Genomic DNA, 288,358 nt, shown 5'->3' on the forward strand with positions numbered 1-288,358 from the left:
GCGTTCTTGGGGGTAGAAAATCCTTATTTTGTCGAAAAATTCAAAGTTTTATAAACAGAAAAGAATTACCTACTATAAGCGCTTAATCATCATCAATGAGATTTCTATATCTACATTCGTTGCAGTAGCTGATACTATATGGGATGAAAGACTTATAAACAGACGCTGGACATATATATAGATATTGTTATCATAAACATTGAAATACTAAGTATGTTAGCCAAAGACGCGAACTATTAAATTTCCCATCCTATCTACTCGAAGAAGAACTGCAGGTTACGCATCTGGTGCAAGAAAATTGGTACCGTTAATTCAATTACTGATAGATGTAGTTGTGGACCCGATGCTTTGTCCTCACTTCACGACACATAAGTTATTTTTCCAAAAGACAAGGCTTCAAACAATATTATTCCACTGCATGTTGATGTTGATAGCGAAATCAACATTTGATTGGTTAAAACTTTCACACGTGACGTCGAACAAACTTTCATATTCACCTCTGAGTGTTATAATCCCCTCTGAAACGTCGGGAACGAATCGTGCGACGTTGCGAGCGGTTTATGTACATAACGTCTTGAACTTCTTATTTTCTAAATAGCTTTAGCAAATATATATCATTGTCGTATTCAACTTTATTTCAGACGTTAAAACAAAAAGACTAATTAAATAATTTTAAAATGTTTATCCGTACTGTTTATCTATATGTATGTCGTGTTTAGTAATAAATACCAGCGGAAAAGAAAAAATGCCGGTATATGCAAACTAATATTTGAAGTTTAGATAATATATAAAACTTAGGCAGTGGAATAAAACATTCATTTCCCTTGGCCTTGGGAGATATGAAGATTTGTTTACCCTCGAAATATCATATTTCACGAGGGCTCTGCTCTTCTTCGGTGAAAAAAAATCTTCATATCTCCCTCAGGCACGGGAAATAAATGTATATTGTATATATATAACTAAAAAAAACATTAGTTTGCAATGTTTCACTAAAGTTATCGTATCATCTTCCAGTTTGCGAGTGAAATAAAGAAAACACTTGTTTTTATAATGCAAAGAATACAGACAACATAATAATCGGTGCATGTCTATCTCTGAAGTCACAATTAAAATTTCAGTATAATCGTTAAATTATTTATTCAGGGGTTTCGTTTCCACAAATCAATTGATCCTTTAAGTAAATTATTCCATATAAATACTGCAGCTGTGTTATTTGCGTTGACAAATTACATTAATCGTATAATTGTAGAGTTTTAATTATGACGTCATTTAAAGTACAGAGTCGCGGAGTATTTACGTCGTTCGCCCAAAATAAAAAAAAATGGTTTGTTCCCTTAAAATTTCATTTGTAAAAGTAGTAGTAGCTGCAGTATATAAAGAATAACCAAACATTGTCCCGAAAAAAATAAATTGTATTTGTACTCAGCTAAAAACAGGAGTCTGGGAAATGCTCGGCATAGCCTCGCTTTATTCCTGTTTCTAAGTCTTGTACAAATAAAATTTATATTTTGAGACAATGTATTGTTATTCTAAATGTACAAAGATTTGGTTAGGAAATAGGAAATATTAAGGGGATATTGTTTATACTGTCCGTAAATTTGAATACGACCCATGTAAACTCATAAGGTAGATTCATGGTATACCGCCAATCACAGTACAAAATCGGTCTAGTTATTTGACTTAATCTGCAAATTTGGAGACAGATTTGCAATTTAATAGTTAGACTATTTATTTATATAAAGAAAACTTGTTAATTTATTGTTTCATTTAAAACATTTTGACTAATATCACATATTTTGGTTTTAAAAATCATTGTTTTCAAATTAGGAGATAACTGTATTGTATTTTAAGCTCCGACGGCATCAATTGGGGATTTGATGGTCGCAAATTAAGTTTACTGGCGACGCGTTAGCGGAGACAGTAAACGGGTATTTGCGACCATCAAATCCCAAATTGATGCCGTCGGAGCTTAAAATACAATATTGTTATCTCCATTCTAATGAAACTGACAGAAAACAACGTTAAAACATGTATTTAAAATCTGTCATATGCCGTCTGGGCTTGCGCGTACGTCCCATAGCATCAATTGTCAATTGATGCCATGTAAGAAAGTGACGTTATCCAATCAAAATTAACGTTACAAACGTTGTTGCATTAGAATGAGCCATTTAAGGGAATATAACTCTTTCAGTACAAAATTTATACTGGGCTAATAGGGATTTTTTCGGTGACACTATGTTTTCTTTGTATTTTCTTAAAACATATTATGGGAGGGATAAATCCTACTTTGTAAAGGATCACTCTGATTCGAACAAAAAATTCTCTGAAACTGATATTATCAAGATGCTTGATTTCTTGATTGACAACATATTTGTTACGTTCGGAGGACGTGTTTTTCAACAGACTGTCGGCATTCCAATGGGAACAAACTGTGCCCCTCTACTTGCCGACTTGTTTCTTTATTATTATGAGGCTGATTTTCATGCAGGAACTTCTTAGGAAGAAAGATAAGAAGTTAGCAATATCCTTTAACTCTACTTTTCGCTATATAGATGATGTTCTTTCACTAAATAATTCAAAATTTGGTGACAATGTGGAACGCATCTATCCAATCGAGCTAGAGATAAAGGATACTACAGATACAGTTAAGTCGGCCTCATATCTTGACTTACATCTAGAAATTGACAATGAGGGTCGGTTGAAAACAAAACTTTACGACAAAAGAGATGATTTCAGCTTTCCAATTGTGAACTTTCCATTTCTAAGTAGCAACATTCCAGCAGCACCTGCATACGGGGTATATATCTCCCAATTAATACGATATTCCCGTGCTTGCATTTCCTATCATGATTTTCTTGATAGAGGGTTGCTGCTCACAAGGAAGCTATTGAACCAAGAGTTCCAAATGGTGAAGTTGAAATCATCCCTTCGTAAATTTTACGGACGCCATCAAAAGTTGGTTGACCGTTATGGAATAACCGTTTCACAAATGATATCGGATATGTTCCTTACGTCGTAACTACAATCCCCTTCCCTTTCATGAATGTGACCTACCGAATTAGACTATTTACCGGATTTGTTATCACATAAGCAACACGACGGGTGCCGCATGTGGAGCAGGATCTGCTTACCCTTACGGAGCACCTGAGATCACCCCTAGTTTTTTGGTGGGGTTCGTGTTGTTTATTCTTTAGTTTTCTATGTTATGTCGTGTGTGCTGTTGTTTGTTTGTCTTTTTCATTTTTAGCCATGGCGTTGTCAGTTTGTTTTAGATTTATGAGTTTGACTGTCCCTTTGGTATCTTTCGTCCCTCTTTTATGATAGTTATCAAAGGTACCAGGATTATAATTTAATACGCCAGACGCGCGTTTCATCTACATAAGACTCATCAGTGAAGCTCATATCAAAATATTTAAAAAGCCAAACTAGTACAAAGTTGAAGAGCATTGAGGATTCAAAATTCCAAAAAGTTGTGCCAAATACGGTTAGGGTAATCTTTGCCTGGGATAAGAAAATCCTTAGTTTTTCGAAAAATTCAAAGTTTTGTAAACAGGAAATTTATAAAAATGACCACATTATTGATAGTCATGTCAACACCGAAACGTTAACTACTGGGCTGGTGATACCCTCGGGGACGAAACGTCCACCAGCAGTGACATCGACCCAGTGGTGTAAATAGTTATCAAAGGTACCAGGATTATGATTTAGTACGCCAGACGCGTGTTTCGTCTACATAAGACTCATATGAAACCTATCTTCTCACAATTTATTTCAATATTCTATCTCATAGAATTTTTTTCTGCACACTAATGTGTTTTTTCATGAACAAACTAACCAAATTTAGTCAATGTTCAACGACTCATAGCTTGAAAAATAGCAGGAGACCTATACTTTTTATTACATTTTTGATAAAGCATAGAAAAATCTCCATTTTGGCAAATTATAAGAAAATTTTGTCTCAAAAAATATATACTTATGATCTACCATAAATCCTTTGAATAAACTTTGACTCGAAAGATTTTGTTTAAAACAGCAGTGAAATCTTAAAATATTCTTTTTATTGGTACAAACATATAGGCCTATATATTGTATTTTAATTTAAACATAGCTAGAGCTAAACTTTTCGAAGCACCTGGTTTATATAAGCTTTGGATTTTACATATTTTAGCCACGAGCATCACTGAAGAGACATGTATTGTTGAAATGCGCATCTGGTGCAGAAAAATTAGTGTTATTACTTCCACTGGGTCGATGCCTCTGCTGGTGGACTGTTAGTCCCCGAGGGTATCACCAGCCCAGTAGCTAGTACTCGGCTACTGGCATGAAAATACGGATTTTTTATGTTATGAAATTTTTGTTACAAAATATTAAAAATTATTATAAGTTAAGGAATGTATCTCCCTCATTCAAAACTCTGATTCTTTTTACGGATTTGGCTATACTTTTTGGAACTTTTGGATTATAGCTCTTCATCTTTTATATAAGCTTGGGATTTTACATATTTTGGCCACGAGCATCACTGAAGAGACATGTATTGTCGAAATGCGCATCTGGTGCAGAAAAATTGGTACCGTTAATGTTAGTAGCCCATTTAAGAGACTTGAACATTCTTAAACCACTGTCGTCTTAAGGGCATACGATACAATTTTGATCCCGTATTAACATTTTGATAAAAATGTTGTGGCCGTATTTTCCTTTTCGAAAGAAAGACATAACTTTGTTGTTTTAAAAGATAAAAACAAATTGTTTTTTGTTAAATAATTTGTAATTTTTGTATTTAATAGGTATCCTAAAAATTTATACATTTTTTATTCAGAAATAACTCATATTTATCAAATGTTCATGAATGTAGAAAAAAAAACATTTTTTGCTGTATATTAATCAAATTTTAAAAATTGCACTATTTACATCTATAATACTAAAATTACGAGGTCCAATTTGTCAGCCGTCATCACGTAAAAACGACGAATCAAAGAATTCAACTTTATATACAACTAATATAGTACAAAGGTGTAGATTAAAAATTACACCACTCCAGGCCCTTTAGTTTTCCACGTAATTAATATTGCCAATAATTAGGAAGTTCCGGGTCGAGTCCGATACCAATACCAATAGTATAATCACCTGTTCCCTATTACCTTATCTGTACGTTCCGCATCTGACAGGCGCACCACCAAACGGTGTATTCAGGATTAATATGCTATATACATTGGTCATAATCACAGGGTTGACACTACTAAATTGTCAAATTGTTACCTATTGTAGTATTTTAATCCGTAAGACTTTCTAAGATAACAATACGAATACTAAAAATCTGGACTAAAAATAAGTTTCAATTTGTTAGCGGGCAAGACGTAAAACAGCGAATCAAAGAATTCAACTTTATTTATAACTAATATAGGACAATGCTGTTGATTAAAAAATACTCCATTCCAGGACCTTTTGTTTCCCAAATAATTAATATTACCAATAATTGATAAGTTCCAGTTCGACGGGTTCAAACAAAAAGATTTGAAAGCAGAAAAAATTGTGTATCTTATAATCGGCATGACTTTATCAGATGACAGTACTAATACCAAGATAAGGCTTGCGCATAGTTATATACTTTAATTCAGTCACAGACCCGCGATATCACGGGTGTGTTCTAGTTTCCATGAAAATTGGCACACCTAATCTTCTTGCGTAATCAAACCGAATGGAATTTTTAAAAAGAGGGGTCCATGAACTCGTTTCCAAGTTAAATAAGTTTGAATGATAAAAATCAGTCGAAAACTGATGTTTTCCCGATAAGTCATAGTTTGATGTCGCGAAAATAACAATTTACGTTAGCAACGTCATTACCTCCCCTGTAACTGTATCGTACGCCCTGAACTATGTCTTATCCGGAAAAGATTCAGTTTTCGACTGATTTTTATCATTCAAACTTATCTATCTTGAAACGAGTTTAAGGACCTCTCTGTTTTAAAATGTCATTTGGTTTGATAACGTAAGAGAATTAAGTGTGCCAATTTTCATGGAAATCTAAATAGTGCAATTTTTTAAAATTTGATTAATATACAGCAAAAAATTTTTTTTTTCTACATTCATGAACATTTGATAAATATGAGTTATTTCTGAATAAAAAATGTATAAATTTTTAGGAAATTTTTTTTTGAAAAACAAATTGCACAAATTTAAAGGACATTTATATAAAACAGAATTAACAAATAATTTAACAAAAAACAGCTTGTGTTTATCTTAAAAACAAAAAAGTTATGTATTTCTGACGAAAGGAAAAATACCCCCACAAATCCGAATTTTGAGCAAATATATAAAATTTGGACCTCATTTAACTCAAAAAGAAGCACATGAAGATATATCTTTTATTACATATTTGATTTAATCAGGCAAAAAATAGCCTAGATGCAAATTGTCAAAAAAAAAATCAATATGGGATCAAAACTGTATCGTATGCCCTTAAAATATACAACCAAAAATTAAAATTGTAAAGTGAAACAACACGATTAACCTTGCTCAGCATACAGTGACCTTTAAAAATTGACTTTAGATGAAGTTGGCTATCTATTTTAGGTAATTTTTTGTCATAGCTCTCCAACGTCTTCGGTACTTTAATATAAATCTTCGGAGTTCAAATGTTTGGCTTTGAGCGTTCCTGGTGAAGGTAAATCCAGAAAAGCGCTACGTATTAAACGTGTTGTTTTCCATTTGTAGCTTCTTTTTAATCATATCACAACTTATTTTTACAGTAATATTTATTTTCAGTTGTAGTAAAACTCATGTTAGAAAATGTTCGGCAGACGACAAAACCGTGTGAGTTATTGATATCCACGGTTACCCCGTGCTTTCTCCTTTTAATATTGTTACATGTTGTTACAATTTAAGACTGCTTCTCTGTCTTTTAAAGAATTTATTCCAAGTTAAATAATTTTGTTATAAATTATGTGATGTATTTTTATTTTAAATGCAAAAATAAAAACAATGTAGGAAAGGTAGAATTGGTATAAACACATTTAGTCAGCATGGACTTTTTTACTATACACCTGATGAAAAACTATATGTTCCTCTATGACATGGGGGTCGACATTTGAAGAGAACACCATTTTACAAGTTGGACATATACGTTCCGATTTGCCTGGTATACGCTGTGGTAATCCTTGTAAATAATCAGAGTTTATTCCAAAATAAGGTCGTGGTTGCTTTGTTATGGCCTCTTGTTTTTGTGTAGCTGCTCCTGTTGCTCCCATTGGTCTGATTTCTTGGATTGGTCCGTTCTGGTTGAAATAGAGAGAGGTTTATATGTGCATATTATTCAAAGAATATATATGATATACAAAATGCCCTTGGTGTTAACAGTATTAGAAGACTGGATTTATGGCGTCATGACTAATTGTTATTTTGTTGTTGTTGAAAACCAATGAAATAATGATTATTTTTAATCAATGAAAGGAACTTGAAATTCACTTGACCAAACATATCTATACTATTAAACGAGAAGACCTCATTTTGGGTGTCGCTTCTATTCTTTCCACAATAAATTAATCATCATGCCTCTGTGTCCTAGGTATAGTGCATAGTCGCATTTGTCATCCATTCATATGATTATTCAGATTTAGTTATTTTGGGAGAAAAACGAGAAAAAAGGTGTCCGGATATGTTTCCGTCATTGGACGAAATTTTAAGTCAGATTAGACTTCCGGTTTGCGTTTTTAACATACATATACTACGAATACAGGACCTTTTTCTGGACGTCGGGATCGGGTGTTTTTAAGCTCGGAATTTCGGGATTTCTTTTTCCGAATTTCGGGATGTCGGGATTTCATGTTTTTAAGCCCGGGATATCGGAATCGGGACCCCTCCGATCCCCCCCGGCCCCTTTATGAATGTTTATAATATACAGATAAGCGTTAAAATTATTCATGTGTTATTAAAATTAATAGAGAACAAACAAAAAAAAATAGGAATTTTTGGGGAAAAAGGAGTAGCCGGGCTAGAAAAACAATTATCCTGTCCCAAAGTACCTATGACTTTTTATACCTTTTCTGAAATTCTCCAGTCATTAAATCTTTTACAAAAATTCATTAATTACAAAAAATAAGATGTGGTATGATTGTCAATGAGACAGCTCTACACAAGAGACCAAAATGACACCGAAATTAACAACTATAGGTCACCTTACGGCCTTCAACAATGAGCAAAGCCCATACCGCATAGTAAGATATAAAAGGCCCCGAAATGACAATGTAAAACAATTCAAACGAGAAAACTAACGGCCTAAATTATGTACAAAAAATGAACGAAAAACAAATATGTAACACATAAACAAACAACAACCACTGAATTACAGGCTCCTGACTTGAATGTTAATAATATACTAAATGTATGTTCATAATGAAATTAATAGAAAAAAAAATGGGAATTATGGAAATAAAGGAGAAGGTATAAAAAAAAAAAAAATTTCCTGTCCCCAAGTACCTATGACTTTTGATACTTTTCCTGAAATTCTCAAGTCATTAAAACAAAATTCTTCCTACAACACTTTACATACTTTCAACCACGGTCTGAAAGCCCGCGATTTCGCGGGTGTGTTCTAGTCTATCCTAATACAAGCAGATAAACTTGCAACAGACCAGAGTTCCTGTAAGAATCTGTAAATACTCCACAAGGAAATCGAATATCAAGTAAATTAATACAGATCATATATTTCAAAATCATAAAAAAAATGAGTACTTACATTGATCTTTCTGGCAAATTGTCTCCATTCTCCCTGCTTTTCTTTAAAGCGTCCACGTAAGATACTTCTGACTCTTTCTGTCATTTCTGTTAGCTTTCGATCAGCCGTAGTCTTTGCCTTGTCTTGTTTCTTTAAGAAACATATCAAATGAATAAAGTGTTTTGAGATGGATAGTTTAAAAATCTAAACTAAATATTATTTGCAACTTGTTTTGATATATTTCCTGTTTAACTAGTCTGGAAGTTTCAATTATCCTGTGTCGCTGACTTGGCATTTTTGCATAGAATTGATACAATTCATTAAGTATGTTGTCGAAAGTATTTTGTCAAAAACGTAAATACTGAAAGGTAAACCATTATTCAATAACTCTTTTAGGGCATCGACTCACGATTTCAGCCGTATCAACTATATTTTTTTGTCTTGTCCTTATGTCCATGTTTATCTCTCATACATTCTGTCTTAAACTGTCTACTTTCGGTCTCAAAAAAAAAACTATTCAACTAAGAACACTACTCCTTTGGGGAACCGACTAAAGATTTCGGCAATAATTCCTTATTTGATCTTACCCAATCGTTATGACTGTTAACAGTTTGTCTCTTTCGACTAAATTTGCCATACAAAAAAAAATGAAAAAAAAAAAAAACGAAAAGTAAAATCACAAAAATACTGAACTCTGATGAAATTAAAACGGAAAGTCCCTACTCACATGGCAAAAACAAAAGCTCAAACACACTAAACGAATTGATTGCAACTGTCATATTCCTGACTTGGTACAGGCATTTTCTTGTGTAGAAACCATCATTCAAGGACAATAACTGCTATAAGCATGATAAGGAGTTGATTGAAGATTTTAGTTTGTTTTTATCTTGTCCTGATGTCTATTTTTGCCTCTTATTGTTTCTCTCTTAAGCTTTCTACTATCGGTTTCAACAAAACAAAATAAACAACCAAGGGCAAGAACTCCTATAAGGAATCGACTAACCATTTCGGCAATATTGACATATGATATTTTCCTAACATTTTGGTCATTTATAGTCATCTCTATCGACTTAAGTTTCCTTCCAAAAAATACTTTTAAAAGTCGATGAAGTCATCATTGAAATACAAAAACTGTTATAAGAAATTGACTGACGATTTTTAGCACATTGACTTATTTGCAGATCTTGTACTGCTGATCAGTTTTTGTAATTTATATTTTCTATTGGTCAAAAGTACTTAAACTATATTTCTTCCAAATAACACAGCCAAGATCTCAAAATTTGTTGAAAGTCTGCAATTTTATAACAAATGAAAGGTGTCGTCTAATAGTTTTAATCAAAATCGCCCGTATCCCTATGTCCCAAATATGGAAAATGAACATATAAGGTAAATGCAGTAAAAGAGAGGCGAAAGATACCAAAGGGATAGTCAAACTCATAAATCGAAAATAAACTGACAATAAAAAAAAGAAAAAGAAAAAGACAAACAGTCAAATAAGTGTACACATGAAACAACATAAGAAACTCAAGACTAAGCAACACGAACCCCACCAAATACTTGGGGCGTTATCATGTGCTCCGGGAGTAAATACATGTAATTCGAAACGGTTAAGTATTTGCAAGGTTGAAAAACAACTGAGACATTGTAGTTAACATATAGACAGTATTCCAGAGTTAAAAGAAAGACAACTTCTGTATTTCGTTACACTTTTCAAGAAGTAGTCATGGACTTAGAATTACCAAAAACATAAAATCAATCCTAGGGAAATTCGAAACATAGTAACACCAACTATATAGTTGTAAAAGTGACCTACCGAGTGATTTGAATGTAGTTTGTACAAATAATTCATAGATGATATCGATAATCAAAAGTAAAAAAAACTATGTTCAGGCGAAGATCACAAACTATTACCACTCAATACATGGTACTACATTGTAATTTTAATATAAATTTAGCGTGATATGAAATTGAAAACCTTAGCATTGAGAACTCGAAATTCAAAAAGGTTGTGTCAAATATAGTTTAGGAAATCTATACCTTGGGTAAAATATCCTAATATTTTGAAATATTCTAAGTGTTGTAAAGGGTTATATTATAAATATGATCGTATCAATGAAAATTCAGACAACGTTTTATTTATTTATCATAGCTTGTTGACAAATAGCTATAGTGGTCATGATACAACTGACAAGTCATTAATTTTATATGATGAATTGTATTCTTTCAAATCAAATTACTAAAAGGCATATAGTCGTTTACCATGTAGAAATGAATTTGCTGCATCTATCATTTACATGATGTCATTCACCGGAACAATTAGTGTTATCAAAAGAAAATAAAAGGATATGGAGTAATGTACTTAGGACAAATTCGCAAACAGAGAAAAATAGAAAAAGTAGATACAAAGACGGGTCGGCGTTTGGCTATTTGGGTTATGTAAATTCACAGCCGTCACGATAAGTGTGACAATTATGTAGTTTTCCGAAATACCACTCATAACATTGTTAAGACTCCTTATTGATTGTTTCAATTGGTATGACATATATATATATATATTATTTTACCGATAGTGCTTTCTTAAGTTCCTTAATTTCCTTTTCCTGTTTGTCAATGACAGCACGTTGAACGGCTACATTTCTGTTAACTGTTTGAATGTTTTGGCTTTGTTGAGCTATCACTTTCTGGAGGCGAACTTGAAACAAAAAAGCAATCCTAAAGTTATATACTATACCCAGTAACATGCCCTCTGTTACATCGTATCTCAATAAATACATGTGTGTTTACATTGTATAACAGGGGTGTTCACCTACCACAAATATTGCCCCAACAGTCTTGATGTAGAACGACTGAATTCAACATCTCATGATTTTTACGGTCATCATCAAAATTGGTTGTCCGATATGGTGTGTCTTTGTCTCACCTCAATTGAAACAGGTTACCACGGTCTTTTGTACCAGAATAGTCGTATGTTGTGTACAAATGTATCTAACTCCAGATTGTGAATCTTTGAATGAATTTGGTTTCTTATGGAGAGAATGTATGCAAAGCTAAAGACGCATAGGTTTTGCTCATTTTGAAGTTCATGCGGGTTTTTTTGTCTTTTCTTAACTTGAACATCGGTAAGCTACTGTTGCCTCTGATTTAACCCAGAGTTTAAACAAAACATCCATTGTGTTAACAGCCATTTATGTCAAAGAACAAATAAAAAAAACCCAAAGGAGTGTAAATACATACGCATGCGTTTTGGTTTTTGTATTTTCCATCCATTTTCCTCTTTATCTGCATCAGAGCTTGTATCCGATGAAATAGTGTTGCAACCTGAAATTCAGTATCAATAAATAAAAAAAAAATATCACTGTATTAAGAAAGAAAAAACTGTAAAACAAAGCGTTATAAATAACATACGTCCGGAGCGCTTTTCTGAAATCGCCGAAATATTTCAAAGTCAATAATTATAGAATAACTAATCGAATAATTCAAATAGAGAAAAATATTCAACGAGTGACCGAACAACACATTAATTCACGAATGCGCGCAGCCCAACTCTGGACTCAAGGATTTGCTAAGAATTGCTTAGCGATTTAGTAACCATGCAAACAAGCTTAAGCATGGTACTGCATTTTTACTGAACAATTATTTTTAAAGCAAAAATTCTTGAACATATATTTGGATATCAAATATATAGCTACATTGTACCTCCATTTATTTTATTTTTTTTATCAAAAGTCGATCAATAACACTAAAAGATTCATCCGAAGAAATGTATTACGATATAGATAATGCAACATACCACTATCTGTTGTTTCTTTCTCCGTCAAAGCTTTAACAGCTTCTTTGATTAGATGGTCTGTAGTTTGTGTTCCCTGTGTATTATCATTATGTATAATCTGTAAACAATATCATATATCTTATCTGTTAGCGTTTCAAAGAGGGGTTACATAATTTGAACAAGTTTCTGCTATGTTATATTTTCTACGTTTTTATATCATCAGCATTTTTATAGACGAATATGAACATTTTATCTTTATAACAACTTTTACTGCATTACTGCTTACACTTGCATATTAAAGGAAAATATGTTTTTAGAACAAAACCAATTTAGAACCAAATATTTTAGGGATTGCTTCTAAACTGCTTTGGGGGTAGACGTCACAGAGGCAAGATATGGGAGGAAAGCGTCACAGAGACAGTAACACAACGATACATAATTACACAAAATACATCTTCATGGAAAATACTGTCTTCAACAATTGACAGGGGTCTATGACTAAAATATGACTTGAATTTGCCATGACTTCGGATGAGCACATAAATATGTTACTGGGCTTAACATTTTTTATATCTATTTGCAAAAATGAACCAAATAAAGTCATTCAACAATACAAGCCTTTTTTTCTTTTATTCATTCGTTAAGAAAATACCTTTAAAATAACAAAAGAAGATTATTCTACCTGAAAATTCTCTGTCAACTTGAGGTTTTTTGCCTCCCGTTGACTAATCAAACATTCGTTCTTCCAATGTTTAGCCTGTTTTAACAGACCACTGTTCTTCCTCAACAGATCCCCTATTTTCTTCTTAAAGAACAGTTCTTCCTTCGATCCTTGGAATGGTTTGTAATGTCTCCTTTCCTTCTTCTTCACAATCACTTCCTAAAAAGGTTTTAAAAAGTTTCATTTTTTGATAACTGTATTAACAACGAAGCAATTATAAATTTGCTTCGTTGTAAATGATGTATCCGTAAACCAAGTGATATACGATATTTCTGTGCTTGTATTTCCTATCATGATCTTTTTGATAGAAGATTGCTGCTCACAAGGAAGCTATTAAACCAAGAGTTCCAAATGGTGAAGTTAAATTCATCCCTTCGTAAATTTTACGGACGCCATCACGAGTTGGTTGACCGTTATGGAATAACCGTTTCACAAACGATATCGGATATGTTATTATGTCGTAACTACAATCCCCTTCCCTTTCATGAATGTGACCTACCGAATTAGACTATTCACCGGATTTGTTATAACATAAGCAACACGATGACTGCCACATGTGGAGCAGGATCTGTTTACCCTTCGGGAGCACCGGAGATAATCCCAAGTTTTTGGTGGAGTTTGTGTTGCTTATTCTTTAGTTTTCTATGTTGTGTCATGTGTACTATTGTTTGTATGTTTGTCTTTTTCATTTTTAGTCATGGCGTTGTCGGTTTATTTTCAATTTATGAGTTTGACTGTCCCTTTGGTATCTTTCGTCTATCTTTTAGTTATATGATTGTATGCCATTTTGTACCGAGGAGACGCACATACACGAAAGCGCTGTGAATACAGTACCCTCAACTTTATTGCGGCGAATTAAACATAAGGGAACAAGCTAGAAGTTTGTGAAAAAATAAATGATAAGTAAAATTAAGATAAAGATCGCGGTAGAGACAATTTTCTTCTAATACCAAATTTTAATTTAAAATGTCAAGATGCACCAACGCAAGAATAACGTCTATCTTTTATTTTAAAAACTCCTAGAATAAAAGTTTGTTTTATTGAAGATACACAACTAAGATATGAACGAGGAGTTGTACCTTTACTTTTACAGCTCCAAGATCTGACTTCAAGCTCTTGATTGTTGTTTCATGCATTTGTTCACGGTGTGCTAATTCTGATATGACAACCTTGCTGAGACTACAGAACGCACACGATCCAGCTCCAGCTGTAATTATCTCTAGAAGACCTTGTGGTCCCGGAAGTAATGGTAGTCTTATGGGAAATTCAATACAACGAGGAGACGGTGGGTACGGTATCAATGCCTGAAAAGGAAAGATGTTAGTCTTATGGGAAATTCAAAACAGCGAGGAGACGGTGGATACGGTATCAATGCCTGAAAAGGAAAGATGGTAGTCTGATTGGAAATTCAATACACCGAGGAGACAGTGGGTACGGTATCAATGCCTGAAAGGAAAGAGCGCAACCAGATATTACTGTTATATGGAACATGATAATTTTTTTTCATCGTGACGGAATAGTAAAAAGTCTGGCCGCTGGAAAGAAATAAAAATCATGTTTTTTTAATCGTTTCCACATTTATCATGACCTCATTTGGGACAATATCCCTAATGCGCCTTGAAATTAGGAACTCAAAAGTCACGTGTAAACAAAAAATCTCTTTTTAGTGATATTTGACACTTTTCTATGATAAACAAGTGACTGAGCTTAACCATTTGAGTTAATTTAGAAAGTAGGGGAACACAGAATAAATGTAAACAATCTACGGAGCTATTAAATGTGTTCAAAGTATTAAATTTTCAAAGAACTTATTGTGTTAAAAATGGGATTTTTTACCATGAGGAGCCGCATCACAATAGGATACCCGGGGTTTGTTAATTTACGGAAAAAGTAATCTCACTTCGTACCCCGAAAATTTAACCACATATGTCAAAATGTCTCAGCTTCGAAACGAGCCATCACACATATCCAAGTTAACGATATGAACTGAGCAACTGAAGAAAACGTTACCATTACCGCCTATGGAGAAACTAATACGCATGTTGACCGATTTGTCGATGTTTTATGTCGATAAATTTGATAGGATAAACAAATATACAAAGACGTTCAATAAAATCAACTTAAAAGATGTATATTTTATATAATGGATCTGAGAAAATGACCATGCCTTCGGACAAACAACTCACCAGTTCTTCCGTTATCCATTTAGCATTCTGAGTTTTGATGTCATATATCAGCTTTTTCTTGGAGGATTTGTTCTTTCCAGCTACAGCAACCTGTGCATAGGTAGCTTTGTTGTCATTTTTCGGTAGGGGAACAATTGGGACATAAGAAACAACAGCTTGTTCATTGTCATTGTACTCTTTAACAACGGGCTGCTTTACAATGTTAAAATTTTCTGTCCAAGCTTGAGCAGGATTAAAGTCTGACGCCAAGGTGTTGTGATCTTTGTACACTGTTAATATTCTTTCTTTGAAAACTCTTCGTTTTGATGGTGAACACAAGGGTAATCCTGGAGGTAAACTGACAGTGGTTTCTGAAAATTTGAAGTAGAGACAGAATTATCATTGTTTTTGTTGTACGGTCTCTAATAAGCCAACCAAAATCTTTGTTAAATTCATAAAAAAAAATAAGGATGAACTTATATATGACGAACAATTACACTTATACTGGGAAGTTTTTAATATAGTACAACGATTGTTTAGTGTGCTATTGTTTTAAATATATATTCTTGCTGGAAGGTTCTTAACAATGAACATTTGAACGAAAGATTTTCTTTAAATCGACCATTCCTGTTTGTTTTAATATCGCCTCCATGGCCGCGGTTGTCTCTAGGTCACGTGTTCCTTTCGAGTGCGGGTGATCGTTAATTCAATACCTTGCCGGGTTAAGTCAAAGACTGGACAATTGGTATTTGCTGCTTCTTTTCTAAGCAAGCGGCATGAAGGAGGAAGAACATAGATTGGTCTGAGTCAGAATAATGTGTCCCAAGTGGTGACATGTCTTTCTGTGGACTAATACCTTGTTAACTAATACGTTCAAAATCCAACTCAACATGTCGGTCTAGTACAAAGCAGGGATAATATTCATATTACCGTTACATGTTCACGTCCTGAATATGCTTTTAATAAACCGCTCTATTCATCATAATCAGCTGTACGTCTTAGAAAGACCACCTTATTTGATTCTTTTTTATAAAAAAAAAATGGTGAAGTACTTTTATATATTATAATATGATGTTTACCCTTTTTTTGCGCACATCATTTTGTGGGGAAAAGTAAAACTACCGTTAAATGAGATCGTGATATTGAATATGAATTCCTGTATTACATACGTCGTTTCCTTGATTCTGTTGTTGGATTTGCGCCTGCTGATTTCTCTAATGTATCAAAGCAGAAGTCTTCATCATAGCCAGCCACTCCACGGAACTGGAATGTGTTACTGATGCCAACCACGTGGTCCCCTTTAGCCACATACAGAAACACAAAATCTACTCCAGGCATCCTCACATGCTAATTTAACAAAATTATTTTTAGATTTAAAAAAAAACATGCAAATATGAATAAACAGAATTCATTAAAAGTGGCAGAAAATCTGGTGTAACATTTCAATTATTTGAGTCCTTTTCGTTGCGGTCAAGACATTGAGTTGCTTGATTATAGTTTTATGTATAGAGTTTTCGTCAGTTTGAAAAACTTTTACATTCCTAACTGTACTAAAAAAAAAGGTTACAATTTTTCAGGAAAATTTGACCTTAGATTATTTTGACTGCTCTGCAGAGGACGTTTTGTTTTTACATTGAATTCTTAGAGATTTATATATTCTCGTGCATACCTGACACGTGTCACGTGCCACTAACAGATATCATATATTTACATTATCTTCATAAACATTTTGACAAAAAACTTTTGGAAATTAATTTGCTTCATAATGTTTACTCAGCTTTATAAAGGTTGTTGAACTTTCAATAATTAGTAAACAGGGAAAATGCAGTTACATTATTAAAGACCAAGAGAGTATGAAGTAAAATACAGAAGAAAGAAGAAAATACTCTATTACTTAAGGAATGACTGTAATATTTTTTCTGTCTATTCGAAATAACATAAAAAATTTGGTGCACACTGAATAACGCGCGTAGCGGGTTATTTACAGTGTGCACCACATTTTTTTATGTTATTTCGAATAGACAGAAAAAATATTACAGTCATTTCTTATAATTCAATTCTAAATTCCATTTTAAACCGTAGAAAACCATGAAAAAACGTTGATGACGTCACGGTCACATGACTAAATTATGTCTATGGGCTCATAACAAAATAGCGTCAGCCAATCAGAAGACGCGTTACATCCAAAATTAAATTATATATTTATACAGATAAAAATTACATACGCATTACTCCTGGTAAGTTTTTGTACCAGCTGATGAAATACAATACCGAATGTGTGCGAAAAGGTCTTTGCAGTCTTGGATAAGATACGTTGAAAGTTCTCAGTAAGGTTGTCCCTGTTGACAATTTTGATTTCTCTAATATTTATGCTTTACTACCCCATATATAAATATTGAGAAATATTTGTTCACATTTATAGACTTATTTGTTATAGTAATTATTAGTATGAATCCATCTGTAGGAATTTGATTTAAAAAGCAGTATTTCATGCAAGGCATTTTGCTTTATATTATTTAAAAGACTAACAAGTCTAAGAATCGTCAATTGTTATTGGCTGTGTATGCTGTTCAATATTTGCGTCTTGACTTTTGTATACATGTTTTAACGTTATTATTTGAAACAAGACTTAACTATCGAATCTCTCGTTTGTTTTGAGCCTAGATTGTGTCGTATACTCATCATGATTATAAATAAGATGTGGTATGATTGCCAATGAAACAACTCTCTAAAAGAGACCAAAGGACACAGAAATTAACAACTATTTGTCACTGTACGGCCTTCAACAATGATCAATGCCCACACCGCATATTCACCTGTAAAAGGCCCCGAAATGACAGTATATAACAATTCAAACAAGAAAACTAACGGTCTAATTTATGAAGTTTATATTACCAATTGAAGTCAGCAACTTTATCTTTCTGTTTGAGATGCGCCCGAGTCAATAACAATTGCTTTGCTTAGTAAAAAAGAATGGCCAACGTAGATACAAGTATCTTGTCTTAGGGAGGGATAAATCCTACTTTGTAAAGGATCACTCTGATTCGAACAAAAAATTCTCTAAAACTGATATTATCAAGATGCTTGATTTCTTGATTGACAACATATTTGTTACGTTCGGAGGACGTGTTTTTCAACAGACTGTCGGCATTCCAATGGGAACAAACTGTGCCCCTCTACTTGCCGACTTGTTTCTTTATTATTGTGAGGCTGACTTCATGCAGGAACTTCTTAGGAAGAAAGATAAGAAGTTAGCAATATCCTTTAACTCTACTTTTCGCTACATAGATGATGTTCTTTCACTAAATAGTTCAAAATTTGGTGACTATGTGGAACGCATCTATCCAATCGAGCTAGAGATAAAGGATACTACAGATACAGTTAAGTCGGCCTCATATCTTGACTTACATCTAGAAATTGACATTGAGGGTCGGTTGAAAACAAAACTTTACGACAAAAGAGATGATTTCAGCTTTCCAATTGTGAACTTTCCAATGGTGAACTTTTCATTTCTAAGTAGCAACATTCCAGCACCAACTGCATACGGGGTATATATCCCCCAATTGATACGATATTCCCGTGCTTGCATTTCCTATCATGATTTTCTTGATAGAGGGTTGCTGCTCACAGAGAAGCTATTAAACCAAGAGTTCCAAATGGTGAAGTTGAAATCATCCCTTCGTAAATTTTACGGACGCCATCAAAAGTTGGTTGACCGTTATGGAATAACCGTTTCACAAATGATATCGGATATGTTCCTTACGTCGAAACTACAACTCCTTCCCTTTCCTGAATGTGACTTACCGAATTAGACTATTTACCGGATTTGTTATCACATAAGCAACACGACGGGTGCCACATGTGGAGCAGGATCTGCTTACCCTTCCGGAGCACCTGAGATCACCCCTAGTTTTTTGGTGGGGTTCGTGTTGTTCATTCTTTAGTTTTCTATGTTGTGTCGTGTGTGCTGTTGTTTGTTTGTCCTTTTCATTTTTAGCCATGGCGTTGTCAGTTTGTTTTAGATTTATGAGTTTGACTGTCCCTTTGGTATCATTCGTCCCTCTTTTACACTTTAATAGAGTTCGATTCGTACCCGGGAAGAAGAAGACAGCACGCACGGCTTCATATCAGTAGTTTGAAGTACTTTGAGCTTGCTTGTAATACGTGTTTACATCAGTTGATATACCGTGGTGGTAGTCCCCCTTAATTTGTACTTATTTTTTGTCTATTGAACCTTTATGGAATTTGAGATTTATTCTGTACTGATTTCATTGTATCCTAGAAGTCAGAAACCTAGTCCGTAAAAGTCTACTCTTAATGTATATATCGATGCTCTTCTGTATTATCCGTTTCTATAGATCAGAGCTATAGACACACAGTTGTTGTTCAGTATGCTCAGATGCTTTTGTGTATGTGTCGATGGTTTGCTGTTATATTGACTGACTTTTATACTCAAAAGCTCATTCCTTTTATATTAAAGTGTATCATACATAAATTTATCATCAATTATTTTATAACTTATAAATTGAGTCTAATGGCAGAATAGTATCGGAAGAAATGTGTTCATCTTGTCCATTTGAATACATGAGAAGACTGAGGAATTAAAATCTGACGAGGGACGTAACAACACGAAAACATAAATGATGTGCTTTGTATTGAACGAGTCTTGTAATTCAAATTTAAATAAATAAAACTGATCATACTAAAAAATAAAGTCAATTTGATACTTACATCAAAATCAGCATCCGTAAATTGGACACTTCTTCGCCTGAGTGTGTAAGCATGTTGGGGAATAAGGGGTGCCCATTTATATGCCAAGTAATCATCTACTGAATTCCACTCGGTATTAAAAAGTCCTACATAATCCAATGCTTCTGGATCAAAACAATCTCCAATATCCCACTGTAATCTTATTCTGTAATCGTTCGAATAACAATCCCTAACTGGTCGAAAGGTTACTAAATCTGAAGAGGCATTGATGTTTTCTAATTCAAAGTCAAAATCTGACATATCTAAGGAATGAATCTGAAAAGAAAATGAGATATATTTTTTTTATTCTTGTTAGGAGGGGTTTCGTTTGTACCGAGTGTCACCTTAAATATACAATCTGGAACACTAAAAAGTTAACATAGATTTCCTTTATTGTCGATAAGCAAATCACTTTTTTTCTCAGAGTGAACGAAAATACTTTAATGTATTTCAATATGGGTTGAAATTAGTGAATATAATGCCTAACTATACAAGTTAAAATCGAGTACACTATTCAACAGGAAGTTTTACAAATACAAACGCGTTTCGATAAGTGTCATGGTGAATTTTAAAATACGGAATTTTATGCAATTGGTTCCAACATTTGTAAAATAAATCACTGAACTAGTATACATATTTGTTTATGGGCCATCTGAAGGACTCCTCCGGGTACAGGAGTTTCTCACTGCATTAAAGACCCATTGGTGGCTTTCGACTGTTGTTTGCTCTATGGTCAGGTTGTTGATTCTTTGACACATTCTCCATTTCCATTCTCAATTTTAAATATATATATTAATGCCTGAATTTTAAGTTTAGAAGAACTTAGGTTGATGTACGTCTTTTTCGTAGTAGAGATTTCTCTTCCACTTTTTTATTTCAAAGTTTGAGTGAACAGAAGTTGATATTTTGATAACTGTAATTCTTTCGATTTTGTAAGACATATATCTAAATAAAACTGTTTTTACAAAAGTCGGTAGAATTCCATTTTATTTTCCGTATATAGTGAGTTATTCAAGGTTAAACAAAGTAGTAAATTGAACTCTTTTGTTAGATAGGTTATCCATGTACAGAAATTGGTAACAAAATTACATAATTTTTTAGCAACCATCATATGTTTATCTTTGTTCATACTGTTAGTTGTCATTTGTACATAAATAGGGGTTATTGGCTATTAAACTATTTTTGAGACATACTAACTGAATTAACAGACTATAGATATTTAAAAACAATCTTGTTCACAATAAGATACGCAAGAAATTTGACATGGTTGGTAAATGAAACTGCATGTACATTTACATTATTGGCCAGGTTTTCTAAAATAGGTAGAGAGAACTGAAGAACATTTTAAAGATAAACATTTCCTTATTGATATATCTTAGAATAACAATTTTTCTGATATTTATGAAGAAAAAAAACGATGAAAATGGTTCTCCGTGCTAAACTCCATCTTACCTCTTTTACTGTTCTTTGTAATTAGACTATCACCGTTGACGACGTTTGTTCTTCGAAGATCTCTATGACGTTATACAACAGGAATGTATTCAACATCGGCCCGATTGGATCGTCGGATTGGATCAGTAACGTTATAATTAAGTTATATAAAGCCCCAGTCCCACTAGACCACGATCGCATCACGCTCACCGCGATCTAAAATAAATTTAGATCGTGGTGAGGATGCGGTATGAGCGGCATGAAAATGTTAATTTTCGTTGCTTTCACGATGCTACTACGTTCTTATTACGCTTTTCTACAACGATCCCGCTACGATTAAACCACGTTCTCACTGCGCTTATTCTGCGACTTCACTACGCTTATCAAGATCTTTCTACGCTCTTCACGTTCCCACTACGACCATACCACGAGTTATCCGATTGCAACACGATCTTACTGCGATTATAGCACGTTCTTACTACGATTATACTACGTTCATACCGCGATCTTACTACGTTCTCAGCAATACCGTCAATATCGTGTTTCAAATCAATATAGTTCCATTCCTTCTATTTCTGATTAAACGGAGATTTCCCGGAAACAATACAGTCATGCCACCAAAATCTACTAGAACACGTGGGCGTGGTGGTAGGGGTTGATGTAGAGGCAGAGGGAACAAAGTATGAACGCCATACTAAACTCCAAATAGTACACAGGAAACTAAAATTAAAAATAGTACAAGACTAACAAAGGCCAGAGGCTCCTGACTTGGGACAGGCGCAAAAATAGTGGGGATAAACATGTTTGTGAGATCTCAACCCTCCCTCTATACCTCTAGCCAATGAAGAAAAATAAACGCATAACAATACGCACATTAAAATTCAGTTCAAGAGAAGTCCGAGTCTGATGTCAGAAGATGTGACTAAAAAAAATAAACAAAATGACAATAATACATAAATAACAACAGACTACTAGCAGTTAACTGACATGACAGCTCCAGACTTCTATTAAACTGATACTATACACATAAGTAGTATAATACTTGTCATAAAGAGATGTCGGAACGACCAATCAAACCTAAATTACAACCTATTGCTGGTCCATAAAGCTCAAATGACGATATTTTAGTGAAAGATAGCAGAGATGACACAGATGTGTCAATATAATAATAGGAAGATGTGGTATGAGTGCCAATGAGACAACTCTCCATCAACGTAAAAATCTATAAAAGTAAACCATTATAGGCCAAGGTACGGCTTCAATACGGAGCCTTGGCTCACACCGAACAGCACGATATAAAGGGCCCCAAAAAATACTAATGTTAAACCATTTAAACGGGAAAAACCAACGGTCTAATCTATATAAAAACGAGAAGCATGGTTGAGCCGTTAGAGCAAATGGATAAATACATTCAGACAAACAAAATCTAGAGAGTTTTTTTTTCTATATTTTATGTGAAAATGACAATAAAAATGATGGTCGTAGTGTGAACGTAGTAAGGTCGTGAGAAGAGCGTGATGAGGACGGCAAGGGCGTGCTAGAATCGTACTATGGTCGTGAACAGCGTGGTAAAGTCGTAGTGGAAGAGTTGTTGGGTCGCGGTGAGAACCTGATGGTCGTAGTAAGGTCGTGATAACGTCGCTGTGAGATCGTAGCGCAATCTCTCCGAATAGAATCACGCTTTCGCTACGCTATCGCTACGATTGTACAGCGACCTTTGCGATCTTACTACGATCTTAGTGCGCTCTCACTACGCTTCTACTACGACCTAATTTCGCCACGACCGCACTACGATTGTTTTGAACATGTTCAAAGTTGGACACGCTCTTCACGATCTTGAAGACCTCACCACGACCGTGGTACGACCTTACTGCGACCTACACGATCGTACCGCGATCATCAAAATTTGCATTTTTTTCACAGATCGTAGTGCGATCGTGGCCTAGTGGGACTGGGGTATTAAGCTTTGATTTTAATAAGATGTTAATTGCAATTGTCCCAGTCAGTTCTGCGGTATAAATATATAAACCTATTTTGAAAATTATACAATTAAAATAAACATGAAGAAAAGAATTGCAAAAGGTTTGTATGCACAAAGTCCATTGTCCTTTGTCCTGATCCATCAAACGTTAACAAGGATTCAACTTAAGAATTCGTACTTTTATGACAGTTTGTTGTCAATCTACAAAATCAGGGTCTTAAAGGTATGTGTATACTTGAACATCAACATCTCCGCAGTAGGTTATTAAGCCAAATTTATGCCACTGAAATCAATGCGAGACACAAAATTCAATTCATTGGCAACAACCCATAGAAAAGTTTTATACAACTATTCACCAGATAAAAACTGCCGTGAGTGTGAGCAACTATATTTCACCGTTAGGTCTTTAACAATGACAATAAACAATATCAGTAACTATACTAAAAAGGTTCTGATATGACAAAATGTGAAACAATTTAAACGAGAAAACAACGAAAAGACTGGTTACGAATCACAGCATCATCACATGCATCATTCCGCATATCAAATTAATTGAAACAAAGGAGATGCTTAAATATTCATAAATGTTTATTACAAAAAAGACCTCTCACAAATACTTTTATTTAGCAAATGATGGTTTAATAAAGCAAAGCTTGTATTTTTATCATATTCATGTGTTGTCCGTTTGGTATTCGGAATCATGTGTCTCAGCTTGGTGTTGGTCTTTTATACCGAAAGAGGTTATATGGTTTGGCAAATCGGATTGCAATTCTTCCACAATGAAAAAAAAGCTCCATGAGAGGTCTTGGAAAAAACAGCAACATTTAATTAAGATTTGGAGAATTCAAAATTAAATCAAAGTTTGTCTTCTTTACCAACAATTTGAAGATCTCTAGATATTTTTATCTGCCAAATAAATCTCTTATAGAGAACTTTGTTACCAACCGACGACTTTTTTTGTTTTCGTGACCCTGCAGTAGTATCCTATAGGGGGCATTATGTTATAAAATCAGTTTTCGTTCTCTTACTTTAGTATATATCTTTTAAACGATTTTATAGAATGAAATTCAAAACAGTGTGGCTGTGGCCATTGATTGACACATTAAATTCATCCATTGACTGGGACAATTTAGGTGAACGTTTGTCTGTAACGACCACTGCTCACTATGTACTTTTTAAAGACACTTAAACTATGGGGTCAACAAAGGTTCTCAATACCTTAATAAATTAATTCGAAAAATTAATCAGAAATAACACGATGTTTTGATTTATATCAATTATATAAATCAAAACATAAAGGTTATTCCTGATTAATTTTCGAATTATTTTATAATTAAAGGCGTTAAGAAACCTTTGGTGACCCCACTGTTTAAATGTCTATCATAGGTACGTCGTGAACAGTGGTCGTTACAGACAAACGTTCACGTAAATTGTCCCAGTCAATGGATGAATTTAATGTGTCAATCAATGGCCACAGCCACACTGTCTTGAATTTCATTCTATATATTCATGAAACTCGGAATAGTATTTTAACTTTTATATGTTGCTGTTCGATGCATTTTGATTCATTATGTTGTTGTTTTTTTTTTTTTTGTAATATTTCAGTGAATCAAATGAATAATCAAAATGAATTAAGTTATATCTCGGAATACAATTATTTTATGATAATTGACTAAACAATTAGACCAACTGCACATTACAGTGATATCTATGGCGAATTTGATCAGTATTTGTATTCTTAGAAACTCCACCCATAAATCTTATATATATCAGTATAAATAAATCAGATAATTCTACCATTACAGCTGTTGAGCTGTATATCTAAAGATTATTTTGGACGATAATTAAACAGATTGTTTAAGATACTGAAAGGATATATAATTAGTAAATGATAACAAATGCTTGTGCAACATTATAAGTAAACAATGTATATCTTTCATTTATTTCTTTGTAAACTAACTTTCTCTGAAAGGTAAAAGATTGATTCCAATCGCTGAGAACGGACATTTTTTTTTATTCTGGAAAAGCTATCGTCAGAGTGACGGTATGTTTTCTCCTTTAAACAAGAAAATAAAAATTCCAAACTAATTCAATGAACAGTTAATTACTAATTGAATTGCTGCCGAATACAAGTACTATAGCTTGCCGATTTCTTCTTTTGAAATTATCACTCAATAATCTTTAGCATAGAATAGTTTAGATTTTAGGGTTTCTTGTCTTCATCTTAATTGTCAAATAGAAGTTGTTGTTTATTTCACTTATCTTTTATATATAAAAGACGTTGTTTTTATAAACAAGGGGCCAGCTGAAGCACACCTCCGGGCGCTGGATTTTCTGGATGCTTTGAAGACCCATTTGTAGCCTTCGGCAGTTGTTTGCTGTTTGGTCGGATTGTTGTCTCTAATGCCCGCGTCACACTGTCCCGATTTTTACGCCGATGGCAACACGATTATGGACATTTTCAAAATCGGGACTGATCGTATCCAGATCGGGCTATTCGTAGTGCCATCTTTAACCATCGTAGAACCATCGGCCACTTTTTCTAGCCTTCGGGGACAACTTCGGGAAGGGTTCTAAATTTTTTAACATGTTAAAAAATTCCCGAAGGTGCGTCCGATGTTGAGGGTTCGTATTCAGTTCGTATCACCATCCTCACCATCGTAATGTCACCGGGAATGCATCTTTGAACATCGTATTGCATTCGTGTTTCCATCGTTTCCATCGAGCAGTTTTGACATTACGATGTCTACACGAATGAATCACGAAGCTACCCGAAGGTCTTACAATGGCAACACGACTTTGTAAAGACCTCGTAATCCCGTCGTGTTGCCATCGAATAAAAGTACGAAGGCGACAAGATGGAACTACGACGGCAATGAATTCAGCTAAATGTAAGTTAATTTTCGCACTAAAATACATTTAAAGTGCCATGCGCGATATGCACTGGTCAGTCTAATACGACAGTTAAGAAAGACGTTCACAAAACATGGAGCTCATATCATATGATTCTATGAGAACAAGAAAGGCGACAGCGGTGTTTCTATTTATTCAAATGGAACAAGAAGAGCAGCGATTACAGGCTCAGGATTTACTTTTACAAGTAAAATATTATTTTTTGTCAATTTTTCATATCAAGTAACATAATGAAAATCATAAACGCGCCTCGTACACCAACGCTACAGGTATACGTATATAGGGAAACCAACTTTTTCTTTATTATTCTGATTTTTTATGTATCGTCTGAGTTGTCGTCACACGAATGTTTACTCCATAACCGTTTTGTTTTCTATATGTCATATTTTGCCGCATTTGTTGCTTTCCCCAACATCCTTCCTTTTGTCTATATTATTATGATATTCTCCTGGAAAGAGCTCTTTTTGAATAAAAGGGATCAACGAACCCATTACCTTACCTTTAAGATAGATCAGTAAATATGGGCATAATTATGGGTGATTATTCAGACTAGTGCACACATTTTACAGTTCAAACAAGGCAATGCCGAGCGTGGCATCCCCTCGTATGTAACATATTGGGGACGAATATGAACACTATATTTGTATATGACACATGCAGAAAATGGTAAATTGAATATGCATATTTGATACATAAACTGTTTTTTTTAGAAATCAACAAAAACATTCAGTAACTGGAAATACCTTTAATATTGTCTTTAGAACAAGCAGGTAAAAAAATGAGCAACCAATTTCCTGTGTATTATGCTATTTCAAGGAGAAAAAACAAGTCCATCTGCATGACCTTGACCTTTGGCCTTGAACGTAACAAAGGTCAGATCATTACAAGGAGGAACAATATACCAAATGTGGTTAAAATCTTTTGAAGCATATTGGTTTTAGAGTGTCCACAAGAGTGATATTGCCTTGTATTACAACTGCCACTGTGACCTTGACCTTTGAACTTTAAAGTCAATAGCGCTTAAAACATTATTCACGAGTAGCACCATACCAAGTTTTGAGCATTTTCGTTCAGGAGTGTCCATAACAATTTTATCTACACGCAACTTACATGAAGTAGGCGAGGGGATAATAAACTAAGTTTTATAAGAATTAGACAAAAAGATCGATTTCCCGCCATGCATGGCAGACTTGTACAGAAACGATATGTTGTCGAAATTCTGTTTTACCCTTCAAGCCCACGATCTTCCGTCTTATGATTTAACCAGAAATTAAATGTACAATATAATATATATTCAATATTGATCAAACAATTTAAAACGCGTGATGCCTTCGGCATATAATTTAAATGCATCGTAAGCTGTACACGACGTCTTTTAGACATCGTAATCCATCTTGTAGCCTTCGTAACCCATCGTGTAGCCTTCGTGATCCATCGTGTAGGCTTCGGCTGAGATATGAAGCTTAAATACCCGTCTTCGGTTAACCTTCGTATGTCCATCTTTTGCTATCGTATATAATTTCGGCACCATCGTATAGACTTCGTTATTCATCGTCCTTGCTTCGGTCACTTTTTTGTATTTTAACGAGATCGGGACCAACTTCGTACGAACTTACAATTTTCGCATTCGGGTGTCCATCGTATATAAAAATCGGGACAGTGTGACGCGGGCATAAAGCATTCCCCATGTCCAATCTCAATTTATTTGCAGTATTGTGTTAATCTATGAGCTAAAACAAACTTTGTGTTCGCAGATCAATATCATAGAAAATAGAAAGAACTGATTTAATTTTGATAGTGTATGAACAAGCCGTATTTTTCAAACAACGAGCACCATGATGACGGGACAATGATCGTTTAAAAGAAAACTTGTGCTGGATTAAGCAACTGTGTTGAGTTGAGGTATTCCATGTTCGTTTTTATATAGTCAGTTAGACTTGACGACATTGACCTTAACCACATCTCTCTTTGATGCCTATTTTGTCGTGGCTAGGAAATAATAATCCCAGGTTGTTGGTACGTTTGGTTTTTTTTTCCCTTCAAAGTATGACTTTTAATTACCTCCAATGTAAACAAATATTGATAGCAATTGGACTTTTCTATACTGTGTAAAAACTTCCATATTAATTCCAAAGTTACCAAGCACATTATGTATTTTGCAAGACGATACCACATGAACGCGTTTTTTTTTTTTTTGTGAATTATTTAAAAAGATAAAATTATGTTAAGTCCGTCATAATTAGAAACTCGAAGTCAATTTTTATAGCACTGCGGTATTTTAAGAAAATTAAAGAAACATTTTATGATGTGTATACGATTAAAAATCACTTTAAATTAATATTTCAGTTATAATCTTATCTAGTTGTGAGGGACCGAGAGGGAAACCTTTTGTTGATAGAATTTGAGAAATATTAAAATACAGTAAAATGAGTAATTTATTATTCAACGTCTTGTGAAATTAACTATTATATCAAAGCGTATAGGGAGGTGCGCAGAAGAACAAACTTAGTATACTAAACAAGTACCTGTCGAATACTGAATGCAACTGTTAACCATTAAGAAAAAAATCTGGTGTCGGGTATAAATTCTATAAACTGCATTTCGCTATTGATAGTACAACAGAATACCCGAGTGTAAATCAGACTTGACTAGTACTATCCTATAGTAAATATCTTGTCAAAAGAAATAAAAAGATCTTATCGTTGGTTACTAAGTTTATTATCTTCTATACTCTGATGTGTTTTGTATCACGGTTTCTGTTATCACATCTTAGCTTCGGGTTGAATATTACTGACAGAACTTTCGACTGGACTGGACTTTTACGCAACGTGTTTAAATTCAGAATTGATTGTAGTGTTTTATTGGGTATATCGCTAAAAGTTTATTAACAGAGGGAATATAGTTATGTTTTTGTGAAGAAAATCGGAGTTTAGTTTCATTCAACAATGTCTCTATATAACTTGTTCCAATTGCGAGATGCTATGAATTTCGCACATCTTCTGGCCCTAGGCGTATACTTAATTGCTGTGTGTTCGGGTGCTCCAGCAGATTCTTCAAATGACGAAAAACAAGCTAAATTATGGCTAGTGGAGTACAATAAAAGGGCATCTGAAATTTATTACCGTGACTCTGTTGCAGCTTGGAATTGGAGTACCAATATAACTGACTATAACCAAAATGTATCTGTAAGTTAGATTTTTTCCCTTGATTTGCATTAATAAATTAGAAAATAGTATTCTTAATCTTCCTTTATTTTAAAGTTGTAGAATATCTTACATCATCATACATGCTAAGATAAACGTTCATATATGTAGTAACTGTTTGACAAGGTTTTATTCGAAGTTTCTGGTTGTCGTTCTAGCAAATTATGCAGTCAAGTATTTTATAAATTACAATTCAAAATATTTTCGTTTTTATGCATGTCGCCGAATCAAACAAGTGTTTATGCATTGAACACATGACTAGGAAGGGTATTTAATTATGATATCAACATACTTCCAATGACATTAATATCTATTATCTTACTCATTGAATAACAATTACAGAAGTATTGCCAATTTTTTCCTGATTTCATTTTAACATCTGTGATATTTTCAGAGCCATTAAACTTTTAATTGGTTGAATCCATTGTGTCACAGTTTCATGTATGTATGTGCCAATTATTCGGTTACTGTACAATTTATTTTAAAAAATGTGTGCAGCGTGTAAATAATTGTTTGTTTTCATGATAGAATCAATAGTTTTCCTTTTTTTCCTCTACGGTTTAACGTGAAATTTTATGAAGAGCTGAGTAGTGAAACAGGCTGAGGACAAATCTATAATTTGAGTTTCTATAAAATGTCCGAAGCAAGTGACCACATCAAATATTCTTTAAGACTTCGAAAAGTACAAAAAAATCAGTAAAGGTCTGGAAATTCAAAATGCGATTTGGTGCCACACTGCCACGCCGGATATCTGAGAATCTCGAATCCGTCGAGGGAAGTCTTCAGAACAAAACAGATCTAACATTGTTGGGTTGATGTTTAGACGGGTTGTATATATGTATAAAATATATAAACAACTCGTCTAAACATCAACCCAACAATGTTAGATCTGTAAATTTTCCTTCGCAATACATGTACAGTGTAGTCAAAAGAATTGTTCTCTGTTTTAAACAATCTGTTGTATCCATGCCTCCGTTTATTTTTAAATACTGTAAAAATGACAGTTACTGAGCGTTAACCATTTTGAAAGGTCACTGACTCGCTGTATAATGAAAGACTATGACAGAGCTATACCTCGCTGCAATGATGAAGAAACCCCCAATTAATACTATTACCATAACACTACCCCACCACTATTAAATGTTAATTCAAACCAGTCGAAGTTTCTTATTTTAGAAACTAGCTTACTTGTACGTCAATCTGGTCACTCTGTTGGAGACTTATTTTTTATATTAATCTTTTTACTTTTTTAATGTTCAAAGACAGTTGATCTGTTTTATGGATGATTGTTTGTTTTAACCTCGTCTCTCGGTTTTCTCCTGGTCACGTGATGGTGTGTGACCAATTTGTTCAGTGGCCGATCCAGAACTGTTCCTAAAGGGGGGCACTGACTGACCTAAGGGGGCCCGCTCCAGTCATGCTACAATGATTCCCTATATAATCAACCAAATTTTTCCCACGAAAGGTGGGGGGGGGGGGGGGGGGGGGCCAGGCCCCACTGGATCCGCCTGTGTTGTTATTGCTCCTTGACATCTGCATATCATTTGTTGTTGTTTATACGTGACATTTTATTTGCATCTATACTTTATTACAGGTTCATGTATCATTAGAATCGTCGAAGTTTACGCAGATGGCTGCAGAAAATGCGTCCAAATTCCACTGGGAAGACTTTAATGATGAAGATGTGAAACGCCAGTTTAATATGGTCACGGATCTTGAAACAAGTGCTCTGGACAAATCAAAGCTAGAGAGGGTAAACATACTTTACTGATATAACGGTTACATGAATAGACTTGCACGAACTTTTCTTTTTTACCTCTAACCTTAACTTCGAAATATACATCTACGCAATATAATTTATGTCTCTGACTATATAAAAGATAACCCTGAGATTACTATAACCAGAGACATGTCTCTGCTATAACATTTATTTTGTTATTAAGTCCAGATTTTTCTCATAAGGCAACAATGATCAACAATACTTTCATTAGTTTGTATACAAGAAATTCCTCACGGTATTATTAAGTTTTATTTAAAAATGTGTTTTTATATGAAAAAATAGGGTTATATTCGATAGGTTAAACATTATTTTTTACCAGTAATTTGCATTTGTAAAGTTTTTTTTTTTATTCTGGCGGAAAGTTCAAACAGTAACTTACTACCTTCTGTTTGTTTCTTTTTGACTGCCAACATTAGAGATGCTTTCACGATGATTTATATGTTTCACTTCCCTTACACAAAGATCCCCGCTTGTATTGCCATGCATTTCACAGCGATTCATTTATAGCAGAGAGTCTGAGACATACAATATTATGTCTCTGTTTATAGAGTAAACGATTAGTACTATTAAAAATCCTATGTGTAAGTACGCAATCTCATTTCAAGTAGGGTTTTTTATTTATACAATTAAGGTTCATGTGGATCCTAAGGGCTAACTGAGACTACTATAACACAGTATTCTCAGGGGCTTAACAGCTAAAATGGATGCGTTTTACCGCAAAATTTACTCTGAGGACAGATAAAGATGTGCATCTGGAAGAATTTTAAGACATAGCGTGCCCTAGATAAATAAAATCAAATGCAGCCATTTTAACCAGAGTCAAATATTTCCAGACTGGCACCTATGATGATGATGATTTGATGGGTGCATACCTACAGATCAATTATTTGAAAATAGATATGTTCTGATGAATTGTTTTTGTTATGTAACATATCTAAAACGGAATTTGAATAAATGTATAATTTTAATTATTTTCTGAGGTAGTGAACATGTCTACAATTAATCTGAACTTTATTGCTTGTCATTGATTGCAAAAATTGATGTTTTTGTGTAAAACCATGCCTTTTGAATATAACATTATTCATAACATGGAAAATCTTTGATTTTATTATTACAGTCATACATGACTTTAGTAATGCCCTTTACTGTCAGGCATTAAACAGTCATTTTCAGCTACCGTTAGCGTCAAATTGGTTAAAATTGTACCGTGATTAGTCAAAATATCCTTATCGTGATTCGTCAGAGGTCTCAAATAATTGTTGTAAGTGTAATTTTTGGGAAAAACTTAACGTAATTTATCAAAATCTTTTGATAATTTTATCATAGAAAAAAAGTGCTCATTTTTATCTTCGGGCCATAATAAATAATAGGTTTGTTTGCCCAAACGCTACCTACCCAGAAAAAAAGCTGCCTACTCAAATTCTTTTATTGTCCTGATTTGAAGAAGTTTTTTTATAATCAAATAGGCATGAAGACTAATAAACATCTGATACTTCAATTTCTTTTTTTGAAAAAAAAAAAGAAAATTCCTGCCTACCTACCCACTGTCTCAACCTTTGGGTAGTATTTGGGCAAACCAAAATATTTTTAAGTGTGGCCTCATGCACCAAATATTATCTTCAATGTCATTTTGCAAGAAAGTTTACCGTCATTCCTCATGAAGGTACCCCCATTACCACCCTCATGCATGTTATACTCCTCGGAAGATAAGAGATATTGTCACATTTTAACATCCAAAGATTAAATTTTTGGGATAGACTGTAGAACCATACTTTTCAAATAAAAAATTGAAATGAATTATATTGATTTTTCTCGCCCACCTTTTATGATCCAACACAGAAAAGGACTATATGATTAATCTTATTAATTTAAACAGCCATATTAAAAGCAGATTTTATGAATTAAATAGTAATCAGTTGCTTTTTTTTGGAGAAAATCACCATTTTTAGCTTAAGTGCTGAATACATGCATATAAAAGAAGGTTTAATTAAATCAAAGCAATTCCATGTGAAGATTGCTCAATTGAACTGATGATATAGAATACAACACTTTTGATCTTAGAAATTACCTGGTGCTGACAAACTTCCTTTTTTACAAGATATAAAGTTTTCATGAGATTCTAAAGATCCTTGATCGGCCATCGCCGCAGTGTCACACCCAGTCCTTACATAATGTACATTGAAAATAAAAAAAACAAGAAAAGATCAACTGTCCTGTAATCTTTCAGACAAAATAGAAATAGTAATTGCATGATACAAATGTATTCAGTATATGTAGATATCCTAAATTTAAAAGAAGGAAGGGATATGTTATATCTTTTCCTGAAACAAAATTACTGTAAATTCTGAAATAATTGCAAGGTTTTTATTCATGCTAATAATGCAATTGAATGGGTATCGCAATAATAAGAACACACATTCTGATAAATGAAACAAACATCTGTGTGCAGTTTTTTTTTGGAATCGCAATGATTCAACTGACATTTTTGTCCATTCTTGAAAAGTTGCAATAATAATTGCACACAAATATTAATAATTTCTGAATTTACAGTAATAGAATCCTTAAAAAAATTAAAAGACCAAAGTTTTATCAAAATGAAAAATCTATGTATGTCATTATACATGTACAAATGTACTTAGATTTTAGGTTGCAAATTTCAAGACAGTCTGAACATTTTAAGATTGGTTTGAATAAACATAGTCATCTGCAATTCACTAATCACTGGGATTGTCGAATATGTTAATAAGAAGATCCTAGTCAACAATTCAATGTAAGGTTAAATGGTAATATAACTTGGATATAACACTATGTTTAAATACAAGCTGACATAAGTATCATTGTTTTCATGTAAATATATATCATTGAAAATATAATGTATTGGTGTTATCTTTATCAAAACACAATTAGATTTTTAGTCAGTTTGACAAACATAACAAATCAATGCCTTTCCCATAGTTCATTAGTTTACATGTATCTATATTTTGTCTAACCTCCAAATGGAGTTAATTCTTTGGCCCATTTACACATTAAATGAAAAGCATTATAGATCTTTTTCACTGAAAATCTTAAAACTGTCAAACCATTCTATGGTTATGAACTTTTGACTTTCTTATTTTGTTTTCACAGTATTTAAGAGATAATTTAAAGTTCTAAATATAATGTAATACAATTTATAACTTACAATTCTTTAAGTGTGATAAACAAGCTATGAAATCTATGGAATGAGTAATCTATAATGGGTCAGATTTTCTTCAATCTGCATATTCCCTTCAGCATGTTCAGTTATTATGGAAACTACAAAAAAATACCTGTTTCATTACTTTAAGGTTACATTATTGTTACCTTATTATACTCTCCATGCTATTATCAACAACCTTCCTTACCATTACAGTACATTGTAAATGATATTGCAATGCCCTTGTGTAATAAGCATCTTTTAATGCCCCCATCATAGGCAACATGGGCATTAAGTGTAACCTTTGAATGTCCTTCTTGCATTTTTCTGTCCTTTTGTCTATCCTTCCTACCGTCTGTCTTTCCATCCTTTTGTTTGTTCTTCCTTCCATCCATGCTTCCATCCTTCTCTCTGTCCTTTCATCCATACCATTTCTGTTTCACCACTCTAACATAAGGACACACTTAAAAAATATTTTGGTTTACCCAAACCCTACCCAACATTGAGACAGTGGGTAGGCAGGTAGGCATTTTCTTTTCTTTTTTGGCAAAGAGAAATTTAAGTATCAGATGTTTATTAGACGCCTATTTGAATCAAATTAAATATTTTCACATTCGGACAATAAAAGATTTTGAGTAGGCAGCTTTTTTCTGGGTAGGTAGGGTTAGGGCAAACAAACCTTTTCTTTTTTATGGCCTCATGCACATTTCACGACTCATACACAACCAAAACTCGCTGACAGAGTTAGAATTTGGGCAATGAGTTGCTTAACATTCTTTAGATTTGTCACTTTATAACTTGGAAAATTGCTAATGTTTTAATTTCCACACTCGCACTTAAGTGTGTTTCTCATCCAAGTTTTATCAAAATCATACACATTGCTAAGAACCAAGAACCAAATATTTTCAAACAGAGTTCAAATTTGGACAGTCAGTCACTTTCAGTTCTAGAGTTATGCCCTTTATAGCTTGGAAAATTGCAATTTTTTCCGTTTCCACATTCAAATTTGGTGCACTAATACACAATGCTAAGAACCATTTGTGAGTCATTTGCTTTTCTAGAGTTATGCCCCTTTTTAACATGGTAAATTTGAGCTTTTTTTGTTTGTTAAAGTCTTCTTTATACATTGTTATACTGTTTCTTGTGAAAGGTTCTATCTACTGTGAAATAGTTATTTGTTTGTACACCAAAATGAAAATAATGTTACGTCATTGGTTGATTTTCTATTGTTTATCCTGTTTTAAACCAATCACAACGTTTTGGTGTACGCTTTTGAAAATATTACCCTGAATGCAATAGACGGCGAATTAGAACTTATATTTCATGCTATATATGATACAAACATTATTATGTGGATTTGCCTGAAATAGTAATATTTAAAATCACTTTTTTGTCCATTCTCCAAATTTACAGTGTTTTGATTCTTTGTAATTTGACCTTTTAATTAAACTGTATTCACAGAAATTAAGAAACAAATTATAGATTTTTACAGAAATCATATATTCTACCAAAATACCCTATTGATTATGATATCTATCCAAGCACTCGAAATTTTATTTTAGAGAGAATGATTTAGGGTAAGGTGGTTATATCTGTTTTTGTCATGATTTAATAAAACTATATTATATATATTAGGTGGGAAAAAACACATTGCAATTTAATCAGTGTGTGATTAAATTAAAGATTTTAAAATTTATTAAACAGATTAACCAGTTAAAATGTACCAACAATTAGAGAAATTAGTTTCTACCACACCAATTGTTGACTGCAATATTTACCCATTCAAAAGATTAGTTCAAATTTGAAAAATTAACTTTGAAAATCAATAAATATGTTTCAAAGAGGTTTGCTATAATGTTTTTGATGTTGACTAAAAGAAAAATGCTAAGTGCCATGCTCAACTAGATATGGCTTGAAATGAATCAAGACAAATAAAACACCTCAGAAACAAGTCTGCTATTAAAGGAGTACAATGTGTGCCCATAATTGACTTTATTAAAAAAGGACAGATGTTTTCCAGGAGAAAATTAAAAGCCTAATTCAGTAAGAAAATTTTAACACAATCTTATGCTAATATAAAAAAAACCTAACTAATCTTTGTATTTTTATACTTTAAAGATGAAAATGATTTTCTAACATTGTAGATGAAATAATTTGCAGCAACAAAGAATGTATGAACTATTCTGCTGCCATATTTTTGATTGATTCTCTCACTCTTTCTTTAGAAATCAAAGTTTATTTTGATAACATGATCTGATAGAAGAAACATAAATGTTAAATATTTATCTTGTTCTATCATATGTTTGATAATAGTATACAGATGAAAAATATCAGTTGTTTGTCTGTTTCCCAATGGGTGTTGAAAGATTGTAGTATAATTAGGATAATCACCTCTATAAAATACCCTTATCATTAGATTTATGTATTTTTTGTAATATTGGTGAAATTTAAAGCCTCTAAATCCCATTAGAAGTACATGTGCATTTAAATCTTACCATATCTCACTATGTAAACTTAATTATACCTCAGTAACAAAACAACAGTAATATATTGTTAAGATATAGCTTTCCTTCAATACCCCTAGATTCCATATTGAGGATATTGGTCAAGGCTATGTAGTGTTGTGTATCAAAATCCATGCTTGTGTCCTTGTAAAACTCATAATTGACAACCAGTAGTATAACTATAAAGTGTTCCCTGTAATGGAAGAAAAACTGCCCAGTTTGGCTCACTTGGCCTCAGAGATGCAAAGTTATTTATCGATATCAGTTGCAGCTTATTATGATCTACACATCTCAATAATAAAGAACCCAAAATGCTTTACTGTCAGTTTAAGGTATTGATTAACTTAAACATAACATTTTCTTACCTCTTTCATTTTGTTTGCTATTGAATATTATGTTGAAAGAAAGTTTGGAGTAGTAAGGCAACCTTTATACATGTATAATCATAATGCTGAAGATGACATACATGCCAAGAACTGCATGTTTGAATAAGGAAAACCAGAAAAGCTAGACCTCCTAAAGAACTTTTAATCAAACTGTAACCAAATATGATAGGATGAATCAGGCTGAGATACTGACACAGTTTGTTTATCAAGTCTAATTATCAAATAGTATGCATCTAATTCAGAATATTTTTCAACACCACTAACTAGGGTGCTGAGACTGCAATTCCAATATACACATGTACATGTATGTATAGGTCCATTCTGTGTAGAAGTGGATGTATACATGTAGAATATACTTTATTCAAAAGTATTCACAGAAACTGCTGAATCAACTGTCATAATCATGTTATCAAATTATTTAAATCTTTGGATTCTTTATTGCTAGAAGATCCTTGGTAAATTCTGTATGCATGTCTTGTGCATGTGCATGTGTGCCGTGGTTCATTCATTGATAAGGTATAAAATTATGCAAAACATAACATGTAGTTGGGATGAAAGATTACTTAGATCTAAGGTTTGAAAAAAAATGAAGTATACAAGTAAATGTGCATAGAATTTAAACAGGATTATTCTATTTTCAGCTCAATAATGTTCAAGCAGAGTTACAGAAAATTTACAGTTCAGGAGAGGTGTGTAACATCCCTGGCCATGGTTGCTTACAAATGGAACCAGGGCTTACAGCTCTCATGGCAAAAAGTCGTAATTATGATGAATTAGTGGCAGGATGGAAAGGATGGAGGAATGCTACTGGAAAACAGATGAAAGACCTCTATGCTGAATTTGTAGAACTAAGAAATGAAGGCGCAAAAATATCTGGACGTGAGTATATACTGTATAAACCAAGAGATATCAGAAGAAGGACAGGAGACAATATCTCAATTATAAACATGTAACATGTACTAAAACTGAATTTCATGTGCTTTGAACCCTTTCTTTCATTTTTATAGTCCGTATTCTTTACATATAGTACATTTTTATCATTTTTGTGATTTTTGTCGAGCCTGCAACTTTTGTTGCAGAAAGCTCAACACAGGGATAGTGATCTGACGGTGGTGCTGGCTACGGCGGCAGCGGCATTAGCTAACTTCTTAAAAGCTTTATATTTTAGAAGGTGGAAGACCTGGATGCTTCATTCTTTGTATATATAGGAGACTCATATTATGAAGTTTCCATTAATCACATGTCCAATGTCCTTGACCTCATTTTCATGGTTCAGTGACCACTTGAAAAAAAAGTTCGGTTTTTTTTTTATGTTGAATTCTCTCTTATTATAAGTAATAGGATAGCTATATTTGGTATGTGCGTACCTTTCAAGGTCCTCATGCCCGTCAGACAGTTTTCAATTGACCTCGACCTCATTTCATGGATCAGTGAACAAGGTTAAGTTTTGGTGGTCAAGTCCATATCTCAGATACTATAAGCAATAGGTCTAGTATATTTGGTGTATGGAAGGACTGTAAGGTGTACATGTCCAACTGGCAGGTGTCATCTGACCTTGACCTCATTTTCATGGTTCAGTGGTTATAGTTAAGTTTTTGTGTTTTGGTTTGTTTTTCTCATACTTTATGCAATAGTTCTACTATATTTGTTGTATGGAATGATTGTAAGGTGTACATGTCTAGCTGGCAGATGTCATCTGACCTTGACCTCATTTTCATGGTTCAGTGGTCAAAGTTAAGTTTGCGAGTTTTGGTCTTTTTATCTTATACTATATGCCATAGGTCAACTATATTTGGTGTATGGAAATATTTTTTGATCAATATGTCAGTCGCGCAGGTTTTATTTGACCTTGACCTCATTTTCACGGTTCATTGCTCAGTGTTAAGTTTTTGTGTTTTGGTCGATTTTTCTTAAACTATAAGGTGAACTATATTTGTTGTATTGAAACATTGTTAGCTGTACATGTTTGCCTGGCATGGTTCATCTGACCTTGACCTCATATTCATGGTTCATTGGTCTTTGTTTAAGTTATCTTGATTGATGTTAAGTGTATGTGACAGTTGTAATAAAGCTTTATATTTAGGACTATCAACATAATATCAATGATTAGTAAAGAAGGCGAGATATTTCAGCATGTGCACTCTTGTTTAAAGTTTGTCTAATGCAACGTATGAATCAGAGAGAGAAAAATCATTTGTTTTCTGTTGCCTATTTTAATTTTTTTTTTAGTTTGGTTACATATTTAACTGATAAAAATGCTTAGCTAGGTATTATGCACCTGTCGCATACGTAGAGATCACAAAGGTTTAACACTGTCTGTTTGTTTGTTTTGCTTTATCAAACTTTTTTTTGTCTCAACCAAATATTATGAAACTTATCCACAATGCTTATTACCATTGAACTCAGATCAAGTTTGAATTTGGTTTGCTTTACTTTCACCATTCTCTAGTTATGTCCCTTTATTATGAAAAAAGTGCTTAATTTGCTGTTTCTGCACTCTTTCTTTGCTTAATATCCTCAATCGAATGTTATGAAACTTACACACAATACTTTGATTTAGAACTTGACATATTATGTAGATAAATTATTTATCAACAGGATACAACGACACTGCAGACAGCTGGATATCATCATATGAGTCAGACACTTTTGAAACAGACCTCGTAGAACTGTTGGTCCAGTTACAGCCATTGTATAATGAACTACACACATATGTTAGGTCCAAGTTACAAGAGGTCTATAGAGATTATAAGTTCCCAGCAACAGGACACATTCCTGCACATTTATTAGGTAAGAAGCTTGATTTTAATAGTAGGGATTAAGGTGGTACCTAACACTACAGGGAGATAACTCTGTAAAGTCAGCTAAACGTTTTGATTATGTTTTGTTGTAAACGAAATATTAAGCTTCTCAATGATCAAAATTGGTGGTTGTCAAATTGCTATATAACCAGTGTAATTTTTCTGACAAAACGGTTGATTCAAATTTTTAAATTTTTTTATATTTTTGTTAGTGTCAAAGTAAATAAATACTTTGACAAAATTTTATGAAAATTAAACGAGCCAAATTAATTTTAGTGAAAATGTTGGGTACCAGTTTAAAGGAGATTTTAGGTATAAATAGAGGAGACAGCAACCAAACAAAACAAAAACACTATACAACATCTTAAAGTTAACATGCAGTTTTCACAGTAAAAAGTGTTAAAACAAAATCACTAATAGTCTAAAGGAATATTTGGTTATTTTTATGTCCCTTCTGTCAATAGAGGGGACATTAAGTGTTACCCTGTCCATCCATTCATTCATTTGTTTACGATCAAGTTCTAATTTGGGGTGTTTCTGACACTTCTACTGTTCTTGAGTTATGCCTCTTTATGTATGGGAAAATTCTGAATTTTTGGTTTCAATTCTCTAACTTTAGTTTGCCTCAACCAAGTGTAAGAAAACTTATGCATAATGCTTATGCCTTCACAATAATGGACGGTATGCCTCTTTATAACATGGGGCATCATCTATGTCCATAGACACATTCTCCATTTATTTAGTCTTGAAATACATTATATATCTTTTAGATGTCCATGTTTCAAACATTTAAGGAGAATGCTTAGATTTAGGTGTCAGACCACCAGTTCATGCACTTCAATTTAGAACATATGTAAAAGTAGTCCTTTCCTGACAAAATATAGTGCTTTTGATGTCATTGTTTACTTTTAAAAGCTACAAACAAAGTAGTAGAGCCAGGTCCCCAGGTAAACAGCCATGAAAATTTGAAATTTTGCATATAGAAAGGCAATACATGTACAATGCAGAATCTGGTTTCTATGAGTTAAACTCAAGATAAAATATTTAGAAAGCTTTGAAAATTGAAAAATTTGGTTGGTATATTGGTGGTCTGACACCTCAAAGTCATTTTTAATGAAAACAGGATAATCAAAGAGAATTCCTGATAAATGAACAGAGTTTTACACATATTCATTTGACATAAAGAGAGACATCAAAATTTGAAACATAAAATTTTCCATTTCAGGGAACATGTGGTCCCAAACATGGGACAATATACTTGATATTGTGCAGCCATTTAAAAATAAAACATCAGTGGATGTAACATCTACTTTAAAGGAACAGGTAGGTAAACAATTGAATTAAGGTTGGGTCATAAAGGGGGTATATATCAGTCAAATAAAATAACCAGAAAAATAATGATTCTAAAAGAAGAAAGAAAGTATAATTTCTTCACTGCCTCTGAGGCCAAGTGGTTGAAATATTTCATTTACTGTATAAAATATGAATACATGGACTTTGTTTTAAAAGGAAATCCTTTATTTTACCGAAATTTTCTGAAATGTACTGCCACTGAAATATTGCATTCCTATACTCTTAATTGTTGACATCTTGCAAGTATGCAGTTACATTAACTATGACATCTTTGTATTATAATTCCTCAACTGCACAGGACAAGAGTGAAAGAATAAACTGTGATAAAAGAACAGTGAAACAAACCTAGAAAAAATATAGGATTGATTGGTTTCTGAAAGAAATTTTAAAATATCAAATCAATTTACAACTTTTATGACAAAGTTTATTAAACAAAAAAAGGAACACATGGACAATGTAACAAAATACACTTAGTTGTCAGGCTCCATGATTCTGTGTTGATTGTTTATCAATGTCACTAACTTTGGCACAAGAAACCTGAAAGTTAATTAGCAGGCAAAGTTGTGAATCAACCATCAATGAAGTAAATTTCCTTTGTAAATGGAAATCTACTCAAGTATTTTAATCCTTAGTACCTCACATCGAATGGAACAATACTGGGGATTTTTTTATTCACTGGAATTTTGTGGATTCAGGGAAGATTAGATTTTTTGTGGATATTTGGCTAAGTGGTCCAAGACCACAATTGTCGTCCCTTGATTTTTGTTGTTCACAAATATAGTCCCTAGTGTTGACAGTGGGTTACTTGCCATTAATTTTTATACCCCTTCCAAATTTATTTCTCCATGTTTAATGCCTCATATTGCAAGTAGGGGGGTGAAATTACACTGTAAAAAAATTTGGGTCCAGAATTTTAAAGGAAAGTAGTGATTTGGTCCAGGTGAAAAAGGTTGAAAAATAGCACTTCGGAAGCTGTCAAAAGATTTCAAGACGCCCTAAAGATAAAATTGTCCATATTTTGAGTTAGAGGCGATGAAGTTTTCTATAATTTTTATATAATTTGTCCCAAAAGTAGTACAACACACTGTAAAAGTTTCTTTGAGAAAGAGCAGGTGGGATTTTTTTTATTTTCATTTATGTTCTAAAAGAAATGCACTACGAAATAATTGTGGTCTCGGACCAAGTGCTTTTGCAAAGTGTTGCATACAAGCCAATAGGAAGTTGTACCTTGTCTAACATTTAAATACCATATATATCTAGCAAATGCAAGAAAATGGTAACCCAAGAGTAATAATGAATGCACAATATTTTAAAACAATTGAGTATTATTACAGAATTATACAGTACACAGGATGTTTAAAACTGCAGAAGACTTCTTTGTGTCTCTTGGATTAAAGTCGATGCCAGAAACATTTTGGAACAACTCAATGTTTGAAAGGCCATCAGATAGAAAAGTTGTTTGTCATGCTTCAGCCTGGGATTTCAGAAATGGAAAGGACTTCAGGTAAGTTCATAAAGGTCATCATAACTTGTCATGCAACTGTTAAACTCAATGTCTGTCAGAGTTCTTTTAAAAGTCATGTGAAGTTAGCAAGTTGGAGAATATAATTTACCATCCTAGGTTTCTTGAGAACCATGAAGGAAGGGTTCATATATGCCAAATTGTTGCTATTTTAAGAAATTTTCCTTTGATCTTGCTGACTGATAATTTCCTTTCTCAGCGTAGTCGTGTGATATGAATAATTATCGCTAGAAACTAAGGAAGCACCTGGTGTTGTCAATGAAATTGATAACGTTATCATAGGTAAAATAGCGATAAACAGATTTACATTGGTCATCTCAACTCAATTGGTTTTCTCACTTTGGCTGTACCAGCTCAAGCGAGAAAATCAATCTCATTGAGATATTCAACGATAATCTATATTTATGGGGAGTTTATGTTTGAAAAATGAACAATCTTCTTTGTTGTAAAAAAATGATACAAAAATTATCAGCTGATAACTGACAAACAGGTAATGGAAGAACTAAATTTTGGAAACGCAAAAATAAATAAAAACAATGTTTTAGATCTATTATAGTCATGATAGTTAATTTATGAGCATTCAGTAATTGTTTGTAAGAAGCTAAAGAATGACATAAACAGTCTTTTTATTTGATTGTTTATCTACCCAAATGCAGATGGACTTTCTGGGTCCTCTTGAATTGAATACTTTTCTTGACTAATAATTATATATGGACTTCTATTGGTAATTGATAATAACCAAAGTCAGCATTTAATTGATGACATTTCTTCAGAGTGAAGATGTGCCCTGACATAACTATGAAAGAGCTTGTGGTTATTCACCATGAATTGGGACATATTGTTTATTACATGCAGTACAGCCATCAACCCATTGGGTACAGAGGTGGTGCCAATCCTGGTAGGAAACACATGCACACATAGTCAATGAATGATAATTTCTTATCAAGCATCACCTGAAAGTATCATAAATAATATACCCAGAGCAATTGGAATTTTGTGCAAAGAAGAATTTTAAGAGATTTTTTTAAAAATTTTTTTTTTTTTTTTATTTCAAATGAAAATTTTATAAAATGACTTTGTTAACATGGTTGATGTTATTGGTCCTTTGTAGGATTGTTCATATTTTTTTTTACTGGTATATCTTATTTATTTCTTAAGATCAAGAGATTCAAAGTTCAGCTAGCTGAGTTTAAAAGTGAATTTAAAGAAAAATGGATAATTTTTCGTTAAAATCATATCATTTTAAAAGTGTTCTTTTATTTATGGACTTTCAGTTGGTAGAACATAGATCGTTGTACAATTTTTACTTTTTTATTGGTATCTTGTATAAATGCACTTCATTTAAAAGATAGTTTTGTATACAGTATATTTTATTATTTCTAACACTTGCAACAAGTAATTATATAAGTTATAGTTTCTTAGTTGTGCATGTGTTTCAGTATTGGCACTGCATGTCATAAGTTTGCATGAAGCTGTGATATATATCATGTCATTAAAAATATACTTGCAACTATGGTGGCTTAAATAGTTTAATTTATTCATTAAAATGTTTACAGCCAATTGCATTGAGTGTGAAGGTAAAGGTCACATCTTTTATTAGCTTGCCTGCTAGCTGAACCATGAAGTCATTATTAGGTAAGTTATACTACCCTCCTTTCGAAGTTAAGCCTAGTCCAATAGACAGATAGATTGGTTATCTGTCGCCTGTTGGACTAGTCTACTCTTAACGGAGGGTAGTTTTCCTAACCTAATAATGACTTCACAGTTCAGCTAGCAGGCAAGTTAACCAAAGATATTACCTTTACCTACTCACTCAATGCAATCGGCTGTGATATGAAAATAAGGAAATGTAATCAACTATAGGTCACCATACCACTTCACCAATTAGCAATATCCATACAATATAGAAAGCTATAAAAGGTACAGACATGACAAGATATAAAAAATAAAATAACTGCATCATTTATGCTAAAGCAATACAGCGAAAACAAAATGACAAACAGAAACTGATGACAACCACTGGAATCAGGTTCCTGTCTTGAGGTAGAATTACATAATAAATATAGAGGGGTTTATCGTGTTTATCAGCATAAGGGTGTGTCATCATGTTTTGATAAGGTTTGTACATGAATAGCCAAACTTCCATAGTTTGCTTTTGAATTCATCAAAAGAAGATGTTGATGAAAGAAGGAAAATTGCAATCTGAGAGAATTTTGATTGAGTTTGATTATATCTTTCAAAATTGGTTAATATGATTAAATAGAGTGGGTTCAGAAAACTTAAATGTCCTGATATGCAATATGCTTCATAGATGGTCTCTCTCCTCGAAAGCAGTGTTTGTGGCAGTGATGCAGTCTTTTTATAAATGATTTTTCTCAAAAATAACAAAATTCCTTTTCAGGATCAAGATGTGTACATCAGTCAACATGGAGGACTTGATCACTATCCATCACGAAATGGGACATATACAGTACTACCTACAATATAAAGATAAACCATTACTATTCAAAGGGGGTGCTAATCCTGGTAGGTACTTAGTTACCATTGTAAAATTCTGTTCTGAGGCTTTAAAACAAGGGTGGCATATTTAGATGGAATGCCAGCAAAGACTAGTGGATCTAATGATATTTAGGGCCTTGTTCCCATGGAAACACAGACAGTTGTATTTTTTATTGGATATTCTTCTTCTTACTTTTTTCTGTTAGTAAAAGACCATTGTTAAAAAGGAGATTAGGGTACTTAAAGAAAATTTGAATATTATTCATGTTGAATATATTGAACTGAAATGTGGATGTGCAGTAAAGGCATGATTTTGTGCTTTAAAAATGATAAATATTTTGCATGCACCTGTTCTTGTATTGTAAAGTATTTGTAACTTAATATCTTGTTTTTATGATACTTGACACTAATTTCTTATTTTGATTTTTTTTTTTATGATAGAAATAAACAATAATGAACATAAGAATATAAACATTTAGACAGGAAACATTTGTTTATTTAGTTATTCCAAATTCCAAGTTGGTTTTTCATTATTAATGCAATGAAAAGCAAGTTATTTGTATGTCCCTTGGGGGCGAAGAGAGCATTTCGTTTTACCTTTGTCGTTAGTTTGTACAACTGTATGTCCCAAAATTAATTTTTATTCTCTCACTTAAGTTTGCCTCAACCAAATGTTATGAAACTTATACACACTGTTTATTACCACCAAACACAAATCAAGTTTGAAAATAGGTGGCATCACTTTCACCATTCTTGAGTTAAGTCCCTTTATAAAAGGAAAATTGTCAAATTTGCAGTATCCTTAATCTAACGTAAGTTTGCCTAAACTAAATGTTATAAAACTTATACACACAATGCTTATTACTACCAAACACGAATCAAGTTTGAATTATGGTCGGGTCACTTTAGCTTTTCTTGAGTTATGTCCCTTTGTTAATTGAAGATTGCAGAGTTTGCTGTATGTTACAAGCGAGGACATCAGTGTTCCATGTACCAGTCGTTGACCAATCATATATCTTTTAATATACAATTCTCTGTTTTAAGGTTTCCATGAGGCTGTAGGAGATGTGATGGCCTTGTCTGTGGCCACACCTAAACATCTTAACAAGATTGGTTTATTGGATAAAGTGGAGAATGATAAGGGTAAATACACAAGATCATTTTATTGTAGAACTATTTGATATCTATCAATGTCCATGGATATCACTAATTAACCATGAAAAACTTTATTATTGTGTTAACTATATGTACATTCACAAAATATGAGTAAAAGTAAATAAAATCATCATTAGATACCAGGATTAAAATTTTGGATGCCTCACGCATGTTCTACATTTATAGACTCATCAGTGGTGCTTGAATCAAGAATGTTAAATGCCAATAAAATATGAAGTTGAAAATTGACTTATTTGACTTTATAGTATTTAATGAGTTGAAAATCTAGATAAATGATTATTTAATGTAATTGGTCTACAGTCATTGCACACAAAGTTCAAACAAAAAAGCTTATAGTATGGTGATTTTGGGAGGGTGACCATGCAGAGGAAATGGGTAGCTATTTTGTGAAACCAATTCATGTCATTTTCAATTCATAGCCTTGAAATTTCACAGAAAAGTTGCACAAATATTGAAAGATTTGTTATCATTGAATTTGATAGTGGATTTTTTTCATATTTTCCTGTCAGTTGAACTTAGAGTCTTAGACATTTTTCAGCAAAGGACAGAACCAATTTTCAACTAAGATCTTGAAGTATAGCACTTGCTATTATGGAATTGATTAGGTAATAAAAAAAATATACTTGTCTTTAATACCTCCAGCTAACAAAAGATAATTTATGATAAATCTAGATGTTATAATGAGTTCCTACATTTTTCAGAATACGATACATGTTATGCAAAGTTTTAATAGTATTGTTTATTCCTGAGTATGATTTTAGTATGACTTTATTACAGAGAATGTAATAAATTTTCTGATGAGCCAGGCGTTAAGTAAGATAGCCTTTCTTCCTTTTGGATACTTAATGGATCAGTGGAGATGGAGTGTATTTAGAGGGGAAACTCCTAAAGACAAGTATAATACAAAATGGTGGGATTTAAGGTAAAGAAATTCAAAATGTATTTGATATTTTTGATAGTGTATGTTGTAGTATTTAGAGTTATGTGAAAATTCCTTATCCATATGTGTTTCGTAATAACCTTGTGTGGTAGATGATCAGGAACAATGATTGTCTTCCATTGATTGCAGTTTATAGAAATGAATAGAGGATAGTAAACACTCATATTTATTACTTTAAACTCCAATTTAGGTTTTAAAGAATGGTGACATGATATATGCAATATAAAGCTATAGACCAAAAAGTAATATTAATGAAAGGAAATTTAGGGTATACTAGAACACACCCGTGATATCACGGGTCCGTGACTGAAATAAAGTATATAACTATGCGCAAGCCTTATTTTAGTATTAGTATTGTCATCTGATAAAGTCATGCCGATTATAAGATACACAGTTTTCCTCTGCTTTCAAGTCTTTCTGTTTGAACCCGTCGAACTGAAACAATAATATTAATTATTTGGAAAACAAAAGGTCCTGGAATGGAGTATTTTTTAATCAACAGCATTGTCCTATATAAGTTATAAATAAAGTTGAATTCTTTGCTTCGCTGTTTTACGTCATGCCCACTAACAAATTGAAAACTGTACCTATACGCCTCATTTTTAGGCCAGATTTTTAGTATTCGTATTGTTATCATAGAAAGTCTTACTGATTAAAATACTACAATTGGTAACAATTTGACAATTTAGTAGTGTCAACCCTGTGGTTATGACCCGTGTATATAGCATATTAATCCTGAATACAACGTTTGGTGGTGCGCCTGTCAGATGCGGAACGTACAGATAAGGTAATAGGTAACAGGTGAATATACTATTGGTATCGGTAGCGGACTCGACCCGGAACTTCTTAATTATTGGCAATATTAATTACGTGGAAAACAAAAGGGCCTGGAGTGGTGTAATTTTTAATCTACACCTTTGTACTATTATAGTTATATATAAAGTTGAATTCTTTGATTCGTCGTTTTTACGTGATGACGGCTGACAAATTGAACCTCGTAATTTTAGTATTATAGATAGTATTGAGACAGTAACTCAAGGACAAAAATAACCATAAGACATCAAGAAGTCAAGATAAAGTCTTCAACAGTTTAAAAATTATGTCCCCTTGTATTTGAATGCAGGAAACATCACTTACAATAAGAGCAAAAAAAACTCATCAATCAATAGTTTATGTTATAGCATCTTTTCATCTTTCTGTAAAAGGGTCTTTGCAGAACTATTGATAAGCAGTGTCCATTGCAAAAAAAACGACAACATTAGAAGTGAATACAATAATAAGAAAAACAACGCTATTCTTGCATAATTATAACTTGAAGTATTTTTTTAATGTAGATGTAAATTCCAAGGAATATCCCCTCCAGTTGAAAGAACAGAAGAAGACTTTGATCCTGGAGCAAAATATCATATTCCAGGAAATACTCCTTATATCAGGTAAAGATCATATATATTTTGATATCATCACTGCTCATAAGTTTAGTGCTAAGCAAAGGAAAGAAGAAACACACGTCTTTTTATGTTTATGTTAATATACAAAAGCAAATCAGAAAAGATTCCCTGTTCTTTTAAATTTTAAAACCTAAAGAATTTTCCAATAATTTAAAAGTTTCTGCCTTTTGACAGAGTTTTTTTTTATACTTTTGAATTCAAGAAGAGTACATTGCATGTCACTATGGTATTTACTGTTCATGCACAATAACAGGAGTAAAATCTTATGGACAGTTGTATTAAGGTGACATAACTTCATTTAATGTATGATAGTCCTGGGACAGGCAAAACAATTAGACTGTTGTTGCCAATCTCTTTACAGATACTTTGTGAGTTATGTGGTACAATTCCAGTTCCATAAAGCTTTATGTGAGGCTGCAGGACACAAAGGAGCATTACATGAGTGTGACATCTACAATTCTACAACTGCTGGGAAACTCTTAGGGTAAGATAGAAGGAAGTCTTTGTTGTATCAGGGAATAAAGTTGAATAATAAATAATTCTTTGGTTAAGAGGTGCAACTCTCATTTTATCAAGCAATTATTTTACTAATTTATGTTGGCATTTTTCAAGTGTTACAGAATTTTTTTTTCTCCCCAAATACTATTAAATGATCAATCAAAGAAAACCAAGAGAAATAGCTGCTTCAACAACCTATTCTGGTTTGACCTCATGAGCAACAAGGTAAATAATTTTGAAATAAAGTTTTTAAGATTAAACATGTTAAATATATATGAATAAAGAAAAGGAAGAATATGTTGGGTGATGAGATAATAACTGAGGCACTTTATTTTCTTTTTATTTATGAAAAATGATAAACATTATTTTGGAATTATTTAGGGATATGCTGAAAATGGGCCAGTCAAAACCATGGCCTGAAGCTATGAAAGCCATTACAAAGCAATCTAAAATGGATGTTTCTGCAATCTTGGAATACTTTGCACCCCTTATTGAATGGTTGAAAGAACAGAACAAAGGTCAAAGGTCGGGTTGGACTGATTCCTGTCCTAACCCTGTGTCTGGGAAGCTTACAGATGAGGAATCAGCATGGTCATATGTAAACCAGTACAACACAATGGTTCAAGGTGTCAATGCTAAACAAGGAGAAATTGATTGGTCGTATGCCACAAATATAACAGATTACAACCAAGAAGTATCGGTTGGTAGATATAGGATATGTATATATAATTGAAACAGATGCTTTTACAATCTCATTAAAATCGGAGTGTAGCGTATCAGAACATCGGATTTTAATGAGATTGCTGCTTTTATATATTAGATATTTGTATTGACTGTTGTGACATGCTTATAAATTGTTACCCTGAAGGCAAGACCTAAGAATGCTTTTGCAGCAAAGACTGTTTTATTTAAAAGTTTGGATGGATTATTATAAATCCAAAGAAGTCAAATCATACATGTTTGTTATATTTGGTCTCTATAGCCTAAAACTCTAAAATTTGTTTTATGTTCACAATATTTGTATCTTTTGATATCAAAATCCTTTTATGTTTTAGGTAAACTATAGTGTGACAGTTGCGAATTTTGAAAAAGAAGCTTACAGGAATGCCAGCATGTACGATTGGAAAAACTTCAAAAATGAAACTTTGAAAAGATTATTTACAAAGATCACCGATATAGGAACTAGTGCACTGGAAGATAAGGAAAAGCTACATGATGTTAGTACAGGTCAATTGTATTGTGATACATTGAACTATTGATGATGGTGGATATATATGTTTTAAACAATCATTGTAATCATTGTATTTAAGAATTGAATGCTTCTTTTTGTAAATTCATTGGTGTGTAAAAGCGTTGACCGAAGTACATTTTGTATGAAACGTGGAAGCGCTTCATTCTAAAAATGTGCGCACGGTCAACGCTTTTACACCCCTATGAAGTTACAAAAAGAAGCATTCAATACTAATAATTACATTTTTTAGCTATGAGCAAGAAAACACGAATTTTATATATTTTATTATTTAATTCACCTGTGTACTTTATTGTGGGACCACGTGTTATCATGAATGGAAAGTTTTATTGAGTGATGCAATTGCTTACGGAATAACACGTGATGTGCAGTTAGCCAATCAGAATAAAGTATTATAATGAAACATACATCTAATGTAATTATATGAGTTTAATGTAATTATTATGCTAAGCTTTTGGCACTGTGATTAGCAATAAAAGTTATTCTATTCTATATGAACCACCCTGTCTGTCTGTCATCTGTAGTTTGAGTTTGTGATTACATCAGTTTAAGAAAAATTTCAAATGATATTTCAATGACATTTGGTAAGCTTATATGTTAGCATGGACGAATCTTTTTTCATGTAGATTATTTGGCCCCACCCCATCAGTAATGCATAATGATTTTTTCAGTTTAAATGGTACCTTAGCAAAGCATGTCTCTCTATCAACATTATATTTCCTTAATGTCCAATGACAAATATTTCTTATACAGATCAAGAGAATTTAACTAATTTAAAACCCATTTGTGGATTCTTTTAAGTGGGTAAGCAATTTATTTTTTAAGAAAGTCAGGTGAATCAACAACAAAAATTATTGTTCACTATGATGTTTTGTGATTTATAAAGAAGTAATTGTACCTTTGTGATATTAACTCCATTTGATGAATTTGTTTTCAGCTGAGTAATGTTGTAGCCAACATGGAATCAATTTATAGTAAAGCCAATGTATGTTTGTCTGATGGGAATTGTCACCAGATAGAACCAGGTAAAGTAATGTTGTAGCCAACATGGAATCAATTTATAGTAAAGCCAATGTATGTTTGTCTGATGGGAATTGTCACCAGATAGAACCAGGTAATATTTCCTTTTTGATGTATAAGCATACAAAGCAGGTGAACAATTGCAATTCGTAACACTTGATTTTTATACCCCACACAATTGTGGAGGGTAAAATGTTTTTGACCTGTCCGTTCGTCTGTCAGTCTGTCCGTCAGTCCGTCCATCAGTCAGTCCTGTTTCTTGTCATCGCAACTTCTCTCAAACCACACAACAGAATTTCACGAAACCTTTTTAGATAATAAGGACATAATATGTAGATGTGCATATCGACAGGAAATTACAATTCAATATTTTTTCTTATTTGCTTTAATGTACTTCTGCAACAGTTTGTCATCGCAACTTCTCTAAGACCATACAACAGAATTTCATGAAACTTTGTAGATAATAAGGACATACTATGTAGATGTGCATATCGACAGGAAATAATGATTCAATTATTTTTCTAGTAGTTGCGCTCCTTTGAACTTATTTGCTTCAATGTACTTTTGCAACAGTTTGTCATCACAACTCCTCTGAAACCACACAACAGAATTTCATGAACTTTGTAAATAATAAGGACATACTATGTAGATGTGCATATTGACAGGAAATTATGATTCCATTTTTTTTTCTTATACAATTTTCTTTTCTTACACTTATTTAATTTCTCCAATGACAATGTGGGGACGTGGGGTATGTGAGCACGCTCACTAAGGTTCTTTAATTATTTCTAGAAAAATGTTTCACCCAAAACTTTATCCTTTCAAATTGGTCAGAAATTAAAGCACACTACTTTGAAGAAAATGAAGAAATACCAGGGTAATGGGTTAATGAAAATGAGATACATTAATAATAATAATATTTTTTTTAAAATTTTATTAGGTCTGACAAGACTTTTAACTTCCAGTGGTAATACATCTAAACATTATCATCTGTTATCTGAGGCTTGGCAGAAATGGAGAGATAATACAGGAAAGAAAATGAAAGCAGATTACCAGAAAATGGTTGAAATTAGCAATGAAGCAATCAATGCATTAGGTAATATAGAGGCAATACTTAGTGTCGGTGTATAGACCTTTTACTAAGATCCATGTCTATGTCTGCAACACCTACAAAACAATCAGAAATGGTTTGACTGGTATAGCATCTTTACATGTTTTGATACATTTAAAGTCCTAAGAAACGAGTGACCGGTGAAAAATAATGTTATTCCAATTCTTGAACCAATGCATCTAAACATCATAAACTTAGTCTTCTGTTCATGATTTAATCATTTTCTTGCATAGATTTTCATAATCGTCAATTTTTTTTTCAATCCGTTAGTGTTGTTGTGAAAATATGGCAGGTAATTAAAGTTTGTGTTTTGAAGCCGAAGTTGTCACCTGTTTGTCAACAATCAACAAAAAAGCATGGATATTGAGCATATGTTTAACATATACATTCAGATAAAAGTTAATTTTAAGGACATTCATGCGTATTGGGATCACAGGATTTTTACGAGATGGGTCACACTGAGGACACTTTGCATACTGAAAATATGTCGGGGAATTGCAGGGAAGCAATTAAAATAAAGTAAACTTCTTCTAAATATGAACAAATTAAAAGATTTTTTTTCAGAAAAAAAAGTATATGTACATCAGTTTTATAATGAAAACTATCCATTGAGTTATAAAAAACTTATGCATTATTTTTTTTAATTTGAGGTTTCTTATTACTTTAAAAAACAAATGGATGTTAGTTTAAATCTATATCTCTACTATATGGTATTCATGTTTATCAATTTTTAAAGAAATTTTCCTTTGATCTTACTTACTGATAATTTCCTTTCACAGTAGAGTGATATAAAAAAATTATTGCTAGAACTAAGATCTCACGTGCAGTTGTCAATGAAATTTACAACATTGTCATAGGTATTGGTCATCGCAACTCAATTGCTTTTCTCACTTTCGCAATACTGGTTCAATGGAGAAAATCCATCCTCTTGAGATGACCAATGATAATCAATAAGTACATACAGTACATGTTTTATATTTCAGGCTATAACAACACTGGAGATTATTGGAGATCGGGATATGAAACATCAACTTTCAGACAAGATTTGGAAAATCTATTACAAGAGTTATCTCCCTTATATGAAAATTTACATGCATATGTAAGAAGGAAATTAAAGCAGAGATATGGTGCCCAATATTTCCCTCAATCAGGACACATACCAGCACATTTATTTGGTAAACACAATGAATAATATTCTTGACAATTTGTTATTGTGAAATCTATTTGAAGCTTAAAGGGGCACTAGCTACGAGATATATAAAAAATCTAAAGATCTTTTTCTGTTCAATCAATAATGAAAGTGAAATAGTGAAATAGCAATTCGCTTTTTGCAGCCAAAAAGGTCCAATTTTGTCAAATTACGCTAAGAAACATTGATAATTAGTAATTCACTTGCAAGTGAATGAGTCAACCTCTTTAAATCCGTATTCATGTGAACTTCAATTTAACCCCTAGCTAGAGATTGACAACACATGCATTTTACGTGTACGGGTTATTTAAAGAAAAAGAATGTCAACAATGAAAGAGAAACTACGGTAAATCATTTGATTACTAATTCGATGCACATAAAATCATTCTTATACGGTTAAAAACAACGAGAAACATCTATTTTTAATCTATAAAATAAAATCAAACAGACCAATAATAATCCAATTGCACGTGTTGGTTTAATCTATTCATATCTTTATTTATGTTTACATCGCTTATATGGTCATCTGAGGTCAAATCGATAGTTAATTAGATGGCGTCTGGACTAAAATACACACGAAACGAACCTATATAGTATCTACCCCATGCTCTGTAAATTGTTTATTTTAGACTTTTGATAGTCTGGATAAATGTTTTACATTGTTATAAATCAAATATGAGAATTTGAGTCAAATCGGTGACCATGAATTTGACAGCTAGTGTCCCTTTAAAGCATGTGAGAGTTTATGATGATGCAAAATTTTGAATAAACCAAATATGTGATTTACGATGTTTAAATGACTTGCAGAAACTATAAAACACCCTTTTTTAATCATTTACTACCAACTTTTTTGTGTAATATGCCTGAAAAAAAAAATAAAGAGGTTACACAGCTATTTAGATATATCTACTATTTTGAATAAAAATTAATTCATATAATTTCATATAAAAATAATTTTAATCTTGGACAATGAAATTTGTAATGCCGTTAAACTCTGGAGAAATTGATCTGGAATTAATGTAATTTCATAACAAATTTTGAACTGTTTTATTTTCAGGAAATATGTGGGCCCAGCAGTGGAATAACATTTATGATACACTTATACCTTTTGAAGGTAAAGCAGGGATAGATGTTACACCTGTGTTAAAACAACAGGTAAACATTTATTATACTTTTCAATAAAATCATGTCTGGTAAATCTGTGGTTGATGAAATCCCTATCCTGACTTGCGAGGTGTTGGTTGAATGGAGTATATTTTGTTTTCTTTTTGTGCGTTGACCTTTTGGTTTTTCATGATCCACTGTTGCAACCCACACTATACCAACAATCAGATGTACAATGAACCTTTTAATCATAGAAAATTACACAGAGGAAACTAGGGAAACCCAATGACTAAATCTAGGGGGATGTCATTGAACATTCAGGACATGATCAAAAATGATAAGTGAAACAAGGGAAGCATTTTCTAGAATGTCAAATAAGAAGTGTATTTTCTATGTGAGGAACAACCCTTAATCTGTTCTGATGTGAGGAACAACCCTTAATCTGTTCTGATGTGAGGAACAACCCTTAATCTGTTCTGATGTGAGGAACAACCCTTAATCTGTTCTGATGTGAGGAACAACCCTTAATCTGTTCTGATGTAAGGAACAACCCTTAATCTGTTCTGATGTGAGGAACAACCCTTAATCTGTTCTGATGTGAGGAACAACCCTTAATCTGTTCTGATGTGAGGAACAACCCTTAGTCTGTTCTGATGTAAGGAACAACCCTTAATCTGTTCTGATGCGAGGAACAACCCTTAATCTGTTCTGATGTAAGGAACAACCCTTAATCTGTTCTGATGTGAACTAAGATATACTGTAAACCAACTTATTTTCGCTGATACTTTATTTGGTATTTGACCCTTTCTAGACCTCTTCACGGCTTTTTAATTTCATGATTTTCTAACTAACTTTGTGTGTTTTAATAAGGAAACAACTAAGTTTTACATATTCACGACGATTTATTTTCAAGTTATTTTTCTACTCGCCAAAGTCTCGAATATAAGTTGGTTTACAGTATACTATTGAAAATAAAAGGTTCAATATCTAGTCTCAAGGTTGCTTTGTGCATTGTATACTCTGTTATACCGTATATGTAAATAATTCATCAAGGGAAGTAAGAATTTTTTTATGCGGATTCTCTATTTGAAAGAAAAGATTTTAAAAAAATCAGATATATTACCATTAAACATACTTCTGATATTGATACTTATTTATATTGAATACTTATGGCATATATATCATATTCACTCATTAAACATTTTATATTTTAGAATAAAACAGCATTAGTCCTGTTTAAAATTGCAGAGGAGTTTTTTGTTTCACTAGGATTAAAGAAAATGCCTGAGACATTTTGGAACAAGTCCATGATTACTAAACCTACAGATGGCAGAGAGGTTGTGTGCCATGCATCAGCCTGGGATTTCTATAATCAAAAAGATTTTAGGTAAATGTTTTAAAAAATCATAAGAAATCATCTTTACAAGATTTTATTTTTCACAGTAAGATGAGGAAGCATATTGTATCTACACAAAGAGTTGATTTCCAGTAATACCTTTATAGACAAACATAAATGCCACTCTTACCATATCTTCTTATATCTATGACTCACATCTCCTTTTTAGCTCACCTGGCCCGAAGGGCCAAGTGAGCTTTTCCCATCACTTTGCGTCCGTCGTCTGTCGTCCGTCGTCCGTCGTCGTTAGCTTTTACAAAAATCTTCTCCTCTGAAACTACTGGGCCAAATTAATCCAAACTTGGCCACATCATCTTTGGGGTATCTAGTTTAAAAAATGTGTCCGGTGACCCGGCCAACTAACCAAGATGGCTGCCATGGCTTAAAATAGAACATAGGGGTAAAATGCAGTTTTTGGCTTTTAACTCAAAAACCAAAGCATTTAGAGCAAATCTGACAGGGTAAAATTGTTTATCAGGTCAAGATTTATCTGCCCTGAAATTTTCAGATGAATCGGACAACCCGTTGTTGGGTTGCTGCTCCTGAATTGGTAATTTTAAGGAAATTTTGCTGTTTTTGGTTATTATCTTGAATATTATTTTAGATAGAGATAAACTGTAAACAGCAATAATGTTCAGCAAAGTAAGATTTACAAATAAGGCAACGTGACCAAAATGGTCAGTTGACCCCTTTAGGAGTTATTGCCTTTTATAGTCAATTTTTAACCATTTTTCGTAAATCTTAGTTATCTTTTACAAAAATCTTCTCCTCTGAAACTACTGGGCCAAATTAATCCAAACTTGGCCACAATCATCTTTGGGGTATCTAGTTTAAAAAATGTGTCCAGTGACCCGTTCATCAAATCAAGATGGCTGCCATGGCTAAAAATAGAACATAGGGTTAAAATGCAGTTTTTGGCTTATAACTCAAAAACCAAAGCATTTAGAGCAAATCTGACTGGTGTAAAATTGTTTATCAGGTCAAGATCTATCTGCCCTGAAATTTTCAGATGAATCGGACAAACCGTTGTTGGGTTGCTGCCCCTGAATCGGTAATTTTAAGGAAATTTTGCTGTTTTTGGTTATTATCTTGAATATTATTATAGATAGAGATAAACTGTAAACAGCAATAATGTTCAGCAAAATAAGATTTACAAATAAGTCAACATGACCGAAATGGTCAATTGACCACCTAAGGAGTTATTGTCCTTTATAGTCAATTTTTAACAGTTTTCATAAAATTTGTAAATTTTTATTAACATTTTCCACTGAAACTACTGGGCCAAGTTCATTATAGATAGAGATAATTGTAAGCAGCAAGACTGTTTAGTAAAGTAAGATGTACAAACACATCACAATCACCAAAACACAATTTTGTCATGAATCCATCTGCTTCCTTTGTTTAATATTCACATAGACCAAGGTGAGCGACACAGGCTCTTTAGAGCCTCTAGTTATCATATTTGCTTCAATTTCTTACCATTTATGATGGATGCATGAATATTTATGGATGAGAATTGGTATTTTCAGAATTTAAATCTTTTTAGAAATACTTTTAAACTTAAAAGTTCACAAAAATGTCAAAACTGTTCCATTATTGTGAAGTGCACTTTTCATTCAATCAGAAAATTTGAGTAAGCTCTTATAAATAACTACCAGCTTACAGATTGGATTTTTTTACTATTACAAATACCAAATTTCTTTCATTGTATAATATGAAGTCTGGCATCAGGGCATATTAATAATCCTACAGTAAAACAACATCATGGCCATGCACTTAATTTAAACATACATGTCAACCTCTGACATTGGGAAATCATGTCATGTCATGACATGACATGTCAAAAAGCGTGTGAAAACACGTGACGTAGATGCGGACTTGTTAATATGAATGTTATGTTCATAATTTCATACAAATTTGTGAATATAAAAAAACAATATATATTCTACTGTGAACTTTTATTGTATTAAACAGTGGTCTGTTATGTTGCTTTTAAAGCACCACCACTAGGCACATATTCAAAACAACTGCCAGTTTCAAGTTTAGTTTCATTTATTTGATAAATGTGTGACAATACAAATGTAACATAGTCAAGTTCTGATCAGAATTCAGTGTTAATTTCTTTATAATTGAAAAGGCTCTCCCACAGTAGGAATTGATATTTGACTGAATTAGTTTCATCAAGATTTGAAAGAATGTCATAATGTTGGTTTTTTTGGCAATGTAAAATGTCATCTCTATCATTGCTCCCATTGCTATTGCCTGGTTAAAACTGGGTAGTTCATCAGAAGAAAGCTGGTACTATGAGAGCTGATCCAACAGTTCTGTGATATTTTTATCCCCATGGCCTGTAGAAATCTGTTGCCGTGTTGGCTAGATTTGAAAATGAAATTGAAAAAGAAAAATGTTTAATAAATTTGATTTCCATTAGATAAACATGTTAAATGCTTATTCAAATAGCTACATTGTATTTCTCCTCTCACATATATTTGTTTTTTTATCATTGCAACATAGAATGCACCAATTATGCGTTACTTGTCACTCGATCATTTAAACTCGAAACATGTCGAACTCCAAAATATAATTTATAAATCTTGAATCTTGCCGTACACATCGTTTTGGCTTAACAATCGGCACTTTAGACGACGGTACAGGCCCTGAAAGTGACCTCTTTCTGTGCACATTTCCCCTATTAAGTGAATTTGAAAGAAAGTCACAAAATCGTTAAATCTAATCACAAACTACTTACCTTTTACTGTTTGTCCTTACAGAAAAATAAACAATACGGCAGCCAAACAATTACTTCGAACTTTTCGGTATTTATCGCCGAATAAGGAAAAAACCCGAGAATAGCGATATCACTAACAACCAAAAAATGAAAAGAACGAAAAAGCGTGTAATTGCGTGTAAAGTGGTGAAAAGCGTGTACACGCCATGTGACAAAATCCTCGCGTGTAAACCGTTGAAAAAGCGTGTATTACACGCGAATATCATGTCACTTGACATGTATGTATTTAAATGAGTAAACTTATGAACATTTATGTGATATTTTACACATATATTTCTATTTTTCTTTCTTATGAAATCAGAATCAAAATGTGCACAGACATTAACATGGAGGACTTGATAACTATCCATCATGAGATGGGACATATACAGTACTACCTACAGTATAAAGATTTACCAGTGCCATTTAGAAGGGGTGCTAACTCTGGTTAGTACATCTGGGTTACATATTTTAAACACATTATATCTTTTTCTTTCTTGATAATAATTTATTATTGATGAGTTGAAAATAGAAATTAACCTTTTTAGTTCTCATCACTTTGCGTCCGTCATCGTCGTCGTCGTCGTCTGTTAACTTTTACAAAAATATTCTCCTCTGAAACTACTGGGTCAATTTTACCCAAACTTGGCTACAATCATCATTGAGGTATCTAAAGCATTTAGAGCAAATCTGACATGAGGTAAAATTGTTTATCAGGTTAAGATCTATCTGCTCTGAAATTTTCAGATGAATCGGACAACCAGTTGATGGGATGCTGCCCCTGAATTGGTAATTTTAAGAAAATTTTGCAGTTTTTGGTTATTATCTTGAATATTATTATAGATAGAGATAAACTGTAAACAGCAATAATGTTCAGCGAAGTAAGATCTACAAATAATTCAACATGACCAAAATGGTCAGTTGACCCCTTAAGGAGTAATTGCCCTTTATAGTCATTTTTTACCAATTTTCGTAAATTTTTTTAATCTTTTACAAAAATCTTCTCTTGAAACTATTGACTCAAATTTAACCAAACTTAGCCACAATCATTATTAGGGTATCTAGTTTAAAAAATGTGTGCGGTGACCCAGCCGACCAACTAAGATGGCCGCCATGGCTAAAAATAGAACATAGGGGTAAAATGTAGATTCTGGCTTATAACTCTGAAACCAAAGCATTAAGAGCAAATCTGACATGGGGTCAAATTGTTTATCAAGTCAATATCTATCTGCCATGAAATTTTAAGATGAATTGGAACAACTGGTTGTTGGGTTGCTGCCCCCCAATTGGTAATTTTTAAAGAATTTTTTTGGTTTTTGGTTTTTATCTTGAATACTATAATAGAGATAAACTGTAAACAGCAATAATGTTCAGCAAAGTAAGATCGAAAAATAAGTCAACATGACCAAAATCCTTAAGGAGTTATTGCCCTTTAGAGTCAATTTTTAACAATTTTCATTAATTTGGTAAATTTTTATAAATTTTTACAAAATGTTTTCCTCTGTATCTAAAGGGCCAAGTTTATTATAGATAGAGAAAATTGTAAGTAGCAAATATGTTCAGTATAGTAAGATCTACAAACACATCAACATCACCAAAACACAATTTTGTTATGAATCCATCTGTGTCCTTTGGTTAATATGCACATAGACCAAGGTGAGCGACACAGGCTCTTTAGAGCCTCTAGTTATATTTTGTATGTCTGAAGCACTTCTCTGGATTTACCTATAGCCCTCAGCCAATGCTCAAACCTTAACTTATGAAAGCCATGAATGCATAAATATGCTGCAGCATTAGAATATCTTGACCTTAAAGTACCTCAACATAATTGCCAAATTCATATAAGCTCAACTTTGCCTGAGTGAGTTTGAACACTACCTTTTCATGAATTTATTTTAAACTTGAATATTAACAGAACTGAAGAAACAAGTTCTTGTAATTTTTCTTTCAGAAAGAAGATGTAAATTGGGTTAATTATTATTCTATACTTTTTATGCCATATATTTCTGTATGATTATATTTCAGGTTTCCATGAAGCTGTAGGAGATGTACTTGCCCTGTCTGTGGCCACCCCTAAACATCTAAACAAGATTGGATTACTGGATAAAGTGGAGAATGACAATGGTATCAAATATATATAAATATACATTAGTGACACATCTCCATTAACATGCTTAATCTTGATAAGGAGTGAACATGGATGCCACTGTACCCTCGCACCTTCGAGGGGTTCTTTGGATAACGGAGGCATTTACGACAACGTACATACATACATACATACATACATCACTATTTATAACACGTTTTAGCAAATATTCAAAAGTTGTTTTGAGAATTGCTGAACTCAATTTAAACAAATATTGCAAAAAAAGTTGTTTGTACAGTTCTTTCCAAGTATTATAGGTTCAGGGCCTTGGATCATAAAAAAATGTCAGGGCATTTATTAATAAACAAATTGACATGACAACCAATTTTAATCGCACCATCAATTTTGTCTGTTGGTGGTGACTGTGGTTTATTCAAAAGCCAAAAACGAAAGTAGAATATTGTCGACTCAGCCACAAATAAATAACATTTCCAAATGATTTATGTATCCGACTTCAGTTTTCAAAAAAGAGAAAATCAGAGGATGTATCAATTTTCTGTCAATGCTTGAGAATTAATTATATTGTATGATTTAAATACTCGTAACAGTCTTTGGTCAGTTTGGAGAACTTGAAAAGGGGTGTAGTTATGCAAAATAAATCGATCAAGATTTCTAACAGTATCGCTTATAAAAATAAAACTCCTTTAAAAGCAAATGAATTTTTAGCATAAGGTGAAGAAAATAAAAAATAAACCATCACATATTAAAAAAAAATGAAATTTCTTTGAGATTTTTTTTCTTTTCTTTAATTTCATACATAAATTTTCCCTTATATTTATACAAAGTTTATTAACATCACTTTTTATAGAACCCAAAATCTGTTGATCTTATAAAATTGTTACCCATGAATAAAAGTAATTCTTCTGTTTTAGATTAATAAACATGAATAAGATGAGAAATGGAATAAGACACCAATGAGACAAAAACTCAAATAACTCGCCTCTCTTTAATTGCATTTTTGTAATATGTATACTTTCTTTTTTTTATAGAGGCAGATATGAACTTCTTGATGTCTATGGCCTTAGACAAGATAGCTTTCTTACCTTTTGGATATCTTATTGACCAATGGAGATGGAGTGTGTTTAGTGGAGAGACAACTCCTGATGATTACAATGATAAATGGTGGGATCTTAGGTGAGTTAACTTCCCTATATCTTAGCTTCGGCCTCTTGATAACTGATAAGGAAGCTGAGCATATTGTAACAGCACTTTCTACATATTCCAATGGCTTGCACACTTGTTAAGATTATGATTTTTGTCATTTTTTAGCTCACCTGGCCCGAAGGGCCACGTGAGCTTTTCTCATCACTTTGCGTCTGTCATCCTCCTCCTCTGTTAACTTTTACAAAAATCTTCTCCTCTGAAACTACTGGGTCAAATTTAACCAAACTTGGCCACAATCATCATTGGAGTATCTTGTTTAATAAATGTGTCCAGTGACCCAGCCAACCAACCAAGATGGCCACCATGGCTAACAATAGAACATAGGGGTAAAATGTAGATTTTGGCTTATATCTCTGAAACCAAAGCATTTAGAGCAAATCTGACATTTGGTAAAATTGTTTATCAGGTCAAGATCTATCTGCCCTGAAATTGTCAGATGAATCGGAGAACCTGTTGTTGGGTTGCTGCCACGTAATTGGTAATTTTAAGAAAATTTTGCAGTTTTTGGTTTTTATTTTGAATATTATTATAGATAGAGATAAACTGTAACATCATAATGTTCAGCAAAGTATGATCTACAAATAAGTCAACATGACCTAAATGGTCAGTTGACCCCTTAAGGAGTAATTGCTCTTTATAGTCATGTTTTACCAATTTTTCGTAAATTTTTGTAATCTTTTACAAAAATCTTCTCCTCTGAAACTACTGGGCCAAATTTGATCAAACTTAGCCACAACCATTATTAGGGTATCTAGTTTTAAAAATGTGTGCAGTGACCCCACCAACCAACCAAGATGGCCTCCATGGCTAAAAATAGAACATAGGGGTAAAATGTAGATTTTGGCTTATAACTTTGAAACCAAAGCATTTAAAGCAAATCTGACAAGCAGTTAAATTGTTTATCAAGATCTATCTGCCCTGAAATTTTCAGATGAATTGACAACTTGTTGTGTGGGTTGCTGTCCCCCATATGGTAATTTTTTAAGAAATTTTACCATTTATTATCTTGAATACTATTATAGATAGAGATAAGCTGTAAACATTAATAATGTTTAGCAAAGTAAGATCTACAAATAAGTCAATATGACCAAAATGGTCAGTTGACCCCTTAAGGAGTTATTGCCCTTTATAGTCAATTTTTAACAATTTTCATTATTTTGGTAAATTTTTGTAAATTTTTACAAAATATTTTCCTCTGTAACGAAAGGGCCAAGTTTATTATAGATAGACAAAATTGTAAGTAGCAAGAATTTCAGTAAATAAAGATCTACAAACACATCACCATCACCAAAACACAATTTGTCATGAATCCATTGTGTAATTTGTTTTATATGCACATAGACCAAGATGAGGGACACAGGTTCTTAAGAGCCTCTAGTTTTTCAAATTATAAGATTTTGAATTCATTGAACTTTTGTGAAAATTTTATATGTATACAGCACATATAGTGTTACCCATGCTAAAAACCACTCAGATATTTATTCTTTGCAGAATATTTTAGTAAAGACCAAAAGATATGCATATAAGATTGTTATGCCCAACCTAAAAGTAATAAATACAAGGAATATTTCAATTTTATTTTAGATGTAAATTCCAAGGAATATCACCTCCAGTGAAGAGAGGTAAAGATGATTTTGACCCTGGAGCAAAATACCACATTCCTGCCAATGTCCCATACATCAGGTCAGACTATATAATGTGAATTAGGCAATAAAGGCTAGAAATGAGATTCTCAAAATGAGTAGATACTGAAAATGCAGAAATTATAGCATGTTTTTATTATTGCTATGCTTTTTAAAGGACCAAAATGTAAGATTAGTTATTAAAATTTAAAATGTCTTTATTTTTTATACACATGATACCTGCAATTTTAGTACCAGTAACCACTTTATGATAGAAGTGAACACTTAAATATAATTTATAATGTGGCATTTGATCCTGCCATCCTCTAATTTTTGAAAACATTGATTGCTATGTTATTACATATTCTATGACCAAGTATTTTTATTTTTAGATATTTTGTAAGTTTTGTGATACAGTTCCAGTTCCACGAAGCTTTATGTAATGCTGCTGGGCACAAGGGACCTCTGTATCAGTGTGATATTTACCAGTCCAAGGAAGCTGGCAAACTTTTAGGGTATGTACTCAGTAACTGTGAAAGAGTTGGATTGTATTATAGTTTACTGACATGAACAGGGAAAAAAAGAATTTGATTTAGTTACAGAAGAAACAAGACAAGATGAAACAACGGGTAACATACCAATAAATATTTGCTTAATGTTATTAGGATATCTTTTACCTCTAAACTTGGTTATATAATGCATGGAAATATGCAGATGTTAGGCAACAAAATAAACTATACACCTGGATAAATTATTGCACACTGAACCATTGAAAACAATGTAAAATGACATGAGTGTAAGATGTGTTTAATTTGGGTTTTGCCAAATACTTTTAATCCATGTATGTTTTAAAACTGTTAGAAATGATAACTTTAACACACATTTTCTGTATCAGATGTTTAGTTTGCTGTAAAAATTACGTTTATAAAATGTCGGTATAAAAGACAAGACAAAGCTTGAATAACTTTTACAGTACAGCTCTAATGATGCGTCTCTCTAGTCTTAATTTTGCCTGAAATGTAAGTTAATAACATAAATTCAATTTTAAACTATCAATGGATTTAAAGTATTTGGTAAAACCCAAATATACACATTCTATAATTATATCATTTTACATTGTTTTCAATGGAAGTGTTGCAATATTTTTTTCCAGGTGTATATTAAAAATGTATTGGTTATCTAAGATTTTCAAATTACAGATTAAATACCTTATATTAATCAATGGTCTCCTAAAATGGCTAAAAACTGAGCAGAAGATGGTCATTTTACATAAAATACATATCATTATGATAATTAGGTTAAAATTAGGTTAGCCAGAACAAGACCCATTATGATATGTAATTACTTACTATAGGTACTGTGAACAAAGGAAGCTAATTGCAACAGGTAAAATTAGGTCTCCGAAACTACTTCAACAATGAGCAAAACCTGTTACACAATAGTTAGCTATAAATGACTCTGACATTAGAAAAAGTGGAACTGTTCCAACAAGAAAACCAGCTGCCTGAATAAGGATAAAATATATTAATGAAATACAAATATGACAGACATAAACCAACCACAGCTGATTTATAGGCTCTCAAGAGAGCTCACCACTATGCTTCATTTAAGACAGTGATGTACCAGCCTAACATAAGAATCAGCTTGATTCCTTGGATGTGGACAAAGCCCTCAAAAACAAATAACTTTAAGAAAAAGACACTAGGTACTAATTTAAGAGTAATCCCAGTTACTGAAAGCTAGTTCAAAACCAATAACAACTATCAAATCAATCATGTTCTCCCAGACTAAATTACTAATCATTACACACTGACAGTAACATTTTTTTGTTTTCTCAGGGACATGCTTAGACTTGGATCATCCAAACCCTGGCAAGAAGCCATGGAGCAGATTACTGGACAGAGATCAATGAGTGCCAAGTCTTTGATGAAATACTTTGAGCCTCTAACTAAATGGCTGACTGAACAGAATGCTGATGGTGATGACATTGGCTGGGGAGAAGAATGTCCTGATCCTGTCTCAGTAGAAACAGATATTAACAAGGCCAAGAAGTGGTTAGAAAACTATGATGCAAAGGCTCAGATTGAGTACAATAAAGCTACTATTGCTGACTGGAACTATGCTGCTAATATAACTGATGTAAACCAACAAAAACAGGTATTATATCCTTTACATTACTGTACATTTTTCTGTGTCAGAGTCTTGAGTATTTGTGACACCATTCTGTCAATTTTTCCAAAGTCACAGATTATTTATGACTGTTTACTCATTAATTTGTTTATATTTGGTACAATGTTTATCAGGGTAATCCATTCAGTTCCTGGACACCTGGCTTAGATGTTGCTGTTCCCTTGGCACCATCTTATGGTGTTTATATTTCACAGCTCGTTCGCTATGCACGTGTCTGTTGTGACGTTTTTGATTTTAACAAACGCAATCTATGCATTACTGGTAAATTATTAAACCAGGGATATCGTAACTATATAAATTACTTAACACCTAAACTAAATTTTTCCATAGATATAAAGATTTGGTTTTGAAGTTTGGTTGTACCTGTAGAAAACTTATTCAAATGGGATAGCACATCCTCATTTGACAGAAATGTTGTTAACCGTGCCCGGAAATTTAGAAATGATCCTTGTAAACTTATCGCTCCTTTAAATAAACTTATTCTAAAAGGTGACCAACTCAACACTGTAATAAGACCATTGAATATTGTTTTTATTGGTATAAATATTGATTTTGTTATTAGTAAATTAAAAGCAAACTAAATATTACTAGTATGTTATATACATATACACATTCATGGATCTACAATCTGTCGATACCCGTAACTTGGCATTGCACAAGGTCATGTTTTTCTCTGACTGTTTATGACGTCTTTACACTAAATCCATTGGATGTTGGATGTGTATGGATTGATAGTTTAGTCTTAGATGCATGATTTTTTTATTAGTTGTAAGTGGCTTTGAACTAGCTTTCAGATAACTGCAAGTACTCTCAGATCTGTTTCTAGTGTCTTTTTGTTGTCAGGATGTACAAGTACCCGGCCACGTCCACTTGTATTTTTGTCCATCTGATGAGTTAAGCCTTTTTCAACTGATTTTTAGCTCACCTTGTCCTGCGTCTGTCGTCGTTAACTTTTACAAAAATCTTCTCCTCTGAAACTGCTGGGCCAAATTTAATTAAACATGGCCAAAATCATTATTAGGGTATCTAGTTTAAAAATTGTGTCCGGTGACCCCCCCCCCCCCCAACCAACCAAGATGGCCGCCATGGCTAAAAATAGAACATAGGGGTAAAATGCAGTTTTTGGCTTATAACTCAAAAACCAAAGCATTGAGAGCAAATCTGACATGCAGTAAAATTGTTCATTAGGTCAACATCTATCTGCCCTGAAATTTTGAGATGAATCGGACAACCCGTTGATAGGTTACTGCCACTGAATTGGTAATTTTAAGGAAATTTTGCTGTTTTTGGTTATTATCTTGAATAATATTATAGATAGAGATAAACTGTAACAGCAAAAATGTTCAGCAAAGTAAGATGTACAAATAAGTCAACATGACCAAAATGGTCTGTTGACCCCTTTAGGAGTTATTGCCCTTTATAGTCAATTTTTAACCATTTTTCGTAAATCTTAGTTATCTTTTACAAAAATCTTCTCCTCTGAAACTACTGGGCCAAATTAAACCAACCTTAGCCACAATCATCATTCAGGTATCTAGTTTACAAATTGTGTCCGGTGACCTGGCCAACTAACCAAGATGGCTGCCATGGCTAAAAATAGAACATAGGGGTAAAATGCAGTTTTTGGCTTATCACTCAAAAACCAAAGCATTGAGAGCAAATCTGACATGTGGTAAAATTGTTTATCAGGTCAAGATCTATCTGCCCTGAAATTTTGAGATGAACCGGACAACCCGTTGATAGGTTGCTGCCCCTGAATTGGTAATTGTAAGGAAATTTTGCTGTTTTTGGTTATTATCTTGAATAATATTATAGATAGAGATAAACTGTAAACAGCAAAAATGTTCAGCAAAGTAAGATCTACAAATATGTCAACATGACCAAAATGGTCTGTTGACCCCTTTAGGAGTTATTGCCCTTTATAGTCAATTTTTAACCATTTTTATCTCACTTGACCTGAAAAGTGAGCTTTTCTCATCACTTGGCGTCCGTCGTCCGTTGTCTGTAAACTTTTACAAAAATCTTCTCCTCTGAATCTACAGGGCCAATTTTAACCAAACTTGGCCACAATCATCCTTGGGGTATCTAGTTTAAAAAATGTGTCCAGTGACCTGGCCATCAAACCAAGATGGTCGCCATGGCTAAAAATAGAACACAAGGGTAAAATGTATATTTTGGCTTATATCTTTGAAACCAAAGCATTTAGAGCAAATCTGACACGGGGTAAAATTGTTGATCAGGTCAAGATCTATCTGCCCTGAAATTTTCAGATGATTCGGACAACCTGTTGTTGGGTTGTTGCCCCTGAATTGGTAATTTTAAGTAAATTTTGCAGCTTTTGGTTATTATTTTGAATACTATTATAGATAGAGATAAACTGTAAACAGCAATAATGTTCAGCCAAGTAAGACCTACAAATAAGTCAACATGACCAAAATTGTCAGTCAACCTCTTAAGGAGTTGCCCTTTATAGTCAATTTTTAACAACTTTTCGTCATTTTTTGTAACTTGTACAAAAATCTTCTTCTCTGAAACTACTAAGCCAAATTTAACTAAACTTGGTCGCAATCATCATTTTGGTATATAGTTTTAAAAATGTGTCCGATGACCCCGCCTACCAAACAAAATGGCCGACATGGCTAAAATTAGAACATAGTGGTAAAATGCTGTTTTTGCTATATATCTTTAAAACTAAGACATTTAGAGCAAATCTTTCAAGATTTAAATGTCCATCAGAATAAGAAATATCCCCTCGAAAATTTTCAGATGAATCCCACAACCCGTTTTTGGGTTGCTGCCCTAAAATTGGTAATTTAAAGGAAATTTTGCAGTTTTTGGTAATTATCGTGAATACCATTATAGATAGAGATAAACTGTAAACAGCAATAATGTTCAGCAAAGTAAGATCTACAAATAAGTCAACATGACCAAAATTGTCAGAGGACCCCTAAAGGAGTTATTGCCCTTTATAGTCAATTTTTAACAACTTTTCGTCATTTTTGTAACTTGTACAAAAATCTTCTTTTCTAAAACTTGGCCAAATTAAACCAAACTTGGCCACAATCATTACTAGGGTATCTATTTAAAAAAAAGTGTCTAATGACCCCACATACCAACCAAGATGGCCGACATCAGTAACTTCAGTAACAGGTGAGCGACACAGGCTCTTGAGAGCCTCTAGTTATAGTTTGTTCTTATGTTGTACTGTTATACCACTGTCTCAGGTCAGGGGAGGGTTGGGATCCCGCTAACATGTTTAACCCCGCCACAGTATTTATGTATGTGCCTGTCCTAAGTCTGGAGCCTGTAATTCAGTGGTTGTCGTTTGTTTATCTGTTACATATTTGTTTTTTGTTCATTTTTTAGCTCACCTGGCCCAAATTGCCAAGTGAGCTTTTCTCATCACTTGGCGTCCTTCGTACGGCGGCGTCGTCGTCGTCCATTGTACGTCGTCGTTAACTTTAACTGACAACCTGTTGTTGGGTTGCTGCCTCTAAATTGGTAATTTTAAGGAAATTTTACTGTTATTGGTTACTATTTTGAATATTATTATAGATAGAGATAAACTGTAAACAGCAATAATGTTCAGCAAAGTAAGATATACAAAAAAGTCAACATGACCGAAATGGTCAGTTGACCCCTTTAGGAGTTATTGCTCTTTATAGTCAATTTTTAGCCATTTTTCGTAAATCTTTGTTAACTTTTACAAAAATCTTCTCCTCTGAAACAACTGGGCCAAATTAAACCAAACTTGGCCACAATCATCATTGGGGTATCTAGTTTCAAAAATGTGTCCAGTGACCCGGCCAACCAACCAAGATGGCCGCCACAGCTTAAAATAGAACATAGGGGTAAAATGCAGTTTTTGGCTTTTAACTCAAAAAACCAAAGCATTTAGAGCAAATCTGAAAGGGGTTAAATTGTTTATCAGGTCAAGATCTATCTGCCCTGAAATTTTCAGATGAATCGGATAACCCATTGTTGGGTTGCTGCCCCTGAATTGGTAATTTTAAGGAATTTTTACTGTATTTGGTTATTATCTTGAATATTATTATAGATAGAGATAAACTGTAAACAGCAACAATGTTCAACAAAGTAAGATTTACAAATAAGTCAACATGACCGAAATGGTCAGTTGACCCCTTTAGGAGTTATTGCCCTTTATAGTCAATTTTTAACCATTTTTCGTAAATCTTAGTAATCTTTTACAAAAATCTTCTCCTCTGAAACTATGGGGCCAAATTAATCCAAACTTGGCTACAATCATCTTTGGGGTATCTAGTTTAAAAAATATGTCCGGTGACCCGGCCATCAAATCAAGATGGCCGCCACAGCTAAAAATAGAACATAGGGGGTAAAATGCAGTTTTTGGCTTATAACTCTAAAACCAAATCATTTAGAGCAAATCTGACAATGGACTAAATTGTTTATCAGGTCAAGATCTATCTGCCCTGAAATTTTCAGATGAATCGAACAACTCGTTGTTGGGTTGCTGCCCCTAAATTGATAATTTTAAGGAAATTTTGCTGTTTTTGGTTATTATCTTGAATACTATCATAGATAGAGATAAACTGTAAACAGCAATACTGTTCAGCAAAGTAAGATTTACAAATAAGTCAACATGATCGAAATGGTCAATTGACCCCCTAAGGAGTTATTGTCCTTTATAGTCAATTTTTAACAATTTTCATAAAATTTGTAAATTTCTATTAACACTTTCCACTGAAACTACTGGGCCAAGTTCATTATAGATAGAGATAATTGTAAGCAGCAAGTCTGTTTAGTAAAGTAAGATGTACAAACACATCAGCATCACCAAAACACAATTTTGTCATGAATCCATCTGCGTCCTTTGTTTAATATTCACATAGACCAAGGTGAGCGACACAGGTTCTTTAGAGCCTCTAGTTTATACAAATAAGGCCTTTAGTTTTCTCATTTGAATTGTTTTACATTGTCATATCAGGGCCTTTTTTAGCTGACTATGTGGTATGGGCTTTGCTCATTGTTAAGGGCCGTAGGGTGACCTATAGTTGTTAATGTCTGTGTCATTTTGGTCTCTTGTGGATAGTTGTCTCATTGGCAATCATACCACATCTTCCTTTTTATACGACCGCAAAAATTTTAATTTTTCGTCGTATATTGCTATCACGTTGGCGTCGTTGTTGTCCTGCGTCGTCTTGCATTTTATTACCACAAAAGGAAGGTTGGGATTGATTTTGGGAGTTTTGGTCCCAACATTTTAGGAATTAGGGGCCAAAAAGGGCCCAAATAAGCATTTTCTTGGTTTTCGCACTATAATTTTAGTTTAAGTAAATTGAAATCTATGAAATTTTGACACAAGGTTTATGAAAACAAAATGAAGGTTGGGATTGATTTTGGGAGTTTTGGTTCCAACAGTTTAGGAATTAGGGGCCAAAAAAGGGCCCAAATAAGCATTATTCTTGGTTTTCGTACAATAACTTTAGTATAAGTAAATAGAAATCAATGAAATTTAAACACAAGTTTTATGAACACAAAAGGAAGGTTGGGATCGATTTTGGGAGTTTTGGTCCCAACAGTTTAGGAATTAGGGGCCAAAAAGGGGCCCAAATAAGCATTATTCTTGGTTTTCGCACCATAACTTTAGTATAAGTAAATAGAAATCTGTGAAATTTAAACACAAGGTTTATGACCATAAAAGGAAGGTTGGGTTTCATTTTTGGAGGTTTGGTCCCAACAGTTTAGGAATAAGGGGCCCAAAGGGTCCAAAATTGAACTTTGTTTGATTTCATCAAAAATTGAATAATTGGGGTTCTTTGATATGCCGAATCTAACTGTGTATGTAGATTCTTAATTTTTGTTCCTGTTTTCAAATTAGTCTAAATTAAGGTCCAAAGGGTCCAAAATTAAACTAAGTTTGATTTTAACAAAAATTGAATTCTTGGGCTTTTTTGATATACTGAATCTAAACATATACTTAGATTTTTGATTATGGGCCCAGTTTTCAAGTTGGTTCAAATCAGGATCCAAAATTATTATATTAAGTATTGTGCAATAGCAAGAAATTTTCAATTGCACAGTATTCAGCAATAGCAAGAAATCTTCAATTGCACAGTATTGTGCAATAGCAAGCAATTTTCAATTGCAGAGTATTGCGCAATAGCAAGAAATCTTCAATTGCACAGTATTGTGCAATAGCAAATATTTTCAATTGCACAGTATTGCGCAATAGCAAGAAATATCTAATTGCACAATATTGTGCAATAGCAAGAAATTTTCAATTGATTGGAGTTATCTTTCTTTGTCCAGAATAGTAGTTGAATCAACTTAAATCATTGTTTTATACAAAATACAATGTATATTCACTTTTACTACCAACTGATAAATTAAAACAATCTTTACCATTCAGTGATAACAAGCACTTTATTTTACATTTTAATATTTTATGATGTATTTAAATGAGTAGTTATTGTTGCAAACTCCATTAGGAATTTGAATTGAGATCAGTTTTGGAAAAAGGGAAAAGGGGATGTGAAAAAAAAAGGGGGGGGGGGTTAAATTTTTCTCATTTCAGATTTCATAAATAAAAAGAAAATTTCTTCAAACATTTTTTTGAGAGGATTAATATTCAACAGCATAGTGAATTGCTCAAAGGCAAAAAAAATATTTTAAGTTCATTAGACCACATTCATTCTGTGTCAGAAACCTATGCTGTGTCAACTATTTAATCACAATCCAAATTTAGAGCTGAATCCAGCTTAAATGTTGTGTCCATACTTGCCCCAACTGTTCATGGTTCAACCTCTGCGGTCGTATATAGCTGCGCCCTGCGGAGCATCTGGTTATATATTATCTTTTTACGGATTGATTTCTCATAAATAAATTATTCTTAGCAGCACCAAAGTATGTAGAAGTAGTTTTACCAAAAAATACTGAGTTCATTAATTTTTATGCACCATTTATGGGCATTATGCTTTCTGGTCTATGCGTCTGTTTGTATGTCCGTTCGTTTGTCTGTTTGTCTGTTTGTTTGTCCTTCATTGGTTCGTTCGTCCGTCTGTCTCGTTTCAGGTTAAAGTTTTGGTTAAAGTTTTTGGTCGAGGTAGTTTTTGATGAAGTTGAAGTCTGATCAACTTCAAACTTAGTAAACATGTTCCCTATGATATGATTTTTCTTATTTTAATGCCAAATTAGATATTTGATCCCATTTTCAAGGTCCATTGAACATAGAAAATGATAGTGCAAATGGGGCATCCGTATACTTGGGACACATTCTTGTTTGTTTATGATTTTAGCTTGAAGCAAAAGATGTATTTGCACAGTTCCAGCAGGAGATGGCAAAGGGGGCATCAGAATTTGACTGGAAAACATTTCCAGCTGACATGGAACGTCAGTTCAGTAAGATTTCAGATATTGGAACAAGTGCTTTGTCTGACAAATCAAAACTTAGAGAGGTAAGTTTGAAATTTTCTTTTCCAAATATAAGATGAATTTTGAAGAAAACATTTTAACATTTTGTATAGGAAAAAATGTATATACAGAAGTTTTATTGAGATTTGGATTAAGGAAGTATCAGTTTTTAAGCAAATATATACAGATAAGGGTGACTCTCCTACTTAATATTCCTTAGTTTGTAAATGTTACATTTTAGAATTACCTTGAAAAAAACCCAGATGAAAGTTTTGCATTGAATGTATTAAATGTAGAATTTCTTTCTTAAAATGATTATCTACAGAGTGAAAGAATATTTCTCCCAAAACTGATATTTGAGATATGACATATGATCTTTCAAAACAGTCCTTTACTTTTATATCTCTAATAGTCCTTGAGATATCTGTAAACAGTTTCATTTTTGAATGTAGTATTTTGAAAAAAATATTGAATCTATTTGTTTTAGATGAATAAAGCCCAGTCTGACATAGAAGGTATCTATGGCAAAGGAACTGTGTGTATGTCAGAAGATAAATGTCTGTCTTTGGAACCAGGTTGGTACACATTCACATATAAATCTTGTATAAATAAGAATCAATGTATAGTGGGATTCTTTGTGTCAAATTTTAAAGAAACTAGCACTATTATTTAATTTTATATTCTGCTTGATAGATGAAGTCTTGTCACTGAATTCTGATTAAAAAATTTCACAGCTTAAGGAGGCTCCAGGGTACAAAAAAATCAGTAAAAATTGAAACATATTCTTTTTCATTATAAATTTTATTTATAACACTGATATTTGTTACTTTATGATATGGTACAAAAATCAACCAAAAAAATCAATTTGTTTTGGCCCCAGATGATTTTTAAAATGTTTATATCATTGAAAAAGCTCGGTGACCTATATCGATATTATTTTATTCAAATAAACTTTACTTAAACTAAACTATTGTAAAATTTAAGCGATTTCTGTAATTTAGTTTTTTTTTTATTTTGATATTTCTTTTTTTTCTCTCCCATTAGTCCAACAGAAAAAACGTACCTTAATAAAAATGCATGCTTCTTTCAAAGACAGATTGTGAGCTTAAATTTACGGTGACCCCATATTTTTATTTTATTTTTCCATTAAGTATAGGATAAAGTTTACTTATAGAAAATATAGGGAAATCTTATGTTTAAAACAAATACCCGTGAGCCTCCTTAAAGCCAGTCTGCTTTGTCAATTGATTTAGAAGTGGAAAAGTTGTCATTTGATCATGGAATCAAGGGCTATGGGAAGAAGGAGCAGATAAACAGGTCATTCTAGTTTAGGGATCACAAGGAGGTGTTCTGCTTTGTTTTGGAGTTATCCTTGATGTTTGAGTTGATCTATTTAGACAGCTTGTACAATGTGAAACATGAGTGTATTATAAAAAAGTTTAGTATGTGGATAAGTATTTTAAAATAATTTAATCTGTATTCTTAATCAAATTCATAGTTAATTTCTGATTCCAGATTTATTAGAACTGATAGCTACATCAAGGAATTATACAGAGCTTTTGACAGCCTGGAAAGGATGGAGGGATAATACAGGAAAGAAAATGAAGTCAGATTATGCCAGATTTGTACAACTCAGTAATGAGGGGGTCAGAGAACTAGGTAAATTTATTATACATTAAGAATTGAATAACATAGGATAAACAAATACACATTTTAAAAAATAATGCAGTTTTTCTAGCTCAGCTTGTGAAGGATGATAATATATTTATTCTGAATGGAATGTTTTTAAGCCCTATTTATTGGCATTATGTTTTTCTGTCTATGCATCTGTTTGTCCGTCCGTCCGTTTCTTCGTCCATTTGTTAGGTTAAAGATTTTGGTCAAGGTAGTATTTGATCATTTTGATGAAGTTGAAGTCAAATAAACTTGAAACTTAGTAATGCCAAATTAGAGTCTTGACCCCAATTTCATGGTCCACTGAACATAGAAAATGATAGTGCAAGTGGGGCATCCATGACTTCCGTGTACTATTGACACATTCTTGTTTACTAGTAATTCATAGGAGTTGCAACAAAGAAAGGGTTACATTTGTATACCCCCTGTCTGTCTTTTGTCCACCTGTACATAATGCTTTTTTGTTGTGTTTTTTTTTTCTCAATCAGCAACTACGTGATATAACTTCTTGATATATGGCTTTTAGTTTCATCAGGTTACACCATACTGTGTGACCTGTTCAACTTCAGTTCCTTCAATTGTTAATTAATAAACTGAACAGCTTTAAACAGGCATTCAAATGAGTAAAACAGGAATTCAAATGAGTAAAACAGGCATTCAAATGAGTAAAACAGGCATTCAAATGAGTAAAACAGGCATTCAAACAATACAGATGTATATTAAGAACATCTATGACAATATAAGAGGAGCATAAAATCCCCAAGAATATTTTTAAGAAGTTGCCAGTTATATTTCCTTTGATGGTAATATTAATTAATAACAACAGGATATGAAGACACAGGTGATTACTGGAGATCTTGGTATGAATCTCCTACATTCCAAGAAGATTTAAAGGACCTGTTAGAGGAGTTACGTCCCTTGTATGAACAGTTACATGGATATGTAAGGGGTAAACTGATGGAACAATATGGAGCAGAACATTTCTCTGAGTCAGGACATATCCCTGCACATTTGTTAGGTTAGTGATGTATAAATATATAGATTAGTTTGTTCAGTTAAGCAGTTTATCCTTACTATATTAATGTATGTTTGTTAATTCAGAAATTAAGGGAAAAAAAATACGAGCTACTATTTGAAATTGTTTTGTAGATTATTTCAAGAATTTTCTTCATTCTTTATATTTAAAATTAAAAATATTAAAAAAAAAGATGACTTTCTTTTGGTAAAAGAAATTTCACTATGTAATAGTCCATTTGCCAATTACCGATTTGATTCTGTTATTACACACTTTTTAAACGAATTACCTCCCTTTGTAACTTGTAGACTGGTTCTATACTGGACAAAATTGGCTATTGCCAATGCAAAGCATGATGAATTGAAAGTGATGTATCGGCGGTTTAACTAACTTTTCATGGAAAATAATTTCTGATATCAAAAGTATTAAGCTGAACAACAAATTAATGTAATTAAAAAATTTGAAAACCTTAAAGATTACTCATATTCATACAGATAAATTTGCTCTTTCTGATAGCTCTCCATTGTAAATAAAAATTAATGTCCGTCACAAGGGAGACAACTTAAATAGGGATCTCTAAATACAGGGTCAATAACAGTAATTGGCAATGGACTATTCTAAGGGACTTAATATTATCATAAGAATAAATATACATTGGATTATTATTTCAGGCAATATGTGGGCCCAAGAATGGAATAATATTTATGATATCGTTATGCCATACAAAGGAAAAGTTAGTGTGGACATCACTCCACAACTCAGGGCTCAGGTAGGATGTTGTATAGAGGCTAACAGTTACATTATTTTGTATCAAAAGAGAAAAACAAGCAAAACCATTTATTAGAAGGAAATAGATTTAAGGATGTTTGCTTGTCATGTTTTGGAATTTTTGTCCGATTTTCGAAATCCTCTGGTTTTATCCATTTCGGAATGCCTTAAAAATGTTTGCCCATGAACCCCCATTTTTCTTTTTATAAATCTTTTACATGTATTATTTTAAGCCATTTGTAAAAGTTTTATAAAATTTTACTTATTTTATAGTAGTTTTTGAGAACTCTAAGTAGTCAATGATGAAGCTGTGAAAAATTAAGAGAGAACATTTTCCCGCCAAAATTCTAATGGCTTATATCTCGAAAACAAGCACATTGACTCCTATATTCTTTTTGCTTTTTTTATTCCTCAATTAACCCCCTATCAATATATACTAGTTTTATGGAAAGCTATTCATTTTGAAACTGAGCAGTGAACTTCCTTAAAAACAAAAAAACATGTTACATTGTCCATAACAAGGGCATTTTACACCTGATACTTACATTAGGTATATTTCATTTACTAAATGCATCACTTGCATACCTGTCAACCTGTGACAATGAAAATTCAGGTCATGACCTGCATTGCAGAATCAAATCTCAGGTCATAACGCGTACGAACTTTTTCGAGCTGAATTTCAGTATTTATGGTACATTTTCTTATAATGTATATGAAAGATACCAAAACATGAATGCATGTTCACTTGGTTAAGTCATTTTAAATCTTATTAATTATTTCATTCCACTTGAGAGATTTATATAAATTTGTGTAACACAGTCTTATGTTCTTTGTTTGAGAATACTGTTTTTTTTTTTGTTTTTTTTTTTTTTATCTTTATGACTACTGCCTTTATTGTTATTAAACATAACATCTTTCAACATATAAGGAAATTAGACTATGATAAAATATAGTTATACAGTTAAAGGAAGTGTAAATGTAAAAAATAATTTTCAACTTTTTTTTAAAAATTGTATAAACGTATAAAAATAATGAAAAGTTATTTTTCAATATGTATTTGAATTTTATATTTTTATGATTTAATCTTTTTCACCCGTAAAACGTTAATATAAGGAATAATTTTGAATGGTGACAAATAAGGGGAAATAACTCTTAGTTAAAATATGTTTGTAAATAAAAAGTGAAATTTATTTACGACCTAAAGCTAAGGTAATTGGTGTTCATTAACAGTGTGTTTGACACCAAAGCTGTCAGATGAAGCCATGCACTTAATGGGTCCCTTAATTTGACAGATTACATAGCTAGATGAACTTCCTGTTCATGGAAGAATTACGAATTTGCCGGTATTTCAAAGGAATATTACTTATGAAATCATCTCAAGGCTAAGAAATACGGGTGAAATCGGGTCATTTTCGAAATTCCCGGGTTATTTCAATGACTTGGCGGGTGTCCCGGGTGATCCCTCAGAATTGTGAAAATCTCGGGTCACACCCGCAGAATACGGGTCAGTTGACAGGTATGTCACTTGTGTCAATGGTGTGTTTTTATGCCCCATTTATAGGCATTATGCTTTCTGGTCTGTGCTTCTGTTCGTCAGTCCATTTGTTCATTTGTTTGTTTGTTCGTCCGTTCGTTTGTCCGCTTCAGATTAAAGTTATTGGTAGAGGTAGTTTTTGATGAAATTGAAGTCCAATCAACTTGAAACACTCCGGGTGAATCATATCATAAGGAACATATATGTTCCTTATGATATGATCTTTCTAATTATTATGTCAAATTAGAGATTTTACCCCATTTTCACAGTCCACGAACATAGAAAATGATAGTGCAGATGTGGTATCCATGTACTATGGACACATTCTTGTTTTTTATATATGTTAGGCCTTATGGATGTAAACCAGAAACTTGATGCACTCAATTTTTTGTCATATTGGTTAACAGAGAGGGGCTCTTTTGCTACCATAAAAGCTTGAGCAAAGCCTTGAACTGTGTTTCATTCTTAGCTTAGAAAAATAATGTCCTAGAAATGTTGGAAAATTAGCAATAATCCAGTTTAAACCCTTGAATTTGTATTTGTCTAGAGCATTGTTTTTAAATTTGAGTTTTTCCCTCTCGCAATGCTGCATTTAGAATTACTTGTACAGTCTCTTGAATGTGGTTAAGAGGTGAGGAATGACATTATTGATAAAATGATTAAAGGGAAAATTTGTGATTTTTTACTTATGGTTTAAATATCTTCATTATGACATAATATATACATTCACAAAATTTTATCGCTATATGTGCAGTAATTAAGGAGAAATTCATTAGTTAATGAGAAAATATTAACTTCTTCCTGTAGGTCGTGACATTTCTCCTGGTTTTTGCATGCTGAGATTTAAAATACAATCATTTAAAGTCTTGGTTTTTAATCATATTTTACCGTTATCTTAAGCGTGCCGATGACTAATGCTATATCTAATAACCATCCGATAATAAGAAAATAAAACGCACAAACATGCAGTTGTACACATTCATGAGAAAAAGTTATATTTACCGTATATATTTCGATTTATTTTTGTAGACAGCACAAGAAATTATCATAATTATTTTTTTTGCTTAGATATACTTTTTGAGACTGATAAAGTGAATAAATTAAAGTATATAACTGAAACTGTTACGACAGTATATAGGTTTACGCTTATTGACCTTTTACTATCTACGCTATGACTTGATTTATGCGATGTGTGTATTATTCTCCGACAATACTCGTGAAGGACCTGTATAAAGGTGAAATGTTATTTACAGAATTAGCTTAGCCTCTAGGGCACACCGTGCCAGGTGCGACTGTCTATTCGGATCAGTGGGTTATAAGACAGGCGGTCAAGTTTAATACAAAAATTTAAAATACATTTTCAAGGTGTTGACAAATACAAGTGAATCGCTGTGGAATTTTTAATTATATTTGGTGCTATTATTTTATTTGAATTCAAAGAAGTTACTAAACTAACAAATGAACCGATTAAAGTCTGGAAATTAAAATAAGTTGTTGGAATGAAATGATATACACCCTTATCATTTATTTATATTTTTTAAAAAGGGAAAATAAAACTAGTTTTAATTGTCCTAAATAGGCAAAAAATGTACGGGAACACTTAAATTTAGACATTTGAAAGCCATGACCAAATTAAAGGTGTTCCTGTATTACATTTTTACTTCTAGCGTTTGGCATTAAATTTAGCTGATACCACTATAACACATAGTCTCAGATTCTTGTGAGGTCAAAAGGAGTTATGGGGTATAGTCCGAAGTTTCCTAATTGATATTCTTATTTCATATTTAAAATAAATGAACAATTATAAAAAAACGGCATTCATTTTGAAATATAGCAATGTTTTCTAGAGTGAAAATGAAGTCACATATGTGAGGGTATAAACGGGACGAACTGATTAGAAATAACGGGACCAACAATTATATATAAAACGGAAGAATAGGTGCTGAAATATAAATAAAAGTAAAATTTAATTTATATATCATGGAGATTTGGTCTTTACTTATTCTAATAACCACTCTTAAATTTTGTTAGATTTTGTACACAGGCTGTATATCACGAACAGTTTTATATTGGTATGGTATAAATTTTAAAAGTTTTACCTGTGCACACCTGGTTCACTCGCAAACATGCACATGATTCATTGACCTTGTTCATTGTGTATTAGATTAAGCAGGCCTGCCAGGAAGTCGACAGTTAGAATACCCGAATATGTCATTTTTAGCTCACCTGACCTGAAAGGTCAAGTGAGCTTTTCTCATCACTTGGCGTCCGTCGTCCGTAAACTTTTACAAAAATCTTCTCCTCTGAAACTACTGGGCCAAATTTAACCAAACTTGGCCACAATCATCCTTGGGGTATCTAGTTTAAAAAATGTGTCCAATGACCTGGCCATCAAACCAAGATGGCCGCCAGGGCTAAAAAAAGAACGCAGGGGTAAAATGTATATTTTAGCTTATATCTTTAAAACCAAAGCATTTAGAGCAAATCTGACATGGGGTAAAATTGTTGATCAGGTCAAGATCTATCTGCCCTGAAATTTTCAGACAAATCGGACAACCTGTTGTTGGGTTGCTGCCCCTGAATTGGTAATTTTAAGGAAATTTTGCAGTTTTTGGTTATTATCTTGAACAGACCTGCCAACTTTTCAAAATGCCCATGGGGGTTTTGCGTGCAAGATGGCTCTCATAGTCCTACAAAACCTTTAAGGGGGCTTTCAAATATATTCTAATGTTGTTTTTTGGCTTCTTTATACTTTTACTAGCCTATAGCCATTGTAAAATAAATTGTTTTGTTTAAATTGTGGACACAATTGCTCTTTTAAAATTTCCATTTGGGAGCCTCCATGGGGGAAATCCCCCGCAAATAGTGACAGTTGGCAGGTATGCTTGAATACTATTATAGATAGAGATAAACTGTAAACAGCAATAATGTTCAGCAAAATAAGACCTACAAATAAGTCAACATGACCAAAATTGTCAGTCAACCCCTTAAAGAGTTGTTGCCCTTTATAGTCAATTTTAACAACTTTTTCGTCATTTTTTGTAACTTGTACTAAAATCTTCTTCTCTGAAACTACTGGGCCAAATTTAAACTAACTTGGCCACAATCATAATTGTGGTATATAGTTTAAAAAATGTGTCCGATGATCCCACCTACCAAACAAAATGGCCGACATGGCTAAAATTAGAACATAGTGGTAAAATGCAGTTTTTGCTTTATATCTTTGAAACTAAGACATTTAGGGCAAATCTTTTAAGATTTAAATGTCCATCAGAATAAGATCTATCCCCTCACAAATTTTCAGATGAATCCTACAACATGTTGTTGGGTTGCTGTCCTAAAATTGGTAATTTTAATGAAATTTTGCAGTTTTTGGTTATTATCTTGAATACCATTACATGTATAGATAGAGATAAACTGTAAACAGCAATAATGTTCAGCAAAGTAAGATCTACAAATAAGTCAACATGATCAAAATTGTCAGAGAACCCCTTAAGGAGTTATTGTCCTTTATAGTCAATATTGAACAACCTTTTGTCATTTTTGTAACTTGTACAAAAATCTTCTTTTCTAAAACTATGGGCCAAATTTAACCAAACTTGGCCACAATCATTACTAGGGTATCTATTTAAAAAAAAAAGTCTACTGACCCCGCCTACCAACCAAGATGGCCAACTGGCAACATCAGTAAAGTAAGGTGAGCGACACAGGCTCTTGAGAGCCTCTAGTTACAATTCCCTGGTAATTACCGGTATCAAACCATGCTGATTACAAGAAACAAGTTTTTGAATGTTGGTCAAGTTAGATCAAAACCCCTAATATTCTAAAAATATAAGTTATAAAAAAGCATTTACATGTCGCGCCGTATCTCAAAAATAGTTTAATGATTATTGCTTAAAACTTTACACACTTCTTTGTTATATTAATCTAAAGATCTGTATACTTTTTGGTTTTGATTCAAAATTTTATTTTAGTGATATTTAAATATTTGTAAAAAAAAAAGAGGGGGGGGGGGGGGGGGGTTCACATGTCCCACCGTATCTCAAAAACAATATATGGTTATTGCTTAAAACTTTCTCAGAAACTATATGATTATTTCATTAAACTTCCACACCAGACGTCGGGCGTATCATGCACTCATGGCGCAGCTGTTTATTTCTCTCACTTTATTGTGACTACTTTAACATTATCATAGCATAATTCCTATATAATACTTGAAACTGTATCTCGCTGCCATAAATGTAAATTTAGTGACAAGCTAAAACCAATGAAATTGAGAATGGAAATGGGGAATGTACGATTTTAAGTCATTAACAGCTTTTCAACTTGACTTCACCATTGTATGCTGAATATTTAACCCTCTAAAAAAATTAAGATTACTTGTAAAATGTTTTTTGAAATATTCTTATCAACCTTAGTGAAGCACTACTTGATTTGATGATTTTGGAAACTGTATGTAGACTTCTTCCATTAGGTCCAAGGACACAGTTATCGTCCTTTGGTTTTCGTTGTCTACGAATATAGTCCCTAGTGTAAACAGTGTATAACTTGCATGTTTTATTTGATACACTTTCCCAATTTATTTCTTGATATTAAATGCATGAAATAATAAGTAGGGGGATGTATTTACATGTTAAAAAAAATTGGGTGCTGAATCTTTATGTTAAGTAGTGATTTGGTCCAGTTCAAAAAGGTCAAATTTTATCACGTCTGAATCTGTCAAAATGAATTTTACACCCCCTTAACACAGAATTGTCAATATTTTGAGTTAGAGCTGGTAGAAGTTTCTATAATTTTGATATTATTTGTCTCACTGGTAGTACACTTACACTGTAAAAATCTTTTTTAGAAAGAGCAGGTGCGATTTTTTTAATTTGAATTTATTGTCTAAAAGAAATGCACTACGAAATAACTGTGTTCTCCGGCCTAAGAGATGGATTCCTGAAATCTAGATTTTGTACTTTGGCAACTTTCCTGAATGATTTGCTGGTTTCAATTTGTCAAACTCAATCAAAGTAAGGGATTTACATCTTTGGTTTCCAGAAATTCTGTTAAAATGTGCCATTTTGGCATTCTACGGCTATAATAAGCATTTTAAAGCAGTTTACATTTTATGCCTAAGAGGCATGCTGACTTTCTATCTGACAGCTTTTTTGTTCCTGATATTTGTGTTTCTATGCTTAAATCAATTTTATTTAACCATTTGTGAACTCTGAATATAGAGAAAAGTAGATTATCACAGAAAAAAAGTGCAGCATATTTTGTATTCATGGCCCTGGTTAAACAGCCTAATTGATGTATGTAAAATGTGAAGAGCTTTGTACATCAAATCTGTAGTCCATCACAAATATTTCACTAAATCTGTAAAAAAAAGCACTTTACTATATTCAGTACACCTTACTCCTTTCATAGGCTACCATATTTTTTTTCTGTATGATAGTAAGTGGTCCAAATTTATGCCTATTGAGACTAAAACTAAATGCAAGTTTTCCTTTGAAAAGTGAAAAAAATGGCCATCAGACCATATTGTCATTCAAAAAATTTAAATGCAAGAGTCCTTTTGCAATTAGACTTCTTGTATCATAACACCTAAGTATAGAAATGAGCAAAAAGTAACACATTTTCATTTCTGATAGCTTCTGTGTTCATTTCTATATGTCAATATGGGTTACCGCCTAAATTGACTCTAAATAATTCTCAGTACTACATAGCCAAAGACCATTTTATACTCATACGGTATGCTTTTTGTAACTTTTCTAATATATGAAAGAATAATTTAGGCTTAAAAAACTTCAAAAACTTCAACTTGGCTGAGAAAAATGCATATTTATATAAGGCTTCCCTGAATTGGAAAATCTCTATTTTCAGGCATAGGCTCATATAAATTTGACTTTGGAATAATTACAATATATCTGATAAATAAAATGAGTGTTCAGATGCTTTTAATACTTAATATATAATATTCAAGAGCATTTAAAAAGCAAATTTTTGCAAAATTTCAAATTTTTAGGCCAAAATCTTGACAGTTGAAGATATTTAATTTATACGTCAAAAATAAACATCCAAATGTCAATACTAAAATGACCCTAGTTTCTCTAATATATGCCATATGGCCATGAAACTTGGCAAACTATCTCATAATTGCCTAAGCTTAGGTTATGCAAAGTTTTATAAAGATTGGTCAAGTCTTTCTGTCCTATTAGGTCCAAGGACACAGTTATCGTCCTTTGGTTTTCGTTCTCTACGAATATAGTCCCTAGTGTAAACAGTGTATAACTTGCATGTTTTATTTGATACACTTTCCCAATTTATTTCTTGATATTAGATGCATGAAATAATAAGTAGGGGGATGTATTTACATGTTAAAAAAAAATGGGTGCTGAATCTTTATGTTAAGTAGTGATTTGGTCCAGTTCAAAAAGGTCAAATTTTATCACGTCTGAATCTGTCAAACTGAATTTTACACCCCCTTAACACAGAATTGTCAATATTTTGAGTTAGAGCTGGTAGAAGTTTCTATAATTTTGATATTATTTGTCTCACTGATAGTACACTACACTATAAAAATCTTTTTGAGAAAGAGCAGGTGCGATTTTTTTTAATTTGAAGTTATTGTCTAAAAGAAATGCACTACGAAATAACTGTGTTCTCGGGCCATTACTTGGTCGGGTAGAACATCCATCAGCTTGACAAGTCATTTTAACACTTGATTAACGCACATGTCATGCTGGGTACTAGGACTTTGCAGTAATTAGATATTCATGGTCATTAGTTTTCAAGATGGCATCTTCCCGAGAATTAAGAGTCGATTTTATCACTTATCTAGACGAATAAACCTTTAATATTTTTGGAATATGCTTATTTATGTAGGATGAACATAATATCAAATTTTATTTTTTTTCGAATTTTCCCTTTAACTATTGTAGAATTATACAGTTGAAAGAATGTTTAGAACAGCAGAAGAATTCTTCAAATCCTTAAACCTAACAGCAATGCCAGATTTATTCTGGAAGAACTCTGTGGTGAAGAAACCAAAAGATAGAGAAATTGTCTGTCATGCCTCGGCTTGGGATTTCTATGACCAAAAAGATTTCAGGTATTAAGTATGCAATTATTAGTCCCCTACCAACAAAGTTGAAGGGGTCTTTAGGTTTGCACTCTGTCTGTCTGTCTGTCCATCCTTCAGTCTGGCAACTTAGTTTTCGACACTTTTTGTCTTCGTGCTTGAAGATATAAGTTGATATTTGGTTTATTGTTTTATCATGACATGTTACAGATAAACCTCAATTTTTTATCTGTTCTGATAATTTTGTGCAAAGTTATGGTCCTTGGACTTAGAAAATTCACTCAAATAATAAGGGTTTTTTTTTTCCCTTAATGCTTGAAGAGATTGATTTGAAAATTGGTATATAATTTTATCATGACAAGTTCTTATTTTGTTCTGGTCTGATGATTTTGAGCAGAGTTATGGTCCTTAAATTTTACTTAAAAAATCAGTCCGTCATCTGTCGTCTAACTTTTACAAAAATCTTCTCCTCTGAAACTACAGGGCCAAATTAAACCAAACTTGGCCACAATCATCATTGGGTATCTAGTTTAAAAAATGTGTCTGGTGACCAGGCCAACCAACCAAGATGGCTGCCATGGCTAAAAATAGAACATAGGGGTAAAATGCAGTTTTTGGCTTATAACTCAAAAACCAAAGCATTAAGAGCAAATCTGACAGGGGTAAAATTGTTCATCAGGTCAAGATCTGTCTGCCCTGAAAATTTCAGATGAATCGGACAACCCATTGTTGGGTTGCTGCCCCTAAATTGGTAATTTTATGGAAATTTTACTGTTTTTGGTTATTATCTTGAATATTATTATAGATAGAGATAAACTGTAAATAGCAATTATGTTAACCCTTTCAACGCTACACAAAAAAATAGAAAAATGGCTGCTGCTGCTGCATTTTTTTTGTGTTCATTCATTAGAACAGTATATTCTTTTCAGACTGCTGTATCTTTTTTATTATAAGATATACAGAGAAAGTCAATGAAAGTTATTGCATGAAAAATGCTCAGGAGAGTATGAACTGTAATGTTAGGCAGTTATTTCCGTAAAATTTTAATCAGGTTACCTGCATTTTCAGGTAATTAACAGGTAAAAGGTGTAATTTATTACATTTGTGTTGAATTTTGAATAAAAACTACTTTTCGTCTTCATCTATTTTGTTGTTTTATCTGCCATATAATAAAGAAGACACCAATTGCTCGATTCCATAGCATATTGCACCATACACAACGTATTATGTAATCGTGGCACAAATCAGTGGCTCCGTCCTCAAAATTTTCAGTCAACCTCCTTTTTCCCCCCTTTTCCTACTTCTTGTAATTATCAATCAAATCATATTTCCCACTTGAATTGAATGTAATAAACACATTGAGATAACAAGAAACCTTTTAACTAATCTTCGTTGTCAGTTTCGCCATAGAAATGCTGAAATATTTCCATATTTACAGCTTCGTTTCTGATTTCCGCCATTTGCATTTGTCAAAATATTTGTTTTTATTTTCCTTCAAATTTCCTTCTACTGCATGATTTTACAATAGAAATTGCCGTGATTTCAAGAGCAAATGAGACCTTGTATATCCTCGATTCATACAACATTTTGTACAAGGAAAAATTAGAGAGGACCCGAATGAAAACCGAATGGTTTAAGAGTCCTTATGAAAAATCTGTTGTCATCGCGGCATATGCCGCGAATAGCAGTGGTGGACGGCGTATGTCATCGCGGCATATGCCGTGTATAGCATTGAAAGGGTTAAGCAAAGTAAGATTTACAAATAAGTCAACATGACCGAAATGGTAAGTTGACCCCTTTAGGAGTTATTGCCCTTTATAGTCAATTTTTAACCATTTTTCGTAAATCTTAGTAATCTTTACAAAAATCTTCTCTGAAACTACTGGGCCAAATTAATCCAACCTTGGCCACAATTATCTTTGGGGTATCTAGTTTTAAAAATGTGTCCAGTGACCCGGCCAACCAACCAAGATGGTGGCCGCGGCTAAAATTAGAACATAGGAGTAAAATGCAGTTTTTGGCTTATTACTCAAAAACTAAAGCATTTAGAGCAAATCTGACATGGGGTAAAATTGTTTATCAGGTCAAGATCTATCTGCCCTGAAATTTTCAGATGAATCGGACAACCCATTGTTGGGTTGCTGCCCCTAAATTGGTAAAATTATCTTGAATATTATTATAGATAAAGGAAAACTGTAAACAGCAATAATGTTCAGCAAAGTTAGATTTACAACTACGGCAACATGACTGAAATGGTCAATTGACCCCCTAAGGAGTTATTGTCCTTTATAGTCAATTTTTAACAATTTTCATAAAATTTGTTAATTTTTACTAACATTTTCCACTGAAACTACTGGGCCAAGTTCATTATAAATAAAAATAGTTGTAAGCAGCAAGAATGTTCAGTAAAGTAAGATGTACAAACACATCACCATCACCAAAACACAATTTTGTTTTGAATCCATCTGCTTCCCTTGTTTAATATTCACATAGACCAAGATGAGTGACACAGGCTCTTTAGAGCCTCTAGTTTTGTCATGCGTGAAGTTATTGACTTAATATTTATATATAGTTTACACCATGACAACTTATAAATCAAGTTAGAATTTTGTTCCAATATAATGAATTTTTAACTGGTAGGGGACTATGTAAGGGCAATACTCACAGAATGTTTGTTTTACTTCTATTTATAAACTATTGTTTTCCCATCTACTGTAGCCAACAAGGCCTTGAATTATTTGTCAAAAAAGTTATAAAAAAGCATGAATTATTAATGTTCACCTATTACAGTCAACTATTATATTATATCAGTAATTATGATTGTATTAAATAAGATATATGTAAAAAGGGGTTATCAATATCAATCTTATCTGGTTATGTTTTGGGAACATGGGAAAAAGAAGTTTGGGATTCATTAATGAATGTGTTGTGTATTAAGCCCATGTGGTGTATTGAGCAGACTTACGTGTTATCACTTTACATGGATTGTCTGTATAAAACTATTTGATCATCTCACCTAAAGCCAACATGCCAATTTAAATCATACTCTGGCATTAGTAATATATAGACATTTTTTGTATTGTAGAAGGTCTCATTTATTGACAACTGAATATAAAATATGGCTGTCAGAGGTAATAATATGACCTGTTTTAAAAACATGTTCTTTTCAAACTTGTTTTGAAAATTTATAAAATTGATAATTAGAAAAACATCTACAAATGATCCATATAGTTTGTGACCCATTTATTTCAGAATTAAGATGTGCACAGATATTACAATGGAACATTTAGTAACTATCCATCATGAGATGGGACATATACAGTACTACCTACAGTATAAAGATTTACCAGTAGTGTACAGAGATGGAGCTAACCCTGGTAAGTAACCATGGCTACGTAAATAGGACATGTACAATTTCAAAATAGAGACAACTTATAGTAAACAAAGATGGAGCCAACCCTGGTAAGCCATCACAGTTACATAATATGATAGCTCAGATAGGTCTGTTTACAACAACTTTCTACATTAATCCACATTACTAGTCCCCCCCCCATCCCCCCCCTTAATCCCCCCCCCAAATCCTCCCTATATATTGCTCCTTATTCTATTTAGGGACTTGGTTGCGAATACTTAGATGCCTTCCTTTTTGAGGCCCGAACCAATACAGTGCAAATGAAGCATCTGTTTTATACTAATCAGAGATCAGTAAGGGGCCCAAGATATGTTAACTGGTTCTTAGCTAGAAGTATAAACTGAACAAACACAGGTTTGGGACAAAGAACCACAGTTTAATATTTTCTTTGCATATCAATAAAGCAATACATGTATACATAATTACAAACAAAGCAAATTCCAGTTGAAAATCTGTGGTCCTCCTAACACAAAGTACATAATAACTGTGAGTTCTTTTGAAAACATTACTACTCTACTTATTAACAATATATTTTAATAAAAGGCTGAAATGACATAGCAATAAAGTAAAAACTATCTTCTAGGGAGCGGAGGGTGGGAATAAATAATTTCCCAGAAAATTTGAATGTCTGCTCAAAGCAAGCGTTGCTTTCAGAATAATTATGTGCTTTTGCCTAAAACATAAGCCCTGTTAATTAAGCGCTGATTGGTTAATTCAAATGCAGTGTTAATTTTGATTGGTTAATTAGGATAATCTCGAAAAGCAATTAGTAAACGAGATTTCACATGCAGCAGCAACTGGGAAACCCCCAAGCTGATTGGACCAAATAGCAGACAGGGATTCCCAATTAAAATTATATGTACCGGCATTGCACAAAAATGTATTGTGTATTAATAATCTATTTATACAAAATAGTTCCATTGAAAACGGTCAGACAACTTATTATAGGAGTTATTGCCTTTGAATGAGTATATTTACCATTTGTTTTTACATTTTTCCTTATGTATAAGAAAAAGATAGGTACAAACTCAAAAAACAAAATTAATCAGTAAGACCAGACATACAATTAACTCAACATTGCTGAAATCGTTAGACGACTCCCAATTGGAGTGTTTGCCCTTTAGTGATAAATTTTTACATTTTTTTGCCTTCTAACCTTAAATTAAAAATTAATAGTAGATAGGTAGAGATTTAAAATTTAATGATCAGCAAGTCAAGATCTACTAAGTCATCATAGAGAACACTGACAACTCTTTATTGAAGTAATCGGTCTTTACGCAATCAAAATTAAAAAGCAAGCCACAACTTCCAAGGTAATACTCATGTTATCTTATGATATATCTTTAAATTTATTCAGAGAAGCTAATCAATTGAATCAGGTTTATAAAGATAAGTTCAGAATACCAATATTTTAAAACTATTTCTATATCATATGGCCTGATTTCCCTCATAAAACTTTTTTATCTAACAATTTATTCAAACAGAAGGAAACTCATGTAGTCTATAATTTTTTAATTATATTTCAAAATTGTTTGCAGCAATAAACAAATACAGTCTCTAAGGAGCCTCCTCCTCCCCTCTCCCCCTAAATCTTCTTTATTTCAGTGTATAAAATGGACTGATGTTTCTGCTAGAAGGTGACAGTTTCATGTGTATGCAATACATTAATATTCAGAATGCCTGTTTTCTGTCATATGCTATTCTCCATTCTCAATTTTATCTCTAAACCAGGCACATTATCTTTGCTACCTTTTACATTGCTTTGAACTGACAACATATTTTATTATATTTGTAGGATTTCATGAAGGAATAGGAGATGTTATGGCATTATCTGTAGCTACACCTAAACATCTTAAAACTATTGGTCTGTTAGATAAAGAGGAAAAGGATCATGGTATATATTATTATCTGTCTTTAAAGCATGAGTGTTAAATTTTCAAAATATATCTGTTTCTACAATAAACCATAATAAGATTAAACTATTAAAAAAAAATATCAAATTATAGAATTGAAACTTGATAACCAATGACATGTCACAAAAGTTCAGAGTATCCTAGTGTTATCGGTTCTTGATAGTGTAACTAACTTTTGCTCCGTATGGCCAGTTCGTCATGTTGTCAAAGCTGATTGTGTTAATTTAGTAGATACTTTTATTCATTTCCGACATTTCCTATTATCCTCACGATTTTCTCTTGGGTAAATCAAGAAAAATCAAAACATTTGTTGTTGTGCTCAATTTTGACATTGTGTGCAATACGTCATCAGTTCTCGATAGTTGTGAAAAGTATAGTATGGTAAGCATGTTTGATATTAATAGAAGATTTAAAATTACGCAAATTGTAGAAAAGTATCAATTAACTATCATTTGTCTCTAGAAACATATTTTTTTTATAAATTTTAGCCTTATCGATCAATTAAGGCATCTTTGACCAATATCCTAGAAATTATCACTCAAGGACAAAAATATGCATTGAAAACTAATCTTTAATATATTTTAGATGATTTTAAATTATTGAACCCATTCTTATATGTTATAAGATGTTGTTACAGCTGTTATTTATATTTTACTATCACAGTAACAATATTTAAAGGCATTACTTTTCCGATAATTGAATTGAATTGAATTTTAAAGTTCACAAGATATGGGCCAAACTGCGTTCCATAGATTTTTTTCCATAGCGACGTCACACGACATCTTACATTTGTGTATTACGGACTTGACCTTCTTTTCGAGCTATGTTTTGTTTACAATTGAAAACGTGCTATTTATGAACCAAGGGGATGAAGTTGGGGTTGTTTTGGGAATAAGGAAAAGTAGGTTAAAATCGAAAAAAAATATTTTTACTGTTGTAAAATGTCTGAAAACTTGAAATGTTGAAATTAATGCATGATTTAAGCGAGTTTTTAGTCTGTCCTTGAAATACCGACAAATAGAAAACATGTGCGATTTTGCGAACTACTTTTATTCTAACCATGCGCATTGCTATCGAGAACTGATTACTATTGAGAACAGATGACTACACGATATATGGTAAATAAAGATTTATAAATGGTTAAAAGATCATACATTTTTCAAAATGTTGTTGGTGCTTAAATGTCTCATTGATTTGATATATATTTTTTACAACAGACGCAGAAATCAACTTCTTGCTAAAGGTTTCCTTGGAAAAAATAGCATTCTTACCTTTTGGATATCTTATTGACCAATGGAGATGGAGTGTATTTAGTGGGGAGACAACTCCTGATGAATACAATCAAAAATGGTGGGATCTCAAGTGAGTTGTCTAAGGTTACCATATTTGCCAATGTAAATGAAGATAACTATATAAAAAAAAGTAGGATGGAATATTTTGCAAGCTATTTGCTGTACTGTCAGATGATGATTTTTATGTGTGTAAATAAATACGATTTAAAACCCGTCTAAGAATTATAAATGAGGAGATGTGGTACAATTATCCAATGAAACATCTATATACCAGAATATAAACTAAGTAGATGTTAAATGTTCATTTGAATATTAAATCATGTGGTACTATACTCTCATATCAAGGATGTGCTTTGTAGTAAATCCACATTGTGACAGCAACCTCATAAAAATGTATCAAGAGATAAAAAAAATATCTTGTGCCATGCCTGGAATAAATAAGTCAAGATTATCAATACAGAAAAAGTAAAAGGAACATTAAAGTCAACTTTCAAAGACAAATAAGAGGGTTAATGTATACTCCTAAAATTACCATACTAAAATGATTTAACAACTGTATGGTTATACACTCTTATCAAAAAGTCAAAAGCTGTAAAAATGGTTATAAGACAATTTTCAAACTCATTTTGATTGGAATAAAATGTTTAGAGTCTTATAACTTTTCTTTAAATTCCTGCAGTCATGCAGTAACAAATATGACAAACAAGAAGTTCATATACTTATTTGCAATATTTATTTTCAGATGCCAATATCAAGGTATAGCACCACCTATAGCAAGATCAGAAGAAGATTTTGATCCAGGAGCAAAATATCACATTCCTGCAAACACTCCTTATATTAGGTAAAGTTGTAATTATTTAGCTGCAATATAACACATAATTGGCTAAATGGTAAAAACGTTAACTGATCCCTTGTACAGAACATTGTTCTATCATTTATTCTTAATATTGATTTTAATTCAGAATATGGATATGCATCTTTAATGATTTTTACACTGACAAAAACATAAGATTTATGAAAGAATAAATATTGATACCTTTCTCAAAATATCCATTACTAAAATAATCAAAATAATATGTCAACCCTGATTTTTCTATGATTAATTTTTGAAAGGTGAAATGCCTGGATATGAGGTATCCTTATTTTGTGGATTCATGCAAATGATATTAAAATTCAGGTTGCATTGAAATAATTTTATCTGTTTGATTTTAACAATATTCAGAATACATACATAAATAATATGGTAAAAGTATTGCTTTTCAATATAAAGGGACAAGAAAAATGTCTATTTTAACTTAAACACTAAGACTACCATTTCACGTTATTTACAGATACTTTGTAAGTTTTGTAGTACAGTTCCAGTTCCATAAGTCCCTTTGTGAAGCTGCAGGACATACAGGCCCATTACATACTTGTGATATTTATAGATCACATGCTGCAGGCAAGAAGTTGGGGTAAGTCTGATTTCTCTGAAAGTATCTACCTTTACATCAATGTGATATTTATAGATCACATGCTGCAGGCAAGAATTTGGGATAAGTCTGATTTCTCTGTAGGTATCAATCTTTACATCATGTAATATTTATAGATCACATGCTACAGGCAAAAAGTTAGGGTGTCTGATTTCTCTGTAGGTATCAACTTTTACATCAATGGGATATTTATAGATCACATGCTACAGGCAAAAAGTTAGGGTGTCTGATTTCTCTGTAGGTATCAACCTTTACATCAATATGATATTTATAGATCACATGCTACAGGCAAAAAGTTAGGGTGTCTGATTTCTCTGTAGGTATCAACCTTTACATCAATGTGATATTTATAGATCACATGCTGCAGGCTAAAAGTTAGGATAAGTCTGATTTCTCTGTAGGTATCAACCTTAACATCAATGTGATATTTATAGATCACATGCTGCAGGCTAAAAGTTAGGATTAGTCTGATTTCTCTGTAGGTATCAACCTTAACATCAATGTGATATTTATAGATCACATGCTGCAGGCAAAAAGTTGGGGTAAGTCGGATTTCAAAGATTCTTTTATAAGCTTTATCATGCACATATAAAGTAAAAATTAAATTTACATACATGTGAGATTATTTTCATTTAAAGCATGATTTAACCATTTTAGGATTCTTTTATATACTTCAGGGATATGTTAAAAATGGGATCATCTAAACCCTGGTCAGAAGCAATGGAAGTTTTAACAGGACAAAGTAAAATGAATGCCAGTGCTCTGATAGACTACTTCAAACCCCTCACTGATTGGCTGAAGACAGAAAATAGTAATAAAGGTTATAAAGTAGGCTGGGACACAGCATGCCCAGTCAGTTCTGTTCCCAACCAAATGACGCTAGAACTTGATCAGGCTAAGAAATGGCTGACAGAATACAACACTGCTGCTGAACATGCTCTTTATGTTCAAACTGAGGCTGAGTGGGCGTACACTTCAAATATAACTGATGAAAACCAGGAGAAACAGGTTAGTATTTCAGTACAATTTAGTTGTGAATGAGCTTATTATACTTTGCTGGGTCCTTATTACCCTGGTCAGTCCCTCCCTGAAACAAATATCCACTTGGGGGTCCACTTCAATACTTAATTGATAGTGGGTACTGCTAGGGTTCTGTTAACACATGCTTTTAATATAATGTATATCAAATTTTAAAAATGTATATCATTTCATATAATATAGATTTTTAAAATGTATATCTTTTCATATATTGCTTAGGTAAAAATGTTACCTTTTCCCATATTGTATGGGTTTCATGTGGTAATGTAAGAGTGCAATAAAAGTGTCAAAAGAAAGAAAATTAGTTAATAAACACACAGCCAATATAATCACAGCTGGGAACACCAAGAAATATGACATACGAAGAAGTTTTGTGAATTTTATTGACCCTTATCATCCCTTATCATATATTACTGATAGATTTTGCGACCTATTCACATATTTTCAAGCTGAAAAAGGTGACCAAAAAAAAATGTTAGCGCAGACCTTATCATTTAAAAAAACATTATCTTAAAAACAAGGCACAAAGCTTAGGTTTGATATGTTTGAAAGTTAAAGTTTATAAGAATGGAAAACGTATGTAATTATCAAATTACATTTAGACCAGAAGAATACTATGTGTTCGGTTGACAACATGTCTTTTTCTGCGTATTATTTCATCATTTCAAATAAAAGTAATTAATATAAAAAAAGAAGATGTGGTATGATTGCCAATGAGACAACTCTCCACAAGAGACCAAAATGACAAAGAAATTAACAACTATAGGTCACCGTATGGCTTCAACAATGAGCAAAACTCATACCGCATAGTCAACTATAAAAGGCCCAGAAATGACAATGTAAAACAATTCAAACGAGAAAACTAATGGCCTTGTTTATTTAAGCATGTTAAATATTTTATATGTTTGTATAATACAAAGTTCTTCCTTGCTGCAAGATAACCATTTGAATATTTGAATGTAGATTGAAGCTAGACTGGTTTTAGCCAAGTTCAATAAAGAAGCTGCCCACAATGCATCAATGTTCAAATGGCAGACATTTAATGATGAGTCTGTCAAGAGACAGTTTGGAAGCATTGCTGATATTGGAACTGACGGTTTGTCAGATGAAAAGAAACTAAAACAAGTAAGGATGTTAAACTTTTAAGTGTCTAAAGAGAAATCCCTACCCTCTTGTGTGTTATCTGTTGTAGATGGATTGGTACATCTTCCCATACAGATGGCTTTTCAATTTACATTCAAATGTATTTTGATTAAAAACAATTCAAAAATAACTATTAGGACTTCATAAGAAGAGTACCAAAGATATCTAAGAAATTACCCATATTTTAATGTCAATGTTCAGTGAATTCATACCGTATAGTGGGTTTTTTTCGAGGGTGTGAAATTTTGCTATTTACCTTGATTAAGGTGTACTATATATTTCAATGGTTATTATTTTGGAGGATTCAAAACTTCCATCAAAACATTTGCATGTAAAATTTTAAATTGGCTGAAATTTTTTTTTGCGATTTTGTTCTATTCGCGAAAATAAGCAAAAATTTACACCTTGCGAAAATAACCCGCTTTACAGTAACAGGTAGCAATGATATTTGTCTTAAAAAACATTAATCTGCTTTTTTGTTAGACTATTTGAATAGTTGAGTAATATTTGATTTATCATTTTACAGTTCAAGTTGTAGCTGATGGATACATCTGGACTTCAAAAATATTTCGACATTTTCTAATCTATATAATTTTGGGGATTGGCCCGCAATCTTGTTAGTGCCATGGAAACTTGTTAAATATTAGAATTCTTTATCATTATTTAAAATGAAGGAATTGTTGTTTTTAGCTGAACAGTTTACAGTCAGATATGGAAGGAATATATGGTAAAGGTCGTGTATGTTTGACTGAACAGAATTGTCTCCCCCTGGAACCAGGTAAGATACTCAAAATTGTAAGGCAGGATTAGTCATAGTTTACCTAATTGTCAGTGACAAATTTAATAATGATAAAAATATGAACCTAAGAATAGTGAATTTGTGTTGATATATGAATTACAACAGTTTATACATGTACTTTGAGGAAAATATTCTAGCAAGAGGTAGGAATATAATGCCTTGTTCACATGTACATTTAATTCAAATTGAATTTGAATCGATTGTGAATGGAATTCGCTATTCACGTTCACACACTCTTCTTTTTTAATTCGAATTGATTCGAATTGGTTGATTCGAATTTATATCAAATTGGCATTAAAAATACACTTTTGTTAATACGAATTAAAAGTTAACATTGTTTGGACAGTAAAGCGAATTTGACATGCATTGTAATTTGAATTAGGATTGACGTTAGGACAAAACGTTTCGAATGCGAATTAAACTAATTCAAATTAGTTAATGCGAATCAATTCGAAATTACTTGTGAACTCAGCATAAGTTTACGTTCTACCTATTATCAGTTCTACAAAAGTTTTGACAATGTTATAAACGATCATTTTCAGATTTGTATGAAATGATGGCAACATCCAGAGATTATGATGAACTACTGAAGATTTGGAAAGGATGGAGAGACGCGACAGGCAGACAGATGAAAGATAAATATGCTCAATTTGTGGAACTAAGTAATGAAGGCATCAAAGAATTAGGTGAGCATTTGAAAGCATTTATCAATTAAGCCAATTCTGTTAAGTATGAAATTTTATTTAAAAAGTTTGCTTAGAATTATGTCAAAATAAGTGGAAAGAATTTTGTGAAACTTAATGGTGTTATATGTATCACTTGATATTAAAGTATAAGAATTATATGAAAGATTATCTGAACTAGAAAGTAATTATTTTACAAAATTTTTGTTTAAATTCAGGGTTTTACAATGACACTGGAGAGTTTTGGAGGTCCTGGTACGAATCCTCAACCTTCCAACACGATCTTCAACATTTGTTAGATCAACTGAAACCTTTGTATGAACAGCTTCATACATATGTTAGACGTAAACTCAAGGACAAATACGGGAGCGACAGGTTTCCTGCATCTGGTCATATCCCAGCTCACCTCCTAGGTTAGTATATCATTGATCGTAAGAGATCCGCTTCCTTTACAGGTACATATCTCAGCCCATTTCTTAGTTAAGTGTGTAAAAGAAAATGAGATATAAGTTTCTTCAACTTATTATTTGGACATTTTTTAAATCATTTTAATTATTTCAAAGTTTTCTGCACTTATACAAACAAAAAACAGTATGTGACGAAAAAAATATGTTTCTTCTACTATAAATCCCTTAAGATTGCCACTTGACTTATGTATCCATGGTGAATCTGTAATTTTTGTGAAATGAAGTACTGGTGTTACAAATACTAATTTATTAGATCTTCCTTTTATGTTCAGGTTTAATATTTATTCTAATATAATGTAGTTAAAATTACACTGTTATATGATGTATATGTTCCAGGTAATATGTGGGCTCAGGAATGGCAGAATTTGTATGATATTATGATACCTTATAAAGGAAAATCAAATGTGGATGTTACATCTCAAATGCAGGCACAGGTAAGCATGATGCATTTTATCACTTTTGTATGCCTGGAAATTTTAATGTGAATAAAAAATAAACAGTTCCCATCTACAGTGTCATTGCTTGCAAAATATTGGATGTCTATTGACTGTTGTTATGAATTAACATGTGTAAATCCTTTTTTTGACATGTCCAGCAGAAAACCTTTTAATTAATAAAAATAATTTAATTTTGGATGTAATGCGTCTTCTGATTGGCTGACGTTGTTTTGTTTATCAGCTCATTGACATAATTTTGTCATGTGACCGTGACATAATCCACGTTTTTGTCGAGCCTGCGATTTTTGTCGCAGAAAGCTTGCCATAGTTGTAGTGATCTGGCGGCGGCAGTGTTAGCTCACTTCTTAAAAGCTTTATATTTTAGAAGGTGGAAGACCTTGATGCTTCAGACATTGTATATGGATGCCTCATGTTACAAAGTTTCCTTCAGTCACATGTCCAATGTCCTTGACCTCATTTTCATGGTTCAGTGACCACTGGAAAAAAAGATAAGATTTTTTGTAATGTTAAATTCTCTCTTATTATAAGTAATAGGATAACTATATTTGGTATGTGCATACCTTGCAAGGTCTTCATGCCTGTCAGACAGTTTTCACTTGACCTAGACCTCATTTCATGGATCAGTGAACAAGGTTAAGTTTTGGTGGTCAAGTCCATATCTGAGATTCTATAAGCAATAGGTCTAGTATATTCAGTGTATGGAAGCACTGTAAGGTGTACATGTCCAACTGACAGGTGTCATCTGACCTTGACCTTATTTTCATGGTTCAGTGGTTATAGTTGAGTTTTTGTGTTTTGGTCTGTTTTTTAACCGGATTTTTGTGACAAAAATGTCGGTTATTGATTTGGGGATGTACGGCGGGTTACTGACAACTAAATGAAGGTCAAGTTCAATAATGGCGATTTTGACTTTTACCGTTCAGGAGTTATGGTTCTTGAAAGATTGAAAAATGGAGTTTCCAGTCGTGTTCGTGCATTTACGCATGAACTGTTCTACCAAAGCTTCCCAAATTTTAATATGTTGTTACTAATGACATAATGGAGGTCAAGTTCAATAATGACGATTTTGACTTTTACCGTTCAGGAGTTATGGTTCTTGAAAGATCGTAAAATGGTGTTTCCATTAACGTTGTTGCATTTACTAATGAACCATTCAATCTAAGCTTTTCAAATTTTAATATGTTGATACTGACTACAAAATGGAGGTCAAATTTGATATTGACGATTTTCACTTTCAGCATTCATCAGTTATGGTTCTTGTGATATTGCCAGGACACAAATAAATGTTAATAAATCCGGTTTGCTGTCATTGTGACAGCCTCTTGTCTTATACTGTATGCAATAGGTCAACTTTATTTTGTGTATGGAATGATTGTAAGGTGTACATGTCTAGCTGGCAGGTGTCATCTGACCTTGACCTGATTTTCATGGTTCAGTGGTCAAAGTTAAGATTTTGAGTTTTGGTCTTTTTTTCTAATACTATATGCAATAGGTCAATTATATTTGATGTATGGAAATATTTTATGATCTATATGTCAGTCTTGCAGTTTTTATTTGACCTTGACCTCGTTTTCACGGTTCAATGCTCAGTGTAAATTTTTGTGTTTTGGGCTGTTTTTCTTAAACTATAAGTAATAGATCAACTATATTTGTTGTATGGAAGAATTGTTAGCTGCCTACCTGGCATGGTTCATCTGACCTTGACCTCATTTTCTTGGTTAATGTTTAGTTTTTGTGACAGTTGTAATAAAGCTTTATGTTTAGACTATCAACATAATATCAATGATTAGTAAAGAAGGCGAGACATTTCAGTGTGTGCACTCTTATTTCATGGTTTACTCCGGTTTAAAATGGAATTTAGAATTAAGTTATAAGAAATGGCTGTAATATTTTTTCTGTCTATGAAGAAATAACATAAAAAAATGTAGTGCACACTGAATAACCCGTGTATCATTCTTTAAATGATTTGCATATATTAAAAGTCAAGAAAATGACATCAGATATATTAAATGTAAATGGGACAAAATATTAGTTATGAAATTACTACTTTTAGGTCAGTACACAAATATATTTCTGTTTCTTATTAATAAGAGTTATTAGTTTTCCTGATAGAGATTTATTTCTCATATTTAAAAAAGTGTTAGTTATTAGGGCCCTGCCTAGTGACAGGTCAGAATCTAGACCATATCAAATTGGGTCTACTCTATATCTAGGAAACAATTGTAATTTCATACTTTATACTTGACATGTATAATTACGAACACCAGAGTCATAATGTGTGTACAACTTTCTAGGTCAACGTTCAATGTAAAAAACTTTTTTTTCAGTTGACAACCCCATGTTTTATGGTAAAGATTGTGTCTGCTCTATATCTTGAGAACCATTATGATTTCAAAGTTTATACTTGACATATATATTAACCAAAACCAGAGGTTGTGTCATAATGTATGTACAACTTCCTAGGTTAAAGGTCAGTCCATCTGTCTGTCGGTCAGTATACTTCCCTAACGATTTGTGTCCGCTCTATATCTTATATTAACCATTATGATTTCCCTCTGTATATTAACCAACACCAGAAGGTGTGTCATAATTTATGTACAACTTCCTAGGTAAAAGATAAAAAACTTTGGTAACAGTGTAACCCAGAGAGATGGCTCTCATCTCAATGATGTCTCGTTTTAATTATTCTGCATGTCATTTTTCATTTTTGTCGAGCCTGCAACTTTTGTTGCAGAAAGCTCGACATAGGGATAGTGATCCTACGGCGGCGGCGTTAGCTAACTTCTTAGAAGCTTTATATTTTAGAAGGTGGAAGACCTGGATGCTTCATACTTTGTATATAGATGCTTCATGTTACGAAGTTTCCGTCAGTCACATGTCCAATGTCCTTGACCTCATTTTCATGGTTCAGTGACCACTTGAATAAAAAGTTCAAATTTTTTGTAATGTTGAATTCTCTCTTATTATAAGTAATAGGATAACTATATTTGATATGTGCGTACCTTGCAAGGTCCTCATGTCTGTCAGACAGTTTTCACTTGACCTCGACCTCATTTCATGGATCAGTGAACAAGGTTAAGTTTTGGTGGTCAAGTCCATATTTCAGATACTATAAGCAATAGGGCTAGTATATTCGGTGTATGGAAGGACTGTAAGGTGTACATGTCCAACTGGCAGGTGTCATCTGACCTTGACCTCATTTTCATGGTTCAGTGGTTATAGTTAAATTTTTGTGTTTTGGTCTGTTTTTCTCATACTATATGCAATAGGTCTACTATATTTGTTGTATGGAATGATTGTAAGGTGTACATGTCTCGCGGGCAGATGTCATGTGACTCTGACCTCATTTTCATGGTTCAGTGGTCAAAGTTAAGTTTGTGAGTTTTGGTCTTTTTATCTTATACTATATGCCATAGGTCAACTATATTTGGTGTATGGAAATATTTTATGATCTTTATGTCAGTCGCGCAGATTTTATTTGACTGTGACCTCATTTTCACGGTTCAGTGGTTATAGTTAAATTTTTGTGTTTTGGTCTGTTTTTCTCATACTATATGCAATAGGTCGACATTATTTGGTGTATGGAAATATTTTATGATCTTTAGCTTTATACTTAGGACTATCAACATAATATCAATGATTAGTATAGAAGGAGAGACATTTCAGCGTGTACACTCTTGTTCAAAATCTATAAATATCTATTCTAGAATTACACAGCACTGAGGATGTTCCAGACAGCAGAAGAATTTTTCACATCATTAGGGTTGAAGCCAATGCCTCAGGAATTCTGGGACAAATCAATCATAGAGAAACCAGCAGACCGTGAAATTGTTTGTCATGCTTCAGCATGGGACTTTTACAACAGGAAGGATTTTAGGTTTGGACACCATTAATGAATAAAAATTTAAATGAGAATTTAAATCTTGTGATATATTTGTTTACAAGATTCAATAAAAGTTTAATAAGAATTGCTATACATGTACCATATTTAGGTGAAAGAAGGGCACTGACTTGATAGACATATATTTATTAGCCCTTCTAATGAGAAGAAACATAAATTCATGACTTAAAATCCCTACTCACTTGTCTCAGAAACATGTTGTAGTATAACCATAGTAATGTGCATCTTCAGTTTGTATATTCCCGTCAAAATTTTGACAGGACTTCTTATGGTAAATAAATGTCCAGCGTCCGGCTGTCTGTCTGTCTGTCCGGCATCCACATGTCCCACCATAACTTGAGAACCGCTTATCAAAATTTTATGAAACTTAATATAGTTCTTTCTTATGATGGTCAAACGATCTGTATATTTTTTTGGTGAAAATAGGATTTAAACTTTTGAGTGACATGCCTTTATATTTGAAACAGGGGTGTGAATTTTTCACATGTCGCGCTGTATCTCAAAAAATGATTTCTGATGATTGCTTTAAACTTCACACACTACTTAATTATATTAATTCAAAGATCTGTGTACTGTTTGGTGATGATTCAAAATTTTGTTTTCGAGTAATTGAGTTTTTTGTAAAAAAGGGGGGTTGGTTTTTACATATCGCACCATATCTCATAAACGATTTATGATTATTACTTAAAAGAGGGACGAAAGATACCAAAGGGACAGTCAAACTCATAAATCTAAAACAAACTGACAACGCCATGGCTAAAAATTGAAAAGACAAATAAACAACATCACACATGACAGAACATAGAAAACTAAAGAATAAACAACACAAACTCCACCAAAAAACTAGGGGTGATCTCAGGTGCTCCGGAAGGGTAAGCAGATCCTGCTCCACATGTGGCACCCGTCGTGTTGGTTATGTGATAACAAATCCGGTAAATAGTCTAATTCGGTAGGTCACATTCATGAAAGGGAAGGGGATTGTAGTTATGACGTAAGGAACATATCCGATATCATTTGTGATACGTTATTCCATAACGGTCAACCAACTTGTGAAATTTACAAAAGGATGATTTCAACTTCACCATTTGGAACTCTTGGTTTAATAGCTTCCTTGTGAGCAGCAACCCTCTATCAAGAAAATCATGATAGGAAATGCAATCACAGGAATATAGTATCAATTGGGAGATATATACCCCGTATGCAGGGTGCTGCTGGAATGTTGCTACTTAGAAATGAAAAGTTCACAATTGGAAAGCTGAAATCAACTCTTTTGTCGTAAAGTTTTGTTTTCAGCTGACCCTCATTGTCAATTTCTAGATGTAAGTCAAGATATGAGGCCGACTTAGTATCCTTTATCTCTAGCTGATGGGATAGATGCATTTCACATAGTCACCAAATTTTGAATTATTTAGTGAAAGAACATCATCTGTATAGCGGAAAGTAGAGTTAAAGGATATTACTAACTTCTTATCTTTCTTCCTAAGAAGTTCCTGCATGAAGTCAGCCTCATAATAATAAAGAAACAAGCTGGCAAGTAGAGGGGCACAGTTTGTTCCCATTGGAATGCCGACAGTCTGTTGAAAAACACTTCCTCGAACGTAACAAATATGTTGTCAATCAAGAAATCAAGCATCTTGATAATATCAGTTTCAGAGAATTTTTTGTTTGAATCAGAGTGATCCTTTCCAAAGTAGGATTTATCCCTCCCTAAGACAAGATACTTGTATCTACGTTGGCCATTCTTTTTTATGAAGCAAAGCAATACCAACTCTTTTAAAATTTTACACACTTCTTAGTGATATTAATCTAAAGATTTGTATACTTTTTGGTGATGATTCAAAATTTTATTTTGGAGTTATTGCGTTTTTTGTAAAAAAAAGAGTTTTTTTTTCACGTTGCATCGTATCTTAAAAACCATTAATGACTTTTGCTTAAAATTTTACGACTTCTTAGTTATATTAATCTAAAGATCTGCATGTTTTTCAGTGATGATTCAAAATTTTATTTTAGAGTTATTGAGTTTTTTGTAAAAAAAGTTTTTTTTTCACATGCTGCTCTGTATCTCAGAAACTATTTATGATTGTTGCATAAAACTTCTCACACATGACGAAGGGTGTATCATGTGCTCATGGAGCAGCTGTTTATTGTTGTCTTCTATTGTCCTTTTGTATGTAAAGTATTTCAGCTTACAAGAACTGTATCTTTTTGTGTATGGTGAAAGTTATATCAATGGATCATGATTTAGATTTTGGGTTGACTAAGCTGTATCTAAATGTTTGAATCATGGTAATTGTTCAGTCTTTACATTCAGAATTCATTATTTTACACATTGAGGTATAAATATACAGATAGAATGCATGAAAGAATAGCATATATAGATATCATAATAATTAGAAATGGCCTAATCTTATTATTTTTTATATTTAATGATACTTTAACATTGTCATTTGTTCTAACCTGTAGGATTAAGATGTGTACAGCTGTGAACATGGAAGATCTGATTACTATTCATCATGAGATGGGACATATACAGTACTTCTTACAATATAAAGATAAACCTGTTACCTTCAGAGATGGAGCAAATCCTGGTAAGTAACCATGACAACATAGTGTTAGGACATATACAGTACTTCTTACAATATATAGATAAACCTGTAACCTTCAGAGAAGGAGCAAATCCTGGTAAGTAACCATGACAACATAGTGTTAGGACATATACAGTACTTCTTACAATATAAAGATAAACCTGTAACCTTCAGAGATGGAGCAAATCCTGGTAAGTAACCATGACAACATAGTGTTAGGACATATACAGTACTTCTTACAATATATAGATAAACCTGTAACCTTCAGAGAAGGAGCAAATCCTGGTAAGTAACCATGACAACATAGTGTTAGGACATATTCAGTACTTCTTACAATATAAAGATAAACCTGTAACCTTCAGAGATGGAGCAAATCCTGGTAAGTAACCATGGCACTCATACCACATCTTCCTATATCTATGGCAACATAGTGTTAGGACATATGTAGTTTTTAAAAGATAAAGATTAAACTATAACCTCAGAGATGGAGCAAATCCTGGTAAGTAACCATGGCAACATAGTGTTAGGACATTTATAGTTTTTACAAGATAAAGAATAACCTATAACTTCAGAGATGGAGCAAATGCTGGTAACTTACAACTGCAAAAAGTTGCCTTGACATTAACAGTAGTTCTCACAACATAGTGATTTTGACATGTAACCTTCAAAGATGGAGTAAAGCCACATAGGTACTAAGTTGATATGGTAACGTCAATAAATTGAGCATTTAGTACAAATATGATCTTAAAAAACCTCTGGGGCTGAATTATTTCAGCTTTAGAATATGTATTGATAGGGGGACTTTCTGACTAATTTCTTGTGAGCTAGCTCATTTAAAGTTCTACTCTAGGTGAAAGTCTGGTTCAAAACCTGGTATAATTATGTTACATCAAATTGTTATCATCCTGAAAAATTTGATATTTGCCACTTGAAATTCAGGATCTTTCCTTCATTGGTATCTCATTCTAAATGGTATCATATTATGTCTGCCTACTGTCACACATGTTAACATATTAGTATACGCTCAAGACACACAGTGTATTAGGGTGGTGACAATTACCGGTAGTTTTAGTGATCTAGTTGATAGTCACAAACACAAAACCATTAAAAATAAAACATTTAAAAAAATGCATACATTAACAATACATTTTTCTATATTTTAGGCTTTCATGAAGCAGTTGGTGATGTTTTAGCACTATCTGTTGCCACACCAAAACATCTACAGAAAATAAACCTTTTAGATACCGTGGAGAATGATAAAGGTATTTTGTTATTGATAAGAAATTTTTGCAGATTTAAAGGCAGTTATTTTTAGATTTTAATTCTTCTATTTACCTATAGTTACATTATATGCATGTTTCAAATTAATATGTTACTTTAATTGGCTAACAGCAATCTCATGTCTTTCTGAAATTAACATTAATTTCACATTAATTTCAAAATGAAATGTAACATTCATGATGATATGAGCTTTCACAATAAAGTTCAAAGGTAAATAAAAGAAAAAGTTGATAGAAATCATGTTTTTATGATCCTGAATCAAGATTTTATATTGCCATCTTAGCATATAGAAATATCTATTGACTTAATCTTAGTTAAAAGAAATAGAAAATAAGCACAGAAAGAAATGGCTATTCTCATTTTCACCACAGTAAAGGTTTTATGACAATTATTCTGTCAAACCTGTATATGCATCAGGTCACAGATTTATTGGACTAGCTTTTAATTGACAGTGTAATTATGCTCACACTCACTCTTTGTATTTTTCCATTTTAACAGAGAGTGACATTAACTTTTTAATGAAGATGGCTTTAGAAAAGATAGCTTTTCTACCTTTTGGATACCTCATGGACCAATGGAGATGGAGTGTGTTTAGTGGGGAGACAACTCCTGATGAATACAACCAGAAATGGTGGGATCTTAGGTGAGTTATCTCCCTTTTCAATAGTTTCTTTCCTATTTATAGACTAGCCTAGGTGGAAAATTATCAACAGAAATGATATGTTTTGACTTCAAATGTAGTTTGAAGGATTTAACTTGCCTGTTTTAAAATGGTAGTTGACTTTAGAACAAAATAGTGCATATTAATTTTGTAGCTGTAACTTTTGTAATGAAATATTTTTAAAATGAACTTTAAAGAAATATATCTTGTTCCTTTTCAATATGATGAGTTTTTACTTTATAAATGTAACAATAGAAAAATAAAACAAAGTCACAATAATAAAACGTTATAACAGGGTCCTTGCTGAATTTAATTTTATTGAAATTTCCTAGATGTAAATATCAAGGAATATCACCTCCAATAGAAAGAACAGTAGAAGACTTTGATCCTGGAGCAAAATATCATATCCCAGGAAATACTCCTTATATTAGGTTAGTCAATCATTTATTTTATTACTATATTCATCCAATATAAGCCTAGTGACCAAGACTGAAAAACAGAAAGAAAATTGAGAATGGAAAAAGGGAATGTGTCAAAGAGACATCAACCTGACCAAAGAGCAGAAAACAGCCAAATGCCACCAATGGGTCTTTAAGAAAATCCAGCACCCAGGGATAGGCTTCAGCTAACCCTTAACAAAAACGTGTACTTGTTCAGCGAAAATGGACGTTATATTTAACTCCAAAACATATAATAATAACCCTGCTTGGAGATATTGAATTAAAGATAATATTGGTTTTGATGTCACAAGATCAGACTTTTTTTTACATATTATCCAGTCAGTTATTTAAGATTGTTTCTGGTCCACAAGCTGTCTTATAGTTGCAAGGTTTAAGGTTGTTTGCTGTCTTATTTCAATACATATCTGATACCTCTTTTTATCATATTTAAAAAAAAACGCATATATATAATCAAAATACTGAATGATATAAAAACAAAATATTTGATGTTACAATCATACTGGGGATTTATTAATAATTGTTGGGTACCAATTTTCGTGGATTTGGTGGGTACAGGTCAACCACAAAATTAAATGTTCAACAAATGACAATTCTTATAGGCTTGTATTCAGACCTTAGCAAAACCATGAAATTTAATATCCACAAACATAAAATCTTCCTTTAACCATGAATATTGGTACCCACAAAAATAAACGAATCCACAGTATTATAACCTTTGATGATTCTTAATTGTTGAAGAATTGAAGTGAAAAAATGGTTTGAATGCTATTTTTAAAATATTTTTTATGTTTTATTTATAGATACTTTATAAGTTTTGTTGTACAGTTCCAGTTCCAGAAAGCTTTATGTGATTCTGCTGGTCATATTGGTCCATTGCATACCTGTGATATATACAGGTCTAAAGAAGCTGGAGATAAACTAGGGTAGGTACATGTGATACTGCTGGTTATATCGGACCATCACATACCTGTGATATATACAGGTCTAAAGAAGCTGGAGATAAACTAGGGTAGGTACATGGGATACTGCTGGTTATATTGGACCATTACATACCTGTGATATATACAGGTCTTAAGAAGCAGGGGATAAACTAGGGTACGTTCATTTATGGTAAACAAAAACTTTGGGGTCACAGACTCCAATATTCATCATTTTTCACCACATAAAGAAACCTTACAGCTTAGTCATTGATTATTACAATCAGGAATTACAGTTAAGGGCAGCGATTTCATCTTTGAATTTTATTTACTTAACTTTAAACAAAACAAAATTAGGTGCCAGCATTTTAAAAGTTTCAAAAAGTGATAACCATAACATGGTATGAATAATATTTTCATTTAATTCTGAACATACAGAGAACAAGTATAGATATTTACATACTTTGTTTTTCCTGATTTGATGACAAAATAAACATGAATTAGAACTCTCACCAACTAAATTCAAATTTTTGGCTAGATCAAGATGGCGGCAAATATTAACTTTAGCAATAATCTTCTTAATATGTATCTTTAAAAAAACATGCCATATTTTTGCAGTGCAATGCTTAGACTTGGATCCTCCAAACCTTGGCCAGAGGCAATGATGGCAATTACAGGACAACCGAACATGGATGCTACACCCATCATTGATTATTTCACACCACTTATTGATTGGCTTAAAGAACAAAATAAGGGAGATAACCCAGGTTGGAGTGAGACATGTTCCATAACTAAACTATCACCAACTATAGGAAAGGAGGCAGAAGGATGGTTAACACAGTATGAGAAACAGGCCACAGTAGCATATAACAAAGCTTACAATGCAGAATGGGCGTACACATCTAATATAACAGACCAAACAAAGGCTGCTTATGTAAATATATTATTTTGATTTACCATGAGTGATGTTTGAAATTCTTATTAAATAATTGTCAGTTGTAGGTTAGTTGTTATATTATGTATGTAAATAAGAACTATTTAATGTTGTATCAGAATTTGATTTTTTGAGAAAGAATGCTTTTACATTAGTAACCATCTGGATTCACAGGTTTTCTTACTGGATTTCAATCAAAGTTAGACATTGACATGCATCTAATCTGATACTGGTCTAGATTCCAACAGCACCTATACACACATAGGGGAGAGAAATGGGTAGTGTTGTTTCAATGTAATGTCGATTTATATCTTGTAATAGACAAAACTGATATTAACTTGATTTTCATTTATTTTAGGTCGTACATCACAGAGTCCCTGCAATACCTTTTTTTTTAATTAGTATTTTCTATCCCTTACAATTCAAACAACACCTGTATTTGTTATGTTTTTGTAAATCGTAGGAAGTTTAGTATGACAGAACAAGGTACATTAAATGTTTATATTTTTGTTTCAGACTAGATCACAAGTAGAGTTAGCTCATTTTGAGAAACAGATGTATAATAAAGCCTCACAGTATGACTGGCAAACTTATTACAATACAACACAGAAAAGATTGTTTAAAGCCATCACAAACATAGGAACAAGTGCCCTTTCTGATATGAACCAGCTTGAGCAGGTATATATATACAGTTTAAAGATGCAAAAAGGTCTACTTTTTTAGCTCACCTGTCCCGAAGGGACAAGTGAGCTTATGCCATCACTTGGCGTCCGTCGTCGTCTGTCGTCGTAAACTATTTCAAGAATCTTCTCCTCTGAAACTACTGGGCCAAATACTTTCAAACTTTAACTGAATGTTCCTTAGGGTATCTTATTTATAAATTGTATCCGAAGTTTTGATCTATCAACAAACATGGTCGCCATTGCTAAAAATAGAACATAGGGGTCAAATGCAGTTTTTGGCTTATAACTCAAAAACCAAAGCATTTAGAGCAAATCTGACATGGGATAATATTGTTTATCAGGTCAAGATCTATCTGCCCTGAAATTTTCAGATGAATCAGACAACCCGTTGTTGGGTTACTGCCCCTGAATTGGTAATTTTAAGGAAATTTTGCTGTTTTTGGTTATTATCTTGAATATTATTATAGATAGAGATAAACTGTAAACAGGAATAATGTTCAGCAAAGTAAGATTTACAAATAAGTCAACATGATGGAAATGGTCAGTTGACCCCTTTAGGAGTTATTGCCCTTTATAGTCAATTTTTAACCATTTTTCGTAAATCTTAGTAATCTTTTACAAAAATCTTCTCCTCTGAAACTACTGGGCCAAATACTTCCAAACTTTAACTGAATGTTCCTTAGGGTATCTAGTTTGTAAATTGTATCAGAAGTTGTGATCTATCAACAAACATGGTTGCCATTGCTAAAAATAGAACATAGGGGTCAAATGCAGTTTTTGGCTTATAACTCAAAAACCAAAGCATTTAGAGCAAATCTGACATGGGGTAATATTGTTTATCAGGTCAAGATCTATCTGCCCTGAAATTTTCAGATGAATCAGACAACCCGTTGTTGGGTTACTGCCCCTGAATTGGTAATTTTAAGGAAATTTTGCTGTTTTTGGTTATTATCTTGAATATTATTATAGATAGAGATAAACTGTAAACAGGAATAATGTTCAGCAAAGTAAGATTTACAAATAAGTCAACATGACGGAAATGGTCAGTTGACCCCTTTAGGAGTTATTGCCCTTTATAGTCAATTTTTAACCATTTTTCGTAAATCTTAGTAATCTTTTACAAAAATCTTCTCCTCTGAAACTACTGGGCCAAATACTTCCAAACTTTAACTGAATGTTCCTTAGGGTATCTAGTTTGTAAATTGTATCAGAAGTTGTGATCTATCAACAAACATGGTCGCCATTGCTAAAAATAGAACATAGGGGTCAAATGCAGTTTTTGGCTTATAACTCAAAAACCAAAGCATTTAGAGCAAATCTGACATAGGGTAATATTGTTTATCAGGTCAAGATCTATCTGCCCTGAAATTTTCAGATGAATCAGACAACCCGTTGTTGGGTTGCTGCCCCTGAATTGGTAATTTTAAGGAAATTTTGCTGTTTTTGGTTATTATCTTGAATATTATTATAGATAGAGATAAACTGTAAACAGGAATAATGTTCAGCAAAGTAAGATTTACAAATAAGTCAACATGACGGAAATGGTCAGTTGACCCCTTTAGGAGTTATTGCCCTTTATAGTCAATTTTTAACCATTTTTCGTAAATCTTAGTAATCTTTTACAAAAATCTTTTCCTCTGAAACTACTGGGCCAAATACTTCCAAACGTTAACTGAATGTTCCTTAGGGTATCTAGTTTGTAAATTGTATCAGAAGTTGTGATCTATCAACAAACATGGTCGCCATTGCTAAAAATAGAACATAGGGGTCAAATGCAGTTTTTGGCTTATAACTCAAAAACCAAAGCATTTAGAGCAAATCTGACATGGGATAATATTGTTTATCAGGTCAAGATCTATCTGCCCTGAAATTTTCAGATGAATCAGACAACCTGTTGTTGGGTTACTGCCCCTGAATTGGTAATTTTAAAGAAATTTTGCTGTTTTTGGTTATTATCTTGAATATTATTATAGATAGAGATAAACTGTAAACAGCAATAATATTCAGCAAAGTAAGATTTACAAATAAGTCAACATGACGGAAATGGTCAGTTGACCCCTTTAGGAGTTATAGCCCTTTATAGTCAATTTTTAACCATTTTTCGTAAATCTTAGTAATCTTTTACAAAAATCTTCTCCTCTGAAACTACTGGGCCAAATACTTCCAAACTTTAACTGAATGTTCCTTAGGGTATCTAGTTTGTAAATTGTATCCGAAGTTATGATCTATCAACAAACATGGTCGCCATTGCTAAAAATAGAACATAGGGGTCAAATGCAGTTTTTGGCTTATAACTCAAAAACCAAAGCATTTAGAGCAAATCTGACGTGGGTAATGTTGTTTATCAGGTCAAGATCTATCTGCCCTGAAATTTTCAGATGAATCAGACAACCTGTTGTTGGGTTGCTGCCCCTGAATTGATAATTTTAAGGAAATTTTGCTGTTTTTGTTTATTATCTTGAATATAATTATAGATAGAAATAAACTGTAAACAGCAATAATGTTCAGCAAAGTAAGATCTTCAATTAAGTCAATTTGACCAAAATTGTCAATTGACCCCTTAAGGAGTTATTGCCCTTTAAAGACTTTTTTCACAATTTGTTCATCATGTTGACTTACTTTAAAAAATCTTCTCCTTTGAAACTGCTGTATCAATTTCAGCCAAACTTAGGCTAAATGAGTTTCAGAGTATTTAGTATAAATTTTATATTTTATTTCCTTGTATGTCAAGAAACATAGCTCCTATGGCCAAAATAGAACATAGGAGAAAATGATTATTTTTTTTGGCTTTTGAAGAAAATAGGACTATCCAAAAAACATTTAAATAAATTGAAAAGCCAAAATAATCATTGATGAGAGATTTAACCAAAAGAATTAAGGTGACCGATTCAGGCTCTTGAGAGCCTCTTGTTTTATATGGGAAACCTCAAATATCATAAAGAAATGAAAAGATGAACAATGCATTGAGATTCTGAAGGCACTCTGAAAGTTTTATTGAAAATCAAGTCTCTGGCATATTAGACATTTTATGGAAGTGGCATTTACAATGTTTGGTAGATAGAATGTATGAAAGAACAACAAAAAGGCTCTCTGCTTTTTCTGTATCAATTTGAAGGGAGAAAATATTTATTTATGCACTTCTATTGATTTTTTGAAGAAAGTGATGATAAATCCACTGAATTACAGTATGTCTATATATAAGTTACAAATCATACATATATTACAGATTTTTGTTTGTAATCAGATTTTTGACACGTTTCAAACAAGTTTATTAATTTTACAGCTGAAGGGATTATTATCAGATATGTCTGGTATCTATGGTAATGGAAAGGTGTGTTTATCTGATGACGTATGTCTCAAATTAGAACCAGGTAAGTTACATCCGTAGCTGGAAAAAAGATAGAAATCATGACAACTATATATTATTTTTATTATGCAATTCAAATCTTCATTAATCAAAGTTGTTATTATCAGAAACAAATTTGAAAATTTTGGAAGATAGTAAATTTAGATTATAATATTATTGATTTTTAAAGGCAATGCTTTAAGGCCTGACTTTCAAGTCATCGTGTTCATCTTTCCTTACGCGACGTCCAACAAATCTATGTGGGGGGTCATTTGGCCAGAAGTAGATCCAGAAATGTTTAATTTTCTCCTCCTTCTTTTTGTGGTATGAAATGGTTTTTGTATCTTCATTTACATTGGGAAATAAAGAAACAATCAGTGTGTATTGTTCGTTATAAAAACTTTTTATTAATGCGTATTTTGCATTATAAGCAGTTAACCTGATTACAAACTATCATTAAATGGATTCCGTGTGGAAAGAGGTCGGATCAATTTCGAGTGTTATTTGCCATCTAAAGATATTTTAAAATCATTTCAGTCGTTGATATTACAATTAAAAGTTGACTGAACATGAATTATATTGCATATTATACAATTAAAAGCATATTTCTGTACGTGAAGCCGTATGACGTTATATTTGTTTCGGTCTCAGTTGCATAAAGTAGGAAATTATCGTTCCTGATTAGGTGGCACCGTTGTAGCCGATCTGGGTCTCACTAATTAGAGACAAGAAGAGTTAAATAGTGTTAAGAAGCGACAAGAGGCGTCAAGAAGACTATTTAGCGACAATACATCAATAAAAAAATATCATTGAAACAACTGATTCCCAATAGATATTGAAAAAAAATATTCATTATTTATTAAATGGGCGGTTATAAAACATTTTTTTATATTACATTGGTAGATAAAAAATTAAAATTTTATAAAGAAGAAAGGGATAAATTGTCTAGGTTTTATTGAACATAATGAATGTGTTTTAAGCACACGCTAAAAATTGGAAATCAAAACAAAGAATTTCCAACTTATTTTTAAAGAATTTATTGAATCAAAACCAAGCAATATCTTTTCCTTTCTAATAGTGAAATTCGTCGTTCTTGATAGGGACATCATAAATAGGTGTGGCTTCACACTATCACACCAGTGAGAATAGTCTCATGAGAGAATAGCGATTCGGGTGTTCCTTGTTTCTTATTTTCACTTCGTCACTTAATTATTCTTCTTGTCGCTTTTTGTCGCTAAAATTCTTCTTGTCTCTAATTAATGAGACCGGCCGGTTCCTTCCTAAACTTCCGTTTCTGCACTGCAAAACAACCACAAATTAAGACAATTAACGATGCCTAGTCCTTGTTGTTTTGTACCTGAGTGTCATTTAGGAGGAGGAAATGCATTTCAAAATGACTTAATAAGAAGGAAAAGTTGGATCAACGCCATAGCTCATGCGTAGATTGTCACAATGTTCAATCGTGGAGTCCATCTCAATCAGCTGTTGTTTGCCAGGCACATTTTTCCAAAAACGACTACGTGCAGGAAACTATTCATGGTAAAACTTTATTTTTTTAAGAAATATATACTGTTATTTATATAATCGCCACATTCAATTAAACCAAAGTCTGTTTGCAACCGCAATTATCGTTTTAGAATAAAAAAGGGGGGTAAATTCAAGACGTCATAATTTTTGGGATTACGATTCAATGTGATCTGTTTGAGATTTTTTGGTGAATGCTACAATAATAAGGTTTTCCTACAAGAGGTATATCATACTGAGAATTATTTTAGCAGTAATTATGTTAATTTATGATGTAATGACAGGAATGTATAATCTATGCCTCATAGGCTTTCTTGAAAAATATCAATGACAATGTAAACAGGAACAAAACAATGACATGAATGATGCTCTCTTCTATATTATAGTTATTTAGGTATGTGTGTTGCATAAGTCTTTCACAAGTATCAAAAAAGCTAATGTTATAAAACTTTTTTCAGGGCATAAACCCACCTTAAAGAGACTTATGTCTACTGCCATTCCCAGCCTATTTTCATGCACCATTTGCAAATGAATGGTTTGCAAAAATAAAAATCAGGACAGTGTCCCTTTAAACCAAAAGAACTAAACTGGATGAATATTGTAGGAGAAATCTAGAGGAAAGTTTTGATTTGTGAAATTGGTTTTCCTGAAAAGTCATTCATCCAGCAGAAAGGATTTATGACTGTCCACCACCAACTGACCAGCTAATGTTGAGCTTCACAGATGGAATTACGCAAACACCATCAATGCCTATGTTTTCAGCACAGCTTTCGCAAATCATGACACAGCCGTGCATTTTTTTTATACCTGTTAAGAGTTGTATACTAAATTTTTTTATATAAATAAATTTATATTGTGTAATTTTAGAACTTGTATTTTGCCAAAGCGTGCATAAATGAAAGTGGTGCAATTCATTTTGCTTTGAAATATAGATTTGAATTACAATTGTACATGTTATTGTAATGCATATAAAAATAAAGAGATGTGGTATATACATGATATTTAGTGAGTTTATCAAACTAAAGTGAAGAAGAAATGGGTATAAGCAGTTACAGGTACTACTGTACAATCTCCAACAATGAGAAAAAACTCATACCGTAAAGAGAATTTCAAAGATTTACAAGCAAGTTTTGTTTTTGCGTTGAATCATTTTCTTCTATTGTCTTAATTGCAAATATAGGAAGTGGTTAAAATGCTAATGAGACAGCTATTATGACCACTAGATGTCATTGTTTTCTTAATTAAAAACTCCTTTTTCATTCATACCAGTAAATTACTTTATCATGTTTATACTGAAAAATTATTTTGCTTGGAATTAGAAAAAGTATGGTTATCAAAAGAGTTGACATGTTACTATGTACATTTACCATTATGTTACTTGATGTTCTTGCAATACACACAGTACGGTGACTAGTCAATCTTTGTGAACTACTTTTCACAGGATGGGAGTCATTGAATATGTGCATATAATCAATAATTAAAAATAGTCTATTTATATTAATAAGGAAAAGTTCTTTTATATCTTAAAAATGCATTTCATGGCGAGGTACAGAAAATATACTGTAAACAGTAGACTATAGATATAGGTGAACTAGGTACAAGAGAACTCTAAATCTCAAATACTACAAACCACCTCTGTACTATGGAAGATAATGATATAACTGGACTAGAAATACACACAACCTGTAATTAACTGCCTTTACAGTGCTTTCGCGCTTTGATTTTCATTGAATATGCTTCCTTAAACACACCTGCAGTATGCAATGGATGTTTAAAGTATTACCCTTGACGGTTGGTCTTTCTGTTTGTTCTAGCTGTCCATCCGTCCATTCCATTTTCATTTCCATTCACTTACTTAAGTTTGCCTCATGCAAATTTTATGAAACTCTTACACAATCCTAAGAACCAAAACACACTGACAGAATTTTGAATTTTGCCAGTGAGTCACTTACTGTCTAGAGTTATGCCCCTTTATTACTTTGGAAATTGCAAAAAAAAATGATTCTGCCTTAAGTTTACCTCATTCAAATTTTATGAAACTCATACACAATAATCAAAACTAAAACTTGCAGACAGTAAAATGGGTGAATTTCAAATATTCTTCATCCCTAGTAAATCTTTTGGTACTTGTCTGCCTGGAATTTAAGGTAAATCTACCCGATATGGTATAAGACATTATTAACCAGTGGTGGGAGCATAGTGGTGTTATGCTGCTTATACCTCCTTTATGGAATCGCGTCCCTTTCAAAAATCCTAGATCTGCCCCTCTCAAATGGACAAAATTAATAATACTATGAGGTGGGTTTTTTTCAGATTTGTATAAAATTTTAGCTGAGTCTACAGATTATGACAAGCTGTTAGCTGTATGGAAGGGATGGAGAGATGCTTGTCGTGTAATGAAACCTAAATATGTGGAATATATCTCTATTAGTAACAAAGCTATCAGGGAATTAGGTAAACTTATATTATTGAAACTTTTTGGAACTTGGGATATCCCAATAAATCATGCTTGAATACAATTAGTTTTATTTACAGGAATAAAGATTCCAGGAATAAATAAGTTAAGGAGAACATTTTTACAGTGCTATGGTCGCGTATTTGTCGCTATTCATTTACTATGTAACATATTGTTTACATAAAGTTGTCTTGTGCGCAGCATCTAAACATTACTTCAATGCAATTTAGATGAACAAACCTTATTAATTCAAAGCGAAGTACTAACCACAAGATTCATGACAATGGTATTGACACCTTGATTAGGACATAATAATAGATTTTTGTGAAAGCGATTATTTTTTGTTCTTTTACAATTCCTTCTCTATTCAAGTATTCCCACTTTACTATTCTTGTTTTGTAACATCATGATTTATTGACTGTGTGTTTTGCAGGCTATAAGGATTACGGTGATTACTGGAGGTCTCATTATGATGTACCTACATTTGAAGAAGATTTGGAGAATTTACTGAAACAGCTACAACCTCTTTACCAGAACCTACATACATATGTCCGTAGTAAACTGATGGGGGTGTATGGAGAGGATAAGTTCCCTGAGTCTGGACATATACCTGCTCATTTATTAGGTAATCATTATACTTGAAGAGGGTGAGAAAAATGATATGAGTTATTTGTAGACCGTCTGCAATACATTGATGGGATGGGAAAAGTAGTGTAATATATTAAATGGCCGTTCATTAAACTTTTAACTTCTTTGAAATGTTGTGTAATACTTTTAGTTATATATATCTTTAACTGCCTTTAAATGATAAATTTGATTGTAAAATTAAATTGTTAATGATATGTAACTTGTTAAAAAATCCAAGTAAACTATTTCTGATTTTCAATTACCAGTAATTTATTTCCCTAACTTTGAGTGACCAAACAAACTATAGATTTGAGGTAACACTTCTGCAAAAAATGTTAAAAGAGAATTGTCTAAAGTAAATGATTACACAACTAGATTATTAAAAGAAGTTATTTTAACAGGTAACATGTGGGGCCAGCATTGGAATAACATCTATCATTTACTTGTACCATTTAAAAATAAAGAAGACATTGATGTTACACAAGCCATGAAAGATCAGGTAAAATTAATGTGTAACAATCCATGAGAGATTAGATTAAATAAATGTTAAAGAAGGGTTTTACCAGTATTCTATGTGGTAATTGTTTGATGACCTATAGTTGTTAACTTCATCATTTGGTCACTGGTAGAGAGTTGCTTCATTGACAATTATACAGGATCTTCTAATTTTTGTATCATACTAAATTTGAACATCCTTTACACCTTCATTTCTGTTTCACCATAACACACTTTGTTTTTGGAGTTTTGTACCCTAATCTCTTTAAAAAATTAGGATTTGCTACAAAAGTTAAGGTTTATCTGCTATGAATTTGAGGAGCAATTTGATTGGAATAATAATCTATAGAAATGCTGTATCAGTGTCCAATTTTCCCAAATGAAATCTGACCAAATATGAAGTCACACTGTTTACTTGGGAAAAGTGGGATTATCATACACTGGTGTAATGAATTAGTATTTTAGAAATATTTCTTATAGTAAATAAGAATTTGATATAAGTGAACACAACTTACTGTTAATAGATGAACCTTGAAAATTGAGTTCTGTTCAAAATGAATAAAACAGATAAGAAATTGGAGTTTGAGATGCATAATTCAAACAGTGAAACAAAAGGTTCTAATTTTATTTTGCAGTATGAGCTTGTTTGAAATAAGGTATATGTATCACCATACTGCTTCTCTATTCATCATCTGTAGTTTAAACATTGTTATTATTTTATATATACATTTTATATATGGAAAAGAGTTTAAAGTCAATTTAATTTAAATTTATTACAGGGATATACACCAAAGAAAATGTTCAAAGTGGCTGAGGAATTTTTCACATCATTGGGACTGGAGAAGATGCCAGCGACTTTCTGGAATGATACCATAATGGTAAATCCTCCTGGTGTAGAAATGGTCTGTCATGCTTCAGCTTGGGACTTTTATAATCAAAAGGACTTTAGGTATGAAAAATATATAATATGTTCAAATGGTCTGCCATGCATCAGCTTGGGACTTCTATAATCAAAAGGACTTTAGGTATTAAAGGGATAATTCGCGAATTTTTACATTTCAGCTAATTATGTCCATAATACCATAAAAAACATATTCACCAAGTTTTATCTGGATATGAACAGCAATAAAGGAGAAAATTAAGAATTAATAATTTTATTTCTTCGAACTTCCTGACTTATGTGACGTAGTTTAAGTCTTTAAGCATGCCGGGAGTGGAAATAATCTCATTTTAAATCTTAATCGTTAAGCATCTTATAACGCTATTTAAAGCGCATAGACGACGTTTGGTGTAGCTATTAACCAACTAATAATTAAGATGGAACAGCGCTCAGCTTGAAAGTAGAATGTACGATTTATATTTTAATATTTTCTGAAATGATTATAGTGATACAAGTAAATCATATAAAATATTTTTTTATGATTTTTTTTTTCCGACGGATGTTTTGAACTAACACGTATAACTGGTAGTGTTTTAAACATGCATGTTTGTACTTTTTACCTTTTACGTCAGGCCAGTAAATATGTGCTGCTAGTACATTTGTAGTGTGTAAATACGGCCCCGCAAATACAATGTGTATTGTACTTTGATCATAGTGACTACCTGTTGAATGCGTGGTTAAATTCAAGTTAATTAAAAGATAAGCATTTTGTATCTTTTGATCTTTACTCTGTGAATTTAAGCCGTCACGGTTCACTTTTCTAGGTGTGAACAACATTTCGTATGAATGATAAACGGGGGAATCTTTATATTTTTCATGAGCTCAGTTCAATTAAATATATTATTGACGCTGAATATTTTTTGTTAAAAAAAAAGAAATACTGAATTAATTTAATTGAATAAATTTATGAATAATGATGTCCCTATAAACACGAGTAAATGAATTAAAAAATTCTAAATATGAATCGGTGACCTTGAATTTTTGAAATAGATAGTAATTACCAATTGCAGTTATATAAGTGGGTCGTTCAAAGCGATCTTATTCTTTTTTTTTTAAATATTCAGGAAATAATGTCCTTATCAAAATAATTTAATTCTCACCACGTACTAATTCTTCAGCTATTTGAACGAAAATATCAAAAATGTTAACAGAAATTTTCAACTTTGTCTTACTGGAAGGGAGGGAGAGCTCCAGACGTACTTATTAACAGACAAAGCAGGCTTATGGCTTATCGTCAGTTTGTGTGTTGGGTCAGGAAAGGTCAACCACTTGGCAAGAAACACAGAATTATCCTACCGGCTTGTGTAGTAAACATAATTAGAAAAGAGTTTCCATCGTTGGATGGGGTATACGAATGATTCAAAGAATGTGAAAGTGACACTTCAGACTGAATAGTTCTAAAATCATTTAAACGGTTTACCAATACAGTTTTTAACCGAATGTTTCAGATTCATTTCATTATTTGTGTATTAATAAACCTATTTATGAATTATTTCACTTTGAGGTCTAATTTTATAGATTGCATGTTGTATTAACATGAAGGTTTGGTCTACCACAGTACCACGGAGCGTTGATATGATTTGACCCGAGATCCTCACGAGATGTTGTTGGGGTTCTTGTTGTGCAACCTTAACCAGTTTTCAATGATGTTTTTTTATCTCTTTGTTTGTCTTTCGATCGTTTATTGGTTATTTTTTGCTATGACGTTGTCAGTGTGTTTTTTAATACTGAATATGACTATACGTTTTGGTACCTTCTGCCTTTTTACAAACAAGACCATGAAACTGAATATTGGAAATGTATCATGCTACTACAAAAGAAAATGAACTGATGGATTGTCCTAGAAGCATATTTTATGAGAATAATAATGGTCTATAAGCAGTTACATTTATTTCATGTTTGAAGCGGTGCATTTTTTAAAATTTAATTTGACTTTTACCAAGAAATGCATTGTAGCAAAGGGGAAGAGTAATTGTGGTCTAGTGTCAGATACTCGAAAATAATGGAATTTAACAGAAAAGGAAACAAAAAACGGACTTTGGCAAAAATGTAGAGGGCTTTTGATACCTTTTCTCCAGACATAAAATCTTTTACAATAAATCATCCTACAACAGCTTAAAAGCTTGAAATGCCAGCGATTTCGCGGGAGTGTTTTAGTGTTCTCAAAATCTTATATTGATAAAAATGACACTCCTTTAAATAATTGAATGTACATGTACAGGAAGACAAACGATTACCGCACGTTCTAGAGACATGCCACGAACTAAGTATCATCTTCGTGTCATAATTGCGCATGCTTGTCTCTTCACATACAAGTAAACGCAAATTTTCTAATAGGCAAAATATTTTGTAAATGTGCCCGCTCATATCGGAAATAGGACAAGAAAGTATGAAAGATAGTCATCCGTATTCTCTCGGTTAACTCCTCTAGGATTTACTCCAAACAATGTTGTAAAATGATGCAGTATGTTTTTTTCTTTCTTAAATTATTCATCACAACTCTAGACCGCATAACGTAAATTAAACATTTGCTAAGCAAATAAAACAAGCTGACAAAACATTATGTAAGCTATTGTGTACAAAAGCATTGGCGGATACAGGGGGAGTGGTTCCGGGTATTGGAACCCCCGTTTTTTTTTTTGCAGATCAATGCATTTGAAGTGGGACATATATTTGGAACCCCCCTTTTTTAATATGGCTGGATCCGCCCCCGAAAAGTAAAATTGAAATTTGAAAAAAAAAAATCATTTTACATGGTACAGTACCAGATAATCTTCTACACATGAATTTTGAAACAGAAGTCAAAATTAATAATTTACGGTCTTATTATTTCTGTCTTTGCACATGTCAGAATTAATCAGCCTGTAGATATAAATTTTAAACTCTTAATTTCATGTTTGGACGGCTTTGTGTATTTCAATCAGGTTAGGGACATACATTGTTAACAGGATGTATAATACACCTGACAGCATTTTCGATGGTACTTTTACCTGTGCACACCTGGGTCAAACAGCTGGGAAGCGATGCATGTACCTGAATTGCGTAATGTCACCAGTTTATGAGCCCGCAGGAAGTCACTAGAATACCCGAATGTGACACTATTACATGACCTCTGGCAATAATTCAAAAGATCGACGGTTTTCATATTAGAAGTACCCGAAATGAATAAAATCTATTACATAAAAAAGATTTTTTTTTTGGCAAGCATTTCGAAAAGTCTAAAGCCGCTACAGATAAGAATATATTAATGCTTTTACAACTTCCAAATTAGTGTCCGCCCCACTATATGTATTCCTATTTTTTTATCTTGTTATCATGAATTTAGATCTGAAAGAAAAAATACTCCTACTACGATTGACCATAAATCATTACAAACTTCGCTAGCCTAGCTGTCGACATTTTATATCCCGAAACTGCTCAGCCTTAACTTGTAGGACTACGCAACTGCGTTGACCTAGTAGACAGCTATAAAGCATAACAAGGGGGCGGTAAGATCTATTAAGTTTCCACACGAATCGGGGAAGACATATGCTCCCATCTACCTATCACCTCTTCAACCTTTTATATGGCACAATATGGAAAAGGAGGGGGGGGGGGGGGTAAACAGCATCTGTAATTATACTACATGTAAATAAATAAAGTCTTATTTTTAAACCATTATTATATTAAACAAATGACCCTTTAAATGTTTTACGTAATTTTTTATGTATACTAGGTTTTTTTTGCACCTAAAAAATATATACTTCATTGAACTTGTGAAATTACGACAGAAAGTCACAGAACAAAACGTCATAATTCAGTTTCGAGTTTATTTTTCTTTAAACGAGAGATTCTTTTTTGGTTTGTTCTTGAAATATTATTTTTAAACCAAGTGTTAAACAGAATTTATTAAATAAATATCAATGACATCAAATAATTGTTATAAAATCAAAATGCCAAAGTGGCTAGGTACCTCAAGTTAAATGGCTTCATTGTCCCTAGAAATATATATCCTTTGCATGATTGAAATCAAATATCTTTTTATTTTTAAGGCTTGTAAACATCATGTTCATAAACTTAAAATGTAATAAATGTAATAAATAATATAATATTTGAAGATGTTTTTCCTATATATATTCAACATTTTTTTGTCTGACTTTTTATCCGTGTATGTAAACAACAAAATCTGTTACTAATGCATGAATGCAGAAATACTGAACTATATTAATCTGACAATTTCCTTTCAACCAGGCTTGGAACGAAATAGCAATAAAAACATTCATGAGAAAAAAATCATAATTACTATCAAATTTCCATCGAAACAACATGCTTCAAAATGGTCTGCACACACTTTCTTGAACTTGTTGTGAGATGGTTTGTGTTATGTTAAGGTTAATCATCCACGTCTGGTACAACTCTTTTTTTTTGCAGGATCTTGGAAAGTGTAAGCTTATGCCATGTGAACTTCGATTGAACATCCGTATGCTTGACAAGTCATTTTGATACTGAATATACGATATGCCATGCTTGTTTTTTGGCTTTGTGGTTTTCAGATATTTTATTCAAATATACTCATCACGTGACAATTTGTATCGAAGATGCCGTCAAAATGGCGATAAGTCGAGCAGTGATAGTGGGATTTTAATTTTTATTTTAATCACTCATCTAGAAGAATTGAACAATAATTTTAATGAATATATGAATATTTATATCAAATAAACATAATATAAAATTTTCATTTTTTTGCGAAGTTTCCCTTTAAGAAATATATGTATGGGTCCTTATATTTGTACTGTTGATTTAACTCTTGAAGCAAACAAAATTGCCAGATGTGAGTAAAATGAAAAGATTAACTTGTCAAATCCACCATTTTCTACATTAACCTGTAACAAGTCAGGAATATGACAGTTGTTTTCCATTAGTTTGATATGCTTGAGCTTATGATTTTGACATTTTTTAAGGGACATTCTGTTTTGAATTTTCCTTTGAGTTCCATATTTTTGTTTTTTTTAACTTTTTGTTACATTGTGACTTGAGAAGTAATATTGAACAAATAACTGAGTGTAGAACACAGGAATTAAAAATGGTTTTGAATTTTTTGAGGAGATGATCAAGTGTGGTTTTTAAAGTCATTAATTCTCAATGGAAACAGTAGTTAAAAGGGAGATAATTTAGTAAACAGTTTTTTGAAAAATTTAATAAAACATCTTTTTAACAAAAATTTGCTTAGAAAGATACATAATATGTCACTGTATGAATCTTTCAGAATTAAGATGTGTACTACAGTCACGATGGAGAATCTGTTTGTTATCCACCATGAAATGGGCCATATACAATACTTCTTACAATATAAAAATCAACCAGTAAAATTCAGGGAGGGTGCCAATAATGGTAAGATTTTAACTATAGTGAATACGTCAATTTGAGGGATTCTTCTATTATAGTTTAATCTTTTGTCATATTTATATAATGTGATGTAGGCCATGTACTATAATTTACATGGTATAAAACTGACAGTTGATGTATACTCGTCCATAAAAAATTATGTATTGATTTAAAGAGGATTCTAACGATGGTCAGCATTGTTATTAAGTGTGCAATGGACAATATATTATACTTCCTAATGTATGTTATCTAACCAGTTGGATTTACAAAGGTTTCCAACAATAGCAGGTCTTATTCTGTTTAAAATGGTACATACATAGTACTTCATATAATGTATAAAAAGGAATTAACTGTAATCACCAATCCATTTTCACTGCTTTTATTAAAAAATTAAGGAAGCCTTCCTATGTCCTGAGTTGGAGGAAGCATTTATTTGCATGAATGTGACAAGGCAATATTATATTTAAGTCTCACCTCTTCAGTTTATAAAACATACAAATAGTTCATAAAACATAGAAGAGACACTCTAAAAAGGGTTAGAGAGACTATATGTGTGATAAAAGGGAAAAGATGTTCGTAATTTATAATGTTTAGAATTGTTCTAACTTAATTAGCAAAAGATGCAGTCTTGTTTTGTTTTAAGGATTCCATGAAGCTATAGGAGATGTTATGGCACTGTCTGTTTCTACTCCTGAACATTTACATAAAATAAATCTTCTAGATAAAGTAGAAAATGATGAAGGTAAGTTTAACATACATATTTACACACAGGGACAGCCCTGTGCATCGCCAATGTCGCAATTTGTGATTTTTATATCATCTGTTGACAAAAAACGGCTGCTGGCAATATTTCTGGCACCAACATTTTCCTATGTAAAAATTTTCATTTCTTGACAATATCAATCTTCATTTCAATTGGTAAAAGATAAAAAAATAAATTATACAAAGTTTTACCTGGTGACAAGTTTATGACTTTGTTTACGACCCAAAGCTAATCATCGGTTACAACAGGTGTCATAATCTGCTGTTACAGGTAATCCATTTATTAGATGAGTCATTAATGATCACCAACATTAATTCAAATAGAATTGGTCAGTTGGCATTTTGTCTATTTCATTTGTAGAAATGTTCATACGACAATGCAATTTGCAATGTTTACCGTAGTTGTATGAAGAAAGCGTAACTGACAGAAAGTCCAAAACAATAATCAACTTGTTAAAAAGAACATCGTTTTACTTGTTTTCCGTTTAAAAGCAGCAAATTCAGACGAAATTTGTCTTTGGCTGCCCTCAGAAAATTACAAAACCTGCCGCCATTGATCATATTTACTTCTTCTACGTACTGTGTATAATCCTCCAAAACTTGAGGACACCCAAATAAAGAAAGATAACTCAATTTTACTTTTTCCTATCATTGAGATACCTACTTTAGACATGTCTAAGATATGTCTTCTTAATTCTGGCTTTAGAGTTTATAGGTTTAGGTCTTTTGAGTTATGGGAAGGGTTAAAGAGGGTCTTAGTAGCAGTATGGGTAGGATGCCTTTCATCATCTTTTTCTGTATTCTTTATTTTATAATACAAATTTTCACTATTCTGTAAATTTAAACACTTTTATTTTGTTTTCCTCATTCAATTACCATGATTACCCAATTGTTTCTATTGTTTCTATTTTAATTTAAAGACATTTTCTCTATTCTGTAGCATATACAGACCATCATGATCAGCTAATTTAAACGTTTTTGTTTAATTCTTCTACATATGAAATACTGACAAAAAAAAAAAAGAAAATAAACTACACATGTTGTTTTGATGTATATATATAATATAAACCTTATGCAATAACTAACTTAGTATTACATGTTAAATGATGTAAAGGGTAGGCTGAATGACTTTTATTTTTCTCTCAATGAGACTGAATGTAAAATCAATCAATATGACATCAAAAACATCTACATATGTGTATGTATAACCTTTTGCTTACTTGTGTTGTAGAGGCTGATATAAACTTCCTAATGCAAAGAGCGTTAGAAAAGGTAGCATTTTTACCCTTTGGATATCTAATAGATAAATGGAGATGGAGTGTGTTTAGTCGTGAGACAATACCAGATCACATGAATGATAAATGGTGGGAACTAAGGTACCTAATTGACTTCTTGACAAATTTTTGACTTAATATAATCTTTATTATAACTAGCTGCAATTAGTGCACAACATTTGAAAAGTAAAATGTAAAAATCTTCATTTTGCATGCAAAGAAAAATGAAACATGAATACAGCGCTGTCATACAAAATAACATACATGCTGTATATAGAACTGTCAAAGGCTTTAAGTAAAACATTTATATCTCTATTTCTGTGTATTTTTTTGTAAGCTTTCTCTTTTTATTGAAAGTGATAAATGATAAAATTTGATTGCCATAACATTTTTAATTATAGTCTTATGGCCTATAAACTGACATGACATGTATATTTGTATTACAGATGCAGATACCAGGGTATTTCTCCCCCTGTAAAGAGAACAGATGAGGATTTTGATCCTGGATCAAAGTATCACATTCCAGCAAATGTAGCTTATATAAGGTAAGTAAGTTCAAAAAAAATGTTGTATTTGTTCATCCCTTTTATTTTTGTTGTATAAGAAATGAGTCAAAACTGGTTATTTTTTTCATTGGGTAAGTCTGATCTTCTTCAACATATTTAATAACTTGTGAGTTTGATGAAAATATTTGAGCTCTGTATGAAGGAAAAGAAATCCTCAATAATGAAGTACAGTAAGAAGTATTTGAATGAAAGTTGGTTAATATAATCAGTGAGAATATGCAGTTCTAAATTCAACATGTTGCATATCAGTTAAACTGTTACTAAGGAATGGCTTTGTTGCTGAACATTTTTAATTTTATATGTTTATGGTTATAGTTACATTCTTAAGACAAACAGACAAGAGTAGGTCAAATGAGTTTTTACGTTAGGCATGTGACCTATTGTTAAGTGTTGATCTGCTCTACAAAGATAACTATGTTCCTTCACAACCCTCTAATTATACCCCTGCTTTGAAAAAGGGGGTATACTGTTTTTCCTCTGCCTGTCCGTTCGTCAGTCCATCCGTCAGTCCGTCTGTCCCATGAATATTTTTCGTCACATTTTTCTCAGGAACTACAATACAAGGAATTCTGAAATTTGGTTTCAGGGTTTATATAAGTCAGCTATACTGTGTGATGCGTTTTCAGATTCATAACTCAACAACTTCCTGTTTACCAAACACTTGTATTATTTTACACATGATAACCAAGTTGAAAGTTTTCCGCACATTTTTCTCAGGAACTACAATACAAGGATTTCTGAAATTTGGTTTCAGGGTTTATATAAGTCTTCAATACTGTGTGATGTGTTTTCAGATTCATCACTCAACAACTTCCTGTTTACAAAACACTTGTATGATTTTACACTTGAGAACCAAGTTGAAACTTTTGCACATTTTTCTCAGGAACTACATTACAAGGATTTCTGAAATTTGGTTTTAGGATTTATACAAGTCAGCTTTACCGAGTGATGCGTTTTCAGATTCATCACTCAACAACTTCCTGTTTACCGAACACTTGCATATTTTTACACTATTAAAATTATCCACTTGTGGCGGGGGTATCATCAGGGAGCAGTAGCTCACAGTTTCACTTGTTTCCATTTTTTTACTTAATTCTGTTTTATGTATTATCAAAGATACTGTAGGGAGTACCAAACACCTTGACTAAAATTCATTTGGCTCGTTTAATTTTCACAAAATGTTAACAAAATATTTTTACTTTGACCCTTTGACAAAAATATAAAAATTTCAAAAACTTGAACATCACACATTATCAGAAAAATTTCATTGGATATATAGCAGTTTAACAAACACTAGTTTTAATCCATGAGAAGCTTTTTTTCTTTTTTCTTATATTTCTTTAACAATAAAAGGTGATTAAAACGTTGCTCTGATTTTTACAGAGTTATCTCCCTGTAGTCACTAGTGTTATATACCACCTTAATATAGTTGAACAAAGTATGTATATTGCTGCATGATTGACACTGTCTGTTCTATTTTTAGAAATAATGTATATGGTACAGTTACAGTTCCACAAAGCTGTATGTGATCCTTTATATTTGAAACTGTCTTTTCCATTTTTAGATATTTTATAAGTTATGTGGTACAGTTCCAATTTCATAAAGCTTTATGTGATGCTGCAGGACATACCGGACCATTACATAGATGTGATATTTATAGATCTAAAGAAGCTGGGAAACTATTAAGGTAAGGTTCTTCTACTCAATCAATATATACAGTAAAATCATGTCAATGTTTGTACCACACTAGGAAATGAGATGATTCAAACATGCATGTCAGTGTAAATGCAGTATTAATTGTTTTGTTTCATTGCCATGACTTAGAAAGTTTTACTCTGTGATGTCAGTAATATGAGTTGGATAGAAAATTAAGAAGATGCCAATGAGACAACCTTCAACCAAAAGTACGACCATTTCAACCACGAGCAAAACTCATATCTCATATAGTTATTCATAAAAGACCCTGCAAGGACATGTAAAACAATTCAAACAAGAATACTAACAGCTTAATTTATTTACAAAACCATAAACATAAAACTAATATGATATACAGCAAAAAAAGATGACTGGTTACAGGTTCCTGACTTTGGACAGGCACATACAGAATGTGATAGGATAAAACATGTTTGTCAAACTAGTATAAATCAATAGATTGAATTGCCAAATAAAAAAAGTGACCCATGTCTGTGTATACCTTTATATAAGAGACCTTAATGGGAAAAACAGATGAACGACAGTCCACAAAACACTACAAAAAGAACTAAAGATTGGGTAACATGAAATAAATTAGAATAAATATCACTTCTATCACTGATTCATCTTAACATTGAATGATATCAGTTTCGTTACTATGGTGATATGTTTAACTGTGAAAGCAGATTAAAACTTTCATTAATAAGTTGAAATTGTCAAGTATTTATATTTTACAGTGATATGTTAAAGCTTGGATCCTCAGTATCTTGGCCTGAAGCTATGGAAAAATTAACAGGACAACGTAAAATGGACGTAGGTCCAATCCTAGATTACTTCAAACCTTTACAAGATTGGTTGGAGAAACAGAACTATAATCAGCGACCTGGATGGTCACCAGCTTGTCCAGTTGATGACCAGATGGCAAATAAAGCTCATCTAGTTACGTGTGATAATAATGCAAACTCATTACAAAATAACATAAATCTATATGTATTATGTATTTTGTTAATATATGTATATGTATACCGGTATGTGTGAAAAAGTTTCTTTTTGGTTGTATAGTTAAATTTTAATAGGACCACCAAATGTCAAGATAACCAATACCTGTATCGATTCCTGACAACTCTTTGCTGTAAAATTACTGATGCCTAAAATTTTCTTAAAAATCAGCATTTCTTTGAAACCAATCATTAAAAAAGTTATGGGTTAGAACAACATGACAGGTAGTTTGTGCAGTCTAACTTGTTAAAACTCATTTGAATTTGAAGATATTTTGTCCATTTTTTACCTTACTTACTGCAACCTATGGAGAAAAAAATGATCGAAAGAATCAGACAGACTTCTATAATCTCACGCAGAATATGTAAATAGTAATATAACAAATGTTAAGCAGATTTTAATATTTTGTTCCATGTATGTATATGTTATACGAGAGAAAAAACATGATTTATGCAAGCCCTGTGATTAATATGGTGCTTTTTTTGTATACAAAATCATTGCTAGGTTGTTACAAATATTTTTAATGACAATGGTTATTGTTAAAATGTACTTTTCTTAATCTTAACACGACAATGTTAATAAATATGAAAGTCTTTATTTCTTTGTTTTTGTTTTGTCTGTAAAACAAAAGAATAGGGACAATAATGCCCTTATTTGGCTCAAATACTAGTGCAAATTTAATCAAAGTACTGAAGTACTGAACATCGGATGACCGCAAATTCTTGTGGATGGTCAAAAGTATTTGTCTCAGAAAAAAAGATCACATATGTCTTTACCTGAAACTGAGGTAAATGTACAGAGATATATATTTTTCTGAGACAAGTTCGTGCATGGATGATGAATAAATGTCTGGAAATTCAACCTTTTTGAAACAACTATTATATTGTAGTGATACAAATAAGTAAACACTGGCTTGTTTGTAAATAGCTCACCAGGCCCAAAGGGCCAAGTGAGCTTTTCTCATCACTTGCCGTCCGTCGTCGTTAACTTTTACAAAAATCTTCTCCTCTGAAACAACTGGGCTAAATTTAACCAAACTTAGCCACATCATCATTGGGGTATCTAGTTTAAAAATGTGTCCGATGACTCAGCCAACCAACCAAGATGGCTGCCATGGCTAAAATAGAACATAGGGGGTAAAATGTAGATTTTGGCTTATATCTCTGAACCAAAGTATTTAGAGCAAATCTGACAGTGTAATTGTTTATAGGTAAAAATCTATCTGCCCTGTAATTTTCAGACAAATCAGACAACCTATTGTTTGGTTGCTGCCGAATAAGTAATTTTAAGGAAATTTTGCAGTTTTTAACCGGATTTTTGTGACAAAAATGTCGGTTATTGATTTGGGGATGTAGGGCGGGCGGGCGGCAATCAAATGTTGTCCGTGCATTAACTCATGAACCGTTCAACAAAAGCTTTTAAAATTTTAATATGTTATTACTGACAACTATACGAAGGTCAAGTTCAATAATGGCGATTTTGACTTTTACCGTTCAGGAGTTATGGTTCTTGAAAGATTGAAAAATGGAGTTTCCAGTCGTGTCCGTGCATTTACGCATGAACTGTTCTACCAAAGCTTCCCAAATTTTAATATGTTGTTACTGATGACAGAAATGAGGTCAAGTTCAATAATGACGATTTTGACTTTTACCGTTCAGGAGTTATGGTTCTTGAAAGATTGAAAAATGGAGTTTCCAGTTGTGTCTGTGCATTTATGCATGAACTGTTCTACCAAAGCTTCTGAAATTTTAATATGCTGTTACTGATGACAAAATGGAGGTCAAGTTCAATAATGACGGTTTTGACTTTTACTGTTCAGGAGTTATGGTTCTTGAAAGATTAAAAAATGGTGTTTCCCGTCGTGTCCGTGCATTTTCTCATGAACCATTTAACCAAAGCTTTTGAAATTTTATTATGTTGTTACTGATGACAAAATAGAGGTCAAGTTCAATAATGACGATTTTGACTTTTACCATTCAGGAGTTATGGTTCTTGAAAGATCGTAAAATGGCGTTTCCATTCACCTTGTTGCATTTACTCATGAACCTTTCAATCTAAGCTTTTCAAATTTTAATATGTTGATACTGATGACAAAATGGAGGTCAAATTTGATATTGACGATTTTCACTTTCACCATTCATCAGTAATGGTTCTTGTGATATTGCCAGGACACAAATAAATGTTAATAAATCCGGTTTGCTGTCGTTGTGACAGCCTCTTGTTTGTTATTATCTTGAATATTATTATAGATAGAGATAAACTATAAACAGTAATAATGTTCAGCAAAGTAAGATCTACAAATAAGTCAACATGACCTAAATTGTCAATTGACCCCTTAAGGAGTTATTGCCCTTTATAGTCAATTTTTAACCATTTTTCTAAAATTTTAGTAATCTGTTTAACAAAATCTTCTCCTCTGAAACTACTTTGACAAATTTAACTAAACTTGGCCACAATCATCATTGGGGTATCTAGTTTAAAAATGTGTCTGATGACCCCGTCCATCAACCATAATGGCCAATATGGCTAAAAATAGTACATAGGGGTAAAATGCAGTTTGTGGCTATTATATCTGAAACCAAAGCATTTAGAGCAAATCAGACAGTAGTAAAAATCGTTCATTAGGTCAAGATCTAACTGCCCTGAAATTTTTAGACAAATCAGGCAACCTGTTGTTAGGTTGCTGCCCCTGAATTGGTAATTTTAAGAACATTTTGCAGATTTTGGTTAATATCTTCAATATTATCTTAGATAGAGATAAACTGTAAACAGCAATTATGTATAGCAAAGTAAGATCTACTTATGAGTCGACTTTACCAAAACTATCAATTGACCCCTTAAGGAGTTATTGCTCTTTATCGTAAATTTTAAACAATTTTCGTAAATTATGTAAATTTTTGTAAACTTTTACAAAATGTTTTCCTTTGATACTTTTAAGTTCATTATAGATAGAGAAAATTGTAAACAGCAAGAATGTTCAGTAAAGTGAGATTGACAAACACATCATCATCACCAAAACACAATTTTATCATGAATTCTATTCTCGTCTATAATTTGTGTCCTTTGTTTTATTTGCCGCTTGCACATAGACCAAGGTGAGTGACACAGGCTCTTTAGAGCCTCTAGTTTAAATTTAAAGTCATTATTGGTATTTTTTCTCGATTGCAGAATGCAATACATATATAGGGATGCCAAATCTGCAGGTTGAACAGTTATATAAAGTGATATAAATCAGAATGTAAAACAACTGAATGCTTCATTTCTTGTATACAAATGCACTAGGCTTAAAAGTTTCTTGGTGGCATTTGTTCATTGTCCTTGACCTTGTGGGATCCTTGCAAGGTCTCCATGTCTAGTGATAAAGCTCATGTCTTAGATACTTTAAGCAATAGGTCAACTGTATGAATCTTTGTGCTCAACCTCAGGCCCACCAGCTTAGGCTAGTAACACTACTGTCAGGCCTACTAGTCCATAGAATATAGCTTAAACTTTCGTAAAATTCAGCTTCGGTCCTGTAGATTTAAACGTTTACTATGAAGTCTGTTGTATGGTTTATTTGTCAGTATGAAGTTTTTGTGGTTTGGTAGGGTTCTCAGATACTCTTGAGAAATAGATCAGGTATAATTGACATGTGAAATAATTGTAAGGGGTAGTGGCTTGTGCACATGTTTGTATAGCAGAATTCATCTGACCTTAACCTCATTTTCATGTTCATTTGTCAATGTTAAGTTCACATAGTTTATCAGAAATGGGTCAACTATATTTGATGTGGGAATTTGTGAGTTGTAACCTTCCTGCTGGGTCAACCCAAAAACTTGAAAATTGGTATTTGCTGTTTCTCCACTAAACACAGGGCATAATGGAGTAAGACTGGTCAGCTTGAAGTAATGTGTAAGATAGGGTGACATGTCTTCCTGCGGATTGTTACCTTGTGAACTAGCAAGTTTCAAATTGGACTAAGCATGTCAGTCTATTACAAAGCAGGATAAATATTCATATATCATTAATATGTTCTCTCTCTGAATATACATTCAATTTATCGCTGGATAGTTAGCAGCCATCCACTTTCATCAATATGGTGTCATGTTCATTCAGAAAATCATTGATTTTGAGATGCTTATACATATTGACCATCACTGCAGACAAACTTGAACAAAGGAACATGCAGAAAATGTTAAAATAAAATTTCTTCATGTTAACCCCTACACGAATGAGTAATCTTGGGTGATTAAACCCTAATTTGGCACATGTTTTTTTTTAAATTTGACATCATAGTCAAAATTGTACTATTAAAAAGACATAAGTTGATGTAACCGCAACTTCATTATAAACTATCTTACCAAAAATTGAAAGGATGAATGGACAGACCAAACAAACTACTATGGTAGGCAGGGCAGAAAAATCAAAACATGAAAAAAGGCATAAGGATATAGTTAATCTTGGCAACTTTTAAATTTGGTTTAAATAAAAGGATATGTCATAGGATTGTCAGTAGCAGTGCAATAAAATGAACAATAATTCAGACAACATTTCTACATCAGTTTCATGTATATATCATTTACTTTCTGTATTTGATATACTTAAGTAATATATATATATATATAAAAAAAAGAAACAAAATTTTATGAATTATATTTTATTATTGACCAATAAACCAGTGTAACATGACAAGTTAGTCCATAGTAACAAGACTTTACTGTTGCAACAGTGTAACCGTTATAATTTTAAATACAATCCTGAAATAATCCTGAGATTTCATCATGAGAATTGTAAAAATTCTTCCAGCAGTAAAAAAAAAAGCCTGACAACAGAATTTAACCATACAGTAAAGTATAAAAATGTCTGACACATTATTACAGGGAGAATAGTTTTAATTTTAATTTTAATAATTCCTCAGTGTGATCTTTGTAAACTGGATTTTGTTTATTGGTAAAAGATACAATTCTAAGCTATGTTTTGATTGGTACAAAGCTTTATAAGACTAATAATGGCAGACTCCTTCTGATGAAAGTGACCATATTTGAAGGCCTATCAGGATCGTCCATTTGAATACATTGGACTTCCTCCCTTCTTTCATAAACTAAAGATGATTTATAAAATGAATGTATATCATAATGTTTCTGTGGGCCAAGATCCTTTGTCTCACCTCAAAAGTATGTTCCTTCATATACAAAATATAGAATATTTTCAATTTTACATAGTAATTGCAGGAATGGAGATCAAGAGAAAATAAAGTTGAATAGATTTTTTTAACCCATTCTAGATGCCATTGTTAGATGGACAGGAAATGAAGGAACATAGCTTTAATCAAATTATTTGCTGGAATCATAAATAGCTATGAAGAAATAGATATTTTAAATTATGTTGATTATCGCTATTTTTTTCATTTTTGCTTTGATCTTTTTTTGTAATAATTTTTCATATGCTACTCGCTTGAGATGAAATTTATCACTAGAAACTAAGGAGGCATGTGGCATTGCTAAGGAAATTGACATGAAATTGACATCGTCGTCATAGGTAAAATAGCGATAAACCGATTATCATTGGTCATTTCAACTCTATTGCATTTCTCGTTTTCGCCGTACTGGCTCAAGCAAGAAAATAAATCTCGTTGAGATGATCAACGATAAGCTATAAATATCTTCCTCAATTTGTTAAATGTCTCAATCATTAATGAAATAATATATTAAAGAATCACTTCAGCAGGAAAGGAGTCTACCTAAGATTTATGTACTAAGAAATAATCTTCATACAACTTATTAATAAATTAAATTTACTACCATTTAAATATCTTTCTTCTAAAAAATAAGTAAGTAAACAGCAACTTTAATATATATATCAAATATGCTTAAAAATAAACATGGAATCTTATGACACTTGTACACTGAATATTCATGCAAGCATGTCATTTACATATTCATACATGTTTGAGTGAAATGAATGAATATTCATATAAATACTAAAGTAATAACTGCACATACAATTTTGATATTGATGATAAGGATTTCTTATCAATTCAAAAATTTGTCCTTAACAATGAATTTTCAAAACAAATGAAAAGTTGTGATATTCTGATAAGTAATGACCACTAAACTATAAAATATTGGAATAAAACAAAAGTAAAACAAAATACAACTTGTCCTGAAATTTTAAATTCTTTAGTGTAAAATAAACATTTAACAAAAATTACACATTACATGTATAAGCAGTTCAAAAATTTACACTTAACAATGACCCTATACCTCAAACAATGTAACGATATGTTAAGTACAGGATAAAAATAGCAACGCAAGGTAACGCAGGATATAACCTGTAAAACTTTTTTCTTTAACTGTGCATTTAAATGGAATTCATATCCTACGTCTTTTGTACTTTGTAACTGCTTTTTCCCTTTTGTTGTAATGATAAATATAAAATGATATTTTGGAGAAACGTGATAAATTCATCACCACATAAGATATCATGAAAACATATTTTAACATATATTTCTATTTATATATTTATATATATACACATATCACTTTTATAGATTTTTATATCACAGAATTTGAAACAACAAGTATATTTACATCTTTGTTATAGCAACGAATATATAAACAATCTGTTTTTGGCACATAGACAAAACTACTTGTGTAGTGCGTCGAATATCACATTCACCTTCATTCAAGACAGCAATAAAACAGCACTTAGTTCATCATGGAAGGACAGTCGTAACCACATTTTGAAATTATTAAATTCATGTGAACAAGAAGATTCTAAGAAACTTAATTCTCATCCTAGAAAATCCAGAATATGTTTTTTCAAATCTAAACTTTCCAAATTTACATTTCATTGATAAAACCCAAATTATTTCCTTGCCTTCTCCAAACAAATAAATAAATTGAAGTAAAATCATAATATAAATTGAAAAGTATGTCTTTATAAAATTTACGTATTACACAACCACTGTAAAGTATGACTTATGAATAAAAATAGTAGATCTTTACGACAGAGCAAAATTTCACAATGAACATACATTCACATGTTAAAAAGCTTTAAAAAAAATTGTCATGTGTAAAATACATAAAATTGTCAAAATTAACAGAAAAAAACTTGGACAAAAAAAACTAATGTTGGACGGATTATGAAAAATAAATCTCTATCAGTAAAAAGTATTGAGACAAAAACATATATAAAATTATTAGATAAATACTATATGGACGGCTTAAATAAACAGATGTACCCTAATCTAGGTTTCATGCAAACTTCCAAATCTAACAGACTACAATCCATAGTCAATAAGTTTGTATATCCATTACAAAGGCAGATGACCTTTTAGGTAATTCACAAAATTGATGTTCCACAATATTGGTTGTTTCAACATGGAGGTTGAAAAAGTCTTATCATGTGACATTTTTCCAGGCATGCCTGGTTTTTCTCATTGGTGAATTAAGAAAATGAAATGATTTTGACTGACTTACACTTAAAATAGTTTAAACAATATTTTATTCAAATAAATTGAATTGGATTGGGCAACAGGCATAGCCTATGTAAGCCCTGTCCACACTTAAAATATTTGACCACTTTGTAATTTGTTCTGATTCTTCTAACCCTATAGAAAACCTAATGGTCAGGTGACATTACCCATTGGTAAATATTTCTTGCAGAGGACATATGGTGTTTCATCCCAGTCATGCTTATAACTTTCTGAAGTTATCATGCAATTGATGTGTGTAAAATAAGAAAAGCCCAAGAAACACAGACTATCTTAGAACTTCTAAATTGAGTTTGGGAATTATCCTAGTTTTCTTTTCAATTGATTAAACTGCATGTAAATACCAAAACACAGCAATTGCAAATATTTGAAAACTCAATTTTCAAGTTCTCTCATAATGTCAACAAATTTTCAAATACAATATCAAACTGTAATAAAAATATTTCCAGTGTAATCTGATGTTAAAAAACATAGGAGAAATTTTCCATTAAACTGGAAATCCAAGAAACCTATCAACACTATATAAAATATAACTATGCAGCACTTAGAGCAGCTAATCGCTTCTCTTTTTGTTTCTGATAAGAGTCTAATGCCAGTCTTGCTTGCAATTCCAAATCCTTGCGTGCATTTCTTCGCATTTCTTCTATTTTGGCATTGTCTTGTGGATGTGATGTATCACCACTTGTAATTATCCATGGATGAGACAGAGTGTCTATGGCATTGAATCGTCTCTTCCTATCCACGACTAGCAAGTGTTCTATCATATCTTTAGCACCTTTAAAATATAAAAGTCAGGTATGTTATCTGTAGTAAAACATTACTTCTAAATATGGTCTTTTTTACTAATTCAGACTTTGTCAAGATCTATGTCAATTTTTTTTATTAGACATTGTAAAAAAAATCTACTTAAGGAATGTCTGTACCAAGTCAGGAATATGACAGTTGCTTTCCATTGGTTTGAGGTGTTTTGAGATTTGAATTTGCCATTTGATAAGGGACTTTGCAATTTTAATTTTCATCTGTATTTTTGTTATTTAAGTTTTGTTTTATAATTATCTGTTAAAGTTGTTTCCTGGATCTTGAAATATTTGAGTTCTTAGAATGATTAAAATTGAATAAGATTTTCGTTTGAGTTTTATGAAACCTCTTAAGGGAAATGCCTAAATAACTATTGACCAAGATGTGGTGAGTTTATATATGATGGTAGGTATAATTACAACCAGTTTCCATAAAATATTCATCATGGTTAATAAATAATGTTGTAAGAATCAATGTATTTCCATCTGAATATTGATCAAACAAAATAACCAGAGTGAACTTCCGACTTGGATTGTGTGGTCTGCAGTGAGACAGTACAACAAATCATTTGAGAATATAATTAGCTATTGCATTTTTAAATTAATTTTCTCATATAGCTCTATACTGTATATGACTTTGCAATATTTGCTAACAATCCTCAATGAATTTTAAGGTGCATCAAATTTAAGTAAGACATAATCAAATATTTATTCTAATAGTAATGGTCCATATCAAGGATTTAAGCATAATATAATTTCTAATGGGACTGCTCTTATCCAATTCAAATCCTAGCATAAAGGACACTAATAAATACCATAGAAATGATTTCACACATTAAAAAGGAATAAAAAAAGTTCTGTAAAAAGGTGAAATGTAAACTTTAAAAAAAAAAAAAAACACATACTAGATGAAATATTGTCCCAGTAAGGACTGAGGAACTCATATTCTCCTGCTTTGATAAACTCGAAAAGTTCTGTTTGGTTTCTGTCAGGACTTCTAAAGGGAGGGAATCCACACAACAGTATATAGGATATCACTCCTACAGCCCACATATCAACTTCCAACCCATAACCTGTAAAACAAAACAATATATTGTCAAGGGAAGTAATATACTTAATAATTTCCCACATGTTTTATCAATCCCCATGTTCAAAAATTTGAAAAATTTAAAGGTCTTGTTTAAAAAAATATTACAACTCACTAAATAAAGTGCTTAAATTTATATCTACAGAAAAGATATTAAAATAAATCATCCAACATATTTTAAATACACTTAAAATAAAAATTAAAAAATCATAAAAATTTACAAAACTTATATTGCTGAATTTTAATTCACAATGACTTGCAAAAAGCCTTCTCTATATACTTTTTTTTTTGTGTAAATTGTATTTACCTATTTCTGACAAGATTTCTGGAGCTACATAAGTTGGAGTACCACACACTGTGTATATATCTTCTTTGACTTCCATAGCTAAACCAAAGTCAGCTAACTTTATCGAAATTGTTCCATCTTTATTTCTGTGAACCTGTACAAATTTTGAAATCATTTTATTAATTAAAATATCAAAAAACTTACTACATGTAATATGATATAAGGCTTTAAACACTGTAGACTATATTTCTTGTATTAGGATTAGCAACAAACCAAAACAGGCATTTTGAAATTTAATTTATCATTCTGTACTGTGAAATCATTTATTTTTTGTAGGTACCAATTTTTGTGGATTGTGGAAAATTTACATGTTAGTTGATATTTAATTTCATGGTTTTGCGCGAACTGACCTGATTGATACCTGCCGAAGCCAGCATACAAGCCCATTAGAATTTTTTTTATTTGTTGAACATTTAATTTAGTGATTCACCTTCACCCTAGAAATCTACAAAAATTTGTATCCAACGAATAATAATGATTCCACAGTATTTGGGGATTTTTCAAGAAAAGATAACAGAGCAACAATCACCTTTTGCGCCACTACAGTCAATCAAAATAGATAGGAATTGTCAAGAACACATACAAAACCATTCTTGGACCACTAAAATTTGGTTTTTTTTGTGTAACAACTAGATGCCATTGGTTTCTTTTAAAAGATTTCATTTAAATGAAACACTCAGCCGAAATAATATATAAAAAAAAATAGTAGTTAGTTATAATGACTGTCAACAACCTTCAATAGTTTTCATGCAGAAATTTCCCATAGATAAAGCAATTAAAGTGACTGACAAAGTACCATTAAATTTCTTAAACTCAAGGTTAAAAAAAGGCAATTTGTCACTTATGCAGCTTATGCAGTGACTTTAGACTGTATTAACTTTCATGACCTTACTGCAATATTAAGTTGTTCAATAAAAATATAAATTTCATTTAAAAAAAAATAACTTCAAGGTAAAGTTGAACATTTTATAAAAGGAAATTAATCTCTTACACACAAATTAGAAACTATAAAAAATATTTGATCTCTTAATTACATAAATGTCATCTTATGTTTCACTACAAATTCTACAGAAAATTGATAAATGAATGTTTAATATCTGACTATAAATCTCAAGATTCTGTGTCCAGAACAATTTTCTGAGTTTGCCACTCTTTGAGAAATTAAACTGACTATATGTGAATGCTAAAAAAGCCAGGATGAAAATACTAACAGCTCAAAACAGTAAAACCCCTTAAAGATACACATTCAGGAAAAAGTTCCTGGGCCCCCCCAAAAAAATATTTTGTTGGTTATATAGGGAATCTCTGAAGCGTGACGGGAGCGGGCCCCCTCTTAGGCAGCCAGTGAGCCCCCACTTATCAAAATTTCTAGATCCGCCAGTGCATCCAGTAATATTTGGTAAAAAAACCTTTAGTCTTAAAGTGTATACATTATTAGCAATTATTAAGGCCTCTAAAATGCAGATCTTTTGGCATGGTTTTCCTTAGAAGGCATTTTGAGGACAGAAACTAATACTGATGAAAACAAATAGATGTTATATGACTTTTTAATATTATTTCAACTACTGAAAATTCAATACAATATAATTTAAAAACAAACTGGACATATAGTATGCATATTCTTGTTACATTATTAGATACAAAAACAGGTTTAAATCTGCTAGGAAGGTTGTCAATTTTTAAATACACCTCAGAAATAAAACATTTTCATAATTTATTGATTATGCCATTTCATAACATCAAAAGTATGTCAATGAACATTACGCTCAAATGAAGAATGTATTTGAACAAAATTTTAAATAAATATCTAATTCCAGCTTAACATTCACAAGAATGGCTAAAAAGGTCATCAAAGTTACCAGGCCTATAATTATAGTATTTAAGAATGCCTTTCTCCTTATCAAGACTCATCACTGGTGTTCATTTTAAAACAGCTTGAAGGTTTAATAAATACTGATAAGTTGAAGCAAATTAAAAATCAACCAGGTGCTCCGCAGGGCGCAGCTTTATACGACCGCAGAGGTCGAACCCTGAACAGTTGGGGCAAGTATGGACAAAACATTCAAGCGTGATACAGCTCTGAATTTGGATTGTGATCAAATTTTTGACATTACATGGGTTTTTTTTACACAAAACAAATGTCAAGATTTTACAAATCAATTAAAGATTTCTTCTTCAAACTTTTTAAATGTAAAATTAAATAGTTGATCATGACACAGCATAGGTTTCTGACACAGAACGAATGTGGTCTAATGAACTTAAAAGTTTTTTTTTGCCTTTGAGCAATTCACTATGCTGTTGAATATTAATCCTCTCAAAAAAATGTTTGAAGAAATTTTCTTTTTATTTATGAAAGCTGAAATGAGAAAAATTTAACCCCCCCCCCCTTTTTTTTCACATCCCCGTTTCCCTTTTTCCAAAACTGATATCAATTCAAATTTCTAATGGAGTTTGCAACAATAACTACTCTTTTAAATACATCATAAAATATTAAAATGTAAAATAAAGTGCTTGTTATCACTGAATGGTAAAGATTGGTTGGTAGTAAAAGTGAATATACATTGTTTATTGTATAAAACAATAAAAAAAACTTCATCAGCAACATTTTATATTGGCAAATTTCCAATGAAGTTATTTACATAAAGTTATTGGCAAATAAAAATAGAAAATGACATCATAGTCATGTCTGGCAAATGTCCAACATACATTATCTAAAAACATTTTAGATAAGATAAGGAAAAAAAGCTTCATCAGCAACATTTTATATTGGCAAATTTCCAATGAAGTTATTTACATAAAGTTATTGGCAAATAAAAATAGAAAATGACATCAGTCATGCCTGGCAAATTTCCAACATATATTATCAACTACTATTCTATACAAAGAAAGATAACTCCAATTGAAAATTAATTGCTATTGCACAATATTGTGCAATTAGATATTTCTTGCTATTGTGCAATACTGTGCAATTGAAAATTTCTTGCTATTGCACAATACTTGATATGGAATCCTGATTTGGACCAACTTGAAAACTGGGCCCATAATCAAAAATCAAAGTACATATTTAGATAAAGCATATCAAATAAGCCCAAGAATTTAATTTTTGTTAAAATCAAACTTAGTTTAATTTTGGACCCTTTGGACCTTAATGTAAACCAATTTGAAAACTGGACCAAAAATTAAGAATCTACATACACAGTTAGATTTGGCATATCAAAGAACCCATTTATTCAATTTTTGATGAAATCAAACAAAGTTTAATTTTGGACCCCCATTTGGACCAACTTGAAAACTAGGCCAATAATTAAAAATCTAAGTACATTTTTAAATTCAGCATATCAAAGAAACCCAAGGATTCAATTTTTGTTAAAATCAAACTAAGTTTAATTTTGGACCCTTTGGACCTTAATGTAGACCAATTTGAAAACGGGACCAAAAATTAAAAATCTACATACATAGTTAGATTCGGCATATCAAAGAACCCCAATTATTCAATTTTTGATGAAATCACACAAAGTTCAATTTTGGACCCTTTGGGCCCCTTATTCCTAAACTGTTAGGACCAAAACTCCCAAAATCAAACCCAACCTTCCTTTTATGGTCATAAACCTTGTGTTTAAATTTCATAGATTTCTATTTACTTATACTAAAGTTATGGTGCAAAAACCAAAAATAATGCTTATTTGGGCCCCTTTTTGGCCCCTAATTCATAAACTGTTGTGACCTCAACTCCAAAAATCAATCCAAACCTTCCTTTTGTGGTCATAAACCTTGTGTTAAAATTTCATTGATTTCTATTTACTTATACTAAAGTTATTGTGCGAAAACCAAGAATAATGCTTATTTGGGCCCTTTTTTGGCCCTTATTTCCTAAACTGTCGGAACCAAAACTCCCAAAATCAATCCCAACCTTCCTTTTGTGGTCATAAACCTTGTGTCAAAATTTCATAGATTTCTATTCACTTAAACTAAAGTTATAGTGCGAAAACCAAGAAAATGCTTATTTGGGCCCTTTTTGGCCCCTAATTCCTAAAATGTTGGGACCAAAACTCCCAAAATCAATCCCAACCTTCCTTTTGTGGTCATAAACCTTGTGTTAAAATTTCATTGATTTCTATTCACTTTTACTAAAGTTAGAGTGCGAAAACTAGAAGTATTTGGACGACGACGACGACGCAGACGTCGATGACGACGCCAACGTGATAGCAATATACGACCAAAAAATTAAAATTTTTGCAGTCGTATAAAAATCAAAAAAAGTTGTGCTAAATTTGGCTATTCTTATCTTTTATGGAGATTTTTTTTTTAATATGCCAAATCTGGATATGGTTCTTTTTGCCTGTAGGGTTTTAGATAGATTCAAAATTTCTCATTTAATCTTTTCATGATAGCATATTTATTACAGAATTTCCAATTCCACAATACATTGCTCCTTTAAATATTTTCAAATTTGCTGTGTCCTTCCTAATGTATGAATCATATGGTGTTTTTTCTATTCTTATTTCTTCTAAATAAGAACTTACCAATAAATTTTCTGGTTTGAGATCCCTATGAACTATAGACCGTGAATGTAGATAAAATAAAGCATTACACAAGTCTTTGACCATGTGCGCTGAGTCTACCTCACCAAACTTCACACTCTGTGTAATAGCATCAAATAAATCTCCTCCCTGTACGAATAAAAAATAGGAATATAAAATATTGTACATTTTTCAAAATGTTTAACAATTAAAAACATATTTCAAACTTTATACCATATAAGCTGAAGGTTTGGCTGGTCATAAACCAAGTTTCAAACTCCAATTTTTTCTTAACATGTCCTGTATTGTCAGGAATATGGCAGTTGTTATCTATAGTTTGTTTCTATGTATATGATATATTTCTTTTGTTGTAGTTCAGTGTTTCTGTTGTTTTATTGATTTCCCTTTATAGTTGATGTGTTTCCCTCAGTTTTAGTTTGTTACCTGGATTTGTTTTTGCTTCTTCTGTATACTACTGTTACCTTTATTTTTTGAACAATTAAAAGTTTTAAGTGAAGTCTGTAAACTATAAAAACTCAAGCTATGATTACCTAACAAACTCAAGTAACATATAGAAACATTAGACAACATTTTTGAATAGAACTGTATTGTTAACTAAATTTTCTTTTTTGAGGTGGATATGCGACAGCCGTATGTGTTTGTGAAAGAACTTGGTACATGTAATTTACCTTCAATAAATGAGTAACAATTTGGTTTGAGAAATTGTCAACCAATGAGAAACCATTTGGTAACCTTCAAATATGAACTTACATGTTGTGCTGCTGTCTCATTAATCATTTAATATTATAAAATTTGTTTCAATTCATAACAAAATAAAAATGAAAAAAGGTCATGCCAGTTGTGTTTAAAATGCCAATAAATATTTCAATTAAAGAATTTCTGCTTAGATTTTTAAGCAAGCCAATGCAATCAAATTTGTAACATGGGCAATTATATAACAAAATTATGCTTATCATGTCTAAATCATTCCTACATTGTCATCTCTAAACATGCCAACCATAGTACTTCTATGACCAGCAGGACTCTTTAAATAGTGCATTCTGTTGTGTGTTTGATTCATATGAAATGTCTGTGTTGCCAGTTATTTATCAGTAATTATATCTCTTTATAAACATTCTAAATATGGATTCTGTTGTATATGGTTAATTACTATGCAAAATGTGGTCATTGGATAATTTTGGTGTTGAAGGCAGATCTTTGAATGTCTCTGTGAAAATTATTTACAGTTTTCTGGATACCAGGCTCTAGAGCTCAATTGACCAATTTTTTAGACACCTTTATATTGCTGAAGACAGCATGTGGATCTTCAGATGTCTTGGTTTTTTTTTTTTTGTGTTTAATTAACCATCTGAGTTAAAGGATTCAGCACTGATAACAAATTAAAGAACCAATATTGAAATTTCAGTCTCTGCAAAACATGGTTTATGAGTTTCTAACTAGATTTCAGTAACTTCAAGTACTTGATTTGTATTTTGTGTTTTGTTATTGTTTTGATGTTGTTGGTTTTTTTGATGATGAGTTCAGCCTTTTCCAACTAATTTTTAAAGTTTGTTTTTATGTAATGCTGTTACACACTATCACAGATTAAGGGATGGTTGAGTGCTCAAACAAAAAACAAGGACTTGGTCTTCTTTTTTGAATTGTTTCACATATTGTCATGCCTGACACTTTTTGGTTTATTTTTTATACAGTATGGATTTTGCTTGTTGTTGAAGGCTGTATAGTGCCCTATTGTTGTTTACATCCTCATCCTTGCTTTTATGGATATAGTTTTGTTGTCACACCAGATCTCCTTATTTTCATATATAATACAAGGGGCAAAAATCCTTTACTGTTAATTTTACTTCTGGTAAAATCAGTCGATCCAAGTTTACATGAAGCTCACTCTATAATATTAACTCACCTTAACTAATTCCATAACGAGGTAGATTTTATCATGAGTTTCATACTCTTCATACAATTTCACAATATTTGGTTGGTGACAGTCTTTCATAATCTCAATTTCATTTTCAACCATGTGTTCCTTGCCTTTAAGCTTGTGTTTATCTATAACTTTCATAGCATATTCACTATTAGAGTTTTTCAACTTTGCCTGTCGAACTATAGCAAAGTTGCCGTCACCAAGAGTCCGGCCTAATTCATAGCGACTCAAAACATGTTCATCACTACTAACTTGTCTCTCTAACTTAGTTTTGCGTACAATCTTCGACTTCGATTTTCTCTTTTTATGTAAATCTTTATCATTATCTTCTTTGTCTGATTTATTATCAGCTTTTTCTTTCTGTTTTTCAGGTTTCTCATGTTCGGCTTTTTCTTTGTCACCCTTCTCTAGTTCGGCTTTCTCTGCTGCAGCTTGTCTTTCCCTTGCTGCATGTTCAGCTTTTTCTCTTTTTTCTCTGCAAGAATTGTAATGTTTGTATAGTAAGGTCTTCATAGTGTGAGAATGCAACACAGAATTAGTAACCTTATAATAGGTATAAAGTATCTCTGAATTTTTATCATTCAAGGCTCGTTAGTTAGTTTTTTTGTTTGTCTTCATGATACCATTTTAGTTTAGTTTTTTTACAAAAATGATATAAAAAGTCACTTATCAGTCAAGGTTAAATGTCATGGTATTTTACTGTGATATATTTGTTTATACACCATCATAGGCAATCATTACAAAATGCATATTTGATAAAAATTGTGAAATGTGAAAAAAATAGAATTCTTACGAAAACTTATTGTCAATTAATTTCTTTTTTTTTTAACTTTCTTTCATCAAATATTTTGCTTATTCATCCTGATCTTATATTACACCGAGAAATATATGGCCATAACCATTTTGTTAAACTTAAAACAAATGTCAAATAGGTCTATGAATAAAAATGGCAGTTGAAAAGTTCAACTTGTACCTGTATTTAAATTACATTAGTTTATGTCAATTAATAAACCATGCAAATATCAAATATTTAATCATAGTAATAAAATCAATGTTACAAATACAAAATACATTGGGGAAATCATTGATTGAGTATCAATCTGAGAATGTTTATATCTATATCAACTTCAAGGCATAAAATGGAACTTTTTTAGTTATATTACTCTCAATAATTCAGCCTGAAAGGCAATTTATAAATTTGTATATGTATAATAGAACTTTTAAGTTTTAACTACTCTGGTTTACTCCAGACAGTTCAGCCTAAAAGACACTTTTATTGTTCAATTACTTTAAACAGTTCAGTCTATGTTTAAGGCAGTACATAAACAATGGAACTGTTATAGATGAATTACTCTCAACAGTTAAACCTGAAAGGCAATACTTGGATTATGAACATTTTGTTTAATAAACTACTCTCATCTTTTGTCAAACTCTGTATTAACACCAAAGTTGAATAACAGCCAAGAACTTTAAAAAAATATGTTGACATCCTAAAAATATTTCTATATAAATTTTATGAATCAGTTATTGTATTCAAAAGCAGAATGAACTCTATTAGCTTATTGCGACAAATCCACATACTTTTTTAAAAAATGTTCGTTCTCTAAACAGTTGAGCACAATCTTAATTATCAGGTTGATATTTAACTTTTCTGCGTTTCTGTGTTAAACTAAATTCCCTTAGATCAGGTTTAAAAGTTTAAATTCTCAAAGGTATGACTGGTAATGAGAAATATATTCACCAAAAACCAGTTGACATATATAAAACAACTATAGGTCATCATATGACTTCAACAATGAGCACAATCCATACCTAAAGTACGCTATACAAAGGCCCCTGGATAACAAAATATGTCTGTATCATCAGTTTGTTACTCATGACTCTCCAAATATTAAATTTCCACAACAGATGGGTATAGCATTACACAGTTTTATAAGTCAGACAATTACAAGAACAATAACAGACATACATCTGCATACTTAATGAGGAAAGACAGTTCTAAACTAATAAGAATTTACCTTTCTTTGGCTTCTTCCTCTTTAATCCTTGCTTGTCTTTCGTCTTCCCTCCTTTTTCTTATCTCTTCTCTCTCTTTTTCTTTTTGTTCCTTCATTCTTTTGAATGGATCTTCTGGTTTGTTAGCTGTTGTTGGAACCTGATTTTGCTTCCTTTTTTCATTTTCCAATGCTCTTCTTTCAGATTCGATCATTTTTTTCTGTTGACGTTTTGTCCGATCTCTATCCTCCTGAGCAGCTTTCATACGATCTTTGTCTAGTCTCATTGCTAGTTCGTCCTCCTTTGGATAATCATGACGTCTTCGCCCTTTTTCTTGTGGACGACCCTTATAAATGATATAGTCTCCTTCTTGGTCCCTATTACTTCCGTCACTACCTTCACCAAAACCACTATCTCTTTTATCAGCTTCACTATCCTTCAATGCTGCTTGTCGCTTCTTCCGTTGTTTTTCCAAATCCCTTAATAAGTTCCTGGCATATGGACTATCAGGGTAAAGCTCTTCTATAATATCTTGTATATCTCCTTCTGTTAAACTGTCATTTCCTACGCCTATGAAAACATCATCATCACGGAAAAAGTCTGAAATACCATGAACCTCTTTTCCTTTGACATTAAATAATTTCTTAAGCCTATTTGTTTTATATTTTGGACCAAAAGCCTCAGCAATATCAGACATTAATTGATCATACGACTGGACACTTCTTCGGTTTAAAAGTATTTTCACATTATTTCTGGGCCTGGGACCATTCCGTACAATTGTCACTACTTTTGGTTTTAGAGGCACATGCTCAGTAGTGTTTGACAGATAAGAGTTTTTAGTAGCATGACCAAAAGTTCCTCCCCATCTATTTTTGGTTGGTTGCTGTCCATGAAAATATCGTCCTGGATGAAAACCGTTGCTCCCAAACATGCCAGCACGGTGTCGGAAGCCCTGGGCATAACCAGCTTGTTCTGTTTCAAGATCATGTTGATGTGGACGTGCTATAGATAGAAAACAGAACCAAATGATTGCATGTAATTTTTAAATGATTTGTGGTGTTTAAAAGTATACTTAATGAATGCATGTACTTTACATATATTTATGGCATTTAAAATTGACCTTAATGTATGCACGTACTCTTTCTTTCGTATGACTTAAGGTATTTAAAAGTTACTTAAACCCTAAGACAACATTTTAAGTTACTTTCTAAATATCATCTTTCTTCATAGAATAAATATCTTGAATAAAATCTTCAGCAATATAATCCTACTATAATATATACTGTATTTATTTTATATATAAGTCGATACACTGAAAACATACACTTGTCCTTATTGTAGAAACAGTCATTAAAACATTTCCCCTGGTTTTATAAAAAAAAATTAATCATCTTTTCAGGTAGTACTTAGGACTATAAATAAATGCCTGAAATAAAATGCATGTTTTATAGTAAACACAAATGAGATTTGATGACAATGTGAATAGAAAATTCTGCTTCTGGTACATTTAATGGCCACTTCCAATAGTGTTTCCAGTGTAGAATATACATGTATAAGTTTTACCCCATCTGTAAACAATGAAAGACACTACGGTGGATTATATTTAGGTAAATTCAGAATTATGTTCAAGTAGAGGAGTAATATCATCTTTTTCTGCAACCTATATAATATGGTAAAGTTCAATCAACTTTTCTTTTGCACTAAATTGGTATTAATTAAGCTAACATTAATTACTAAAATCAATGAGAAAGTTTTGTATCTTGATAGAGAAAACATATAAGTCATTGATACATGAAGTTAATTAAGAACTTCAATACATGTAACTGATAATTAACCATGGTCCAATTCAGGTAAAAAAGAACATCAGAAAGCCTTGAAATCATTCCAACCCTATTTTTTATTATCAATCATTATCAGACAATAAACAAAATTTGTCAATCACTAAGCAAGGAAAGGTTTGAGTTTATTACCAAACAGGTATTTACAATAGAGAGTAAACAGAAAAGTACGGTAAATATTTTCCTAAGTAAATATCAATACCAAATTATTTTCTTATTACCAACACTCCAATGTTTATACATTTATGAAATATATATATAACAGTGAAAGGTCATAAACCAATCATGTTAAGGGTCAAAATCAAGAAACTCAATACTGGAAGTTGGTCAAATAATCATTCAATTTAACAACAAATATTGGACTTCACTTAGTGTTAGTTTCATAAAATATTTTAACTATAGTACATGTATTGTAAATCATAATCAAGGTGTTATAGTGATTTCTGGTTGCATACTTTGGTTTACTATTGCTGTTTATATAAAAAGAAGATGTGAAATGATTGCCAATGAGATAATAACTCTCTGTAAGAGACCAAATGACACAGAAATTAACAGCTATACTGGTCACCATTCAGCCTTCAACAATGAGCAAAGCCCATACTGATAATTTCTGCTGCATAGTCAGCTATTTCTTTCACTTTTATAGTTTACTCTCCTAATGTTTAAGTATCATGTCCATTTTCATCATTTATTTCTCAGAACAAATCTCACATAAAAAGCTTTCACATCATTTGAATATATCATAATACATAAAAAAAGATACTAGAAATCACCAAAAATAGTGTCTACAAGGACAATACTGCAGACCATATGAACCACCAAAAACCAGTGTGGTGGGGTTAATCTAGTTTTACAAGTGAAAAAAAATATCATCACATGCCAATCTAAAATCATGTCATAAATCTTAACACACAATAAGAAACCTGCACTATGGGAAATAAAATAGAATCTTTATTAATTCTGAACAAAATAAAGGCAAAAAATTTACCCAATTTGCCTATCATAAACTTAATCTAGTTTTGAATTGAAACGAAATTGCAGACATATAATTTCATTTTCCCTTACATAGATTTTATCAGTATTTTTATATTAAACTAAAATAAATTGTTTTGCTTTTTTTGTTGCCATTATTACTTAAATTTAAGAAAAATCTTAAAGTGAGTCTCATTTTACTGTTAAACAAGCATATAAAATCATTTTATGATTTTTCAAAGATTATACTTCTAAACAATCTGTAAAATAAGGATACAATGGGAACCTTGATGTCCATTCGATTGAGGAAGTCAGTTTCAATTCAGGATTGAACACTGCAGAAGGATTTGATTACACAGATAAGGACCCACTTTCGGCAATCTACCCAACATCACAATACTATAAGCTGGTTTTGGACTTCATCTAACCCGTCCGAATATGGATTTGTTACATATCATTAAGGCTTAACTTAGTGTTCATCCTTAAAAAGGACTGTTTAGAAAAAGAAGGGAAACTTACCATTAAGCCTAACTTTAAGTCCAAGTATTGGAAATTCCAAAGATCTTGTAATATCCACCATTTTGGAACTATTATTTGTATAAATACATGTAGTATCCAAAACACACTATTATATCTGCCTCCATTTAAAAAGTTAATATATTTTACATGGCTTACGAAATCAAAACTTTCAATCTTTATTTTACTTGAATCATGAATCCAAAAACTGATATTCAAACCTTGACAAAAAAGAGTATCACTTGTCAAAAATCTTCACATGTTGCTTAAAATGACACCAGGATAAAAAATATTATGTTAAGTCTCATCTGACAATCAAACTTTTCTGATGTGACCTTTTATTTCAAAATGTTTAAATAACTTAAACAAAATTGATAACAAAGCACTGAAGATTTCCGATATACAAAGAATGTTTCTTTATATGAGAGATTACTATCGACAGCAGAAATCCATTTGTTAGCACTGTTCTAATGTAATGATTCAAGGAATATCACTTTAGTCCATTATCTTTCATGAATTATTAATTCTAATTATCACACTATCCAGTCCGGTGTGTGAATACATTTACATTGTGTCAATATAGAAAATCAAACAACAATTAACATTAGCTAACGTTATTTAACTTAGAACCAATTTATTTCACTATCCAATGAAATCTAACCGCCATTCATGCTTCCATTTTTAACAGTTTACTTTTTCCAATTACACAGTGTTTCTAATATTCTCTGCAAACAATCCAAAATCTCTAAAGGAGAAGACAATTCAGAATGTTTACAACATATTTAATAAGGAAAACAAATTATTACCATTATTTCCATTTGTTAGATGAATTAAATGGTTTTAAATTACTTATCAAATACAGCAATTCTAACTTGTTTCAAATCTCAAAATTTTACAAAGTTTTAAATCCTAATTTAAACAAATGCAACTTTCGAGTAAACATGGTAAAAAAGATTTTGAGACATGAGGCAACGTTTATCTGCCAATTAAAATGTTTGAAATGATACTTATAGGACTAGACATATTAAGCTATACTTTGTAATTACTCAGCTTACACTCAAGTCTCTTTTTTTCAAACCTCATGTATGATTATTAATTGACAGGGGAAATTTATAGGCAAAATTTTAAATGTCCCTATGGTGACCCCCTACATCACAATCAGTCCTTATATATGAGTTGAGTCTATATTTATTTAGAATTAAAATATTAAATGTCCATGATGTGCAAAAACTACCCTATTAAATCCTTGAGGTGATAAAATATATAAAATTAGATAGCAAAAATTTAAAGCACAGACAAAGGATTTCAATTTGAGATGTTAAGTAAATAACTTAGTATTTATTTAATTCTTTTAACTCTTTTTAATATTCGAACTAAAGTTCTCTACGTTGACATGCAGTCTTTTATACTCCATTTCTTTTCCAAAAGCTGTCATGATGGTGTGATATTCAAAATTAACACATGCAACAGTTAATTAAAAGGGGGTAGGTATTTAGGGGAGGTAACTTTGTTTGACAAAATAAATATTGTTGGTAAAAGTGTGGTTTGGATTGTTTTCACAAAATCCACTTCAATACAAAACTTAATTCATTATTCCTTTTTTTCCCCTAGTTTGTGACATACCAAGATATTTTTTAAAATTTTATGCAATACACAAGTAATCTGTTAAAACATTAATCCTGAGAAAAAATATTTTATGAAACATTCTTGGTATATTCTTAAGCTGAGTAGCACATGCAAAAAAATCAAACAAATCTTAAGCTTAAATTTCTTAAATCTCATTCTAATTCAACTGTTAAACATTTCTTTCTACAAATATGTTGCTATAATTTTGCTTTTCAGCTGTTATCAATGTGACTGGCTCCAGCATGGTCAAAGCTGACCTGAAACCTTGGGGTTTGACGCCCAAAATGTTCAAAACCTTACTTGAAATGCTAACTTAATAGAATAGAGAATTGAAACAGGGAATGTGTCAAAGAGACAACAACCTGACCAAATAGCAGAAAACAGCCCAACTGTTACAAACTCTACTTCTCTGCAGTAAAAAACTAATCTTTTCAAACTGGTAAAGACAATCTAAACTTTTCTTGTTGAAAATGACTTTCCAATTACCTACACATACTTCTTGGAGACATGTTTTTGCCTGCCACCACCAAATATCAGTCATCAGTTTCAAAAATAGTTTTCTTAATGAAGCAAATATAGAAACACAAATTCAATGATTATGTGAGAGGATTTTATGATTGCTAAAGATAAGCCTATATGTTGTTCCACAGAAGAAATTCTGATAAATGAAGTAGAGTTACCTCCCATTATATAATGTTAAGGAGTGTTGTCAAAGTATGAATTATATTTCATAGGCACAAATCAAAGGAAGTGTGACATCTGAGAATTATAAGAACTACAACATGTCTTACTCTATAGTTTTATTGGCCATTTGGGTAACTTAGGATTTTAGATGTAGGGCCTTTTCCATGGCCTGTATTTGTTTTATTTAAAAAATCTTCACTAATTAAATTGATATTATGGTTTTATCATATCTTTTATCCATTTTCTGTCATATAATTTGGATTTAAATTAACTTGTGAAGATCAAACCATTTGAAGACGCTTTAGGAGTTATCTATCAGTACAGTCCTTAACAAATAGATTCCTACATGTGGAGATATTACCTATATTTTTTGTCAATATTTCAGTCTTAAATAAACATCAGTCAACACCAAAATCAATTTATATTCCAATATTAAATAAAGTTCATTAAAATTTTGGTATGGAAATCCTAAAATCTCATTAAGATCACAATCTGATGCACCTGCTATTACAATAAAAAGTGCTATTGAACTTAGAAAAATAAACTTTAAAAGTTTGTAACTTTATTTCATCCTTTTCATAATTGGATTTTGGAATGTTTCAGGTAAAAACACAACATTATATGTCAACACTTATATGATAAAAGACGTAAGAGAGGGGCAAAATATCCAAAAGGTATATTCAAATTCATAAGAGGACAACAAACTGGCATCATGCCATGGCAGAAAATGAAATACAACCAAAAGACAAACACCTGTCTGCAAGACACAATTAAAATAGTACTTAAAAGCACTGTTTACATTTGATTCAACAAACTAATTGTCTTTAACAATTATCTCAGCTTTAAACAGCAAAATGTGAAATAAATTGTATTTCTTACCATACTTGGTTATTATTAGATGAAAATCAAAAATATTTTCCTCGGTGCTATTATCTTTTTCAGTCATGTCATCCTTACTGATATAGAACAAGTGGACCAGTGGCTACTTCAAACATTGGGTATTTCCTGTTCATGAGAGATGGGCCTTTCAAGGGTATATTGAGATTATATAGAATAGTTTTCAAAATATAAATTTGCACACATTTTGGCTGTTGAATACTAATAAGATGATTAGCAACCTTGACTGTTGACTTTACATGAGGGTCTTGCTAGCTTGTAGAATGTTGGATGAGAAATGCATTCAAAGACCTGCAAAAACCTACAAACTTTAATATCTTTTCTGTAATCATAGTAATTTTTATATTAACAAATAATTTCCTACATGATACCCCCACCATTTTATCTAAAATCTTCACCAAAATCTGCAGTAACTTTTGATTTATAAAACATTTTTTCGAATTCACTGGCAGACATAGCGGTAAACTCAAAGGCAATGACCTGCCACCAATGATTACAATAACTTTTTATCTCTATTTTAATTTTGACACCTAACGATTTTCAAAATAATACAAGTTAGCTATAATTACCAATCCAGATCATTATGGGTAATTATTTTGTTAATGAGTTTTCCCCTTCAAAAATGAAACGAAAAAGAAACCTTAACAATTTGGTAATCAGTAACTTTTAAAGTTCTTATTTGGTAAATATACAATGAAATACTGTACTTTTACCTTAAGAATAGATAGTTTAGGTCTCTATGACCTTGTAAAGGTTTTAAATATGGGGGTTAGCTTTCATAAACCTTCCTACAGCATGATGCTGTTTTGATGGATGGCTGAGAGACCTGGTTAACATTGACTTAGCACTTGTCTGATGATGTTATTTTAAAATTGGTGACAATTCTGTTTGACATTTCACTCTTCAGTTCTTATGAAAACACAAATTTAAAACATGGCAAGCATGATCCTATAAACATGCTTGTCAAAACAGCATTCTGAAGACACCATCAATTCATGATAAAATGTTATATTTGGATTTCTTCATGAATGTTAAGGACACAAAATATTAAATACCACGAAAAATAAACACCAATCTGGCATTTGACCAACAGTTGATAGACTTATCTAACTCCTAAGATATGGAAAAGGTAAAGGAAGTTATAATATACTAATATTAGAATCAGATATTGACTGTCAAGAAAAAGGATTGTTTATTGATTGATTGATGTTTAATGCCACTTTCAGAACTCTTTACTACTGCATGGATGTCACTTCTTAGTGGTGGAGGACATCTTAATGTGCAGAGAATATAACAACTTTCAGCAGAAAAAATGGCTAATATCAGAGTATATATATATATAGTTTCCCTTGCCATGATCATGGTTTTCAACCCCAGTGCTAAAAGGCTAGTAATTACTGTAAATGAATTGGTAAAATACACACCAACTAAGGCAAAGAAGACTGGCATTTGACTATGTAAACAAAGAAGTCTGGCATTTGGTTGTGAAGACTAAGACGACAAACCAGACTGGCATTTGACTATGAAGACAAATTAGACTGGCGCTTGACTATGTAGACAAATGAGACTGGTATTTGACTGAGAGTTAAAGAAGACTGGTATTTGACTGAGAGTTGAAGAAAACTGGTATTTGACTGAGAGTTAAAGAAGACTGGCATTTGACTGAGAGTTAAAGAAGACTGGTATTAGACTGAGAGTTAAAGAAGACTGGCATTTGACTGAGAGTTTAAGAAGACTGGCATTTGACTGAGAGTTAAAGAAGACTGGTATTTGACTGAGAGTTTAAGAAGACTGGCATTTGACTGTAAAGCCAAGAAGACTGGTATTTGACTGTGAAGACAAAAAAGATTAGAATTTGAATGTGAAGACAAATAAGACTGGCACTTGAATGTGAAGACTAACCAAACTGACACTTGCAAATTGACACTTGACTGTGAAGACAAACCAGACTGGCATTTGACTATGAAGACAAAAGAGACTAAAATTTGACTGAAGACAAATGTATGATACCAGTACTGAAAGACCAAAAAGTGTTGTACAATGGAAACAAATTAAGAACATGTAAAACAAAATTGGCTTTTAAGTTCAAAACAACAAAGATTATCAAAGATTCCTAAAGCTGATAGTTTTTTTTTTATGTCAGACACTCCTATTTTTTACATGAGACTTGTGGTTTACACTTGATTCAAATAAGCAAAATGACGTAAGTTGAAGATTATTGAGGTCCTTCAGTTTCGAAGGTTCTTTAATCAAGAAGTGGCATATCCATATATTATACCACTGACTGACAACAAAGCCATACAGTAAGAAAATAAAGATTAATGTTTATTCATGGAATAAACATTATTTTCATCATTTGAATAAAACCTAGTATACATTAGAATATTATTATACTTACACATCAAAATGAATCAGCCTTACAGTAATTTATAATATTTCAATAGTGTTTGTATGTAGGACAATGTGTAATAAATTATTGTTTTTTTACAACTTTAAACAATGATTTATAAGCTTTATATTACTTCCAATATACTTTGGGACTTTTAACCCTTAAGCAAGTGCCTAGTTTGCCCCCCCCCCCCCCCCAAAAAAAAAAAGTACTTCTATCATCTTAAACATTTTGCTAGTACCTTGACTACTTCAAATCAGGTTCTTCCAGAGCTATAACTATTTAAGTTTTTGTATTACTGTATAGCGGGTTATTTTCATTGAATAAGGTATCTGAAATATTTTGGCGGTGGTTATTTTGACGGATTGAAAACTTTTATCAATACCTTTGCATGAACACTTTTAAATTGGCGGAATTTGTTTTGGCAATTTGTTTTATCCGCGAAAATAAGCGAAAATTAACACCTTGCAAAAATAACCCGCTATACGGTATAACTCTACTTCAGGACTGTCTTTTCAAAGACACGAGTATCTAATATAAAATTTCCAAAATTTCCAACAGTTGAAAAATATCAGAATGTTATCCAAAGAAAACAGGGTGGTTGTGGATTTAAAACACTGATTAAACCAAAATAGAATATTTGTTTTTGATAAAACTAAGAAAAACCTATTGAGACAACTGAAAAGAATGGTGTAATGTTTTAAAGTTAAAAGCCATTGGAATTTTAAAAAAATTGTAGTGTGTCTGCAGAATGCAGTGATTTCACAAACAGGTACTTCTAACAAAACAAGAATGACTGGAGTACTACTGTTCCATTAGCACTGATGTAAAATTATAAAATAATAAAAGACAAATCTTTTCTTACTATATCTGAAACGGTTTTCCATATACCCTCTGGGTTCCATATACCCAGCGGTCCATGAGTGTGACACTGGGTTCACCATTTTTTCCACCTCAAGGTTAGTTGTACCTATGAAATCATCCTTTATCTCACAAAGAAACAGTTATAAAACTTGTTATGGATTTACACTGTAATCCATGTCAGGTTTCTAGGGTAAATGCAGAGAAGTTCTGATAAAAACCAACGGCTTTAGTTCAATCTAATGTTCCTAATTTATCACAACATCGTTCCCCATACAAACAGTTACAATGTCATTGCATTTAAAACAAAGTCAAAAACAGGAGGCCAGTATAAAGGATTTTATTTCAATTCATTTATCTGATAATTGTCGGAAGCATTTAATCATTAATGTGAAATAGGGTTTTATAAAATGGTATATTGTTAAAAATCATCACAGTTTAATGGATATTGTGAGATCAAACCAACGCTCCTGTTCACACCTAATTTAAATAGTTTCTGCAAATGCTTCCATTCATCATATATGAGGAATAAATCTTTAATGAAAGACAAATATTACATAACATCTTAGTCCTGCATGCATATTTCCAAAGGAAAGAAATGTATTGCATAACTTATGGCCCTGCTTGATGTATATAAATCAAAGAGTATTTGACATCCAGTGTGGTCTACATACGGTTATAAGTATTATTCTCTGAACTTGCCTAACTTTAAAATTAGTCTTACTTAAAAGGCTGAAAAGCATGTAAAATTACACTTTCATCAGCAACTATCAGTCAAAAACTGAAGATTTTGGAATTTGATTTTGAAACAAAATACATGAGCAAACTTGAATGGTCTGAGAAAAAATAAAAGAAGGGAAATGTATCCATGTTCATTGCATGTGAAATTAATGTCAAAATAATTAAAAGTAAGAAATCAAAAAAAATAATTTAAATCTGCTGTTTTTTATTGCTTTTGAAATTAAATTGACTGACCTGAAAGGAAACATGTTCAATCCATAATGTTGCCACTGCTAAAAACATTTTTAAAACAATTTTATAGTCACTTCCATATACAACTGAATCCCAAATGCTCTCACCAGCCATGCAGGAATGATAATGATAAAGCATTAATTTCAGAAAGATTATATTCAATAAGAGATCTCTCACCAGATTTGGACCCCGAACCTCTGATTGAAAGTGGAGTATATCCTGCATTGTATGTCCAAGTATAAAATGTGCCATCTTTTTCCTTCAAAATTTCAACCATTTCAACATTGCACTTATATTTTATGTTTTTACAAACACAGTATTATAAAGTAGGCTTTTACTCTCCATACATATATTTTAAATGTAAATTTGTATTATGAAAAAGAACTATGTACTTTTTTTTTAATAAGAATTGGAATTTTATGAAAGAAAAATTAATAATAAGTGTTAAAATTACTTGGAGAGACATAATAGTACTAATAATAGTATATAGTGTACTTCCACGAAAAAAATATTCTTATTACTGAATATTTTGACAAAAGAGATGAAAGCTGAATAATTACTTTTTATAAATAATCTTACCTTGGATATCAAATTACACTTGTATGTTATTCATATATTCAATTATGAAGGAAAGAAGATTATGACTTGTTGACTCTCAAAAAAAGTCAAGCTTCAAGAATTTACATAGGGAGGAAAGAAATCATGACGTGTGTAAAAGAATCTCTTAAAGTCAAGAATGCAAGAATCAAACTAAATAACCCACAAAACAGCTTTAGCCAGTGGATGTTGAAGGGTTCAGACCCCAACCACCCCTTTTTTCAAAAACCCAAACGATTAAAAAGATGAGAATCAGATTGAAGTTATAAAAATCTGGACATCATGACCCCAAATGATACCTATTTGAACCATCTCATTAGCATTCAAATTAATTGGATTAAAATTTAATATTAACATGGACCACCTTCTTTTTTTTTTACGATCAATGCTTTTGAATGTAGACATATGGTTGGAACCCCCTTTTAAAAATTGCCTGGATCTGCCCCTGAGTGTATTATATTTCTGGCTCATTCTCATTTTTTGTAAAATAATAGGAGGCTCTAAGAGAAATGAAAATTGAAATGCACATGGAGCAATTCTGTCAAGGTTTCTTAGATTCCAATGTACATTTTCTACAGTATACTTATATGATATGAGGAAATATGTATTTTGCTTCTGATTTCAAAGTGACTTCCCATAATGCCCCTCTGTAGTTTATTTACGAGAGTTATCTCTTAACATTTCGACATTATGCAATTGCACACGTCAAACAATATTCAATTTAAACTTATTTATCCTTATTCAAAATTGTACAAAGAAATAAAACTGGGCACATAAACACGTACATAACACAATCATTTAAATCAATAGTGGTTTATTCTGTTGACGTCCAAACATGATAGTAACTAATCCACCATAGAAAGACCATTGTTTCAATAAAAAGTCTTTTAAAACTTGTCACCAAACTTCATGCATTTATTAATCTTGGACAATACTATACTAATCAACCTCATCTTTCATTATTTTATAGACCTACAATGCACCAATTTTGGAATCTGACCAAATAAAATATTTTGGAATGCCAAGCTACTCCCATATGATACCTTTTACAATTAACAGAAAAGGTTTGGTTATACATGAAACACAATCTAAAATTAACTGTTAAATGTAACATAATATGTTTACAAATATTTTCTGATTTAAATGATAAATACAATTAAGGTACAGGTATTCCTATGAAAAGTAGGAAGTACCATATTAAAAACTACCATCTTGGCCCTGCATTTGTTAAAAACAAAAGAGAATAGTTATTAATCCTTTCAAAATTCTGTAAATTGTCTTGATAGATGGATAGAATGATAGTGTTTTTTGTCACATCCATTTAGAATCACCAACATGTTATAACTGACTATTAAAAAATTACCACTTTCCCTGTACTTTTTGGTAAAGTCAGAGAAAAGCAGCAGATTTCCCTACAAAGATATGTACAAGATTGATTGATTGGATAGTGTTTAATGCCTGGTCAGTTTTGATAGCTTCCATTACATAAATTTATATTAGTTTCAGATATTGAATTCACACCTTTCTCTTTGAACTTTTGAATGCTGTGTTTGATGTTCTTTTCACATGAACATTCTATGAAAATATTCCTAATGTGTTATCTTCAGTTCCTCATTTCTACCGGTAAATGTTACAGGTCATCAAAACAAAAACACAGTCCACTTTTGCCCCAACAGGTGTCACTTTTCTTACATAAACACAGGAAATTTTAAATAAAATAGGTCCAATTTTAATTTCTTAGTCTGGACAAAATTTAAAGACCGTTCTTATTATTGCCTTTACTACCATTTTACAACTTCTACCTATATTTGTTCATACAGTTATCCTTCACTTATCACATAGGATGTATTCATTGAAATTATTTTTCTAAGCACTGTGACTGTGACAATAAAAAAGGTTTAAGAAAAACATCAATTAATATTTTGTCTAGAAGTGAACATTATTAAAATAACTGCATAGTCATGAATGTATCCAATTTCAATTAATTTAAAAAATGTTATGCTTTGAATTTATTTTTAAATAGCAAAATAAATCAGCAGTATTGTTCAAAGGTAAACAAAAATTTAATTCTGTGTGCAGCTCTACAGATTTCCTTGAGGCAGTTAGAGTTATCTCCCATTAGACATAATTTAGAAGAAGGAATATGCATTTAGATATTTTATTCTAAACTCAAGAAGTGAAAAACTGTTGATTTTAGAATTTAATTTTAGTTCAATGAAACTTGTGCAACATCTAACTTCAAATTTTAAAATGTAACTAGACATCTTTCTTATTGCCAAGACAATTGTGTTTTTGACCAAGCTGACAAGGTCCATAATATTGTGTTGCATGTAAATCACATTCTATAAACTCCTTGATAAAGGAATTAGGGTTTATCAAATAACTTGGATTATTGTTATCTTACTAAATTTTCCTTTCATTTTACTGACTGATTATTTCCTTTCTCAGCACCGTAGAGTGATCTGAAAAATGATCGCTAGAAACTAAGGGTGCACATGCCTGTTGTCAATGAAATTAACAACGTCGTCATAGGTAAAATAGCAATAAACAGATTAACTGTCTGACAGCCAGTAGTCCTTTTGCACCAATTACTGTTTTTCAGGGGTATCATTTGCGCCAAATTTTGTTTTCCAAATGTATCAATTGCGCCAATATTCGAAACTCATTTGCGCCAATTTACCTGTTCTTATTTTAGGCTTAAAAAGTATCACTATATAAAAAAGAAGATGTGGTATGATTGCCAATGAGACAACTATCCACAAAAGACCAAAATGACACAGAAATTAACAACTATAGGTCACCGTACGGCCTTCAACAATGAGCAAAGCCCATACCGCATAGTCAGCTATAAAAGGCCCCGATAAGACAATGTAAAACAATCCAAACGAGAAAACTAACGGCCTTATTTATGTAAAAAACAATGAAAAAAAAACAAATATGTAACACATAAACAAACGACAACCACTGAATTACAGGCTCCTGACTTAAGACAGGCACATACATAAATATTGTGGCAGGGTTAAACATGTTAGCGGGATCCCAACCCTCCCCTAACCTGGGACAGTGGTATAACAGTACAACATCAGAACGAACTATAAAAATCAGTTGAAAAAGGCTTAACTCATCAGATGGACAAAAATACAAGTGGACATGGCCCGGTACTTATACATCCTGACACAAAAAGACATAATGAACAGATCTGAGAGTACTCACAGTTATCTGACAGCTAGTTCAAAGCCACAAACAACTAATAAAAAAATCATGCAACTAAGACTAAACTATCTATCCGTACACATCCAACATCCAATGGATTTAGTGTAAAGACGTCATTAACAGCCAGAGAAAAACATGACTTTGTGTAATGCCAAGTTACAGGTATCGACAGATTGTAGATCCATGAATATGTATATGCATATAACATACTAGTAATATTTAGTTAGCTTTTAATTTACTGATAACAAAATCAATATTGATACCAATAAAAACAATATTCAATGATCTTATTACAGTGTTGAATAGGTAACCTTTTAGAATAAGTTTATTTAAAGGATGTTGGAGATATTTCACCATGAAAATGAGCATCTGGAGAGAAATGACTTGTAATGCATTAGACAGTCCATGTACAGAGAAAGAAGAAAACTTATTGCTTTGCTGAATATTTATTACAGGATATGCCAAAAGAGAAGAAAATAGAAGCTTTGGTGGTTATGTTTTAGCCTCATATGTTGATGACACAGTGCTTTGTTCCCACCATCCGTATAGGCTGAAACTATCTACCGCTCTGTTTGGGATCCATACTTACAACAAGACATAGATAGCATTGAAAAAGTTAAGGAGGGCTGGGCGGTGTTTTACCAATAAATACCGAAACACCTCAAGCGTTGGTAACATGTTACAACATCTTGAATGGCACAGTCTCTCTGACAGAAGAAAAGACTCTACATTGGTAATGCTTTACAAAATTGAACACGAAAAGGTTGCAATACCTAAAAATAATAAATTAATTCCACAAAAAAGACAAACAAGACATTCTAATTCGAACAACTTCCGAATTCCATCCTGCAAAACACAGCACAGAAAAGAATCCTATTTTCCAAGAACTATTACCGACTGGAACAAACTACCAAATAACATTGTAAATTGCACTTCAGTAGACTCTGTCAAATCTTCAATTTCAAAGCATCAATATTAACTCAATTATAACATCTTATTATACAAAACATTTTATTACTTAATTTTTCATATTTTTTTTTTTAAAATGTACATTTTTCAATCTATGTCTTGTTGTAATTTTCCTCCTGTGACATAATCTTTAATTTGTTGAAGGCGGTCACTATATGGTAGAATAGAGTAGAACACGTACCATTAATGGAGCAGAAGCATTCCACAGGAATTATTATGAACTGGGGGAAGAAAATCATTTTTCTTCTAATTGGCGCAATCGTATGTTTTATTTTTGGCGCAAATGATACCATGTAATTTTAAAACAGGTGGCGCAAACGTAGCATTGGAGAAAAAAAAGTTGTAGCGCAAAAGGACGCATTTTTGGCGCAAACGGATCTCTCCCGTCTGACATTGGTCATCTAAACTGATAATCTATAATTCTCAAAAAATATTTACTACTGATGAGGAATTGGATCCTTCTCGACTGTAATGAATATTCAAATTACATATATGTCCCTAGTTACAATGTTTTATTGCGCTATGAAAACTAAAAACAAAATAAATGTGGGGTGAATATAAATAAGACTTTTCCTTTTTTACTACATATTCTTCACTATATCTATCCAAACTTACTCGTGTTATGAAGTTCCTGAGACTTATATTGTTGATTTTATTTTACATGTGGCTCATGGCAAATTGTCCTTTATAAGAATAAATATTTTTTTGTTGAATTGTTAGTAAAAAATAAGAATAAAAACATGAAAGTACCTAAAATTAGACAGCTTATCTAAATTCAATATAATGAGTAATAACTTCCCCTATATCAATATTAGCATTAAAAGAATCAAGGTATCAATGGATATTATATTTGTATTTTTCTATTAGTTAAAGAAGCTATGTTCATGTTCTTAAAACTACAAAGTATATAAAAGCTTCAAAGCAAAAAATTCAGTTTTCTTTTCTTTTATGGAAAAGAAACAGCAATGTCACAAGTAACATTTAACTTCAATGATGGACAAATATAATATCAATAGATAAAATACAATGACGGATGTCAATACAATCAATATTCAAAAATACGGTTGATTGAATTGCAAGGACATGACAGAAGACACGTAACCTACACTTTTTCAAATAAGTCACAGAAAGATTACACTTCAAAAGGAAATATGGAACTATATATAAACATTTCCATGTACAAATAGATGAAGACTTGATGTAAATGAGAAAATGCCACTGCTACTGACACAAGTTTTACATCTATGATCTATGTGTACCATGCATGCGCCATACTTACGTTTTCTGCACCAAATATATTTTCTTGCTGTATTTGGAGGATCAGGTTCAATTTCTACCAATTTGATGGTTTTGTTCCGCCATTTGTCACTTGTTTTACTTTTTTCTTGTTGAATTAATTGAACTTTTGAATTAAGTCTTTCGTAAGATATTCTGACGGGATCAACATATGTATTGTCATCAAACAACCACTCTGGTTTGGCAAACATAGACATAGTCCCTTCTCCTTGATTCAAATTCACAAACTTTCTAAATAATTCTTATAACAATCCAACTTATGAGTTAGCTCCCCTTCAACAAATATCAACTTTAAGCATACTGATTGGCAAAACAATTTTGTTTAGTGAAAAGTAATCTCCCTTAGTACACAACACCCTGTCATTAATAGATATCAAAATGTTGACTTTTACCGAGATGTCATCCAGAGTTATCACAATATTTATTTCAATCTGAAAACCCATCCACAATATCTAAAATATTCCTCTAATTCAAATCTCTAAAAGTCCGAAAAGTTTGTTGTTACAGAATGTCCCTACTAACTCCAACTTAATTCATCAATTTCAAAAATTCAAAAATGAATAAGCCATTTGCACACAAAAAGAGGAAAAGCTCGAGAGTTAACATCATAAAAGAGATTTGTTGTTAGGGAAGCTCCTACATCATATTTGATAGAAATACTTTAACTGGCACAACCCACTACTTCACTTTGACAAATTCATAACAATATAAAATACATTAAATTTATGCAAACCTATCTTTCTCCTTGCATGCTTCAGGACATGGAGACAAAAACCTGGACTGAAGAATTCATCATCAGTGCTTCGAACCTTTTGTGAATTATAAAACTGACTGAGAAAATTGAGTCATTAATGTATTTTAAACTGCTTTTATTATTGTCAATGACCCCTCGGTTATTGTAGTTATGATACTACCAATGAAATAAAGCTAAATATTTTGTTAAACCTATCATAAATTCTCCAACCATTAAATGTCAGGCAAAAAACATAAAATGGTTTGAAAATTTCATGAGATTTTTCTGTAACTACATTTAGGTCAAAAGAAATTAGATCACTAAGACCACCTTAAAGTTTTATATATATATAATTTAATCTTCTGAAGGTCTAAAATGTTCTTAACGATGTATCTAGCCAATTCAGACACAAATCTATCTACACAAATTTGAAATTAGTTATTATCCAACAGACTGACATTCTAACAAAGTCATATAATTGTAAAATTTAGAACTGTATTAACCCTTTCCCCCCATAATGACGCCTTTTGATGCCACCCCCTTTACTCCATGACGCCGTTCGACGCCTGTGTAGTGCCTCAGTTGGAAAGTATTACCTAGGATAAAACTTCATCAGACTTTAAAAAAAATGTATCTAATATAAAAAGGATATTCATGAGAACATCTGACTGGAATTTCATTGATGAAAAATTTGTTTTCGCAATGCATTAATACTTTAAACCTGATGATTATTTTTCATTGAAAAAATACTATGCGAATCAAGTATGTAAAAAAAAAAATTCCATGGAGGAAAGGGTTTACTCTTACTGTCAATTTATACCATCTCCTTAAAACCTAAATCCTCCTTAAACAACCCAACAGAATTACTTTAGAAATGTAACCCAATAATATAACGGTTTTATGGGTGGTATTTTTTTTAATTTATTTTATTCATCTACTTTGAAAACAGGTTGCATTATGTACTTTGTCAAGAGATCATTGAGACCCTGTTTTCAGTAGTGACAACAACACCCTTTTACATACATGTATACTTCCAGCAGTAAAGATCAACAGAAACCACATTTACTGATGCAACTGTGGAATCAGCAGGAATTTAGGGTAAATATTTACCTTTATGTTTTACATTTTATTCTACATTGCACATTACAATAATTCAAAATTGTAATAGTTGTAGGTAAAACCTAATTAACAAGAATGTGTCCATAGTACACGGATGCCCCACTTGCACTATCATTTTCTATGTTCAGTGGACCGTGAAATTGGGATCAAAACTTTAATTTGGAATTAGAATTAGAAAGATCATATCATAGGGAACATGTGTACTAAGTTTCAAGTTGATGTAACTTTAACTTCATCAAAAACTACCTTGACCAAAAACTTTAACCTGAACTTTGCACTATCATTTTCTTATGTTCAATGGACCATGAAATTGGGGTCAAAACTATAATTTGGCATTAATATTAGAAAGATCATATCGTGGGGAACATGTGTACTAAGTTTCAAGTTGATTGGACTTCAACTTCATCAAAAACTACCTTGACCAAAAACTTTAACCTGAAGCGAACGGACGCACGGACGGACGAACGGAGGCATAGACCAGAAAACATAATGCCCCTCTACTATCGTAGGTGGGGCATAAAAAGTAGCAGTTGATTATTGATATAACTTTTACTATTAGCCAAAATACATCGTCTAATTTAAGTAGTATTTCAATTCTTTTAATCTTTCTTTTAAACTTTTCAACCTTTTTAATTTTTCACATATCTGCTAAAAGTTACTTCTGTGTTGACACATCAGTCTTTCAATTAAACGAAGGCAAAGTTGAAATACTTATACACACTTTGGTGATATCCCATAACGATTCAAAATTTGACAACATGGAAGCTTTATTTACACTATTCTTCTGATTTACAAAATGTGGCAGAGCAAATTACAGCTTTATCCATTCTATTATTGATAGAATGCAATGAAAATAATTGAACAAGAGAAAATTGATACATTATATTGTTAATCTTTGTAATAAAGTAGCTAAATATAGATCCAAAATCAATTTCATTCTATTTTTGGTGTGCTTTCACAAAAGATTATATGTTTATTCTTTTCCTACAACATTCTTGATGATCATGTCTTGTAACTTTCTCCAATAATTTTCTAGATACATATTCAGTTTATAGAAATAGCATCTGACAAGCTCTGCTGAATTTGTAAGTGCATTTCACCTTTAACTTTGCCATTTGCCATTTATGTCCATTTATTATTTGCTAGTTCAATACAAGGTTTAAAAAAAAAGTTTACTTATATACTAATAAACATGGCAAAATAGTATAATTTTATGTTTACATTTTCAGAAAATCTTGACACCCCTAACAAATAATTCAAACATTTATCATTTATCAAAGTTTTGGAAATTTATCCATTAATTTGACATTTATACATTAATTCTTTCTAATAATTATAATTTACAGTAGATTTACAATAGGTATTCTAACATATATAGTTGACGTCACAAAATTTCCGTTATTCATAAGGATTGACAATAAATTACAGGATATACATCGATTACTCACCAAAAAAAATCTACTCTGATGAGAAATGTATTAGAGAGTTAAATTACATTCCCATTCATACATTTGGAACTTATTTACTTTTTGATCAATATATAATACAACTGAAATGGTAAATTGACATTAAAACTTCTTTACAAACATTGGAAGTTGACGTACAGCCAGATTTAATCAAACCTTGATTCCTTCAACTATATATAATAAATGTCTTCATTATAAGGGATACAATTTCTTATAAAAGTCTTTAAATTTATTGTTAGGCAATACTTTAGACTTAGATATCTTTTTCCTTTATGAAAAAGTCTTAATTTGGTTTACATTTGATTCTTTTCATACATAACTTTTTATCTAGCTTTATAATAGTTCCTTCAAAAGGTAAACTTTAGAAAAAACAGTGAATTTTACTGTTTTTGCTTTTTATGTTGTTGAGCACGCACTTTATTGGAAAAAGTATGTTAAAAGCTGATGACTTAGCCACATTTAGTGTTCCATGAAACACATTCTAATCCAATTTCAACTATTATGCAGAACTTCTGGGATTTTTTATGGCAAACCCACATTCAATGTAAGTTTAGACAAGTAGTATCAGGTCCTTTAACTTTGAGGAGGTCCTTGATTTGATCAAATAGATGCTTTTTTTTTCATAATTAAAAATGTATCTGAGGTACAGTAGGTAAAGGTAAAGCATGTTATTGATAGTGTCTTAATATAACAAGAATGTGTCCATAGTAAACGGTTGCCCAACTTCCACTATCATTTTCTATGTTCAGTGGACCAAGAAATTGGGGTAAAAACTCTAATTTGGCCCTAATAGTAGAAAGATCATATCATAGGGAACATGGGTGCAAAGTTACAAGTTGATTCATCAGCAAGAGTGCACACGCTAAAATGTCTCGCCTTCTTTACTAATCATTGATATTATGTTGATAGTCCTATATATAAAGCTTTATTACAACTGTTACATAAACTCAACATTAACCAAGAAAATTAAAAATTGATCAATGAACCATGAAAATGAGATTCAAGGTCAGATGAACCATGCCAGGCAAACATGTATATCTAACAATTCTTCCATACAACAAATATAGATGACCTGAACAATGATCCGTGAAAATGAGGTTAAGTTCAAATAAAACCTGTGACTGACATATAGATCATAAAATATTTCCATACACCAAATATAGTTGACCTATTGCATATACTGAGGATTCCTTTATTTTGTGGATACCAATTTTCGTGGTTAGAGGAAAACTTGCATATTCGTGGATATTTGATTTCGTGGTTTTGATAAAGTCTGCATACATTTCTTTAGAAAATTTGCAATTCATTGAACATTTAAATTTGTGGTTCCCCTGTACCCACAAAATCCACAAAAATTGGTATCCAACAAATATAAATGAATCCACAGTATCGTATTAGAAAAATAGAACAAAACTCAAAAACTCAACTTTCACCACTGAACCATGAAAATGAGGTCAAGGTCAGATGACAACCGTCAGTTAGGCATGTACACCTCACAAACATTCCATACACCAAATATAGTAGATTTATTGCATACAGTATAAGAAAAACAGACTAAAACACAACCAGGTGCTCCGCAGGGCGCAGCTTTATACGACCCCAGTGGTGGAACCCTGAACAGTTGGGGCAAATTTGGTCACAATATTCAAGCTTGATACTGTCTGAATTTTGATTGTGATCAAATTTTTGACATAATATAGGTTTTTGCCACAAAATTAATGTGGTTCAAGATCTAACACATCTATTGCACAATACTGTGCAATTGAATATTTCTTATTGAAACTTTTCAAAATTTGAAATTTGAAAAATGTTGAAAAAAAAAAAAAAATCCCTTAAAAAAATGGTAAACTGAGATCCCCCCCCTTGGAACAATAACCCTTAAACTCAATCCAATGCTTTCCTTTGTAATATTGAACCTTGTAGTATGATTTCAGAGAGATCCATACACTTAAACACAAGTTATTGTCATGATTGTTTGGAAACTAGAAACATGCTTCTTTTTGGCCCTTTTTTGGCCCTTAATTCCTACATATTTTGGGCAATTAACCCAAAACTTAATCCCAGCCTCCCCTTTGTTATATAGTACATTGTGGTACAATTTCAGAGAGATCCATGCAATTACACACAAGGTATTGTCTGAAAACTAGAAAAATGCTTGTTTTGGCCCCTTTTTGACCCTTAATTCCTAAACTTTGGCCCCATAACCCCTTAAATGAATCCAAACCTTCTACTTGTGATTTTAAACATTGCAGTATACTTTCAGAGCAATTGAAATACTGGTAAACAAAGTTATTATCCTGAAACTAGAAAATGCTTGTTTTGGCCCCTTTTGGGCCCCTAATTCCTAAACGTTTCGGACCATCATCCCCAAAATAAATCCCAACCTTCCTTTTGTGGTATTGAACCTTCTGAAAAAATTTCATTAAGATCTATTCACTTAAACTAAAGTTATTATCCGAAAACCAAAGTGTCTTCGGACGACGACGACGCAGACGACGCTGACGACGACATCATACCATTATACGAACCCAAAATTTTTTTGGGGTCGTATAAAAACTTAACTTAATATAACCACTGAACCATGAAAATGAGGTCAAGGTCAGATGATACCTGCCAGTTGGACATGTACACCTTACAGTCCTTCCATACACCGAATATACTAGACCTATTGCTTATAGTATCTGAGATATGGACTTGACCACCAAAACTTAACCTTGTTCACCTTTCCATGAAATGAGGTCGAGGTCAAGTGAAAACTGTCCGAAGGGCATGAGGACCTTGCAAGGTACACACATACCAAATTCAGTTATCTTATAATAAGAGAGAATTTAAAAAAACATTACAAAAATTCTTAACTTTTTTTCCAAGTAGTCACTGAACCATGAAAATGAGGTCAAGAACATTGGACATGTGACTGACAGGAAGATCGTAACATGAGGCATCTATATATAAAGTATGAAGCATCCAGGCCTTCCACCTTCTAAAATATAAAGCTTTTAGGAAGTTAGCTAACGCCGCCGCCACTGCCGGATCACTATCCTTATGTCGAGCTTTCTACAACAAAAAACTACCTTGACCAAAAACTTTAACCTGAAGAGGGACAGCAGGACAGACAAACAGACAAAACAGGCAGATAAACAAACAAACAAACATACGCACAGACCGAAATACATAATGCCCATTAATGGTGCATAAAAATAAACAAAGTTGACTTGGCAGACAGACATTCCAACATTATCTTCAACAAAGTCTCTATTGCTGAACCTGGCCAATTCAAAACTGCCCTTTCATAATTTTTTAAAGATGTTTGATTTGAAAATGAAAACAAAATATCCTCCAACTTAACATTATACATGGACAGAACCCCACCCTAACTGTAGGAGTGGATAATGGTCAATGATAATATTGAAAGTCAACAAATTGTTTGTTCAAATCTGGGTATTATCATTCTATTAACTTGATTTAGTCCTTGACTGATGGTTCACTATAAACAGATCCAAATTGACAGTCAAATTTATACTAGTTGGTCATATTGTAAATTTTAAAAGGAACATGTTATAACACAGGCTTGTTTGTTCCAATATGCAGTTAAATTATACGTACGGAATTAAAGGTGTACCTGTATAAATGTGGTTGACCTATGAGTGTAAGCAATAGTAGATTGAATAAAACATTCACTGGGCAAATAAAAGTTCCTTCAGAGTTGAAGTTCAGACTTTTGTTATTTGCTTGAATTACCCAAGTCATACTATTTTTGTTTTAGGCTAGAACTTTTTTAAAACAGATTATGCTAACCTCAATGTCGACCTTAAATTGTCATTATTTGGACCATTACCACCCAGCTTTTTTAAACTTTAAGTACTTTTTGAATTGTTTACCTCTATTTTGCACCTACTCTCACTTAAAATATAACATAAGTTTAAAGTTATACAACATCAATTTAAAAAACAGAAATAATAAATAATGTAGAATAAAAAAATCAATTTTATCAAGTAAATTGAGAAAACAGTAGCATGCAGTTCATCAATTTACAATTCAATTAAAAAATTCTAAGAGGAACATTTACATTATTAGCATCAGTATATACGTTTATTAAATCTTATCATAAAGAGCTGAAAAAACTAATCTTTAATCTTTTTCCAATTTTCTTTGTTTATGTTGTTTTACAAGCAATAGAGCAATGACCAAATGATTATTCTGATGAACTGTAATATTGTGGAAAGAATATAATCCAGAGTGTATTTGGTCATGAACATTTGCAAAAAAAATCTGCTGTTTTAATTTTAATCAAGCTGTTTCAGAGAACATGATAAAAATATGACGGAAATAGTTTACATACAGCTGTTGTTCTAAGCGATATTAGGAGTGTAAAAAAAAACCTGAATATTTCACAGGGACGGACATATTAACAAATTTTGTGCCAATCTGATTTTTCACAGTTCATTCTTATGTTGTGCTGTTACCCCACTGTTCCAGGTGAGGGAAAGGGAGTGTTGAGCGCTCACAATCATGTCTTTATGTGCCTTTCCCAAGTCAGGAACCTTTATTTCAGTGGTTGTCATTCTAAGGTTGTGATCTGTTTTCTCGTTTAATCATACAGTGACCCACAGTTGATCACTTCCTAGACACTTGGTTTCTGGTGGATTGTTTTCTTCTTAAATTAAAAGCCTATTTGGTACTCCATGATGATAAAAATCTAAAAGATTTTGTCTATGGAAAGTGTTTTATTTCTAAATTAAAATAAAAAGTGTTTTACTTCTAAATTCAAATAAACTACAAGAACTTAAAATTTAAAAAAAAAAAAACACCATCATGTTTTAACCAATGAGTAATCAAAACCCTACTGTGATATAAGTTTGTATACATTTTAACACAAAACATCTCAATGAGGTTTATGCATTCCAACAGCACTTCAAAATATATAAATACAGTGAAAATACTGGTAATTTGTTTAATATATTAAGTCAATTTCCTAAGCAAACACTTGATAATTGAACAAGACCTCAGTACTTGACATCTAAGATAAATGTTGACATTATTTATACTGCAGTGTGACTCTTCCACACACAAGCTTAACCATTTAGAGTATAAATTTAAATTATAGAAATAAAAGATCACAAACATTTTAACATGTAATTATTGAGTCAATCTTATCAAAGGATCCTATCATCTTTAGGGATTAAATGAATTCACTTAAGAATTAAACCAAAGTAATGCAAATAGTCAAATTTTAAAAGTATTTTGGTACAAATATACATTTATAACATAAAAGAAAAGATTGAAGTTTCCATGGCAGCAATCAGAAAATTAAACAAAGAATTATGAAGACAATACAATTTTCAACATATCACAAAATCCTATCATCTTTAGAGACTAATTGAAAAGTACTGTACACACAGTCAAATCTTTTAAGTATTTGAGTAAACATAAGCAATTTATAAATAAAAATAAAAGTTTGTAGTTTCCAAGGCAAATAAATTATAAAGTATTGATGACCATACAAATGTCTAAGAACATATAGAAAGAAAAAAAATTAATCCCCCAACCGCCTCCCTTCACAAAATAAACACCAACCAATATCAAACAAATATTTACATAAGCTAGGATGCTCTGAAAAGTCTAATTTAAGTCAGGTAGGAACTCATTTCAGTATCATATGTAATACCATCACTTTGAACTTCACAAGACTATTGCAGTATCTTAGGAAACAGACCTAATCCTGAAACCTAGATTTTGACCAATGAACCTCGAAACTGAAGTTAACATATGAAACAGCCAGACTGACAAATACACCTTACACTCATACCATACACAAAATATAGACCTATCAATGATTATAGTATATAAGGAATGGACCTAACCACAAAAATTTCAACAATGACCCTTTAACTATGAAAATGAGGCCAAGGTCAGATGATCATGAACCCTGCCAGACTAACACGTACAGCATACAACCATTCTATACACTAATAATAGATGCTTATAGAATCAGAGAAACCTTAACCTAATCACACAAAACAACTTTCCTCCAAACTGGATCCACAAAATGAGGTCAAGGTCATGTGAGCCCAACATAGTTTTTATGCAGTTGCTAAGTCCCTATATTTCTTTCTATATATTTTAAATGATAAGGTCAACATAATACAGTATTTGCCAAACTTTGTTTTTATAACTTTCAGTCAATTAAGTCTTTTAAGAGCTTTAATGTAGATATAAAAAGATGTGGTATGAGTGCCAATGAGACAACTCTCCATCCAAGTCACAATTTGTAAAAGTAAACCATTATAGGTCACACAATTTGTATAAGTAAATCATTATGTGTCAGAATCAGTCACTCATGCATAATATCTAGGTCAATTAAAGCAATATTTGATTAACATTTTATCATAACTGGATTCATTATATATCAATCATACAAATTATCTTTTGTCAAGAGGTCAAACCCTATAATTAATGCAGAATCTACCTGGAAACACTCATGAAAATAATATTGGTCAAATTGATCACAATGTCTCTATTCCTTGTATCTACATATGAAATATCAGCACGTTTAGTCCTAAATGCAAAATATCTATGCTTAACGTTAGGTTCATTCCTAGCTGTAGTTTTATCATGGCATAGGCATGTTCGTCCGGCAGGCTTCAACCAACCATTTGTAAGCTCTGTTAACACAATTGTACCTATCTGTAATTTTTATAATTTGCAAATAGGAATGTAGCATTCAAGTATGTAATCTAACATGTATATAATGTTAAATCATCTATCATTTTAAACAGATCTCAAATCTTACCAGCTAACTTATATCTAAAATTACCATTACCTTGAGATTTGACATTAAGTGATCTGGCAATTGAAAATTTAACCAAGAATCTAACTATCAAATAGATAAGATATTTTCTGTCTATATTCAGTGAGAGAAATATCAAAGTGACTTTTAATGCAATAAGTTATAATTGCATTTCATGCATGAGACATGTACAGCATTAACACTACAATTAAATGAAATACTCTATTTCATGTTTGTGAAAATTTAAGCTGCATATACAACTCAAACTGATATATTGCATGATTTAAAATACTGTAACTAATGTACCCATATATCGCAGAATTATAATCAAAGCTCTGAGTGTACTGTTAGTACACATTCACTTCTACAAAGTTGAGCATAATATTACATGCACTGCATGCGCTAAATAAATCTTGTAAGACAAAACTGGTATAGAAATTGCAAGACATGTATGAATTATTGATCTTCAGGCTATATGGATTTCTGTATACTATTTTCAGATGCAAGTGTTAGGTAAACAATAGCACTATGTATTGAACAATGGTCTTTCACATAGCAAATTATTAAGGACTTCAACATGGTAAAGTCTCCTTATTTGTAATTATCTTCAATTTAAGGAATATCATTTATTCAACAGCATGCTTGATACATGATACTTAAACTTATAATAACAGAGAAGCAGTTCATAGATAAAGTTTTTTGAACAGTGATATAAAAACAATGATATGTGGTATTGTTGCCAATGAGACAACTATCCACCAGTGTTCAAACAAAGTGAAGTCATATAAATCACAGCTAGTGTCATGTCATAGACCATTCTGCTTCCATAGTGTAATATTAGTTTTAATGAACTGATTGTTAGATGGTTGAAACTTGGTTATATGTTTAAATATAGAAACCTATATCCCATAATCCTCAAACAGGAAGTCAATTTCATTCTTTAAAGTCATACTTACTTTTTTTACCATTATCCCCTAAAACAATAATGCATATTATGGTTAAATGACAAGAATTTTTTTATGGCAATCAAATTAAAATATTTCAAGCTGATATTAATTCAATTTTTTATAAAACATTTTACAGTTTGCAAGATAATTATCATTCTCTTCTAAGCCATATCTATATTCCCCCTTTATTGGTTACTAAGATACATCTTTTCATAAATCAACAACCAGTAGGGAACTTGTGTAAACAGAATCTTTTCCAGAACAGTGCATATGGCATCAATTCCAAATAATCTACATAGCTCTGAAATTACAAAAACTCTTAAGAGGTCATAGAAAATTTCCATTCAAGAATTATATTAATGTCTCAAAATGAAAAAGTGCCACTCCCAGATGACATAAGCCTTTATCCAATATGAAACTATAATAGAACAGATCTGCAGTTGGATAAAATAAGTAAAAACAACAGTTACTACAGCAAGAAAAAGAAGACTGAATATAATGTAAAATCCAACGGTTACATTTGCCAAATTCATAGTACATGTATTATATATGGCCCTTTTGTGGTCAACTTGTTGTTAGAAAAATCAAACTGGATAGATATGAAAAAAGGACTTTCTGTAATTGAGGTAATTAAGGTACTGTTGTATTATATAAATAGGTTAACATTTTTCAGATGAAACTAGGTGACAATGACACAGAATTAATTATATACCACCAAGGTTCTGGTATTACAATAAAGTTTGTGTATAAGGACTGATTTCTGGTATTACAATACAGCTGGGGTATAAGGAAGGTTATTGCATGGATAGAATATATAAATCTGTAAGCTCCAGGATAAACAAGACTGCCATAATTATCAGAATTGATCCTCTACCATGTCTACATTGGTTTTAATCAGACTGTCTGTTACAAGTTACTTCATACATTAATATGTTAGATCTGATTAAAATTGAGTTATATTGTTAATCACAATCCAAAGACACTCTACACTATTAATATTACTTTTTATTCAAATACAATGACTTGTCAAAGGCATACGTATATCAAAATAAAAAAAATATTCTAGGCTTAATCAGCTTTCTCTCTTATTCTATTTTCTTAAAAGATTTTTCTCTAACATTAAAGATGCACTTAAACATATTAAAAAGAATAAAATATATATCTGTAGTTCATTCAAATACTTATTAAAATAAGATTACACTAACAAAAAAAATTTCACATGAAAAATGATATTACGATCTTTTTACAATAAGGGGGGTCAAGCAGATTGATTTTGTAATCACAGAGCTATATGTTCAGTGATATGTATAAAGCTATAAAACATTAAGCATCTGACAAGTCATTTACAAGGGATCCTGTTGCAAGTCATCAATTCACAATAAATAATTACCAGCATTCTGACGACGCCCCTCTGGACGCCCCTCTAAGAATGAAAAGAAATAGAAAGACTACATCAGAATGGGTACAGTTTTCTCATGCATAAGTTAAACCATATATTGATCCATCTAAATTATGTGGAACTTTTCAACTTTAAGATACAGTGGTTGTTTGACTTCAAATTATTTTTATATCCATTTTATTTTACTATACAGAATATGTGTTGTCCATGCATTTCTATCACCAAAGGATAATTAAAATTTATCTATGCTGTACTACCACTTTTCATAGTTTTAATATGAATATATCAAACATTGATGAATAATCTATAGGTTTTATCCTTAAATTTGCCTTCTGAAAAGTCCCATCAGCACATAATATTTAAATTATGCCAGTAAGTGTGTCAATATTGTGCCTGTACTATATCTGGATAAATAACATCTACATGTTGTTCAATATTGATATCTTACACAAAGTGTTTTGGACATCTTGAATTTCCACTCTCTCATGCAAGTAGCTGAGATATCTGATTTCTGGTTATTTCTTCCAATATTTTTTTGTAAATTGTACTATTGAAAGATAGTGTTGAGTTTATAATTATGTCACCACTTTGAAAAAGGGGGGATATATTGTTATTCTACGAATTTTTTCTTCCACACTTTTTGTCCAGCCGAGTTCTCGGAGATGCCTTGACATACATTTATAAAACTGCACCATAATGACAATCCCCATGTGCAGATGTGCACCTTGGGTTTGGAATTTTCAAGATGGCCGCCGTTACCATGGAAACGACAAAAATGTAAAAAACCGAAAAAATGGTCCAAATTAAATGAAACTTTCAGAACTAATAACTCATCGATAGAATGCGTGACATCCATCTTGAGAACTTTCAAAATGGCTACCGTTGTCATGGAAACAGTCCAAACGTGAAAAAAACGAAAATAAATCCTTAATTAATTCATAGAAAATAAACCGCTACAGATACGGCCAAAAAAAACGTAACTAGAAAACAGTAGTATAAACTGTAGAATTCATTGCCGTTGGAATTTTTAAGTTAGCTGCTGTTACCATGGAGATAACGCTGAAAGTGCACATTGGACCCATATGGTAAAAAACGTCAAAGTAACATTTTCATACAAATTTTAAGCTCATTCCCGTTTAAATGCTATTGTATTGTCATCTGTCTTTGAAATTTTCAAAATGGCCGCCGTTGCCATGGAAACAGCCTAAAAAAAAAAAAAAAAAAAAAAACCTCGAAAATTTGAGACAAAATTCTGTGATTAAGACTATGTGCAAAACATCTTCTAGAATATGCTAGAAGAAAACTAATACATAATTTAAAGTGCTTCTATTCTATACGAAAAATCGTGCTTTAAGGTAAGGTTTGCGTACACAGGGAGATAACTCGAATTCAAATAATTGAAAAAAGGAGGGATCCGCCATTTTGAATTGCTTTGATTAACCAATGTTCGATAACTACAATATTATCGAAAATAAAACAACACCTACCTCAAAATCGCCGTTTTGATGTAATTTTATCAAAATTTGAATCGTACAAGTAACGTTATGACCTTCAGTTTGTTAGTTTTCATTTATATGACGTCACGTTAAGCCGTAACGTCTTTGTGTAAAAACCATTCATAAAGTTTCGCGGAATTTTATTTTATTTCATGTCATAAATGTACATTTTCATGCCCCCGCCGTAGCAAGGGGGTATTGAGTTTTATCCTTGTCTGTTTGTACGTCCATCCGAATGTATGTCCGTTTCTACAAAATTGGTTTCCGTTCTCTAACTTTAGTTTGCCTCAACCAACTGATATATATAAAACTTATGCATAATGCTTTTTACCACAAAAACACAGAATAAATTTGAATTTTGATGTCGTCACTTTTACAGTTCTAGATTTATGAGGGGTCGGACAGGGTACACATTTCTCCTTTCTCCCGTCCTTTTCTCTTGTCACCCGCCTTAAACCTTTAAAAAAAACTAATGTATGGGAAGCTCATTTCAACAGAAATTGATCTAATATCTTGTGTTTTGATGGCTTGTCCCCGTCCTGTCCTTTCACAAGATAGAAGTGTTGTTTATTCTGCTTCAAGAACCCCGATAATTTTTTCACTGACTGTTAAGCTGTCTCTTTCATTGAATTTGTAAGTCTGATGCACGCCGTTTCCGATTTTTTATAAAGTATAAATACAAATTATAGAAACGCAGGATTGAGTGAAAAACGGCACATTTTTTGTGACACTTTTAGTCAATTTCCTTTAAAATGGTTGGAATTTACATAATGCGCCACTGATGTGTTTTACTTATAGAGGATGCATATATATATTCTCAGATATTTTTATTGCATAATTTTTACGAATGACAGAATGTTGACTTGGTCTTTCAAACGTACAGTTTGCAAGGTTTATCCGCAAATACGCACACAACCCACGTTTACATCATTCGAAATATATGTTATTTTATCAATCACTTTTACAACTGACAGAATGTTTCTAATCGTATTTTTTTTATGGATGCATTAAAAATGTGTCTTTCAGACACACCTATTGTATTGTGTCGTCCTGAACATACCTGAAGTATTTGCCACTGGACATTTTACAACCCCTAATCAAACAAACTTCTATGCATATCAGTCAACTTTGAATTAATTTATCTAAAAACAAGGATGGTAACTGGTGTCTCTACACATGCACGGACTCACTATAAAATCCGGGAAATTGTTAGTTTTTAGTCTTTCTCCGTATATATATAAGAGATCATAATGAAGTAGTGACGACGCTCGGAGTATTTTTATGAGGTCGTTTTATGAATTTTTCGTTTCTGTTCTCTATCTTTTAAATTAGTTTGCTTCAACCAAATGTTATAAAATTTATACGTAATGCTTTATAATGGTTTATATTTATGCAAGAGGGGGCATCATCAATGTCCCATGGACACATTCCTTCAAACTCAGAGTCTTGTACATGTATTAGTACACAAATATGACCAAATTTAAACACCTCCCCTTCCGACTGATAGTTGTGGGCATAAAAGTTAAGGGACGACATCAAAAGTTCAATGTAGGATAACAAAAAACAACTTAATTCACATAGTTTGTTCACTGACCCCCTCCCCCGTCTTAACTTAATTTGGGAAAAATTTGATTGACCAATATGGATATATGTTAAATCGATGTCAAATTAATACTTGCAGCAACTTTTATCCCCCCGCCCCCCCCCCCCCCCCAAACTATTTGAATTCAGTTTTTTTTTTATCCTACATTGATCTTTTGATGTCATCCCTAAGTTAATCACTGTTTTCTCTCATTGACTATGGTCAGTCCCAAAGTGTTACAAGACAAAATGATTCTTTGTAAAAAGATGCTATTAAAGATGACTCTCTTCTTTGGAGATCAACGAACAAAATATTTTTGTGTTTTACAGAAATGACAACATGAACACATAACGCCCATTTCCGTAAAAACGAGTTCGGGGACATACCAATTTTATTAGCTCATTGCAATGCAAATAGTTAAATCCTAAAGTTCACAGTTTTTTACAAAAACGGGGGACCCGGAAAAAGGATATTTTTGGCTTTTTGTTGCCATGGCAACGGTTTTTTTTTAACCCAAAAATTAAAAAATCTTGTTTTTAGGAACTTTTTATGATTTTTTTAATTAAAATTTATTATTAATGAATGGACCACAATTATTTATACATGTTTTGTTCAGTTTTATTTTTTTATAGTCACTCGCATACATTATTATTTCAGAAGAATTCAAATACAATTTTCCCTAAAAATCGTCAAAAATCGGAATTTTGAGCTTTTCACATGAAAAAACTGGACGGGCGATGTTTGATTTTTTTTCATTAAATGATTGGGTACTCCTCCCTGAACAAAATGATGTATCATATTGGTGTAATATCACTAAGAAAAAAATCCAGGTTTCATACAAACCTTACCTTAAAGAGAAAATCGTCACTGAGAGAGAGAGAGAGAAACCAGAGAGAGTACACATAAGTGACATTTCTGCACTTGCATTAAAGTACACATCCGTAAATCACACACCTGCTTAAATATACACATTAGCTGAAATCAATCGATGAACATGTAATTAAATTGTACACGATAAGATACATGTATTGTGTGTCACACGAGCTCTTGAAGAATAAAATTAACAGTCAGTACGTCGCTCCGTCAATATATACACATGTTGTCTGTCCGAGGTCCCCTCTAAAAAGAATATTAAAGTTCTAAGTCCACGATAATATACTTCAATATCACGTGACACCACCTTTCTTCCTCGTGCGTGTGTCTAATTTAAGATTTTAAAGAGTTCCCCAACTATATATAGACATCAATCTTGTTATAAGAGAAGAGAAAGGGGGGGGGGTGTCAAAGGCATGTATACTAGACGTGCCCTGCGAATTTGGTACATTCAAACTGGTTGCTGCTACTGTGACAATGTCCAGAACGGGGTGACATCCTCCGCTATTGCTTGCAATGTCAAATCTAGTTTCATTTATTACTCATCAAAATGATGAAGCAACATCTAGTGTCAAAGAACAAACATACTGATCAGGTTTTGCATTTGTTCATCAGAACTGTATGTAATCAGCGCTGTGATGTATATGTTATGAATTGTTTCAATCTTTCCATTTTCTATTCTTATATGTATTATACAGCTTAATTGACAACAACACTTAGGTAAACTTCAACTTTTATTGGTGGACATGTCTCACTGATTAGATCAGCGTCTCAGGAATCGGTAACATTTATTAGACAAAACAAAAGCTTTGTTTTCGATTCCAAAAAATTATTCTTAGGTTTGTTCACCATTTTCCTCATCAAATTATATTATTAATGGATCCTCATAAAGAATACATTTGCTTACGAAAACATTCTAATTATTGCCTATAACAATTACTACACAAAGCTTTTAACACTGACAATGTTCTCAACAGCGATATTATCATAATTACTGAGAATTTATAAAGACCAGTTAAAATGATATGTGTGTGAACTGTTAACGTACTAATAAAAAGTTATTATTTAGGTCATAATTGATTTTAACGAGGTTTTAATTATCATAGATTAGTAGTTATATTAAATCTTTTATATTTGTTAAAGTAGTTTACTGATTTAAAAATAATGATCTTACAGGAGTAAAACATTTGTTAAAATAATCCCATGGTGTCAATTTAAAGTGAACTTTACATTAAAGTGTAGAAACTTTCTTAAAGAATCCAAAGATGTCAGAAGGAAACTTCACACACAGGAGTATAAACTTACTAAAATAATCTTGAAGTGTCAGAAAGGAACTTCACACACAGGAGTATAAACTTACTAAAATAATCTCAAAGTGTCAGAAAGGAACTTCAAATAACATATAGAAGAGAACTTCATACAGAGGCGTTGAAACTTGCTAAACAAATTTTGTTCCTCATGTGTCAAAATTTGCAGAAGAATAGACTGATAAATCTATCTAAAATATGATTGACCGTACCAAGTCAGAAGACAGTACTTGTCAGTCTACTTCAATTACAAACATAGGAAGCACTAAATAATCATAAGAAGTCAGAGGAACTTCACATGTATGACATATTAAAACTTACTAAAAATTCCCTAAGTTTTACATGTCAAATGGTTACCTTATCACATACAATAGTTAAAACTCACTAGACCATAAGGTCAAAAGCTAATTTCAGATCCAGGAGTAGAAACTTGTTAGAAATAATCCTAAGGAGTCAAAGGGGAACTTCACATGCAGATGTAAAAACTTGCTTAAAATTTTTTTTCATTATTGAGAGCGAGTATTGTAATTTTACATTTGTACAGTTATCACTTTGAAATAGGTTCATTTTTAGACTTAGATTTTTGTAATACAAAATATTTTTTCAGGCCTAATGACAAAGCCTTTTTAGCAGTGACATAGGACATTCTGTTATTTCACATAACTGACATATAAATGTATGATATCTAACATCAATTCTTTCAACAAAACTTTAATACACAATACTTGTTTTACTTCATTAGACAAATTATTATTTTGTTAATTATCTTTCACATTGTAAAAACTGCATGTTGAGATATATCTATACTGTTTAAATACAATACATTTCAACTGAGGTTCACAAAACAGAAAATATGCATATAATGAGAACATAACCATTCCATGACAAAAAATATCAATAGCTTCACCTTTTACAAAAATGTACTCAGAATAAATGAAAGAGTAAAGGGCATCAAGAAAGCAGGAAGACATATAAGTACTAATACAAATTAAGAATAGGACCAACACAGTTTTTTAATAAATGTACTGATTGTGTGATCATGATTCATGACCTTAATTAAAACTAGAACTCACATGCAGATTTAGAGGGTTTTTCAGGGGCCCTGGTGCTCCTTTTTTTGGGAAAAAATTGGTTGATTATATAGTGAATCACTGAAGTATGACTGGAGCGGGCCTTCTTGGGCAGTCAGTGGGCCCCCACTTATGAAAATTTCTGGATCTACCACTAGAACTTAGATCAAGGTCACCCTGTAAACCATGGCTACTTCTTTAGAATGAATTTGATTTAAATTTCACAATTATAATCATGAATATTATAAAATCTTAAAAATTGTCTCAAATTATTATGTTGATATTGCTTTGTGGATCAATACTAATGGACTATTTAAACTGTTTACATGTAACCAAATTATTATAAATCCCATTACTGTATAGATAGATCTACGTCATTCTACCCCTATATCATAGATTGGTATCAACAAAATACACAATACATGTAATATAGGATATAGGTTATCAAAAAATTAATGAATAATTTCCAATAACAAAATTGATTGCAATTTACAAATCAACATGTGTCAAATTTCATTTTTGTTTTCAAATTCACTAAGCTATGTCATGTATGTATTGATTGTCAACAAACAAATTTTATTAAGAGGCTTCAAATGGGCTATATGTTTTGCAGTTTTTAAATAAAAATGTGTTCTAATTTTCATATAAAATTAAAATTTTGAGTTACTAAAATATTTATAGTCTCAAAAGTGTGTTTTATGTTGAAATTAGCCTCTTCTACTTTCAAACAATAATCCTAATGATTATACTTAATTTAAGCCTGTCAACTTATAAGTGATTTTTATTTTTATCTTACTTTTACTCAAGGGTTTACAAAGCAGGGATCCATGACTTTTAACTTATATGTCCTTTTGTTTTGGTGAAAGCTTATATATGTACTGTCATATATAACAATCCTTTAATTGTGGCCTTAAAAAAGTATTTTAATGAAGATTTTCATTTCTGTCTTGCAAGTTTGAATAAAAGGAGATAAGGGCAATATGTCAATGAGGCAGTAACCCAAAGACAACAACCTATCTAAAAGCTCAACATACAGTCTCTTAAAACAAACAAATGTCAAAACAATATGTCGAGCTCTGAAAAAAATTGTGAATAAATCAAACCAAGATAATCATGTGACCACCATCATCATATTCTCCTTATGACAAAATATTAAGTTATACAAAAAAACATATTATGAGGTTCCTAACTACTTCAAGACAGAAGAACACTGTGGGACAAAGGCTTCTTAACTCTCAAATAGAAGATACATTGTGTTGAGTATAAACTATAATTTTTATAAATCAAATTTCCAAAGACTACTTTGTGGGGTTCACATATGTTTTTTGAGAACTCAACTAATACTCTTACAATGTATATGATCAAAACATTGCAAAGACCATCAAGCAACTTTTAAAGTTTGACAATCTTTTAGCAAAATAGACCTTGACTTTAGTTTTACAATAAAGGATCAGCAAAAATAGACCATTTCCAAGATACACATTTCACTTGCTACTACTAAACAATAGCATCTTTTGTATTTAATTTGTCTCTTCCTAATTAGCCTTAACAAAAATCATGTCAGACATAGGATTTCAGCATAGATTTACTTGGAAATTTCAACTACAGATAAAAATAAGAGGGGTCACAACGAGCCCCTTTCCTTCAATGCTAAGATACATGTAAACTGTACACAATCCAGCATGGATGAAAAATCTCCCTATCCCTAAAAACTTGAAGTATGTACATTCTTTAACCCAAACATTCCCTTACAGTATGCTTATGTTTGTTTTGTTTTGTCTAATATGTTTTTTTCGAAAGTCTACGTGTTAAGTTTTAATTATAATATCTTCAAGCATGAGATTCATAAAGTTAATGTGAAAATATTTTTATAAACTATTTAAACCTATAAATACTAGGTCCTGTCTTATCAGGTTGAGTAAGATGTTTTTATAAACACATAAACAATCTTTAAAAACATTATATAAATCTGATACATGTTTAATGTAAAACATTACTTTGTAATAGGAAAAAACATTCAAGGAGAGATCAATTAATGAAAAACATGGTTGTTATACAGGACTGAAAATACAAGTGACCTTCATCAAAAACTTTAAAGGAATCATTTTCTTTTTTCTCTATTTAAAGTTATAAGTTAGTTGCTATTAATTTTCTATTTCCATTATATTTTATCTCTCAAATGTAAGTTATATACATATCAGAAGAAGTCCCAAAGAATTCTAGTCTTGGGTATAATAATAGTCCTAAAGTTCAAAATATGCAAAAGCTTATGGGTGCTTTTGATTGTATTTATTCTAAAACAAACTTGAAATGAAGCTTATTCTAAAACAAACTTGAAATGAAGCTTATTCTAAAACAAACTTGAAATGAAACTTATTCTAAAACAAACTTGAAATGAAGCTTATTCTAAAACAAACTTGAAATTAAGCTTATTCTAAAAAATCATTAAAAGGATAACTCAAACATTTTAAAGATAAAGATTCAAATAATAGTCAATAAACACAATTGTTTTTGCCAAGTTTTTTTTATATTTTCCATATTTTTAAAAGTTTTTAGGAAACACAGTTCCAATTCAACCCTGAAAAGGTGATGGATCAATATAACCCTGACCTCTAACTGTGAAAATTGTAAGAAGTACATCTTCTTTTTAGGATAATCATGTTTTATATTGTTCAAGTAGAACCTTGACCTTTAAATGACCTCTACCTTTGACTTTAAACCACAAGAGATATACCATGCCTAATCAAGGGGATTGTAGCTTGTTTTACTGAACAGATGCTGAACTTAACCCCTAAAAACCTTTCAAAGTACAGTCTTACTATGGTTAAGCAAGTGCTCCAATAAATGGTTTCAAATACTTGGTTAAAAAAACCTTTAGAAGTAGTAAATAGGCAGCCTGATGAATCGCATTCAAAGTTTGTACGATCACGGAAAATGATTGAATTAAATTGGATTAAAAAATTACAGACAGTTTACCCTCTCGGTCTAAATGATAATATCATGGGAATTGGTAATATATCTAGAACCAATTCCGTTAACATTTTGGATATAGTTTCTAAAACTGTTCATAAAAAACGTTCTCACGGTCGTAGAACAAATCGCAATCAAAGAAAATTTCGGGCCAATCATACCAATATTTCGGACCTAATTTCTATTTCAAAAAACAACGGCAGACATTATCTGTTAACAAAACTCTGTTCGTTACCGGTTAATAAGTTAAATAAAATTTTGGAGGATTGCAACACAATTTCATATAGCAGTCCTAAGTATGAAATTGTTCAAATTATTATGGCATATTGTTATTCTAAATTATTTCCCAAAATTGATCGCCCTGAAGATCATAAAAAACATTTTATTAAAATTAAGTATGTCAATAAAGGCTTTGATTTTGTAAATATTGCCGGCATATTTAACGACCATTCTGTTAAAGAACAAATTCCTGGATATTTTGACAATACTGAGCTACCTCTTATTTGTTATATATACAAGAAATCTACCCGGAAATTTGTGTTTAATTATAGTCAATTGTGTAAAGATGTTAATATCAGTGAAAATACACCTACTTCATGTAATTGCAGTAATTCTGAATATATTTATGGACCCATTTCCCATGTTATAACAGGAGATCTTAACATCGTTCAAGACCGAGAGTTAAAATCATTCCTCAGTAAAGGACCTAAATATCGTCCCCCGTCAATTATTAATTGGAATGAGTGTCGTAATATCATCCACGACTCACTCCATACTTACTGTATGAAATGGATAAAACGGGAAAAAGCTGACAAAAAATCTTTGGACTCTTTTTTTAATTCAGTAATGAAGATAGTTGATATACGTATTCAACATTTTAAAGAACATTTTACTATAAACAATAACCACAATAAACCTATTTCTCGTATCAAACATAAACTAAAAGAACTAGCCAAGGAATTCGTTTTTGTCCCGGCCGATTAAGCTGCTAATAATATTATTATTGTTTGACGTAAATTTTACATTGAGGTTCTGAAAAAGGAAATCACCAATTCACCAACATTCCAACTGACTCCATTTTCAGAAAACGAAATCTGTAACAAACATAAACTTTTAGCCACCGCTTTACAAGCAGAGCCAAATACAATGAAAGTCCCAACTATGTATTGGCTTCCGAAGCTACACAAAACCCCTTACAAATATAGATTTATTTCGTCTTCAAGCCATTGTTCAACTACTAAATTGTCTATTCTTCTTACCAGCACACTTGGTACAATTAAAAACCTGATAATAAATTGTTCAAATAAGGCCTTCGAAAATAGTGGAATAAATTACTTTTGGAGTGTCAAGAACTCGTTGGAAGTACTTGATAAATTGCATGCTTATATTGGTGATTTTTGAATCTGTTCAAAGTTTTGATTTTTCTACCTTGTATACCACATTGCCTCACATTCTCATTAAGAAAAAATTCACACACCTAATTAAATGGGCATTCAAAAAATCAGAATGTGAATATATATGTTCAAACTCTTTTAGGTCATTTTTTAGTAGCAATAAACAAAAAAACTATGTTAATTGGACATGCTTTGATACTAAATATGCCCTTGAATTTTTACTAGATAACATTTTTGTTCGCTTTGGGGATTCCGTATATCGTCAGATTATCGGAATTCCAATGGGGACTAACTGTGCACCACTTATTGCGGACCTGTTTTTGTATTGTTATGAGTTACAATTTATGACAAAAATAAGCAAAGACCCATCGAAACAACATCTGATAAACAAATTTAATAATACTTTTAGATATTTGGATGATATTTTGGCTCTCAATAATGACGACTTCAGTATGTATATTAATGAAATTTATCCTGTTGAACTTACTTTAAATAAAGCTAATACTAACAATGACCACTGCCCTTTTCTCGATCTTGATATCTATATCACTAATGGAAAGCTGAATACTAAAATTTATGATAAAAGGGATGATTTTTCATTTCCTATCGTTAATTATCCGTTTTTAGATGGTGACGTTCCCTTGTCACCATCTTACGGTGTTTATATATCTCAACTTGTACGATTCACTCGTGTATGTAACAATGTTTTAGATTTTAACGAGAGAAATTTATGTATTACTGAAAAATTATTACACCAGGGTTTTCGATATCACAAACTAGTCAAAACATTTACTAAATTTTATCATCGGTATAAAGACATCATTCGTAAATATAGTTCAACATGCAGACTTCTAATACGTTCAGGTATTTCACATCCAATTTTTTATGGAAATATTCTTTATAAAGCACAAAGGTGTCAGTATTCACCTCAGAAACTTACAAAACCTTTGAATAGACTTATTAAGAAGGGATATAATTACGATACTGTTGTCAAGTCATTAAAGATTGCATATTTTGGCGTTAATATTGAGTCACTGATAAGGTCTTTGCATCGGAACTAAACACATTTATTCTAAAAACAGTTGTTGGCATGACACGGGTTATGTTCTTCTCATATATGTTATGATGGTATGATACTAAACCCCTAACGGGAAGGATTGTGCCTGATGTTCATATGATGAAATCATAATCTTTCAGTCAGTTTAATTGAAGTCTGGAGCTGGCATGTCAGTTAACTGCTAGTAGTCTGTTGTTATTTATGTATTATTGTCATTTTGTTTATTTTCTTTGGTTACATCTTCTGACATCAGACTCGGACTTCTCTTGAACTGAATTTTAATGTGCGTATTGTTATACGTTTACTTTGGTTGGGGGTATAGGGGGAGGGTTGAGATCTCACAAACATGTTTGACCCCGCCGCATTTTTGCGCCTGTCCCGGGTCAGGAGCCTCTGGCCTTTGTTAGTCTTGTGTTATTTTAATTTTAGTTTCTTGTGTACAATTTGGAAATTAGTATGGCGTTCATTATCACTGGACTAGTATATATTTGTTCAGGGGCCAGCTGAAGGACGCCTCCGGGTGCGGGAATTTCTCGCTACATTGAAGACCTGTTGGTGACCCTCTGCTGTTGTTTTTTATTTGGTCGGGTTGTTGTCTCTTTGACACATTCCCCATTTCCATTCTCAATTTTATGGACAGTTTGACCAACTTCAAATTTATAATTGTGCACATGTCTAAATCTACATCAAGCATTAATCTAAACTACTAATATAATAACATGTGATCTAAACCTACCTAATGACCAAGGCTCTAATTCAGCCTTTCCATAGCGTATCGTTTTATACCCTTCAAATCCAGCACAAACATAACTCGACCCATCACTTAAGTCTTCTATGTCAGTAATACGTCTTCCTCCAGAGGGGGTAAAGATTTGCCGCACACCATAAGGTAAATTCAAATTATTTGGTAACTTTCCAGTCAAATCGTTCAAAAGATCATTGAAGTTGAAGTATCTATGAGGAGTAATGTATAATTTTTTCCCTTTGAAGTAGCGATCCCCATTTACAAAGAATCTGACTTTTCGAGGACGTCGTAAATCTCGATAGCGTTCATCAGTAACATCTTTGTGGGCCTGCGACATTGACAGCAGGTTATAAACCCTATTTCTGGACATGGTCGCCGTCATCTGAGGTTTGGGAAATCAAAAGTATTTATTGGCAAAAGTAAGCTTATCCTTCTATCAGTTTTCAGCTGAAGTTTGCTGTTGGAACTACATGGTGTTTTCCATCACTGGAAATCCCTGAAATAAAAAAAACTCAGATATAACAACAAATATGTACCAGCTTAACTTGAACAACGATTACTCAGATGAGCTCTTTATATTGTGTCATTATTGTGTTATAATTGATAGTGTTTTTAAGGTTATAGATGAGTTTCTTCCTTTTATATTTCTTCTTCAATGTGCTATTAAATTCTTCTGAACTAGCAAATCCCTTTCTTTTAGAAAACAGAAGTAAAATAGTAACTGCTGGAAAATAACCCATTACTATTCACTCCTTATGTATATTATATAACTTTAATATGGTGATCAAAGAATCTCACAAAAAAAAAAGTTTACTGCAACTAGGAATTGACTTCAGGTGTGAGAACAAGATGATCAACATTAATTCTCTTATATGACAACATTATTAAATTCTGTTGTCACTTTATAGATAAATTATATATATGCTTCAAAAATTCAATTAGAAATCAAATTATTCAAACAGATGTCATATTAAGCTTATTTTACATTCTTCAAACATTGCTGAAAATTTCTAATAGCTTAATAAGGCTGACTGACTCATTTTTTTGTCAGCAATCTTAGTTATCTGTTCCTCGTTCTGTTCAGTGTTCAACTGGCATGAAGTTGATCTAAGCATAATGAACTAAACTTTTATTTAATTTTACTGTAATAAGTAAAAAGTGACAGCTTATCAAAGAACAAAGACCCCCACACCATCCCCTTCTTCACAAACAAACTATTGTTTTCCTCATACTCTCCCCTTCATACCCTGGTTCACTCATTCAAACTTTGAATAGAACATTGCATTTTGATCAAATGAAAATGTTCAGCAGAAAACATTTAATTCACCAATAAATTAGTAATTCCCTTTCACAACAACTTTCCATGAAATTAGGTATGATATTGATTTAACAGTGTCTGATCAATAATTAATTAATTACAGTAAGAAAATAATAAAGATAACCTTTTCTGGTGTTTTGTGGAGGAGGACCTTGTAAGGAGTAAATGTTTAAGCTGTTGATACAAAAAAAGTTATCACTTTTTTTCTGTTAACAAAAAAAGTTATCACTTTTTTTCTGTTAATATATTAATAGCATGCATGCATGATTTCATCCCCTTTATTATATTCAGCACTTATTTGCATAAAAAGAGGGATCACATTACCATTGGCCTTTTTCAATACCAATCCACTAAAGTCCACGACCTACAACACTGCACATTTTTTTTTAAATGCACAGAAAATGTAAATTGTACAGGTACTAAATTGGCATTGCAGCAATTAAAACTATCAGCCACTGGATGTAAGGAAACAAACAATGATCAATTAATCACCAATCAAATTTCTTTTCTATTAAGATTATTGTCCCTATAATTCTTTTAAAAATAAAGGCTACACAAGGGCGGATCCAGCCTTTTTTAAAAGGGGGTTCCCAACCCAAGATAAAAGGGTCAAGTCCCAACCCCAAGAATTTAACCCTGGATCTGCCAGTCTGTTACAAATATCATAATATTTTGTATCACTCAACTTTTATTTAAAAACAACCATAAAAATTAAAAGTTTATGGAAAATCAATTAATTGATATTAAACAGCCACTGCCCACAGTGAAAAGGTGAGACATTGGAAAAAACATATCATTTGTTGTTACTTATTTTGTTTTATTAGCAAGAAAAATGAAATTGGTACATTGTATTCTCCATTTATTATTTATTCACAGATATAATAGACTGAAAAGATATGTATTTTAATATATCATATTATTAAATTATTCCTTATACTTAAACACTATGATATGAAAGAGGAAGACAGTTTAAGCAGTTAAAGTTGAATTCAATTAATAAAGAAATGAGTTAGCGGTTCTACAATTTCAAAACTTCTTAAAATTCAAAATATCCTATGGCAAGATTTTAATGAAAAATTTCGAAACAACTTGATATGATTTAACAATGAAGCAAGAATGAAATGCCACATATACTAATTTCTGATCATTGATACAATCTGAACAAGCCAATGAATAATCTGAATTGAAAATTAATCCAGGTCTGTAATAAGATCAATTTTAATCTAAAACAGAATTTATTTAACAGTTTAACACAATGATTATAGCTGAGGTAATCTTGTATGTTAAAAGAAGGACAGTTACACTTGAAATTAATAATAGCCATGAAAAACAATGATAATGGGCTATGTATGTCAACTGAAGGAAGTCATCTAATACATCTGAGAACATACTAAAAAATCCATCTGCATATGTTAAATGACAGCTTTTTCAAACAGGAACCAATACCAAAGCATCCAGTCTTATCTAAATTAAGTGAAAAGTAAAATAAAATAGGTGCCAATTTTGCAAAGTAGTTCCATTTTCAAATGCTTCGATTATTAAAATGTAACCATTCCAAAAAGAGTTTACAACTTCAACTATAAAAAAAATCTCCTTTCAGGTACCTAGGCATTATAATGATCCTCAATTACTTTGTGAATGCTAAAATAAATACAATTTTCCTCAATGTTATCCCACCCTGACTGCAAAATCTTACCCAGTATCCCACCACCAAATGTTCTTTGTTGACAATATGCTAAAATATTTGATAAATAAAAATCAATATGCTGAAAAGGTCTACTTATATCACCTGTATTATGACAGTAATCACCCTTATATTGATTATAGAATATACTGATTAAACCATGTGATATTTAATTTGCAAAGAAAAGAAGACAGAAGATAAGATATATCTCCTGTGGGAAGGTATTACCTCAGAACTACTCAAAATAGACCATTAATTCTTTAAAGCACTAAAGTTATAATAGAATTGAGAATGGAAATGGGGAATGTGTCACAGAGGCTTAACAACCCGACCAAAGAGCAGAAATCAGCCCAAGGGTACAAATGGGTCTTCAAAAGATAGCAAGAAAAATCCAGCACCAGAAGGCAGGCCTGAGCAGTGGCTATAAACATAATGTAAATTACTAGTTCAGTGAAATTGACACCACACTAACTCTATTAACATATAAATGAGGGGGGGGGTAGAGGGGTACTGAATTCGAAATCCAGGGCTTAAAAACACGAAATCCTGAGGTCCCGAAGTTAAAAAAATCCAAATCCTGGCATCTCTTACTAATTGGAAAAAATAATTCCCAGATCCCGAAAGGGTCAATCCCGAAATCCCAAGCTTAAAAACACCAATCCCGGAGTCCTGATAAAGGTCCTATCCCCCCTCATAAATGAACCAAAATTTAAAAGAATCACAAGTCTGTAATATTGCAGCATTTAACCACAATACTAAAGCACTATATAAAACAAATTTGTCACATAAAAAAAAAGAAGATTGTGACGTGTGGTGACTGGTTGAGAATGAGTCCACTGTTCATTAGAGACCAAATGACAAGTAATTAAGCAACTATAGTTCATTGCAAGGCCTTCAAAATTAAGCAAACCCCATACTGTATAGTCAGCTATAAATATATCTTTATATAAACAAGACACATTGTACAACAGTTGGAACAAGAAACCAATAAAACCATAAACGAAAAATCAAAGATGACACAGCAACCAACAACAACTACAGAACTGCAGGCTCCTGATTTGTGACATTCACATATAGAATGTGGCAGGTTAATAGATATAAGAAGATGTGGTATAAGTGTCAATGAGACAACTCTCCACCAAAGTCACAATTTGTAAAAGAAAACCATTATAGGTCAAAGTACTGACTAAACATGTTGGGTGACCACTCAACCCTCAACTCTGGGGGCAACACATATTCAAGCCATGGTTCAAAGGACATAGATTACATATCATAAAAAAAGGATATTCCTGCAGAGCTGCATTTTCCTATTGGCCAAACAAGGTGTTTCTATTAGTATCATAGTAGAAGTCTCCCAAGACCAAATTTAAAATATGTATAAATCTTGGTACATCAGTATAGGTAAGTGTGAAAAGTTAAGGCTGCATATTATTATACATTAAAGCCTGAAGGAGTCAATAAGGTAACTCATGTACTTTTACAAATAACATCTATAATACTAAAATTACGAGGTCCAATTTGTCAGCCGTCATCGGGTAAAAACGACAAATCAAAGAATTCAACTCTATATATAGCTAATATAGGACAATGGTGTAGATTAAAAATTACACCACTCCAGACCCTTTTGTTTTCCACATAATTAATATTGCCAATAATTAACAAGTTCCGGGGCGAATCCGATACCGATACCAATAATATATTCACCTGTTACCTATTACCTTATCTGTACGTTTCGCATTTGACAGCGCGCACCACCAAACGGTGTATTTAGGATTTTGCTATATATACGGGTCATAATCAAAGGGTACGTTCCGCATTTGACAGGCGCACCACCAAACGGTGTATTTAGGATTTTGCTATATACACGGGTCATAATCAAAGGGCCGACACTACTTAATTCAATCTTTGTAAAAATTTTCCCTATTGTAGTTTTATTCGGCAATCAGCAAGATAAGATTTTCTTAGAGTTTCTAAGATAACTAATATGGGACAATGATGTTGATTAAAAAATACTCCATTCCTGGATAGCCAGGACCTTTTGTTTTCCAAATAATTAATATTACCAATAATTGACAAGTTCCAGGTCGACGGGCTCAAACAGAAAGATTTGAAAGCAGAGAAAACTGTGTATCTTATAATCGACATGACTTTATCAGATGACAATACCAATTACTAAAATAAGGCTTAGGCATAGTTGTATACTTTAATTCAGTTACGGACCAGCGATATCACGGGTGTGTACTTGTACAGTTTAAAATGAAAGGTATCAGTCACCATAGCTAGGACAAATAAAATTTACAGCATTTCAGACTGAATAAGAACGATATCATCATAAAAATCTTTAGATTCCATACAAAAATTTAAGTAACATATGTAGATATTTGTTACATGCCAAGGTCTCAACTTCATTCAGAAACTTATAACCAAACAAAAAACTCTTTAAGTCCAGTCAGCATGAGATGCAACACTGCAAACAAGTGTAACAGATACATGTAACATTTGTCATTTGATGATGGTTATTTGATGTATAAACTGTATAATGGAGTGTTCAGTACAGGTGGGTGTTTTGTACCTACCATGTCTCCATGTTAAACCTTATTGACCCTTAACAAATGAAATGATTCTTAAAGTACAAAAAGTACCTGCAATTTAGTATTATATCAAATTACTATCATACCCATGTTGTCAATTTCTCTTAACAAAATGTAAATATGACATATAACATTAAAATTCAAATATAAAATAAAATCTTTTTTCTGTAATCTTTGTAGATAAGTTCCCGCTGTATAAGAATATTGACACTTACCACAGTCAAAGTATCTATAATTCGATTATCAAAAGAATGAACATGACTATCGATTTCATATTCTATTCAAAGTCAAATTCCTTAACTCTTTAACTCCACTAGACAAACTCTTTCATGTGATTAATTTCACTCTCCCATTTTTCGACATGATTTGGATGAAATTATTAAAGCAATCCAGCTGATTTTAAATAATTCACAACAAGAATTTTAAATGTAAGATGATTTTGTTAAATCCTGTATGTGTGAGTGTTGTGCTTAACAAATTACACACATGAGATGACCCATGATTTTGACACTGTTAGTATTGGGTAGATTTCAATAACTTCTATTAGAACAATAATGGTAAAACTCAATGACAGTCATGGTCACAGTTATGGCCCCTTATTACAATAATACTTTTCATGGATTCATGCCAATATCGTTAAAGTATTTTACCCAGGATCAACTTATGTCTTTTGGTTACATTGTATGCTTTCAAGTCATTTGTGAATTTAAAATCAAAATAATTTAAATTAACTGGAAGTATGCCATCACCTCTTTTATTTCAATATATCACTTACAGTTTAACTTAAAAAAATAAACTATTTTCCACTTGTGTTTTAATTTAATACCAGATTTAGAATAAAGATAAACACTGCACTTTTTCAGTAGGTTGAGGTTGAAAAAATTTTCCATATGTCATGTCAAATATTGTACATTTTATGATTAAATACTAACTTGAATTCCATTGCCATATTCACCTTTTTTTTTAAATATTAAAAAATATTTAAAGAAGTTTAAAGAATATGAAACAAATACTACCAATAGTACCCCCTAAAGTCTGCCTATGATCTGCAACACATCAAACTATATCACAATCATGAAACAGTACCATAACCTTACCCATGTAATTAAGTTACAACCTTTTGGCCCTTGAAACCTGCCTATGTGGGAGGATGGTGTTTTGCCCTTTTAATGCCTTTTGATTATTTTTTATCATTGGGTTGCTTTCTGACATCGACCTATTCCAACATTTTTTTTGTGTTTCAATCTAAAATTTGATGATTCAGTTTGACCACTATTATGGCATTAAAATCCTAAATACTTTGTAATACCTAAGTAAAACAGTACCCTAGATTTGTATGTATTAGTGCTAATCACTTTATTAATCAGTTTATTTTTAATCATTCTTATGACCATGTTACAATTAGAGAACTGGCTTGGCAAATAATATATGTCCTTCTACAAGACATACAATTTCATTTGAGGTGACTTCACTTATAGGTCCGTTTGGCCGGGTGTATTAATATTTATCATATATTATATGTTTATAATCTGTACATATTTACACGTCACTATAATAAATAATTTACTTACTTACTTACAGAATAGAATGGGGGTTTATATCTGATGTACAGTAGTTGTCGTTTGTTTATGTAGTTTATACATGTTTCTCTTTTCTTGTTTTTTATATAGATTAGACTGTTGGTTTTCCCCTTTGAATGGTTTTACACTTGTAATTTTGGGGCCCTTTATAGCTTGTCGTTTACTTTTATAAATTGTTATTTGGATGGAGAGTTGTCTCATTGGCACTCATACCACATCTTCCTATACCTATTATAAGATTGGTATAATGCTGTTATTGATGGCTGAAATAATTGGGTCACTTGGAATTCATATTTAAAACACGTATATGGAATTCATATTTTAAACAAGTATATATTATAACCTTGCTTTCATCCATTAACAGTTTCTTTTTGTTCATCATAAGCTGATTACTAATGATTTATACGGTAATGTCTATAAGATAAATTGATGGATTGATGCCTTCTTAATTCCGGCAATGTATACACAAGAGGAAACACCATGTTCAATGTGATAAAAAATCAAATCTCTCCTTGACAGACACTCTGAAAGAGATTTATAATATGCTAGCTATAACAAGATGGTAGGGAGACTTTACCCATACAAACGGTGAGCCTAGCAGTCTTTGTTCTTACTCCTAAATGTTGCATGCCTAATTAAGCTTCACAATTCAAAGATCTTGATTTGATCCAGCCAGAAATGCAACCAACAACCTTCCAGACATAGTGAGAGCTCACTAGTGCAATAAGTTTATGTGATTTTAACTTTTTGTATTCTCTAATAAACTCATGATAAGCAAACTAGGCGGTATGGGTTTTGCTCATTGTTGAAGGTGATACTGTGACCTACTGTTGCTAATCTTCTACGTCATTTGTTTTCTTGTGGAGAGTTGTCTCATTGGCAATCATACCACAATTTGTTTAGGGCAGAATCAAAGACAGTTGTCAGAGAACTTTAAAAATTCTTTACTTCTAAAAGTCAGAATAACTGAGATTTGAATTGCCAATCAATACATACCTGCATTGTCTACTAGTAATGTACTTCAGTAAACTGAACAGCATGCAGCCTACCTCCAGTACTATTTATACTTTAAATGGAATCGAAATCAAATATGGAAATGTAAGAAAAAATATGATCTATTTCCAAAAGGATCTTAGAATAGAACAATAAAAAATTCCATACAAACAAAAACAAGATAAGTGGATGTATATGCATGGAACTCATTCAATAAAGAAGTAAATGTAAACATTCAAAACAAAATATTGACTTTCTATAAAGTCTTTTAAGTCTATCAGTGTAATATTGTAAAGCTGATAGATAAAGCAAACTGACATGTGCCTGCATTAAAAAAGCATCTAATTTACCTGTCAATTTACCAACAACTCAGGGGCTTAAAATGGGGATTTGTGATTCTTAAACACCAAAGCCAAAATCCTTTATATATGTACAAATGTATGTAACAGACTAACAGTAACCCAGAAAAAATACCTCTACATATAGAATTTACTCAATATTATAAGTAATACAATGTACATGTAAATAAATCTTCATATTCAATCTTCAGCCATTATGAAAACTCTTAACAATTGAAAACATGTTGACCTAAAAGTCTCAAAGATGGCAAGGGTAACACTTAATGCCCCCTTTTCTACAGCAGGGAGCAAAAGTTAAAGGCAATACTATGTTTCCTTACTGTGGACAAGACCCTTATGTGACTTTATGCATTTTTGAAGGAAAGATTTGAATTCCATTTTAGATTGTTGGTTTTTTTTTCAACTTTACCACCTACAGCGGACATGAATAACAAATCTCTTTTAAGAATACAATCCTCATTTCATAATTTAATAATCTCGAGTTTTTATATTCATTTATAATTGTCTACCAAGAAGAATATTAAATTTTCATACAATAAGTGATTTTTTATTCACTTTAATTATATTTTGAGTGAATTCATACTGCCAAGTATAATTTGCTATAATTTGTTTTAAAACCTGTCTTCAAACTTGAACCCCATTCATATTCAATTCACATTACAATGATAAAAATTTCCATATAATGTAAATCAAGATATTGTTCGGTTCATACCTATATTTATATACTATATATATACATGTACATGTATGTACAATGTACCAGTACTGAGGAACCTTTATACAAATCTAAATCAAAAAGGTTTGGTTGGAATTGACAAGGTGGCACATTCTAATGTAACATGCAAATAACGTCTTTTTTCGCAAACTGAGTATGCCTCCATTAACTAAAAGGGCCAATTTCACTTTTCCCTTGTTATTTCTTCTTAACCCTTTCCTCCATTGAAATTTTTGTTTTGAATACTTTATTCGCATAGGATTTTTCAACAAAATATTGCAAATATGCTTTGAAGGGGCCAGCTGAAGGACTTGAAAATATTATTTGCTAGGTTTTCATACATTTTTTTGGCATACATGTATATGTACATTAACAATTGATTAATATTTTTAGAATGTAGAAATTCCTAAAGATAATATTCTACATACTAAGATATTCAGCCTACATTTGTATATATATTATCATTTTCATTAAATATACAGTTTTATTGGATTTTTTTAATATTTCATTTTAATCTAACTATACACAATTTTTATCAATTTATTAACTTTTATTCTTTGTTTTCATCTTGAACAGCTCTATAACTTTGACATATTAAAAGAATAGAATCAAAACTATATAAAATATTAGCTCTGAAATTAATCTTGATTACAATATTTTATAAATTTCATATCCCAACAGGACCAATACAAACTCTGAAGAATGTCAAGTATTTGAAAAAAAATAAGCCCCAAAAAGTAAATAATTCTAGAAAACACAGTGTAACTTATTCTATTTCCTAATCAAGGGTTCTCTAATAAAAAAATATTTGAGGGCAAAACAATTCAGATTTTTTCAAGAGCATTGGTAACTAAACATTCTGAATATTTGTTCCAAATCTTACTCAGGCCATCCATCTATGCCAGGCGGTCAGTGATAGAAAAACCTTCCAATTTGTTGAAGACCGTGGCTTTTGGCTGTTTTCTGCTCTTTGGTCAGATGGTTGTCTCTTTGACACATTCCCAATTCTCATTCTTAATTTTATAGTACATTGTTAACATTAATGAGCTTTTGACACAATAAGCTACAGGTCTTCATAAGTCAACCATATACATAATGCCTATGCAATATATGTCTAAATATCTGATGTAAAATAATTATAATCAAATAAAATTAACATGAGCTGATTTAGGGATGGAGAACAGGGATGCAAAATTTGCAAAAATGGATAAAATACATCAGGTCAAATTTTAAAAGACAATTGAAACGGGTCCAGTGTACATGTAAAGACGTACACTCCACCGTCCAGAATCAGCCATTGGCTTATATATAAATATCTTCAGTAAAAAGAAAATTAATGCAAATTAATTGTATTTCTAAATTTTGTTAAAAAAATATATGTCTATATATCAATATTGAAAGTAATGTAGGTCAAATAGGATAAAGAACAAATTAACCCTGTATTGCTAAAAGATTGTTCTGTTTAAATGAGACTTTTTACATAAGTAATCTTAGACATACAAAGTTAAATTTTAGAATTCTGGTTATACATTGTAGATGGAATGATATTAAAATATATGTACCCATATCTAATTAGGAGCCCCCATTTATAAAATAATCTTACCTTGAAAGGTACAGAAAGCTACTAAAAAATGAGGGATTCTGGGTAAATTGCAACTTCCTCTTTATCCCTCAGTTGCTATCTCAAACAAAACCCTTAACAACAATAAAGGGCTCCACAAAATTTATTTTTCACTTTAATGGACATATTTTCACCTGAGAATTGAATTTCATTGTGTTACTTATGGCTATAAATTCTTTGTTGAGATGGTTAGCCCATTAAATAACTGCATTCAGTTCACAGGTTTAGTGAACAAAACATCCTGCCCCAGCAACTGGATCAAACAAGACATGACAACTTTTTTTCTTATTTCATAACTTTTGATTAAAGTTACTCCCAGACATATATACTGATTTGTCTAACAAATTTTACAAGCTTTCTTGTTTTTTTACAATATTAACTTTTATACAAATAAACAGAGATTCAGAACAGATGTATAAATCAATGAACAGCAACCCAACAACTAAATAACCAAAAGACATCTAGAGGTAACTTAGAACTTAGATGTTACTCATGGTTGAACGAGTCAAACATTTAATGTCCTACCTCCCCCCTCCACAGGTCAAGAAGGTTCGCCTATGGCACAAAATGGCCTTAAGGGGGTTCACGGGTCTAAATCATTTATATAGGATTTCTCTATATTTTTCTATAAATGAACTTTATCTTATAGTTATTAGAAAAATAAAATAAAAAAGTGGGGTCACCGTTCATTTGGGCTCACAATCTGCCATCGAAAGAAGCATACATTTTTGTAAAGGTGTTTTTTTTCTGTTGAAGTAATAGGAGAAATAAAGGTAATATCGAAAAAAAAAAAGAAAGAAATTTATTACAGAAAATGCTCAAATTTTACAATAATTTAGTTTAAGTACAGCTTATATGGAAATTATATGAAAAAATATAGGTCACCGATGAGTTAAAAAAGATATTTCAATTTTAAAGCCAAAAAATGGCATTTTTCCACCAAAGGGAGATAATTTGGAACTTTTTCAATGATGTATATATTTTAAAAGTCATCTGGGGCCAACACGAATTGTTTGTTTTGAATGATTTTTGTACCATATAATAAGTAACAACTACAAAAGGTAACAAATAAAATTTGAAATGAAAAACAAATGTTTATTTTTTTTCTGAAATTTTTATACCCTCGAGCCTCCTTAAATATCAACTTTATCATAAAACACCTAAAGGTTATAATTAGGGTCGTAAATGGGTTTATTTCATAAACATTAACAAATGAGAAATTTCTTCAAATTTTGTATGAATTGTAATTTGTACATGCACATTTTGTGCAAATTACAATTTGTACAAAATCAAAATATAAATTATAATTTGTACATTTTTACGTACATATTATAATTTGTACATTTTTACGTACATATTATAATTTGTACATTTTTACGTACATATTATAATTTGTACATTTTTACGTACATATTATAAGTTGTACATTTTTTTTGTACAAATTATAGTACAAATTATAATTTGTACATATAGTTTGTACAAAATGATAACTTGTCCACAAAATATATATATATAACAAACTTGAACTATCTATAACAAACTTTGACTATCTATAATAACAAACTTGAACTACTAGTATCTATTCAGTGATTCTAAAAGTCTACATTTCTGACACATAATATATTCATTAAAGTTTCATTAAAGACTGTAGTTTTTTTTTCAGGTTTCTAATGATATCAAATTTAAACATGAATATTTATATAGCAGGCCTCTACAATAACTTTTTTTTCAACTTGTCCTGTAGGACAAGTACATACCAAAATTTACTTGTCAAAATGAAATTGTTACTTGTCCAAAAATGTTCAAAATTTTGTGAAAAAATTACCAGTATGGTATTTGTTATAAGGAACAGAATAAAGTAGCAAAATGAGGTACTGATTTGTCATGGTCCCGAAATGTCTCCTGCCTTGCCAAACTGTCTATCAATCATGTCTACTAAGAGTGCATTTGTTTCTAACCCGAAATCGACCCGCATAGTCAGACAGAAATAGATTACACTCACGCACTGTAAACAAACAGGTAAAAGTGCTGGAAATAAATAACCAGGACTTTATGAAAACAACATGTGCTCGTAATTATTTAAATGACAGATGCAGAAACAAATTTATCGTTTACACGGCTCAACGATAAACGACCAACGACTACGCGACTATTTTGCGCGTACATCGTTTATGTGAACGATGTCAACGTTGACCAAAAACTGTAAGAAACAAATGGATTAAACGACTACGTACCTATTACATGTTTAGGTTAGAAACAAATGCGCTCTAAATATGTCTCCTACGGTGCCAAACTGTCTACTAAACTTGGAGCTAAACCTGTAGAGGTGACCAACTGTCCTGTAAAGTTACCTTATCTACATGTACAAAGCGCAACATTAATTCGGATCAGTAAGACTGGTTTTCGAGAATAGTATACCTTTTATCTGTTAAAAAGTACCTGACAAAGAACCAGTTAAAAATTAACGATTGCAAGTTAACATGTTGAAGAAAAAGGTTTTGCATTTGAATAAACAGAATGCAGAAACATGTCAAACTAATATTTGTTTTCTTGTTTTTTGTTTATAATTACTTTGTTCATCAAAGTTGGATTAAATTTATTTTCTGCTGAATAATTGTACTTGTCCCGAAGGACAAGCTTGATACAGCTTTTACTTGTCCGACCTTTTTCCACTCTGGTACCGGACAATCGGACAAGCGTTATTGTTGAGGCCTGTATAGGCTAGCAATTATCACCTAATACAGTAAACACTTACATGTATTAAAAGGTACCAAATGACCTACCAAACGATTATAGTCAATTAAGTGAATGAAAAGGTGTCAAATCTATTTTCATATAACCAACTTTTAACTCTGAAATTTATAATTTTGAACAGGTAACCTGGTTGGACATTCCGGTACCTGGTTAAGTATAAGTAAATCCTTTTTTTTTTTTGGGGGGGAGGGTGAACTGTGAACTGTTTAATACAGTATTATGTTTGAATACATAATAAAATAAATAAGGAGAACAGTCGATTTTCTCATCAAATTGCTCAGATTGTAAGCTAGTTGATATTCACCTCTTTCAGTTGCTCTTTATACTTATTTAATAACCAGAATGTCTTATCACAGAGATGGTAAAAAGTAAACAGTCAAAAAGTTATATATTGAACCAATTGAAGCATTTTAAAAATACATTTTGTAATTGTGACAGTGTGTAGATTTTAAGAAAGATTTAATGTACTTATAAATTGTATATCATATGATTTTAAAAACTGTAACGTTAACACTGTCATGACTGTAAGTATAAATTTAAATGAATAATACATTTGGAGGCAACAATGTCATACTCCAATATTGAGTATACATTGTTATTTTTTCTGGGACCAATATATGCAAGTACATGTATTTGTCCAAGATGTTTTATTTGCCCTAAAGGGGCCTGAATATTTGGTGAATAAAAATTCTTATTCTTAAATTAATAATTTTGTTTTTAAGCAAGCTGATGTTTTCTCATTTAAAAAGAGATTGTCAGAATTATTGACATACATGTTCATTGAGTGGTAAGCTCTGCAATGCACAATCAAAAAGTTGTGAGCATTTAACAAATTGTTGGTTTCTTACAGCTGCAGTAAAAATGTAAGAGTAAAATAACAAGTGATTATCTCCCTTTGTTAAGCTGAAATTTAAGATGTCCATATTTTCTCTTTTAAGATTACACTTCTAAAGTCTGACGACTGTAAAAGATCTGTTAATTTTTGTTTGATTAAAATTATTTTATAAAACAACTTTTAAAGCAAAGAGGTATTGTCACATTGATAAAAGTACACTAAATGGTAACTGAAAGCTTCCTTAGAAACGAGCACCTGTTCAAGTGTAATTTCCGCTAGTATTCGATTAACTTAACCCTTTAAACGTTGAATCAAATGTTAAAGATACAAGTATTCCATTTTCTTTGTGTTAGAAGGAAGAAACTTACATGTTTCCGTAAAAAAACTCCAAGAATATCAATATAAAATAGTTATGTAGCAAATCCAATTTCGTCCGCCATATTTGCTACCTGATCTTAATTGTTGAGGTACCCCATGGGGTTGATATATTTACTGATCAATCAACACTCCGTTTCAGGCCTTCTTAAAGATTTTGATTTGTTCACTTTCTTTTTACTGTCTGTCTTATTCTAGTTTACATATGGAGGCTTTGTACACTGGGCATATTGAACGCGTTTACTTGCATATTAAAAAGTAAAAATACCGCACTCAAAGTTTTTTTTAAAAGTTACTATGTATACAAATCTTGTTTCACCATTGAAGTTTTATAGCTATAATAACATTAATGGTACCAATTTTCCTGCACCAGATGCGCATTTCGACAATACATGTCTCTTCAGTGATGCTCGTGGCCGTTGAATATTTGAAATCCAAAGCTTATATAGAAGATGAAGAGCTATTAATATAATCCAAAAGGTCCAAAAAGTATAGCAGTGGCGGATCCAGCCATTTTAAAAAGGGGGGTTTCCAACCCAGAGTAAAGGGGGGTGGGTTCTAACTACATGCTCCCATTCAAATGCATTGATCGGCCAAAAAAGGGGGGTTCCAACCCCCGGACCCCCCCCTTTCGGATTCGCCACTGTATAGCCAAATCCGTGAAAGAAATCAGAGCTTTGCATGAGTGAGATACATTCCTTAATTTATAATAATTTCTAACATTTTATAACTATGCAGTATGGCTTTATTCATTGTTGAAGACTGTATCATCGGGTGACATATGACATATAGCTGTTAATTTCTGTGCCGTTTTGGTCTCTTGTGAAGAGTTGTATATCATTAGCAATCATACCACACCTTTATATTTTTATGTTATATTAGAAATTTGGTTTTCTTGTGCAAAAATGTGTCATTATTATGGCGGAGAAAATCATCGGATAAAGGTAGAGGAGACTTACTTGAAATAGTCCTTTTCATTTCATGTGGAACAAAGAACTACCACAGTCGCTTTCCTCCTAACCTTACATTATTTTAAGGTATTAAAATGAATTGCAACAGTTAAACGCAATAGGTTATTCTGTAGTTTATTTATCGAAACTAAATGAATTACCCATATTTCATATCTTTATGCTTTCAAATTTTAAATTTTGTCAACATCTCTATCTATAGCAAAACAAATTCAAATTCAAAATATTTTCACTAAACTTTTTGACAAACATGTATAACCGGGTATAATGGAGTTCCGGCTAAATAGAAATCAAGAAGGATTTCACCAGTCCGGCACGACAGAACAACAAACTCTTCACTATGTGTTATATAACATACAAACAGTAACAATTATATAGAAGCACACGGCGCAATTAAAAAAGAAGATTAACAGATGTCAAATAGAAATAACAAAAGATTAAAAGAGTAATCAATGTCCAATACGTATATGCAAATTATAGTCCAAACTGTCAAAAATAAATATAATCATTAAGTGAATAACGTCCTTGGTGAATAGCAAATGAATTTAAGTCCTTTGTCCAAGATTATGACACATAATCTGTGTAAAACACTTATGCCTAAATTTACGACAAAGTTCAAAATGATAGATGCGAAATATAAAAATAACGTTTTTAAAAATAAACAAATGAATTAATAAAATGTTGTTTAAAAACTAATTTCATCGCACAGTCCAAACTGTCCGGTCTTAAATCATCAGTCCGGCGAACTCGAGGGCAGTGAATCCCATATGTTGTGTCTGCCAATTTTTATTGTATATTTATTGTACGTGATATACTTATCAGTATCTTCCTTCATTTTAGAATGTTTGCTTAAAACACCACAAACACCCAACAATATCGCCAAAGAATATCGCATAATTTAAGGGCAATAACTCCTACTAATTTATTATATAAGAATTAGTCTGATATTAGAGGTATATAATATACACGGTTCCTGATTCAGTAGATATTATTATAGTAGATATTATTATAACACTGACGTGTGGTATAGAAATATCAGAACTAGTGTGACTGGAGTGGGCCCCCTCTTATACCGTCAGTGCTCCCCATTATGAAAATTTCTGAATCCGCCACTGATCGGGCAAAAGCACAACTGGCAAAAAATAGTCATTTATGATACGATTCTAATATTGGAGTCATCTGTAGATGTGGTCTTATTGATCATGTTTGCTGTTTTCTCTTTCTAAATTTAAGATGATAGGCAAAATTGAAAAAAAATATTCCAAAATCGTCTTAATCTGATTAAAATTGGGTTCTATCGGAACTCGTGCTCGTCTAATTGTTTAATAACATTGAACAGTATCCTTGCATCCTAGTTCAATATCTCCTTCGTGTCAGTATGCTGTCACTAACTGTTCTTACAATACATTATAGGTTCACAGACACATTTTGTCTGTATAAAAGAACACTCTTTATATCGGTACTTACTTGTCAATGTAAAGGTATAAATTAATATGTTTTTATAATAGACACATGCAGTGTCTGTGCAAAGGTTTTATCGTTAGATGCAGAGGCATATGTCTCTGTTGGATGTCATATCGTCGCTGGGCTTCTAAAATGTTGTAAATTACAATTTTTTCAAGAAAAAAATATCTCACAAACAGGCTTTGAAAATTTTGGCAAAATGCATGCTTCCAAAATGTCGTATGTGAACTTGAACATTTTTATAAATAGCAGTGAAATGAAAACTTTGACATTTCTGGATTATCCAAGAACTTAGATTTTCACAGAAATAAAGAAATGTACAATTATTTTTTCCCAAAGCCATCCTACAACGATTTTCAAGTTTTCATACAACATTTTGGAAGCAAACTTTACAAACAACTGACATATATGTCTTATTTCACACATTTTGATTGGTCTAACTGTATGCTATTTTGTAATACCAAAGATTTCCTCTCGCCCAGACCATTGGTGTCAAAAGGTATTTTTAGCCAAAAAAGTCACATACGACATTTTAGAAGCCCAGCGACGATATGTCCCACCTTATTCGTGAATCAGCGTTACTATAAATAAAAAGTGTTCCGGCTCACAGGCACTTGTTTCAGAATTTCCCCCCTTATATATATAAACAATAATAGTGCATTGACTTGACATATCAACGATATAAGGACGAGGCTTAGAAACGGAGAAATGCGAGGCTGTGCTGAGCTATTTCCCCGTTTCGGGCCGAATCCTTATATCGTTGATATGTCAAGTCAATGCACTATTATTGTCTTTATACTGCAATCTAAAAAAAACATTTTCAATTGTTGTTTAATGCGTTAAGGTTATTTATTTGATTTAAATATTGGGGGAAATACCCTTTAAAAAGGCCTCACATCATGCTCGCGGAGAAATATACTTAAGAATTGAATGCTTCTTTTTGTAACTTTATTGGGGTGTAAAAGCGGTGACCGAAGTACATTTTGTATGAAGCGCGGAAGCGCTTCATACTAAAAATGTGCGCACGGTCAACGCTTTTACAACCCTATGAAGTTACAAAAAGAAGCATTCAATACTTATAATTACATTTTTTAAGCAATGATCATGAAAACACGAATTTTATTATTGTTTTATTTAATTAACCTGTGCACTTTATTGTGGGACCACGTGTTATCATGAATGAAAAGTTTTATTGAGCAATGCAATTGCTTACGGAATAACACGTGATGTGCAGTAAGCCAATCAGAATAAAGTACCATAATGAAACATACATCTAATGTAATTATAACACAATGAAATTTACATTTACCTTTTGAAACCAACACTCTATGGTGAACGAAATCGTTTGAGTATGGACTTAAATATCAACCATAAGCATAAAACATAATGGTTTATAGGTTGCAAACAAAAAATATTAACAAATTAAATATGTTTTTCCAATAATTGCAAAAGAAACAATGTTGAGTCGTTCCACGCATCGTTGTATGCATTTGAAACAAGATCAGGTTGAAGAGGTCGTATGAATAATTCAATATTATTTCGGCCAATTTCTATTTAAATATTTATGAGGAAAAGTGATATCGGGTCAGTGACTGTATATGACAGAAATATACAGTCAACGCATTTTGACTGCTCAAATAGAACGAGTGCAGTATAAAAGACCTTAATCATGTTAATATAATACGGTATATAGGGAAACAAAATTCTGAGACAAGTGCCTGTCGGTCCCCGCTTCAGTATACTGTGCCAGAGACAGATAAATATACAATATATGTATGTTGTCGGAAAAATATAAAATTTATTTGTATGAGCTTTAGAAACAGGATGAAAAGCGAGCTAGGCTCTGCCAAGCTTTTCTCCTGTTTCGCAGCAATTACAAATACATTTTATATTTTCCAACAATGTTCTTATATTGTGTTTATCCTGAAATTACTCCTTACACTTGAATTCAGTTATTAAAATCTAAATCTCAGATTTCTCAAAGAAATCGAATATAGTTGAAACGCGGACCGCGAAGAGGACCCCAAAATGAACTGGTTTGGAAACAGAAATATTCATAATACCGCTTGCTCAACATGGAAGTGGGGTAACAGGAGACTTTATTTGTACAAGTACTAATAAAGCAAACATTTAGTTGTATACCTGTTATATGTACATTAGTAGGCTAATTGCAGGATAATACATTTTATACTGCAACTACCTGTTTTAATTTCCTAAATATAATAACATTTATATATATAGCAACGTCAGATATTGCTACCATTTAGTGTAACAGAAAAATGACGTTAAATTGAAAACGCACACTATCTAATTCTTCCTGCTTTCCTTTTTTGGTAAATGCAAAGTATAACACACAAGTGTAAATGCCAGAGTGATTTTTTTTATAAAGTATGATTTATCCCTCCATAAGACAAGCTACTTAATTGTACTTTTATGGGGGAAAAAACGACCAACTAACCGTCTGTCAATGTGTGTGTCAGTTTGGAATAGGGAATACTTTTGTAAAATGTAGAAAAGACAAATGTTTTAATGCTGCTGCAAGATCAATTGAAGTATTTTTGGAGAATTTGATAGCAAAATAATGTCGTCTGCATACATTAAACCATGAACCGAACGGTTGTTCAAGGTTATAATATCCTCTATAGTCTGTAGGTATTTTGGTAAATCATTAATAAAAATATTTAAAAGATTAGGGCTAAGGTTATCCCCTTGCTTAACACCAAGCTTGACACCATAACTTTCTGTTAAGTTATTATTTATCTTGATAAATGATTTGCTGCATGCATAGAAACGTCGCACGCTACTGGTGTTACTTTGGTAAAATCACGAACAAGACACATTAATTTTTAAACATAAAAATTGATATTATAAAGTGTTGTATATCATTTTAAAGCTTTTAAACTCTTCTTTCAGATTATTGCAATTTTGTATATGTAACAGACCATTTTCATTAATTAAAACTCAATAAAACCTTTATTTTGCAATATGATTTCCTTGTCCCGCGTTTCACTTTTAGTTTTGTGAAATTCTAAATACCGTAAAAAACATATAAATTGTATTACCAAACGATATAAAAGTTTGTCTAGAACAAGCAATTCATAATTGGGCGATGACGTAATCTCGATTTTTTTCTCTCGAAAAGACGGAAATATAAAAAAAAAAAAGGGATCAAGATGATACAAATTATTTGTCCCATGCACGAAAGGTTGCCGTAATTTTTGTTAAATTGTCTTAAAAAAGGGGATTTCAGAGTAATCCCCATGTCGAAAGTAAATAATTCTTATACTAGTATTTTGTACAAAGATCACACTTTCGCCTCATGCAATAATCAGGATTTTTTAAAATAAATTCTTATTATTCGAGTTGAATAGCAATGTCCAACATTTTGTCCCCTTCAAACTAAATTAAACGTATGGTTACGTTTTCTGTTTTTTCATGATATTTATTTAATACAGTGCCATTCGCTACATAAAACAAATTATAATGGATAAAAGTACAAAAAATTAGCTCTATTTTGATATTAAATTCCCATAAATTAAATATAATATACGAGATATCAGATAAAACTAAAATGTCCGATACAATGTCCCCACATACGATTTTGACGTTATTTAATAAAATATACTTCTAACGTTCCGTCTAATTGTCATTATTGCGGTTTTCACAGACGATTTGGAATACGGCTATTTTATTTTGTTGCTTAATAAGAAAACTTTAAAATTAATATTTTATGTGGAAGCTCTACCGATTCATAAAGAAGGGGTTGGGAGAGATTTTCTCGCGGAACTGAAGTGTTTTCCGGACTATAATAGTCGGGTCCTCTCTAATACAAATTAATAGAAAAAAAAAACAGCAATAATAATTGTTCCCGCTAATTCTCTTGCATACATTTGTGCAGAACTAACATGCTAGATATGCCGTAGTCCTTTCGCCTTGACATTCTGGAGTGCAAAGATGAGTGCATTTGCAGTGCATAGTTTACCCATAAAAAAAGTAATCGATTGCCTTTATAATTAAAATGTATATAAAACAAATGGTTTCAATTCAAGTTACTTTTTTATTTTTAATTTGTTAATAAAACTAAAGCTTAACATCTTTTATCTAAGAAAAAACAATTAATCCTTTCTTAGGAAAAAAAAATCAATCCTTTAAAATTTATTGTAAAAAGCCATCTGAACAACATGCATTCCAACGTTTTTATTTTGGCTTACGTCTTTGAGTGTGTAACGTTAGGTGACACCAGTATCGTGCGACGTTTCATTATATATTCTTTATGATGTTATAGAATAGAGATCCAACACCGATTTCCAAGAGTTTCAGTTTAATACCAGTACGAATAACAGTATCATATGCTTTTTGAAAACAAATAAAGCAGGCATACAATCTTCTATTACCTGAATTACAATACTTATCAATAATTGTTTTAACATATGGTTAGAAGTTTTTGCTTTCTATTCAAAACCAATTTGACACTCATCTATAATATTAAATTTAATTAAAAATTTGTCAAGACGTAAATTTAAAACACAATTAAATAATTTTCCTATCGAGCTTGTAATTGTCAATCCACGATAGTTGTTCGGATCATGAATATCATATGTGCTTTATGTAATGGTGTTATGTAACCCTCTGCCAAGCTTGTAGGATATATTCCTGAGCTTAAACATGCAGGCATTAAATAGCTTCTTAACACATTTTAAGAGAGCTGACTGACTACATTTTATCATGTTATTTGTGATTTTATCCAAACCTGGAGATTTGTTCTTTTTAATCTTTGACATGGCATCTGCAATCTCACTCTCAGGTATTGGAAAATCAAGCTCGTTGTAACATTTTACATTTTCCAAGCTTTTAAGTTTTCCTTCAAGTTCATTTATTCTTGAAAGAAAGTGTTCTTTTCCTTCATTCAATCCTTGAAAGTGCTTTAACCACATAGAAGGTGTAATGCAGTTTTCATTTGTATCTGTGTGTTTTTCTTGTAAATTACTTAAAATTTTCCAGTATAAACTAGGATTGTTGTCATGAAGTGTTTCAAGTTCTTGTAATAAATTATTTTTGTAAGTTTTTTGCTTTGCTTTTCTACTTTTGTTGTATTCACGATAGAGTTTGTAAAAATATTTTTTTACATATGGATCTTTCGGATATTTTGTAAAAACTTTTCCATAATTCATCAAATTTTGCCTCATAGTTTGCAGATCCTTATCAAACCATTTTTTGTACTTAGATGTAGTTTTTTTTTTTTTTTTTTTTTTAGCTTTTTGAAGTGAGATATCTGCTGCATGAGTGAAAATATTAGCCAATTTAGTGGACGCAGCATTAATATTTGTGATTGTATTTACTATAGGTTTATCTAAAAAATGAGTTATGTCTGTTTGTAATGATAATAATGCTTATTGAAATAAAAGCTTAGAATCTTCTGACCAAATATACCTTACTGGCATTGGAGAAACATTACAATGCTCCTGTGAAATAGTTTTTATACAATAATTAGCAGATAATGCCCATTCTAATCTACAATGGCAGTCTGACAGAGTAGGTATAAAATCTAATACTCTAAAATATAAAATACTTTTCGGGCACCTTCTGACACGATGGCATAGTCAATAACACTTTCACCATTTGGTGTAAAACACGTATAATTGCCTTGTAAATCACCAAGTGTCCTACCATTAAGTACCCTCAATTGATGTGAAATTCAAAAATCTTATAAATCCTTTCCTCTTGTATCTAATTTTACATCCTTATTGTTACGTTCTGTAATAATTTTGTCTATAGGATATGATTTAAACAAGAGTAGGAATTTATTATCATCATCAATGATATAATGTTACCCCCCCCCCCCCCCCTGACAAATGGCGGGTTGACAAAAAAAAATAGAGGAGAAAATTGTCAAATTTCCACGATATATAGACGTTTAAAGTTGCGAAACTAAATCATTTAACATCTTTATAGTAGTAAATTACTGTGATTTCAAAACAATCATCAATGGAAAATCTTAAAATCAGTCTACAAATGAACAAAACCAAACAGGATTATCCGCTCACTTCTCTCCCAACGAAATTCAATAAAAGGACTAAGTTAAGAAATCTCTATATGGAAAACTTGATCTAACACTTTATCATGTTTATGAATCTAGTGCCAAAATGCTTTCTTTCCACTCAAACATTGATAGAATACAACCATGGATCAAATCATTGGATATGTTGTATTATGACAACCTTGGGAGGGATGGGTCTGAGTACCGTGTGATTTGGGCGGATGCATCAACAGAATGGACTGACCGAAACAGTATCGGAACCTTAATTTCCATAGAACTACATACTATACATGAACAACAAAACACATTGTTGTACAAACTTACATTTTTCATAACTACAGGTACAATCATAGTCCAAGGACAAAATTATCAGTTGATTGTTGACTACTTCAAACTACTTACTCAAATTTATGACCAAGTTATTGTCAAGGTTGATCCAACCACTAGTATTACAGAACCAAGCATACCTCATCATATTAGTTTTGAGAAAAACACACTTGAAACTGAGATCCATGACTCAGACAACACTTATGTAAAAACTGTTGCTTCAGAACAAAATTAAGATGGTCAAAACATAAAAGCTAACAAAACACAGACAGATGACAATAACAACTCTTCTGAACATAATATTCACAATGCTCCAAAAGAACCAAAACAGGTAGTAGGGCATGCAGAGGAAAATATAAGTGCTACATGTAATATGAAGGCAGAGACATCAAGACTAGAACAAAGTCTTGTTGACACCATCGCCAAAATTGAGAATAACCAGTCTGTTACTTCATCAAATATTATTACTCATATTGATGAGTGTAAGTCATACTTAGAAGGCTTGACCAAAATGATGAAGTCAATTGTGTCCGACAACAAGGTTTCTGAAGACGTAATATCATTACAAAATAAAATTAAAGTCCTTACTGAAGAAAATCAATCAATTCTTTTACAATTAAAGAATGAACAGAGTGCTACATTACTTATAAAATGCCAATTTGAAGATGCGCTTAAGCATGACAAATGTATGATTCAAGAAGCACGAACAGCACTGCACAATATGGTTTCAAGTTCGAATAGTGAGGTGTCATTTATCTCGAATAGACTAGATAAAAAGAATTGAGAGATTGAAAAATTAACAAGTGCATATCAAGACATGAAACATCAATTTAATACTGTTCAAGATGAAACTCTTTCTCTCAAAACACAATTATCTGATGATTTAGATGAACTCCGTCTCACGAAGGCTCAAGTTGATGATTCTAAAACAAAGCCTAATCTTACAAGAGAATCAGTTAAGCCAACTGTTTATTTAATCGGTACTTCAAATATCCAAGGAATCAATGAAGATAAACTAACCACAGTAGCGCAAATCACCAATTGCAAATTTACTGCATACACTCTGGATGACACTAGAAAATGCATTTCAAAGTTTACTCATCCTCCAGATATAATGGTTCTTCATGTGTTAACTAATGATTTAAAATCTAAATCACCACAAGATTGTGTTAAAGAGTTAGGTGATATAATCTTATCACTGCAACAAAAATGGGAATTGATGAAAATCATAGTTTCGCTCACAACACCTAGGAGTGATTCACTTATTCATAATACAAATGGTCAAATTATTAATGCCCTTATGAAGCAGATTTTTTCGGAAGTGAATGTTTTATTTGTAGATCACAGCAATAAGGCTTTTGGTGGAAATCCTACACCAGAAATGCTTGCAGTGGATAAACTTCATCTTAGCACAAAGGGAATTGCTCAGTTAGCTAGCAATATTAAACGAGCCATTCACTCAACACTGGGTGTTCCATTACCCACCCGACAAGTCGTAGTCGCTCTCGTATCAACAGAGGACGTGGTAGAGGTTCCAGAGGCAGAGGTCGTGGAAGACAATCATCTCGGGCCATCCTAACATTTATCACTTATTCATACAATAGAATTTCAATACTGATTTTGTCAATCAAAGCAATATTGTATTTTTTTTTGTATAAGTAACATTATATTTTACAAAACTTGAATCAAAGGTCATAGATATATACATATATATAGAACCTTATCATTTTTTTCAATTTCAATTTTGTCTATTTTGTATATGTCCCTAACGGAATAAGTGGTATAGAATACTTGTTCCAACAGGTATAGCTATCAATGATGACAATGTTTATAATAAAGTTTCCATTGGAACTTCTGTTAGGCCGTGAACAAATATACGTTGACTATTGGAAGGAAACTACATACAGAAAAAACTTACAGTTAAAAATCTTCACTTTAACCCTATAATAATTACTAACGTCAACTAAATTTCTGCATTCAAATGCAACTTAATTTTTGTATGAGTTCTTTTTCTTTGTTCATGAACATTCATAATGTGTTAACTGTCGATACACACATATTTATAGTCTTTTATCTTTTTCTTTGCTGTGAATGCGTACCACTCGGGTACTGATTGATGTGCTCCTAACCACAAGAGGAAGTTACTGAAAGAAGAAGAAGAAGACTGTCACTCTAATATAATAATTATAATCTATTTAACTATTGGCAAGGATTTGTATAGTCAAAGATGTGGGTATTACATCTATGCCGTATAGTGAATCCTTGCTATTCAGTGGTGCCATAACCATTTAATGTAAATCATGTGTTTGTGCTATTTTAAATAAATAGTGTCTTTTGTCTATGGTAACAAATATAAAAGTCTGTTTCGGAAAATTTCTTAGAGTATAATAGTGTATCTGTTGTTAATAATACAGATCAATTTACAATATGTAAAATTGTAAAAAAAAAAAAAAAATATAAAACGATCGGATTTGTCATCCGATATTGTTTTGTATGTTATCTAATTCTACTGGTACCAGATAACTGTTCACGTTTCTTCCTTGAAGTCCAGTTTAAGAAACCAGTCTGAGTTAACCAAGGTCAGGGGTATTCCACTGAGTATGTAAAATGTAATCCTTTACTCAGAAAAAGGTAAAAGAACACAAGTAGTAATTAATAATTGTTGCTATGGATCTTTTTTTATTAGTCTGTCTGTTTGGATCGGATAAATCCAACACAGAAAGTCCTGTTACATAACTATAGTAAAAAGGTCCAGTTTCCTCAAACTCGCACAGGGGCTTGTTACAATTGCCGGGTTTACTATCCATACGAACCCCTAAAAAAAGGGGTTCGTATGGATAGTAAACCCGGCAATTGTAACAAGCCCCTGTGCTCAAAGCAATCGTTTGATAAAGTTTAGTCAACAGATAGGACAAAATGACAGTGCTGGGCATTATTGCCAGTGACAAGAATACACTAATTTACCATAGTGCAATAACACAATGATGGGATGTATTAGTCCGGGATTACTCTGACGTCCAACGGCTGTTTTGCAAGACAAGCTGGGGCGGTGAGACGTCAGAGCTTGTCCCATATCAAAAGTGGATATTTGCCCATCCCAAATAGATGCCCTTCTTCGTTGCTTCTGGTGCCAACAGACGGCCTTGTAATTATTTAAAATCGAGTATCAATTTGTTCATTTTTCATTTATCTCTTCATTTATGTAAGTTTCACCTACCTGCCACCCTTTATTTTCTCAAATTTAGACAGTTTTCACAGTGACCCACTGATTCTGGTATTATCACTTTCATTTTGAAAGATTGCCATGTGATCACGAGAAAAAACTCTGGCACAATGGACTAGTCTATGGGAAATGATTCAGTGTTCTAGCTACAACGTTTAAACAGGGGGCAGCGCCTGCCCTTTTTTATTGACGCCCGTGCCTTTTTTCTGCCGTTCCTCTGGCGCCCTGCCGTTTTTATCACAGAAAAATCGGCATTTTTCTGCCTTAAAATACCGGTAAAATCTTAATTGTTCCATGAACAGGAAGTTCAGCTACCTGTGCAAGCTGTCAAATTAAGTGACCCATTAAGTTTATGGCTTGACCTTACAGCTTTGGTGTCAAACACATTGTTAATTAACACCAATTAACTTACCTTTAGGTCATAAATAATTTGTGAATTCCAAAAAAGTTTGACAAACAATTTGATCACTTCCCCTTATTTATCACCTGTTCACAATATATTACCTTAATTTATGTTTATTTTCGTAAAGAGATTAATTATAAAACAGATTGAATGCAAATGCATATTCTAATATGACGTGCTTCTTTCGCTTTGTAAACAACACCGTGATAAAATTCATATATCTATACTTAGCGCAGACTCAGAGATATACATAATAATGGCTGTTACAATATACTTCCCACGTAAATCCACATGTATTGGAACCTATTTGTAAACAATTTGCCGATTTTATTTTTTTTTTTAAATTGTAGTTAAAAAAGACAAAATAACCTATTCTAATTTGGATGCATAATAAAAAGAAGTAATGCACAAGAGCTCGGAGAAATCAACAAAAAAAAAAAAAAAAAATTCCACTAAAGTCTTTTAATGATTTTGACGCATTTAAGTCATTTCAAAACATGACGTCATACAAATTAAAACGCTACAGTTGAATGTTTTCTGAAAAGTGAACCATCGAAATTCGTATAATATTGTATTAAAATTGATTTGTAAGGTAGGTTTGGTTTTATTTTCTATTCTATTGCATTTTTCGCATATTTACTGATTTCAGCAAGTCAACATGGCGGCTCCTTAGTTACAAAATGTCAACTTTGGATTTGACAATAGCTTACGAGAAAAACATGTAAATTAAAAATGGCAAATTTTGGGTTTGTGAATTTAAAGAATTAAACATATTTTTTTTCTAGCGGTTATTCACTAAACAATCCATGCTAGCTACAGATTTTATGAATATTTGAGCTTTATCGAACCGGGAGTAAAAAAAGAACAGCCACACACACAGCATACCTACCATCGCTTCAGTTTTTTAATGACCGTATTTGTCCTATTAGAATCGAAATAATTCATGGAAGCCATAGATTGTTGGAAATTTACACATGGCCTGGGCCGTGATATTCATTAATTTTATCCCTCGCTAACGCTCAGGATAAAAATTCGAATATCACTGCCCAGGCCATGTGTAAATTTCCAACAATCTATGGCTTCCATGTCATGATGAATTATTTCTTAATTAGAATATACTGAGTGCCAATGAAAACGCAACACTTTTGTTTTTCCAAAAAATCTTATAATTTTTATTTTGTTTATATTAGAACTTTGTATATTTGGTTGAAAATGACTTTTAAGACAATTTTCGACAACTTTACGGTTGAGTGATTTTTGGAACAAATGTGAAGTAAGGGTTATTTTGAACGAACAAAAACCGAGTTCACCGCTTTTCATAACGCACCATTTTCACGATTTTGTCATTTAAAGCTTGGCTAATGTCATGAATTTTCCCGCCCTTATTGTTAGGAAACTGCAATAAACATCTGAGTAAATGCCAGGACTTTCCGACAACCAGCGACATGCAGTTTTAGGCATGATCCAATGAAGCCTTTCACAGTATACAATTACGATAAGACTGAAGTTGTAGCCTCTACAATAACCCAAATCATCCACAAATTCAACCAAAATGGATCATTTAATGATAAGCCACATCCCGGGGTACAAAAAGCAAGAAACGCTCAGCAAGACCGATACATTTGGTCTTTCACATATCTGATATCGACTATGATGGCTGTCCAAATGTCAAAGAGTTCAATGGTGGTCACGGTAGAACCTTTGGAGCAATTCAGTTGAAAGCACCATTTGCGCAGAAATTTTTTAAGAGCACCACAGTCTTTCCTTAGTGACATTTAAACGGCCGTCTGGCGTAAATATCGAATTCTGTAGACCAAAAAATCATTCATTATGTACAAAAAACGTCAATGGTGGTTACATAGACATTTGGCACCCGCCTTGGGTTTTGCTTTTCGCCGGATTTTGGTCCGATCGACCAAATTTTGCATCAGATTTGACATGTTTTAGACGATGAAAACCACCTCCAATATCATAAAGTCAGCTTGAGTTTGCTTTGCGGGACAAGTGGGATAACATTCCTCGGGATCACATTAAACGTCCGGGATGATCAATTCCACGGCGCTAACGAGATTGCGCTGCACCACGGGGTTGTAACATTTTTTGTTAGGACTGTTAGTTGATGATTCGACATTGGATGTTTCGTTTACCTATTGCGCCCGAAAGATGACAATAAAACATTTTTTGTTTGATATCGATCTATTATTAAAATAGTTAATTTTCAAGAACAATTTATTTTGAGAGATTATCATTTCTTATATAAATTTTATTTTTGAAAAACCAAGTGTTGCGTTTTCATTGGCACTCAGTATATTAATTTAAATTATTTTCACTTGAATACACTTCAAAAATAAATATTTTGAAAATTATATTTTGCAATTGTACTTTCATTAATTGATCTATCAAGTACAATAAAGAATTCCCAATAACAGAACTTATGGATATCATTTTATTCAGTCACGTCTCAGTCATTACAGCTGAACGGACGTGCTGGGCCAGCTCTCCTTTACCCGCTATCTTCGATGAGGGTTTACAGTTAGATGATCAACGACTTACTACTTAAGATGACAGAAACCAATCCAAGCCGTACAGATAGACGTAGTAGTTGGGGTACCCGCGTTAACATGCACTCTAAAACCATTGTATCATGGGGAGTGTTATGCCGATTAACGTCCGAGGGCTGTATCCTAGGTATTGGGTGATACGACCTGCATGTACATGTAACTACCTCACGGCTTTGGTCCTGATAACGCTTCCTGTCATCTTTAGAACTACGTCCACGATTCATCTACCAGTACTCCATCATCGAGGCTAGCGGGCTGCCAAGCTGACCAAACTGGCCCTGAAAGCAGCCGTTAGTGAAGAAATAACATCAAAATAGTAAACAAAGAAAAATCTACTCACCCAAACCAAGATGGCGGCCTCCATTCGGCGTCCTCTACTACCAGTTTCTGACCCACGGCAGAAAATATTTAAACGCTCATCAATCGCCTTCGGGCACCCAGCCGATGGTGTGAGGGCTGTATAGCCAGTCAAGGTCGTTAAACACTTCCATTTGTTGCTAATGGATATTTATATGCCGATAAGGTGACAGCAGACATGTAAAAGCTATGGCTATTTTACATGTGGTCACAGCAACTACAAGACAGCTCAATGTACAATATTAGACAAATGTATTACACATGAGGGATTCAGCATCATGACCATAGATTTATGAGGTCCACTATAAAAAACATTGTGCCAAAAGACATAAATAACATTACTCCATTTTAACTGAAACTTGATGTTTCAATAATGCATGATAAAAATTATGAGGCTAAAATAAATTTACACGTAAAATTGCCCTTTTTTAATGACATTCACGCGTAAAGTTGCCCTTTTTCTGACTAGCAGCCTGCCCTTTTCAAATCCTGGCTAGAACACTGATGATGTATGCATATGAACCTAGGTCAATATGAATATATAAATCTAACACCTCACTCATTTACGATGCAAGCAATGTTAATACCCAAGAGCTTCCGAATGTTATCGTGGTTGGCACTAAATGCTTAATACCGATCTCCTGTAAAGGAGGTGAAACATCATGGTTGGCTACTAAATGTTAAATATCGATCTCCTATAAAGGAGGTGAAAAAAGTATAAATATTTGCATATTTGAGTCTCAAGGTCAGAAAATCTCTTGTAACTTGACGTACATTTGAAAATAAAAGTAAAAATGTCTGAATCGATGGGTCACTGTAAAAACTGCTGTCTAAATTTGAGAAAATAAAGAGTAGTAGGTAGGTGAAACTTACATAAATGAAGAGATAAATGAAAAATGAACAAATTGATACCCGATTTATATAATTCCAAGGCTGTCCCTTGGCACCAGAAGTGATGAAGCAGGGCATCTATTTTGGACAGCCAATATCCACTTTTTGATATGGGATGAACTCGGACGTAGCATAGCCCCAGCTTGTCTGGCAAAACAGCCGTTGGACGTCAGAGTAATCTCGAACTAGGGATGTATAAGTACAAAGCCAGGTAATATTTGCACCAAACAGGTTGGGAACACAGCCTCTATATGCATAATATGGTGTTTAAAGTTTAAAGGTTAAACATGTTCACGTATAGAGGGATATAGACAAAACACATAGCAAAAATGAAAGACAAGCATACAAAAATGTTTTACAATTGCACATTAACGGGATGTATAAACATGATAAGTACAGAGCCATTTTATATATATCAAAGAAACACATATAGACAAAGCACGTTAGAAAAAAATTTGTACGGCCTAAGGGTTTTCGCAGGCTCAACAAAATTGAGGAAAAAAATCAATAGAAATATTCCTCTTAATACTATCTTTTGATTGTAAGAAGCAGTTTGGTAAAAATCTAGGATAGTTTATGAATCTAATAAATGTTTTTAAAAACTTTAACTGCAGACTGTACATCTGTATGTAATGTTAACTGGAAGAAAAGCAAGTCCATTTATAAGTAAGATAAATTTCCTTCTAGATACTAGCTTTTGATCATAAACAACCGTCTGACCGAGTTTGGTACAAATCCAGCATAGTTTAAGAAAGTTATTAAAATTTAAAAAACTTAAACCACAGAGTGAATGTAATGTTTCCTGGCAGAAAATCTATATATGTATCCTCAAATATTAACAGACAGTCTTACTCCACTTGGTTGTTGTATAGAACATCTTTGCTGTTAGAGTCTGAGGGTGTTACTCAAAGTAATCAGCCGACCGTTTCCTTATTGAATCAGGGTTGTCACAGGTACCATTCTTAAATTTCTGTTGCGATGTTTTTTCCATACCATACACTAACTCAAAGAAAAGATTTTGTTCACATTCGCTAGCTGTGATGATGTTTACAACAACCACTTGTATTTGTCTCTGTGTTGACATAAGTTTGCGTTTTCCATTTTTATACGACCGCAAAAATTTTAATTTTTTGGTCGTATATTGCTATCACGGCGTTGTCGTCGTCCGAATACTTTTAGTTTTCGCACTCTAACTTAAGTAAAAGTGAATAGAAATCAATGAAATTTTAACACAAGGTTTATGACCACAAAAGGAAGGTTGGGATTGATTTTGGGAGTTTTGGTCCCAACATTTTAGGAATTAGGGGCCAAAAAGGGCCCAAATAAGCATTTTCTTGGTTTTCGCACTATAACTTTAGTTTAAGTGAATAGAAATCTATGAAATTTTGACACAAGGTTTATGACCACAAAAGGACGATTGGGATCCATTTTGGGAGTTTTGGTTCCAACAGTTTAGGAATTAAGGGCCAAAAAAGGGCCCAAATAAGCATTATTCTTGGTTTTCGCACAATAACTTTAGTATAAGTAAATAGAAATCAATGAAATTTAAACACAAGGTTTATGACCACTAAAGGAAGGTTGGGATTGATTTTTGGAGTTTTGGTCCTAACAGTTTATGAATTAGGGGCCAAAAAGGGGCCCAAATAGGCATTATTCTTGGTTTTTGCACCATAACTTTAGTATAAGTAAATAGAAATCTATGAAATTTAAACACAAGGTTTATGACCATAAAAGGAAGGTTGGGTTTGATTTTGGGAGTTTTGGTCCCAACAGTTTAGGAATAAGGGGCCCAAAGGGTCCAAAATTGAACTTTGTGTGATTTCATCAAAAATTAAATAATTGGGGTTCTTTGATATGCCGAATCTAACTATGTATGTAGATTCTTAATTTTTGGTCCCATTTTCAAATTGGTCTACATTAAGGTCCAAAGGGTCCAAAATTAAACTTAGTTTGATTTTAACAAAAATTGAATCCTTGGGGTTCTTTGATATGCTGAATTTAAAAATGTACTTAGATTTTTAATTATTGGCCTAGTTTTCAAGTTGGTCCAAATGGGGGTCCAAAATTAAACTTTGTTTGATTTCATCAAAAATTGAATAAATGGGTTCTTTGATATGCCAAATCTAACTGTGTATGTAGATTCTTAATTTTTGGTCCAGTTTTCAAATTGGTCTACATTAAGGTCCAAAGGGTCCAAAATTAAACTAAGTTTGATTTTAACAAAAACTAAATTCTTGGGCTTATTTGATATGCTTTATCTAAACATGTACTTTGATTTTTGATTATGGGCCCAGTTTTCAAGTTGGTCCAAATCAGGATTCCATATCAAGTATTGTGCAATAGCAAGAAATTTTCAATTGCACAGTATTGCACAATAGCAAGAAATATCTAGTTGCACAATATTGTGCAATAGCAATTAATTTTCAATTGGAGTTATCTTTCTTTGTATAGAATAGTAGTTGATAATATATGTTGGAAATTTGCCAGACATGACTATGATGTCATTTTTATTTTTATTTCTATTTTTATTTGCCAATAACTTTATGTAAATAACTTCATTGGAAATTTGCAAATATAAAATGTTGCTGATGAAGCTTTTTTTCCTTATCTTATCTAAAATGTTTTTAGATAAGGTATGTTGGACATTTGCCAGACATGACTATGATGTCATTTTCTATTTTTATTTGCCAATAACTTTATGTAAATAACTTCATTGGAAATTTGCCAATATAGAATGTTGCTGATGAAGTTTTTTTTATTGTTTTATACAATAAACAATGTATATTCACTTTTACTACCAACCAATCTTTACCATTCAGTGATAACAAGCACTTTACTTTACATTTTAATATTTTATGATGTATTTAAAAGAGTAGTTATTGTTGCAAACTCCATTAGAAATTTGAATTGATATCAGTTTTGGAAAAAGGGAAACGGGGATGTGAGAAAAAAAAAGGGGGGGGGGTTAAATTTTTCTCATTTCAGATTTCATAAATAAAAAGAAATTTCTTCAAACATTTTTTTGAGATGATTAATATTCAACAGCATAGTGAATTGCTTAAAGGCAAAAAAATTTTTTTAAGTTCATTAGACCACATTCATTCTGTGTCAGAAACCTATGCTGTGTCAACTATTTAATTTTAGATTTAAATAAGTTTGAAGAAGAAATCTTTAATCATGTTAATTGATTTGTAAAATCTTGACATTTGTTTTGTGTAAAAAAAACCATGTAATGTCAAAAATTTGATCACAATCTAAATTCAGAGCTGTATCATGCTTGAATGTTTTGTCCATACTTGCCCCAACTGTTCAGGGTTCGACCTCTGCGGTCATATAAAGCTGCGCCCTGCGGATCACCTGGTTCATATTTCTAAAGTGTATGTTCTCCTAATCCCTTGAACAACCAGCTGCCTTCCAATTCCAGAAATGGTGTTTATTTTCTTTGCATGCCATTTTAATTTCATCAGGCCAGTATCTCTTTCATGAGTGGAATTTAAGCTTTTTTTGTTTTTTCACATTCCTTAGCTGAAGTGCGTTGTCAGTTTATTTTCGATTTATAAGTTTGACTGTCCCTCTGGTATCTTTCACCCCTCTTTTACCAAGTCTGAGTAGGTACTGCAAGCTCTTGAGTACTGAATTAGTTGGGGAATGTAACTTATGTTTATCCCATATGCAGGTGTAGTTGTAAATATAGTTTTCCTTTGTTTGATTTTCTAGGATTTGTTAGCAGCATGGCAAGTACCAGTCGTTATTTATCAACAGCCCCTCAAATTTTAAGATGTGCAACAGGAAGAAGATTTCCATTTCTCCGAGTATTCTCCTCATCTGCTCATAGATGGTCATCGACATCCTTAGAACCAAAAATTATACCAGAAAAAGAAGACAAAAAGAATTATAAACCAGATGTCAATATTTCTGGCAAAACTATTATCAGAAAAATATTCAATACAGACATTCCAAATTCCAAAGATATTGAACTGAAGGAAGAATCCAAACATATAGAGGTGGATCCTTTGGATATGTTAAATGAAAGCCAAACAAAAGCAAGTAAAATACATGAAATTAAAAGTAAGGTCAACAAAAAACAAGGACAGGAAAATGGAGACAGTAGACTAAGAAACGAAAAATTGGCTGTTGAAAAAGTTTTGAAACAGATTAAATCTGAAACAGAAATAGAAAAGATTATACAGCTTTGTCTAGAAGGGTTAGACACACATTCAAAATACCCTAAAGATGTTCATCGTATTTTGACAAATGGTTTACAAAGAATAAGCATACTTAGCCTTAATAATGAATCCTCAGTTTTAGATAATGAAAACTTTAAACAGCTGATAGAATACGTAGAAACAAATTACAAGAAGTTATCACTGAAAGAACTATTGGATTGTTCCTGTTCACTTATATCCCTTTTCCCAGAAGATGTTGCTGTAGTAGAGCTGGTTGAAAATGAGTTAATGTGGAAAATCCGAGAAGCTGACTTGGATTTAGTTATAGAGCTGCATAAATGTCATGAGTCCCCCAAAACTCAATTAAGAAAAACAGTTCGTGTTCATTGTGAAGGCATAATCAAAAGACGTATGACTGAAACCAAACCAGTACATCTGATGTATCTAATGAAACATTATAGCACAAGGAAAGATACTAAGTTTTTCTATAAGCTAGAAGATCGGGTCTTTGATTTGATAGACCACATGTCAGTAAATAATTACTGTAATATTATTGTTTATTCCGCAATTCGTGGTTCTAGAAATGAATCATTGTTACGTTTGGTTCTGTTTTATTTAAACAAAACATACAAAAAAAGACATATACAGCAAATTAGCAGTCTTTTATTTTCATGTGGAAAGCTAGCCATATATGACATTGACTTGTTTAATAAATTATCAGCAGACATAATGAAATCTGATTTAAATAGCAGCAAGTCCACACTAAACATTCTAAAATCGGCAAGTATATTAGGATGGCGCCATGAAGAGACATTGTCATGTCTGTTAAACCAGCTGGTTAATGAAAATCAGGAACTTGATCTAGCTGATGTAGAAAATCTTCTCTTCTCAGCTTCTACTTTAAATTACTGTCCAGAGGACAAGGCTGAGCTGTTGCAGTCCCACTGTCTTAAGTTGATAGAAACAAGTATGAAAGAAACCTCCCCATTACCATGGTTGAATATAGTATGGTCACTAGCAATTTTAAGGAAAGCTACACCAGAGTTAATAGCAACTGTGTTGGAACCTGAATTCAAAAAGCATCTTGAACAGGGAGGTTAGTGGATTAATGTTGACTAAGATTTCTGACCACAAAACACTTTTATCATTTGTTTATTTTAATGTATATCTTTAACAATACTTTTATTAGCGGCCAAGTGAGCTTTTCTCATCACTTGGCGTTCGTCGGCCGTCGCCTGTAAACTTTTACAAAAATCTTCTCCTCTGAAACTACTGGGCCAAATTTAACCAAACATGGCCAAAATCATTATTAGGGTATCTAGTTTAAAAATTGTGTCCGGTGACCCGGCCAACCAACCAAGATGGCCGCCATGGCTAAAAATAGAACATACGGGTAAAATGCAGTTTTTATGCCCCACCTACGATAGTAGAGGGGCATTATGTTTTCTGGTCTGTGCGTCCGTTTGTCCATCTGTCTGTTCGTCCGTCCGTCTGTCCGTCCGTTCGTTCGTCTGTCTGTCCCGCTTCAGGTTAAAGTTTTTGGTCAAGGTAGAATTTGATGAAGTTGAAGTCCAATCAACTTGAAACTTAGTATACATGTACCCTTTGATGAGACCATTCTAATTTTAATGCCAAATTAGAGAATTTATTCCAATTTCACGGTCCACTAAACATAGAAAATGATAGTGTGAGTGGGGCATCCGTGTACTGTGGACACATTCTTGTTAGCTTATAACTCAAAACCAAAGCATTTAGAGCAAATCAGACTTGAGGTTAAATGGTTGATCAGGTCAAGATCTATCTGCCCTGAAATTTTCAGATGAATCGGACAACCTTGGGTTAGGTTGCTGCCCCTGAATTGGTAATTTTAAGGAAATTTTGCTGTTTTTGGTTATTATCATGAATATTATTATAGATAGAGATAAACTGTAAACAGCAAAAATGTTCAGCAAAGTAAGATTTACAAATAAGTCAACATGGCCGAAATGGTCAGTTGACCCCTTTAGGAGTTATTGCCCTTTATAGTCAATTTTTAACCATTTTCCGTAAATCTTAGTTATCTTTTACAAAAATCTTCTCCTCTGAAACTACTGGGCCAAATTATTCCAAACTTGGCCACAATCATCATTGGGGTATCTAGTTTAAAAATTGTGTCTGGTGACCCGGCCAACCAACCAAGATGGCCACCATGGCTAAAAAGAGAACATAGGGGTAAAATCAGTTTTTGGCTTATAACTCAAAAACCAAAGCATTTAGAGCAAATCTGACAGAGGTTAAATGGTTTATCAGGTCAACATCTATCTGCCCTGAAATTTTCAGATTAATCGGACAACCCATTGTTGGGTTGCTGCCCCTGAATTGGTAATATTAAGGAAATTTCGCTGTTTTTGGTTATTATCTTGAATATTATTATAGAAAGAGATAAACTATAAACAGTAATAATGTAAAGCAAAGTAAAACCTAAATAAGTCATCATGACCAAAAAGGTCAATTGACCCCTTAAGGAGTTATTGCCCTTTATAATCAATTTTTAACAATTTAAAATTTGTAAATTTTCACTAACATTATCTACAGTAACTACTTGGCCAAGTTTATTATAGAGATAATTGCAAGCAGCAAGAATGTTCAGTAAAGTAAGATCTACAAACATATCACCATCACAAAAACACAACTTTGTTATGAATCCATCTGTGTCCTTTGTTAAGTATTCACATAGACCAAGGTGAGCGACACAGGCTCTTTAGAGCCTCTAGTTTTTATTTTTGCCTGTGTAAATTAAAATGTTATTCTCATCACTTAGTGACTTGGAATTTGTCATTAGTTATAAATTATCTGTTATAGGTAGAATGTAGAAAAAAGAAACTGCAAAAAACTTAAATGATCATCTGTACAAGATCTACAAAAATGCCAATATGAAAAAGTATCAAACGATTCCTTATACATGAACATATTATCAGCATAATACATTTTGTAGGTGTTACATTTACCCCCCCCAAAAAAACACCTTTTTTTCCAAAGATCTCTGAAACTATTAAACTACTAGTATTTAAAAGAATAATGATTAAAAGTATGTGATAATTTTAGATTTTCAATAAAAATTAGAGTTAATTAATTCAATTTATTATTTCAGGTGCAAACAAATGGCAGTATCATCCTAAACTATTAGGCATTAACAGTGCTGCACACTTTGATGTTCCAGATTATAGAGGGGCTTATTTACCTCAGGACTTTTTATCAGAGTGTGAACAAGGAAAGGTAAAAACTTATTTCATACATGTACAAGACAGTCAATGACAGTAACAAATGCAAAATTGATAGGCATTATTTTCAGGTATACACTTGAAATTGCATTACAATAAAAATGATACTATAGATTTATTTTCATTGGTGCCAGTTTTATATGACCACAAAAAAAAATGCGGTAGTATATTTGGTATCACTTTAGCGTCGTTCATGCCGAAACGAAGACTTTTAATTTCCGCAAAATAACTTTAGTTTCAGTGAATGGATCTCTATGAAATTTGACCATAAGGTTCAATCCCACAAAAGGAAGGTTGGGATTCATTTTGGGGGTTATGTTACCAACAGTTTAGGAATTGGGGGCCAAAAAGGGGCCAAAAAACTAGCATTTTTCTAGTTTCAAGAAAATAACTTGTGTTTAAGTGTATGGATCTCTTTGAAATTGTACCACAAGGTTCTATATCACAGAGGGAAAGCTGGGATTGAGTTTGAGGGTGATTGCCATAATCCTTTAGGAATTACGGTAAAAAACAAGCATTTTTCTAGTTTCCAGACCATTACTTGTGTTCAAGTGTTTGGATCTTGCTGAAATTGTACTGCAAGGTACCATTCCACAAAGGGAAGGCAGATAATGAGTTTAGAGGTAATTACTCCAAAGGGGGTTCAAAAATTGGGGGGGAGGAGACTTATTATTTTCATAATTTTTTCTTTTTTTTCTCCTTAAAATTTTCTATTTTTACATTGGTTATTTCTGATTTATATATAAAAGCAAAAAATACTGATATGGCAGGAGATACACACCAAACAGGATGTGTAAAAACTGTAACTTCAGAAATTATTGCGTGCATTTATTATTGCGATTTCATTATTTTAAATTAAAATGCGATTTTAACTTTTGCGATATTGAGAAAAATCTGTTTAATTCTTAATAAAAAAGTTCAAAATGCGAGTTTAAATTATAGCATTTATAACCCTGTCACAGTTTTCGCAATAATAAAATCATTAATTTCTGAATTTACAGTAATTGTATTAGGTATTGTGCAATAGCAAGAAATCTTCAATTGCATAGTATTGAGCAATAGTAGGAAGTTTTCAATTGCACAGTATTGCACAATAGCAAAAAATCTTTAATTGCTCAGTATTACACAATAGCAATAAATCTTCAATTGCACAGTACTGAACAGTAGCAAGAAATATCCAATTGCACAGTATTGAGCAATTGCAAAAATCATCAATTGCACAGTATTTGGCAATAGCAAGAAATCTTCTTTTGTGCAGTATTGCTCTATAGCACAGTCATGACAGTACAAATGTTTTATGCAGTAGCACAATATCACAGTATAACACAAGAGCACAGTATTGCACAATATCACAGTATTGGGCAATAGCAAGAAATCTTTAATTGAAATTTAATACAAATTTTTTAACCCATTTTAAATTTTTAGATCTTACACCACATTTATTTTGTGTCAAAAACCTATATTAGGTAAAAAAAAATTGATCACAATCCAAATTCAGACAGTATCAAGCTTGAACATTGTGTCCAAACTTTCACCAACTATTCAGGGTTCGACCTCTACAGTCGTATCAGGCTGCGCTCAGAGAAATATTTAATTGTGAATTGAGGAAAACTTATATTTTCATGGATATTTGATAATGATTTCATTGTTTTGCCAAAGTCTGGACTATAGGAAATTGTTATTCATTGAACATTTAATTTTGTGGTTCACCTGTAACAACGAAATCCACAAAATTGGTGTCTAACGAATAATAATGATGCCACAGTATAAAATGATGTGTATACATACACCACCTGGCATATATAAATGTAATTATGACGAACATCTTAGTCTTTGCCTACACAATAATGAAGGGAACATTTTACTGATTTAAAAAAAAGGGGTTTATAGTAAAATTTATAGGTGGTCAGGTGGAAAGGCCTCATCTCTTTAACTCTTATGGATTTTACTCACCCTCTATGGTTCATAGGGAGTCAGTAATGAACCTTAACGAATTTATCACACACTGGACATTTCCTGATGTGTTTTGTAGAAAAATATACAATGAAATACAACAACACCATTAGATGATGTCACAATTAACAGTGGAAGAGGCTTCATGAGCCCCCTATGAAATTTACTAACCCACTACGGATCCATAGGGGGTCACCACATGATGGCTTTAAACCTATCACAATGTCAATGTTTTAACCTGGTGTGATAAATCTTGTTATTTGAGTCATAGCATTAAATAAACCCCACTAGCATGACTAATGTATAAACAGAAGAATTCATGACAAACCAAGGATTCATTTTAAATTATTCAGTTCACAAAACAATTTATTTTAGGATGTTGCAGTTAAGAAAGCCATTTCTGACAGGGTTTGCCTACATAATGATCATTTATGTATACTCTGTTTGTGTTTTTAGAACAAACAAATAAGGAAAACATATATATTTCTTGATTTCCACTTCATGTTTTTTAGAACAGTGCAGTAAAGAAAACAATGTGTGATGACGTTTTATCTGCATTGGAAACGTTTGCTCCTGAAGACCAGTTTTGTAAAAGAAATACAATGACAGTAAATGGCAACAAAATTGGTAAAAATTTCTATATCTTCTTGAAATTTGTTAAAAGCTAGAGATGATAAAACTTCATATTTCATATATGCTATTGTATCATACTATGCATCTTTGCTAGCCAAGGGTTACGATCCACTCCCGTTCTCTTCACCCTTGGCGGATTAAGATAAAATTTCGGACACACAAAGTAAGGATTTTTATTGGTTGCAGTCGAAACTCGCTGCATCCAATCAAAAACCGCCTATAACATGATCACGTGGAAATGTAAAAAGTGTTTGTAAACAATTGCCACATGTTTATTGTGCAACAAGTCTTTACATTCTATAAACATATGACTATATTTAGTGACAACTTGAATGTTTTTAATCAATTAGTAGAATTTCCTGCGTATGTTTCATGCACAAATTCATGAATGTTGACGTATATTTTCACTTCCGGCTTTCTTAAGTGTGTAGAATCTAGACGCTACTGTGTTTTTACCTCCAAATTGAAGAGTTCAAGTGCTACCATTGGTCAAGAATAATGTATTCGAAATAGGGGTGACTTTAATCTTCCGATAGATGGCTCAACATTGTTTTCACAAATGTTGGCTTAATCTGCCAAGGGTGAAGAGAATGGGAGTGGATCATAACCCTTGGCTAGTGAAAAATGCATACTATGATGATAGCAAGATAATCCTTAAGCCTGACCATACATGTACATCTGTTCTTTCATATGTTTGTTTTTCAGCACTTAAATTTCATATGATAAGTCAAAACTAGCTCAACTGAATTTCAAATTGTGTATGCACAGTCTTAATACATGTAAAAGAATTTTGTTAAACTTGTACAAAAAGTTACATTATGAATACATCTTGTGTTAGATTTTTCACTGTCAGATGCTAAGTTTGTTTATTGATTTTAGATGTAGAGCTGTGTATAGATAACTCTGGACTCCCTGTAGAATATGTAAATGCACAGGAAACATCATCAGAGTATCATAGGTAAATTTAATTACGAAAAAAGGCTTTGAAAAGTTTTAGAGATTTTTTTAAAATTTTGAATATAGTTTTTATACGACCGCAAAAATTTTAATTTTTTGGTCGTATATTGCTATCATGTTGGTGTCGTCGTCTGCGTCGTCGTCGTTGTCGTCCGAATACTTTTAGTTTTCGCACTCTAACTTTAGTAAAAGTGAATAGAAATCAATGAAATTTTAACACAAGGTTTATGACCACAAAAGGAAGGTTGGGATTGATTTTGGGAGTTTTGGTCCCAACATTTTAGGAATTAGGGGCCAAAAAGGGCCCAAATAAGCATTTTCTTGGTTTTCACACTATAACTTTAGTTTAGGTGAATAGAAATCTATGAAATTTTGATACAAGGTTTATGACCACAAAAGGAAGGTTGGGATTGATTTTGGGAGTTTTGGTTCCAACAGTTTAGGAATTAAGGGCCAAAAAAGGGCCCAAATAAGCATTATTCTTGGTTTTCGCACAATAACTTTAGTATAAGGAAATAGAAATCAATGAAATTTTAACACAAGGTTTATGACCACTAAAGGAAGGTTGGGATTGATTTTTGGAGTTGAGGTCACAACAGTTTATGAATTAGGGGCCAAAAAGGGGCCCAAATAAGCATTATTTTTGGTTTTTGCACCATAACTTTAGTATAAGTAAATAGAAATCTATGAAATTTAAACACAAGGTTTATGACCATAAAAGAAAGGTTGGGTTTGATTTTGGGAGTTTTGGTCCTAACAGTTTAGGAATAAGGGGCCCAAAGGGTCCAAAATTGAACTTTGTGTGATTTCATCAAAAATTGAATAATTGGGGTTCTTTGATATGCCTAATCTAACTATGTATGTAGATTCTTAATTTTTGGTCCCGTTTTCAAATTGGTCTACATTAAGGTCCAAAGGGTCCAAAATATTAAACTTAGTTTGATTTTAACAAAAATTGAATCCTTGGGGTTCTTTGATATGCTGAATTTAAAAATGTACTTAGATTTTTAATTATTGGCCTAGTTTTCAAGTTGGTCCAAATGGGGGTCCAAAATTAAACTTTGTTTGATTTCATCAAAAATTGAATAAATGGGTTCTTTGATATGCCAAATCTAACTGTGTACTGTGAAAGTACTTTTATTCGTGGGGTACCAATTTTCGTGGTTTTCGTGGATGACTTTATCCACGAATTTAAGTGTCCAACGAAATAAAACAACCATTGTCCAAATCAGGACATGGAAAAATCACTATCGGAAGGTTTGACCACTGATATGATCTAGAGAATATATTGATTAACGTCAAATCTGAGAATACTTTAATAGCAGTCACAGAACTACAAGCGCATGCAGGATTATACCCATTTAATTTTTAATAACCTTAACTGTACAACTTTTGATCCTTTAATTATCATAAAAAATATTTTTGATCGATGAAAGTCAGATTTCCGGTATTGATATGCTAGTATGATAAAGTGTTCATTTTATATCCTCATAGTTCTCGTATATATGGAAAATAATAATTTCATGCTGGGCTTGATTTTGATAAGAATTATTTGACATTTCAAGATACCTTTAAAACATTTGTTTATGTAACAATTTTCAATAGGTGACATGTTTATGGCCTAATTAACACCTTTGATGGTCTTTAATCTGTTGATCACTTTATCATGGGTTAATAAGTGTTATCACTATGATTTAAACGGGTCAATGTTGACTTTGCAATTTCCTTCAATCCAGACTATTTGTAACCTTCGTTTCTAAAAGCTTTAATTTTGCAATTTTTTTTTATAAAACTAAAATCCACGAATTTAAAAACCCACGAACATGTAAATATTGCTCAATCCACGAAAATTGTTACCCACGAATTAAAGTACTTTCACAGTATGTAGATTCTTAATTTTTGGTCCAGTTTTCAAATTGGTCTACATTAAGGTCCAAAGGGTCCAAAATTAAACTAAGTTTGATTTTAACAAAAATTAAATTCTTGGGCTTATTTGATATGCTTTATCTAAATATGTACTTTGATTTTTGATTATGGGCCCAGTTTTCAAGTTGGTCCAAATCAGGATTCCATATCAAGTATTGTGCAATAGCAAGAAATTTTCAATTGCACAGTATTGCACAATAGCAAGAAATATCTAATTGCACAATATTGTGCAATAGCAATTAATTTTCAATTGGAGTTATCTTTCTTTGTATAGAATAGTAGTTGATAATATATGTTGGAAATTTGCCAGACATGACTATGATGTCATTTTCTATTTTTATTTGCCAATAACTTTATGTAAATAACTTCATTGGAAATTTGCCAATATAAAATGTTGCTGATGAAGCTTTTTTTCCTTATCTTATCTAAAATGTTTTTAGATAATGTATGTTGGACATTTGCCAGACATGACTATGATGTCATTTTCTATTTTTATTTGCCAATAACTTTATGTAAATAACTTCATTGGAAATTTGCCAATATAAAATGTTGCTGATGAAGTTTTTTTTATTGTTTTATACAATAAACAATGTATATTCACTTTTACTACCAACCAATCTTTACCATTCAGTGATAACAAGCACTTTATTTTACATTTTAATATTTTATGATGTATTTAAAAGAGTAGTTATTGTTGCAAACTCCATTAGAAATTTGAATTGATATCAGTTTTGGAAAAAGGGAAACGGGGATGTGAAAAAAAAGGGGGGGGTTTAATTTTCTCATTTCAGATTTCATAAATAAAAAGAAAATTTCTTCAAACATTTTTTTGAGAGGATTAATATTCAACAGCATAGTGAATTGCTCAAAGGCAAAAAAAAAACTTTTAAGTTCATTAGACCACATTCATTCTGTGTCAGAAACCTATGCTGTGTCAACTATTTAATTTTAGATTTAAAAAGTTTGAAGAAGAAATCTTTAATTGATTTGTAAAATCTTGACATTTGTTTTGTGTAAAAAAAAACCCATGTAATGTCAAAAATTTGATCACAATCCAAATTCAGAGCTGTATCACGCTTGAATGTTTTGTCCATACTTGCCCCAACTGTTCAGGGTTCGACCTCTGCGGTCGTATAAAGCTGCGCCCTGCGGAGCACCTGGTTTAGTTGAAAGGAAATGTTGGAAAATTTGCACAATTGCAAAAACTTTAAGGATTGCATACAAATTTTACCATCCAATTTTTTGTGGATTAGCCTTACCCCTTTTTTACATTATGCATGTAGTAAGTATTCAAATTAGTCAAGAAATAGAGATACAAACCTAGGACATAGAAGTCCAACCAATAAAATAAAGATATTTTACAATTAGGAAATCAATGTCTACATCAAACATGCAAGTTAACTTTGATCTGGAAGAAAATATAATTTAAATTCGTTTATTCAACAACAAAATCAGTACAAAAGATGGATTTAAAAAGTAAAAATTTACTTCCATCTCTACCTCTCTTTGTCCTTTTAATCTATTTTTCCACAATCAAACTTTCCAAGGTTAACTAATTAACTTAATTAATTATTTTGAAAATTATTGAACTCATTGATTTTTCCATTGTATGGATGCATGCACTGACTTAATATAACAGCATAGTTCTGATAACATTGTATGGATGAATGCACTGACTTAATATAACAGCATAGTTCTGATAACATTGTATGCAAATCACCTTTTTGCCTCTTTTATGCACCAAAAAGTATGCCAGTGTTAGTGAAATTATGCTAAGAAAACACCATAAATACAACATGTCAAATGAAAATAACAAATTGAACTTTTCTGGGTGAACAATTGTGAATGCCTCTATCTACTTTCGTACATTATTTATTTATGTAATTGTATCGAAATATGTATAATTATCTCTATACCTTTCTGTAATTTGGTTTGTGAGAATAAAGATATATATATATAAGATTATACTTGGTTATAATATTATTTATATCATGATTTATTAGTAAAGCAGACAATTTTTTAAAGTTACAAACTCAAAAATTTTAAAATAAATCTGACTCCAATCTTTTTATCATAATTTTTCTTTATTTTTAAGTACAAATTCAAAAGTTTAAAAATAAATCTAACTTCAATATATTTATCATAATGTTTCTCTAATTTTAAGTATTTATTTGATGAAAAAAGAAACATATTACAAATAAACAAGGTATTATACCTAAACAGTGTACCAAATATGTTATGCTTTAAAAAAAATTACAGGTAAATCTTAGGTGAAATTCTAATTAACCCTGATTGTTATAAAAACAAATTATTTATCAAAACATCTATTGTTATTTGCAAGTGGGAATAGAAGGAATAGTATTTTTAAAAAGTGGGAATAGGAGGAAGACACCGATTTTGTTATGAAAAAGTTAATTCCTTTAAATCAGACTGTGTATTTTTCACAAGTACGGTGGTCCTTTAATTATTTATTTCACATTTATTTACCATATGTTTGATTTGATATATCTTTTAATATAAAATGTACTACAACACATAATTTAATTTCAATGATTTTTACAGAGTTGCCGTCAAAGTTTTAGGATTTCATGATCTCACTATTCCTGAAAAACTTCTCAAAGGTCCAGTAGATATGGAAATCCGACATCTTGGTTGTCAAGGTTACAAAGTTCTCACAGTAAGTTTAAAAAAAAATTAATCACAAGTTTTCGGGAATGGATGTGTAACACATGATTTTATTGTCTTTGTATTATAGAATTATCTGTGCATTCTTATTTAGTAGTTAAATTAAATGATCATACAAAAATAATTACCATGGTGTGATTGATTTGAACAATTTTCAAATGGTAATTTGTTTAATAATATGAAAAAAGAAGAATAACAAAGTTTTTATTGCAATAGATATCTTCATATAGCTATTCTGATGGATTGTAGTATAAAAAGTATATGGTAAACAATTAGTATAGTATATAACTTTAATTGGTTGATGTTAATTTAGAAAACAAGAGCTGGACTGAGTTTGAAATTTAATTATTAGTAATTAAAAAAATAATATTGTGTCACATAGTAACTCCAGCTCAATTTTTCAGATTACACACAGTGAATGGATACATATCAAGACTACAGAAAAGGCAGAATACCTGAAACACAAACTGAATGAGTTGGTCTTATGACAAACATTATGATTTTAGATTTTAAATTGATTTTTATGGACATCTACAAAAGTGACTTGATACATTTACCTTTGTCTATCTATATGATTGTCCAAACTTGTTTGCAGGTTCATTTTTCTGAACCGTGTCTTTGATGATATGTCTTACTGCTCAGCAACATAAGGGTCACTATGACTTTATGAAAAGTGATTTAATCAGTTTGGTAATTTTTGTTTTAAAATCATTGCTCTGGACCAGATGTCAAGATACCAGTCATATTTTCTCACTTGAGTCCTCTTGTGTAGTAGAATGATCTGTAATATTTTATATCACTTTGGCCATTCATCTTGAGTTTGGTCAACTCTAGCACCCCTCAGGACCTTCGGCTATTTACATTTCAATTATATTTCACCATTACAGTCCTGGTGTGTAATACATTTACTTTTCATGAACATACAAGTTACTTTGACCTATATTTATAACTCGGACTAGTGAATGTATAAGATTTTGATTAAAAACTGCCACTCAAAAACCTATAGTTACATAAATTTTCATCACAAATATCATATTTGGGTCAAAATTGCATGAAAAGCAATCAAAATTCTGGCTTTAACGCTATATATCCATATATTCAAAACCTCATCTCTAGGTTTAAGAGTTCCAACAGCATAGTGCTGTGAGGTGGAAATTCATAAGGTTATATTCATGCCTATTCTAACAATAGATTGAAAATATATATTCATATACTCAATTTACAAAATGATGTGTATGTGTATACTTGTTAAGAAGACTATTTTTAAAAGAATTATATTAGTCACTGGGGTAAAGCTGATGACCGTAACTGCATTCACGGTCATCCCAAGATGTCGGATAAAAAATTAGGTCAGTATTTGTATCGTCTGTTTAAGTGTTTCTATATCATTTTCTTAAAAAAAGCATACATTGGTACGATGTAAATTTATAAAAGAATCACACGGAAATAGAAAATTACTACCGAGAAATGTGTATGAAACAGGAAATTGGATTTGAAAAAATCGCTAAGATGACCGTAAATCGTTATTAAAATATTTTCAAGATGACCGTAACATATAACAAGGATGACCGTGATTGGTAAATAGGTGACCTTAATTTGTAAAGGATGACCGTAATTTATTAAAGATTACCGTAACATGTAAAGGATGACCAAGGATTTGTACAGTAAGACTTACAATACAAATCATTGGGATGACTATCAATATTCTAAGAAATATCCATATTTGTATTACCTTTTTGTATCAAATAGTAAATCGTGTTGGAATAAAACGTATGTATAAGACTGCATTATCCTATAGGTAGAAGAAAAATACATATACTTTTCTACATTGGCTAGAGTTATAGGGGGAGGGTTGAGATCTCATAAACATGTTAAACCCTGCCGTATTTTTTCGCCTGTCCCAAGTCAGGAGCCTCTGGCCTTTGTTAGTCTTGTATTATTTTTATTTTTAGTTTCTTGTGTACAATTTGGAGTTTAGTATGGCGTTCATTATCACTGAACTAGTATATATATATATTTTTTGGGGGGGGGGGGGGGGCAGCTGAAGGACGCCTCCGGATGCGGGAATTTCTCGCTACATTGAAGACCTGTTGGTGACCTTCTGCTGTTGTTTGTTCTATGGTCGGGTTGTCTCTTTGACACATTCCCCATTTCCATTCTCAATTTTATTATAGTTCCCCATATGTAGCCTCCAAGTACACGCCAAAAGATTTTTTTTTTATTTCTGGGATGCTTATTGATATCATATAATAAATACACCTTTTTAAAAATACCAAAGCATGTACACCAATTGACATTATATCGTTTCAACTACCACTGCAAGTGGTCTTTATTTCAAATGAGTCTTATCATTATACCACCTGCAAATTCACGTCATTTAATGTAGACAGCATTTTGATACTCACTATAGACAATCATGTTTGTACACAAATATTTAGTTTTAGAAAGAAAGTTTTGAATGAAAACACTGGTAATTCTGCATATCGGTCTGTACATTTTTGTTATACGCCAAATATGAATTCAGAAGAACAAAGTATATCATTCAAAAGATGTTCCTCAAATTTGAAAGTCAGAAACGATTATGTAGAAGAAGCTAGGGTGTCAAACGGAATTAAAAAATGAACATTATTAGGTCGCTAGTTTTCTCGTTTGAATTGTTTTACATTGTTATTTATAGCTGACTATGCGGTATGGACTTTGCTTATCGTTGAAGGCCGTACGATGACCTTTAGTTGCTAATTTCTGTGTCATTTTGGTCTCTTGTGGAGAGTTGTCTCATTAGCAATCATACCACATCTTTTTTTTTTTTTATTTATGAACTATTGCCAAATATTGAATCAAAACTAAAAGAGATAGGGCTATACGAACAGGGCCGTAACTAGCTTCTTTTAATAGTGAGGCAAAACATATTCGCCGAGCGTAGCGAGGAGAAAAAATTTTGTCGAGGGGTCTTGAGGCCGCTCAAGGCCCCCAGAAGCTCTGAGAAAAATAACGCAATATCATGCATTCTGAGCGTTCCATGGACTCTTTCTTACATTGAAACGCAAATAATCTTTAGCTATTTTTTCGACAACATTCTAGTCTCAAAGCAAAAACATAGATTTATTGTAATTTAAGACTTTTAGGTTTTAGGGGCAACATTAAAAGACCGATATGTAGGATAAAGTAAAAATCGTATTTCTCATAATCATTAATACCGGGTCTGTCTGTCTGCTCTTGTCTTGTATTGTGCTGACTTTGGTGATTTTTTTATGACTAGATTTAAATATAGTGACAGTGCAGTATTATACTTTAAGTACTAGTACTGCTTAAGTCGACACTAGGGACCATCTTGACCTTCTTTTACGGTATTAATGATTATTGAAGTCCAAGACCCTCCAGCAACTATCAAGATGAAGAACAGGAATAAAAACTTTGACCATTGATCATTTGTATTTTTTCTATGCATTGACTTTGTGTGTGATTAGGTCCCGTGCACGTTTACTCCATATTCCTTTATTTTCTGTCTAAACACGACTTAATGCAAGTTTAACCATTCAATGTAAAAGGTTATATGGCAATACATTATTTTTTTTAAATGATTTGATACTGGGAAATTGGTGGTCTTTCTTTAATTAAAACCATGTCAGCTATGTAGTTTTATCCACAGGAGCTTGGGTATATGATACAGATATTTTTTTTATTTTTTTTTGTTTTTGATTAAAATAGTAAATTTTCTATATTTATAATACATATCTATCACTTCTGTGCATGTCTCAACTATATATAGCTAGTTTCGAGTGATTTAAACGACTCAGAGAAAATACTCAATTTTACAATCCATACTGAGAAAGATTGCTGGTATTTTCTCTGACTCGAAACAAGGTGAGACATGTACAAAAGTGATAGATATGTATAATTAATATAGAAAACTGAATATCTTAATCAACGGGGAAAAAAAAGACAAAAACATATTTGTATTCTTTGATATCAAGTTCAATTATCCATGCAGAAACGACAATTTTTTCTGTGTCCAGTATAGCATCGTAGATAGATATAGGAAGATGTGGTGTTAGTGCCAATGAGACAACTCTCCATCCAAATAACAATTTATAAAAGTAACCATTATAAGTCAATGTACGGCCTTCAACACGCAGCCTTGGTTCACACCGAACAAAAAGCTATAAAAGGCCCCAAAATTACTAGTGTAAAACCATTCAAACGAGAAAACCAACGGTCTAATCTATATAAAAAACGAGAGCATATTCTTAAAATATTTTCCCGCACAATATCTGGACATCGGTGGACATGCAACATTGCACACGTTTACAAATGAAAAACAACACTCAGACTATAGTCATAAAGTAGGACAATAAAAGAACAAAAGACAAACCGAGACACAGAAGTACAAACAATAGACCATCAACTCCGAAAACCAAAAGTAAAATAGAAACATAGATCACGAAAAAAAAATGCAGGGGCGACATCAGTCCAGTGAAGAGAACTTGCTTCTTGCAAGACACTTGCCGTGAAAACAATTTGATATAAAGACAATTTTTTTTAATTTTTTTTTTTAAATTTCCAGCATGAGGCATTTGCCTCATTTGCCTCAATGTAGTTACGGCCCTGACGAAGACTTCATTTCCGTATTGAAATCCATATCTAATGGAATATTTACTGAACATGTTGCTTTTCATTTGTTACTGGATGTCGTAAGGTTTTATTCCCAGTCAACAATATACTCTACAAGATATGTTCCAAAAACGCTGGCATTTTGGACTACTATCAAGAAACTAATCAAGGGTAAGGGGTTAACTTTTTAGGGGTTATAAAGCTAAAGGACTATCAGCTGAAAACATACCAGTAAAACCAACTGAATGCAGAATAAATGTAGTTCCATCGGATCCAGTGTTGTCAAGTGAATGTTTATTTTTTTTTGGCAGATGTTAAGATTTTAATGTGCTTCCTCTGGAACCATAAACATGGGCTCGATTACTGGATATTCATATGTTTAAATAATGGGTTTTTTTCTTCAACTTTTCGTCGTATCGCTGTAAATTTGTATTTAAATTTTAATGTCGTTATCAATAAATATTTAATTATTTACGAGAAATATGCAATCTAGCTACTACCATTGTCATAAACTCAAAATACGGCAAATAGTTAAAAGAAATTGAGTAAATATATTTATATCCGCTTAGTGGCGGATCCTGTTACGGTCATCTCGATTATGATTTACGGTCATCTTTGCGATTTTTTCAAATCCATTTTCCTGTTTAATACACATTTCTCGGTAGTAATTGTGATTTCTGTGTGAATCTTTTGTAACTTTACATTGTACCAATGTATGCTTTTTTAAGAAAATGATATAGAAACACTTAAACAGACAATACAAATACTGACCTAATTTTTCATCCGACATCTTGGGATGACCGTGAATGCAGTTACGGTCATCAGCTTTACCCCAGTGATTAGTTGTGCGTGTGTACAAATGTTTTTATTTTAAAGTTTCAAGTACAACAAGATGGACAATGGAGGATAACTCCATTTCAAAATATTGCTAAAATGTGTTGCATTGCAATTGAGTGTTAATTTAAGTTCTCATTGATAAATAAAAGCATTCTTTATACATCAGTGCTCACATACACTTAAACTTTTATATGCTGTTTAGGAAGGTCATTTTGAAATTTTTACAGTATATATAAATTTTTGTAGTTGTCAGTATGTCAGAAAGAAAGATTTCCTGGTAGCAGTACTAGTTGAGCATCCATTCTCTAGTTTTCAATTTGATTTAAAAAGATATTTCATGGATTATTATTGTTTAAACTAATTTAACTTACATATATTGTATTTATCAGGTAAATTCAACCATATATTTAGCAGAAGCAGCATGAAACCATGCACACCTTACTATCATTCAATAAACTGAAAATGTAAAGTCAACATATGTTTTATAGTATCAGAGAAACAAGCCACATAACTTAACATTGACCAATTATTCATGAAAATAAAAGCCAGATCAAATCATGATACCTACCAGACAGAAATGTACACCTTGCAATCATTCAATTTCACCAAATTCATTAACCTATTCCTTTTAGTATCAGATTTAACCAGCAAAAGTTATCATTGACCAATGAAGCATGACAAAAAGGTCAAGATCAGATAATCCCTGCCAGACAGACATGTGCACCTCTCAATTAATCCATACACCAAATACAGTTGACCTTATTTCAATAGTTTCTGAGAAAAGGACCTAACTATATAAACTTCATCATTAACTTATGAAAATAAGGTCAAGGTCAGATGATAACTGCCAAATAGACATTTACACCTTACCATCATTCCATTCACCAAATATAGTTGACATATTGCTTATAGTTTCTGAGAAAAAGACCAAAACACAAATAATTAATATTTACACAGTGAAAATGGTATCAAGATCAGGTGAAATATGCCAGTCAGACATGTACACCTTACACCAATATAGTTGAACTGCTGCTTATAGTATTCAAGGAACAGATTTGGTCATCAGATTTAACATTGATTGCCAATCCATGAAACCAGCTTAGGTGGACCCTATTTGATGGAGATGTAAACCCTGCAAGGATTCCATTGAGCAAATATTACTTTTACCCATTGTTATTGAGAAATTCACATTACAAAAAACTATAGTTTTTTATCCAGTCTTACCATGAAAATGAGGCTAATGGACATATAATAGAAACTTTGTAACGTAAGGTATCTACATACAAGTTATAAAGCATTCAGGTCATCTACCTCCTGAAGTATAAAGCTGTATAAACATTCTCTTTTCACAGGAGAGACAAATATGTTGAAGATTCAACAAATCAATTTGTATCAACTTAAATTGTACATGTATCATTCCTTTTAATTATTTTTTTGGCCACATAACAATGTACTAATTATATTCTTGACATTCAATACAGAAACTTTAAAAAAAGTAATCATTCTCCCTCTCTAAATGAAACATACTGTTTCTTTGGTCTTGAACCAGCACTTGTATGGAGGGCCTGGGTTTAGATTGTCAGTCCTGTTAAACCAGTCTTAAACAAAACTATTTGATTCTTCTCTGATAAGCATTGGCATTTAGAAGTAAGAGCAAAGATGGGTTAGTGAAGAGTTGAAATAATAAAAACTAGAGGCTCTAAAGAGCCTGTGTCGCTCACCTTGGTCTATGTAAATATTAAACAAAAGAAGCAGATGGATTCATGACAAAATTGTGTTTTGGTGATGATGATGTGTTTGTACATCTTACTTTACTGAACATTCTAGCTGCTTACAATTATCTTTATTTATAATGAACTTGGCCCAGTAGTTTCAGTGCAAAATGTTAGTAAAAATTTACAAATTTTATGAAAATTGTTAAAAATTGACTATAAAGGACAATAACTCCTTAGGGGGTCAATTGACCATTTCGGTCATGTTGACTTATTTGTAAATCTTACTTTGCTGCACATTATTGCTGTTGACAGTTTATCTCTATCTATAATAATATTCAAGATAATAACCAAAAACAGCAAAATTTCCTTAAAATTACCAATTCAGGTGCAGCAACCCAACAACAGATTGTCCGATTCATCTGAAAATTTCAGGGCTGATAGATTTTGACCTGATAAACAATTTTACCCCAGTCAGATTTACTCTAAATGCTTTGGTTTTTGAGTTATAAGCCAAAAACTGCATTTTACCCCTATGTTCTATTTTAGCCGTGGCGGCCATCTTGGTTGGATGGCAGGGTCACGTCACATATTTTTTAAACTAGATACCCCAAAGATGATTGTGGCCAAGTTTGGATTAATTTGGCCCAGTAGTTTCAGGGAGAAGATTTTTGTAAAGGATTACTAAGATTTACAAACAAGAGTGCACACGCTGAAATGTCTCGCCTTCTATACTAATCATTGATATTATGTTGATAGTCCTAGGTATAAAGCTAAGCTTTATTACTACTGTCACATAAACTTAACATTAACCAAGATAACTAAACAAAGACCAATGAACCTTGAAAATGAGGTCAAGGTCAGACGAAACATGCCAGGCAGACATGTACAGCTAACAATGCTTCTATACAACATATATAGTTGACCCATTACTTATAGTTTAAGAAAAATAGACCAAAACACAAAAACTTAACACTGTGCAATGAACCGTGAAAATGAGGTCAGGGTCAAATAAAACCTGCGTGACTGACATAAAGATCATAATATATTTCCATACACCAAATATAGTTGACCTATGGCATATAGTATTAGATAAAAAGCCCAAAACTCAAAAACTTAACTTTGACCACTGAACCATGAAAATGAGGTCAGGGTCACATGACATCTGCCCGCTAGATATATACACCTTACAATCATTCCATACAACAAATATAGTAGACCTATTGCATATAGTATGAGAAAAACAGACCAAAACACAAAAATTTAACTATAACCACTGAACCATGAAAATGAGGTCAAGGTCAGATGACACCTGCCAGTTAGACATGTACACCTTACAGTCCTTCCATACACCGAATATACTAGCCCTATTGCTTATAGTATCTGAGATATGGACTTGACCACCAAAACTTAACTTGTTCACTGATCCATGAAATGAGGTCGAGGTCAAGTGAAACTGTCTGACAGACATGAGGACCTTGCAAGGTACGCACATATCAAATATAGTTATCCTATTACTTATAATAAGAGAGAATTCAACATTACAAAAAATTTGAACTTTTTTTTCAAGTGGTCACTGAACCATGAAAATGAGGTTAAGGACATTGGACATGTGACTGACGGAAACTTCGTAACATGAAGCATCTATATACAAAGTATGAAGTATCCAGGTCTTCTACCTTCTAAAATATAAAGCTTTTAAGAAGTGAGCTAACGCCGCCGCCGCCGGATCACTATCCCTATGTCGAGCTTTCTGCAACAAAAGTTGCAGGCTCGACAAAAATGGTTAAAAATTGACTATAAAAGGCAATAACTCCTAAAGGGGTCAACTGACCATTTCGGTCATGTTGACTTATTTGAAAATCTTACTTTGCTGAACATTATTGCTGTTTACAGTTTATCTCTATCTATAATAATATTCAAGATAATAACCAAAAACAGCAGAATTTCATTAAAATTACCAATTCAGGGGCAGCAACCCAACAACAGGTTGTCCGATTCATCTGAAAATTTCAGGGCAGATAGATCTTGACCTGATAAACAATTTTACCCCCATGTCAGATTTGCTCTAAATGCTTTGGTTTTTGAGTTATAAGCCAAAAAACTGCATTTTACCCCTATGTTCTATTTTTAGCCATGGCGGCCATCTTGGTTGGTTGGACGAGTCCCCGGACACATTTTTTAAACTAGATACCCCAATGATGATTGTGGCCAAGTTTGGTTTAATTTGGCCCAGTAGTTTCAGAGAAGATTCTTGTAAAAGTTAACGACGACGGACGACGATGGACGACGGACGCAAAGTGATGGGAAAAGCTCACTTGGCCCTTTGGGCCAGGTGAGCTAAAAAGTTGGTCCTGCTTGACAGTCCTGTACACATCAAATTTATGTATATTACATTACCATGCTGTTGTCCTGATATGCTTGTAATATTTATATCCCCACTCAGAAAAGTGGGGGCCCTGGGGGGATAATACTTTGTCTCCTCCATTGGTTCCATTATGGTGGTTAATTACACTACAGGGAGATAACTTTGTAAAAATCAGCTGAACATTTTTATCATGTTCTATTGTTAAGGAAATATTTTAGTCTTCTCACTACATCTATCAAAATTAGTATTTGACAAACTGCTATATATTCAATGAAATTTCCCGATAAAATGTGTGGTTCAAATTTTTTGAAATTTAACATATTTGACAAATGATAAGGTAAATATTTTGTCAAAATTTAATAAAAATTAAACGAGCTAAAGGTGTTTGGTACCACCTTGTTATATAACATAGTTACATGCATAAACAGAACACCTGTCTAGTCTGAATATAATCTTCAGCTTGTAAAGGGTTTGGTTTAAACTGTGTAGGCTATACAAAAATAAAGATAACACAGTCAGATCACAAATTTATACAGGTCAAATTGCAAAGGAAAAGTAACTACATGTGACTGTTTTGTCACTATGAAATAAGTGGGTTTAATAAACAATAGTTGATAAAGTTAGGAAGAGAGGCTTTACAAAAAATGTAAAATTACCTAGGGTTTAATTAATTAAGGAGTGGGGGTCAGATGATAACTGCCAGATAGACATTTACACTTGACCACCATTCTATACACCAAATATAGTTGAAATATTGTGTATAGTATCTGAGAAACAGACCAAAACACAATTAGTTAACATTGACCATTGGAACAGTGAAAATGATATAAAGGTCAGATGAAATATGCCAGTCAGACTTATGTACACCTTACACCAATATAGTTGAACTGCTTCTTATAGTATTCAAGAAACAGATTTAACCATCAGATTTAACATTGATTGTGGATCCATAAAACCAGGTCTGGTGGACCCTGTTTGATGGAGATGTAAACCCATCAACTCTTCATCATCCCTGTATATGTGTTAGTAATTAATAGGAATCTTAATATATCACATTTTATTTATCATATCAAAATACATGTACATACAAGCATTAAATAATTTGTAACAATATTTTCTACTTCAATATACATAAAATATATTCAGACATGCAGTATAATTCCTATCAGTAAAATTAGCTAGGCAAAGAAATAAAAAAACAAAACAACAATGCTAATTTTTATGACTTAGAGCATTTATCTGAGAGCTGAATGAAAAGTGATAGTTACAGGACTGTCAGGAAAATATCTACAATACTGTCTCTGGATACACCAATGAGTTTTCTGGTAAGAGTTCTAATAATATGCCTATCAGAAATTTGAAAATATTGCAAAGGCTGAGTATATCAAAATTACACCGTCTTTTTATAACAAGTGAGCTGCAAACTTCAAATCTCTCTGAGGGTCCTGCTTTTTAATAGATTTACAGTTAATTTGTGTACAAATATAGAAAAAAAAACAATCTATTTATAAGCTTTCAGCATCTACATATAAAAAAACAACCTATATTCATTCTAATTAAATATGCTTTTACTCTGCCATCCATAGAATAGTAACCAGATGCTCCGCAGGGCGTAGCTTTATACGACCGCAGAGGTTGAACCCTGAACGGTTGGGGCAAGTATGGACACAACATTCAAGCTGGATTCAGCTCTAAATTTGGATTGTGATTAAATAGTTGACACAGCATAGGTTTCTGACACAAAATGAATGTGTTCTAATGAACTTAAAATTTTTGTTTTCTCTTAGAGCAATTCACTATGCTGTTGAATATTAATCCTCTCAAAAAAAATGTTTGAAGAAATTTTCTTTTTTATTTATAAAATTTCAAATGAGAAAAATTGAACCCAATTTTTTTAATCACATCCCCCTTTCCCTTATTCCAAAACTAATCTCAATTAAAATTTCTAATGGAGTTTGCAACAATAACTACTCATTTAAATACATCATAAAATATTAAGATGTAAAAAAACTGCTTGTTATCACTGAATGGTAAAGATTATTTTAATTTATCAGTTGGTAGTAAAAAGTGAATATACATTGTATATTGTATATAACAAAGATTTAAGTTGATTCTGGACAAAGAAAGATAACTCCAATTAAAAAAAAATCTTGCTATTGCACAATATTTTGCAATTAGATATTTCTTGCTTACTATTCTGGACAAAGAAAGATAACTCTAATTAAAAAAAAATTTGCTATTTCACAATATTGTGCAATTAGATATTTCTTGCCATTGCGCAATACTGTGCAATTGAAAAGACTTGCTATTGCACAATACTTAATATAATAATTTTAGATCCTGATTTGGACCAACTTGAAAACTGGGCCCATAATAAAAAATCTAAGTACATTTTTGGATTCAGCATATCAAAGAACCCCAAGATCTCAATTTTTGTTAAAATCAGACTAAGTTTAATTTTGGACCCTTTGGACTTTAGTGTAGACCAATTTGAAAACAGGACCAAAAATGAAGAATCTACATACTCAGTTAGATTTGGTATATCAAAGAACCCCATTTATTCAATTTTTGATGAAATCAAACAAAGTTTAATTTTGGACCCCGATTTGGACCAACTTGAAAACTGGGCCAATAATCAAGAATCTAAGTACATTTTTAGATTCAGCATATCAAAGAACCTAACTGATTCATTTTTTGTCAAAATCAAACTAAGTTTAATTTTGGACCCTTTGGACCTTAATGTAGACCAATTTGAAAACGGGACCAAAAGTTAAGAATCTACATACACAGTCATGACAGTTAGATTCGGCATATCAAAGAACCCCAATTATTCAATTTTGATGAAATCAAACAAAGTTTAATTTTGGACCCTTTGGGCCCCTTATTCTGTTGGGACCAAAACTCCCAAAATCAATACCAACCTTCCTTTTATGGTCATAAACCTTGTGTTTAAATTTCATAGATTTCTATTTACTTATACTAACGTTATGGTGCGAAAACCAAGAAAAATGCTTATTTGGGTCCCTTTTTGGCCCCTAATTCCTAAACTGTTGGGACCTAAACTCCCAAAATCAATACCAACCTTCCTTTTGTAGTCATCAACATTGTGTTTAAATTTCATTGATTTCTATTTACTTAAACTAAAGTTATTGTGCGAAAACCAAGAATAATGCTTATTTGGGCCCTTTTTTGGCCCCTAATTCCTAAACTGTTGAAACCAAAACTCCCAAAATCATTCCCAACCGTTCTTTTGTGGTCATAAACCTTGTGTCAAAATTTCATAGATTTCTATTAACTTAAACTAAAGTTATAGTGCGAAAACCAAGAAAATGCTTATTTGGGCCCTTTTTGGCCCCTAATTCCTAAAATGTTGGGACCAAAACTCCCAAAATCAATACCAACCTTCCTTTTGTGGTCATAAACCTTGTGTTAAAATTTCATAGATTTCCATTCACTTTTACCTAAGTTAGAGTGCGAAAACTAAAAGTATTCGGACGACGACGACGACGCAGACGACGCCAACGTGATAGCAATATACGACGAAAAATTTTTCAAATTTTGCGGTCATATAAAAATATTATAATATTTCTGTTGTCGAAATATTTCTTTGTGGTTGCCATTTGTAGATCAACAGTGGCAATTACTATTCATTCACTTGCTATAACAGTAAAATGTTTGATGCAAAGTGAAATATCTCACATTATAAAATCATCCAAATGACTTACTTCAATATCACTACACATATGAGGTGAACTTGACTTTTGACCTAACACCATGAATATTAAATACAAAAGTAATAATATTCTTATAAACCTGTAAAGGAGGGCTGAGTTACCCCAAATTTTTTACTTTTCAGGTATAAATTGAAGGAAAATTATATGCCTTCAGAAAAAAAAAGGAAACATCATATATTCTTCATTTAAAGTAGATGGGTCAATAAAGCTAGTTTTTGGCACTTGCAAATAAAAAAATTACATGGTTACCTTTATTGTTAATAAAAGGTTATGACATACATGTATACTCGTCTTACTATATCTCTTTCTTAACTTTTATCTTTAGAGAATCAAAAAGCAAAAGTTATATAGCTGTATTTGATGCTGCTATATATAAATTATTTCATACAATAATATAAAAAAAATATGCTAAAAGCTCCTTTCTTATATGTATTTAGCAACAGTATACAAAACAATAATAAACATAAACAAAGAAATAGCACCATATACATGATATAATATGAATAATACAAGATTTTATTTAAGGATATTGATCCTTTGTAAATTTGGTTAAAAAACTTTTCATAAAGTTTATCCTTGGACCCAAAACTGGCCAACATTTTAAAAATATCTCTAATAAAAGACCTTCACACTTAAATAAACTGTGAAACCCGGAGCAACATTATGATTAACAACTGTATTTTTATTACACTTTTCAAAAAAAATCTATCTTTGTGGCTTATTGAGGATGGTTTTATATTTGGGCATTATAGCACCTGATAATTTACTAATGCTTATCTACAAATGATATTGTCTCTATAGACTGTTTTCTGCAACATATCATAATTTCAGATATTTTATTTTTGACTGCCTCCTATAAATACAATCAAATTAAGGTTCTTACACATTCCATATAAATATAATATATACAGTGGCCAAGTAATTTATCAATATAATAAATAAATTACATAGCCCTGCATAGGAGATATAAAATTTTGTCAACTATATGTTTTTTTCATAGAGTTGTTAGTAATATTACCAAGGTGTTTAAAGGCATGTGTTTAAAACCTAAAGATTAATGAGGCAGATTGATATTTAAACACAATGTAATCAAAGTAATATTATGTCTTGGACTGTTCATCATATCATGACTAAATGCAAATGGCAGTGTGAGTATTTAGGTGACAGTTCTGTGTATATCTAAGTTGATCGACTAATCTTCTTTGATTTATCAGCTGTCTTTGGTGGAGGTGCTGCATCAGCTGCTATGTGTCGCCCATACAAACTGTAAATAAACAAAAACATATTGTGACTTGACTGATTTTTTATACTATATTAAATATGAATAATGATTTTTTATACTACATGTATATTGGATTTGTAATAAAAAGAGAACAGCAATTATTGCTTAAACAGGAACAGTTTGGTTGACCTATTGAATATAATATAATATCTTATGCATACATTCAGAATAAACATTATCAAACAAGAATGTGTTCATAGTACACAGATGCCCCACTCGCACTATAATTTTCTATGTTCAATGGACCGTGAAATTGGGGTCAATTTGACACTAAAATTAGAAAGATCATATCATAGGGAACATGTGTACTAAGTTTCAAGTTGATTGGAATTCAACTTCTTCAAAAACTATCTTGACCCAAAACTTTAACATTTGGCATGACAGACAGACAAACGGACGAACAGACGGATGAAAGATCGGACCTACAGACCAGAAAACATAATGCCCTCAACTATCGTAGGTGGGGCATAAGAATCAGTTAATTATTGCATCTTTTTCATTTTCATAGCTACTTGGAAGAAAACAGTAATTCAGGTTTGGTAGAAATTAGTAAAAGTATCTGTATTGTGTGTCTGACAGATATTTATAGAGTTTTGAAGATGGTTCCCTACAGTGAAAAAGAGACAATGACACACTCCCCACATAAAGAATCAGATGTGATATTCTTTTCAATAAGGATGTGAAAAAATGTGGAGTAAAATAGATAAAGGATTTACAACAAGAAGTAGAAAACCTACAAACACAGGTTCACAACAGCCTTTAATAAGGGTTTACTCCTGTCTGTAGTCATAAACCTTGTGGTTGTTGAAGAATGTCAATATATTGTAATTTGGAGAATCTTGTCTTAATTTCAGATCTTTGAAAGACTTTGTTAACTTCACTCACACATATTTTTTTTTTATGCAGGGTGATTTCGAGATTGTCATATTGTATTGATGATGATGATGGATGTCTGTTTAACATCCAGTGGCAAAATGAATGTTCATTGAAATAAGCTAACATGATAAGTTGGATTTTTACTTGCCACATGCATGAAGTTCACAAGGTAATACCCTGCAGAAAGACGTTACTCTACCCAGAAACATTATTCTGAATCAGAGCCAACTGTTCTTTTCTCTTCCTGATTATGCCACTTTCTTTGGGGAGAGACAGCAAATACTAATTTTAAATTTATGGATTGACCAAGTCCATTCTGAGGGTAAGAAAAAGATTTGAAAAACAGAATGTTTGACTTTAAATATCTATAGAACAGAAATTCATGGATATCCTTTATATAAAAAAAAAGAATGCTTTTAAAAGAACCAGTTAAAGAAGAATTTTGTGGGTTTGTGGACAATATAATTCATTTTTCTCTTGTTTTGGTGACCATAATCATATAGTTATACTTACTATCTGTATGTATCAGATCTGATGTAATCAAACACATGTGACACACCCAGCTGGTACTGCTCAGCTATTGGTGTTACCCAGGGGTTATTTTCTCCCCGGAATACTTGCTTTGATCCAACCAGATCTAAATGGCCAATTTCAGGTGGCAATACTGTTAGTCTATTTCCCTGGACATGTAACTCTCTCAATCGTGGCATCTCACCAATCTCTTTTGGGAGAGAAGTCAGATCATTATCCCTTAAAACCATCTGCAAGGCAATTAATGATATATAATTATTTTTAACAATCTGACAAAACTGTACAAGAATTCTTTCTCTAATACACCAAACATAAATAAAGCAAGTCTCAATTATTACAAAAGTATTATAAGACTTTTAACCAAAATTGTATTTATAAAGCAAACCAATCTGTGCCACATGTGGAGTATGATCTGGTTACCCTTCCCAGACACCCATGGTTTTATGATTGGATTTATGTTGATCAGTCTTAATATTTCTATGTTGTTTTTAATCAAAGTGGTGGAAATCACTCAAGGAAAAAAATTAGAAGAGTAGTTTGAATAATTTCATATTAAGGTATGGTGGGGAAAAATGAACATTAATAAAGCACTATTGCTGAAAGTTGCATTAACAGAAGAAACATGCTTTTCCAGTATGAGGATAAAATGAGCTCAAATTAAATAATATGGGTCTCTTAATTAATTTGTACAATTTTATTTAAACTGCAGTTTATATCTTATCCAAATAATGTTGCCTGTACATGTTCTGAACATATTTCAAAAAAACAAAAAATTGCAAATAAAAAATTCTTCTAGAAAATGTTATATTACCAACTATCCTTGTAAGACATAAAATCTAGAACAACAGCTAAAAACTTTAAAGTGTCAACAAAAGTAATCTAAAAATGTTGTTTTGGGGCATTTTGTAAGTTGAAACAGAGGTTATATGACATTGAAGATCAAAAGTTGCAGAGTGCCTTTTGATCAATTTTTAAAGAATTTTTCAACACAGGGCATTGAAAATGTCTTTTTTCAGCGTGAACATATTAAAAACTTATTTTATTGAAATATGGATTCTTTCTTGATTGCAAAAATATATATTCATTTCTAATAAAAATTCAAATGACTAATATAGACATAATGATTGATGGGGAATAAACTAATAAACAATGGTTTGTTATAATATAAAGTTTTAAAATTTTAAAACTAGTTCAAGCCAATTCCTGATAAAAAAAATTAGTGAACTAATCTAAATTGTTGATTAATTTCAGGTGAGTATTGGAAATTTATCCAGTAAATTATAGGCTTTTTATATACAATGTATTCATATTTATATTCATATTTCATGTGTTTTTTTTTTAAAGATTTTGTTAATCCATTAATCATTTATCTTTCAGATACAATTTACAGAATCACTTTATGTAATGTAAATCAAAAGTAATAAGCAATAAATAAATCTATCATCCTTATATATATCAAACATCTAATATATACATTTGTGTATTCAATTATGAGGTCAAATATTTGTATATTAGGTGTAAATTGCAGAGTCTGTATAATTATGTAAGACTGAGGTTGATAAGTAATGTGGTCAATTTGATTAAAAGTTTAGGAGGTGGGCATTGTAATTAAAGGTCTACCTTTTCTCTGATTGTTTAGAGATAATGACAGTTGTCAATCATACTAGTATTGTATCAATACCGAATTACCTAATCAAAATGTTTTTAAAAAAAGCCTGCACATAAACACATCTCAATGACATTCATTCATGCTCCGATAATATAGCCATTTTTTTCAGTTCATATGTGTATTATGTGCACATACATGAGAACCATAGGGAACTATATTTCAGTGTAAATACATTTAGTAAGAGAAGCAAACCTGTTGTGTTGTTAGGGAGGCCGGTACCTTAGTAAAAATTTAGAACAAGTTCTAATCTTTCCAATAACTGCTGTTTTGGGTTTTTCCAATGACATAGTTAGTTCATTTTTGACTAGGAGTTTTAACATACCTTTGGTTTCTATGCTCTCTTTTTTTAACAAATAATAACTAATTGTCATCTTTTAAAAAAAAAGTAGTACATGAACCTGTTAACTGTTTTAGCCCATAAAGGCTAACAAAGTCTGTTAATTCATAGGATGGAAGTATAGATATCCTTCGTCATTAAATCACATATGGATAAACATGTATTTTCAAATAAAATTTAAAGGCAGGAATTTTCTTTTAACGTTTCAATATTTACGAATAATGTTGTTAAAACATTTAATGTATCATATTCAATGTTCTATTTGTTGAAAAAAGAGGGACAAAAGATACCAAAGGGACAGTCAAACTCATAAATCTAAAACAAACTGACAACGCCATGGCTAAAAATGAAAAAGACAAACAGAAAAAGTATACATGACGCAACATAGAAAACTAAAGAATAAACAACACAAACCCCACCAAAAACTAGAAAGCTGACAGTTATACACCTTTCTGGCTAGAACCCATAAGTAAGAAAAAAATAATTTAGTTGACAAAAATTTATGTATGATTTACTTTAATATGGCAAATAATTATAAAATCTTATTAATCAATTCATTTGAAATGCTCAATATGCAATCTGTACTTTTCTACATTGGCTAGAGATTTAGGGGAGGGTTGAGATCTCATAAACATGTTTAACCCCGCTGCAATTGTGCGCCTGTCCCAAGTCAGGAGCCTCTGGCCTTTGTTAGTCTTGTATGATTTTTAATTTTAGTTTCTTGTGTATGATTCAGAGTTTAGTATGACGTCCATTATCACTGAACTAGTATACATATTTTTTAAGGGGCCAGCTGAAGGACGCATCCGGGTGCGGGAGTTTCTTTCTACATTGAAGACCCATTGGTGGCCTTGGGCTGTTGTCTGCTCTATGGTCGGGTTGTTGTCGCTTTGACACATTCCCCATTTCCTTTCTCAATTTTATTTTGTAATTTAACATAAAAACTTAAGAAGTTTAGGCAATTTTATAATACGCATTTTCAATGTCAAATATTAGTGATGGAATATTCAGTATCCTAATGCCTGATGTCGGAAAATACCTAATAACAAAATCATTGAAAATGTTATAAATTGAAAAAGAATATAGAAAAAAATTGAATAAAAAATCTTCTGATAACTCACAATTTGAATGTTCTTCAATTTTCCAATTTCTTCTGGCATGTTTTCAAAATCATTATCCCCCATGTAGAGAGCTCTCAAAGTATCTGTAATCAGAGAATATCAAAATATTTGAATTATATCCCGTGTACAACTGTTGAAAATAAGCAGAAAAAGTTATAATTTTGTACCAATTTTTATTGATTTGTCTGCCGGTTTTGCAGAGTTATCTCCCATATAAGTGAAAAGTTACATAGGAATTTAAAATCAAGATTTTTTTAAGGTTTTCTTCAAGTTAGATTATATGGGACTTTTTTTCTGTGTAAATTTAGAGTATAATGCTAAAGATTAAAACTTAAAAATCTTCTGTTGCAATTACTTCAAGGTAAGGGTCAAATTAATGCTAGATTGACTGGACTAATTACATTAACTTGTTGTTAAGCTAAATACTTTTGACATCAGAAATTATTTTTCAAGAAAAATTAGTTAAATGGACTATACATTACTTTCAATTCATCATGCTTTGCATTGGCAAAAGACACAGTCAACGATTGACAAAGGAAAGTAATTTGTTTAAAAAGTGTGTAATAACAGAATTAAAAGTAATTGGCAAATGGACTATTGTATATTCTATAAATTATAGTTGTAAATATACTTTTTTTTCTCTATAAAATGCTAGTAACATACATGTATGTTTGGTAATCTTACAATAAAAATTTCCATTTCTCAATTACATGTATAACAGTTATGCTAAAAGCAATAGTTTCCCTTGTGACCTAAAATTCTGCACTTACTAAGGCAAAAGAAATTTCCTGGCAAAGACTTCTCATTCAGGTTATTGTAAGTTATGTCTAAAACTTCTAACACGGGAAAGGCACCAAAACCCCTTGGTAATACTGATAGTTTGTTCATTCTGAAAAAAACATTTCATTTCAGTTTAAAGATAAACTTTAAATGTAATATAATCTCATTTTATAAGAAATTCATCTTAAAATTAAACCTATTCTTTATAAATTTGGTTTAAATTTCAATTTTGTTAGTTTCTCTCAGAAAATTGAATAAATTGGTCGGTAAAACAAATTAAAAAAAAAACACTTAAGAGGAACATTTTGCTACATTTACTCTTGAATGACAAACTTTAAATTAAGAAAGTCAGATTGTCTTAAAAATAACATCCTTATTTTGAAGACACCTTATCTTTGCTTTGCAGACCATTGCAGAAAGTATTCTGTTGAATTTATTCATAAGTTCTCTAGATTCAAGGTGATTGAGTGCTTTCCATAAGATGACAAAATTTGGATAATGTTGTACTTTGTCTTTTTAGGTTTGGTTGTATTGTTGGGTTTGATTAATTGATCAATTCACCATCTCTTTCCTAGATTCATACATTTTGATGTTGTTTTTTTTGTGTTAGTGAATGTATCTTATTTTAATAAAATTTAGACGTCATAATGATTAGTCGTTAAATATGTATATTATGCAAGGTAGACCTATATAATAATGAAAGGTATGTTTCCTTAAAAATGTTAGTAGTACACAGTTATGGAGTGTTTGTTTACCTAGAACTGCTTATAATAATACTAGTATTCTTTTGATACATACTTTTCTGTACTATACTTTTTTTGTCTCATATAATTATGTTAACTTAAACGTGTATACCCAGTAACTTTATTCATGCTTATTAATTTTTTTTTGGTTTCTGTAAACTTACCCTAAATTCAATAATTTTAACTTCATCAAAGAGCTGATAGATGTAGATAATTCCTGCAATTATAGATAATAAAAAAAACCTTTTAATTCCACTTTATATCACTTTGGTACTTGTTCTTGGTTTTCAACAAATGTAATAGTAGTGTTTTGATTAAAAGAAATATAAGTTAAAGCAAGACAGCTACCCAATAACACAACAAAAACCAGAAAAGACACACTGATTTCATCTTCATTTTTTTTATTTCTATTTTTTCTTAAAAATGTTTATTATGTACATGTTCAAATGTACATGCAATGTTTTCACAAGGATTAAAGCAATAAGTATTATTATCATGATTATACATTGGCTAATATGGAAACATGTGTCATAGTTTAATTTCAATGTTTTTCCAAAAATTATCAGAAGTGTCATGTGAATAAACCCAACAAATTGAAGCATTTAGCGAACAAATTCTATTATTTCTGAGAATAACCCTAGTCTTACCTCAAAGGTCATGAGTTACCTTTTATAAAGTATGACATCACTAAATATTAGATAAAAGAACAATTATAGCAACATCCAGGTTTAAAAAAGTCCATAAAATGATGAAGAAACTTGACCAAACAAGACTCGGAAATTCATCTTGTGTTGACAAAATCTATATTTTACAGAAAGAATCCACCTTTTTTGTACATATACTGTCATATATGTGAAATGTCAATACTCAATAAACACGAAAAAGTTTTCTATAAATATAAGTGTTTTGACAATCTGTTACAATATCTTTCTTTTTATTGTTATTTGTTTGTTCAGCATAATAAAACAAAGATGGCCCATTGAGTCGGTGAATATCCATAATTGTCAACCAGAGTAAGGGTTGTTCCCCTCAGGATTTGGATATACACTGTCTCAGGGGGCCATAATTGTATAATGATCTTACCTTGATATGGTTATTGAAGAGATTCAAATGCTCCAAGTTCACTAGTTCAGATATAACATCAGGTACCACTAAAGTAACAGGTAATAAGAAAAATTAGTATTTCTTTTTCTAAAACATGCAGTGTTTTGTTCTGCAGAAAAAGCATATACATGTATATATCAAGTATGGTTAATTATTGAAATTGTGATCAATACATTTGTAAGCTGAATTGGCTAACATGTTTAACCAGCCACATTCTCTAAATATGTGCCTGTCCCATGCCAGGAGCCTGTTATTCAGGGATTGTCCTTTGTTTATGTGTTACATATTTGTTTTTCATTCATTTTTTGTACATAAATTTATAGTCCGATAGTTTTCTTGTTTGAATCGTTTTACATTGTTATTTCGGGGCCTTTTATAGCTGACTATGCGGTATGGGATTTACTCATTGCTGAAGGCCGTACAGTGACCAATGGTTGTTAATTTCTGTGTCATTTTGGTGTCTTGTGGAGAGTTCAGTTGTCTCATTGGCAATCATACCAAATCTTCTTTTTTCTATTTACAGAAATAAAGTATAATCATTATCATCATAGGCCATAGGGGTATTAGATCAGTGGTTGTCCATTCAAGTACATGTATTGTATAATTCTGCTTTCATATTTAGTGTGATCTCTTTACATTATTAAAATATGGAATAAGCACATTTAAGAATGTTAAACTGTTCTTAAATTGTATATTTATCAGTTCCTGTAGGCTATCAGAACTCATGCTTAACACTTAAACTAAGACACCACACACATGTGATTTGATGTATTACAATGTGTCTGAAAGATACATTGTACATTTTATGTTGTCTTTTTCTCTGGTGACATTCCATCTATTGGATTATATATGGATAAATCATTTGAATTACATTGACTCAAATAGTCATGATAGTTATTATAATTGCTATTTTATAGTTTTATTCTTTGATCATATTTTTCAAGTTTCACTGAGTGAATATCTTTGACAAGATTTGATCAGTACTTGTGATAAAACTACCTGTTATCTTGTTGTGTGGCATTGTAAGTCTGGTTAAATGCTTTAAATCATCTGCAAAATAAAAGAAATAATTTCAGATACAAGCCTTCCCAATACAATTAATTTGACCTTTTGGATTGTGAAGTATTTTGGTTATTTGTGTTGCTGGGTTGCTGTCTCATTGATGTATACCAACATCTAAATATTTCAAACAATCTTAAAACATAAAGATGAAGAAAAAAAGACTGACAGGAAAGGCCTGTATCACACATTGTCATTTGGGGCCTTTTATAGCCGATTATGCAGTATGGGCTTTTGCAGTGACCTATAGTTGTTAATTTCTGTGTCATTTGATCTTTGAGAGTTGGCTAATTGACAATCATACACCTTTTCATATGATAAAAATATAGAAAATTCACCTAAAGCCAGAACCAGAGAAAAGCTTGTGTTACTTTGTTTACTATGTATCGACAATAAATAAAACTTTGATTTGATTTGAAAATGGCAGTTAGTGGCTGCAACGTTGTCCATCTGCAGCCAAGCAAAGTGCTGAGAAATTGTATATGCCAAATCATTTGTTTATGCCAAATAATTTGTTTTAACCGTAATAGACCAATGTATGTCATGTTTACATGTGTATGTGAATTTAAGAAATATATAAGTACAGTCGATTCCACTTAATTGCATACCGCTTAATAGCATAATTCGGTTAATTGCATACTTTTCTCCTGCACAAAACCATTTCCCATTCATCTAATGTTAAATTGTACGGTTATATGCATAGCCCCACAAGTGGCATTTCGGTTAATTGCATAGAAAATAATCGCCAGCTAGATATGCTTAGTTAAAACTGACGAGATGTTTTGACCGGAAACAGCGATTTGGTAAGTATATTTTTTTTGAATGCATCATTATTTTTGATATTATTTCACATTTACTTCTGTGTTATTTAAATAAAATTTTAAAACAGTTTCTTTCGTGTTTATATGATTATAAAAAAGGCCTCGATGTGTACACAGGTAAAGTTTCCCATATTCTATTTTAAGCCTCGAGGTCATAAAAATGTCAATCAGCTGATTGTTGTAAAAACACAACCATTCTATGATCTTCTATCTCAAAAGGTGTTAATTATTGATTGCATTCAAACATTGTTCATAAATTACATTTTGGGTGTATTTTTAAAACAATAACGCCTGCTATCCAATGTGCAATCTCGTAATTTGGATAGGGGTGATCTACATTTATGTTAAATATTACAGGGCATTTATATATGGTTGAAATTTCATACATTTCATACATCAATCTTTCATTTTTAATATTTTTTGAAAAGAACATTAGCTTAAAATTATTATATTTTCTCACTTTCAACACTCGTGTCCAGCAAATAACCCGTGCAGGGCCCCATTACATGTGCTTTGCATATACGAAACTAACGAGGTTAAAGTAACAGTGTTACATCACTGTGCAATCGGTAAATACTGCATATTAAAGGCAGTTCATTACACATTTGTTGTATCAAATGATTATAAACTTTGTAGCATTGTTCAACAGTTTGTTTTAATCAAAGCGTAACAATATAATTTGTACATCCGGGTCATAGAAACAAATCTATTTTTAGAACAATTTTATTTTCGTATCTCAGGTAAAGGAAAAGTCGGTACATAAATAAACTAAAACTAAATGTGTTTATAAACTTTATTGAAAGAATAAACAATGAAATAAAATGCATGACACTAGACAAATAACTTTTATTAGAATAAATAATCATTCAATATGTTGTAAGAGGATTATGGAGGTTCATCTTTCTTCAGGATTTCCTTTTACTGATATGCACTATCGATGTTATTTGACTCCGTATTTTGGCATTTCGGATATAAGCATACTCCGCTTTATTGCATAATTTCGTCTGACAAATAGGCTATGCAAATAACCGGAATGTACTGTATAAGGTTTTAAAGGTGCACAAAAAAGATTAAGTAAATAAAGAAAAGAAAACCAAAGGGTATATGTATAATTTAGACTGCTTCAATGTTTGTGTTTGCTTTCCTTCATCATGGTCATTGCAGGATTTTACAGTAAAGTGCTAGTACTCAGGAATGCTGTACACAGGAGAACAAATGCCCAACGCTAATTAAAACTGGGTTAGCGCAAGGTATGAGATCTAGATATGTAAGATTCCTGTGCTTTTATCATTTGGCCATGATGTTGACTGTTGTTTGTTTATTTCTTATTCTCCCATTTCTACATTCAAACATATCTCTTTTATAGTTTTAAAGGTTTTATATATCTTTTAAACATAATCTTGAGGATTTTAACCGTGAGTGATACACCGATTCTAGGATTGGTGGTTCTCCTGACATAGGAGGGAGTTGCAGTACAGGTAAACATACACAATCCAGGAATTTCCAAGGTATTGATGCCCTTATCAACAATTTCCAGTTCATTGTTTTTGGTATCTTTACACTCTTCTATAAACTTCTTTGCTTTTGCTGCCATGATATTGTCGACACCCAAAATATGTCCTATTTAGGAAAAGCAAAAATAAGGAAGTGCCTAGCAGCAGCTTCCGTTTCAATACAACGCCAAAATAGTCCGGTGATAAATATCTGATTCTAAATCCTAAAAGTATAATTTTATCAAAACTATCAAAAAGAAGGTGATTGATTAAGAAAAGTTACTTAAATTTATTACAAATATGTAACTTTTCCATCTTTGCGTATTAATATATAAAACTACTTTCAAGATGTCAGCGCCCATGTAGATCCACAACTTTTCATGTAAATAAGATTGAAAAGGATAGAATTACTGGACTGATATGAGTTAAAGACTGGTATTTTTCACAACTACCCATCAATAACATAATGAAAAATGTGTATCTGTTTAATTACACCAAATATATATGTTATTGAAAATCTCTGTTCAGCTGAAGGGACGGGAAGGTCTATTAACAGGACAGATAAATCAGGACAGTTATTTTCGATACATTTTTATCTGTAACTTTTGTTTTACTCAACATATTGTTAAAATTTGAATTGTATAATAAAGAACATGGTATTTACTTATATTATTTGTAAAAAATATAAAAATGAATAATAATTAAGTTAAAAAAATCTGCCAGGACAGTTTAATTTTATGAAAAAAATGGCTGAAATTGCTGAGAAAAGTTTACTTATAATTGAAATATATTCTCCAAAACAACTGTCTGGCATAATATTTTTGTACGATTATAAAGATTATGAAATATTCATTCTAAAAATCTATAATTTAATATTTTTTTTATCTTTTAAAGGTAAAAAAATCTGCCAGGACAGTAGCCTTTCACGTTGGAAATTTTGTTGAAATTATTTCAAAATACAAATACAAAGTTAAATATCTTCTTCAAAATAAATGTCTGGTAAACAAATGTTAGTTCATTGGAAAGTTTAGAATATAAGCTTTATGAAAATATTAAATTATATGAACTTTTATGTCATTAACACCAAAAAAATCTGCCAGGACAGTAGCCTACTCCGCTAAATTTGAAGAAAAAAATGGCTGAAATTGTCGAGAAGAGTTTACCTATAATTGTTATCTTTTCTTCAGTACAACTGTCTGGCATAATATTTTTGTATGATTATAAAGATTATGGAATAATCTTTCTAAAAACCTATGATTTAATATTTTTTTCGTCTTTTAAAGGTAAAAAAATCTGCCAGGACAGAAGCCTTTTACGTTAGAAATTTTGTTCAAATTTGTTCAAAATCAATATATAAGGTTTAATATCTCCTTTAAAATAAAAGTCCGGTAAACAAATTTTAGTTCATTTAAAAGTTTGAAATATAAGCTTTATGAAAATATAAAATAATATGGACATTTATTTCCTTAACGCCAAAAAAAATTGCCAGGACAGTAGCCTACTCCGTTAAATTTCTGAATTAATTGCAGAAATTAACAACGCAGTTGTTTTTTTTTTAAATATAATATTGGAATAGTTTCTTTTTTGCGATTGTCTAAAGTACAATTTTGATACTACCATTAAGTAAAAGCTAGACCCAATCATAAAATAAAAAAAAAAAATGAATAAATAAATTTGCCAGGATAGTTACTTATTATGTCTCAACTTGTTTCAAATCAAAATCGAAAGTTGAATAGATTATTACTTTTTGTTGCTATAATTCGTTGTTAAGTTTTAGCATTAAATTTTGGGAAAAGATAAAAATATTTATTCCATAATAGATGAATTTCATAAAAAGTGTCCCATGAGTCGTCCTATAGCTAAATATTTAGTTGGCACGTGCTAAACTTAACGATCTGTCATCGAATCTGTGTATTTGTATATTCTGTCATGTCAACCGTAAAGCGAGTGTGTGGTAATGAAGATATTTAGCTTTAATTTTAGGAAAACTAATTGATTTTATATTTAAAGATAAGATTTAATGCTATAGATTGTGGGATATTCGCAATTGCAAATGCTGTATAATTTTGTTTTTACAAGTTTTTCAGGTTGAGTACATGTAGAACAACTAGAACTAGTATAGATTATTTCATGAATTTTTTTTTTTTTTTTGAAAAAGGTTAACTAGTGTTTTGGAATGTACTGAATTGTGACTGTGAATGGCAAATTTGATTTATTAGAAAACGTAAATTTCCAAATGTTGCAAAAAGAAGTTAAAAAATGCAACATTTGGAAACTCTTCAGTTTTATGTAAGAGGATGAAAAAAGTGACACTTTCCTGTGCTCTAAAAACATTACTTATTAGTGAATAAACACCTTTTGAATATTTGACACCAATCAGTGACTTTGAAGTTTTTATTACTGTCAAAACATAATTCCGATATATATCTTCTGCCTTTGATACAATGAATAGAAATCGAATTAAATCAACAAATAGTGGTTTAATAGCCACACCAATATAATTATGTTTTCTAAAAATATTCACTTTAATGACTCTATCACGGATAAATTTCAAACTGAAAACTTTGAATAGAATAAAAAAAATCTTTGAGAATTCTTCACTTCTTCCTATGTAATAGTACTGTCCTGGCAAATTTGTTTTTAATTTATAGTTTTATTTTTAATGATTTAGTCCTGATTATAATTTCAAAAAAAGCCAGATAAGTTAACAAACATACTATTTTATTTATGATTAAAAATAATGTTTATTTCTGCCATTTATAAAACATGTAGCATATTAGGCTAATGTCCAGCTGATAATTCAAACGGAGTAGGCTACTGTCCTGGCAGATTTTTTTTGTCGTTAATGAATTAAATGCCCATATCATTTTATATTTTCTCAAAGCTTATGTTCTAAACTTTTAAATGAACTAACATTTGTTTGCCAGAAATTTATTTTGAAAAAGATATTAAACTTTATATATTGATTTTGAAAAAATTTCAACAAAATTTCTAACATAAAATTCTTCTGTCCTGGCAGATTTTTTTTACCTTTAAAAGACGAAAAAAATATTAATTCATAGGTTTTTAGAAAGATTATTCCATAATCGTTATAATCATACAAAAATATTATGCCAGACAGTTGTACTGAAGAAAATATAACAATTATAGGTAAACTCTTCTCGACAATTTCAGCCATTTTTTTCTTCAAATTTAGCGGAGTAGGCTACTGTCCTGGCAGATTTTTTTGGTGTTAATGACATAAAGGTTCATATAATTTAATATTTTCATAAAGCTTATATTCTAAACTTTCCAATGAACTAACATTTGTTTACCAGACATTTATTTTGAAGAAGATATTTAACTTTGTATTTTGATTTTGAAATAATTTCAACAAAATTACCAACGTGAAAGGCTAGTGTCCTGGCAGATTTTTTTACCTTTAAAAGATGAAAAAAATATTAAATTATAGATTTTTAGAATGAATATTTCATAATCTTTATAATGGTACAAAAATATTATGCCAGACAGTTGTACTGAAGAAAATATAACAATTATAGGTAAACTCTTCTCGACAATTTCAGCCATTTTTGTCTTAAAATTTAGCGGAGTAGGCTACTGTCCTGGCAATTTTTTTTGGTGTTAATGACATAAAAGTTCATATAATTTTATATTTTCATAAAGCTTATATTCTAAACTTTCCACTGAACTAACATTTGTTCCGTTTTTACTATAAAAAAAAATAATATAGTAATATAGCATTATATTACCGTCGTATAATGCTAATAATGCTATCATGTTGTCATTGTCTGGTCGTCGTCTGAAGACACATTTAGTTTCCGGACAATAACTTTAGTTTTAATGAATGGATCTCTATAAGTTTTTATCAGAAGGTTAAATACCATAAAGGAAGGTTGGGATTAATTGTGGGTTTTGGCCCAAACGATTTATGAATTAGGGGCCACAAAGGGGCAAAAAACAGCACTTTTCTAATACTTTGTATAAATTACTTATTTCTTGACCAATTTCAAAGGGGTTTTATTCTTAAATTCTTGAATCTAACCGTGAATTAATTTTTTTTTAATTTGATCCACGTTTTAAAATTGGTCCATATGAGGTCCAAATGTAAGACATAATAGTGTCCTGGGAAATAGTGTCCATATGGACACTTTTTCCTTGAATTTAGGTATTCAATAATATCCATTGCCATGGAATATTGTCCCCTAAGTGGACACATTGTCATAGCAATATCTATGAAATAGTGTCCACTTGACTACAAAATGTTATGAAATAGAGGACAGTGGTCATTATAATGTTTTATTATGCTGGAATTTTAATAAAATAAGAAAGTTTAATTAGAATTGATTAATATAAACAAAACAAAAAATGGATTGAAAGGAATACAAAGAAATGTATAATTATATAAGTTATAAGAAATATCTTGATAATGCAAATCTAAGCATATATGAATATTTCTAATGATATAAAAATTATTAATTGTTTGAAATGAAGTTTAGAAAATGAAATTATTTTGTTTACCTACATCTGTTACTTATTTCATTTTGAATAATTGTATATATATATCTATAATACTAAAATTACGAGGTCCAATTTGTCAGCCGTCATCACGTAAAAACGACGAATCAAAGAATTCAACTTTATATACAACTAATATAGTACAAAGGTGTAGATTAAAAATTACACCACTCCAGGCCCTTTAGTTTTCCACGTAATTAATATTGCCAATAATTAGGAAGTTCCGGGTCGAGTCCGATACCGATACCAATAGTATTATCACCTGTTACCTATTACCTTATCTGTACGTTCCGCATCTGACAGGCGCACCACCAAACGGTGTATTCAGGATTAATATGCTATATACACAGGTCATAATCATAGGGTTGACACTACTAAATTGTCAAATTGTTACCTATTGTAGTATTTTAATCCGTAAGACTTTCTAAGATAACAATACGAATACTAAAAATCTGGACTAAAAATAAGTTTCAATTTGTAAGCGGGCATGACGTAAAATAGCGAATCAAAGAATTCAACTTTATTTATAACTAATATAGGACAATGCTGTTGATTAAAAAATACTCCATTCAAGGACCTTTTGTTTTCCAAATAATTAATATTACCAATAATTGATAAGTTCCAGTTCGACGGGTTCAAACAGAAAGATTTGAAAGCAGAGAAAATTGTGTATCTTATAATCGGTCTGACTTTATCCGATGACAGTACTAATACTAAAATAAGGCTTGCACAATTCTATACTTTAATTCAGTCACGGACCCGCGATATCACGGGTGTGTTCTAGTATATATATATATATATTTATAATAATCTAAATTTAAGAAGATCAGCATGGTATGAGTGCCAATGAGATAACTTAAGTAATTCCTGTCAAAGTAACGTAACAAAATTAGTGTATTAAAAATCAGCAAGAATTGATAAGAATACATTTAGTAATATAACTTATCAATGGATGTTATCAAGTTATTCATATATATAAAAAAAAGTTCAGGAGGACAAAAAGTGGTGGACATCTTATCACAGAAGTATAGTATTTAATTATGTCCACTTTCATGGACACTTTTTCATACCCGAGGACAGTTTTTCATAGAAAAATGTGTCCAGAACACATATAAATAAGTAAATATGGTCCAGGGGATAATGTCCTGTGGACACTATTTCATTGGGGACATTATTAAATCCTACACAAAGGGTCCAAAATTAAACTTGATTATGGGCCCAGTTTTCAAGTTGGTTCAAATTGGGCTCCAAAATCATTGTTTGATTTTAACAAAAATTGAATATATGGCTCTTTGGTCATGTTGGTATGCTAAATCTAACCATGTATTTAGATTTTTGATTTTTGAGCCCTGTTATCAAATTGGTCCACATTGAGATCAAAAGGGTCCAAAATTTAACTATGTTTAATTTCATCAAAGATCATCAAACATTGAATTTTTGGGATTATTTAAATATGCAGGATCAATCCATGGCCATGTATTTAGATTTTGGATATTAGACCATAAAAGGTACATTATTTTTTTTTTACATTTATTAGACCACATTCATTCTGTGTCAGAAACCTATGATGTGTCAACTATTTAATCACAATCAAAATTCAGAGCTGTATCAAGCTTGAATGTTGTGTCCATACTTGCCCCAACTGTACAGGGTTTGACCTCTGCGGTTGTATAAAGATACGCCCTGCGAAGCATCTGGTTATGATAACCTTTATCAATCAAATCATGCCTGAATAATCTGGATAAGGTTAGAAAGGTTTAGAATAATTTTGACGGGAAGAGACTCGTGAGGGTAAACATGGAATATCAAAAATGTCAAATACCACAGCATAGAGGGGAATTTGAGGCATATTCGCTGGCATTGGTGATAAACATGCAAATTGGCTGTGTCATTATGTAAAAAATTGTTCATCTATAGTAAAAAAAAAAATCATTCTTTGAATCTGTGTACCTTAAACTACATGTACAGTATGTTGAATTTTATTTCGGTTCTAGTCATATACTTTTCCTGTTTATTACAGAATGGCTCAACTTAAAGAAGTGTGTAGTTTTGATGGTCACAGTGACAGAGCATGGTGTGTGGCATGGAATCCTTCTGGCACATTACTGGCATCTAGTGGTGGGGATAAAGTTATTAGGATCTGGGGCAAAGAGGGAGACAACTGGGTCTGCAAATCTATTTTATCTGAAGGACATCAGAGAACAATACGTGCAGTTGGATGGTCCCCTTGTGGGAGTTATTTGGCTAGTGCAAGTTTTGATGCTACAGTGTGTATATGGAGTAGAAAAGAAGGAGAGTTTGAGTGTATTGCAACATTAGAAGGTCATGAAAATGAAGTAAAGGCTGTATCCTGGTCATGTACTGGTAGTCTCCTTGCAACATGCAGTAGAGATAAAAGTGTTTGGATTTGGGAAGGTATAAAACTATTAAATAATGTGTACTAAAATGTACATGTATTTCAAATAAAATATAAGATATAGTTTATGCACTAGAAATACAAGCTACTATTGCATATTAAAAAGGAATTGCAAAATTTTATAAATGTATTTATCTAGTGATGACTTATTTTATATCTTTGTGTTATCATGTTGTACAATTATTTTACAACATAAAAAAAAAGTTAAATTGATGCAGTATAACATGTTTATAAGCAGTGTATAAAAAACATCACACACTGAGATTGCATTAAATAATGTATTTTGATTCTAATTTTTTTCCATTTTCAAAATAAAGTACATGTAAGATATTCATCAATATATTTTTTATATGAAAAATGTATCCAAACATACATGTAATGACATACATGACATGTACCGTACATGATGTACAGTACGTCATGTACGGTACATGTCATGTATGTCAGTATGTTTGGATACATTTTTCATATAAAAAATATATTGATGAATATCATGAATATGGTGGAAAAATATATTAATCAAGCAATTGAAATTTTTTGAGTCCTGAATATTTTTTGCATTTTGTATATTTGGCACATTAATATCAATATAATATATATATTGTTCTAACTCTACATGCTGTATATATGTGTTATTTTCAATGTCATTTGAGCTATTTTTGTTTTTTAAATTCATTTTAATGCTGATATAAACAATTTTAGATTTGATTTTCCTGAGATTAAATAGATTTTGTGACATCTACCCGCCAACATTTTTCTTTAGGGAAATCACATATTGAATAATATAGAAATCATGACTTTTATATAAAATAAGTGGTAAAATCAAGATATTCACCGATTGCATAGGTATTAAACAGTAAGAACTATATTGTCATACAAATAATTATAATAATATTGTTTTTATTGTGTTTTAGTAACAGAAGATTGCAGAGGTATTAGACAGTAAGAACTACAATGTATACTGACATTGTCATACAACTTATTATAATAATATGTTTTTATTGTGTTTTAGTAACAGAAGATGAAGATTTTGAATGTGCAAGTGTGATAAGTTCCCATACGCAAGATGTAAAACATGTGACTTGGCATCCAAATAAGGAGGTACTAGCTTCATGTAGCTATGACAACACAGTCAAACTCTTCAAAGAGGAGATTGATGATTGGTCATGTTACAGTACACTAGAGTCCCATGATTCCACAGTATGGAAAGTGTGTTTTGATAAGTCTGGTTCAAGATTAGCATCATGTAGCGATGATAAAACATTGAAAATTTGGCAGGAATATTTACCAGGAAATACAGAAGGAGTTGTTACCACTGGTAATAATCCCACTTGGAAATGTGTTAGTACATTATCTGGAATCCATGATAGAACAGTTTACGATGTTGATTGGAGTCATGTGACTGGTTACATAGCAACGGCTTGTGGAGATGACTGTATTAGGGTTTTCAAAGAGGAGGACTGTTCAGATAAAAATCAGCCGTCTTTTAATATGATATGCTCAGTAACCAAAGCACATGAACAGGATGTTAACTCAGTATGTTGGCACCCTAAGATCCCTGGACTTCTAGCCTCTTGTAGCGATGATGGAAGTGTCAAATTATGGCAATACTTAGAAAATTAAATATTTATTATATTGCAAATGCTGCATTTTTTTTTAACAATAAGCCATAACTTATCCTATCTCTCCTGATAATCTCTTTCATCATATTCTTTACAGTATCTGAATAGATCAGTTTTGCAACACTTTCTTCTGGTGTTATCAAGTAACCAGATACTGTAAGTGTAAAATATTATTTAATATGTATCCTGACAGGACAGAGTTTTAACTGGTGTCCTCAAAAACAAAAAAGAATTTGTATGCCCCCACTAGCGGATTAGGCATTAAGTTTTACCCTTGTACGTCTACATCTGTCAGTGGGTAAGTACAAGCGCCCGTACTTCTACAAATTGGTTTCCATTCACTAACTTTAGTTTGCCTCAACCAAATGTTATAAATCTTCTACACAATGCTTATAAACACAGATCAAGTTTGAATTAAGGTGGAGTTGCCGTTCTAGAGTTATGCCCTTTATAAATGGAAAAATTGCTGAATTTTTCGTTTCCGTTCTCTTACTTTAATTTGCCTCAACCGAATGTCATAAAACATACAAAATGGACACAGATTGATTTTGAATTTTGGTGGTGTCATTTTTACCGTTCTAGAGTAATGCCCTTTAACAAATGCACAATTGCTAAATTTTTCATTTTAGTTCTTTACCTTAAGTTTGCCTCAACAAATTATGAAACTTTTATACAATGCTTATTACCACAAAATTCAGAAGAAGTACAAATTTGGGTAGCATCACTTTTACTATTGAGTTATGTAGATTTAAGAAGATGTGGTACGAGTGCTAATGAGAAACTTCTCTGACCAATTCACAATTTGTAAAAGTAACCCATTATATGTCAAACTACAGTCCAAAAGGACCCTTGGCTTACAACAAACAGCAAGCTATAAAGGACCCCAAAAATTACTAAAATGTAAAACCATTTAAACAAAAAAAACTAACGGTCTAATCTTAATAAAATACTGAGAAACAAGAAACACTTATGAACCACATCAACAAACAATAACCACTGAACATCAGATTCCTGACTTAGGACAGGTGCAAACAAAATGCAGCAGGTTTAAACATTTTAATGAGTACTAACCTTCATCCATACCTGAAACAATAGTGTAACATCACAACATAGAAAGAGACACTATGAAATATTAATTGAAATGGCTTAACTCAATCAAAAGACATAAATACAAACAAATGAACATACACTAAAAGAATAAATATGATCTATGACACAATGTAAATTTAAAATCAATAAACTAGATAAATGTTGAGATGATAAACAATATCAGAAAGACAATCATAATAAGGACAAAATGCCGCCAAATAAAATAATGTACACAGGTTTTAAAATGTAAGGTATACATTAATTGAGAACAGAAATATGTCCCTTTATAATTTTATATGCCAACAGAGTTATCATTTGTTTACTAAGGACACATTCCACATTTAATTTTTCAGATTGTTCAATTTTATGTTGATGACAGTTGTTTTGAAAAAAATTAGTAATATGTAATTTCATTCACATTTCAATATTATTTTGCTTTAAATCAAGTTTGTAAGCAAACCTACAACTGCTACGATTAAAGATATAAAAAAACCTTTAAAAAATTATTTTATGAGTAGATTGTTTTCATTGTAATACTTCAAAATATCTACAAAAAAGCAAGGATACAAATCCTTGAAAAAAGGTAGTAGCTGGTTAAACAAATAAATAAAAAAATGATGCAATTCAACATAAGTAATATTCTTACAAAAGAGTAAAAACCTATTACTTTGACCGACCAGCTGTTACCCAATTACCGTTTGTAATACATTACTTAACAACACTTGGTAGATATAATGAATCAACTGTCTAAGCAAGACTCCAGAAAGTCAGCAGCATATTTAATGCATGCGCAAACATTTTGTTGAGCACTTACAAACGTGCTCTACACTGCCATCTTTTTATGTGCCTGTCCCAAGGCCTGTAACAGTAGGTCAACTAGGTCAACTATATTTGGTTTATGGAGTAATTGTAAAGTATACCTGTTCATGACTATCTGGTAGGGTTCATTTGACCTTGACATTATTTTCATTGTTCATTAGTCAATGTTAAGTGTGCACTATTATTTTCGTAATAAGTAATAGGTCAACAATATTTGGTGTATTGGATGATAATGTAAAGTGTACATATCCGTCTGAGAGGGTTCATCTGACCTTCACCACATTTACATAGTTCATAAGTTTTTTTGGCTGCACCTCTTCTCTAGTCCGAGATTATGGCTAGCGGTGTTACTCGTGTTGTAAGTGACGTGGAGTTGGTTGACGCTGTTAGACTTTTTGTCCTTTGTCTCGGAGCCAAGTTGCTTTCTCCATGTACCTTTTTATCCAGAATTTGCATGAAATATTTGTCACTGTACGGTCACGAAACAATCAGTACACAATCATTTTTAAAATAACCATATGACGCATAACTTCCACAATACAGATACCACATTATGTTATTTTCTTGTTCGAAATATAAGGACAATCACATTTAAAAGTAGATGATTTATATATATATATATATATATATATATATATATATATATATATATATATATATATATATATATATATATATATATATATATATATATATATATATATATATATATATATATATATATATATATATATATATATATATATATATATAATACATTATTTCAAAAGGCAAACAACGGTTGCTGTAAAGATCTGTATACACATGATCCACTTGACTGCATGTGTTTGCCGAGGAAGATATTGCTTTACAATAAATAAAATGTCAAAGATAGAACTAAATCAGGTTCAACGGCAATGCCAATACTAAGAAGTATTAAATTTTTTCAGAGAATTTTGTTTTGTCTTAGAATTATGGTAAAGATTTAGATCATCTTGGGAATGCGGTATATATTATGCTAATGTTGTTGGTTTTGTTGACCATCTGTGTACTATATCTTCAGGTATATAGTCCTTCAACAATTCCAATGAAACTTTTAATAACGCTTCTTGATTTTCCATATTTCTACAAAATTTCATGATATATTTCAAGTGCATATCATGAGTATAAACATTTATGAGAAAATATAAAATTCAAGTGCGAATGGTTTGTTAAAACGCGCGACAATATTTAATAATGAGGTTTTTTTTCACTTCTGAGCCTATGTATGGTTCAATTCTGCAGTACTAAAATAACTATTCAGAAGAAATATTTTACATGACACCTTTCTAATTTGGATATCGAGCAAGCGACCTGAGAATTCTGTGACTTAAAATTTGCATAGAAAGACAAATATTTCGGCAATCAGAAGTTAGTTACGATATGGACATAATGTGTAAAAATGCATTTAAAACAAATTCACAATCGAAATAACTTGCCAAGGCTTTTTGAATGTGTATATCAACACAATAAATGCTCTTACAGAAAGTTAAACGGATCCTTGTTAGATCCTTGTAAGACCTGTATTTCAAACAAATTGCTGGATCGCAAACACTTGCATGATATAAAGATATCTATACAATATGCAACATGAAAATTGTGCTTTTGAAAGCATGTAATAGATAACATAGCTAGACAGGCCCGCAGTTCTCTCTATATGTCTCGGCCTACTTAATGTGAGATACGTCAGATACAGTTTACAGACTTTTTGCGGATGGAATATATACGAATCTGCTACTAGACATGCTTATTTATTCCGCGCGAAAAAAGTATTTTCAATTTACGCAGATAAATATATTCTGCAATTTGTAAATGTTTATAGGCCAAAAATATTCAATTTCATTCTGTCTTTGAAAAAAAATATAAGAAAAAAAAATGAATAAGAAAAAAGTTTTCTATTCTAACCAGAGCAGCATATTCAGTTTACAACTCCGGTAACCCCGGCCCAAAATTTAAATGGTGGTCCCCGTATGTCACAGTATACCTTGATTGACTTGAGGTAGTTGCTGGTTTACAGTCTGCATAGTAAACATCTCGAATACCTTTAAGTTGTGGAGCTATTGCAGCATATATCTCAGTTTCTGCTCCTTCGAATGGGGTTTTTATGCAGTCTAATAAAAAACATATTTGTTTCAATTATACTTTGAAATGTGGTGTATAAGTTGCAATTTTGTTTACTAGTAATGTTTTAGATAGTAAAAGAAACGAAACAATAATCTAAATAAAGTTATAATATGGCTAACATTTCTATAGAAAAAATGCGTCAAAATGTACAAGTTTAAAAAAAATATATCACAGTTTAAGACTGTGATTTACTCTACAAACGACATATACACAACACATACACAACAAATACATTAGAATGAAACGAAGACTTCATTTTAGAATTATTTTCTTTTACCCGAACACCCAGCTTTATATCCCCCAAAAACATAAATGGCTTATTGTTTAGCATATTCTTTTGGGAATCTTTTAAATTGATAAATTTATACCAAATTACTATGAATTTGATTCCCAACTTAAAAACTTGTAATCATTATTATTTCAACAGCTACTTACGACAGAATTTCATTGTATGTCCAAAGCAATATATGCAGCATGTACGAGAACATTCCATATCCCGACCGAATTCTGTCTCCACTGTTCCAGGATGGGTTGATACAACAAATATGTTGCTTTCCTTCAACCTTCTATTCATAAAATACATCTGCATAACCTATAAATATATAAATTTGTAGCGTGATAGTATATCTATTACATTTATGTTGAAATACATTAGACAAGGCGCAACATCTGATTTAAAATATAAGTCAGAGTGCCGACCACGCCATAATAGACAAAGTCTTTTTTTTTATCTTTTCTTTTTTACTCCACGGGCATATGTCACGGGAAGCTATCATATATTTATATATTAAATCATGTTTCTCTCGTGCATCTATTTGCATTTCCTATTCTGGAAGTGAAACTGCAGTGTTGTGCTTCTCGGAAGGTATTGCGATATTCTCTATTCGATTTATAATTTTATATCTTTGATTCCTATGTAACCTATTATAAAGACTAACCAAAAGCTTCCCCAAACGGTAGACTTAAAAAGTGACATTTTTCTTCTCCTCCTCAAGCCAACCTCGCAGCATATATGTAAAATCGAAACAATGTACTCGGAGCCCATTTATTAATCCTGCCTTAATAATGTATTTGAGAATGATGGCTTGTTTTCCTAAACTAAAAGACTGTTGCTTGATGAGCTAGCAAGTTCGGAATCCATCGGTCTAGTACAAAGGATGGGATAATCATATCTCATTGCCATATTATCGTCCTGAATATGAATGTTGCATTTGCCTATGGGCGTGAAGCAGCCCTAAATAAATTATAGTCAACAATCCAAGTGAGCTACTATTTGATTTGTACGGGGAGGAGGGGGGGGACTGATTGCTACATGTTGTTCTCCCTTATATTTGTCAACTGGTGTATCTTACCTGGTACAATTTAGAATTGGCATAGTTACGAAAGCATTCGAAATTGTTTTCTGTCAGATGTTTTCCTTGAATCGATGATGCATTAAAAGGATGAGCAAGGTTATGTCCATCACTTGATACCAACACAATTCTGCAGTCATCCGCACCTGAACATTCCATTAGAGGAATCAGATGTATGGCTAGTAGGAACTGGCTAAGATAATTAACCTAGAATTACACATAAGAATGAAGAGTGACTGCGTCGGATTAAACAATTGTTTTTAATTTTTAAAACTTATCTACCAAAAAGGGTTGACTGGTGTATAGGAATATGATCGCTTGGACTTCTAATATCCGACAGTTAACAAATACGCCATAAAAGGCTGTCTGTTTGGCTGTAATGGATATATAGTATACACAGCTTAGTGTAAACATAATCGTGATGTTCAATCCGATGCCTTTTGTTTGTGTTTGGAGAGTGTCACGTTTTTTGTTCACATTAAAACACTTTTTTAAGGAATCCGTGGGTGGCCTTTTTCTGTCTTTATCCAAAGAACCCTTTTACCAGTGACACTTAATTTTACGCCCTTAATCCTGTTCTAATGTTGCATGTTTGTTGTCGTCCTAAATATGCAGGAACTATTTGACACTAGATATAGAGCGAACAAAAAGCAGCAACAATTAAACAATCAAATAACTACATAGCATGTGTGCCATTAAAGAACCAATCAGAAGTTTTCTTTTCTCGCTGTGATTAAGACCAATTGGTGACCTTTGGTCGATTTGTTTTATCCTTGATCGGGTTGCTATCTCTTTGACACATTCCCCATTTCCATTTTCCATTTATTTTGTATTCGACTCGATATGTTCTTAGTCTTTTAAAAAAACCATGCTTTGTGATATTAGAATGCAATATTGAACATTTTGATGCATGCCAACCTAATGGTTAGTTACCAATAGCTAGGTTAAACATCACTTCTCTGTTGTTTGTCACAGTATAATTAAGAATTTGATGAAATCTTGGAAATCCATCAGAATTATGGATTGATTTCCACGAATGCGCTTGTTTACACACCTTTATTTATGAAATTAGTGACACGATACCTCATCACCTATAAATCTTATTTAGCATCTTGGAATTTAAGTATGCATACATATCTTTTCAATTTTTACAATTTGTAAGTGTATGGCTTGAAATAAACATAACAACAATATTTTAATAGCTGAGGCTAAATACTATGCTATTTTGTGGATTACTTCGTGAACTTTTCTTGTATGTATTCGACAATACTATTAAACTTACCTGAAATACCAATTCATTTTTGTCCTCTGTATATTCTGAAAAAAATATTGAATTCCAAAAACAGTTAGGGAGATATGGTATAGATTATGATGAGAAACTATAAAAAAAGTATTATGATGCACATTAAAGCAATGTTAGGATCGCACGGTCGTCAACAATGACCAATCCAAAAACGAAACAAAAATGTGAAAAAAACAATGGCATAATTTAAAAAAAAACAATAATCGAAAAACAAATATGACAAGACATCAAAGAAGACAGCTGAACTACAGGCACATATAACACTATCATAAACTTAATTCATTCGTAATAAACATTACTGTATATGTCATCCTCAACGGAGAAATATATAGGCATAATTTATGAATAGTATTCAAAGTTTTCAGTGAAGAAGCAAAAGTTATTCAAAAGTCACAAGATTTCGCTGTTTACTCAAAAGTTAACAAAAAAGGTAATACAATTGATTTTCTTCCAGTGCTTTTCAAGTAATAAAGAAAATGATGAATGCGTTTGAGATTTTACATGTTTTAAAACTAACCTAAAGGGCCAAGACCTAATCCTGCGTTACACACTAAAGTGTGTAGTTTTTGCCCGAAAGATTTAAAGGTTTCAATAAATTCTTTGGTAGACTGCAAAGATGCAAAATCGACTTTCATAAATTGTACATATATGTCACCATCTTGGATAATTCCATTTGTTCCTTTTTGCTTCTCTTCTTGATATTCCTTCTTCATTCTTTCAATTGCCTACAGATAAAAAACAATAGACTATAGCCCAGTTAAACACATAAACTACTTATAAATTACTGTCTGCAATGAAAAAAACAACAAAAAGCACGAAAAAAAAACCCCGCTGAGACCATTATCTGTTTCTCTAGTTTACATACGCTTCTCAATTTACAAAAATCTATTTCAGAATATTTGATTTTGATACAATACGATCTTTGTCAGAATACAAATACTGTAGATGTTATTTACCTATGCTGAACGAAAACTGAATTAAGGGTTTGAAAAGTTACTGACCAGTCTTGAATTGGATGCTTACTAAATTGCTAAAAGATAACGCAATTTACTTTATACGTTAAATAAATGGCAACAAATGACAAAACGTGCTCAAGTCAATTTTATTTGTTTCCATGTTTAAAACTATGTTTAAACCGAGTTCAAGAGTAAACAATATAACATGTCCTGGTACAAACTAACAATTGGACGAAATACGCATACACTACAATAGCAGCTATTATAATTAGGCTATATCTGTAAACTACCGGTAAGCATATTGAGGACATGAGAGGTAAAACAATTGCATATGGCAAGTTTAACTCTTTCTTTTTTACTTTTGACATGACATTTGAAACCAAAATGTAATAAAAAAAAACTGAAAATTTCGTCAATGTTGACTCATTTGGAAATTTGTCTCGCTTATCGATTTTTGTTGCTTATAATTTGCTTTATCTGTTACAGTTCTTGCATACTATGGAAAAACTGGATATTGAAATCATCATTTAGGGGTAATTACCCGTGAAAAGTTTATTCATTATTTGACACATGTTAACTTATTTGTAGACCTTGAAGGCGGAATCACAAACTTATTTTAATAACCAGATATCCCAATGAGTATTGTAGTCAAGTTTGGTTGGCATTGGCATCTTAGTTTTTAGATAAGAATTTTGTAAAGGTAAACGAAGAGACATTTGAATCTTCGGGTCAGGCGAGCCGATTAAGGGAATTTAGTTCAATATAAAAGGGCACCAATGTCCTTCGGTTAAGACATGTATACTTTGGTTTGGTTTGAATTTTTTTATTCGATTGTTGCTTTACATTAATCATCTCTTTACATTTATATTTCCCAGTTTTACCTCAAGAGCTCTCGTCTCCGATCTACATGCTATGATCACTTTTGCACCTAACATTGCGATCCATTTCGCTGTTTCATAACCGATTCCTATAAAAGATATGCAACGGAAATATAGATATATGTTTTATGATAATCATGACAAGCTGTATTTACCATAACAATTTACCAAATATTTTTAGTAATGAGTGGATACCATAATTGAAACATATCCAACATCATCAGACCCATATTACATAACTGTCAACCAAAATATGATGGCGTCTATAAAACATTCAAATAGATGACTTCAAACAAACATGAACTCTTGGACCAATAGCTCCATCGTCTTGCATTTCATTATATGCTCAATTTTGATGAAACCACATTGATTTAGTAGTATTTAGAAGTTTATTATTGATTTTCAATTTATTTTCATGTTTTTAAAAGAAGCTTTTGCGAATTAAACGGACGAACACAATGCTTTATTGATATATGAAAAAAGAAGATGTGATAGGATTGCCAATGCAATGAGACAACTCTAAATAAGATACCAAATGCCACAGAAATTAACATTTATAGGTCACCGTACGGCCTTCAATAATGAGTAAAATCAATATAGCATTGTCAGCTATTAAAGGCCCCGGCATGACAAATGTAAATCAATTCAAACAAGAAAATTAACGGCCGTATTTATGTACAACGTTATGAACAGAAACAAATATGATACATAGGATCAAACGACAACCACCGAATCACAGGATCCCGACTAGGGACAGACACATACATGCAGAATGTGGCGGGGTTAGACAGTTTAGCGGGCGCCCAACCATACCCATAACCTGGGACAGTGGTGTAACAGTTCAACTTAAGAACCAACTATTAAAATAAGGTGAACAACTTATACTTAACTGATCAGATAAATACAAACAGAAATACATGTATCAAAAGCACGGAATGGACGTGGCAGGGTACTTGTACATCACCGCAACAAAAGACACTGGGCACAGATCTGTGAGTCCTCGCAGTTAGTGACAGCCAGTTCAAAGCAAATAATTTATAATAAAAAATCATGCAGCTAAGACTAAAAGGCCAAGGCTTATCTTTTTATTAAATGTATATTTGTTATTAATTAAAAATCTCACCCGTATTCCCACCTGTCACAATTACAACTCTGTTCCTGTCTAATGGCTCTCTTGGGAATGAGGTTCCTCCGCCCATGCCTTTAACTTAATATCTTTATCAAAGAACATTCATTTCGTAAAATATTAAAAATAAATCAGCAATACTGTTGGCATATGTAAATCAATGTTATACAGTTGGCAAATATTAAAAGTCAATAGCTCAGACTTGAAACAGTGAGCTAACAGTCATCTCTGCTTGAATTTTACAATACTAGCAGTAATCAAATAAATAATATATATATGTTCCGGACCATATGCGTATACTCATATGGTCGGATCATATGAGTATAATACTCGTATGGTTATAAACGGGCCGGACCATATGAGTATTTGGACCATACGCGTATGGTATTTTTTTCAAATTACATTATATACTATTCAATATCACAAAAACTTTAAATAAAAACAACAGTGATGATTACAGACAATATATTAATTTCATAATACAAAAACTACGTAAAAATTAAATATTGATGCCATATAGTTAGTTTTCATCGCTAGTTACGTTCATGCATGTAGGCTTACGTGACATTCACTTCCACCATAATCATAGATTTTTTGCATTTGCAAGAATTTTGTGCACGATCCTTTTCATTTACACCTTTTGCTTGCGAGTGAAAAGCTACTCTTTTTGCAGCTGCGTCCAGTTATACTGAGGTCTACGTTTTTTTTTTAAGAAGCTCTAGATCTCAAATATCGTAAAATGACTGCAATACACCATATTCATAAGACAACTAAAATAAACTGTGTTACTTTTCAGTGACTTCTGTTCGTCTGTTGAGGCTAAAGTCTCAATAAAGGTTTGATATGTAATTAACAGTTCATAAAGACATTTTTGAAATTTATTTTTTTTAGTCGACATATTGCCATTCACTCGTAATAACAAATCGGTAATGACCATCGGTAATGACCATTGGTATAAAATGTGTTTACTATAAATTTGACAATTAAGGTGGTATGGGAGTCTAAAATAAAAATGATAGAATTTGTTTATACTTTGCCAAAACGTTGTATCTATTGATACATGTTGAAAAATATAATAAAAATGATAGGTCACCGCGCATTTTCTCAAGCTACAGGACGGGACAAAATGACACATTTTGTATGGATTATACAGGAAAAAAACACCATTTTGTGATTAGAAACTAAATAAAATGATAGAATTGTTAAATACTTCAGGAAAAGATAGCTTTCAGACACTGCTTTGAGAATATCAAAAGAAAAGATAGGGTCACCGTACGTTTTTTCCGGCTAAAATACAAAATAGGAAAATTCCATACAGAATCCTTCAGAAAATGCACTTTTTTTTAGAGTTACCTCCCCTTAAAATGCCAATTTAAAAAAAAAATAAAAATAAAAACAACCAAAAATAATTAACATTTGAAAAAATATCAATATTTAGAAGTTATATTCTTATAAATTGGTACTTTTAAATGAAAATGTACATTAAACATCTGCATTCTTGCATCAAATTTTGCTAACTTGATGGAAAATCTGGACCTTTGATTCTCTGTTTTTTACAATCCAAGATGGAGGAAGACACCCATACCACCTTAAGTAAAATTAACTATGTGAAACCTCTTATTTTTATTTAGCTTATCTTTTTATTATAATATAATAATAAAATTACCTATATGATAGCGTCTTTTTAATGAACGGTCATACCATATGAAGAGTTTAGAAGTTTTAAAAGAAAACTGTAACAGTGTTAACTACCCCGACCATATGAGTATATACCCATATGGTCATGACCATACGCGTATGGTCCAAATACTCATATGGTCCGAAACATATATAAGCTAGAGTTAGAGGAGGGGATAAGGTCTCTGCGCAATGCTAGGCGGTGTTGTCGTAGAAGTTAGAAAATAAAGTACAGGTTCCAGCCCCGGCGCCGGTGAGGTAGTTACGAATCAAATCTACTCTAACATCGTTAGGTTGATTTTCTAGGCACTTTATATATATACGTAGTTACTTTTTAATTTAGACTCGTATATATATAATTGAATATTTAGTATATATATATATAAACGAGTCTAAATTGAAAACTACGTTCAAACCTATGATTGCGTTGGATAAAAACCGCAATTTTTATACGTGTGCATGTAAAACAAATGTCGTTGTAGAAAGGTCTAAATACAGCACAAACAACATTTTCCAAAAGACCAAAAAAGTGAAGAAGTATATTTAAACAAAACGCATTTGACTATTAGGTCGAACAACTGATGTTCTTTAACCCTGCTGACTGCCATTGGCGATTGCCAAATAACATTGATCACAAGATGTTACAAAATGGATCTTAATATAAATTTAATACTAAACAGAAAACAATTAACTTGTGGCCACGATGTTATGCCACAAACATAAGGTGTTAATATTTTTTTGTACACCAGATCCGGATTTCGACAATAAATGTCTCTTCAGTGATGTTAGGGATCGAAACAGTATTTGGAAGGCCATATAAAATGTACCCTCATTTTTAGATAGACTCTTGAATTTTAAGAGTCAATATAGGATGAACGGATCATATAAACCGGAGGGAAAATATGATACAAGCCCAAACGGAAAAATATAAACGAGTCTAAATTGAAAACTACGTTCAAACCTATGATTGCGTTGTATAAAAACCGCAATTTTTATACGTGTGCATGTATAACAAATTTTGTTGTAGAAGGGTCTAAATACAGCACTAACAACATTTTCCAAAAGACTAAAAAAGTGAAGAAGTATATTTAAACAAAACGCATTTGACTAACAGGTCGAACAACTGATGTTCTTTAACCCTGCTGACTGCTATTGGCGATTGCCAAATAAAATTGATCACAAGATGTAACAAAATTGATCTTAATATAGTAAATTTAATACTAAACAGAAAACAATTAACTTGTGGCCACGATGTTATGCCACAAACATAAGGGGTTAATATTTTTTTGTACATATATATCTAACAAATATAAGATAATAAGGACTAAAATGTTTCAGATCAAAGAGAGGCGACGGATACAAAAATGACACTCAAACACATAAGTCAAATATAAACTGACAACGTCATGCCTAAAAAATAAAGAAACAGACAAACTACAGTACACAAAACAATCCAATCGGATGTTTTCACTAGAAAAAAACATTGAAAAACATTGATGTATTTTAATAGGAATAAAGAATAAAGACTAATCTAATACAAACCTGGTTCTTACAGAGGGGAATTCTAAAAATGTTCGAAAGATTTTATTCCACATTATATTGCGTTGAAAAAGATTGATCAAATGGATATGTACGACACACTAGCGTTTAAATATATTTAAATGAAAAATTGTTTCACTTTGCCCAATCATATATAAAACATAGATTCAACCACTGCATCAAGTGTGATACGATATTTATCCACTTGATACAGTTTAATTTTTTAAATTTAAAACGCGAGGCTCGACTATTATATTATTTGTTTGTGCGTTTCTCTGTGATGAGTGTTCTTGCGTGTATGTTTATGTTGTATTTCTGTCACGTAGTGTTGTCATTTAAGTGATATTTTATACAATTGTCATATGAGCGGGAGCTTTGGGTAGTCATAAAACCAAGTTAAACCCATTCTTTAAATGTCTTGTAGCAAGTCAGAAATATGACAGTTGTTGTCAAATAGTTCGTTTCTATGTATTTTGGTGTTTGGTTTTGTTGCACTTTAGTGTTCCTGTTCTTCCGTATTTTTTCTCTTATAGTTGATGTTCTTCCCTCGGGTTTAGTTTGTAGCCCGGATTTTTGTTCTCTCAATCGATTTATGAATTCTGAACACCGGTAAACTACTGTTGCCTTTATTTATGGCCAAAATACAGTATCCTGAGCAAAATTTCGAGAATATAGATTTTCATTTTTCAGTATTTTACTGATAAATGGACTTTGTTTTATAGTTAAGATTCAGGTTCAGTCTGAAGTTAAAGCTTTTCAGTCATGAATAACTTCTCCAACCCTAATATAATTCTATAAAATCTCAACTGAGGCATATTTATTACGTAAGTACAGTCAGAGAAAAAAAAAATGAAGATATTTATGTTCATTGTTCCGTATTTAACTGATATATAATAAATATATATAAACTTATCATAGATATGTTTAAATCAATCGGTCCAGGACCAATCTAGTATGTCTTATCATAATCCTTCGTTTTTAAATCAATTTCCTATGTGCATACATTTAGAGTAAATAAGAGCTGATAACCTCAGTGTATGATAAATATTTCTGGTTATGGAATACATTCTTATGCATTTATTTCCATATTTCTCTAGAAATTCACAATTGCATGTTTGTAGTTTAATTATTGTGTGTATACTAAAAAAAATTGAAATCAATCAAGTCCAGGACCAATCCAGTATATCGTATCAAAATCCTTCGTTTTTAATTCAACTTAAGAGCTGATAAACTCAGTGTATGATAAATATATATTTCCGGTTATGGAGCACTTTTCTCAGCATTTATTTCCATATTTTTCTAGAAATTCACAATTGCATGTTTGTAGTATAATTATTGTGTTTTCCTAAAAAAAAAGGGGGGGGTTTCGGTTATGGTCATGTAGACCTAGGCTTATCCTCATCAGGTATCCCTAGCCTATATGTTCCCTCCTTTGTATATGTAGAATAGTTCCAATTTGATTTCTCTTATGGGGATACGACACCTGTTTATACCATCGTTTTTTTTTTGTTTTTTTTTTAATCTTTTTCTTCTTTCTGTTAGTTTGTATTGTTTCCTCTTTTTTTTTTACAATTTTGTACGTCAGACTGTTTCGTCTATAAAAGTCTCATCAAATACGCTAGAATTATCTAAACAATAAATAAAGTTAAAGTCAAAATAGATTACTTAGTGGAAGAGCATAAAGGACCCAATAATCCAAAATGGTTTTGTCAAATACAGCTAATGTTATCTATTCCTGGGGTAGATTATCCTAAGTAAATCGAAACACACCAAGCTTTGAAAATAGACTTAGTTTTTCTTTACAGTTAACAAGCAAATACATTACAATTCTAGGGTTACACATCCATAACATTGTCAAACCTTCATAGATAAAATTGAGAATGGAAATGGTGTCAAAGAGACAGCAACCCGACCATAGAAAAAAACAACAGCAGAAGGTCACCAACATGTCTTCAATGTAGCGAGAAATTCCCGCACCTGGAGGCGTCCCTCAGCTGGCCCCTAAACAAATATATACTAGTTCAGTGGAAATGAACGTCATACTAATTTCCAAATTGTACACAAGAAACTAAAATTAAAATAATACAAGACTAACAAAGGCCAGAGGCTCCTGACTTGGGACAGGCGCAAATATAGAATTTAGTTTAATGCATTATATATATATGTATTTTGAACATTTTTCTCCTTAGGCATTTAACAAAATTCCTGAAACTATTTTAGCGAAAGGAATGTTCACAAAACTGAGAATCTCAATTTATTGATTTACATAGCAGTTTTATCAAGTATGAGTATTGAATTTTAATCAATCCATTTTGGAAATCAAAAATAAATGATACTGAATTATTTACATTACCCACAAGCGCTGAGCAATAATTTGTTATTTAATTTAATGTTTTGGACGGCATTATCCGTCACACACTTGTCGATGTTTTGGCAAATACATCGTTATGCGTAAAATTTGGACTCAGCACTACAATCAACTTTGGAGAAACCAATTAAGACTCTAAGAAATTCAACTCTGTCGATTCTTTTTTCTGATGAGAAACTAAACGTCCGAAAAACATTGTTGTCGCAAACAAAAGAGGGACGAAAGATACCAAAGGGACAGTCAAACCCATAAATCTAAAACAAACTGACAACGCCATGGCTAAAAATGAAAAAGACAAACAAACAACAGCACACACGACACAACATAGAAAACTAAAGAATAAACAACACGAACCCCACCAAAAAACTAGGGGTGATCTCAGGTGCTCCGGAAGGGTAGGCAGATCCTGCTCCACATGCGGCACCCGTCGTGTTGCTTATGTGATAACAAATCCGGTAAATAGCATTGTTGGGTTGATGTTTAGACGAGTTGTATAAACATAATGTACACAGCCATGTATCATCATCGCTGCTGGTGATCCGATGGATAAATCTGTTGTAGAGTTGTCACTGGCTCAGACGTACTTATAAATATAATTATTTTCTGTGACTGTATCTTACATTAATCTGTAGGATCATTTACTATAGATAATTTAGCTGATCTTTAAAAATAACATCTCCATGCCTTATATATCATGTACTGTAGTACGACGCTAGATTAAAACTGACGTGGAAAGGTAACACCCGGCCACCGAAAGCTTCATTTTTATGAAGCCCAGGTGGTCGTGTGGTCTAGCGGGACGGCTACAGTGCAGGCGATTTGGTGTCACGATATCTCAGTAGCATGGGTTCGAATCCCGGCGAGGGAAGAACAAAAAATTTGCGTAAGCAAATTTACAGATCTAACATTGTTTTGTTGATGTTTAGACGAGTTGTATATATATATATATATATATCAGCATATAAAAATAAACTGATACAGTTACTGATATGAATTACATGAATTAAAATATTTGTCTATAAGATTTTAAAAATAAATACTTAGTCATTTGCTAAACTAAATTGCATCACTAGGCATGGACATCTATCAAGATGAAATCTGATGCATGACAATATATATATCTATTCATTCTGATACATTTATAGCGGAGGAAAATCACTTACAGTAATGCCAACCTCTGCAATAATCCAAATTTCAAAATCAACGCAATTTTTGAATTTTCTGTATCAGATAATGTATTCTTCTGTAAAGGTTTGTCTGAACGGAGTGTGAAATGAGGAACGTAAACACCACTTTATGTCACATGGTTCAAATTATAAACATTAAGTTATCATTTCCTGTGTAAACATGTATAGCTTACCTTTAAAATCAAGATTTATATGTAAAATAACTCAATAATACACGTAAGCTTATAGATTGTTACGCTTACCTGTATTAAAGATTTGCACAATGGTACTTATATAATAATGCGGTGACAGAAGTGTAAAAAGTCGTCTAGATCGCGAGTTTAATCTCCCCAAATAACACACGGCTAAAAATTGTCTTAACTTAAAGACAAATATGTCTTCTTTAGTTTTTGCCCTGTCGTCAGAATTTCGTACGGTCACTTTTTTCTAAAAAGTGGTTTTAATGACTGGTAGTATATTGGAGAGTTTCAACCCCCTTTTTCAAAATGAAAAAATGCGTATGTTTGCTTACATTTAATTGAAATAGTTTTTCCTGAAGCTATTTTTATTTGTCAAAATATTCTATTCAGTATTTTATTTTCTTCTAATCTATAAAATTTGCGAAGTTTAGACTATTTAAAATTGAGGTAATTTTAATTGCAAATTCAACCTCAAACTTTAGTTTCTTCTTCATAGTAGTACTAAAAATAATGCCATAATATTTTAAGCATATAGTATTTAATAAAACTAATAAGTGATAAAAATTTCGGAACCAAAATATGAAAAAAAACCTTAAGAAATCAATGGAAAAAGAATGGAGTAAAAATCTTCAATTTCAACACGGAACTCAATCACTTGCCTTCCGTCACATTTTGTGTATTAGTCAATAAGTTACTCTCAAATAATATATGAAATAACTACCTTTTTAGCTATTATATACAAATATTTTCAATTAAAGTGCACTGATATATGCCACATACTTTGTTTGTATATGTTTATATTCTATGTTTTATCGTTATAGGGAAAACGGTAGTATTAAATTTTCCCAGCATTAGGTTGGCCTTTTGTGTACCCAAGGCAGGTGAAGGAAGTCAAATTATGAACGCTGTGATTGGATGTAAGGGTACAATACATTTTTTATTTATCTATGAATAACTGCAGTGTGTATATTTACAATATAAATTTTGAAACCTATTGAAATATTTTCTAGAGAATTATTCGAAAAGACTTGCAAAATTTCATAAATTTGGTGCAAAATGACGGTGGGCATGGATAACATAAACAAGCTCCGTTGGAAGTTGGTCATGATACTATTTGGCTTTAATTTTTAAAACAGAATAATAAAGTACTAACACAACATATAACTGTTTTATCCAGGTTTTTATCTTAAAAAGTGGTAAATTTAGAAAATGTTAATATTGTCGCCTATGGCAGAATAAATAGTACCGTTTTCCCTATAAAACAT

At 31.9% G+C, this 288,358-nt stretch overlaps 7 protein-coding genes across 18 annotated transcripts; 3 read left to right on the top strand and 4 right to left on the bottom strand.

Annotated features, from left to right (window-relative positions):
• Positions 1-6,937: 6,937 nt before the first annotated feature.
• On the bottom strand, positions 6,938-21,585 carry LOC143064369 (uncharacterized). The gene is made up of 11 exons (XM_076237142.1): positions 21,567-21,585; positions 20,097-20,390; positions 16,535-16,712; positions 15,387-15,736; positions 14,280-14,504; positions 13,162-13,359; positions 12,501-12,597; positions 11,945-12,028; positions 11,275-11,402; positions 8,732-8,860; positions 6,938-7,271 (listed from the first exon to the last, which is right to left on the bottom strand). Exons 2-11 carry the CDS (start codon positions 20,373-20,375, stop codon positions 7,011-7,013), a joined length of 1,929 nt encoding a protein of 642 aa, XP_076093257.1. The 5' UTR covers positions 20,376-20,390; positions 21,567-21,585; the 3' UTR covers positions 6,938-7,010.
• Positions 21,586-29,153: 7,568 nt separating this feature from the next.
• LOC143064370 (uncharacterized) lies at positions 29,154-130,872 on the top strand. The gene is made up of 60 exons (XM_076237143.1): positions 29,154-29,624; positions 31,237-31,395; positions 38,129-38,366; positions 40,086-40,277; positions 41,514-41,611; positions 42,976-43,145; positions 45,565-45,689; positions 46,707-46,805; positions 47,616-47,760; positions 49,113-49,211; positions 49,588-49,710; positions 50,106-50,424; positions 50,780-50,941; positions 51,911-51,998; positions 52,934-53,089; positions 54,088-54,279; positions 55,351-55,448; positions 56,612-56,784; positions 59,883-60,007; positions 61,586-61,684; positions 62,696-62,840; positions 64,455-64,553; positions 64,885-65,007; positions 66,331-66,649; positions 73,960-74,118; positions 74,562-74,649; positions 75,590-75,733; positions 76,575-76,766; positions 77,435-77,532; positions 85,992-86,161; positions 89,384-89,508; positions 91,339-91,437; positions 92,674-92,818; positions 93,491-93,589; positions 94,080-94,202; positions 94,898-95,228; positions 96,222-96,383; positions 97,092-97,179; positions 97,743-97,886; positions 98,102-98,296; positions 98,687-98,784; positions 102,516-102,685; positions 105,173-105,297; positions 106,458-106,556; positions 107,074-107,218; positions 107,569-107,667; positions 108,498-108,620; positions 109,233-109,548; positions 110,065-110,226; positions 113,515-113,602; positions 117,415-117,555; positions 117,990-118,181; positions 118,585-118,682; positions 119,458-119,627; positions 124,864-124,988; positions 125,626-125,724; positions 126,976-127,120; positions 127,465-127,563; positions 129,149-129,271; positions 130,014-130,872. Exons 1-60 carry the CDS (start codon positions 29,385-29,387, stop codon positions 130,312-130,314), a joined length of 9,066 nt encoding a protein of 3,021 aa, XP_076093258.1. The 5' UTR covers positions 29,154-29,384; the 3' UTR covers positions 130,315-130,872.
• Positions 130,873-134,895: 4,023 nt separating this feature from the next.
• LOC143064371 (serine/threonine-protein kinase DCLK3-like) lies at positions 134,896-205,134 on the bottom strand. 8 transcript variants are annotated; one of them, XM_076237144.1, is made up of 10 exons: positions 205,030-205,134; positions 190,203-190,707; positions 177,709-177,741; positions 176,328-176,345; positions 148,460-149,438; positions 146,424-146,916; positions 144,503-144,649; positions 139,941-140,073; positions 139,452-139,619; positions 134,896-138,524 (listed from the first exon to the last, which is right to left on the bottom strand). In XM_076237144.1, exons 2-10 carry the CDS (start codon positions 190,591-190,593, stop codon positions 138,283-138,285), a joined length of 2,604 nt encoding a protein of 867 aa, XP_076093259.1. In that variant the 5' UTR covers positions 190,594-190,707; positions 205,030-205,134; the 3' UTR covers positions 134,896-138,282. The 8 variants fall into 8 exon arrangements, with proteins under 8 accessions (XP_076093259.1, XP_076093260.1, XP_076093262.1 ...); XM_076237145.1 differs by lacking the exon at positions 205,030-205,134 and adding an exon at positions 196,020-196,260; XM_076237147.1 differs by lacking the exon at positions 177,709-177,741.
• Positions 205,135-216,359: 11,225 nt separating this feature from the next.
• LOC143064376 (FAST kinase domain-containing protein 4-like) lies at positions 216,360-242,667 on the top strand. The gene is made up of 7 exons (XM_076237158.1): positions 216,360-216,463; positions 224,985-226,529; positions 228,564-228,688; positions 231,159-231,273; positions 232,159-232,237; positions 236,725-236,839; positions 237,252-242,667. The coding sequence occupies exons 2-7, from the start codon at positions 224,999-225,001 to the stop codon at positions 237,333-237,335; spliced, it is 2,049 nt and encodes a 682-aa protein (XP_076093273.1). The 5' UTR covers positions 216,360-216,463; positions 224,985-224,998; the 3' UTR covers positions 237,336-242,667.
• Positions 242,668-250,776: 8,109 nt separating this feature from the next.
• LOC143064378 (ras suppressor protein 1-like) lies at positions 250,777-262,080 on the bottom strand. Its single transcript, XM_076237161.1, has 8 exons — positions 261,921-262,080; positions 259,552-259,602; positions 258,532-258,599; positions 257,613-257,665; positions 256,696-256,814; positions 255,926-256,008; positions 252,781-253,028; positions 250,777-251,373 (listed from the first exon to the last, which is right to left on the bottom strand). Exons 1-8 carry the CDS (start codon positions 262,024-262,026, stop codon positions 251,289-251,291), a joined length of 813 nt encoding a protein of 270 aa, XP_076093276.1. The 5' UTR covers positions 262,027-262,080; the 3' UTR covers positions 250,777-251,288.
• A 172-nt stretch (positions 262,081-262,252) lies between these two features.
• Positions 262,253-270,498, top strand: LOC143064377 (putative cytosolic iron-sulfur protein assembly protein CIAO1 homolog). 2 transcript variants are annotated; one of them, XM_076237160.1, is made up of 3 exons: positions 262,253-262,307; positions 268,461-268,855; positions 269,869-270,498. In XM_076237160.1, the coding sequence occupies exons 2-3, from the start codon at positions 268,462-268,464 to the stop codon at positions 270,477-270,479; spliced, it is 1,005 nt and encodes a 334-aa protein (XP_076093275.1). In that variant the 5' UTR covers positions 262,253-262,307; position 268,461; the 3' UTR covers positions 270,480-270,498. The 2 variants fall into 2 exon arrangements, with proteins under 2 accessions (XP_076093275.1, XP_076093274.1); XM_076237159.1 differs by having other exon boundaries at positions 262,265-262,360.
• Positions 270,499-273,146: 2,648 nt separating this feature from the next.
• On the bottom strand, positions 273,147-287,047 carry LOC143064374 (WW domain-containing oxidoreductase-like). 4 transcript variants are annotated; one of them, XM_076237152.1, is made up of 9 exons: positions 286,891-287,047; positions 280,141-280,232; positions 279,021-279,106; positions 277,701-277,908; positions 277,163-277,197; positions 275,881-276,087; positions 274,964-275,120; positions 274,389-274,515; positions 273,147-273,490 (listed from the first exon to the last, which is right to left on the bottom strand). In XM_076237152.1, exons 2-9 carry the CDS (start codon positions 280,214-280,216, stop codon positions 273,379-273,381), a joined length of 1,008 nt encoding a protein of 335 aa, XP_076093267.1. In that variant the 5' UTR covers positions 280,217-280,232; positions 286,891-287,047; the 3' UTR covers positions 273,147-273,378. The 4 variants fall into 4 exon arrangements, with proteins under 4 accessions (XP_076093267.1, XP_076093268.1, XP_076093269.1 ...); XM_076237153.1 differs by having other exon boundaries at positions 286,903-287,029; XM_076237154.1 differs by lacking the exon at positions 280,141-280,232 and having other exon boundaries at positions 286,891-287,038.
• Positions 287,048-288,358: the final 1,311 nt, after the last annotated feature.

Source organism: Mytilus galloprovincialis, chromosome 2 (genome assembly GCF_965363235.1).
Source record: "Mytilus galloprovincialis chromosome 2, xbMytGall1.hap1.1, whole genome shotgun sequence".
Lineage (NCBI taxonomy): Eukaryota > Metazoa > Mollusca > Bivalvia > Mytilida > Mytilidae > Mytilus > Mytilus galloprovincialis.

Excerpts from the sequence above, each read along its gene's own strand:
- LOC143064377 (XM_076237160.1), top strand. The coding sequence starts at position 268,462 with ATGGCTCAACTTAAAGAAGTGTGTAGTTTTGATGGTCACAGTGACAGA. Across the intron at positions 268,856-269,868 it reads AAGTGTTTGGATTTGGGAAG|TAACAGAAGATGAAGATTTT; the intron begins GTATAAAACTAT and ends ATTGTGTTTTAG.
- LOC143064378 (XM_076237161.1), bottom strand. The coding sequence starts at position 262,026 with ATGGCAGCAAAAGCAAAGAAGTTTATAGAAGAGTGTAAAGATACCAAA. Across the intron at positions 259,603-261,920 it reads CTTGGAAATTCCTGGATTGT|ATGATTTAAAGCATTTAACC; the intron begins GTATGTTTACCT and ends TTTATTTTGCAG. Across the intron at positions 251,374-252,780 it reads AGATCTGATACATACAGATA|TTTGTATGGGCGACACATAG; the intron begins GTAAGTATAACT and ends GTTTATTTACAG.
- LOC143064370 (XM_076237143.1), top strand. The coding sequence starts at position 29,385 with ATGTCTCTATATAACTTGTTCCAATTGCGAGATGCTATGAATTTCGCA. Across the intron at positions 62,841-64,454 it reads GATAAATGGTGGGATCTTAG|ATGTAAATTCCAAGGAATAT; the intron begins GTGAGTTAACTT and ends ATTTTATTTTAG. Across the intron at positions 119,628-124,863 it reads TATAATCAAAAGGACTTTAG|AATTAAGATGTGTACTACAG; the intron begins GTATGAAAAATA and ends TGAATCTTTCAG.
- LOC143064371 (XM_076237144.1), bottom strand. The coding sequence starts at position 190,593 with ATGACGGCGACCATGTCCAGAAATAGGGTTTATAACCTGCTGTCAATG. Across the intron at positions 177,742-190,202 it reads ATTAGAGCCTTGGTCATTAG|AGGGGCGTCCAGAGGGGCGT; the intron begins GTAGGTTTAGAT and ends TTTCATTCTTAG. Across the intron at positions 140,074-144,502 it reads TCAAACCAGAAAATTTATTG|GTTCACAGAAATAAAGATGG; the intron begins GTAAGTTCTTAT and ends AAATTTGTACAG.
- LOC143064374 (XM_076237152.1), bottom strand. The coding sequence starts at position 280,216 with ATGGGCGGAGGAACCTCATTCCCAAGAGAGCCATTAGACAGGAACAGA. Across the intron at positions 277,909-279,020 it reads CGGAGACGAGAGCTCTTGAG|GCAATTGAAAGAATGAAGAA; the intron begins GTAAAACTGGGA and ends TTTTATCTGTAG. Across the intron at positions 274,516-274,963 it reads ACATACAATGAAATTCTGTC|ACTGCATAAAAACCCCATTC; the intron begins GTAAGTAGCTGT and ends GTTTTTTATTAG.
- LOC143064376 (XM_076237158.1), top strand. The coding sequence starts at position 224,999 with ATGGCAAGTACCAGTCGTTATTTATCAACAGCCCCTCAAATTTTAAGA. Across the intron at positions 231,274-232,158 it reads AGTAAATGGCAACAAAATTG|ATGTAGAGCTGTGTATAGAT; the intron begins GTAAAAATTTCT and ends TATTGATTTTAG. Across the intron at positions 232,238-236,724 it reads ACATCATCAGAGTATCATAG|AGTTGCCGTCAAAGTTTTAG; the intron begins GTAAATTTAATT and ends TGATTTTTACAG.
- LOC143064369 (XM_076237142.1), bottom strand. The coding sequence starts at position 20,375 with ATGTCAGATTTTGACTTTGAATTAGAAAACATCAATGCCTCTTCAGAT. Across the intron at positions 11,403-11,944 it reads ACAAAAACCAAAACGCATGC|TTCGCCTCCAGAAAGTGATA; the intron begins GTATGTATTTAC and ends TTTTGTTTCAAG. Across the intron at positions 7,272-8,731 it reads AATTTGCCAGAAAGATCAAT|AACGGACCAATCCAAGAAAT; the intron begins GTAAGTACTCAT and ends TATTTCAACCAG.